Here is a 288,358-nt window from a genome sequence, read left to right as displayed (position 1 = left end):
AATCTGTTGGTTCCCAAAACTGCAAATTGTCAAACCCTAAAAGCATGCCAAACTTTATGATTAGACTCAACAATGGTTCCAACTAATGAATGGGATTCAATCCACGAAAGGATCAATTTCTCCTCCACTTTCAGTTTGCTATACTAAGGCAAGTGTACCTTTTAATGTTTAAGAAGATTATAATTTCTTATGAATTTTTCAATCAAATCATCATCTACTTCAGAGTGGCATGCAAGTCTGAAATAGATTAATCTAACCCCTACTCCTACTCTTACTCCTAAAACATGAAATTGAAATTATATATGAATGTGATATTTTAAGAATTTATCCTTTAAGGTTTTTTGGATCATTTCCTTTCTTCCACTGGGGAATAGAGTCAAGAGACATGTGTCTTATTACTGGCCATAATACAAGTTGTTTGACACTTTAATGTTTATAACTTGTATAAACATGCAGGGATGTTTACTATCAAGTCATTCTTTTTAATCCAAATGAAAATTTTCAAATCACTTCGACTTATCTGAATGAATTTGAGTCTGCCTTAAAGAAGCCAATCAAACAAATCACATGAAAACAATGAATGTGTTTTGATAAACCAAAGCATATCCTTGATATATTGATTTAAATGATAATAAATTCCTTAGGCTGGAAGATAATAAATTATCAATAATTGCAACGAAATAGCTAAAACCAATATTTAGAACACCATATGCACCGATTTAATTGCTTTGTATGAAGAAAAGGTTGTACAATATATGCTTCCCAAAATTCTCCTATTCTAATTCAAATTCTAATCTCCCTTATTTCTTGGTCCTGATTTCCCTTTTATAATATTAAGGGAGCATTTCAGACCATTACATCCCTTGGTAACAAAAATTATTTAATTGTCCACCTAAATACAAAAGGACATAAAATAATCAAGTATTTCATTAATAAACTATTGACCTTCAAATTGTAAATGATTTTATTTTATTTTTCTTTTTGTGATTTCCTCTTTCACCAAAGTTTTCTTGAAATTCTTGCTAAAATTGAATTATATCAAAACATGTTCGGATAAATTTCTGCATATATGAACTCACTCCATATTCAACTGAGTGAAAATATGGAAACAATCACTTTGACCTATCTTGATTTAATCATTTGCCTTTCTCTGTTAAATATTTTACCCCTGAAAAAAATCATTCAACTTTATTTTTCAGGAAAAATAACTCATTCGTAAAAAGTGTATAGTAATGCATGCCTTGAAATACTTGTCATGAAACCATTTTTACACCAAGGCATTCCCTATGTCATAAAATGACCTGAATTGAAAGATGAATGGTATAACTTAGTGATAAGCCTGCAAGACGGTCAAATAAATCTTGCCCCTTAACGGAAATTAGATGGCCTACAAAATCTGCATCTAATAACTAATAAATAAATGACGAGTGATAAAAGAGTTTTGTGCCTTTCTCGCTTCCATATTCACGGTACAGGGCTACAACGGTGGTAAAAAATAATTAAACATGCTTATCTCATTGTGGCTTCCCATCCATGTCAACCTTATAATTATTTTATATTTTTCAATTCAAAATATCTTTATATTATACTTTTAATCAAAATCAATATATTAAACAAATTTATCAAACTTTTTTTATAATTTTGAAAAATAATTTATATTAATATCAAATTTATTAATTTTATATTTCATTTTAATTTTTAAATTATTATTAATTTTTAATTGTATATTTCTATTTTTAAAAGTTCAAATAATATTATGAAAAAATGATTAAAAGAGAGGAATAAAAATATATATATTTTTTAAAAGTATATAAATGTTGTGTTTTTGAATTATTAGTTAAAAAAATTTGATATCAAAATTTAATATTTATATGTTTAAAATTTATAATGTAAATTCATATGTTTAGAGGAAAGTGTGTTAAAATATATTTTATTGTAATAGTCGAGTTTATAAGTTTCATTGCCTAATGCACATGAAACAACATTCCAATAGATCATTCAAAGATAAGTAAATTTCAATAATGGGCGTCTTTTGGCTGACTTGAGTAAAATAAGTTACTTTTGTCTTTAACCTATACAACATACCTAATATATATATAGGTCGGTAATAGATTTTTGTAATGACTTAAATCAGCAAAAAGTACATAGTTCAGAAAACCATCCACCCAAAAAACTTGTACAAATAGCCACCCTATAACAACCCATTAACCTTTGCAAAATATGGAAAGACAGTACAAAATAGTTTAACAGGAACATTTTATGCCCAATAGTTATCAAAAAAATCATATCAAATGATATCTCTATTGCTGCCCAAGACATTGCATAACTAAACACAAGCTATAGAAAACTAAACTGCTAACTAACATTTTCATGCTCCTCATTGAACCTGGCCAATACTCTCATTGCCTCCTTTGTGTGCACCCTCAATTGCAAGTCACAACCCCTCTCCACCCTCGCCAATTCGTGTGTCGCATTGAGAGCCGCTTCAACCCACATCAATCCTGTAAAAGTCTTAAAAGCCTCCTAGCCACACCATGTCAATGCTCTAAACCTCGCTTTTAAATCATCTTCTAGCCAACAAACAAAGGAAATGGGGTTCACAGGTTCCACCATCCCTTCAAAAATATCAAGGCCAACCCCCGAGATAGGCCATTCAAGAATTCATTCCATGTCTCCCAAAAATTCATTTGCAATTAATTCCTTCAACACCTGTCGAACCCTTATCCACTGCATCTTTGAATTCTAATCCCCAAGTAGCAATTAATGAATAAATCTCCATATTAGTCTTGTATCTGTGACTAATATGCACAATATCTTCTCTCAGCATCACTTTAACCACCTCCAAAAGTCTATTGTCCTTGTATAGGAAATGACCCTGTATGCGCCTATTCGAAACTTTGCCCACAAATGACACTAATTTCTTCTTTGTTTTGAAGGTGAAATTCGCTTCCATTTTCAATACTACTATAGCGCCGACACCTTTGAATTCATATTCTAACTCTCTGCAAATTGCTTTTAGAAAAAATCAATATGACAGAATGACAAGCATAGCCACCAAAATACCAAATAACTCTCAAAACAACATTCATTCTGCTCGACACTAATGTCCTGCATCTCCGCCAAAGGTTTGTATCATCAATGCATTTCCATAAATATTTTTTCCAGACTTTTCTTTTCATATTGTTTGCACGATGCATCATTAATTGCACCTCTAAATCGTGCCAATTACCATGTCCTTCAACTATTGCTTTGGCCATCCAACATTCTCGAGGTTACCATATGCATCATATCCTCACCCACGTCATCATTCAACATATTACACATATCTTCCAGTTGATATTTATGTACAACTTCGAACATGCTAGCCCATTTAGATAAAACATCTGCCTCTCTATTTCCTTCTTTGCGCACATGAGTGACTTTGAAGTCATTAAAATAGTTCAAGTCACATTTGATTTTCTGAACACACTTATTTAACAACCAAGCCTGAGTTTCCCCCTTAATAATTGCATTGATTATGATCAATGAATCACCCTCTAGATGTAATCTTTTGAAACTAAGTTTTGATCCCCACTCAACTGCCAAGTGCTGCTTGCACCTCAACCCCATTATTCATACCCCTCTTCAAGCGTTTAACACCCCATGTAACAATGTTACCATTCCAATCTCGGAATACCACCCCTGCACCAGGTTCTCTCGGATTTCCTTTTGACACCACATCAAAATTTTCCTTGATCCACCCTTCTTCCGGTGGAGTCCATTTACCATTTATATGCTCATGAGTATTCTCTAGAGATAGATCATCCCGCCTAGGTCCATGACGAGCCAATATTAAGATATATTTTATTTTAAAATTATGTGTATACAAAATAATTAAATAAGAATAGTCTTATAAAAAATTAAATTAAATTAAATCATTTTTATATGATATTAAAAAATTATTATTATTATAGTTATTCATATACAATATTATTATATTTATTATTTTATATAATATTTAATTTAATATAACTTATATTATTACCAATTTTTTTAGTTAATTTTTAAAGTCATTCTTTGAGGTTTACAAGCAAATTTTCTTCATGCTCAGTTTTAATAACTATTTTTAATAATTATTTTTCTCTAAGTAAAATCAAAATCAAAATGTTTTCCCTCCAAAATTTGACCCCATTTTCACCTATTTCTTTGGCTTTTTTCTTAAATTCATTTTTTGTAATAACTAGGTGTTTTAATGCCACAAAACCTACCAAAAGTAGTTTTAATTTAAGCTTAATGTTTCTTAAGAGAAGTTACATTTTATTATTTGAATCATAGAAGTTCGCTCATTGAATTTAAATTTTTAAAGAACAATAAATAAATAAAAAGCACATATTATTTTATTAATCAAATTAAAATATTTTTAAAAAATAATGATATATTATTTATTTATTATTATATACAATATTTTAATTTAATATTTTGTTAATTATTATTTTTTCTAAATATTATTAAATTATATATCGATATTAATTATGTTATATTTTTAATGTTAAATGTGTATTATCAATTTTTTCATCTTTTTTATTGATTTTTTATTTATTAGTAGTGATTTTTTAAATATTTCAATTTCACATTTTTGTTTACTTTATATTAGTTTGTAATTTAGATTTAAAATTAGAAATAATTTTATTTTTTTGTCATTACAATAATAAATAAAAACTATTACAAGTAGTTGAACTTAAAATTATTTTTGTCCTACTAAAATTTGAATTATTTTAGAATAATCATATTTTGAACTTTTATCTCTCTCTCTCTCCCTCTCTCTATTACTTGTCTTTATCACCTCCTTTATCTATTAATTTTTATCTATATCTCATTATCTTTACCTCTCTATTATTCAATAGATTTATCTTGCTCTATATCTCTAACTTTATATCCCTCTTTCTCTATCTACCTCTTAACTCATCTCTCTATATCTTTCTATCAATCACTCTCTCTCTCTCTCTCTCTCTCTCTCTCTCTCTCTCTCTCTCTCTCTCTCTCTCTCTCTCTCTCTCTCTCTCTCTCTCTCTCTCTCTCTCTCTCTCTCTCTCTCTCTCTCTCTCTCTCTCTCTCTCTCTCTCTCTCTCTCTCTCTCCCTATTTCAAACATAACATGAAACTATTGATAATGGAGCTTGATTATCTTCTTGATTCAACAATTTTGTTTCAATGGATCTTTGTACATGGATGCATAGTTTATTTGAATCTATCACTTCTCAATCCCTTTGTTCCACAAACAACATCTTTTTTCATAATGGCCTAGCAATTTACCTCATGTAATGCACAAAGGTATCCAGCTACTACACCATTTTTTTCCTAATTAACGTTTCACACCTCTTTGACGTACTCATTGCACACCAAGGTGCAATTGTTAGTACATATCATTTGAAAACCATATCTCATCATCATAAGATAATCCTTGAGTTATAACTCTCTCCATTTCTTATTTGTATAATATATAGAAGTTCCAAATGTTGTTGCCATCTCAAGAATACCACAAAATGGGCTACTTCCATTCACAGAGAAGGACACAAATATTGGAAAAGTTCTAAATTTGTCACCAACTCTCAACTATGTGTCTTGATTTTCTTAAGCATCTACAATTCTTGATGATTTTTATTTATTCTCCAAAATCCAAAATCCTTAGGGATTATGCAAGAAAATATGGGCAAATCATGTGACTGAAATATACACAACACTCATGATGCAAATGTATGCACACGAAGCAGAAGCAAAGCTTACAATGTGAAGATTTATTCCAACATGCTTTATTAATTCAAAAACTTGGAGAGCTTCCATTCAAAAGTAATTTTGTGCTTATCAAGCTATTCTAGAGCTCTAGCTTTGCACAAGCGGGAAGAATGTCGGTAAAGGTTGTAACTTGGGTTTGTAAAGATTGCATTTTCTTGAAAGGTTTCTAAAGCATTTCTAGCAAATCTAATTTTGCAACTTTAAAAATCATTGCACTCCATAAAACAATCATTTTCCTAAGGAAGTCTGGAAAAGAGTTTATATGTTGCAACAATGCTTTGACATTTTGTTCATATGCCTACTTGGGCATTCGGAACAACAACATTTGATAAAATTTCCTATTTATTATGCTTTGAAGGATGTCCATACATTGTTTAAATTCATCCACATTGGCATAAGCAGGAAGAATGTTGACAAAGGAAAAATTTGTTGGATTTATTTTCATGCTTGCCAAACCTATTTGCTTAAGATTTCAAAGCCTTTTCAACAAATTTGTTTCCTACGCTCCATTCCTTGTCAGCTATCTCATTGGACCTTCTTTGGAACAATTTAGGTGCACAATCTATGAGTCAAAAATTTGTGTGCTTATTGGTAGGGAAGATATTGAGAAAGGTTGTGGAATTTGGGCACTTCGCCTGCTAATTGCAATTGTTCAAATGTCTCTAAAACCTTTTCAACAAATTTGTTTGTACGCAGTGATGAGACAAGTTTATGGTCCTATTTTCTAAGGATTTATTATGATGTCTATGATGATACTTTAGATTTTTATATTGTAATAACACTATTTACTATGTTAATTCCTTAGAAACTATTATCTTTTGGGCTTGAGTTTGACCTAGAAACAGTTCATAGTCATCTTAGTTAAGACAAACCAGTACTACTCCTAAGTCTTTGTATTGCAAAACCAGTATTATTTGTATAGAGAAGTCCAATCGATTTTGAAGGTGTCTAACCGGTATATGTAGACAAACGGTATATGCAGGAATGACATTGGTCATGGTCAATTCTACTTGCACCAGTTTGGAGATACTGCGGAGATCAATAAGGAAGCAAATGGAGGACAATCGGTCTATGAATTGGAAGAGGTTAACTCTTAACCGGTATCAGTATTCCAACCAGTTTCATTGATTGTGTGATGAGTTATCACCGATCGTGATGAGTTATCCCTAACCGATAGATTTGGTGGCAATCTATGATGTGTTATGTTATATTGTCCAGATATGCACCTAGGAAATTGTGATGTGATTCCTAAGCCGACATGAAATCTAATGTCTATATAATGACATTGTGATGAACTATTTTTATGATGCGAGATAGAAGTGTTAAGTTGTTGCGATTTACTGGAGGCATTGTAGAGTATGTCGGTGATGCAGTTTTGAGTGAGTGGAAGAGGATCTATTCAAGCAAGATGTGCTACTTCTAGATCACACCACCTGCTGTTTTCTAATCACTACAACAGTCAAATCCCCTAACCGGGTAAGCTCTAACAAGCTTCATTGTACAAATCCTCTAACCAGGTGATCCATTAGTTTGGGTTTGAAATCCTCTACTGAGGTTACTCCTAACAAGGTACTACCTTTAACAGGGTATAGCTCCTAACAGAGCTTTGAGATCTTTAACAGGATGTGCTCCTAGCAGAGCACCTTTGTAGACCTTAACCGGTCAATTACCTATTATTGTAGATAGTTAACTTGTGAGTCCCATCTCACTGTGGTTTTTCCCAGTTGGGTTTTTCACGTATAAACACTTGTGTTATGGTGGATGTTTTACTTGTTGTGGATGCTTTAATATCATTTTGGATTGCATGCATAGTATTAAGTAAATCGGTTAACTGTCTTTACCGGTCTGTGTTTAAAGTTGTATTGTTTTTGTTGTCACCGATTCACTCCCCCCCCCCTCCCTCTCAGTGCTTTATAAGAATTATGGTTGTGTCCTAAGAGTGATCAAAGGATGTGATGACAAAGTGTGAGGGATCAATAGGAAGTGTGTCAAAGATGAGGTTTAAAATATAATGAATCAAATGGATGTTGGAATGGTAAGACTCATATCATAATCATGTAGATATGGCCATGATGAGGCTTGGAAGGTGGTGGGTCATAAGATAATGGATAACTACTAGGAAATGGATGGATAAATCAATAGTAAATATAAAGGGGAAATAACTAGTCATTCCCCCAAGAGAGTTCAACTAATGAACCACCAGGATATTTATCCATGGATCAATGATGGCACTAGAAAGAAAGGACACTATAGTATGTGATGCTTTGGCATAGGAAATAGATAGTGAGATAAAGATATAGGCATAAACCAATACCAATGTGCATATACTCAAATGGTAGACATAATAGGATACGAAATATATAGCACAAGAAATTATAAAATGCTTAGGAAGGGATTATTGAAAGATGCATAGGAGAAAACTTATATCAAGGTGTCATGAGAGGGATAGGAAATCACATATGGTCAAATGATTAAAAATATGGGAATAAGTTCTTATCTTGCTTCCTAATTGGAGTAATTCCTATTGATGGTATGTGATAGAGGGACTAAATGTGGACTATCAAAAAAGATAAAGGTTTCTTTTTTTAATTCATCTCTCACACTCGCATTGCTTTAACCTTTATAATTTTTCACTTTTGATTTTTTCTTTTCTTTTGATTTTTTTTGGATGCCAACCCTTGATTTAGCCCTGTGCAAGTAGTAAGATAAAAGGATTGATCATTGACAATTAGATTAGGTAGTTATAAATATTTATCTTTATTTTTAAATGATGAAATTTTATGTCCCTATACAAGTGGAGAAGAAATGAATAAGAGTTTGTCCATTAATGAGTTTTAGATATTGAGATAAAAAAAGGGCAAATAGTTCTCATGGTCCTAATTATACATATTTTTCTTCCATATGGGAAAATCCTGAAAGTATATGATTGTTGAATGGTGATAATATCAAGGGCTCAAATATCCAGATTTCTCATGATTATAGATTAAAACATAACAAAGGAAATGTTAGGCATAAATGTGTCATATGAAATATGGTATGGATAGTGAATGACAAGTGTGGGGCAAGTAGGCACATGTGAAAGAGTGGATTTGATAAATTCTTAATTGTCCTTGGTGCATAATTGAAGGTTGTCACTATTGGATTTAATTACTCTTAATCCATGGATTTTTGTTTGTGTTTCATAGAAGGATGGAAAAGGATCAAACAACACAAATGTGTGGAGGGGAGAGGAATTTTTGGTTTAACATGATTCAGGGTTGTGCCTCCTTGGTACTTTGCATAACATCCAATGTGTTTCATGGATACATAAAACATGAAGAGAACTAGAGGGAACGCGTGTCAAAATATGAAAATTAGTGGGGAAGATTCTTTCATACATCAAACTTTAATCCTTTTAGTGCATCGAAACGTAAGAGGAGATAGTAACAAAAATATTAAAAAAGGGTTTAGGTACAAGGTTAGGCTATAGTCTAGACATCTAAGGTGGAGGCTCTTCTCTATTGGAATCACCATTAACCAGGGCTACTAGGTGTTGGAATACCCTAATTTAGGATGCTAAGTAAAGGATAACATGAAGGGATGAATCCTAGGCCTTATTTTAAGTCTCCACAATGAAAAATAGATCACTTTTTTCTAAGAGAAAGGGAAATAAATTCTCAGCTATTATCATTACATAGATTATGCATCATCCTTTGAATATATCTGAGGCTTGACTTGGATCAATGTTCCAAATGAAAAAGGACACCCCACTTGGATTAAATCTAGAGATTTCATTATTAGTGCTCTTTACCATGCATCGTTAGTCTTATGATATTTGCAAGAAGTCAACAAGTATGGGGTTATTAAGTAGATAATGCCTAGCATCTTTGACCAACAATTTATTACTAGAATAAAATCCTATAAAATATTATTACACCAACATTGAGTACACGAGAGTAACATAAAATCCCCTTGGTCATAGTATTCCAATAGTCAAATCAAAAGTTACATTCAAAGTTGAGAGGAATTACCCTTGAAGAGGAATGTATTTATTGGACTCAAACCATTAAGTCCAATTTTGTTCTTTGGGGGTTAAATCTTGTTTTCCCTTGCACAAGTTTTCCCAAGGCATATTTTATGTCATGTTCTTTTTGTTTATGTTCTCTTCTTTATTATCTAGCATTTGTTTATGTGTCATTACTTACTAAAATTATTGTTGATTGTTCCATAGAGATGCATCCTCCTTGTCTCCCTCCCTCCACAAAAAAAAAATAAAAAAAATTCCTTCATATGAAGATGTTTTTGAGACTTGGGAACTTGGGGCAAATGTCCACCCACAACACCACCTCTGCTAAGGATGTTGTTGAGTCACTTACTATATGACACATGCCATTACGTACTAATTGTAGTCATTAACTCCACAAAAATTGGTTTACCTTTCATGGGGCATTCACATAGATGTTATATTGTAGATTTTTCCTTGAATATTTCAATTCACTTCAATTTGAATGTCAACTCCACCCCATGCATTATTGCTCCACTACAATCCCCTTGTCATCCCTTAATTTAGGCCCTTGGTCCCCCCAGCCTTGAAACCAGTCCTCATGTCCCCACCAGGAAATAGTGTGGAGCTATGGTAAACTTGCATTGTTCTCAATGGATTAAGAAGAACTTGTTGTTCTTCCTTTCACTTAATGGCTATACATGCTAAAGTCATTTTAGTTAGAAAGGTGTCTAATGCATGTACCAAATAAGATTGGCCCCAACATTTTTCCCTTACCCCTTGTATTAATGAATTTAAGGTTCACAAAGATGTTCAAAAAATGTTATTAGATGCATTGAATCCTACTTGAGGAACCAATTGAAAAATAACCTCATTGGGTCATTTGCATGGCTACTTTGTTTGCAAATAGAGAGATTTCAACTATGGATTGTGTTTGACCATTTTTTAACTTGAGGTCAACTTAACTAAGGGAAAGAGTAATTTGAAACTATCAACATTTAAGCTTAGATGTGTATTGCCAAGGCTTGAGCATGTTAAAAAGAGATGACTCCTCCATTTAGTTTTACTCTACATTTCTTGTCAAGTATCAAATATTCCATCCTCTATTGTCAAGTGTTTAGTTCTCATATTGTATTCTCATTTTTTGTTTTTCTTTATTTCATGATGTGATAAACATTATCACACATGAAGACCTTAAGCTAAATTCTAACTTAAGTTGTAGCCAAGACTATTACTTGGCAAAGAGATAATGTAAATATAACAAACCTTACTCAATCTATAACCTAGATAGTTCCAAGGAATGTAAATAGGGCACATAGAACAAGCTAGCAAAACATCTTCATACCATGCTAACATTAATGTGAAGCTTAAAAAATATATAATAGACTGATACTAAAAGATCTAATTATATGTAATTGCCTTTCATTACCAAGTGGAGATAGAGACATGTGAACTCAATCATTGTTTAGAATATTCTTGCTATGTCTTGTTCTTAGTAGAGCCTTGACTGTTTATTACACCAAAGGCGTTACTTATTTGAGAAGGACCGACTCGCTTTCGCGATCAACAGACAATATTTGTTGAATCCAATGCAAGACCATTGCAAATATCTAGACCATTGATTTTTTTCGCAAATTTTATTACTTCCTTTGATTTTCCTTCAAGTGGAAATGTATGAGCAGTGTATTCGGTACGGGGCGTGAGAGTTATGTTTGTCGGCGCAATGTAACACAACATACGTTGGAAAAAATGTACAGAGTATTTAAGAGCTGGATTTGTGAGATGCAGATTTTACTTTGCCTTGCCACCATGTACTCCACACAACTTTGTCTCTTAACTCTTTTTTATTTTTGATCATGTGCTTCTACGTTGAAAAATCAAGTGTTTTTGTTCATTTTTGAGAGTACACAATATTATTATTAACTTAAAAAGATAGTTTTACTTGAATTTGTTTTAATTTAAATTTAAATTTAAGAACTATTTTAATTATTTCATGTATTCTATTAAATTATTTCATGTATTTTTATTAAATTATTTATAAAAATTAAACAAATTAGTTTTAATTTATATTTAATAATTCATTAGTTTATTTTTTTAATTATTATTGTTATTAATATTAAGATTTTGATAGATTTTATATTTTATATTTTATTTACTGTATTTTAATTTTAAATTTAGATTTAAATTTAGAACTTATTTTACTTATTATATCTTTATGAAATTACCTATAATAATTTAAAATATGTTAAAGTTTTAATCATTATAGAATTATTATATTTTGATTTTTGATTTATAAAATAAATTTCAATCTTACAATCTAAATAGAGAGAGAAAGAGTGTGTGTGACTGACTTATGTGAAGTTGATCAATGATCAATTCTATACTAGCCTAATGTAAGATGATTCAAACCATCATTTTTGTTGGTTTTCCATTCGTTGTTTTTCTTTTATTTGTTATATGTTGCTTTCATTTAAAGGGTAGACATGTGTACAAGTTAAAAAAGTGGGGAACCAACACATATTTTTCAAAATTATGTTTATAAGTGAAAGAAATATGAAAATGCAAATTTATAATAAAAACAATTTTTTCATTTTTTAATAAAAAATGAAAAAAAATACTGTCAAAGAATATAAAAGTAGCTTTGCATGTTCCAAAATTGTGGGGAAAAACAAAAAACATGTAAAAAATAGGCAATAAAATCATGAAGTGGCCTACCTAAAAGGGAAATTAGTAGCAAAAACCCTCGGAAAAATAGTCAGTAAACAACAAAAAAATGGTGAAAAATGATTAATGGACAAGATCCTCTTAATCATCTTGCATCACTTCTTAGCAACTTTGAACCATCGAGTTTTGAATGTAGGTTGTTAGTCACTTTGAATTGCCAATACATCAAGTGGCCAAGAAAGATATAAGAGCAATGTGTTCGATGAAGCTTTTGTTGCCATGTGTCTCATCAAATATAAGATGCCATTTGTCTATATCACAAAATTATAAGATATCTAGAAATTAATAATATCTCGAATTCCCAAATGCCATTTCAAAGGGACACATAATTGATAACACATTTAAGGATTTTTACCATTGAATTAAAACAAAATTTTAGAAATACCTACCATAGCACATTTCAAGGTAGATTGTGTACACCGCTAATTAATTATACAATATAATATGTTTATTTTTTAATTAATTATATTAGATAAAATACAATACACATGTACTTGCTATAATTTGAGCCCTTTCATGTTTTAGGAAAAGTTCAAATTCACAAACTCATCTCACCCAACCAATAAAATTTAAATTCAAAATTTTGGTGAACTTCTTTCTAGCCTAGCTAATCACAAATTTTCATGGTGTTATTATGTCCTTGTATTTAACGGAATTCAATTCCATTTTATAGATCAATCAATCAAGTAACAGTAAGAAATTTGAATAATATTTGCATTTGCACTTTTTTTTTATTGAACAAAGAGGAATACAAATACTAAATAAAAAATAATGAGCAATTCAAAATGAATTGCTGAAAATGGAAAGGAAGGTCCCATAACAACAATACAAGTGACTACAAAAGCAACAAAAAACATTACAATAGTTAAATCAAAAACCTATTCTAAGAACCACAACCAAGAGGATTCCAACACATCACCATGGTTGAATAAGAACCTTTACAACATACTTAACAAGCTAAGTAACTAAGAATGACATGAGAATAAACAAACCATCAATTGTTCAAACATTACATTTGGAATCTGAAGATCTTCTAAAGCTTTCTTGAACATTGAACATCATAACCATACATTTGAACGAATTGGTACTTAATCTCCTCCAAGAGCTTGTTGTAGTTTGCCTTCTTCTCCAACTGTGAGCACAGAAAAATGTTGTAACATAACATCACAATAAAACAATAGCATCTCCACTTCCTGACAAGTAATTTGATTAGAGAAAACAACTAAACATCTACTTTTCCAAATATGAAGCAAGATAGTTTGTCTCATTGAATTTGCACATTTCAATTGGCGCACTCAAACAAACTCAAACATCCTAGGAACATGTGCACAACTAAAGTTTTTTTAATATCATTTGTACACATTTATATGGATTTAACTAAAAGAGCATATTCTCTTGTACATAACTATTTCCCTAGCAAGATATTATTAAATACCACTAGCTTTTAGATATTACAAAACATAAAAAGAAGATAAGAAAATTTTTAGTGCTAGTTGGTAGCCATTGCTAAAGATCACAATGGGTCTCTACTCACAACTAAGAATTTCATTGCAGATGACATGTGCTTGATAATCTAAAGAAAAATGATAGCTATTTTATTGTAAATTACAAGTTGCACTTGTATTGTTTCACTTGGAGGTTCTATGAATTGCTCCTTGTTGTAAAGATTTGTTGCAAATGTAATCAGACTCAAATAGTTCTTTCAAGATGCATGTCTTGAAAGACATCTCTATTGTACATTCTTTCTTTTATTAATATATGCATTTTTCCAATTTAAAAAAGATAAGTAAGAAAAATATTTTTTTTTGGCAAATTAGATGATACAAGTTCATGATAGATGACATATTTATGGTCACAAATTATTCCCTAATCTCGAATCCATCTCTACATAGAATCACTACAGTATTTATAATCATAAAACCAAATTATTGCTAAACAAAATTGAACATGAACAAAATTGAATATGAAGTTTCTATAAATGACCCATGCAACACAAAACAAAGAAAATGAGAGATAAGAAAAATAAGGTAAACAAAAATCGTCCTCTTTAATTATAGAACTAAATATATTTTTTTTTTTGTATTGAATTTACCTAAACTAAAAAGGTTCTTTTCCCTTTACAATAATATATCTTACCATGAAAAGTTAATGTCCTTTTTAATTATAAAACTAAATATCATTATTATTTTTTTATATATTGAATCAAGCAAAATAATAGAATAGATAGAAAAGAAGGCAACAATTAGTTGCCAAGAATAAACCAAGCAAGATTAATTGACAAAACTAAACTAAGAAGGGTTTTTTCCTTTACAATAATATATATCTTACCATCAAAAGTTAATGTCCTTTTTAATTACTAGCAATCACACTCTGGTATGCATTGGGTACACTGAAAAGGTGGGTAAATTTAATTAGGAAAAAATGGTCTATTTTTTACATACATTCATGCAATACTTAAGATTCATTGGTAGGCCTTTTAGAAAATGATGTTGTTTATGCAACAAATAGATTAATGGAGAAGTGATAGGTTCAAATCGACTATGCATCCAACCACAAGGATTTAAGAAAAAGTAAAATGAAACCTCTTAATCATAAAGCTAATCAAGCTTCATCACCAATAGGCTCATGGAATGTTTTAATGGTGAGATATATATATATATATATATATATATATATATATATATATATATATATATATATAGAGAGAGAGAGAGAGAGAGAGAGAGAGAGAGAGAGAGAGAGAGAGAGAGAGAGAGAGAGAGAGAAGCAAATAGAGATAGAGAAGAAGATGGAAATGAACCTAGAGGTGGAGAAGGAGATGGATATAAAGAGAGGAGAGGGAGAGACAAAGCAAAATGAAAGGGATAGATAAATATGAAAGAGATAAATTAATAGAGGAGAGGGAGGGAGAGATCGAAAGATAACAATAGATATAAGAAATCTTATATGGAGAGAGAGGTACAGACATGGAGACATATATATGGTTAGAGAGAGATGGAGAGAACAAGAGATAAAAGTAGAGCGATAGTTAAAATAAATGTGATGACATGGATATAGTGAGGGAGACAGATGGATGAATCAAGAAAGGAATATATGTTTAGAGATAGAGGGGGAGAAATGAAGATAAAATTAGAGATGAAGATAGAGGGGGATGAAGATAGAGTAGGATAGGGAGAGGGAGAGAAACAAATAGAGAGAATTAGAGGGATAGACAAAGGTAGAGAGACAAAGAGGGAGAGATAGAGATGAAGAGATAAACAAATATAGAGGGAGAGGGAGAGGGAGAGATAAAGATAGAGAGGGGGAGATTGATAGAAAGAGATAGAAATAGAGGTAGATTGTGTACAACACTAATTAATTATACAATATAATATGCTTATTTTTTATTAATTATATCAGATAAAATACAATACAAATACTAAGAACAATTATCGTGGAAAAAAATATTATACAAAATAATATATAATTAAAATAAAATAATTTACCTTTAAGACCTCTCCCTATGTATAACTTTCTATCTCTATTTTTATATTGCTCCATCTCTCTATTTCTCCCTCTTCCTGTTCCTCTCTCTTTCCATCTCTCCCTTTCTATATACCTATCTCTCCTCTCCTTACCTCTCCCTACATCTCTCTTCCCTCATATTTTACACTGTATCTATCTCTTTAATGTTCCCTATCTCTCGCTTTCCCCATTTGTCCCTCTTTTTATATCTATTTAATTCTCCTATATCCCCTCTTTGTTTCTCTCTCTTTCTACCTCTCTCCCTCCCTGTCTCTATGTCTATATCTCCCTCTCACTCACACACATTTATATTTTTCCCAATCTACCTCAATCTATATTTCTCTATCTCTCCCCACTTTCTTTATCTCTTTTTATCTCCCTATCTTTCCCCACTCTACTTAATTTCCTATATATCTTTACATTTCCACCTCTCCATCACCCTCTTTCTATGCATATTCCTTCTTATCCATCTTCCTCTCTCCTTCTATCACCCCTCTACATTTCCCAAGTTACATCTCTCTCTAGCTCTCCTTTCTATTATTACTTATCCCCGTGTCTCCACATTTTTTGTTCCTCCCTCCCTATCTTAATTTCTATCTCTATCTTTATCTCTTTATATTTCCCTCTCTCTATCTCTATCCCTCTCTTTATCCTATTCTATTACTTGTATTTGTCGCCATATTTCTCTCTCCTCTCTCCCCTCCCCTCTCCCTCCTCTACCTATCTCTTTCCCTCTATCTTCCTCTTCTATATATCTTTCTCCTTTCCTTATCTATCTCTTTTACTCCCCTCTCTCTCTCTCTCTGTGTCTATCTCCCCCCTCTCCATCTCTCACCATATCTCCTTCCTTCACTCCCTATCTATCTATCTATCTATCTATCTATCTATCATTTTCTCTTCCCTTATAGCTCTATCTCTCTATCATTTTCTTCCCATATATCTCTATCTATCCCTATTATGCTCTCCCTCTCCATAACTCCCCTACTTCTCTCCGTTTATCCCCCTCAATTTGTCTATCTCTACTTCTCTTTTTTGTCTATCTCTATCTCTTTGTATCTCTTGATATCTTTATCTCTCTATCACTCTATTTCACCATCTTGATTTCTATCTCTCCCTCTCCCTCAACCTCCATTTCTCTCTATCTCCCTCTATCTTTATCTCTCCTACCACCCCTAATCTCTATCTATTTGTCACTCTTCCTTTCTCACTCTATCTTTATTTGTGCTTCTATTTTCCTCTACATCTCCCTATATCTTTAAACGTGTCTCCTTCTTTCTATCCGTCCATCTCTCTCCCTATCCCTCTTTATAAATCTCTCTCTATGTGTGTGTGTGTGTTTTCCTCTCTCTCTCTCTCTCTCTCTCTCTCTCTCTCTCTCTCTCTCTCTCTCTCTCTATATATATATATATATATATATATATATATATATATATATCCATACCTTCATATTCCTTGTTTTCCCCCTCTATCTCTTCCTCTCTAACCCTATCTTCATATTACAAAAAAAAAGAGCTAAATTTTTCCTTATTCACATTAAACCTCTTTGGCGTACCCATTGCACACCAAGGTGCAATTACTAGTTTATATCTCATGCCATCTAAGTATTTTCTTTTATGTCAAAAAAATTGACTAGATATATATTTTAGACAAACATTTTCTTTACATTTTGTCTATGCATCTTTTATACTAAATCATTGCCACTATATGAAAGTAGGCATGTGCACCTTTCAAGAAAACATATAATTAATTTTCCTCAATGCAATCATTGGCGACTTGAAAAAGTTTTTAGAGCATGAGAACACAAGACAAAGAAAGAGGTTTCAACTAATTGGCTTTATCATAAATGGGCGGGGTGCATTAATTGAGAAGAAAATGTTGTAAGGGGAAGTGTGCATAGATTCAAGTCTAGCCACACTTGTAGTTCCAGTCCACCATTTTATCCTTAACTCATTCCTCAATCTAATGATGCATCAAGATTCCAATTCTTGACGTGAAATTTTTTAGCCTGTTTCAATTCAAAGTTGGCTATAGAATATTAGAAAAATCATATTCAAATTATTATTTAGTGTGTATATTGCAACAAGCATTTGTACATACCGTAGGCAAGATCCTAATATGGATCTCAGTTTGCAAATATTATTGTCTTGGATATTCACTCTATTTGCTAAATCAAATATCTAAAATCTTAGATGTTTATTTGCGAACATTACAATACCTTGATGTTTATAGTAAAACATTACAATATTTATTAATTTGTTAATAAATAATAAGTTTGTTTATAATTATTTAGTTGTGAGAAGTTACATTTTTGTAAGTAGTTTTATGTTTGTTTATAATTATTTAGTTGTGATAAGTTGCATTCTTGTAAGTAGTTTTGGATAGTCCATAGCAAAATAAATGACTATAAAATTACATTAAAAAATATTTAATATTGAAAAAACATCAATATTATATTATATATAAATTTGTGTTATTCTACTGTGTAATATGATATGATTTGATTTTCTGTATTTACTCTATCATTTTCAATACGGTATCAGAGAAATAAAGATGTTGGGGGTTGTACAGGAGATATAAAAAGTTGTTGGCATTGACATTTAAGTTTTAAGTTTTAAGTTTTGAGTTTTGAGAAGTCAGATGGATTTGTTGAATGAAGACAAAAAGTGGTGTGTAGTTTTGAATCATATATTATTTTTCCGTGAAGTGAAAATCCTATTATAAATATGGCATACCAATTTGTTGGATTCATTGATGCGCTAGAGAATGTTGAAAGCTAAGATTTTGAGATACAGCCTCCTATTTAACAACTAAGGTAATGTTTGGCACGTTGGGAAGCAATTATTATTTTTTAATAGTCTAATGCAGTCACATGAAATCTTTCTTAACAGGATTTCTAATTTCAAAATGTTTTAGAAATACGAGAAAGAGTGGAAACAAAACCCCCAAAAGAAAAAACACCAAGGAGTATGGCAAGATCCTAATATGGATTTTGATACACTTGGAGAAGATGTCGACTTTTAGAAGAAAATTGTTCTTACATTGTGCAAGGAGTATGGCGACATTTTATGTTCTCTGATTTTGTGCATTTGTTTTACACGTTTGAGAATCAAGAGACCCACTAATGAAGTTAGTTTAGTGTTTCCAGGATGAACAAGGAGAACTAGCATAGGTGCTTCATCAAAGTCTCTAGAAGGGTTGTGTTTAATTCTTGTAATGTTCTCTCATTATGGGAGGATGGAAACATTTTATGTTCTCTCATGTTGTACAAATGTTTTGTAGGTTTTCATAGTCAAGAGATCCACTAAAGGAGTTAGTTTGGTGTTTCCTAGGTGAACAAGGAGAATCGGTGGAGGTTGCTTCATCAAAGTCTCCAGAAGAATTGTTGTGTCTAACTCTTGTAATGTTCCACCCTTTGTTCAAAAGGATGCAATAAGAGGAAGGGAGGAAGGGAGGCAGGGAGGAGGGGAGAGAGGGGCAAAGCGTTGGGTTATTACATGTTTAGTTTGATATAGATTAGAATAAAATAAATTATTTAAATGTTATACTTTTAATATTAGTCTATGATAAATTAGTTTTAAGAAGTTACACTCTTGTAAGTAATTTTGGGTAGTTGATAGGAAAAATAATTGGTTTTATGGAATGTCCCCTACCTAAAGTGTTTATTGGTTTGTGACCATTACCCTATTCCTCGGGGTTCCCATAGGCTTGAAATGATTTAATGAAGGAACTTCATGGTGTTTGATGGTTAGCCAAGTAATGCCAATGGATTCTAGTTGTCTCTTGGAGTTTTCGGTGTTTTTCCCCTACTTACTATTTTAAGTAAGTTGGTCCTATGGGAAGGTTGGGCTAGTTGACAATTGTCTTTCATTGGGAGATGACATTTTCAGTGTTGAACCCATGCTTGGTATGGTATACAATATTTATTTTAAATAACATTGATCATTAAAGTTAAATTAAATATTTAACTTATGTTTTTATTAGTAAAGCAGCGATAACTAGGGCATTGACCCTTAACATAGTCAGAAACTATCGACAAACAACAAGCAACATCAAGAGAGATGATGTTGGAAAAAAAGAACAACCCTAAGGCAATAAGAAACAACACAGTCAGATAGGCAAGGAATCCTATCTAACCGAAGAAAAAAAAACCCCATTCAAGAGGGGGGGGAGAGCCACCCAAACCCCAACGAGGGGGGGTTTGGGGCAAGGGAGAAGACTTCCCCTTCCGCTTGCGAGCAACCACAATCCAGGCAATGTTGTCATTAGGTCCATCAAATGAGAGATCAACCAGAAGGGACCCCGCATGGTTACAAACAGTGGTGTCAACAGAGTGCTGCAACAGAACAATAGGAGGTTGTTGTAGAGATGAGAACCCTCTTGGAGAACTTATAAAGTTTTAAATAAAAATTAAAAGAAATTCCTCCATTTTTTGGGCAGCTAAGTGAGGAAGTGTATTTAATGGATTTAAGAGCTCATTTTAGGGCATTGCTGAATTTGATACTTCATTTTCTGATTTCTTGAGAGATTTCCTTTTTGGGTTTGTATGGATGAAAACCCTTATAGATAACATTCCTTGCAGAATTGAAAGATACTTCTCCAAGGGATTTAAAGGGGAGATTTCACACAAAGATTTCCATGGTGCATTCGAACAATTTTTCAATTTTACAAAAGTTCAGTTTGGTTCAATTAGGGAGCTTTTTGGATGAAGGATTTTTGGGAGTTTGAGTTCTTTGAGGCTCGAAACTAGATTTCATTGCGGCCATTGTATACATTAAAATCAGTCATATTCTTGCATATTGGATGCCATATTCTAAGGTTGGGAGTAGTTATTGTATTTTCTTGTAACAACAGTTAGAAAACATGTTTTAAAGCATTGTAATGAGAAAATCTCTATGGGTATTGTTTAGAATAATTGAAAAAGTTATTTAAAAGTTTTATATGCATATGGGTATTTCCAATTTTTGTAATTTTGTAATATTTTCAATTTTAACATTATTGTTCAAAAAGCCAAAACCCCAAAAAGTAGAAAATAGGAAAAAGAAAAAAAAATTAAAAAATAGAATAGGGGTGCATATTACAATGGAATCTGAGTAGGAAATCTTGTCATCTTGTGTTTGCATGTAAGAGAATAGTGCTTGCATGTGCAATTTACAAATACCCAATCATTTGCATGTCAGTTTTTTAGGCAGTTTTCGAAAGTGGGTAACTCTTGCATGTTAGTTTGAAGTTGTTTGGAGTAGTGGGTTCACATTGCATGTTAGTTTCTAGAAATTGTGAGAAAGTTCTATGAGAGTTAGTGATAGGGAAAGGAGATACCAAGAAAGATTAAGGAAAAGGGAAGCTGAACAATGGGAGTAGTGGCCTTTTGATGCATCAAATCAATAACCAGAGGTACAATACATTCCAATACAAGTAGATAACACAATGGGTGATAGAAATCTCGAAAAACACAGACCAACGAGATCTAAGTGAAGAACATTTTTTGAACTTGTTAGAGACCTTCACTAGAGGACAGGAAGTTGTAGTGCAAAGAGTTCAAGAACAAAATCAGCGAACGAACCTTTTGATGCAAATGATGGTCGTGCAGATGGGGATTAATGTTGGTGGTAATAATGCAAATAATGCCAATCATGCAAATAATGTAGGCAATAATAGATAGGGAGAGAATTCAGTGCATGCTGGGAATGGAAATCAGCCAACCAAATGATAGCCTCTAGGCCTCTCATGCCTAACTTACCACCCAGGATTCAACCACAGGTTGTCATTGAGCTCCAAATTATAAAATTGCAAGACCAATTCAGGCATGATTGAGAGAGTGGAGATCTTTAATTTCAAGTTGCTATATCATTGAGGGAATGTATTGATGTTAGGATGAAACATAGACCTTGCACAGGAAATAGGGCACAAAACTATGGCTTATAAAAGGTGGGAAAACTAACACTCTCATACTATGATGATTCAGGGAAGACCACAACTCATTCATGGGTACAAAAGGTAGATGCATATATTCAGCTTAATCTGATGCCTAAAAAAGAAGCTATTAAGTATGTTGTGATGCATCACATGATGGTCACCATGGGACATGATAGGATTACTTCCTATGCAGATTTTACAAAGAGATTGATTGAGAGGTTTGATAAGAAGGATCCAAAATTGCATTTTAAGGAGTTGGCACAATTGAAACAGTGGGGACCGGTTAATGCTTACATTGCTGACTTTCAGAGACTTGCAGTTTTGGTTATGAACATCTCTAAGAGGAGACTTATGGTCCTCTTTATGGATGGGTTGTTAGACCCATTGAGAGGGTGGATTAAGGCTCTCAATCCATTTATCTTATAAGACACCCTTAAGAAAGCAAGAGATATGGATTCTTTCACATCACACAATAAATTTTAGTCCAAGGGGTTTACTCATAAGAAGGATAAGGATAAGAATTTTTTTCAAAAAGATTCCAAACAACCCCAAAAGAGTCCCTCTGGGTTTGATAAAGATCAATTGAATGGACTTAGGAGGAAGAAATTGTGTTTTCACTACAAGGAGCCTTGGAATCCTACGAACAAGTGTGTAGCTCAAGGAAAGGAAAAATAATAAGTGTTTTTAACCAATGAGTCTGTAAATTCGGACCAACATATAGATTTAAGTGATTTAGATGGTGATGATTCGTTTGAGGCTTAAAAGAGGGAGGAGTCAAACATAACCCCCATAGCACAACATTCTAGCATTTAGAAAGAGGGATCCTTTCGGATGTAGGGTGCCCTCAATAGCCAAAGGATCATCACTTTGCTTGACATAGGAGCCACCCACACTTTCATAGATAGGGGACTAGTGGCTAGGAGAGGTTAAGAGCTGGGGAGTTTGAGGGGTTTCAAGTTAGGATTGCAAATGGCACCACCACCATCTACAAGATAAGGATTTATAATCTTCCCACACAACAAGGTGATTATGAATTCCAAGAAGATTTTATGTGATTGATATGGGAGAGATGGTTGGGATTCTAGGCATGTAGTGTCAGGCTATTGGAGAGTTCTATCTCAGCCTTTGCACCATGGAGATGAAGTTTGAGATTGGCAAAAGGAAGCATGTTCTTAGAGGGATGTGAGATGATGGTCTACATCTAGTGTCTCTTAAGAGGATGGAGAGACTTCCTAAACATGATTAGGTAGAGTTGGTAGTGGCGTGTGTGGTTATGCCTATGGTGACACAGGAGGAGAAAATATTTTATCCCCCAGAGATACATGATTTGCTCACTATGAGGAGCAAAGTTTTTAGCAACATACCTCTAGATAAACCCCAAAACATAGGCATAGCGGATGTGATTGAGTTAGAGGGGGCTAAGGTAGTTATTACAATTCATTACAAGCCTCAAAGAGGCACAAGGATGAGACCAAAAAAGAAATTAAGGAATTGTTAGAGATGGGCCACATTAGACCCAGTAAGAGCCCTTTTGCATCTTCAATTGTTATAGTCAAGAAAAAGGATGGGACGATGTGGATGTGCACTAATTACATGGCATTAAATAAGAGAACTATAAAAAACAAACACCCTCTACCCAAGATTGATGAGTTGCATGGTGCAATCTATTTCTCTAAAATAGACTTGAGATTAGGGTACCACCAGATACGGGTTAGGGATGAGGACATTGAGAAAACAATATTCAGATGCCACTTTGGGCACTTTGATTTTTTGGTTATGCCCTTTGGGTTAACCAACACCCCTTCCACTTTCCAGTCCAACATGAATAGGGTCTTCTAGAAATAGAATATGAAGTTTGTATTGATCTTCTTTGATGATATCCTTATATACAACAAAATATGGGAGGAACGCTTGCGACACTTAGATGAGGCTTTGGGTATACTTAGGCAGAGTCATTGTTCGCCAAAGAATCAAAGTGTAAATTCAAAATGACAAAGTTGCTATATTTGGGGCACATAATCATCTCAAAGAGAGTCAGTGTTGACCCAAAAAAGATTAAGGCAATCATGGATTGGCCACCCCCTATAAATCTCACACAACTCAAAGGCTTCTTTGGTCTTTGCAATTTCTACATGAGATTTGTCAAGGGTTTTTCACAAAAGGCTGCTCCACTCATTGACCTCACTAAGAAGGGAGTGTTTCAATGGTCTGAGGTGTCACAGAGATGCTTTGATCACTTCAAGCAAGTGATGTGTTCTTGCCCAGTATTAGCTATACCAAATTTATCTTAACCATTCAAGTTGGAGTGTGATGCATATAACAGTTGTGCTAATGTAGGACAAGCCTTCTAAAACACTTGAGAGTCAGAAGTTGAGCAACATAGAAAAAAGCTTCTCCATATACGATCAAGAAACGTTAGCCATCATGCATGCATTGACCAAATTCAAACAATATCTTCTGGGAGAGAAGTTCACTATTAAAAACGACCATAACAGCCTCAAATACTTTCTCAACCAACGAGATCTTAATGATAGACAACGAAAGTGGGTGAGTTACAAACTATTACTTCAAAATTGTATATGTTGAAGGAAAGAAAAACATAGTAGAAGATGCACTTTACAGGAGACCTCATTTGTGCACTCTAGTAGAGATTATAGCTGGTTGGAGGGAGGAGATTTCAGCCGAAAATGTGGAGGACTCTTGCGCATCAAGTGTTATTGAAGGCACTATTCATGATGATAGGTATTCAATGGTAATGACGAACATTGACAACTTAAGATGAAGGTGTTGAGGAATTTTCATGACACGGATATGGTTGGTCACCCCGGATACTTTAAAACATATAGGCAAATCCAGGAGAGGTTCACATGGAAAGGACTCAAGAATGAAGTCCTTAAATATGTTTGAGAATGTCCCACATGCCAGTGGAACAAGTATGAGCTCACATTTCCAACTGGGTTATTGCAACCCCTACCTATTCCCAACCAGATGTGGGAAAGCATATCTATGGACTTCATCACTAGGCTACCCAAGGTGCAGGGTAAGGACAAGTATTTATGTGGTGGTTGATCGATTGACAAAATTTTCATGTTTCTTTCCAATTTACACAATACATACAACAATACAGGTGGTTGATCTGTTCTTTAGGGAGGTTTTCAAATTGCATGGTTTACTTAGGAATATAGTCAATGACAAGGATAACAAATTCCTAAGTTTGTTTTGGCAAAAGATCTTCAACTTGAGTGGGACTGAGCTCACTCCTAGTACCTCATATCACCCTCAGACTGATGGACAAATAGGGATAACAAATAAATGGGTGGAGGGGCAATTTGTAGAATTACATTGTAGGGAAGAAAAAGGCATGGGTCAAGTGGTTGTATCTCAACAAGCATTATTACAATATGACTTAACACATGTTATTGAGATGTCACCATTTATGGTACTTTGTGGATATGAGGCTTCAAGCTTCCTCGATCTATTATTTGGTGATAATAGAGTTCCCAAGGCTAAAGATTTACTTCAAGATAGTTAGGATATCATGAGATCTTTGAGGGAAAATCCACGACAAGCACAAAATCAACAAAAATTATATGTTGATCAACCCCAAGTGGAGAGAACTTTTGAGCTGGATGATATGGTCTACTTGAGACTGCAACCCTATAGATAGTCCACTCTCAAAAAAAGAGGGGCAGAGCCACGATATTATGGTCCTTTCATGATTATTGAGAGAGTGGGGGAGGTGTCTTATGAGATTGAAATATCGACAGATTGCAAGGTTCACAATGTGTTTCATGTATTACGCCTCAAGAAGGAGTTGCGGCATAATGTGGTTTTGTATTTCGAGTTGCCACCATTGGATGAGGAGGGTGTTGGTGTTTTTTTTATGCATGCCCAACTCAAAATAAAATACCGAGATATCCTATTCTCTCTTGATCAAAATATTCTATGTGCTAAATAGATGCACTATGTGATCACAAAGACGACTCCAAGGTTCCCAAATTCATATGGATAGTCTCAGTTGGATCATTGTGATGTGTTGGTAATCTCAAGGGGGACTTAACACAAAAGTTCAAATCAATCAATCTAAACATTCTATTGATTCCTAACTTTCTTTTTTCTTGAACAATTTTTCAATAAGTTCTATTTAATGCTACTTCTACCAAGACTTTTAAAAAAGGCCAAAAGGATGAGGGTTTAGGAAGATAATTCTAATCCTAAGCTAATCCTATGAACTTAGGAGACAAAAATTTCAAACATGGAATTAAAACCAATTCTTGCTTCGCCGAATTCAACAACTAAACAAGAACGGTGTTATCTTCTAAAGGATTCAAAACATTTTCATATCACTCATATTCACCAACATTTTGAATAATGAATATGCAATAGAAGTTAAGTTTTCGTTTATTAGGTGCAGGATAACTTTGAAAAATACTTGAAAATCATCCAATTATAAATAGTATGAACACATTATTCCACATTAAACAACTTAATCAAATCCTTTCCTCAATCTAACCACTTAAAAATGAAATTTATTCTAATGATCCAGCCAAGAAACCATGCTAGCTTGCAATAGGAGACAAAGGTTCACCAACAATTGAACACTAAATTATGTCTTAGTACTTAAGAAGTATCACTACAATAATTTCTTTGAAATCTCTCATATCAGTTACAAATGAAATGAGGAGGGTTTATATAGGCATCCTTATTACAAAGCAACGACCTAGAATGATTTAAGATCAATGGCCAAGATTAAACAACAAACTCTAATTAGGGCAAGCTAACATAGTTATCCAAAATGAACCAATGAAAAATAAACAACTAATAAATCTAACTTTCTTCTAGAAGTGGGCATCCCTTATCCATTTCCTTGGCAGCAAATTCGATGAACCTGGTCACTATGGGGTCAACCTCTTCCATTGGGGCACTTGACAAAATGTCAATTTTGTATTCCATCAGGTCCATCTCATCTTTACATGTGGCATAAAGTGGTCAACCATTCAACTTCCATTTTTTGAAAACCATCATCGATGGACATGAATGAGGATGCCTTGCTGAAATATTGTTTCTAGATTGAATTTGTGGAAATGAGGAAGTTGTTCGAAACTTTGGCCTTTAGGTTCTCCACATCCAAGTCTTTGTCACGAAATATTTCCAGCTCAAGCACATCGAAAACTATGTTAAAGACCTTGTCTTCAGTAACTTTAGCTACCAATGCATGATACCATGTGTTGAAATCATATGATGTTTCAACATCAATTACATTTCCATTGACTAAGTCATGCTCAGGAATTCCTTTTAGCACCTTCAAACATGGAATTGTCTTTTCTTAGACAATTTGGAAATCTTACCAAAATTCGGCTATGCTCTAGATTCTATATATGAAAGAGGAGATCCGACCATAGACTTGTGCCAATTCTTCCACAAATTTGATGGCCTTCTCTGCAACTTCTGTAATCCATTCCTTGGCCTCTTGGGCAATCATCTTCATTCCTTCAAAATTCTCAACTGACTCTTGTGGAAGATCCAAAGACGAAGCGATTACTACTTCTTCTCTTCTAAGAGTATTTACCAAATGTTGGATATAACCCTTCAATTTCTCATTCTCTTCCTTGATTTTGTTTTTCCTTTTCATCCTCTTTCCTTAGCCTTTCTTTGATGGCATTGATTGAATCATCTAGCTCCTAAAATTCTTGTTCATTTGTAGTAGGACCTATGTCCACAACCATTAGTTTATAATCTTCGAGACTAATGTCTTCTTTGGATTTGTCAAACTTTGGAACGACCACTTGTACTAAAGGGATCACATGTCATTCTTGCAAAGAACAAGAATCCATGCTTCCTGTCAAATCATAGGTGAAAACAATATATGTTTCCTTCAGCTTGTGAGTTTGTTGATCCACTTGTTGGAGCTCAAAACCGCAGGTTTTGTTAAACTCTTAAAATGGGCCAGATTCTATGATCAAGTTCAACAAACAATATTGGCCAACTAATGGATTGAACCTAGTATGGTTACTAACCCCTACACTTCAGGCTTTGCTAGTACCTAGGTAGGTTTACCTTAAATGGATTATAGCAGATTGATCAGTTTATACTATGTACAATTTTGGCCTCTAAAATAAACTACATAATATATACAAAATGAAAATGTTGAAAGAGATCAGTGCCTTATTATTATTGGGTGCAGAGTCAAATTGGTTCTTTATGATATCCCCTATGTTTCTTGATTAGACAATTTTTAACCTCACACCAAGTATGAGTCTGTTAACTGCTTTGTTCTTATACTTAATGATTTATATGTATCACACTGACCATTCTGCATTTATTTAATATTTCCAAAGAGCTAAACACAACAATCATCCAAAGATTGAGAACTCTTTGATCAATCTAAAACATCCTTGGTATAATAGACTAAAATGATAACCACAATGTATAGAAAATATCTAAGCAGTCTTCGATTACTGTAACCAAAACAATAAGCAAAACTGAATATCAAAGGAACTCAATAACATCTCTTGCACAATATAAAAGACAAGATTTTTATAGATTGTTGGTATTCATAAGTTTTTCTCATAATGATCATTAAAAGAAAACGATCTCCATTTATAGGGAATGACCACCTAGTTCAAAACATGATGTCTTTTGATGAAAGAACACCATGTAACTCTACATGGCCTAATTAGCCTTGCAAGTCTTCTAATCTTTTAATAAAAATAAGTTAACATCTCCTAAATGCTCAATGTAACTTTGTTCCTTGTAAGTTTCAAAATTCAAAACGAAGTGCCTCATGATGTATTCCTTCTTGTACAACTGGTTCATAATGATCTTCATGTTATCGAGCACGTGTACTTCATCATTGATATCTTCTAATACCTTGGGAAGTTCTTTTGCCAATATTTATTTCCATGGTTCGTGTGGAATATGTGAACCATCATCACCATGGAGGATAGCAGGGAGGCTCTATGTGTCTTCTTTGTCCAAACGATCGATATCTTGCACAAGTTCCTCTTGGTATTCCTAATGTTTGGCAAGCAACCTCTTAATTCCTTTTGAATCTTCAAAAGATGCAGGGTCCTTGAGCTTAAGTTCATCTACCTTTTCTTTTATTTTGTCTGCAAGCCTGATGTGTTCTTTGTGAGCTCTGAAAGTACCTACATATGTACTCCAATAATCATTAGAATAAAATATCATTTTATTGAACCTATGGGTGACCAACTTTGCCATCATATTGTATACAGTTTTATTTTCTTGTTGACTTTTCTCCTTAATCTTCTTTTCAAGCTTCTCTTCCTTGCATCTCCAATAGTTTGTATCTTGTAATGCCTATACAATTTGTTGCTCATGTTCAAATGAGAACTCCCCCTTTTTAGTAATTGATTTCATTCTTTCTTCATTTTGCAATCTTGTTTCTTCTGATTGTTCATGTTTCATTTTATAGACATCTCTTTCCCTAACCTATTGTTCCGTCTATGCCTTATTGAACTTCATAACATTCATATTTAAATCTGTAGAAACTAAAGGGTTTGTCTCTCCAATCCTTTGCACCATTATGTGGTCAAAGACTTTATCAATGTCTACAAGAGTGGGCATTTTATCCTTCGAATAGAGTGCCCATTGTAAAGGCCTTTTGATCAGGAGCATATCCTGTGAGAGAGTATATGTTGTCCACATCTTTGGGTAGAATCTTCATCTTTGTGTTCTGGTTCTTTACAAAACTATCAAATTTTGTCCTATGAAGGAGGAAAGAAACACATTCGAATTCATAAACCCTTATTTTGATATAAACCTTGAAAGCATACCAATCCCCCCAGTTATGATTTACAATCTATCTTTCATCATATTCCTTTGGTGTAAGGAATTTGTTGATCCCTAGGGTGAATGTGTGTTGACATGGGTGGCCTAAAAGTTTAAGCAGTAGTTCAACAAAGTGCTCTTCAAAATATAAATACTGAGCCCATGGACATCTGCTATCCCATATAGGTGTCCACATTTGTATTGGCTTCCTGATACCATGTCTGTCATACTCCATCACTCTTAAGTCATTTGTCCACAAGCTCATCATTTGACCAACATACAGTAGCATATGCAAAAGAAAGGAATAATGCTTAAAGTAAATCTCATTTGGATTGTTTTTTTATAACCCCCAAATTGTGATTAATTTTGTCTACTACATATGAGACATAATCGAAAGGGTGAGCATCCAATGTTTGAACATCCGCATCCAACACCATTGGCACAATATCCATGAGAGGCTTAGCCTCTACACCCAAAATTTGGCAAATTGAGTAATAGGTATTACTCTTCAAATAAATCATCAAATGGGGGTTTCTCACTGATATCAAATATCTGAAGCTCATCCTCATTTTTGGGTCTATGAACTAGCAACCTCTATCTCTTGTATACATCTTTCAATCTACTGTATGCATTGACCAGATTGACCGAGTCAATTGGCTTGTCATAAGTGAGGTCTAGGTCAAATACCCTAGAAACATAATCTCTAGTTATTGGTAGCAATGATTCCCCAGTAGCATCACATATGGTCTATGTTTGCGGGTTGTAATTATTAGCTATTGCTATCATCAGGTCTACACTTACGAAGACATTAGGGACCACCAATTTTCCCAAATTGTATATCCATGGATTGCATATCGGTTTTGGTTTATTCCTTCTTTTGAAATGATATTAGAATAATTCACATCCCCTTTGCGAAGTCCATACATATCCTAATTTCTCGAACTTATCTCCTAACCTCTCCATATCAGGTTTCAACTGGACTGCCCTTTTGGATTTACGACCAAATTCTGGGAATTGATCCATTAAATATTGGCTTAGATGCCATCCTTCTCTCTTATATTTTTTGGTTTTTACTTCTTCTTGGGTCTCTTCCTATGTTGCATTTTCCTTTTGTTTCCTAGCCCTAGCTTTTTTCGATGACCCTTCCATTATTTTCAAAAGAAGGAAAGCAATCAACTAAGCGCAATGCTTCACCAAATTAGATACTTACTTGAACTTCTATGAAAAATTTTGAATTCTTTCTTAATGTTTGACCCTTAATTATCCTCACCTTTGCCTTTGTAGCTTTCGAAGACACTTACAACAATCAATTACACACAAAGTTAACCTTTAAATCCAAATTGGGAAGTTCGTGTCATTCTAAAACACTCTCAGAATGGTCATTTATTACCCTAATTTGAAATTTTGTGTGGACATAATGTCTTCTTGGCACCACATTAGTCATTTTATGTCGGAAAGACCCAGCAACTCTTCTTATCAATAATCAGAATTATCCATTTCTTTGGTGTGAGATACCCTTTTGATTAGACCCCTTTCTTGTTCAGTATTCACTGACATACTGAATTCCAATACTTTGGTGAGACCTCAATATGCTTCCTCGACACTAACTCTTTCGATGTGACATTGTCCTTCGACAAGATTCCTTTCAGTCTTAAACAAATCTTCAGTGTCGTACCCACATTCATATCTTTGGTGAGACATAGGAGGTATCTCTTCGATGAATCATTTTTCAGTGGGACGTTGTCTTTAGGTGAGATATATTTTGTCCTTAGTAGACCTTCGATGTCACACCGATATTCATATTTTCAATGAGATAGAAGATGTGTATCCTCGATAAGTTGGTTTTTCAGCGTGATTGTTTTTCGACAAAGTATAATCCAAATCTTGTTGGCTTTTAGTGTTATGCCAGTATGGTTTTCTTTTTTGTTGCAACATATAAGGAGTCCTGGAAAAATATCACTAGGATCCTTAATAACAAAGGGATTTTTATTTTCTTTTTTATGGAAACATAATACTAAAACAATTCAAATATAGTTTAAATACAATTTTTTTCCTCCTCTTATTTTGTGATACTTAAGGGTTTTTTCATGGCTTCCACATGTTTGATTCAGATTATCTTAGGCTAGAAAACACATTGAATAATAATATTTTCACAAGGCAGATGTCGTCAAAGGGTAATGGCCATACTATAGTTAAGAATTTTGAGGACAGTAGAGGGCAAATAATATAATGATAGGACAGTAGTGGGAAAATAATATGATTTTCAGATAACAATGGGAAAACAATCAAGTTTCTTAGGATTAAGGCAAAAACTTATCTCATTTTGTGAGGTGCTAACACCACCCACCACTAAGATAATTTCATGACTAGCCTCATTAATGTATCCAAATACGAAAGCACGGATCTTGGTCAATCTATTGCGAGAAGAGGTTTATCCTTGTCTTCTTCATAGCATGGTTGGGTGAAAATTTCATCATCCTCAAGATGATCTGGTATTTGAAAAATCAATTGTTCTTAACATGCTTACTAGAATCTTGGAGTACATTCTCTTTCTTCATATTCATCAGTTGCATTGGCCCAAAATGTTGGCATTATGTGAACCGGCATGAAGACATAATGATATTGTATGTTGTCATTGATGTCAATATGGGACATAGTGTGAACCGGCACATGTGATAAGTGAAGAGAGAGGAACCGGCATATGTGTGAACCGGTTTATATGCCAAAGTGAAGCGACATATTTGTTCAAGGTGAACCGGCATGAAGTTATGGGAACCGACACACGAAAGCACTGTATGACTACCAATTGGTAGGCAGCTTCCACTTCGAGGTTTCTGGTTGGAGTACCTCAAGTCTGTGTGACTCAATCGGTGATCTTTCTGTGATGAGTTAGCAGTATGATGGAGGACAGATCGTGTTGCCACGCAAGCTCTGTGTGCGTGAAGGATCTGACATGAAGATGACTATTCCTATCTACCTCGAGAATGTGTGAAGTCTGTTAAACAGTGATAATGCATGATGGGTTATCAACCACCATGAAAATGATGGTTAATGGATGATGGAGAATGTCTTGAGATCGATTCAAGATTGTTGCATTTAATGAAGCATGATTCAACGGTCAGGATCAAACCGTTTGAATTGCTCAACCTAACAGGTTTAGGGTTTAGGGTTTTTGCTACCAACCTGTATGTCTCCTATAAGGTTGATGTTGGGTTTCTTTCTGAGGTTGTTGGCAAAAGTTGTGAGTGTGTATCCAAGGAAAGTGATACGTGATTCTTGCCAGACCAAAGGAGAGAAGAGATACCTACAAAGTGAATGTGCAGAAGGAAAAGAGGAGCCTAAACGGATCTGCATTAGCATTAAGTGTTGTTAACAGATCATTGTAATACCTGTTGATCTCTAACCACTTCAATAGTTGTAAAATCCCCTAACAGGGTAGCCTTAACTGGCTTGATTCAAAATCCCTTAAATCGGGTGGTCTTAACCGGCTTGTTTCAAATCCCTTAACCGGGTAACTCGAGGCTAATGAGTTCTGAGAAGCTAGAGAAGCTTAGGAGATCCTTTCAGCTATTGAGTTCTTGAAATCCTATAACAAGGTGACCCTACCGGGTTTAACCCTTAACCGGGTATCCCTTAACCGGGTGATCCTTAATAGGATCGATTCTTACCAAAACCTATTGTAATGTCCTTAACCGGACAAGGCTCCTAACAGAGCGGACTTCTAAAGAGTTCAAAAACAGCTTGTGGGTATTCATCCCCACCGTGGTTTTTCCCAGTTGGGTTTCCACGTGAAAATTATGTGTGTCAAGTGAAATGCTTCTGTCTTGTGATGCTTTGTTTTATCTATTAAGCACATGAAGATTCTATGTTTTATGCCTGTCTATAAAACATATTGAACTCATTGTTGTGAAGATCTGATGGTCAAGTTTATTGGTTTATGCATGAGAATATAATGATACTGTAGTATTGAGTTAAGAGGAAAGCTTATTGAGTGACTAGTTCATGACTGATTGAGCTATACTGGATGTTACCAGTTGCACTCTATTTTACCGGTATCCGTGTTTATCAGTCATTTGGGGTATTTGCTATCAAACCGGTTTTTGACTGTATTTGTGTTTGTACTGATTCACCCCCCCCCCCTCTCAGTACTGGTTTGGTACTAGTGGTTCATCATTGAGTTATCAATTGGTATCAGAGCACTCCAGGTCCTCTGTGTTGTAAGCTTAACCACTTGAGGAAAAGATCCTAGTCTAATGATGAAGAGGGAAGGTCCAAGGTTTAACAAGGAAAATTTTGGTATATGGAAAGACAGGATGAAGATATTCATCAAAAGCATGGGTGTTCAACACTGGAGTTATGTTGAAAATGTATATGTTGTTCCTACCGGTACTCTCACCGATGACAAAAAGAGAGAGATACAAGAAAATGGGCAAGTCATGGAAGCTCTCATCAGTAGTTTATCTGACACTGAGTTTATTGATGTTCAGGACAAGGCAAATCCCAAAGAGGTATGGGATGCTCTTGAAAATATCTATGGTGGTGATGAGCATGTAAAACAGGCTAAGGAAGAGAGCTTGAGGGGAAAGTTTGAAGACATGCGGATTGTTGAAGGAGAGACCATTCAGCAGTATGGAATAAGAATCAAAACAGTTGTTGGAGAAATAAAGAGTGCAGGTGGCAAAATAGAAGATTCCACTGTGGTAAGTAAAGTCCTGAGATCCCAATTGCCGGTCTATGCAATAAGGGTTGCTGCTATTCAGGAGCTAAGATCAATAGACAAGTCTAAGGCGTCCTTGGACTCCATCATAGCCAAGTTGACAGCCAATGAGCTGAATAGTTTTGATGGTAGTGTTCAAAAGACAGAATCAACTTTTAAAGCTTTTGCTATACCATCCAGAAAAGGAAAAGAGGCTAGCACTAGTGGGGAACTTAATCAGAACAGAGAAATGAAGGATGAAGAGTTTCTAATGGAATTTGAAGCTCTTCTTGCCAGGAGATTTCCAAAAGGGACCGGTAAATACAAAGGTAAGCTTCCTTTGAAATGTTTCTCCTGTAACCGGATGGGACATATTGCTATGAACTGTCCTAATAGTGACAACAAGGATAAACCGGAAAGGTTCAAGAAATTCAAAGGAGGAAACCGGAGAAATTGTTTTGTGGCAGTTGATGAAGGTGTCACAGATGAGGAATCAGAAGATGAAGAGAATGAAGACATTGTGTTTGTTGCTGTAAAGGAAGATATGGCAGACAAGAAGGCTCGTCTCCCGATTTGATGATTTCAATGAGTGGATCATTGACAATGGCTATTCTCACCATATGACTGGTGACCAGAGCAAGTTTTTATCCTTAGAGGAGTATGATGGTGGTGTGGTTCGCTTTGGCAATGATGCACCATGCATGGTCAAAGGCAAAGGATCCATCTCTTTGAATGGAAAGAGTAGTGCTGACAATGTGTACTAGGTTGATGGTCTCAGACACAACCTTCTAAGTGTTGCCCAGCTAAATGACAGTGGTCTCACTCTGCAATTCAAGAATGGAGTTTGCAGAATCAAAGGTAAAGATGGTAAATTGGTAGCCACCAGCATGCAGACTAAAGGTAACCTATTTCATCTGAATGCAAATATAAGTACATGTCTTATGGCTAAGCTTGATGATAGCTGGATATGGCATAGGAGATTCTGCCATGTGAACTTTGATAACATTGTGAAGGCTAGTAAGATCAAGGCAGTTAGAGGGTTGCCGGTGCTGAGCAAACCGGATAATACCTTGTGTAGAGAATGTCAATTGGGGAAAATGTCTTCCTCAACCTTTAAAGGTTAAATCTTTCACTGCTGACAACTTGTTTGATCTTGTGCATACTGATTTATGTGGTCCTATGAAAACAAGAAGTGTGCAAGGTGATAGGTACTTCATGATTCTCACTGATGACTACTCAAGAATGATGTGGGTCACATTCTTGAAAGACAAGTCTGAAGCTTTTGGAAAATTCAAAGCTTTCAGAGCATTAGTGGAGAAGGAAAGCGGTAAAGGATCAAATGTCTTAGAACTGATCAAGGAGGGGAATTCACTTCCAAGTGAATTCAACAAGTATTGCGAAGAATTTGGCATCAAGAGACAGTTGTCTGCCCCTCAGACTCCACAAGAGAATGGCCTAGCAAAGAGGAATAACCAGACTGTGGTTGAAGCAGTTAGAACCATGTTGATCCAAGGAAAGGTTGCTCACACCTTTTGGAGAGAAGCGGTGAGCACTGCAGTCTACACTATGAACTGGGTACTCATCAAAAAGGGTAAGGACAAAAATCCTTATGAGTATTGGACCGGTAAGACACCTGTGGTTAACTACTTTAAGGTATTTGGTAGCAAATGTTACATCAAGAGGAGTGAACACCAAGGTAAATTTGAAGCTAAATGTGATGAGGGAATATTTCTAGGATATTCCACCAAGAGTAAAGCTTTCAAGTGCTACAACAATAGGACTCAAAGAATTATAGAAAGCATCAATGTAAGAGTTGATGAATCTTCTGAGAAGACTGAGGAAACCGGTAGCGAGCAAGCTGTAAATGAACCGGTTGCAACCTTCTAGGAACCGATTGTCAATCAACCGAGTACCAGTAACAGTGTTCCTGAACCGGTGAATGCTGATACTGATGAAGATGAGGATGAAGAAGAAAAGCAAGAAGAACCAGTTAGGACCATTCCTCGGTATGTCAAGTTGAATCATGATCCCAAGCAGATCATAGGTGATAAGGATACAGGAATCCTTACCAGAAGAAAGATCAGAGAAAACTCATGTATGATCTCTGAATTTGAGCCTAAATCATTCAAAGAGGCTCATAAAGATGAAGACTGGATCAAGGCAATGGAAGAAGAACTTGACCAGATAGAGAAAAATGGTACATGGTCCTTGGTACCCAGACCAAAACATAAAAATGTCATTGGCACCAAATGGGTGTTCATAAATAAGTTGAATGAGGATGGTACAATGATTAGGAATAAAGCCAGACTGGTATGCAAAGGATATACTCAAGAAGAAGGTGAAGACTATGGGGAAACCTTTGCTCCTGTAGCCAGATTGGAAGGAGTTTGTATGCTTCTTGCATATGCAGCTTTTAAGAGATTCAAGGTATATCAAATGGATGTAAAATCTGCATTCCTAAATGGTGTACTTGAAGAGGAGGTGTATATTGAGCAACCAGATGGGTTTACCCTATCTGAAGATAGTGACATAGTATGTAGGCTACATAAAGCATTATATGGTCTGAAGCAAGCACCTAGGGCATGGTATGAGCGCCTACATTCCCATCTTGTGAAGATTGGATTTGAGAGAACAAGTGAAGATAGCAATATCTACTTGAAGTCTGAAGAAGATTAGATTCTGATCTGTGAAGTTTTTGTTGATGACATCATCTTTGGTGGAGATGACAAGATGAGTCATGAGTTTGTTGATGAGATGAAGAAAGAGTTTGAAATGTCACTCATAGGGGACATTAAGTTCTTCATTGAACTGCAGATCCAGTAGATGAAAGATGGAATCTTCATCACTCAGTCCAAATATGTCAAAGAGGTGTTGAAGACTTTTGGCATGGAAGATAGCAAACCGGTTGGTACACCGATGGTGACCGGTTGCAAATTGACAAAGGAGGATGATTCTGCACTGGTTGATGAGAAGGAATACCTATCAATGATTGGCAAGTTGCATTATGTAGTGCATAACAGATCGGATATTGCACATGCAGTTGGCATCACTACAAGGTTCCAGAAGAGTCCAAGAGAATCTCACTTGAGTGCAGTCAAGCGGATTCTTAGGTATCTAAAGGGAACAATTGACTATGGATTGTGGTACCCATACAACAATAATTTCAATCTGAAAGTATTCACAGATGCTGATTGGGCCGGTAATGTGGATGACTGGAAGAGCACAACCGGTGGTGCATTCTTTCTTGGTGGTAGACTAGTCTCATGGATGAGTAAAAAGCAGAGTTGCATCTCCCAGTCTACAGTGGAAGCGGAGTATGTTGCAGCTTTCATGAACTGCACTCAGAAAATCTGGATGAAGCATGTACTGAAAGGCTTCAAGATCTCTGTATCTGAACCGGTAAGTATATTCTATGATAACACAAGTGCTATCAATATATCAAAGAATTTGGTTTTACATTCTAGAACCAAGCATTTTGAGCTTAAGTATCATTTCTTGAGGGAAAAGGTTCAGAATAAAGAGATTGCACTAGAGCATGTGTCCAGTAAGGAGCAGTTAGCAGACATATTCACCAAGCCTCTCCCAAAGACAACATTTGTGCATTTGAGAGGTGAATTAGGGGTATTGCCCCTTCAGGAGGTGAACTAAAAGTGATTGTTCCACATCAGTAAGGTACTGGAAAGACAAAGTTTTGGTTGATTGGTGTGTTGAAGGATGCTACTCCTCAGGGGGAGCAGCATGATGAAACAGTGATGACTGTACCTCCACTTTGGCATTGTTGTCAAAGGGGAAGAAGGAGTGAAGCGAAAAGATATCTGCAGCAAATGGGGAGAAGATGTGAAGCAAAGAAGATATCTTTTGTATATTGCCATCAATGCCAAAGGGGGAGACTATTGGCATTATGTGAACCGGCATGAAGACATAATGATATTGTATGTTGTCATTGATGTCAATATGGGACATAGTGTGAATCGGCACATGTGATAAGTGAAGAGAGAGGAACTGGCATATGTGTGAACCGATTTATATGCCAAAGTGAAGCGGCATATTTGTTCAAGGTGAACCGGCATGAAGTTATGGGAACCGGCACATGGAAGCATTGTATGACTACCGGTTGGTAGGCAGCTTCCACTTCGGGGTTTCTGGTTGGAGTACCTCAAGTCTGTGTGACTCAATCGGTGATCTTTCTGTGATGAGTTAGCAGTATGATGGAGGACAGATCATGTTGCCACGCAAGCTCTGTGTGCGTGAAGGATCTTACATGAAGATGACTATTCCTATCTACCTCGAGAATGTGTGAAGTCTGTTAAACAGTGATAACGCATGATGGGTTATCAACCACCATGAAAACGGTGGTTAATGGACGATGGAGAATGTCTTGAGATCGATTCAAGATTGTTGCATTTAATGAAGCATGATTCAACGATCAGGATCGAACCGTTTGAATTGCTCAACCTAACAGGTTTAGGGTTTAGGGTTTTTGCTACCGACCTGTATGTCTCCTATAAGGTCGATGTTGGGTTTCTTTCTGAGGTTGTTGGCAAAAGTTGTGTGTGTATCCAAGGAAAGTGATACGTGATTCTTGCCAGACCAAAGGAGAGAAGAGATACCTGCAAAGTGAATGTGCAGAAGGAAAAGAGGAGCCTAAACGGATCTGCATTAGCATTAAGTGTTGTTAACAGATCATTGTAATACTTATTGATCTCTAACCACTTCAACAGTTGTAAAATCCCCTAACAGGGTAGCCTTAACTGGCTTGATTCAAAATCCCTTAAATCGGGTGGTCTTAACCGGCTTGTTTCAAATCCCTTAACCGGGTAACACGAGGCTAATGAGTTCTGAGAAGCTAGAGAAGCTTAAGAGATCCTTCAGCTATTGAGTTCTTGAAATCCTATAACAAGGTGACCCTACCGGGTTTAACCCTTAACCGGGTATCCCTTAACCGGGTGATCCTTAACAGGATCGATTCTTACCAGAACCTATTGTAATGTCCTTAACCGGACAAGGCTCCTAACAGAGTGGACTTCTAAAGAGTTCAAAAACAGCTTGTGGGTATTCATCCCCACCGTGGTTTTTCCCAGTTGGGTTTCCACGTGAAAATTATGTGTGTCATGTGAAATGCTTCTGTCTTGTGATGCTTTGTTTTATCTGTTAAGTACATGAAGGTTCTATGTTTTATGCCTGTCTATAAAACATATTGAACTCATTGTTGTGAAGATCTGATGATCAAGTTTACTGGTTTATGCATGAGAATATAATGATACTGTAGTATTGAGTTAAGAGGAAAGCTTATTGAGTGACCGGTTCATGACTGATTGAGCTATACTGGATGTTACCGGTTGCACTTTGTTTTACCGGTATCCCTATTTATCAGTCATTTGGGGTATTTGCTGTCAAACTGGTTTTTGATTGTATTTGTGTTTGTACTGATTCGCCCCCCTTTCTCAGTACTGGTTTGGTACTAGTGGTTCATCATTGAGTTATCACAAAAATCCTCAAGATCAACTATGTGCTTATACATTCTTCGATTTACCATCCCAATATGATGATGGGAATCAAAGTTAGATCCTGATCGATAGAATGAGAAAGGATACCATTGTATTTCCACATCTACTTTATCCATTGCATGTGTTGATGGACATGATTCTAACATTTTCCAATTGAAATGAGGAAAAGAAACTCCAACCTTCTTCTTGCCTCTTTGGATTTTCTCATATGTTTCTAGTTGTCTGATGACCTCTAGTAGTACCATTTTATTTGTTTGATAACTTGGAAGTTTGTATGGACATCTTGCAAATCCTTGAACTCTCAAGTATGTGCACCTAGGGAATTGAATGTTCCAAGATCCAAGCCTACTTATCAAATCTTTTGCCCCGTGTCAATATTTTATGGGTGCCTCCTTGAAATGTCTTGGTGATGTACAATAGGAATGCATCATTGACTCTTTTGAAATGAGATTTTTCCTACACTTGCAATTGCGGATAGCAATCATATGCTTTGAACTAACCATCCATGTTTCCTACAATGCCTTTGCACATCAATCCCTTATATCTCTAACATCTCCCCAATATTTAAATGATGTAAGAACTCATGTAAAAAGACTCTGTGTGTTCCAAGTTTCTCAACTACTCATCAATGTTATCACGTATTATCCTTGCCCAATTTATCATCTTGATGTTGGAAGTGACTTTGTCGATGAAGTAATAAATCCAAGGCTCAAATGAGGAGGCCTGAGGACATCCTGTGACTCTATTTAACAATAGGATGAGGTCTCCATACTCTATGAAATTTGTCTGGAAAAGTTTCTTAGGCACTTTGGAATAATGAGGTCTTTGTTTAAGCAACCATTTCTTATTAATTGCTTTAGTACAAGAGATAGCTTCCACCTCAAAAAGTTTTAAGGTTTCCTCCTTGGTCTTGTGTATGGTAGAATGATAATCTGGAATGCCAAATGTTTCCTTGATGACCATCTCTCCAAGGTAGGCCAACACTTTGTCATCAGGTGCCATAATTTGTCTCTCCTGAGTGTTGTAATGTTTGGCACATTCTAATATTAACTCATAGCACTACATAGTTAGAGGAAATCTAGTTGCTTGAACAATTCCATTTCTTATCATCTTGTGTGCTAATGGTGAAGGAACACAATCATTGAGCCCATACATTCTCTTCTTTAAGTCCTTGAGGGCTACATGACCAAGGCCAATATCTCCAAACTTCTTCCACTTTGTCACAATCTTGGATTCCTATTGTGGTCCTTTGTTTTTTAACTTCATTTGTGCTTTCCTAGAAATCCCTCCATGAGCTGACATCTATAACTTGAAAAATATTGACGAAATTCCTTTATTGCTTTGAGGAATTGCTTTCCACTTCATCTTCAAATGTAGGAATTTCTTTGAATTCCTCTAAAGATTGTCTTGCACTTGCAACTTTCTTCAAAACTCGCCTTGAAACCTGGAAGAAATTCTTTCTTGAGCTCCAATTTTCAACTTTGAGAACCAGCTTGTGAATGAATGAATTGCCAAATCTTGTGTTTATAGAGAATTTGATCCTTTCTTTGCTTTAGTTTTTTTGTTTTCTCTTTTGCTTTAATGTTTTATTAGAAACGAATCTAGTCTTGTTTTTGAACATTAAAGCGAACCTTCCTTTTTATCTTTTTTGATTTATGTCCTCAATGGCAATCACTTTGTGCTTTATTCTAGAAGTTTCTTCCTATGGAAAACTTGCTTCTTGTTTTAATCTTTTTTGCTTTTATTCCTCAACACTTAGGCAAATGGCAATCACTTTTTGCTTTATTCTAGAAGCTTCTTCCTATGGAAAACTTGCTTCTTGGTTTAATCTCTTTTGCTTTTATTCCTCAACACTTAGCCAAAATTCTTGAATTTTCTCTCTCAACACTTAGGCAAATTTCTCCTTAGTTTGTGGATTCCAAAACTCTTTCACTTCCAAGACTTAGGGGAATTTCTTTATGATTTTTTCTTTTTTCTTTAATCCACCTATGCCTCTCATTTCACACTTACGCAATTTCATCTTGATTTTCACACTTGCATTAATCTTAGCCAAACTTTCTCCTTTATCCAACAAGAGCAGACCATGACATGACTTCAACAAAAGTTCACTCATGCCTTAGTGGACTTTACTCTCGGTTTGGAATTCTTCCCATCTTCCTTGGGTGAACTTCATGTTTGGATAAGGAAAATCCTCAAATATGGGGCAAACTGCATATGGCATTGTGGATAATCCCAATCTCCCTAGGTGGACTTTGCACTTGATTGGAAATTCTTTCCATGTCGCCATACTTAGCCAAGTTTCTTACCTTCTCCTTGGGAAGGCTTGGTACTTATGGAAAATCCTCATTGGAAGGGGCAGACTAGGTCATGAGACAAGGAATTCTTCCATAAGGCTTGGGTGGACTTGCTATAGAAATAAGGATTTTTTAAGTTGAGATAACCGGTAAATCCCTCAAAGAGAATCACCATCTTATGCAACAAGAGTAACACAACGAAAGTAGCAAGAAAACATAACAAGATTACATAAAGAAACCATATTATTGCTTTAGAATTTCCGGCTATCTCCATATAATCATCAAAGAACATCCGGTAGTTAACCAGTTACATGCAGGCTATCAGCCAGATACAATCCAACCAGGACTCTAATAATCAATCGGATCACAAAATGCGAATCTCAATCCTTATTCTCGATTCTACTTCCTCTACCCCTACAAATGATTACATAACATCATATTTATACCCACCAGAACATATCCGGGTCGACCTCATAAGATTACATTTACCAATGCAAGAAAATGAAACATGTAACTAGGTCAACCCTAAGAATTAAAGAAATCTTTCCAAAAAATAACAACCACGAAGTGCGGTTCAACACGAAGGTCAGCCACATGCCAAAAAACATCGAACAAGAGCCAAAATAGATCCACACGCCAAGAATCACACTGATAATGAAGGAAAACCAACCGGTAAGCACAAAAATTGTCTCGGAACCTAGAAACAGTCAACCCAAATGAACTAAGAGCACAAATGAATTGAAAATCTGGAATTAAGCACACGAACCAGCCTGGAAACCAAAAATAAGATCTGCCACGAAAAACAAGCAACTATCGGTACCAACTGGTAAGAACACAGAAAACTGCATAAAGAACTACACAAAAACAAAATTGAAAGGAAATATTTTTGGTTGATGCAAGATTGCTCATTGATCGGGGATGCTCCTGCATCAGACAACCCAAGTAGAAAAAGATGTTCCATGAGAGGCAACTCATGAACATCTAAAAGGATTCGGAATAAAGACCCCATCCTCACTTCTGATCCAAACATCTTCCTTATTTATCAACCTCTTCTTTAGCTCCTTTGGTGCCTCAACCGACTTCTCTAACCCCTGACTCTCTTTCTTTCTCTTCCTTTGCTTCAGATCTGCACATTGTCTCTATTTACTGCTCTCTTTCTTTTGCAACTCTAATTTATTTCTGCCACAAGACTTCATCCGGTTTGTCACCATCAGCTCTCCATCATCTGGTTCCATCTGTCCATCAGGCTCATCTGTCAGATCCTTCTGCAAACCTTCTGGTATAACCTCTGCAACTGGTTCTATCAGATCTTTCTGCAAACCTTCTGATATAACCTCTGCAACCGGTTTCTCAAGACTGCAACTTTTCTCACGACTCAGATTCTTCACCTCCTTCTCTTTCTCCTTCAAAGAAATCAATGTGAACTTCTGCCCATCCTTCTCAATAGTGACTAGGTCTCTTCTACAGTCATAAATAGCTCCTCTATCAAACTGCCAAGGTTTTCCCAACAAGACATGACAAGCACTCATAGATACAACATCACACATAATCTCATCTCTGAAAGGCCCAATATTAAAATTCACCAAACACTGCTACTTTATCTCTATCTTTTGATCATCTTGTAACCAACTTACCTCATAAGGACAAGGATGCTCAAGCCTCTTCAATCCAAGCTTCACAATCATCTCCTCTGATACTAAATTGTCAGTACTTCCACTATCTACAATAACCTTGCAACACTTACCACCTGATTTACACATAGTCCGGAAAAGACTTTTCCTCTGAGTAGCTCCGGTATCCTTTCTTTTGAACATAAGGGATTCTCCTTGCTCTGGTACACAGTCAGATATGGTACCTTCACCTTCCTGTTCCTCATTTGCCACACAACTTCATGCCATTCCCTACTTACATTCATAGAATCTATGTCCGGTTTCTCCACACTTGAAACATTTGCTAGAAAACTCTCTATCGGTACTGCCAGTGCTTTTCCTCTGAGATTTTTGTTATGGTTGCTCACTCCACTTAGGTTTTGATTCATCTTCCTCAACCGGTTTCTACTTCTTTGTACTCATCGATCCCTTGAATTTCTCCTCCCCTCTATTTAGTTGTCTTCTTCTCATCTTCTCCTCAGCCTTCAAAGCATACTGGTAAGTTTTTTCAACTGTGGAAACCCTCAACGTACTCATTTCATCCTAAATGTTAAAAACAAGTCCATTTATGTACCTCGCCACCTTTTCTCTGTCCATCTCTCTATATCCAGATCTAATTACCACCTTGTACAATTTCTCAGTATATTCCTTCACAATCATGTTTCTCTATTTCAAGTTCTGCAACTTCTTGAACAACTCCAATTCATAACCTCCCGGTATGAACTTGGCCTTCAATCTTGCAACCATCTGTCTCCACCGAGTGATCTTCAATTCACCATTCTCTACTCTGTCTTTCTGCAATTCTTTCCACCATAAGGTAGCATGCCCTTTCAACTTATTATGTCTCAATTGGACTCTCTGTGGGTCCTTGACATCCTCAAATTCAAAGTAGTCTTCCAACTCTCCGATCCAATCAATCAGATCCTCTGGGTTCAAAGTTTCCCGGAAAAGTTGGAAACTTTAACTTTATGAACTCTCGCTTGTGCCACTGCTATCAGGAATCTTTCCTCTCTTTCATATTTCGGTCCTTCAGCTTCTTCAAGCTCTTCGACATCTTCTTCATATTCATCCTCAAATTCAGGGTTTCTTCACAAACCAGCCAAAGCGTTTCAGATTTCGTTCCTCACTTCATTCTTGAAGTCTTCCATCATCTACTCTACCCTTTGGGGGTTTGTCCTTCAAGGCACCATCTCCTTTTCCACTCTGGTAAACTGCCACAACTCGGTGATCTAACTACCGGTTTCAATTGCCTCCCCTCAGGGATCTATTGAACACAGGCACAACCTGCCTCCAATCGGCGATCTATCCACCCAAATGAATGTCTCAATGTTCGCAAACAATCCTTCTACTAGCCAATCCGTAACCAACTCTGATACCACTAGATGCAGCCATAACTGGTAAAACCCTCAAAGAGAATCACCGACTTATGCAACAAGAGTAACACAATGAAAGTAGCAAGAAAACACAACAAGATAACATAAACAGATCATATTATTGCTTTAGAACTTTCAAGAACCATATGTCTATCATCATATAATCATCAAAGAACATCTGGTAGTTAACTGGTTACATGTAGGCTATCATCCAGATACAATCCAACCGAGACTTAGGAATCAACCGGATCACAAAATGCGAATCTCAATCCTTATTCTCAATTCTACTTCTTCTACCCCTACAAATGATTACATAACATCATATTTATACCCACCGGAACATATCTAGGTCGGCCTCATAAGATTACATTTACCAATGCAAGAAAATGAAACGTGTAACTAGGTCGGCCCTAAGAATTAAAGAAATCTTTTCGGAAAATAACAACCACGAAGTGCGGTTTAGCAAGAAGGTCAGCCACAGGCCAAAGAACATCGGACAAAACCCAAAATAGATCCGCACGCCAAGAATTGTGCCAGTAATGAAGGAAAACCAATCGATAAGCACAAGAACTATCCCGAAACCCAGAAACAGTCAACTAGAAGTGATATCTGACCGCAAAAGAACCCAAATGAACTAAAATTGTGGAATTAAGCACACGAACCAGCCAGGAAACCGAAAATAAGATCTGCCACGAAAAACAAGCAACTACCGGTACCAACCGGTAAGAACATAGAAAACTGCATAAAGAACTAAACAAGAACAAAACTGAAAGGAAATATTTTTGGTTGATGCGAGATTGCTCATCGACCAAGGATGCTCCTGCATCAATTTTCCACCATGATAGGGCAGACTTCAGGCCAAGACAAGTCATTTCTTCGAAGAGAAGGAGGGAGGGGTGGGGTGGACTCCACATGACTTCAAGAATTTTTCTCCTATCTAGGGCAGACTTCACATGTGGTTCAAAATTTTTCATGTTTGCCAGGTGTGGATTTGGTTGGTGCACATGAATTCATGTTTCCAAGGGTGGACTTCATGAAGCTTTGCAAATTTTTCCAAAGGGAGGCCGGACTTGGTATGAGGATAGGAATTTTTTCAAGTATGGAGGGCGGACTTGATCATGAAACAAGATATTCTTCCATGGATAGACATTCTTCATGATTTGGACAAATTCCTTGTTCCAAGTTCAAATTTAGTCAATGTTTGTGATATTCAATTAGCTTTTGGAAATTATCCTTTGGATTCGAAAGTGATTCCATACCTGGCTTATTTTGGATGAACATTCTTGATTTGACATTTCATCCGACTCTAAAACCACTTGTGATCCCATACAAAGCAAAAAAACAACTTTCTATTTCTAGAGAAAACGTAGGACGAAAAAGCAAGTTCCCAAATTGGCCCCAAAATGCCAAAACAAAACTTTCAAAATTAAGAAAAAGCAGAAAAACCAATTTTCTTAAAAAATTGGAAGTTGTTAGAATTGGTCTCAGAAAATTGGGATTTTACTCCTTTGACATGTCTGAACTCACTTGTAGCATAAAAACGCCCTATTGACCATTCGTTCTCCTAATTGAGTTTGGTGACTCCAAATTTCAAATAACTCGACTCAATTGTAGAGACTAGAGATTAGAGACAAAACCCTAAGATGTCAATACTCTACCCTAAAAAGCAAAAACAAGGGGGTCCGCATTTGCAACGGGGGGATGTGTGATTACGTCACAATAGAGGACAAACTCATTTTAGTACTTGAGGCTAATATGGATACCGGGGAGAGGACTGTTCATCACAAAACTATTAGAGTATTTGGTGAAGTGAAAGAACTTGTTGATAAAGGATGCTACTTGGTAGAGCAAGCAGATATTACAACATCCAAAGTTGAGATTGCTTGGGGACAAGCAAATTTTGGGGAGGGTGGATTGTAATGTCTCCTTCCTAAGGTGTTTATTGGCATATGACCTTTAGCCTATTCTTTGGGGTTTCGTAGGCTAGAAACAACGTGATGGGAGAACTTCATGGTGTTTAATGGTTAGCCAAGCAATGCCAATGGATTCCAATTGTCTCTTGGAGTTTTAGGTGATTTTTTCCCTACTTACTATTTTAAGTAAGTTGGTCCTAGGGCACAGTTGGGCCAATTGGCAGTTGTCTTTTGTCAAGAGATGACATTTTCAATGTTAAGCCCATGCTTGATACAGTCTATACTATTTATTTGAGTAACATTGAACATTAAAGTCAAATTAAATATTTAACTTATGTTATAAAAAGTTATAGTGTCTTTATAAAAACGACCATGGGGCATCATAAGTTGTTTTTAAAAGGGGGAATGTGTTTCTCCTAAGGATGAGCACCCCTCTTGGGGAACCTATAAAGTTCTAAATCAAAATTAAAAGAAGAATTCCCTCATTCTTTTGAGCGGCCAAGTGAGGAAGTGTATTTAATGGACTTGAGAGGTCATTTTGGGGCATGCTGGATTTAGATACTTCATTATCTGATTTCTTGAGGAGGGTTTTTCTATTTGGATTTGTAAGGACGAAACCTCTTATAGATAACATTCCTTGCAAAGTTAAAAAGATACTTCTTTGAGGGATTTGAAGGGGAGATTTCGTATAGAGATTTCCATAGAGCATTCAAGCAATTTTCAATTTTACAAATGTTCGATTTGGTTCAGTTAAGGAGGTTTTTGGATGAAAGGTGCTTGGTAGTTTCAGTTCTTTGCATGCATATTGGAGGTTCAAACAAGATTTCATTGCAGCCATTGTACACATTAAAATCAGTTATTTTCTTGCATATTGGATGCCATATTCAGAGGTTGGGAATAGCTGTTATATTTTTTGTATATGCATTTTGTAACAACAATTAAAAAACATGTTTTAAAGCATTGCAATGAGAAAATTTGTATGGGTATTATTTAAAATCATTGAAAATGTCATTGAGAAGGTTTATATGCATATGGGAATTTCCATTTTTAGGTATTTTGTAAGATTTTCGCATTTTAGCATTGCTGCTCAGAAAACCAAAACCTAGAAAAAGCAGAAAACAGAAAAAAAAGAAAAAAGAAAAAAGAAAAAACTAAAAAACTAAAAAATCAAAACAGGGGGTAAACAGTGAAAATGACTCTACGCCTATACCCACAAAAATTTTCAGACATCGAGCGGCAAAAATGGTTCTTTGGGCATACGAAATATGCTAATTATTCTTTTAATATGGGGAACTAGGCTCCCCTCCCTCAGCCGAAATCAGTTTTCGAATGGCAGACAGTGAAATCTAAAAGAATTCAAAACGTAGAAAGAAAGGGCTTGAGATTACCGATTAAATCTAGGGCAGGAGGCGGTTACATAGGTAAACAAAATACCCTCCACCTAGAAGGTTCCCGCAGGCCTGCCATTTCCAATAGATTCACCCACCAACATAATCTTGAGGGAGGTTGTTCAAAAGTGGTTCCCCAAAACAAGACCAAAAAAAATATCAATCTTTTGGATAGTTGGAGATCTGGCGCCAATAACGCTAGACCTTAGATATCCGATGACGGTTGTCAGATACCCAATTCTTTGCATCCTTCCAAACCCACGGAGTCTAAACTGAATCTAGAGATAAAACCTAAATCAGGAAATAAGATTACATTGGAAATCAATGACAGTTTGGTGGAAAGACTTCAACAAATATGCAATACTTTCGGGGTTTTTGCTAGATGGTGTGGACTCACGGTCCCGATAAAGATCATCGCGGATTGGTTCAAATCTTCCTTCAACCGGATAGCGAGTATTCCTATCTTGTCTGAAGGCTTTCTTTATATTGATTGTGAAAATGCCAAGCGTAAGAATGAATTCCTAACAAGTAAATCTCCGACTTTTAAAAGATATGATTTTAAATTTTTAGATTGGCAACCTGATTTCAATCCATATAAATTAGAATCATTTAAAGTAGACAGATCGGTTTTGATCCCTAACTTACCATTAGAATTAATGGATAAAGAAATTATAAGGAAAATAGGTAATCAATTAGGCAAATTCGTAGAGATTAGTCATAAAGGACAAATGTATTCAAACTATGTAATGATAGTTAATATGGATATTAATGTTAATTCATTCATCCCTATCGAAATAATAACTAGTGAGTCCTCTTTCTTAATTTACCCTGAAATCTATAGAGGGGTTTTAGATTTAGCAAAAAAACCAGTCTCGGTGGTTATGCCCTCTCATAAGAACCCTATGGAGGACCCAAAGCTTGATATATTTTTCAATGAGGAAAAGGGTGGGTTTGTCATTATGGATAGATCCCCTTCAACAATGCATTTTGATGAGGTAGAGGATGAAGAAATTGTGGGTGATCAAGGCACTGCTGGTTGGGTGAATTCTTCTCCCTCGCTATCTCATGTTAAGGAAAGGACCATTATGACGGAATGTGAGGAAAGGGATATTGACACGAAGGAGGGTAAGGGCATTTGTGCTCTAGTGGAAGGAGAAAATGAAATGATCAAAGATTTATCTAAAGATAATGAGGATGTACTCAGTCATGACAGTGCTCGTCGGGATACTGTTGTAGTGGGGGAAATGGTACTCAATCTTGATATGGATTTTGGTGCAAAGGCCTTGGGAAGTCGGGAAGCAGTTAGTTCCCCCCAACAAAATGGGATGGTGGCTCCCGATAGAATGGAAGAGGATGAACAAGTGTACTTGGATCAAAAAGAATTGGAGGTAAATTGCATTATCAACTATTTATGTGACTCAGTTACTGAGGACATCTTGGAAAATTTATTGGATGAAATAATTGATACAAAAGAGGTAGATTTAGAAAAAAGGCTTTTAATGAAAGGAATTATGAATTCTATTGATCCTCCAAAGGTCACAAAAATGAAAGCCCTTATAATGGAATTATATGACAAAGAAAATGGCAAGACTTTTGATGCCTTAGATATTGAACAATGGGATTAGGAAAAGGCTACAACTGATTGTGTGGAACATTGTAAGAAGAGGGGCAGGAAGTCCCTATCTGAATTAAGAGCTAATGATGGAGAAGCTAAGGGTCAAGTTAAACTTATGGATATGTTCCACCCTGTGAAGGGGAAGGTCCTTCCCACAGCACCATGAAGGTTTTATCATGGAATGTTAGGGGTTTAAATGCCCCTAACAAGTAGCGGATTGTTAAACGTTGCCTTTCTACCTCTAGTTCTGATTTAGTTATGTTACAGGAAACTAAACTAGAGAAAGATGATTTAGCCTCTTTTAGGAAAAAATTAAGCTTCAGGCATATTACAGGAGTACCAGCTAGTACCGGCTATCGGATCCTCTAGGGGTCTGGCTATGATTTGGGATCCTCGCAATATTGGTTTCTCATTATTAGAATCTCATGACAATTGGCTCAGTGGTAGAGTCATCAGTTTTAAACATAAACTTGACTTTCTTATTATCAATGTTTATGGACCAACACAGAATGAGGACAAAAGAAGGGTTTGGAAGGAAATTGAGGAATTCATAAGAAATACCCAAAAACAGACTTGTATCATAGGAGGTGACTTCAATGCTATTACTAATCAATCTGAGAAACGAGGAGGCAAAGGCAAAACCTCTAGAGCTACTTTAGATTTTGTAGATTGGATTCATCGTAGTGGCTTGGTAGAGATTAACATGGTTAAGGATGCCTTTACCTGGAATAATAGAAGGTTAGGTTTTAGTAATATTGCAGAGAAATTAGATAGATTATTTTTATTAAGCAATCTCATCAATTTCCCATATACCTTAGAAGACTCAATTTTACCCTTTTCGGGCTCGGATCACTTTCCGATTCAACTTAACATTCTTTTGGACTCAGGACCTAGAAGATGTCCTTTCAAATTTGAACAAATGTGGTTAAAAGATGATAATATTCTTAGGCTTTTAGAGGTTTGGTGGAAGGAAGCAGAGGTTTCTGGGTCCAGGATCTTTAAGGTAGTCAATAAGCTAAAGATAATCAAGCAAAAGCTCATTATATGGAATAGGGAACACTTCGGGAATATATTTGACAAGAAGTCACAAGTGGAAGTAGAGTTAGAGGAAGTAAATAAAGCTGTTATGTTGAGGGGGATGGATGAAGTTCTGTTTCTTAGAGAAAAGGAACTACTTCTTGAACAAAAAAAAATCCTTGCAAAAGAAGTCTTTTGGAAACAAAAATCTAGGGAAACTTGGCTAGATGAGGAAGATAAGAATACTAAATTCTTTCCTAATAGCGTCAAACTGAGGAGTGTCATTAATAGAATCTCTAAGATTAAGACCAACAGTGGCTCAAAGGTGGAAGATCCCGAGCTTATCTCTAAGGAGGCAGTAGATTTTTTTTCCAATATCCTCAACATAGATTTGAGCCCTTACCGTTCAAATCAAGATAAGATTCTGAAATTTATACCCAAATTACTCAGTAAGGAACATACCCAATGTCTTACTACAAAATTCTCTTTATCAGAAGTAGAAGCAACCCTAATGCAGATGAATCCAGAGAAATCCCCTAGTTCGGATGGCTTTCCGACTATGTATATGTATATGAATCTATGAGTATGTATATGCATATAATGACGGAAGGATAATAATGAATGAACACTTCAAATGACTTTGGTGTAGGTATAATTATGAAGGAGCCACCTCACAAGCAATCATGTGAATTGATGGTTCTCCGCGATTAGTACTCAAACTTTTTCTCTATATACATTGGTATGTAGGATTTAGTTTTCCAAGGAAGGCTTCAGATTTAGTGTTGTGAACTCTAGCAATGGAGTCGAATATCAAATTGGTATCTGCTAGCGATAACAGGCTCATGGTATTCTATGGTGAAATTAAGGCAGGGAGATGGTATAGGGTCCTCAAGGATGTTGACGACTTCACCCTCAAGGCAATTCAAATAATCATGGGGGAAGAGCATTTCAGTCAAGAATTATGCTACAAGGTAAATTACAACATCCCTGTGGAATTCTCAGCCATCTTGTTGTGAGCAAGCACTCTTAAAAGTGAGGTAATTCTCCTTGGAGTAATGTTTTTTAAGGAGGAATTTTTAGGTCTCTTTGAGATTGCTATTGGTAGCATAGATGAAAGGCTTTTCATCCCCTTTTCAAAGGATTATGGCAATAAGGAGGACTATATCACCAGGAGGTCAGTTTTCATGGTGAGGGACGAAGCCAAGTTCAATGAACGAATGCCCACCATCCGCATAAATGCGGATTTCCTGCTAAAATGGCTTCACATTAAGGAGGCTCCTTACCCTAATTAGTGGATTGACTATCTTAAGGAAGAAGGGTATGAAACCTTTGCACCCACATATGATATCCCTTTGGATAAAATTCAAGTGCTTCCACCAGTTATTATCAATGCCGCGTGGGTGAAAGGCATGAACAAAAATGACATGGGGGTCTCTTGTAGCCGTGCAGAACCGAGTCGTACCAGGAAGAGGACCCCTCATTCGGCTGCAAATGACATTATGGACCTGTCGGACATGGAAGAGAATTAGTTGAGGTTCTCTGATAGGGTTAGGGTAGTATCTTTTCTACATATTAATAGGAAGGGGCTAGATACTGTAAGATTGTCTTCTGAGAAACTTAATCTCTTTTTGCAATAATAGACTCTTTCAGTATACTTTAAATAGACCCTTGTATAACATGGGGTTGAACTATTTATACTCTTAAGATTGTCAAGGATATATGATACTCTGATCTATAAATACATGGTTATTACTAACTCGAATGTATCTACAAGACTTTAGCTATCTCCTGGTGCTCTTGCATGATTACTAAGTGAACAAAAAGGAGGATTAAATTCCTCCTCTGTCAGGCTGAATTCACATGCAATAGATTAAGTTACACAGTAGTATATCTTGTTCTAGCTTAGGTGATGTTAAGAATGGAGTGATTCAATGGATAGGACATCATTGTTTTGCCCTTCTTGTCTATATATATTCAGTCTGTTTTAAATTTTATAACATAGATAAAATCATACATTTGTAAGGAACTGATTCCTAAACAGTAGAAGGGTTGTGAACTGTGTGATTTTTTCATTTCTTTGCTTCACTAAGATCTCTGCTCGGGTCAATGGTGGACCTTTGGTGTTACTCTTTACTTTGATTGAAGCTTTGTAGATTCGGTCTCCTATGTTAGGTTCAAAGCTAAAATAGCCTGGCAATTGACCTTTATTCTGATATGAATTTGTTATGTTTGTGAATTGCTTTGTCTTTCTAGGTTCTGGCAGCCTTACATTCATACGGGAAATTGGTTGTGAAGGAGGATAGGGATGTCTTTTTTCTGTTAAGATATTTATATACACCAGATTTAATATCATGATCTATACAATCAATGTAAAGGCTTGACGGCATACAGGCTCAGATGGAAATGTATGGCATGTCATTGATACTTGTTCTGACAGTATAATCAAGATGACTTTAGCTTTTAAGTTTTGTTTCATATATGAATTTTATGTACTCTGAAATATCTGGTTACTCCACTTGCCCTTCAGGTTATTGTAGCCTTGGTAATCTCTTATATTGATATTAAAACAATAGTGGCGTATGTGATCCCAAAATAAGAGATGAATCAGGGTACAATACCCTTTATGGGAGGGTGATTTCAACAACTAAGAATGGAAGGTTCAATTTAATTGTTGACAATTTATTGATAAGCAAGGTTTTATAGTGCTACTAACAATGGTCTTGGCTGTAAGGTGTGTTAAGGTGCTCTATTTTGTAGAATTAAGGAACTCGGTTGCTTCTAAACGAGCTAGTAGGAGCAACAGGGCTCATGTGCAGGTGTAATCCCAGTCTCTATGATTCATATGGCATGGTATACATTAGCAAGGAAATCTAAAGAGGTCTGATCCTCAACATATAGGATGTATAAAGGCTGATCTTAAGATATTTCCATTATATCCTGGAAATGTATGTAACCAGGAATGTATGTTTCTTGGAGAATAAACATTAGTTATGTAAAATATCAATTTGACTTTTCTGATCCATTAAAGGATCTGCGCTAGACCGGAGGTTTTCTTCCCTTCATTCTTTCCTACCGGTGCCCACACAGAATGGAGGTATAATATTCATTTTTATAATAAAATTTTGGCTTCGGCCTTTTATCGATCAAGAAAAAAAAAAAAAAAAAAATCAGAATGGCGGTGTATATTAAATTTTATAAAGCCACATTGGAAGCATTGTATATAGTATCAATATTATTATTATTATATCATATATTATTTTGTATTATTCTGCTGCGAAAAATGGTTTGATTTGATTTTCTGTATTTACTCTACCATTCAGTACAAGGTCACCACACAAAGCAGTATACTATATTACCAAATCAACAACAATATTGTAAATTTACTCATGCACATATTTTGGCATGTGACTTGCATATCTTTTGTTAAAGATAACACGGCAATAAAAGTAACACAACTGATGCAGCATGCTGAATTTAAGAACAGGAAGCAGTTCAAGTGAAATTAAAACAAGTCATTTAGTTGATTCCACTATCCTGTTTGTTCTCAGGTACAACTGATTACATTCAAATAGTTAAAAAAAATATTCTTATCATTGTAATCCTTGCACCTGAAGATGCTACTACTACTTTACATGTCTACTCCTGAGTTTTACCATTTTAGAGATATTGCCAAATCTCTTAACGCTTTTACTTGCTGCAAAGTCCTTTCCTTCTCTTGCAGTTTCAAACTAATCGCAATTGATTCAGGATCCAAACCCATCACTGCATCACTTTTTGTTTGCAATTTTTGCTCCTCAAGTAACTCGTCAGTTTCTCTAATGAAATCAATACGGAGAAGTGTGTCATCTTGCTCTGGTAATAAGTCGATAGGATCCTTTTGTTCCCATGAATAAAAAGATCAATCAGCACTATATCTTAAATTAAAAAGGCAAATATGTTTCAGTAAGTTCTCATCTTTATCAAAATACAAAAAAGCCTTAAGAGCAACAATTTTCCTCCAAAAAAGAATTGTAGCCAGGCAACAGAAAAAATTATAAACTAAGCATACACCCTCTTCAACTGTTCTCACACAGAGAACACTTAATGCAAATTATGGCTTCATAAGTTCTCAGGCTTAAGCTTCATATTTTCTCAGGCCAAATTTGTAAGCCAAATATTTCCATCAAAACAATTAATTACAAGATGAATACTTTTGGCATGCCATTTAGGTTAAAAAATGAGCTAGAATTCTGAGAATTGTCAGTTAAATTGACTTATTTTCTCTCTTAAGGCATCATACAACAATGCATGGAAAAGATAGAAAATTTGATAAAATGTTAGCTTCAAATTTATATTATCATTCAAAATACTGCAAAAAACTAATTCATGTCAACATTTATTGTAAATACTTGTCTTTAATTGACATTCCTAATAAAGAAACCCATGAATTTGGTAGTCAAGATATTCTGGAACTTGAAAGAAATTGAATTAATCCATAGAAAATAAAATAAGGCAGAAATGACAGACTATTAAGCTGTTAAAATCCAAAATTGCAGACATGTCAAATGGTGTGGACCCATGTTCCTTATCTAAAGCACATCACACAAACAAGTGAAACAAAATGTTAGCATGCATATGCACCTGCTGAATACCATGGGTTAAAATGATTAAGCATAGTGCTAAACCAGGAAGGTGAAGTTAAGGGCTATGGCAATCAAAAAAAAAGGAAAAGACTATTTTATGCCTCAAACCAACAAACTACACCCTTTCTATCTGTCATTCCCTGCACAAACCCTTTCAATCAATAGAATGACTGCAGGAAAACCAAAAAAGGCCTATCGTATGGCATATCTCCGTACTTCTGAGTCCTTTATTCGATACAAAAGCTCACAGGGGGCTTCCTTAATCTCAATTTTCTTTGAATGGCAATTAGTAATCACATATCTCATTTGACAAGGATATTCAATATAACCATCTAAACTCAGATTTCATAATGTCCACAACATGAATGCCAATAGAAAAATTAAAAATTAGCAACAAAATAGAGTTAAGATGCTCATTAATCCACTGGGCAATTCAAATTATTTTATCAAACCACCAAATTATATGAAAAGAGGAAATGAAGAATGTAAGCTAACTTCAAGGAAGGATATGGCTACTTTAAATCTATGAGTAATACAAAAAAATCTGGGGTCATTAAAGGCATCACCTATCTAAAGCCAAGCATCTATCTACGACTTGGTGCCTTGCACAATCACACATCTGCAAGCTATTGCATGTAGCATCATATCTGGATAAAAGAAACAAGAGAAAACAACCCCACTCAAGGAAAAAACAGAGAATTGAGAAACTTAAAATGAAATACATTTAGAACACAAGCATACTTGGAAAAAATTAGCTTGAGAGTTGATCACCTTTCTAGGATTCAGTGCCTTGCACAATCACACATGTGAAAGCAACAGCATGTAGCTTCATATCTGGATAACAAGAAACGAGAACAAACAACCCCACTCTAGGAAAAAAAGGAATTGAGAAAATTAAAATGGATTACCTTTAGAACACAAGCATACTGGGGAAAAAGGAATTCATAGCTTGAGAGTTGCTCTCCAACTTATAGATCGCTTCACCAAGCTGGATGTCAATAGCCACTTTGTGAGTTGGACAAATATCCTGATTCTTTGAGCAATGAGAATCATTTGGATTGATCGTCCACTTCCACCCTCCAATAGATGTCTAAACAGTCTAACCACTTTTTAATTTTTACAAATACTTCCAAGTTGCAAACATAAGAATACTGAGTATTTTCTGCACACCCACCTCGCTTAATCATTTCATAACTTTAAAATCAGCTGGGCCCCAGGAACACCTAGCAAAATGGAAACAAAACCACTAAGAGGGGTACTTAGGAGAAATCCCGAAGTGAGAGCTCTCAACAAGACCTTGTTTGACTGAGACAGTTTACTCAGTGGGTTGATTGAAAGTGCAAATTTGCTTGATTTCCCTATTTGAAATGTTGAAAGTTGTTGCTGGTTTACTCGTTGAATTATTATGTTTGAGCAATGCTTAGTTGATTAAGGCAACAATATTGCATATGTGCAGCTCACAAGAGGCTGCAAAATGTTTTGAACAAAGAGCAAACCTTGGAAGGTTGCAATAATGAATATTGATGTTTTATAAGGTTGACACAATGTTAGCAAAAAGATGAGCCTTGGAAGGCTGCAAATATGCTCAAAGTTTTTGAAGAGCCACAAATGTAAAAAGGCTATCAACTATGAGAGGGCAATGTTTAACCAATTTGTTTGTGACCTATGGAGGACAACGATAATGCTCAAAAGGGCCTCTTAGTATTCAAGTGTTTTTCCAAGATGTAGGATGATGAATCGGGCTGGAGTTGATATATTCCCATCAAAAGAAGTATAGAGTCTGTAAAGACCCGATCCAATTTTCTATACCAAAATTTTGACTTTTTCTCAAAGTTAAAGGTTCGGCATTTTGTCAAACAGTTTATGTTCTGCTAGTTTGATTTGATATTTTTGCATTGTGTTTGTTAGACTAGCATATGCTCCTCATACAACACTTAAAAACAAAATTTCATCACATATTCAACATAAATATATAACAAAACATTTTGCTAAACGGTTGTCCTCATTGAATTGAATGATTATACAAGTAATAGCAAAATGCAATGATCTGTCTACAACCAGCAAGTACAAGGATATCTGCAAAAAAAAATCTGACCTCTAGATGGGTCAATAGTGAGCTCTCCAATGTGCACTCTTTCTTACAAATACACACTCCGATTTCCATGCTGACGTGTGACTGAAACCAAGGTTAGCATCAGAATTAAGGAGCCTCCAGAGATACCCACGAACTCCTAAACTAAACTATGACTTAATAAAGTGCTCAAGCCACCTTGCTGAAATGGGTTGCCCTGCCATAAGGGACCCAAAACGCCTTAAAACTGCTTCAAAACTAGGCATTGGAATGCTAAATAGACCCCAGCCTGCAAAGAATATGTAAATGCCACCCTATGACTAGTTTTGAGTTCACAAAAACCCTCGATGTGCTCCTTAATTCACACACCCAATGTAATAACCCTATCATTTAATGAAGGCCAAAGACCACTAAATTGTAGGACAAGTCAGCAAATCATATAAAGAACAGATAAGATATTAAGCAATAAGACAACATTGTGGGAGTGAAGGAAAATCTTTCAGGACACAAGATTATGGTAATATGAAAAGAATATTTCCAAATGAATTTATTTGTCTTAGCTGCAGAAGTTGGAGAAATTGTGGAATTTAAAGCAATAAATATATTATCAAATCAGGAGGAATTCTTAATCATTTCTCCTGAAACTAGACGATTCCTCAAGACTTGACAAAGCTTGCAAAGTAATTATGGAGATATTGGAGATTACTATATTTTACTTTTGAGTATTCATTAAAGTCTTTTGTGTCGAACACCATGAATGGCGCGGACTCTGTCATCTGATCAGAATCAAGGGTTTCTTTAAGTCTTTTTTGTTGGATTTATGCAAGACAAGTTAAAGGACATATTTGGAGACTCATATATTCATACACCGATCATGTTGAAAACCCATACAGAGAAATTAGGGAAGACTCACATAGAGAATACTTTGCTGATTAAGCAACCAACTTTCTATGCAAGACCAGGTCGGGGGCTAATTCCATGGCTCATATGTCTGATCCTGAGGAGGAGGGTAACTCATCTCCGCGTGAATATGAAGCCCAGGATTCTGAGCCGATGGATTTAGACTCAAAGGAATTAAAGGACAAGTCGGAATCCACGATTGACATACTGGGCACTGCTAGGAGCTCCTCGATTGATCTTTACCGTTTCAACAGGTGGACTTTCCATGAAATTAAGACTCTGCACTTAAAATTAAGAGCCACAAATGCCAAAATTGAAGAGGGTGAACTTAAGCAACATAAAGATAGGTAGATGGTGAATAATAAGAGGGCGGCCCAAGATACAAAAGATTACGCTACTTGGACTGTGGGGGAAAAAAGTATGATGTTAGAGATTTTAAAGAAGAATGGTGAGGCAGTTGAACTTTTAAAGAGAAGATATGATCAGAAGAACAATGAGATCAGCCAGAAGATGATGCAAATTGAGGAAGGTATGAAGAAAATTATGGAGAATAGTGCTGCTATGATGAAAGTTTCTGCGGTCAATATGAACACTCTGGTTTCGAGGCTGGAGAGAATTCATAATGAGAAGAATGTTGTGGATCTGGAAAATGAAGTTGGGGCCTCTAGCTCGAAGATGACTCCTCGCACTACTAGGAGAACTAGACAGAGCACTAAATTGGTGGAAGAGTCTCTTCCACAGGACCTGTTGAACCTTAAGGAAGCTGCCAAGGCTATTCTGCTGCTTGAGAAGGAGGCCTCCCAGGCCTTAGACATTTTTAAGTAGGTGGTCTATGTTTGCTGTTGTTGCCAGCATCTCGTTGGCCTTTTGCTGGTCTTTCTGTGGCTGCTGGGTTGTATTGCTTATGGATTGCAGCCAGTTTTGTTTCTTAGACCTAGGTTCTTTTATGATACTCTAATGCTTTATCTTTAACTCTTTGATGTAAGGGGTTTCGGGTCCCCTCAAAACCTGTTTTTGCTTAATCAAAAACTTTCTATGCAAGACAACGATTCTAATGGCAGACTTTTATATTGAAGATTGCATCGATTTGTGACCAACGTGGTGAAGCACTGAAAAGAATTACTAAGCGATAAAGATACTTAGTGGTGATTAGTAATAAGAAGTGGTGATTAGCAATGAGCAGTGATAAGAGGCGATTATCTATTATAAATGGCAACCTTATTAAGACTGAAATAACCCCATCATTCACTAAGACAAAGAACTCAAGGAAAAGGGCATCGTTCAAAGGCATAAGGAAATCTCACCTCTTATTGTTGTCCAAGAGAATATACTGCAGAACAGATGAAAGCAAGTGATTGTTTATCACTGTCCAAGGGATACCCGATCAGCAATTAGTTAATTAACTAATAATATTTGTTAATAAAGAAGAGGCACAATTTGGTGATTGGTTGCAATGATGTAGAGACACAACTTCTCACATCATGCCCCACCATTGCATACTTAAGGATGCTCATAAGTTCTTTCCAAGGCATGGAATGTTGTTTTTATATACTTATATCTGCAGTTCTCACACGAGCCACTTGACAACCAAGGGGGAGGAGGGTGATTACCCATCCGATTGCAAGGTAAAGAGATGCATGCACAAGGAGAATTATAGCAGAAACAGCATCAAAGGTTGCACATTGACAAAGCCATAACAGGAAGAGCAACAGAGATTGTAATTCAGATCAGATTTATAACCACTCGCGTGAGCATAAAGGAATTTATAAGTCAGGGACAGCTATCTTACAAATAGGAGATTTGAATCAATATTCTTACAACAATCATAAAATCAGTGATACCAATAATCTTCTTACATTTAGCAGATCCATAGCATATTGGAATTTATATCAGACTTTACTATATAAGGATAGTTATATTAATGTCTACTGGTTTGATGTTACACTTCATATTTGTCTAAATTCAAGCATTGTGATAATCCAATTGAACTTATTCTCGATATTAGCCTTCATAGCCTTATTTCCATTATGCATTTCCAATCAAGACCATAAGAACTGCAAGCATAATTGACTCAATAACTAGCAAAATTAGAAAAGGGTCCACAAGGGACATTACACCCAATTTGGTATAGCAATGGAGGCTGGCAAAGAACAAATCAATCACTCCAATCCACTAGAGAGTTCATCACCCAACAATAGGTGTCATCCTCAAAACCATGGTGTCATTCAGTTCCAAACAACTCTTTCAATCCTTCCCAATATTCAGATAATTTGTTTTGCTTGCTAGACCTCACAAATTAAATCTTCAGTCGTTAAATCCCTGTGTGAAACCTATGTGATTCCACCTACAATCAACTAGGCTAGATATCTCACTGCCTAAACCAATTACCTAAGGGTTTTTGTCCTAAGGTTCGCTATAACAAGAAGCTCAAACTTAAAAAGACAAAAAACTAAACAATCATGCCCAAATGAGTTCTCAAATCCTCTTTTTATATTTTCCCATTGAAAATTCCCAAAGGGACCTTTTAATTTCCCATATAGAATATTTCATTAAAGAACCTCTATAAAGTGACATTTAATATTTCCTCTTTAATTTACTTAAGTCACTTTATAAAATTAATTACAATAAAAGTCATTCGAAAAATTTGCTTTATTAAACACTTTATTTAATTAATTTATTCATTCCTTGATATAGCTCAAAATTAGCCTGTTGAAAATATTGTTGTCATTGATGTCAAATGAGATAAAAGCAAATCATTGTTATCATATTGCTACTGTCAAAGAAGAAAATCATTGTGCCTTAACATGTAACTTTGGGGGTTTAAATGTGTTTAGGCCAAACACCACTAATCATATCTTTCAAGGCAATTATTAAGACCAAAATTGGGCGGACACTCTTTTGAGAAAATCTGATTTAATGTTAAATGAGACCTCCTTTAAATGGGACAACTTCGTCGCTTCTCTTGGGGAAATTAAGCTAAAAATATCATTACTTTTTATGTGGCCAAACCCCCTTGAGAAGCCCAATCCTATTGGGTGAAGAGACACAATTGGGGTATAAATTGAAGTTGAAACAAAAGTTAGAAAGCATGCAATTATATGCAAGATTGTTTAGAATTAGATCAGAGAAGACTTATTGCAGCAAATTTTTAAAGAAGAAATTTTTTGTGAAGGTTACCATCAACTAACCATCATCCATTGACGGTTACAAGCTGATTTTATGAAGGTTACCATCAACTAACCATCGTCCATTGAAGAATCAATAAGGCTGAAATTTTGTTCATTTGGAGGTTGGTGCCTCATGATCGAAGAGATTGGTGTCTCTTGCTAAGTTGCTGCTTAGTGTTGACGTGGCTAAAGTCAGATAACCAACTCCCTCTGGTCAATGTAGAATAGAATGTTCTTGCTGAGTAATGTTGTTCTAATTGATCAATGGGGACAACCTCAAGGTTCCAATCATCAGGTCATGACTGCGAGATAGCTCAGTGATTTAATGTGTTTTGCTAGAACACAAGGGGACTTACATGGTTGAATAAAATCAGTTTCTGGCTGCATAGGTTCCCTGAGACTCTACAGTCTTGACTTCATCAAATTGTTCTTTAACATGATGTTGTTTTGGACCTCAACTTTAGATTATACAAAAAAAAGGAAAAATGGGGAGGTAGAGGAAGAAAGAAACTAACTAATTTATCTAAAACAACATATTCAGGTGAATATATGGAAACCTTTGAAAAACCAGATTTAACTTTGATAGCTAATATAGCACAACTATGTAAAATCTGATGCAATCTTCAAGGGAAACTAGATTTTCAAGCTATTAAATATGAATACAGAACTTTTACATCCATCCATTCAACATCTAATAACCGAACTGAGCATATATATGAGTTCTGTTGGTTGAAAATTTTGTACACTTGGGGAAATATACAAAATTGTGGTTTCAACCACAGCACATGAGTAAAAACTCTCCTAATTAAGGGAAGACTCCCCCTATCTAACTACAACTTTGAAAATAAAATAGGATGGGACAGCAATCTTTCTTCTTCTTTCAAGAAAGCCAATATCCTTTTCTCTTCACAGAAAAGCATAGCAATTGAATATAAACAGCAGTAACCACTTTCAAATGAAATGAGAAAAAGGAAATGAAGTTTCCTGAAAGCGCAAAGACTTCCGTCACTTCTTTCGGGACAGGACGACAATATCAAGCTCAAAGACTTGATTATATGAAGTCCTATCTACCCTTTTCTACACTAATGCTATAAAGAACGAGTTATGACAGCTCAAAGACTGAAAAACACTATTCTTTTCTACTTTAGAAAATGGGAAGTAGTATAAGCGCAAAGACTTACAACTATTTCTCACATAATCTATTCCTAAATTCTCTTAAGAACAAATGAAAGCACAAAGACTTGCAGCTTCTCTCAACAAAATATTTAATTTAATCTATATTAAACTCAACTACTTGCAGCACAAAGACTGCAAATCAGAAGTGATTAAGCACTTTAGGAACACTTGCCAGAAAGATAATATAGAACACTAACTCAAGAATGTAGCACAAAGACTCAAAGCTTGAGCAATTTCCTTCTATTCCTTTCAATTCTTGAATTTACACATGAAAGCTCAAAGAGTTCTTTGTTGTAAATTTGGCAGAGGTTTTGCTTGCTTTCCAAAGATAAAAATTACAATAGACCCCTCAAATATTTATAGAAGAGGAGCCTTGAGAAAAAGGTGGGAGGATCGTAACTAACTTGAGAGATTCCCTCAACCACTAAGACATTTTTAATAAATAACTAAGACTTCAATAACTAACTAAGACTTATTCCAACTACAGTCCTAATTGGACACAACTTGTAGTTGCCTTACATGTAATTACAAAAGTGCAAGTAATGTGTAACTTGCTTTTTACAAAAAATATTTTTACATGTAACTTGTAAAAACAAAATTACAACTAAAGATTACAAAAGTGGAAAAATACAACTAAGTGTTGAAAAACACTTTAAGTTGCATTTTGTGAAGACACAAATCCTTGAAATTTTTGGATGCTCGTTTGTAGTTCGTCGGGATTCGGTTCATGGGTGTTCTTGGCAGCAACCATAGTCTTTACAATAGTGTCATGACACCGAAGGAGTGCAGAATTGTTTTTATCCAGGATAAATTGGATTTCATGCAAAAAGGCTTGGTGTTTCATTAATATCTGAATTGAAACGATCGAGAATTGTTCGCTCCTCCATTCATTATGAATCCTCATCTGTAAATCAGCAACTTCTTCTTCTGGAATCAGTTCTCCATCCTGACTTACTATGTTGCAAGAGGCCCTTTCACAATGTGAGACAATATCTCGGAAAACTTCACCCCGGAATCTCTTTGCATCACCAATCTCCTCAATGAGGGATTTAAGAACAAGGGCCTTGTTTTCTAGGAGTTCTTCAAATTCCAAGTACATGACCCTGGAAGAGATGATGGCATGCTCCTGCAAAACACTCAGCTGTTGTTGGGGCATGGTACGCTAGATTGTCAAAGTTTCTTCAACACTTTCCAAATTCTTTTTGAAAGTATTAGAAGTTTGATCCAGTTTCTCCTCAATAGTCTCCAACTTAGACATCATCTGAAAAATGTCTTTCATTACCTGTGCACATAGATCATGAAGCTGATCAACCCAGGAATCCAATGCTTGTACCTTCTGAGCAGCCCTTTCCACTCCACGAATTGATTCTTGGGAACCAGAAGAACCTATGGAGTTACTCCTTTCAGCAACAGGTTTTGTGATTTTATGAATGGTTGCCATAAGTTGTTGGTTTTCACCTTCTAACTTGTCTTTCTTTGCTAGAAGTTCATCACACCTTTGCACCAGCGAAGCAACAGAAAACTGAGCATCATGTTTAATGACCTCATGCGTTTGTTTGCCCAACTCTATCCTTGTAACTTTATAATCAGCAGCTGACATTTCTTCAAGTGGCTTAACTGTAATAGGTTCCACAATTTCAGCTACCTTCATCTTGTTGTTGTCAACAGTTACTCTGGAGATAGTCTTGACCTTCTTAGCAACTTTGGATCTGGACTGTTTCAGTTGCTGGTAATCAAAAGCATCAGGTGAGATTTCTTGCTTCTTCCTTTTCGGGGTAAAAGAACTAAGCCATGGAGGCAAAGTCATCAACTCCCCTCCAGTAGCAGCCATAGGCAAAGGAGAATCAGTTTCTGTTTGAATCACCGTGGTCATCTTGGGTGGAATATCTGTTTGGACAGCGACCGCGGTTTGCTCAGTTACCAATGGGCATGAAGATTGCCTCATGAATTCTTCAAAACCAAAAGTGGAAGTATCAATTTCTGACAGCTGGATGCAAGTAGGAATATCCTCAGGAACTTCCAACACACTCTCTTGTTGAGGATCAGGAGATGGCTCGTATGCTGAAATGGGAATAGCATTCTGAGGAGACTCATCCACAAGCAAATCAGGAGGAGAAAGCGGCGTCTCAATGGGAACTGGAGGAATGATCTCATGAGGCGAGTCTAAAATTGGAGACTTGGGAGCATCATCAGATTGCTGCCCCTCTTTTGGGTTATCTAGATCAATCACCTAAACATGAAATCGTGATTTTTCCTTCCCATGAACTGTCCTCTCCTCAAGAGGAAGCACTACTACACGAATGACTCGCAACTTGATCCTTGTGCCCGAAGATGATGCACCCTCCTTGTTGTCAACCTGAATCTCAGACTTACGTCCAAGAGGCCTTGTAGAATCATCTTCTTTTCCAACCTTGATTTTTATAAGTCTAACAGCATTATTTTTCAGCCATGCGTAGGTGTTAGCCAAGATAGGCTGAAATCTTTCAAGGATGGATATACACTCTTTGTGCGACCATTGGATCAAAGGAAGTGGAGCTTACTCAACCCTCCGTGAAATGTATTCAGGATCAAGTATGTGCCCATCATCAATCATCCCTTGTGGGATATCCACCAAGTTCAAATCAACAATTTGCTCAACAGTGAGCCTGCAGTAATCCATCTTCAGAACTTCAGCTTCTGTGCGGAGATCTGCCCAAATGTCCTCAATGCGATGCACATGCACAAAGGATTTCTTGATCTTCTCCTTCATACCACTGTAATCAAATTCAGCTCTAGCTTTAAACCTTTTGAGCTTGATTTCCTGCAATTCAGTCTCCATGGCCTTAGCTTTTATAGATGTGACAAGGGAATACCGGCCAATTTTCAGTGGATTTGTGGTAGAGATCCCCATTCCAACCTTGTGTCTAGCAGACTGGAAAGTGTGAACAGCCATGATTTGTCTTCCCAACTCCATAAGAATGATCTTATCAGTTGGGTATCTGGGAAGCATATATGGCTGACCGCCATAGCATCCAATTCTCATATAGGTGAAGGTGGGAAACTACAGAAACAAACACCCATATTCGCACACCCTTTCCCATGCCTCATCTGATACTCTTTTATTCTTCAGAGTTCTGTCAAACTGACACATGAAATATCCGAAGAATGCATCTTGGACTCTTTTGAAATGCAGTCTACTGGGTCTCAACGGCAACCGGTCATAATACTCCCAAACTGGTATAAGTGAGCGATCACCCTTGGTAGAAAGACCTGGAAAATGTTTAAGTGATGCTGCCAAATATACCAAATATGAATTCATGAAGAAGGTCATGGTGGTAGGAACTGCTGCAAGTTGTTCGCACAAGGCATCGCTGATGACTTCTCCCCATGAAATATGATGAGACTGCCTTATGAACATGATGAACTGGTACATCCATGGCTCAAAGACATTTGAATGCTCAAGGCCCATCATCCTGTTGAGAAGAGTTATGGTGTCTCCTATCTCCCATTTGAAATTGCAGCGGTACAACTTCGCCCACCTTGAGAAGGAGGCTCGTGGCTCTTGGATCCACTTGTTGATATGTCGTTTGCAATCTTTTTCCCTCTTCACATAATACTCTGCTGCACTTTCTTTGGAGATTTCCATATAAACAGGTGTAGGAGGTATTCTAAAAACCTTCTCGATTGTATTTGCATCAAGACGAATTATAGCTTCACCATTATCATTTTTGATGACTCTTGTTTCTTTATCAAAATGATGGGCACAGGCAAGAATAAATTCAGGTTCTAAGGCAGCCACCGGGAAAGATGATGCATGGTGGATATGGCTGTCCAACAGCCGCTGCAAGTTATTATCCTGTGGATCTTCTACCCTCTTGACGAATTTTGACATATCCACATGCCCTATTTCCGTGTCTCTGATGCGATCCAAAGGAGAAGAAACCTGGGAAGGTGCAACCTCATTCTGATATTTGTCATATTTGTACTTCATTTTCTTTGAAGTTGGAGATGCCGGCAAATCTGACATTGATTGTGAACCTGGAATATTGTGATGAAGACTTAAAAGAGTTAAGGTAACATCATAGTCAACTGCAAATATCATTCTTCCTTCTCCAAATGGGAAAAACTTTGATTCTTGAACTTCACGATTTTGTGAGAGGAAGAGGGGAAATATATGGAAATGGGAAAATCTTGACTTTGACCAATTTCGGATCTTGGGGAAATTTTCGCAAGTATACAAGTTGGAAATAACATACATGCAATCGGGGTTTTAAAACCCGAATGCAAGTACACTTGTAAATTTGCAAATGGAGAAATGGATGGAAAATGAGAATTTGACTTGCAGAAAATAACGGAAATGGAAAGTACGGATATGGGAAAAATGAATGGATAAAAATGGGAAAATTCGAGAATGTCATTTTCATGAAAATGGGAAGAACTCTTCAACATGTAATCCGGTTTTTAAAACCCGAATTTGAAAGGGAGGGGTATTTCACACTTTTCAACTTGGAATTTTAACCAAAAATGGTTAAATTCCTTAACCGTAAGGGAAGAACAAGAATTTCCAGCGAACTTGTAATTGGGATTAAAAATCTCGAATACAAGTAAAGAGGGAAATATGGGAAGAACAATGCAATTCAAAAATTGCATACCAAGGGGAAGATCTCTCTCACAAAAACCGATTTTTGGGGGAACAACAACAATTTACAAAAATGCAACTAAGAAAGAAAACTAAGAAAACAAAAAAATAATAAAATGAAGGAAAGAAAGGAAAGAGAACATACCTTTCTTCAAACTGAAAGTGCTTCTCCAAAAATAAAACAATCTTTGGAATGAAGAAGCTAAATCAATAAATAGAGACAAACCGCAATCTCCAAACCCTTGCCACGTTTTTGGAAAAAAACCGCCTTATATGAAAAAACGTGGCAGCAAATGAGTGTAAAATGAAACAAATAAAGCTCCAATCTCCACGCCTAGGTAGGAGAGTTCAAATCGATTTAGGAGAATGCAGCTTGATGAAGTTTTAATCCCCCAAAATGTGGCGTTTTGGAAACACGTGGTTGCTGATTTGGAGCAAAAACCAGTAAATACAAACCCCAAATGGCATGACAAGTGGTTTCGAATGCATAAGAATAGGGTAGAAACCAAAACGCCTCTCCTTCCTAGAAGATCTCCACAAAAATCTTCTTTGAAATCTTCAAAAACCGTTTTTCCTTGCAATTCGGGTTTTTTGGACCAAACTGCAAGTTCGATTTTGCATAAAGGAATGAAAATTGGGTTTTTGGGAGAATATAACAAGTTTTAATTTTCACTTTTTCACTTACAAAGCCAAATTCGGGTTTTTTGGAGAGAAAGACAAGTTTAAAATTGCACTTTTTCACTTACTAGGCAATTCGGGTTTTTTGGAACAAACTGCAAGTTTAAAATTGTCAAAAATGCACTTTATGTGTAAAATCGGGTTTTTGGGAGAGAGATGCAAGTTTTAATTACTTGTAAAGGGGAAATAAAATCCCTACAACAAGTTAGAATTGCTTGCACACATGTAATGGGGGTTTAAAATCCCTATTACATGTAAAAACCATTAAAGTAGGGGTTTTTGGAGAGAACTACAAGTTTACTTGTAATTTAGCAAAAAAATCCTTATTTTGACTAAAAAAGACCAAAAAACAATAAAAATGATAAAAACAATAAAAGGGAAATTTAAAACAAATTACAAGTATTCATCTTTTAATAAAAGTGCACATGTAATAAGCCAAAAATTCCCCTACAAAGACCAAAACAATGGATATCATTAAAACTTGCAGTTTAAAGAAAATTCTCCACCTACAATCGGGTTTTTAAAACCCGAAATTGAAGGAAAGACATAGCAGACAAACCCAGAATTTGACGAAATTTGAAATGTAGTTTGAGGATGGATTGAGGATTAAGCCAGTCCAAGGATTAGTCGAAATTATGCCTTGGGAAGCGTGCCATAGAGTAAAAATTTTCACTTTTTCACAAAAATTTTATGTAGTGGTCCTTCATTTTTGGAAACAAAAATGAGGACAACAAGTTCAGACTAACCATATAGAGGGAATGGCAATCAGCAAGTCCTTAACGGTATGAACTTATAAACTTCTATCAAATATTACCCTGAATACACAATCTGAAAACAAAATACATAGCATAAAAACAAATGGTGAAGGAGACCATGCACTCACATAAAATTATAATAGCTTTAACTTCCATTAATTCTGTATACATTTTGGCAAAGATTCAACAACAATTCTAGAACTTCTTACAAAAACAAGGGAACTCCAATCCCTTTATATAGGTTTCCAAAATTGGATGAATGGCCCAAATTTAATCATACAAGTGGCCCAGATTCATCCTCCAGGAAGTGGCTGCCCATACCTATTTAATAGGAAAAACATCTCCTTACCAACTACCAACTAACTAATAACTACATATCATAAAGTTGCCACCCCCAAAAAGTGCACCTGCACGGAGCTCAAAATTTGCAAAAGCACTTTAGTGGTGGGAAGAAATAACTATTTCTGGAAAAGTGCCTTTTATGATCCCAAGGTTGATTTTTTCTCCAAAAAGTCACTTTCTCCATCCAACTGAGCTTTCCAAATATCCCAGTTTGTTGTGCGCTCTGCCCAAACATATTCTTGAAACTTTATGCACATAGGAAACAATACCTTACTAAGAGGAATAGGAGGATTATCCACTTTGAACCGGATGCCCTTCCAATGGTTATCCACAACTCTCAATTGCCCGCACCATTCTACATGATAAGTTTCAAAACGCGACACCTCCGCTTGCAGCCTATTGACGAATTCTATGTCAGTTGTGGAGTATGTGATTTTATCAATTTTTAACCTGCCATTCCAACATGATATCATATTGCTCAATATCATGTTATCATTCCAGTCGGTGACCAATGCCTTGAGGACACCCTCACCGAAACTCCTGACATCAGACAAGGCTTCCTCCCTTTCCTCTTGCATTTTGCAAATGGTGCTTGCCATGTCATTCTTTGTGCTAATAATCCAGTACCATTCTTTAAAAGTGTTGATACTATGGGGATCCAGGATTGCTTGTAGCGTGGGAATCGGGGCGTGAATCCAGAATAAGGCTCTCATGATCGGTAGAGCTATATGAATCGTTTCCTGGAATTTGACGTATTCTTTCTTGACCTCCAACATCTTCACACGGATTGACTGTAGATCGATTTCCATGTGGACTGCATCATTGATAACTTGCCTTCCTCTTGCCTTGACGTTAAGATCCATTCTCTAACTGCCTTAGTTGTGTCATGCACTCCCTCAAACTCAGTTGTATTTTTCTGTGCCAATGCCAATGGAGGAACATGAGATTCAGCAATATGTTGCAGCAGCCCTCAGCCTACTAGACACGAGCTCGATACATATTTCATTCAGCACTCATCTCATCCAACTACCAAAGAATGTTTTGTACAGAGTCCTTGAACTCTTCCCTTTCCTATTCCTCGGTAGCCTTCCCCAACGGGATAGATGTGATGCTATAATCAGCCAAGGCGACCAATTCTGCCAATTTATCCTTATGCGGGACAGTAATATGGATCGTTTGATTTCTCTGCTCATCTTTGGTGATCCTGGAATAGGTTCTTGGCTTCTTCTTCCCTTTGTCCTGAGATTCCCCTATTCGAGAAAATATATCCTCCAAGTTGCTTGGTTGCTTGACAATTGCCTTTCACTAGGCTCGAGCTAGCAACCACTCATGAGGGATGGTTTGTCCTGAGGTGACTACCAACTCTCGAGCTTGTCCCCTAGATGTCTCAACAGACTCGCCACATATCCACAGCTAATCGGACGTAGAAGGTGGATTGGGCGTTGTATCTTGTCCTTTACTCACAATCGAGTTTTCTCCCACATCATTGAGCAACTGTTGAGTAGCTTCCAATAGCGGTTGCTCTTCAGTCTCGTGGGGCTCTTCAGTTTTATCTTCCTCCTTTTCTCCTTCAACTGTGGTGTTATCTCTTGTGTCACCTCCTTCCTGCCACGCCTCATGTTTGTCTTCTTGTTGTTTCTGCTTCTCACACCCACTTTCCTGCGTGTACTCTTGCCTGCTAGTCTCCTCATTTGGCATAATTTCCCCCTCCTCGACCTAATTTTCAGGCCCATCCAAATTAATGATCTACGTCTACATTTCTTGCTCATTGGGTTGTTGTGGACCATTTGTCCCTAGTGGCTCATTTGCCTCTGCGACAACTAGAACATTTTGCGGAGGTGGGGTAGGTAGATGATCAAGTTCAATTACTTCATCGTTTGAGTTGGGGTCCTTAGATGAAGTGGCGACCTCTAGCCTTCTTATTGGGATCTTTTCCCGCACATGGGCTTCGGGTGATTGACTGGGGTTCCTCTTTGTCCTCTTTGATGTTTGGGTTCCCCTGCTAGCCATTGCTTTCTTTCTTTTCTTTTTCAGGTTTTTCAACTTCTTCCTCCCTTGGCGCACTTGACGCTTCCTTGTCTTCTGAAGACTGGGACTCAAGGCCACCCATCAAATTATATGTAAACTGGATCCCCTCAAGGGTTAGCCTCTCCATCTACTAGTATAGCCAACTATCTGTACATCTCTTGGGACCTTCCATTATGGCTTCCAAATCTGTGATCGAGTCCTGGGCCCAGTTAATGGATGGTGGAAGGTCTCTGATTGCCTCATAATCTTGGATCTGCAAGCAATCCCCATAATTGACTATCTGATTCGGGACCCGGCAGTACTCAAAAATTCCCATTTGTTGAATACTTAACCTTGAGTATTCTCGTCGGTGGATCTCAAAGTCATCTAGACAGTTAGTCCAGTAGTCTTCTATGGATGCTTTACCTCTACAATGTCTGCCATAAGCCTTCTTCCTTAATTTAGCAGGGTCAAAGCATTTCCTGGGGAGGTGTTGTTCTAGGCAATATGATGCTAGCCCGTCGAAGGATTCCTCGGCATGCACAAAGTTTTTGAAGTACACATCATTTTTTCCTATGACCATTGGGAATGTGAATCCCGATTGCCTATTCTCTCCGAGTATGTGTCCAGCTGGGTGCTCCAATCTAGCAACTTCCAAGAGGACCATTCTATCTGACGAACAATGAGAAAGTCAGAATGGAGATCCCTCAAAGTCTGAAATTCGGATATAGGAGAAACGAGGGAACTGAATGAACTATGCTCCATACTTCCATATCAACACATTAGCTTGCTTTGACAACCTTATATGCAATTCTCCTTGCATCATTCAGACCATGCACATCGTGAATGCATCATTCACGCGCTCATATTGGCTGATTGCATAAGCGATGTTGTTTTTCTCCCTCTGAGCTATGTTGTAATAATGCAGCTGAGGGTAACAGTTGTATACCTTCACCTAATTTGGTCCATTCCCAAATTCTCTTGTTCGGATCAACCCTGGCAGCTGTTGATGTCTAGCAAACATGTAAACCAAGTAGGAAGTCATGGTGACATATTTATTCTCTGCGAGCTCGAACAACTATGTGTGGATGTTGTTGCTTATGATCTAAGCCCAATCGAACCTAGCCTTTCCATTGAAGACCTGCTTTGTGAAATGAAACATCCACTCCTCAAATAGGTTATAGTGGGGGACCCCCATGACTCGGCTAAGCAGTGTGACCATGTCCCTATACTCCCTAATGAACTGGCTTCTATAGGTCTTCTTGACGATGCTAGTGCTTGGAGCTCTCCTTACTTTGAACCATTCTTCGTTTACTATCACCTTGCACTTATTGGGATTCATATCAAAATCAAGTTGGGCCTCATCTATGGTTACTGCACTGGCGCCCTAAGGAAGCGGGATGTCAAATGTTTCTCTACTGGCCTCTGGAGTGAAATCAGCCATAACCATTCCATTTGCAACTACCACCCTGCTCTCCAATTGATAGTGCTTTGCGGCCTCGACCACAAGCTCATAATTCTAAATTGCCAGTGGGAAACTTGCAGCCTGTGCAATGCCGCTTTCTAGCATCCATTTGGGCTTTCCGTATGCGTTTGGACCATATACCCTCTCTTTTAAGTTTTGAATGTCTACATGCCCGAGGTTTGTATCACCTACATTTTGCCAATTACTCAAGACTCTGAACTCCTTTATCACCCCTTGATACTGATACTTCATCTTTTCAAGCTTGCAGGGAATGTCAACTTTGGATGTCTACGATGTCCCTGGTGCGTCAAGTGCCTTCGAAGATTTTGTCCCTTGATTAGGCATCTATCGTGCACACCTGGACACGAATTACGAGACAAGTTAAAGGTGAAAAATGCGGGTTACTAGTGCCAGAAGATGACGTTAGCACTAAAATCGTTTAAATAACGAGATAATTCAAATTTTGAAAACACGTTAAAACACGCTATTTGAACACTTTGAATTTTGCGGATGGAGATTGAATGCAATTTGGATTTGAAAACTTTGGTTAGTTGGTTTGTTGATTTTGAGCAAGTTTAAAATTTTATTGCTCCCTATGTTGCTGATGATTGAAAATTGCAAACGCTTTCTGTTTTAAGTACATTTTGTTTTTGGACCAGTTTGTTTTGTTGGAGATTTAACTAAAAACGAATTGATGATTCGGTTTGGAGAGACGGTTTTAGGTGTTTTCTGTTTACAGCCAGAATCTTCGAAAGATTTGTCTACGTTTGAATTTTCAGCTGGAGGCCGAATTTGACAATTGATGACTTCCTAGGGTTAAATTTAAAGTTTTCTCAATTCATTTTGCATTCAAACCCTAGTTACTACACATGATTACTCATCTAATGCAAAATTTTAACCATTCAAAGGCAGTTTTAACACACCTAGTAGTAACTGAGAGGGCGTTCACTGCAAGAGCTGATTGATCATGGTGTTTTTGGGAGAAATGAAAGTTGTGACTCTCACCTTGCAACACTTTGCCCTTTTAATTTGCTATTGAAAGGGGATTCTCAAGTTTTTGATCAAAAATGAAGGAATCGTGCCCCAACTCGAGCCTCTTGACACAAAACCGCGCCTTTGAAGAACTTACCCTTGGTTCAACTTCGGCCGCCTTAGATAGAATGAAAAGATCGGACTCCAACTAGGGCCTTAAGACGAACTGCGTGAGCTAACACCATTGAACTTCTCCCTCACACCGATCTGCAATTTGACTTTGAGCGATTTGAATGATAAGTGATTTTGTTTTCAAACGCCCCTTCTTGCATAGGAGAAATTTGGGATTTTACATGACAATGAGCAAACCTTTTGCTCCTGTGATATTTTTAAACAAAAATGCCAAATTCCCTCCCTAGAAAGAATTCGGCTCCTAGATGAGTTGAGTGAACTCTTGCTCTTTTAATTTCCTACCAGAAGACCAAAATCGCCGAATACTTCTTTACTTTGCCAAGCAATTTCAGGATTTTGGGTGAATTTGTGCAATTTTATGCCTTGGTTGTTGAACTTTTTAAACGCCCTTTGTCTTTCAATATGAAACTCGGCACTTTGACATGAAAATGAGCGAACTATAGTTGTTTATTTTAGACGCCTATTCCCCTTTGATATAAAACTCGCGCATTTCACATACTTTGCACGATTTTGGTTTGAATTAACTCAGGGTCTTTTATTTAAATGATGTGATTTGTCTTTAAGTTAAAATGCCCCTTTTCACAAGTTTTTCAGCTAATTCACCTAAAATGCGCGAACTTTACTTAAACGCATCTTCACTTTGTCATAGAGTTAGCCCTTTTAAGATGAAATGTGTGAATTCCCCTTGTATCCTTTGCTTAATACAAAACTCGCCCCTTTTAGAGGTTTTGCGCGATTTTTTATTTTATACTTAAACGCCCTCTTTTACAAGTTTTTAAAACAAACTTGGTCATTTCCTTTAGAATGTGCGCTTTTTGTCAAATGCCTTTTCACTCTATGAAATTCTCCCCTTCACTGAAATGCGCAAACTTTGCTTAAACGTATCTTTACTTTACAAAATTCACTCCTTTTGCTCAAAGTGCGCGATTTTGCTCTATGTTTTAAAAGCCAAACTTTATTTTGATGCCCCTTCACAAAATGAAACTCGGCTATTCAACTGAAAATGAGAGATTTTATTTCGACTTGGCTCGCCGAACTTTAGACTTTATGGAGGCTCCTTTTAAGCTCAAGTGAAATTCGGACATTTTGACAAAGGGAGAGATTTTGCCTTAGGCATTTTTGTTGTTTGTAACTAGGAAAGGGGGTTCAGATTGCCTAAGGCAACATCCGAACCCCTAAAGGGTTGGGCCTCCCCTTTCAAGGTTAACGTGTAGGGCTGGACCCTTCACACTAAAAAGGGTAGTGTGCCTCTAAACAGGGCCAGCCCCATAATGACACGCCACACCAAAAACCATTTTGGCACCAAACTTAATTATCTAATTAAGGCCGACTTGAAGGTTGTCTACCCATATAAATAAAGATCATTTGTAAGATCAAATCATTCATTTTTCTTTCCATGCAATCAGTGAAATTTTTCTGCTCCTTGGTGTGTGAAATTAAGAAGTGAACTGGGCAAACTTATTCAAGGAAGACAAACCTATTTTGGTGTTCCTAATTTCTGTTAGGGAGTGCATTAAAGAACAGACTTGGTGCAGACATGGTGAATTTAGAAGTGCAGATCTGATATGACAAAAAGGGCAGATCCGATAAGAGGTTGAAGATTCCAGCTAAGTATTGTATTGTTACAATTCAAGATTGAATACATAATCTGACCTGTGAGTCTTTAGTGCTGGGTTTTTCCTCCTTGGAGGTTTTCCCAGGGTAATTGTGTTGGTCTCTTGTGCACTTACTTTCTATCTTTCATTTACTGTTTATAATTTACTTAATGTTAAAAAATAATTAAATACTGAAAGTCTGATTGCTGGTCTGAGTCACAAAATTAACATGGTATCAGAGCTAAGGTTTTACTAACTTCAGATTTCAGTAAATTATTTGTTGCATCTAGTTGTTGTTTGTTTTCAGATTAAAATGTCAGGTTTGAGGGCTGAAGATAGACTTGATGGAGCCCTTGACTTTGCTGCTTGGAAAGTCCGTATTTTATTGATTCTTGAAGAGAATGAACTGCTTATATTTGTAGAAGAAGAAAGACTATCCCCTCCTGAAGATGCTGAAGAACTGAAGCAGTTCAAGAAAGACTCTCTCAAGGCTAGGAAGATCATAATTGAATCAGTCAAGAATCATCTTGTCACTGTCATATAAAAATTTGCTTCTGCCAAGGAAATGATCAAACACTTGGAAGGGATGTATGAAGTCAACAACCTCAGCAGGACTCTTGCTCTAAGGCAGCAGCTACTTGACATCAAAATGAAAGAAGAAGACTCAATCATGGCCTACTTCATGAAGATCAATGAACTGAAGGACAAGTTAAGTACTCTTGATTGCCAGATTTGAGATAAAGATCTTGTCATGATTGCATTAAATGGTCTACCTAATGAATGGGAACCATTCATTCGTAGCATTGGTGGAAGAGCTTAACGTCCCAACTTTAAGCGTCTTCAATCTAATTGCATTGAAGAGGAATCTCGAATTGAGGTAAGAGGAAAACTCAAGAACTCTCACAAAGATGATAATCATGTTCTCACAGCTAAGTCTAGGAAAGGTGGGCATTGGAAGAAAGAAAAGAGAAGCAAAGATTTTAGATCCTCTTCCTATGATCCAAGGAAGAAGTCAAGAGATTCCTCCCATATTCGTTGTTTCAAATGTGATAAGTATGGTCACTATGCTAGAGATTGTCAGAATGATCCTAAGGAAAGGGAAGCAAATTTAAATGAAGTCGCTAAACAAAATGAGGACTATCTTCTTATCTCTGTTCTATCAAGCAACGTTCCTACGGATAGTGATACTTGGATAATTGACAGTGGAGCCTCCAACCACATCTCAGGTTACCGTGAGCATCTTTCAGATTTGATAGAAAAGGATACCAACCTTCATGTGGTAATCGGTGATGATGCTCGATACACGGTAAAAAGTTCTGGTACTACCTCCTTAAAACTAGATTCTGGTATTTCTTTACAACTCAGTGATATTTTTTTTGTACCTGGAATTAAAAGAAATCTTATTTCCATTTCTGCTTTAGAAGATAAGGGTTTGCAAATAGCATTTTCTGAAGGGAAAGTACTTGCTTGGTCTAAGAAATCTAGTTTCAAATCTGCTCGTGTTATTGGAAATAGATGTGATAGTTTGTATAAGCTTGCAGCTAACCCAATTCAAGCTCTCATTCATGAGGCTCCTGAATCATGCGAGCTATGGCATAGAAGACTTGGACATCTGCACTTTCAAGCTCTTCCCACTCTTGGTAAAATGCTTAAAGGTATGCCTAAACTTAGTTTATCTCATGATGATGCTTGTAAAGGTTGTGCAATGGGTAAGAATGTGAAGAGCCCATTTCATAAAAGTGATAGTAGGGCCAAAGAAAAGTTAGAGATTATTCATTCAAATTTATGTGCACCTATGTTTGTAGCATCTCCTAGCGGTTTTTTTTATTATATTACCTTCATAGATGATTTTTCTAGGAAAACATGGATTTACTTTCTTAAATCCAAAGAGTCTGAAGAAGTCTTAAATAGATTTAAAGATTTCAAAGCCTTGGTTGAAAAAACTACTGGAAAACGAATTAAATGTTTAAGGTCTGACAATGGAGGTGAGTACACCTCAGGTAGTTTTCATGATTTTTGTATTGAGACAGGAATTAAGAGGGAGTTTTGTGTTCCCTACAATCCACAGCAAAATGGAGTTGCTGAAAGAAAGAACAAGACCATTGTTGAAGCTGCAAGAGCCATGATTCATGATCAAGACCTGCAACCCTTCCTATGGGCGGAGGCATCCAAAACAGCAGTTTACATTCAGAATAGATGTCCTCATCGTGCTGTAAAGAATGTAACCCCTGAAGAAGCCTTTACAAGAATCAAACCTGACATCAGCCACTTAAGGATCTTCGGGAGCCCTGTGTATGTTCATGTGCCTAAAGAAAAACGAACCAAGTTGGATCCCTCTGGAAAGAAAGGCATCTTAGTAGGATACAATGAATCTTCCAAAGCCTTCAGGATCCACATTTCAGGTCAAAGGTATGTTGAGGTAAGTAGAGATGTAACTTTTGAAGAAGATATTGCATTCAAAAGATCTAAAGGTTCATTATCTGATAATGATGATATTGTGATTGAAAATCAAGAATCAAATGTTGATACTAACCCTGAGATACAGAAGGAGTTCATTGACCTCCCGGATCAGGAAGTTCAGGATGATCCAGCAGAACCCATGGACTCTACAGATATACCTAAGGATATTGTGGTTAGCAAGAAGAGGCCACTTTGGGTTAGAAACACCATTCAAGATGCTGAAGGATTTGTTGCTTCCAGAGGAACCTTCAGAGATAGCAAGAGACCTCAAAATCATGCCAACTACATTTCTATAATGTGTAACATCATTGAGTCTGAACCTCACGATGTCAAAGAAGCTATGACTCATCGTGCTTGGAAATTAGCCATGGATGAAGAGTATGAGTCTATCATCAAGAATGATGTTTGGGATATTGTAACCAGACCCAAAGGTAAGTCTGTTGTTTCTTCTAAATGGTTATTTAAAATTAAGCATAATGCTGATGGTAGTATTGAAAAATATAAAGCTAGATTTGTAACTCATGGTTTTTCTCAAAAAGAAGGAATAGATTATGAGGAAACATTCGCTCTTGTTGCTAGATATACTTCTATTAGATCTATAATAGCTATTGTTGCAGCTAAAGGTTGGGAGTTGCATCAAATGGACGTTAAGACAGCCTTCCTCAATGGTGTTATTGAAGAAGAAGTCTATATTGAGCAACCAGAAGGTTATGTAATCCATAAACGAGATTCTCATGTTTGTAAGTTGAAGAAAGCCTTATATGGGCTCTAACAGGCTCCTCGTGCTTGGTATGAAAGAATTGTTAAGTACTTACTTAGCTTAGGATTTCGTAAGAATGATGCTGATGCTAACCTTTACTTGAAGATATGTAATGATGATATGCTTATTCTGGTTTTGTATGTGGATGATTTATTTCTCCCTGGTGAAAATAAACTAATCATGAGATGTAAGAAAGAATTAGCGTCAAAATTTGAAATGAAGGATTTAGGTCTAATGCATTACTTCCTAGGGTTAGAAGTATGGCAAAAATCCAATGAAATTTTTCCAAGTCAAGGAAAGTACACTATTGATATTTTGAAAAGATTTAGAATGATGGACTGTAAACCTATGTCTACTCCTATGGAATCTAACTTAAAGAAGTTGAGTGTTTCTACAGCTAACTCTGATTTTGCAGATCCATCTGAGTACAAGCAGTTGATTGGATCCTTGATGTATCTAGTCAATACTAGACCTAATATCTGTTATGTTGTGAATGCCCTCAGTCAGTTCATGAGCTTGCCTACACTTGTTCACCTGGTTGCAACCAAGCACATTCTGAGATACCTACGAGGCATTATTGGTTATGGGCTGAAGTATTCACTTAATAACTCAATCTTCTTGGAAGGCTATTCAGATTCAGATTGGGCAGGAAGTGTAAAGGACAGGAAATGTACTTCAGGTATCTGCTTCAACTTGGGTTCTGTAGTAATCTCTTGGGCATGTTGAAAGCAATCTTCGGTAGCATTGAGTACTGCAGAAGCTAAGTACATTGCAGCATCTGTTGCATCTAGAGAAGCAATGTGGCTTTGCAAACTTCTTGTTGGATTATTTGGTCAACTTAGTGGTCCTAACACTATTCATTGTGATAATCAAAGCTGTATAAAGATGTCGGTAAATCCTGTGTTCCATGACAGGTCCAAACATGTGGAAACTCATTATCACTTCATTTGGGATATGGTGCAAAGAGGCACCATTCAACTGAACTATATTAGCACAGATGAACAACTTGCAGATATTCTTACCAAACCCTTATCCAGAGTGAAGTTTGAATACTTCAGAGACAAACTTGGTATTGTGGAAAATGAAATCCTGGTTGAGAGGGAGTTTCAATCTTAGTGATTCTCTACTGCAGAGTTTTGGTCCATTCTTCGCTTGTGTGCAAGAATGAAAGGATCTATTCTATGCTTGTGTGCTAGATGGAAAATTGTAATTATGTAAAGATCCACTTGTGTATTACACTTTCTATGCTTGTGTGCTAGAACCATCCTATGCTCGTGTGCTAGGTGGAAGATGTAATTCTATGCTTGTGTGCTAGATCCATTCTATGCTTGTGTGCTAGATGGAACTCTAAAGGTTCAGATTATGTATTCTCTTCTTCCCTAGTTAAGAGGGAGTGTTGTTTGTAACTAGGAAAGGGGGTTCGGATTGCCTAAGGCAACATCCGAACCCCTAAAGGGTTGGGCCTCCCTTTTCAAGGTTAACGTGTAGGGCTGGACCCTTCACACTAAAAAGGGTAGCGTGCCTCTAAACAGGGCCAGCCCCATAATGACACGCCACACCAAAAACCATTTTGGCGCCAAACTGAATCATCTAATTAAGGCCAACTTGAAGGTTGTCTACCCATATAAATAAAGATCATTTGTAAGATCAAATCATTCATTTTTCTTTCCATGCAATCAGCGAAATTCTTCTACTCCTTGGTGTGCGAAATTAAGAAGTGAACTGGGCGAACTTATTCAAGGAAGACAAAGCTCTTTTGGTGTTCCTAATTTTTGTTAGCGAGTGCATTAAAGAGCAGACTTGGTGCAGACTTGGTGAATTTAGAAGTGCAGATCTGATATGACAAAAAGGGCAGATCCGATAAGAGGTTGAAGATTCCAGCTAAGTATTGTATTGTTACAATTCAAGATTGAATACATAATCTGACTTGTGGGTCTTTAGTGCTGAGTTCTTCCTCCTTGGAGGTTTTCCTAGGGTAATTGTGTTGGTCTCTTGTGCACTTACTTTCTATCTTTCATTTACTGTTTATAATTTACTTAATGTTAAAAAATAATTAAATACTGAAAGTCTGATTGCTGGTCTGAGTCACAAAGTTAACAATTTTTTGCTTGTAAACTCGGCTTCTAAGCGAAAAGCGAATTTTCAGGACTTAGGACTCTAGTCAGCTCAAATTTTCAGGTCAAATCACTTTCTCCAAGCTCAAATTTCTCACTGCTGCAGCTTACTCTGCCTACTCACAAAACTCCTCCTAAGGACCTCAACAAGGCAAAACAACGAAAAAAAAAGCAGGGGGACCCTGTCAACAACGAGGAGTGTGTGCAAGGCACAACACTTAGTAGTAAGGTTTGGTGTCTTCAATGGATTGATGCCAACAAAGATTCTAAGAGAATTTCATTTTTATGGCTGGATTTGGATTGTAGATCCAAGCAATCCATTTTGTGGTTTTGTCTCGAAAGGGTTTCCATGTAAATCTTGTTTCTTAGATGGCAAATCTTATGTGATTTATCTATTGTGGTTGTTAACATTTTAATAAGTCATAAATTGTTGTATGCTAATTCCCTTCTCCCCCAGCCCCACCCCACCCTTCTCCCCCACAAAATATTAAGTGTGTGCCCATCAATTGGTATCAAAGCCAGTTTCTTCAAGAATAATCTAACCACTATAAGGTATTCTCAGGAGCACACATGGCTAGTCAAGGAGGTTTCTCTTCAAATAGAGCTCCATTGTTCGACGGAACAAACTATGCATTCTAGAGCATAAGAATGCAAACTTATTTAATGAGTCTTGGCTTTGATATTTGGCAATCAGTAATGAATGATTATGTAGCTCCATCATCTCCACCAACAAATCCAGATGGAAACAAGGCTAACGAAAACAATGAAAAAGCTATGAATGCTATCTTGTGTGGCCTATCATAATCAAAGTTTGTCAAGGTGATCCATTGTGAATTGGTGAAAGAAATCTAGGACAAACTTAAGAACACCTATGAAAGTGATGACAAAGGTAAGAAGGCTAAGCTCTAAACCCATAGAAGACATTTCAAGAGCTTGAAAATGACAGATGGAGAAAATATTGCAGCCTATCTCCTTTGTGTCCGAGGACATAGTGAATAGATTAAAGGATCACTGATTGTGCAAAAGGTGCCAAGGTCTTTCCCTTTGAGATTTACTGCCAAAGTTTCCAACATTGAAGAAATGAAGGATCTAGATAAATTGACAATGGATGAATTGCATGAGATCTTCACAGCATATGAAATGGGGACTAAAAAGGAGAAGTCATCAAGGGAGAAGCAACCTTTAGAGCTTCAACGAAGATGAAGAATAAAAAACTTCAGTCAAGATATAGCTCTAGTGATGAATCAGATACAAAGGAAGCTGATTTTGTGAGAAATCTCAAGAAAGGATCCGACAAATACAAAGGTAAGTTAACCTTTAAATGCTTTAACTGTCCAAAAATAGCACATTTTGCTGCTAAGTGTCCATATATAGAAAATGAAAGTAGTGATGATGAAGGAAATCAAAACATAAAAAAAATAAAGCAAACATCATCAATACAAAAAGAGCTACAAATAGGGTAAACATGAAAAGAAGAACTTCTCTAGGCACAAGAAAAAGCCTCTACTCCAAAGGGGTTAGTAGCTCATCCGAGGAGAGTGACGAAAGTATCTCCGATAGTGATAGAGGAGAAACTCACTTTATTGCAGCAAAAGCAAAAAATGCTTTTAAAACAAAGGAAAGACAAAGGAAAAGAAAAGATGAATTCAGAAGAGAAAGAAATTTTCGAAATGGATGGGGAAGTGGATCTTCAAGAACTCATTTGTGTCTTAAGCAAAATCAAGAAGCTTAAGAAAAGGAATTTGAAACAAAAGTAACAGCTGCAAAAATATGAAGAGGATCATGATTCAAGAGAAAAAATGTCATAATGCATCAAAGAATCGAAAAAAGATTATCATCAACCTAAAGATTGTTTGCCACATACGGGTAAACAATTAAATGCAGAAAGTAAATGCACAGAACATAATGGAAATATATTAAATAACCAATCTCTGTATTAATTCAACAGTCCATGTACATCAAGTGCTTATAACATTAAACCCAGATACGACTATCATGATGATACTTCGAAGGAAAGGTATGCAATATATAATACCCAAAGGGGTGAGACCAACCGTCGCGTCCAACTGCCCTTCGGGACGACTAACTAACTGACTGTCGTAACTCATTATTACCGACGACAACATAAACATTATACGACAACATGACGTAATGATTATTCCCGGCAACAAAGATTTGACTAGTTAGAGGCAAAAGGATAGAAGAGGAAGTGAGAATCTAACTAATGACAAGGAAAGAAAACTGTGAGAAGCTAGAATTTGAAATTGTTTTGTTAAGAAAGGAACTAGAAAAATCAACAGCTCAATAGAACAGAAGCATAAAGTTTGAGAAGACCGCCGAAATACTGGATGATTTTATCAATTTCCAAAGGTCACAATTCATTAAGACTGGTCTTGGCTAACAAAAACCAAAAGAATACTAAACATGATCCAAATTCTAAGGCTACAAACTTACCAAAGAAGATAAATGAAGAAAAGCCTAAGGGTGAAGCAAATGCGCCTAAGAGCTCCATCAATAGAATAGCAATAAGAAGAAAGTGATATCCCACAGAAAACCAGCATTCCTCACAAAGACAAGGACAAATTCTTAGGATCATTCCCTCCAGGGCAGTCTCCCATGCAAGTTCCAATAATCTTTCTTTGGTTATTTTTCTTGTAATCGGTTTAGTCATAAAGCAGCAGATTGTAGGACACATGAAAGAAAAAATTCTTATGGATTGTTAAATAGAAAGTACAATTCTTTTGTGCCTTTAATGGATTACAACATTATGTACTATAAGTGACTATGGTCATACAACACGATTTTGTAGTAGTGTTTTTGTGCAACCTCCTAGACAAAACAAGGTGGATACTCTTGGCTAGGAAAAGAAAGAATCTACAACAATTTAGAAAAGGAAGCAAGAGCAAGAAAAATAGGAGACACCTATGCTTGTGCCAATAGCTTTTCATGCTCAAAATGAAGGAAATCAATGATGGTACATTGATAGTAGATTGTAATGTCCCCTTTTGGCTTAAGATATAGTTAAATAATTAAAAGCATGTTTAATTATTTAATTAGCCATTAGTGTAATTATTTAATATTATTTCTTTTTAAAAAGCACATCATAAGGATAATATTATATTGTTACTTAAGTGACTTTATAAAGTGGGAAATCAAATTAAGTCACCTTTAATTCAAAAGTGAAATAAAAGTTAAGAAAATGTAAAGGCAAGAGGAAATGGAAGCCCAAGGGAAATTCAAAAAGTTACAAAAGAGCATTGAGAGGATTGTTTGGGGAGGTTGAGTTTATTCAATTCATTGCTTGTAACTCGACCTAGTTTTGGAGATTTGGACGTGGTCCATCTCAGCCTTCCTGAGGACGGAACCCCTCTTGAAGAAGACTAACTACGGTAGTGAAAGATCTAATTTGGCTGGTATTTGCTAAAGATATTAGATAGATTTGTTGTTGGTTTGTGGATTTCCAATCCTTCTGTACATCCTGTATCTGTGATTGGGGAGTTTACAGTACATCCAATCTTTTTGTAAGTTTTGTGGCTACGATAGGAAATATAATTCTGATATTTTTTGTTGAAGGTTGTAATGATTTATCTATTTTGATGACAATATTCATATATAACTTCAAATTGCTATTCTAGTCTGTTGTTATATGATTTCCAATATAATGTGTGCTAAGATATTTTGATGGAAAGGAATTAGTTTTCATGCAAACTGTTTGTTTAAATTCCTGCAAAACGTTTCGTTAAATCTGGAGCAAATATCCATAGGGGATATTACAGTGCTCATACTTATCGTAGCTCTTCTCTTCCTTGGTTGATGGGAGTACATCTAAAGTTGTGATTCTTTGAAAAGGCTTTCCTTAAAAGAGTTTGTAATTAGTGCAAGTTGGAGAAGAAAATTTTTGAATTCATTTGAAAATCTATAATTTGTTCCAATTCGGCGGAGACAATTCTATATTATTTCTTGGGAAATCGTTCAAGCTTCTTGGACAGGAGTTTGTGGGAATCAATTCATAAACAAGGGCAGATCATGTGGTTTACTATCATGGTTTTATAATTTATGTGGAATTGGCATTATTCTAGGTATTTTAATTTGTGAGGTATCTTGGCTACTGTGACTTCAAAATATTTTATATTTTTGAGCATGTGTGGTAAATCGTTCATGGGTCTGTTGTGACCTAATTCACACATCGCCCCATCGCAGATGGGGACCCCTTGTTTTCGCTTTTTTAGGTTTTGGCCTAGCTCTGCATTTTCATAAATCTTCATTTTAAGAGTTAGGAGTTAGAGTTTTGAGGTCATTCCGGGTCAAATCGAGAATTCATGCTCAGAATTGAATTTAAGTGTTGTCAAAATATTCAGAAGGTCCGAAGGATGAAGATCCCAATTGCTTTGGGTCAATTCTGACAACCTACTATTTTTAGAAATTTTTACTTTTTCTACTTTTTTCTTCTTTTTTGAAAGTGACATCTGGGTTTTGTTCTTTGACCTATTTTATTACTACCCATTTTGTCGGAATTTGAAAATCTCGCCTCTAGATATAAAAAGCAGGGCTTTGAAAAAATTTCTTTTTTTTGAGATTAGGGTTTTGTTCTTTAGGTCGTTTTGATCCTGCCCATTTCTTCAAATTTGAAAAATTTTGCTTGTAAGTGTAAAAAGCAAGGGTTTGAAAGTTTTTACTTTTTTCAAAATTAGGGTTTCAATCTTCATGCCAAATTATTCCTACCCATGTTCTCAGATTTTGAAAATTATGTCTTTTAAGGGTAAAAAGCAAAATGCAAACCCTAATTAGGGTTTCGTTCCAGAAGATCAGCTATTTTATTAGTATCCATGTTCTCAGATTCGAAAATAAGGTCTCAAAGTTAGCCAAATAAGAAGCTAAGGCATGAAAATGGCTAAGTATATGCAACCTTCAACATGTCCTAGACTCATCCAAGTCCGCCTTAGGAAGTGTGGAAAAAAAAATTCAAAGTACGCCTAGGCAAGTTTGGCCATGCAACAAGGAATTTGAACAAAATTCGCCCAAGCTTGAGAAAGAATGGCAATGAAGGGCCCACTTAGATGAAATTGAAGATGACATGGCAATAAAAGATGACATGGCATTCCAAAAGGGTTGAAGATGGTAAAGATGATGACTTGGCAACTAAAGCAATAAAACATGTGATATGTCTTCCTAAAATTAGAACTTCTAGAAGGATATTTAAAACAAATAAAAGTTTCTAAAATAAAATGGAAGCTTCCAAGGATCAAGTTTGAAATTTTTCAAGGATGGAATAGAACATTAAAATTTGTAAAATTCCCTTCTAGAAGAAAGCAATGAAGAGTTCGAACTTCTTAAAAAAACACTCAAAGCAAATAAAACTTTCATAAAATTACTTTCTTGTGTGACAAGCAAGAGGATAAGATAAAGCTTCTAGAAGTCTCCAAGAAAATTATAAGACAAGGTTTTATTTCATTAAAGACTTCATTATTTGCCTAGCAAGGAGAAGTTCGAACTTCTAGAGGATAAAAAAAGCTTCTAGAAGCCATCTAAGAAGCTATTAAAGGAGGTTTCATCTCATTAACTCTTCTTTCTTCAAAGCAAAGATTGAATTCTTCCTAAAATTTGCAAAAGGGAGCAGCTCCAAAGATTGATTAAGTTATCAAATTTGCAGCAGGGTTATCAAAATTCGACTCAAGGGTTTGAAAGAAATAAATTTGATAATTTCCTCAAATCCACCATTGATAACAGTTTGAAAGTATAAATTCTGCCCTGATCATCTCCAAAAGCAGGAATAAAGCAAATCTAAGGGTTTGGAGGATATCGTCAAGAGGTTCAACAAATTTACCATTAATAACCGACTGAAGGTTTGCTGATAATATTCTGAATTCATCAAAGATGCACATGGTCTCCTTAAAGCCATACTTCACCCCATCCAAAAGACTATTAAAATCACCCTTGATAAGAAAGCAAAACAAATTTGGAGGAAGATACATATCCCAGGCTCATCCAAGATCATCTTTAATAGGGTTTTGATGCTCTTCCAAGCAAAAGGCGAACTTTTGCAAACCTGCCCTGCCAAGAAGAAAGATTTGGATGCCAAACGAAATTCTCCAACTGCTGCAATCATGATCAGACTTCTAAACCTGCCTTAGAAGAGAAAGGTTGTTCAAATTTGATGCACAAACCTGTCTTAAGCCTATAAACTTCGCCATGAAGATGAGAAATAGAGCGTCCCAAGGGCTTGGAAATTAAGCAAAATTGTTTAAACCATAGTAGCAAAAATCATTTAGGGAAAAAAACGGCAAACCAAAAGTATAAGATTTTTTGAAAAAATGGGGAAAAAATCAGATTTAAAAAAAAAGCGTAAAAAATTGTAGAAAAAGAGACAAAAACTATTCTTTTAAATAACTTCAAGGCATTCCCATAGCATTGAGATATAAAGAGCAAATAAAATAGAGTTTAACCCATGAATTGTAGAAAATATTTTTTTGTTGTTTATATTCATATTACTGATTACATAGGCAAATAATCAGCTAACTTTTTAAGAGGGCAGTCACCAAATACACCAAATAGTTGTCTAAGTCATCAAATATTAACTAAGTCAATGAAGTAAATGAGATCAAATGTTAACAAACAAATAGTAAAAGTGAAAGCCATTTTGAAGTGATCCAAGAATTTCATTGTGATTGAGGCAAGGAGTTTTGTAGGGTTAATTCAATATTTTAGAAAGCTTATCAAATCATATTTCACAATTGCAATGCTTTATATCATAGTAACAAAAATCATTTGGGGAAAAAAAAAATCGGCAAACCAAAAGTATAAGATATTTTGAAAAAATGGGTAAGAAATTGGATTTTAAAAAATTGTAAAAATTTGTAGAAAAATAGACACAAACTATTATTTTTTTTAAACTTAAGGGCATTTCCATAGCATAGAGATATATAGAGTAAATAAAATAGAGTTTAACCCATGAATTGTAGACAATAGATTTTGTTGTTTATATTCATATTGCTGATTACATAGGCAAATGTTCATTTAACTTTTTAAAAGGGTAGTCACCAACAAATACACCAAATAGTTGTCTAAGTCTGAGATCAAAGATTAGCTAAGTCTATGAAGTAGCTAAGATCAAAATTTATCAGACTGAGATCCAACTATTGTTAGGAATTTAGTAAGAGTACAAGCCATTTATTAGTGATCCCAGACTTTCATTGTGATTGAGGCAAGGAGTTTTCTAGGGGTATTAGCTAAGTCTATGAAGTAGCTGAGATCAAAATTTATCAGACAGAGATCCAACTATTGTTAGGAAATTAGTAAAAGTGGAAGCCATTTTGAAGTGATCCAAGACTTTCATTATGATGGAGACAAGGAGTTTAACCCATGAATTGTAGAAAATAGATTTTTGTTGTTTATATTCATATTGCTGATTACATAGGCAAATATTCATTTAACTTTCTAAAACGGCAGTCACCAAATTCACCAAATAGTTGTCTAAGTCTGAGATCAAAGATTAGCTAAGTCTATGAAGTAGCTGAGATCAAAATTTATCAAACAGAGATGCAACAATTGTTAGGAATTTAGTTAAAGTGGAAGCCATTTTGAAGTGATCAAAGACTTTCATTGAGATTGAGGCAAGGAGTTTTCTAGGGGTAGTTCAATATTTGAGAAAGCTTATCAAATCATATTCCATAGTTGCAATGCTTTATATTCCCTGATGGCAATTGGTAAGTCTTTTATATGGGGTAGAATTCAACAAAAGGCATTTGTTTAGCTGAAGTAAAAGATTAGAAAGCCACTAGTTTTGGCAATACCTAGCTTGCAACTGCTATTTTAGGTAGACACAAATTTTAATGATTGTGTGTTGGAGGCTCTTTTATTACAACTATGTAAGCTTGTTTGTTGTCATTCAGATTTATTTTGTGGAGTACTTTAGATATGTTGCTCACATTATGAATTGTATGTCTTTGTTTCAGCAAAAATTAACTATATCAATTATAAATTAAAAAACATATATCTATATCTACATATATTAATTATGTCTTTGAACGTTTAGTGTTGTCGTAGAAAAACTCCATTGGTGAGGTAGTCACAAAGGTTCAAACCCCTACTGGGCCATTGAGCTCGTGGGATTTCTACCTTTGTTGGGTCGTTGAGCTCGTGGGTTTGAACAGGTGAAGTGTGGGGAATGATGAACCCCCTGAAAATGGACAAAATCACAAACTTTTTAAACGTTGATTCCACATTGACTCTGATTTTGTCTCAATCCAACCCTATTTCTAAGCAATTTAGTAATTTGATGCGTTTTTCTAGGGTTTTGCAAGTTTTTACAATGATTTTTGCCATTTTGGGGGTTTTTAACCTGATTTCAATGCAAAAAGTCTTTGAAATTTTGGTCAACGCTCGGTCAACGATTTTTTTCATGAATCGGGATTTTTTCAAGGAATAAATTGGCTAGCTCCAGGATTTAGGATTAATCGGGTATAATCGTGATTTTTTGCAAACTATTGCTTCATTGGACTTTAAACTATTATCCAAAGCAACAATCAAAGAAAGTTAGAAGATTGGAGGTTCGCTGGACACAAAGAAAAGTATGAACAAATTTAAGATTGTGTCCAAGTACAAAACTTGTCCAAGGATGTGAAATGTCTGCCCATGCTAAAGGAAGAAAATTTTCAAAATTTGCTAAACAAAAGTGTTTAAACCTCCTCCAATTCCACCTTGGCCAGAATTTTGTCCAAAGAAACCAAAAAAAAAAAAAATTGTCCAAGGAAGATGCGAACTTCGCCTTGCCATGAGGAAAGTCTTCAATTCAAAACGTGACACAAGAAGAAATTTCTCAAAGACATGATTATCCAAACTTTCCATTGCCATGAAGCATACCAAGGTATCAAGACTGAGACAAAATTGTTCCAAGACACAAACCCTAAGGTATGAAGAAATTGTCTAAACCCTTGCAAGTTTGTCAAACACAAGTTCAAATCCATTCCAATTATCTAGGCATAAATGGAATATGTGAAGATGCCTGATTAAAGCTCTAGAATTTGATCAATTGAGCATGGAGACAACCAAACCAAAACACCATGCCAGGGGGATACAATTCTAATCACAACTCATGTGAAATCAGACCAGCAAGTAGGAAAACAATTTTTATTTTCCAAAATTTTCGGAAATTACAATTTTCAAAATTCAAAATTTCTAGAAAGTTCTAGAAGATTCTTCGATAAAATCGAATTTTGAAAGAAGAATTAAAATTTAAAACTTTCCATTTTGGAAAGATTAAAACAAAAAACAATAAAAAATTATTTTAAAAAAAAGAAAAAAACAATAAAACAAATCAAAAACTTCTAAATTAAAAAACCCTAAACTCTATATATTTTCAACCAATTCACTTTCACAATTCATTATTCAGGTTGAAAATTTTGGAGAGCATTAGAAAGAAGTTTTCTCTCAAATTCCATAAATTTTGGATTTTTGAAGAAGAATTGTCCAGAAGAACATTCTTTTAAGTGTCAAAGGTCTAGAAATTAAGCACTATTCTCTGATTTTAAGACAGAATTTCAGAATTAGAGGTAAATTTCAGTCATAAAGAGGATTCAAAAACTCAATTTGATTGAATTTCCTCATATTTTTGTCTTATTTTTCATTAATTTCTTGACCAAACCCTTCAAAGACTTAACCTTTTGACAGGCTGAAAGTAAAATTTTCAGAAAAGAATTTAAAAGCAGAATTAAATTTTGAAAATAACATGAAGTTTTCATGTGTTTTATAGGTAGCAATGAAGTTCGCCAGCAAGGGAGCGCAGTTGAAGTCTAAACTCAAGTCCAAGTGGAAGAACATCACTGACACAGATCTCGGGCACGTTGATATGGAAGAATTTAAAAAAAGAATGTATGGACATGATGGACACATTCCTACACCCATTGCTCACAGGATGATGCAAAATGGAATTGTCTAGGTAGCTGGATTCCCACCAGCCAAATAGTGTGTCGAGCTAATTGTCGAATGTGCTTTGCACTATAAAGCACAATCGAGAGAAATTATTGCACCAAATGGTAGAGTCCTGATAAATCTATCAAAATTGTCCATCCAAGAGACATTTGGTATACCAAAGCACAATAAAACCACCTATAAGACTAAGGAGCAGACCCAGAGAGTATGATAGTCAATCTAAACTTTGTGCTGCAAATGTAACCAAGTCTTGGCTTGAGAAGAAAAGACCTCAAGGAAAGGTTCTGAAGTATTTGCTGCGTCCATTCTTCAAGGAAGAGTGTGGTGATATCATCCTACTGTTGAATAGAATAATGGACAGCCCTAAGGATCAGCTATTTGAAACATGGATGAAATCACCTCAAGAACCAAGATATTCAATTGGTCTCGCATAATCAGTGATAACCTTCACGAACAGTTGATGAACTTGGAAAGGACAAACACATTCCGCATGAGTTGCTGGCAACAACTTACAGATATTCAGGACTGATTTGCAAAGGCATAATAGGAAATGGTGAGAACGAATTCTGATCATATGATTGTTATCCTCAACTGCAACTCAAGGATAAAAGTTTCCAAGCTCATGACGCATTCCTGATGTACATAACAAGAACACTGCAAGAAGGCACTCATAACCGTCTTTCCCATGAATCCAAAAGTTTGATCAGCCAATATGGATCCTAGTTTATCCAGTTTCCGAAATTCACTTACATCAGAATCCAAGGTTTCACTAGTCGTCCCTACCGATTGCCAGTCTATCCAAACAACAGGATGGTCATGTTGGAAGTTCTCAAACAACTGGAGACATATCAGAGTTTCAAAAGAATAAGACAAATGGCAGCCGTATCTTTTCCATTCTTTATTGGGAACATGGAAGAATCTTGTTCAACTGCGCAAGCAGCCGAGGGTGCCAGGCTTGAAATGCAATGGTGTCCTTTCACCTTCTATCAATCTAGAACCAATTATGATCCTCACAATAACATCAGATCAGTAAAGGAGGAAAGATTCAGCCATAGAGTAGATATAGAAGATTTCTGGGCAAATGATGTTGATGAGTACGAAATCAAGAAAAGGTTACATTCCAAGCTATCTATGAATTTCATCAGATAAACTCAACTTTTTTTCATACCAGATCAATTAGAAGATAATAGAAAGCATACTCAACCTGGTTTTGATGAGCATGCACCTCTTCCTCCTATTAAATGGTCAAAGCCAGATCATGCAGACTTAACCACCCTAATGTGGCCAGTCATGAAATATACCAAGTGGTGGGTTAATGAACAGTGTAACAGGCTAAAGCAAAAGAATATAACTTTGACATATAATTTGATGGGAATAGCAAAAGGATATTATTCAAATGAAGAAGCACCACAAAATGCCAGACCAAACAAGAATGCTAAAAGGGGAAGGCAATTGAGAATGAAGAGCCTGCTTCGAAAAGGCAGAGGATAGAACCATCTCATTCCGCCACATCAAGGAATGAGAAATACATATTGAATGTTGATGAACCATTGGTAGAAATAGAAATTCCTTCTTCAATTCATAAGGAAAATGCAAAATTAGTCCATCAGGAAGATGAACAGCCGCCATCACCTACTGGCACGGAAATCCTAGAATCAAAGCATGATACAGATATTGAAGAGGAAGAGTTCCAAGAAGGGATTATTTCTACTCTCTGGGGGATTGCACGTGACAACAAAGGATGATCAAGAGGTAGAAGGCATTGAGCAGCCCACTGTTCTTGAATGGCAGAAGGAGAGATTGAAGATGAATACACCAGTAGTAGAAGAACCAGAAGAAGATGACATGGCAGACTTCTTGGCCAGGTTAGAGCAAACTACTATCAAGAAGCAAGCCAAGAGATATTCTACCATCCAAAGAGATGAGACAGGAAACCACAAAGTGCAAATAGTTGTGCCTAAGGTGAACAAAACAAAGGGAGACATTGCCCCGCATGAGTTTGAAATCACCACTTTTGACTTAGGCCCAGTCACAAAAACCCAAGCCAAAGATGACTTAGATAATTCAGTCGCTTCCATAATGGCAAAACTGGATGAGGAGACAGAAAAGAAGAATGAGTATAAGAGAGGAGTAGAGCACCTAAAAGAGTATATTCGGCAATTGACCACTAAGCCACTTGATCAAGCCAATCCAGAAGCTCTCCTACTTTTGGATTCACAACAGGAAATCAAAAATTCTGAAGAAGATCCAGTGGCAGCCAGAGAAACCAGGGATTGGATGGAAAGTACAAAAGAAGAGGCAGCCAAGTTCATAGAAGAAATATCATCAGCATGAGCAAACTTCTTCTTTGCTTTCCAAGATTGAAAACATGGCAAAAATGTGGGCTGACTTTCAGGATGTCTAGGAAAGAATCATTTCGTGCCTTCGAGAACTCAAAGGAATCTCATCCCAAGAGTTGGTTAATCATAATATAATCGAAGCAGGGGCTGCTTATGATTTCCACGGCTGGCTCTGGACATTAGTTGCACGGAATGAGGTCTTGGAAAAGGTGTAGATTGATGCTGATAAAATAGAGGAGCACATAAGGGCTACACTTTCCTTATGGTTTCAGAAATACTTGGGGAAGAAACAATCCGAGAAAGGGAAATGCAGTTGGAGAATCTGAAGATCAAAATACAGGACATCTTCCTTACCATCACAGGACCAGTTTTGAAGAGTCACCTGGCTAAAACATCAAACCTCCTTTCCATCAGGGATGCCTTTCAAAAGAAGCAACTAGACTAGGAATTCACCTTTGCTCTTTGCGTAGATGACTTAGAAGGATTGGAATTCAAGATCAACCTATTGCCACATGTCACAATGGAAGAGGTGGACTGAATTGTGTCCAAGTTCAATGAATATAAAAAGAAAGGGATACAATCCTAAAAAATAGCATCTTGTGACACTTGTCTCTTTTGTAATTGATCTTTGATATTATTTTGGGAAACTTTATCTAGGGTTGGGTTGTTTAGACCTCAGCCATTGATCTTAGATCTATCTCGGCCATTCATTTTTCTTTCAAAACTCTATATAAATCCCCATTCTCTCATTTCATTGTGTTGTGGAGAAATTTATGAAATTGTTGCACAGAGCTATTTGAGTAATAAAATATTCATTATCAGTATTGTTTTGAAATCTTTTTATTGCTAAATGGTTGCATGGTTACATACTCCCTTCAACAATTAGATTAGATTTGTTTAGGTAATTTGTTTTCAAGTTGTTAGATGAATGATAGATCTGATAGTATTGATTGGTGGAATCTTGCTCATACTTTTGTTGGATGGATGATTTCCTTTCAATGTGCAAAGTTAGTATGAGTTGTTTTTTATATGGATGTTTAACTTCTACTTAGAGTGATATTGTTCAATTGTTGGTATCCTTCCTAAGTGTGAAAACCTTAAGCATAACCATAGAAGATTGCAACGCTTTGCATAGTTGTACGAGTGTGGAGAAACAAAGTGTCATTTCTGGTTTCACCCAATCATTACCATCACTTGAGTTCATAGGAATAGCTTAGGAGTAGTATAGAATCCCTAAACCCACATACTTTTTATCTTTTTGAGGTCTTAAATCAAAAATCTAAAAAACCCATAGAACATAGATTGTTAAATCTGCCTAAGTTCAACTTGAATGATAACAAGAAACAAGCGTAAGTCCCTGTTGTGACGTCTTCACACATCGCCCCATTGCAAATGGGGACCCCCACTTTTCACTTTTTAGAGTGGGCAATTTTCTGTTTCCCGTGCCCGAGTCTCGAAGTTTTGATCATGCCTAGTGCCGTCTAGGGTTTTTGAAGTGTTAGGATCAAGTTGCAAAAGATGATATTTTTAATGATCCTAAGTTTTGCTAAGTGTTTGACTATTTGAACAATAACGTGTTTTTAAACATGCGCATCAGTCATTCTAAAGTGCCAAGATATTCACAGACCTTTTGGAGTTGTTTTCTCGCTCCTAAGGTATTATTTAAGTTGGTTTTGCACTTTATTCCAATATTTTCCTAGCGTTTCGCTCATATTTTTGGGAAATTAGTATAAGTCCAGTCAAATTTAAAGTTGCTGAGTGATTTTGAGTGGTTAAAATGATAAAATCCTAAGGGAAATTCATATTCCAAGGGTTAAAGGGTCAAAATCCATGCTAGAGGTGTTTTTCCCCTCACATTCCAGACTACCCAACCCATTCCCCCACTCAAAATCCATACTACACATGGGTTTCCCCTGGAATCCATACTGGCCACTAATTTCTCCCACTGTTTATCCACACCTGGGTCGAATTTCCCCTGGAAGTGCTAAAATTTGGCTAAGTGTCAGGATTTATCCAGACTGCCATCGAATTTCCCCTGGGAGTGCGGACTAGAGTGCAAGGATAATTCCATGCCTGGGTCGATTTTCCACCAGGATTTTTGTGACAACTAAGTGAGGATTTTTGTCTGGATTTTCATCCAGACAGAGGTCGATTTTCCCCTAAGCATTTTTGTAAGGATTTTTGTCCGGATTTTCATCCAGATAGGGATAGATTTTCCACTGGGAATATTTTTGAAGAGTTTTGAGTCCGGATTTTCATCCAGACCGAGGTCAAATTTCCACCAGGGAGGTATTTTTCCAAGCTAAGTGAGTTTTGAGTGTGGTTTTTTGTCCAGACACATCGAATTTCCCCTTGAGGTGAATTTTTTGCAAATTGAGTGCATTTTTGTCTAGATTTTTGTCCAAACTCACATCGAATTTCCCCTGGGAGGTTTTTTGTGTGCATTTTGATGAAGTTTATGCATGGATTTTTGTCCAAGCTAAGGTCGAATTTCCCTTATGGGATAAATTTTGACACTTAAGTGATTTTTGAAGGGATTTTTCAATCCCAACCTATAGCGATTTTCCCCTGGAGGCTTTATTTTGGATTTAAATTGTAGTATTTTAATAAGAAAGCCCCATTTTTAATTGCTTTTAAATAATTATTAATGATTATTTCAAATTTAAAAGCAAATTTAATAACTTGCAATAATTATTAAATGTTTGAACCTTCTAGAAGCAAGTTAGGTTTGCACCAAGCAAGTATTTATACAAGTGTTTTATCCCACATTGCTTGTGTGGTGAAAGTGAGAGGTGAAAGCAAGTATATGAGAGGAGACTTAGCATTATTTTATTATTATTTCTGCCAGGTGTCTCCATGAAAGCGATTTTTCTCCAAGTTGGGTGAATTTTAGCAAGTGATTGAAGTGAAGTGTGGGATTGAGGATTTATTTTCCTCCATTTTTTCCAGCTTGCTGATCTATTCCCCTTTGTTGCCATTAAAGACTAGTTCCAGATTTTCGATTTTTGCTAAGTTTGGCGATTTTTCCAAATTTGGCAATTTTTGGTGGAAAGTGGCAATTTTGTGTTTGGAGACTTGGGCGATATTTTCCTCCATTTTTTGCTTGCTGTTCCAACTTCCATTGTTGCAGATCCGAGCTGCCATTGAAGACATTTTCAGAATTTTGGAATGGCGCCATAGCTGGGAAAATTTCGATTTTTATTTGGGAGTGCTTTGTGTCGTTTTTTGGGGTGATTTCTTCATGCTTGGTGGCTGCCATTATTTTCAGATTTTGCTGGGCACCATTGCTAGGAGTGATTTGACCTCCATTGTTGGCTGGGAACACATTTTTAGAATTATTCTTCATTGCCTAGCTCATCCACACTAAGGCGATTTCGGTTAAGGGCTGTTTGGAGGAGTTTTCAATGCATTTTCAAGGGCTGCCATTGTTGTTACAGTCTGAAACTCCATAGTTGCAGGTTGTCTTCAGACTGATTTTCATTTCCAGCCACTTGCCAACTTGGAAAATTTCACTTGGGCGTCATTTCTTATGAGTTTTTTGGGCATTTGGTGGAGCTTGCATTGCTGATCTAAGTCTGAAACTCCATTTTCAGATTTGTCTTCAGACTTAGATATTTTTTACCAGCCCTTTGTTTGTGCCCAGATTTGACAAACTTCACTTTCGGAAGGTGAAATTCATCAAATACAAGTGTTTCCTATGACTGCGACAAGTTTAAATGACTGATTTATTAAAGTTGCAGGTTGTCTTCAAACATTGGGCAGCCATTGCTGGACCTTGGAAGGGTGTCTTCAGACTTTAAGAACTAAAAATCAGACTTTTCCACACCCTTTTCCAAGCATTTTCAGAATTGTGTTATAGTTCCGGGCACCATTTTTGACATTTTTCTGAGTATACCAGGTTGTCTTCAGACTGAAACTTCATTTCCAGCCACATAGTTGTGCCCAGATGTGACCATTTCTAAGTTTTGAAGGTCAAAATAATTCAAATGCAAGCATGTGACATGGCTGTGACCACTTCCAACCATTGACATTCATCATTTTCAGAGTGTCTTCAGACTTTCTGGAGCCATTTTCAGACTTTCAGAGGGTGTATTCAGACTTAAGAATCAGAAAATCAGACTTCAATACACCATTTTCTGAGTATTTTCAGGCATTGGAGGGCGTATTCAGACTTTGTCCTCAGAAAATCAAACTTTTATTACAACTTTGATATAAAAAATCACTCACTTTCTGAGTGTTTTCAGACCTCCAAGTGATATTTCCAGACCTGGACATTCATTTTTGGGCTCCAAATACTTGATTTTCTGAATTTACATGGGTGTCTTCAAACTTAGCAATTATGATCAGACTTATCCTAAGTCTGAAAATCGGTTTTTCTTAAGGAAAATCTTCCAGACTTTAATCCGGACCTTCATATTTTCCAGAATTGGTGTTACAATTTTCTAAGATTACCTATCACATGTTGGGACAAATGTCCAGAGCAAAGTCTTGATGGTGTCCGGATTTCCACTCCATGGAATGGTGATCCAGTCAACACAAGATTTTCAAGGACAATGAGTCTGGATGAGGATCAGATTTCCACTGTAGGGCAGAATTACAAAGGAAGGAAGTTGTCCAGATAGGCATCAAATTTCCACCAAGTGAAGAATGGACAAGGATAATGCAGATGGTTTTGAGGAATGATCAATCCATATGCGGATGAATTTCCCACCAAGGTTGAAGTTAAGTTTATCATATAGTGTTTGATTCGATGCTTATTTGTTTTGCAGGACTGTTACAAGGAAAGGAAGCATGATCAAGGCTTGAAGTGAAGGAGGATGCACGCAATGCGGATAAGGAAGATCAATTGATAAAATTATTGATGTGATTACTGGAGATGTTAAGAGAATAGAGATTCTACAATACTATCAAGATTTACTATCTATTATTTGGTGCTAAATACTCTGCAGTTCTTTCTGGGATCAACACAACCATGTTAATTCTGAACATGTAACTGAAGCATTATCATAGGACAAGGTCAGTTTGGAGGTTGCTTCCCAGCACTCTATTGTTTGAATTCATGAGTTCATTGTTATATGTTAAGGCAAGTTGAATCATATATGTTGTGGAATAATATTGCGATCAGTCAGATTTGTATATATATAACTCAACTAGCACTTTGTATAAGTTTGTAACTACACTATTAGCAAACTGTTTGATGAAATGTTGATGGAGTTGAAAGCAAGAAATAGTGTTGTAATAAATTCATTCAGCATACACACTTTTTGCCCCCCATTTCTTGGTCCCTGATTGGTCAAGACTAGGGCGTTAGCGCTCTGGTCCTCCCAATCACGGCCCATTTAGGGGCTCCTTAATAGTAACATCATTTTGGCGGGGACCTCAATCCCGTGTCAGTTCATGTTGGAAAATTAAGTGTTTTTTCAACAAGCATGTGTAAAAGGTCTACCACTCTCATTTTGATGACCACCTAAGATATTCATGCAATCAATTTAAGCAATCAAGCATTCAAATTCAAGTGAGCAAGCAATCAATCTTGTTTCAAGCGTTGGAGCAGAAGATGAAGATGTTAGATAATTGATTAATCCCAAAGACACTGAGAGGGGGGGGTGAATCAGTGTCTGACCGGTAAATGAAAGATTTAAACTTATTTACAATTCTGTAACTGAGATTAATATGCCGGTAAGCAAACAATAATGCAGTAAAGAGAAACAAAGGAATCAACATCAATGCACACCATAACACAAATATTTTTGCGAGGAAACCTGGTAAGGGAAAAACCTCGATGGGATTTGTGACCCACAATATTTACTCATTGGCCATATGAATAAATATTACTTAGTACAAAAGGGGCCTGCACATGCAGGAAGGTGTTGATGTGTTTTTTATGCACATGCGAACACAGAATAAAATACCAAGGTATCTTATCCTCTCTTGAACAAAGTTTCCCCGAATGCTGAAGATTTCGCCAAAGGATGAATCGAGGCAACTCCAAGGTTCTTGTATGTAGTGTCTCTACTTGTGGATAAGCTCTTGCGGTATGATGTGATTTGCTGGAATCACAAGGGGACTTATATTTGATGACCTGAGCGTCTGATTTGCTTTGGATATCACTGGGACATGGGTCTTTACTAATCCTTCATTTTTTTAAAAAGGAAAAAAAGGATAAGGGTTGGAGAGGAATCTAACTCTAACACTAAGAATGTAGGAGCAATGGATGACCTTTGATGAAACTTTAACTAAGTCTTGCTTTGACATGCTATGATCATCTCCACAAGGTTAGTGCGATCTTCTAAGGATAGCTTTATGTTGTTTAGATCACCGCTACAAGCATAGACACCGTCAGGTTGATGCATATCAATGAAGAAGCGATAATTGAAGTTAAGCTTAAGCTGAATGATTCCAGTTGACTACGCAAGGCAAGTTTGCAATCAACAAACCGCTAGTAGTATTGATATACAAATTTCACCATTGATCATACAAATTCCTTCCATTCATCTAATAACATGAAATTAAATTTGAGAAGTATAGAGACCATGCAATTGTTGAATCAACACATAGAATTCACCATTTCTTTAATGAAGTTTACATGTCTTTTGCAACAATGTCTTGACAACAATCTTTGCCTTCTCTTTCTAATCTACCCTAAAAACTAATTGCTCTTGAACTACCACTACTGACTATTGACTATCTCTAACTATTCACCGACTATTAACCTTTACAAATGAAGAGTCAGGGCTTTATATAGAGAGCCCTTTACAAATTGATGGCTCTGATTGACTTAGAATCAATGGCTAGGATTACAAGATAGAAACCCTAATTAGGGTTTGTTATAACAAACTTCCTTAGCCAATGAGAAAATTACATCTCATAAGTGCGGACCAATACGAAGCAGGGGTAGGTACACCAAAGTTTGTGCTATCACTGTTGAGTTAGGTACACTAAATCTCGACATGCTGAGGTGGAGCTATCTGACTGGAGGAACAATGAATGGGATGCCACCTTGTCTGGTACTTGCTCTGTGATGACCTTGGTCGATCTTCCTTTGTCCTTCATGCACTTGATGAGTGGTGCACCTTTCCTTGACCCTCTTGTGTTTGATGAGGCCTCCTCACAGTCAAGTCTTCTTTCTCCAATAGCATACCTCGCCTTGAAGTGTTGGTAAGGTCATTCTTCTTTGTCATCATGTGGTTTCTTCATGTGGTAGAATGAGGTCTTGAGGCTAGCTTGCAACTCCTCGAACACTTGAAGTCTTCCAACGCTTCAAAACGCCTTGATTCCTCCTTTAAGCACTTGGAATGTCCCTGACGATGATGAGACTGGCATAGGTCGTCCTTGTCCTAGCCTGGTCTTCTTTCATCTGCAAAACAAACCAAAAGGTGATTAAGGACACATAATAAATTCATTCTAACATAGCATTTTCTACCTTAAATCATCAACAAGAAGGCATTAGAGTGAAATTCGCTTAAGATCCTCCCCAAGGACAGGCCCCATAAGAATTTCGCTCTGCACCCTTTGGAAGGGTCAAGAGCGAAATTTGCATTTTAGCTCAAATTTCATCATCTCCTTGCCTTGAACTTCACTTGACCTTTGAATCGCTTCCTCCTAAAGACATCATTGATTTGATCCCCAAAAAGACCATAAAGAGGATTTCACTCTGGACCTAGGCCAAGGACAGGACCTATAGGGAATTTCGCTTTGGACCCTTTGGAAGGGTCAGGAGCGAAATTTGCATACTAGGACAAAATCTTCACATTTTGTGACCACAACTTGCTCAAAAGCATGTCTAAGGATGCCTCTAATCTCGATCAACACTAGGTTTGATGTAAAATTGGAGCAAAATAGAGGATTTAAGAATTTCGCTCTGGACCCTTTGGATCGATTTTCCCTAGTTGGCTCAAACTTAATGAAAGTGTGAGACATCCCTTGTTAATTCTGATCCAAATTTGTTGATTAGAGGCTCTAGGAATATCGTCAAACACTTTGTATGCGGAGTTGTGGCTTGCTGATATGAATTTCAGTTTGTTGTGTATGCTCTTAAAATCAAGTAGAAATGATGCAAATGCTTTGAAATGAATGTCAAAAGAATTAACAATAAGCTGAGAATGAAATGCACTTGTTTCTACTATTTTCAAATGCAAATTCATGAGTTCCTAAGGTGAAATGCATACCTACAACCAAGTAGCATTCTCACAAACACTTGGCATGTAAACTAATGTGCATCTACAGCCAAATACCCAAAGACAAATAATGATGTGCAACTCCTGCCTTGTATTAATATGAAGCATAGGCTAAGTATAAGCTGATTTGATTAGCCAAGATTCTTGGCCTCACAATGACATGTAAATCTGATGACAGCACACCTACAGCAGTAAGCTAATATGATTGATATGACAATGCAAAGTTCATCTAAAAATCATGAAGAACCTGGTGTAAGTAACACCCATATCCAACGAAGAGATGGCAGCTATTTACTTGACAAATGGTGCCTTCTCCTAGCCAAATCGAACTTCCCTACAATCAAGTGTGAAACTCTTGTGTAAATTTCACCAAATTGTCAAAGTACAGTAGTGTTTACTATTCACACCACTGTAGCAGCCAAAAATTATTTCTGATTTGCTCTAAATACCCTTGAAATACTTTGAGATAATCAACTCAGATTTGCATAAACTCCATTGATGCTTAGATGTGACCTCCGTATGAAGCCAACAGCACAATAGAAGAGAGGCTACGTTCTCCAAGATTGAAATTACAGCGAAACCCTACGTTTCTTCTTAAAAGTCAAAGCTTCTTCACAATAGACAAATGTTGAAATGATTCGAGAATGAATGAAATGAAATCCAAATGCCCTTTTATAATGTTTAATTTGCATTTGTCTTCATCTCCTTTAATTTATTTTCATTTCATTTCTTTTCCCTCCTTTTTGGTGCACAATATTAAAATATAAAGTATACTTTGTTATTCACTTATAACTCCCTTTTTAAATAAAGTCCACTTAATTTATTAATGATATGCACTTAATAATTAATTATTATTAAAGTATAACTTTAATAATAATTATAACATTAGAACATCACCATGAATCATTATTTCTCAATTTTGTCCGAACCTGGGAGTTAACCAATATATCCACTGTGCATCCAAGTGCCTTACTAAAAAGGGTCCCTCTCCAACAACCACTAAGTTACTATAAATAGTAAGTCCCTCAAAATGGAAACAGAAACCTTCGAATAGCCTAGCCTTAAAATATACCAACAATCTGGAGAGGAAAACTCTGCCATCTGCCACTTGAAGATCTCCATATTGCCCAAACTAGACCCTCTAATCCACCATACTAGCCTACGAGGGTCAAATGATAGGCTAATCCTTCGAACTCAAATGCTCACGAAAATTGGGACATTACAAAGTGAAAAGATTTTAAATGCAAAGGGGCTCTAATTTAATTGTTTTTGCTTTATTGCAAATTATGTAATGCCCAATAATAATTATTTAATGATGAAAATATTATCCCAAGGCAAATCGATTTTCCCCCAAGCAGTTATAAAGGCAAGTTTTATCGCACATTGCTTGTGTGGTGAAAAGTCAAGGTGAAAACTAGTATAAGTATACCCAGCCAACATTAAAATAATATTATAAGTGTGCTAATGTGAAAGTTGATTAGCTGATTGAAAGAAGATTGGAGGTCCCAGCTGGGCGATTTTTTCCCAAGTGTCATTTTGACATCATTGTTGAAGACAAGTTGCAGATTGGAGGGGCGATTTTGCCCAATCAGACCTAGGTGCTACCATTAGAGGAAGAGTTACAGCGATCTAAGTGGCTGGTTGAGCCACATATTTGGCGGTTTGTGAGTTTGGCGCCATTATTGGGACGTCACGATTTTGTGTTTGCTGGGAACTTCACACTTTGGGAGCAATTTGTAAATGTCTTGCTTGATGCCATGGCTGGGAATCATGGCAATTTTGTCTAATTGTTGGCTGGCCACCATTGATTGAGGGTTTGAACACCCTAGATGGGCACCATTGCTGGTCATTAACTGAGTCTTTCATTTCCAGATCTGAAAATTACATTTCCAGCCATCTCTACACTTAGGCGATTTTACTTGGACATCAATATTGGAAAGTTTTGAGGCATATTGTGTGGACACCATAGCTGTTACAATCTGAAACTCCATTTTTTTGAGTTGTCTTCAGACTGATTTTTCATTACCAGCCACATATTAGTGCCCAAGCGTGGCCATTTTCAACCATGGAGAGGTAAAATAATTCAAATACAAGCATATGGCTTGGTTGTGATTACTTCCAGTCACTGTTTTTTAATTATTTGCAGGGTGTCTCCAGATTTTTGGAGGCCATTTTCAGACCTTGGGAGGTGTATTCAGACATTGTTCTCAAAAAATCAGACCTTCACACGCCTTTTCCCAAGTATATTCAGACTTGTGGTATACTTTCGGACCTCATTTTTATCATTTTCTGAGTATACCAACATGTCTTCAGACTTAATTTTTCATGATCAGACATTAAACAAGTCTGAAAATGAGAGTTTTATGAGGGTTTTAGACCCTATTTTGATCAAATCTTATGTTATTTTCAGAATTTGTGATGAATATTGTTAAATTTTCTGATTTTAGACCCTAAATTTGTCAAAATCAATAAAAATCAGAACTTAGACAATTCTGAAAATTATTTTCTCCATGATATTTGACTTCAAGCTTCATACAGGTACCATGTCGAAGGCAGGGATCGCTGCGAAGAAGGAACAATTGAGAATAGTGCAAGAAGGTTTCTATCTGGACTCTCAGTTAGCATCCTGATGGAAGAAAATTACGAACACAAACATGGAATTCCTATACATGGAGCAAATACGGCAAAGGATGTTTGGATTGAAGAATCAATTCCCTTCTACTCTTTCCGCCAATATCATGAAGAGTGGCATATACTAGGCTACTGGCTTTCCACCATCCGTACAATGTAGTGAACTTGTGGAATGTGCTATGATCCTATTACCCGGATAATCAGGTCACCTAAGGGGACTGTGCTCACATCCCTTGCTGAAGATGCAATGGAATCCCCAGGAGTGCAGACATGCAAGAGAAGACTAAAGATGAATATGAGGCTAAGTTTTCGAAGAAGGCGGAAGCGTGCATGACAGTTGTGAACAAAGAGTGGATTGTTGAACCTTGGTGTCACCATTCTAAGATGCCCAAGAGGCTCCTATGTATAGACTTCAAGGATAAATACAGTGGTCTGATATTCTTTCTCAATCGAGTGATGGGGATGCCTCAGGGTGCCTTGTTCGAGGGTTGGATGTATTATTTTATTCAGGACATATCAAAAGGAACAATGATTAATTGGGCCAAAATTATTAGTGATAATCTGGACTTCCAATTGAGAAATGTCGAGAAGACCAAGACATTCAACATGACTTCCTACCTTGTATAATTGCTTGCTAGATTTGTTGTATACAGAGGACTAAAGTCGGGAACGGGCTAGGATAGTACAAAGTTTACAAATGTTATCCACAACTTCATATGCACAAAATTGAGGACTATAAGAGGGTGAGCGATGCTTTCACCATGTATATCACAAGGCTGCTGTAAGGTGGGATCAACAAATGGTTGTCTAAGGAGGCAATACAGTATATTGAGAAATATGGAAAATGGTACATACAGTTTCCTACCTTCACATACTTACGCATTCAAGGATTTAGATACAAACCTTACAAACTTCCTACGTATCCAACAAACAAGATGATCATACTTGAGGTAGAAAGACAACTTTTGGAATATGATTTCATCCAAAAGGAGAAACTCTCCCTATTGCATTAGGGAAGACTTTGGAGGTGTGTCACAATGCAGCTACAGCTAGTTTAGTCATTGGAGAACTTGAGTTCTATCGCCTTAGGACTTATAAGAGCACGGATCAAATTGATCCATTCAAGAATATTGTGAAGATCAAGGGAGAAAGATTTATGCACAAGATTGGCATTGAGGATTACTGGGCTAATCTCATGGATGAGAACGCAGTAAGGAAGAGGATGTGGTCCCGAATGTTAGTGGATTTTATGAGGAAAGGTGAGCTCTTCTCCCTTCCAGATCAAATAGTTGATGACGGTGATCACACTCATCCGCGGTATGAAAATGAAATGAACAGGCCTATCCAATTGCCTAGTTGGACACAGCAGGAGGTGGTGGATTTGAATATGCTTATGAGAGAAGTGAATGAGTACTCCAGGGAATGGGTGGACGAGTACGTCAACAAGTTAAGAGAAGTGAACATCACCTTTACCTATGAAAAGATGAGACACGAGGATCCTTCCCTCGATGATGATGAAAGAACACTTAGTGATGCAAAGATACATGCAGATGAGGAGAGTAACACTCCCAAAAGAAGGGTATGCCTGGAGAATCCCAAGCGAAGATCAAGGAGACCATTAGTCAACAATCGAAGAAGAAAAAACATAAGTCTAGCACTCCTTTATCCACCCCGAGTTCCTCATCAATAAAAGAGATTAATATGCTAGAAAAAAGCAAAGAGTTCGAACAATGTTCCAATATGGAGATCTTGCCAGAGACTATAGCACAATCGGCACCACCGAATCAGGATGAAGAGTAACCAGGATCTCCCATAGTCTAGTTGAATGTTAGTTTGGGCAACAATATGTTCGATTTGACTAAGAATAAGGAAGAGGATGATGATGTCATCTCAGCTTTGAGAGGACTCGATCGAGAGATGTGCCTTGATGATGGGATGGGTATTTCCACCATTCCCGATTGGTTACTACAGAGCATGGAGAAAAGCAAGATAATAGGGACACAGCCCATTGAAGATATTGATGATGTCTTGGCAAGGACAGATAAAGAGGAGCAAAAGAAGGCTAAGATATTCTCTAATGTGGCTAGAGATAACACGGGTGTGCAAATTGCACAAGTGGCTATCCCGATGGGTAATGTGACCACAGATGTGGCCACTCCCATGGATTATCAAATCACTATCTTGGACGAACTACAAAGAAACAGGAGTTCCAAGAACTTGATGATACGGTCCAGGCAATCAGGGTGCGATTGGATAAGACAATTGAGAAGAAGAATATGTATAAGGATGAGAATAGGCGACTTAAGGAATATATTGCAGGGATGAGTTCCCACAGGCATGAGGATCCCACTTTTGTCTCACATATTGCAATCAATCACGGATTCCCCTTTGATCATGAGGCAGCAACGAATACACATGGAATTTGGAAAATAAATTGAAGATGTTACAGAACAAGCACATGATTTCCTGACTCAATTTGTCCAAGCAATTCACAAATCGTCAATGCTCATATTCAAAATACAATATTTGGAAGGAGTTTGGGATGATTTCCAACTGGTATAGGAGAAGGTAATTCCTCGCCTCAAGGTATTGAAGCGGATCTCAATGCCTACATTAATCCAGGAGGGACTTGTACGCGAGGGAGATATTTATGATTTTCAAGGACAATATTGTTCATTGGCCATGCAGAAGTCCACTTATGATCATGCGAGACGAAATTGTGCAGAGATGGAAGGATCAATCCAAGAGATTCAAGCCAAAATCCTTACATCCATTGAAGAATTGTTAGGGGTACATATCAGTGCTTCAAACGGTCTAGACTTAGAGGAATTGAGAGCAAAGATGAAGTTTATTTACTTCAATCAATTGGATTCTTTGAAGAGGAATTGAGAGCAAAGATGAAGTTTATTTACTTCAATCAATTGGATTCTTTGAAGAAGAATCAGATCGATGATTTAGTTTCCCTATTGATCCATATCCACAATTTGTAAATGCTTACGACAGATTGGGAGAATGCCCTTGATTCTTTCTCAGATGCATTAGATGTGATGGATGCACAACAGGAGGCTTTGCCCAGCATCACCATGGAGGAGCTTGGTTCGCTTTTGGCTAGATTCTTGGAATATGTTGCTAAAGAGAGGGATGCAAGCCGGAATATTCTAGAAGATTCCTTACTTGATGACTAGGTGATATCCCATTGGGTTTCATGTTCGTGATTCTTTTTTTGATGTAAACCCTAAATAGGGAAAATTTAGGACTGTATTGGCATGATCTTGGCCCTCGATTCTAAATGAATCTTGGCCATTCATTTTGTTTAAGACTCCATATAAACCCCATTGCCTCTAATTTGTAAGAGAGATGTTTGAGAATTGTCAACTATATGTTGCAGATTTGAATACAATCACTGAAGTTTGGTGATTTTGTTAAGTGTTGTATGCATTTGTGGTTCTCATTGTCTCCAAGTTTAGATTAGAATTTACTTTCAAGTATTGTAGATTGAATGAAAGAGTTATTGAATGGATTTGTGTGGAATCTATTTAATCCATACCACTAGTTTTCTTGTTGATTGTAGGATTGCCTTGTATGGTCAACTGGAATTTGGAATTGAACTTCACTTCAATTATTGCACATCCATTGGTATGCATTGCCTTGATGGTATTGATGTTGATGGTGATAATAAGAACATCTATAAGATTTACCTTAGATGATTGCACTAAGCTTGTGTCAAATTGTTCATTGATGGTGAGAACTTGCCTAGTAGGATTCCATTAAATCGTTTATTGCCTCTTGCATTCTAGGTTTTAGAATAAAATTCCTAAACCCTTATTCGTTTTGCATTTTATTTGAGAATCCTTGTGAGATTAGATCAAGAGCTATATTGCAAAATCCTAAGTCATTGACAAAACCTGTTCCAATCCATGATAAGATTGATAATTCCGAATAGTTGTGTAAGTACCCAAATGAAAACAGTGATTCACATCAAACCATTGAACTTATGCACACGTCAGGACCTGACATTTTGTAACCTTGGAGTTGTCTCATTTGATCGCAAAGCATATCATTTGAGAGACTTTGTTCAAGAGGATAAGATACCTTGGTATTTTATTTTGTGTCCATATGTGCATAAAAAACACATCAACAGAATAGGAGACTCAAGGAGTATATTGAAGGCATGAATTCCCTAAGGCATGAGGATCCTACCTTTGTCTCACCCATTGCTATTGCTCATGGATCCCCCTTTGATCATCAGGCAACGAGGAATACGTATCAAGAGGTTAGAAAATTGATAGAAGATGTTTCAAGGCAAGCGGATGATTTCCTAGATCAATTTGTCCAAATATTTGATAAGACAACGATGCTCATATTCAGAATGCAATACTTGGAAGGAGTGTGGGAAGATTTCCAACCAGTGCAAGAAAAGACTATTCCTTGCCTCAAGATGTTGAAGCGAATTCCTATGTCCACATTGGTTTGAGAGGGAGTTGTTCAGGAAAGCAATGTGTATGATTTACATGGTTGGTATTGTTCTTTGGCCATGCAAAAGTCAATGTATGATCATGCAAAGCAGGAGTGCATGGAGATGGAAGGATCAATCCAAGAGATACAATCCAAGACCCTTACATCTATTGAAGAGTTATTGGGACAAATGTCCATGCCTCCAGTAGTTTGAATTTGGAAGAGTTGAAAGAGAAGATGAATTTTATTTACTTCAAACAGTTGGAATCCATAAGGAAGAATCATCTAGATGACTTGGTTTATCTCATGATTCACATTAACAATTTGCAGAAGCTAATGCTAGATTGGGAAAGCATTTGCGATGCTTGCTCAAATGCCTTGGATGTGATTGATTTACAGCAAGAAGGTCCACCTAGTGTTGCGATGGAGGAACTCAACTCAGTCTTAGCTAGATTCGTTGAGTATGCAGCTAGAGAGAAGAATGCAGGCCGGAATATTCTAGAAGATTCCCTACTTGATGACTAGATGTCATCTCATTGGACACCCATTTTTTATTCCGCTTTTTGATGTAAACAATAATTAGGGCAATGTTGGCATGATCTCGGCATTTGATTCTAAATGAATCTTCGGCATTTATTTCAGTTGAAGAGGTCTATATAAACCCCTTTGCCTCTCATTTGTAAGAGAGATTTTTGAGAATTGTCGCCTATATGCTGCTAGATGAAAATTGAATCATTGAAGTTTGGTGATTTTATTCAGATTTTGTAGCATTGTGTGGTTCTCATGCCTCCACATTTAGATTAGAATTTGTTTTAAAGTATTTTAGTTGAATGAAAGAAATTGTTGAATGCATTTGTAGGAAATTCATGCAGCATTGTGTGGTTCTCATGCCTCCATATTTAGATTAGAAATTGTTTTCAAGTAGTTTAGTACAATGAAAGAAATTGTTGAATTCGTTTGTATGAAATTCGTTTATCCATACCACTAGCTTCTTCTTGATTGTAAGTTTGTCTTGTGTGGTCAACTGAAATCAAAATTTTAGCTTCACTTCAATTTGTGCTTGCTCATTGATATGCATCCAATTGATGTTGTTGATGTTGCTTAGTATGAATTTTGAACATCTATAAAATTACCTTAGATGATTGCACTAAGCTTATGTTGAGTTGTTCTTTGATGACAATGCCTAGCCTAGTTGAATTTCATTGAATCATTCACTATCTCTTGCATTCTAGATTTAAGATAAGATCATAATAGAATTTCTAAACCCCTCATCCTTTTGCATTTTATTATAAAAACTTTGTTAGAAAAGATCAAGAGCTCAAATTGCAAAATTCTAAGTCATTTGAAAACCATTGGCAAGTGTACTCCACTCATGATAACCTTGAGTCACCAAGAACAATTGTGTAAGTCCCCACGTGAAAATAGCAATTCACATCAAACCACTGAGTTACCCACATGTCAAGAACTGGCCGTAGACACCTTGGAATCATCTTAGTTGATCAGATATTTAGCATCAAAGGTGATTTTGTTCAAGAGGGGGAAAAATAGTTTGGTAATTTATTCTATGTTCAAAGTGCCTAAAAAACACATCGATAGAGCATATCCATGTCAAACTCATAGCTTGAATTTTTTAACCCACTTCTATTGTCGCTCATTCAAGTCCTACTCCAAGAAGTATTTCAAATTGTTATAGTCTATTCTAACAACAAATTTTCCACCAACCAAATACTGTCTAAATTTTGCTAACACATGCATAATGGCAAGCATTTCCTTATCATAGATGGAACATAATCTCTCTACATAGACCTTCCTACTCCCATAAGCAATGGGGTGTTGCTTTTGCATATGTATTGCTCTAATCCCCTCACTTGAAGCATCACATTCCAAAACATAAGGCTGAGAGAAATTGAGTAATGCTAAAACAAGACAAATGCCCATTACCTCCTTAGTTTATTCAATGTGCATTAAGCCTCCTCAATAAATTTGAAAGTCTCTTCCTTAGTAATATTTGTAAGAGGTGCACCAAGTTGAGAGAACCCCTTAACAAACCTCTTGTAGTAACTTCAAAGGCCAAAGAAGCTCCTCAACTCTATTGTTTTCTTTACCAGTGGCCAAACCAATGTGGCCTTTATTTTCTCCTAATGGACCTTCACTCCATCTGCATTGATCACAAGCCCCAAGTAATGTATCTATATCAGTCCAAACTCACACTTGGAAGCTTTGGCAGACAAGGATTGTGCCTCCATCATGCCCAACACCTCATCAAGATACCTGAGATGATCCTCCCAAGTTTTGCTGCAAATAAGAATGTCATCAAAGAGTACCAACAAAAACTTTTGCAACTGCTTATTGAAAATTTGGTTCATGCAAGACTAAATGGTAGAGGGAGCATTGGTCAAACTAAAGGGCATGACCAACAACTCATAGTTTCCATCATGAGATCTGAATAGTTCTTTGTGAATGTCCTACTCCCAAAGTATGATTTGATGGTGTCCATAACAAATATCAAATTTCCAAAAATATACTACACCATGCTACTCATCAAAAATCTCAACCTCTTGGAAATCAGATACTTGCTTTTTATATTTGTTTTATTTAATGCACAATAATTAATGCACATTTGCATAGTCCCATCTTTCTTCTTTACCAGGACAAATGAGGAAGCAAAGGGACTCAAGCTAGACCTAATGTGCCCCATTTCAAATAACTTCTTGATCTTTTTCTCATTCTCCACTTTGAAAATCTTTGGATGCCAACAAGTTGTAGTATAACAGGCTTAGAGCCCTCCTCTAACTCAATCACGTGCTCAAAACCCCTGTCAGGAGGTCTCCTAGGAAGAATGTCACTGAAAACCACACTATGCTTATTCAAAATGGATTGCATATCGACATGATATTGTCCATTACCATCAAAAGGGGATTTAGAAGAATCAAACACTAGGTTGCTCAAGCAGCATCACTATGTCTGAATATACTCTCCATCCTCTTCGCTACATTATCCTAGGTGCACCATTAGACATACCCCTCAAAACCACTTTCTTTCCATCCACTCTAAACTTAGTTCCACAATCTGAAATTTTTGCAAGTGCTTCCCCAATGATTGTAACCATTGAACTCCCAAGAATACATTAGTCTCCCCAATGCCTACTATATAAAAATCATCAGTCATACCCAAGGCTATGGTTTTGTGGTACTTAGTATAATTCATGGTGAAGCCATCTACAACCATCACAATGTATCCCTTGAAGTCCTCTTTCTATAAACCCCTCTTAGCCACCAAGGCCTCATCTATGTTGTTGTCGGTTGCCCCATCGTCAATCAGAACTATAACTTGCTACCCTTTAAAACCCCTTTTACCCTAAATTAATTATATCTAGAGTACCAAAAAGGGTAGTAATGGTTCCTTCCTTCTCTTCCTCTGACGGATGTCCATCCATGTTTGTTGGTTCCCTATCTATGTCATCTAACTCACTACCAATAGCTCCTTCCATCTTCTCCTCCTAACCATCTTGAACCACCTCTATGAAAAGAACCTTCCCTTCCACCAAAACCTATGACCAAGCTCCGAAGGTTCTTTGCAAGAGAAGCAAAACTAGAAAATTTAGAAAATGTAATTGAACTACATGTGTGATGTCCCCATCTTTAGCCTAACATTAAGAAGCAATAAACAATCATGAGATCAAGGGTGGCATCCTTGAAAACATCCTCAAGTAGCTAGTAGTTAGGAAATAACAATATTGTGCATAGTTCAAGTAGGTAATTGTACATTTATAACGATTGTAGCATGAAGACATTACAGAAAATCGTCTTATTCCAAAAGACTTCATAATTTTCCTATCAAGCATCCAAGCAAAGCATGGAGAATAAAATATAGTAATGAAAACAAGAAATTGGAGATGCTATCCACTCATTCTCATAATCAAGGAGTAAAGGCTTTAAGAGCATACAGCAGACTGAAGCTATGATCATAATACATGAAGATCTCTTATGCACCAATCATGTATACATCCATATCGGCTGTCATACGAAGGAAAGAAAATGAGTAACATAGTCCGATAATTGTTATCAGTGTGTGATGATCCCAGTGAAGTTGGTGAAGAGATTCGACAAGAGTCAGCAAGCGGATCTATATTATGCCATATGATTATGATTGAGTGTTCATTCAATATTCCATATCAAAGGAGGGAGGTAGAGAACATGATCAAACAATTATCAATTAAGGCATTGAATCAGCAAGTAACCATTCCATTGGTTAGTTATTCAAAGTAAAACATAGATGGCACACTTGCCGAAAACTCGGCGAGTGACAAAAACAAGCCGAGTTTTTGGACCTGGCGAGTAGTAATGACTTCTACTCGCCAGGAAAACTCGGCAAGTTTTTGCCAAAAACTCGGTAAAAACTCACCTGCGTTAGCATAACAGCAAAAAAGGGCAAAAAATACCTACATTTTTTGTTTTTCGATATGGTTTTGGGCTGAGAAGGGGGAAACTCACTTGGAAGGGCCACGCTGAGAGCCTACTATGCCCACTATGCCCTCAAGTAATCGCCGAGTTTTTTGGTCTATCCATCAGGATTCATATATGGAATATAACATTTCCTTATATCTTTCTTCTTTCTTATACCTTAAGTTATATTCCATATATACTGTCAGGATGTTTGAGAGTGGTTTCGGACCTCCAGGAGTTATAATGCAAAATCTAGTTTTTGGAGGATTCTTCAATTTTCCAGACTTAGTCAAATTTCAAGATCCTTCGGCAATGCCCCTTGACCCCAACTTGGGGGCGCTGCCCCCAAACCCCCGTTGAAAAATATAGGGGGAAACTGCACTGATGGAAGTAGGGAAAATTTAACCTCCGAGTCTGATTAGGCTCCATATAACAACATAATTAGCATTGAAGAAATCCTGGTATTATACATTTTAGAGTTGAAAGTTTGAAACTATGAGTATGAATGATGAAATTTCAAATATGATGAAAGTTTGAAACTAGTTTTAGCTAGAGCTGGGAAGAGGAAGTTGTATTTACTTTTGGTTTTACAAAAACTATTTACTATTTTGCTTCCAGCCATCAGCATTTCTCATGAGGATGCGATTTTGTAGACACTTTGCATTTAAATATATCTAGAATCAGCTTGTTTCTTGAGTGTTATCATTTATTGACTCATTAGATGCATCTTCTCATTAAATTTTGCAAAAAAAATGCATGTTTTATTAAAATTAAGCATGTTTTTACATTGCCAAGTTTTTCGCCGAGTTTTTCCAAGTTTTTCTCGAGTTTTCGCCGAGTTTTTTTCTCAGGGGCTTGGCGAGTCGAGCCGAGTCGCGAGTTGTTCAACTATGATTCAAACAATAAATATATTAATTGAGTTTGTTGTCCAAAGACAACTGATGGAACATATAATCAAAGAACAATACATAAATGACAGTAATCCATAATATTAACTTCGTATATGTCATAACCCTCTTTTTGGACCTTGATATGACTTGCTATTATTATTATTATTATTATTATTATTATTATTACTACTACTACTACTACTATTATAATATTAATTTTATGAGTAATGTTAGAAAGAAAAGATAAATTGAAATAAGGTTGAAGTTTTTAAATAAAAAGGAATTTAAGTGGTGAAACACACATGAGGTCATAATTTATTTAAAAATTGCTTATTCTCTCAATATCCTAATTGAGCACATAGTGTAGGAGAAATAAGAAGATTCTAGAAAATAAATCTTAAATTCAAAATATTAAGGAATAAATATTAGATTTAGCAAATATATGACATGGGAGTTACAAAATTATTCTATGACAAGAATAATTCTATTCATGGCATTTTGTATGACAAAGGAGTTACAAAATGCATTTTTGGAGGAGAGTTTGAATTTGAATTTTGAATGCATGGTCAAATGTAACCTGTTAATTTTCATGATCAGATTATCCACAATAAACAGAAAACTAAAGTTGCACAGTAAAGCATACAAATAGAGAATCACACAACACAAGACTACCCTGGGAAAACCTCCCTCTAGGAGGAAAAACCCAGCAACAACAGATCCTCAGATCTGATTATGTTATATTGAATTGTAAGTACAATAACAACCCAGCTAGGGCACAATTGGAGCAGACTTATCTGAGACTTAAGTTCTGATCTGAACTTAATGAATTTCCAGAATGATAAAGAGCAGACCCCTAGTTCATGTTCACAGTCTGCAGGAGCAGATTTAGGCAAATATCTTCTACTCAAACATGTTTGCCTAGCATGAGGAGAGATTCGCTAGGCTTGAGAGTGATTTGCTTGCCTAGAAACCCAATATGTCACATGAAATCAGGTTCGCCATCCATGATAATGACTTTGTTGTCCTCTAGAAAGAATTCACTGTCCTCTAGGGTGAATTCGTTGACTTCTGAAGTGCAGATCAGAATTCGCATATAGCAGAAGATGATCGCATGAATGCGAATATGTGTTTAAGCCTTGCAAGTGGCTGGTATATATATGGGGTTCATCTTTTTACTTATCTCTAAGTTGGCCCATTTAACCTTGGGCGTTGTTGTGACGTTTTCACACATCGCCCCATTGCAAATGGGGACCCATGTTTTTTTGCTCGTTTTGCTCGTTTTCGCTTTGCTTTTTAGGGTTTTGGTTTAGTTTGTCAGTTGTCTAGATTTAGGGTCAAGCCCTAGGGTTCCTTTTTCGATCTTTTCAAGCCAGAACCCAGTCAGTTTTGAGAGCTTTTGAGTCTTCTTCAATTTTGAATGGAATGAATTCGCCAAAGTGGTCTATTTTCAATTGGAAATTTTGAGTACAGAGCTTAAATTTGTCTAAGTGTTGATAATGAAATGTGAATTTTTGTCCAATTGACCAAATTTTGACCAAATTTTGAGTTTTTTGATTTTTGATCCTGGGCATTGGGAATGATTTGTTTTTGCCTCGTGAAGTGATTAAATGTGCAAAATCATGATATTTTGGCCTGTAGGAGCAAAATCGCTCCTGTCCCTCAGTGAAGGACCGGAGCTACAAATCAAATATTGCTTTGTCCTCGCAGGATTTTGACGACTTGACAATTTGAAAAGGTCCGAGGAGATGTGTTTTATCAAATGAATATAACTTGAAGTGCCGACATGAAGGAGAATGGTCCAGAATGCCAAAATCGCTCTTGTCCCTCAGCCAGGGACCAGGGCGAAGTACATTGTAGCTCCCGTCCCTCTCCCAGGGACCAGAGCGAAGTCCTTCATAGGACATGTACTGGACGAAGATCAAGCAAGTTTTACGTTCGAAGGCAAGAAAGGAAGTAAGTTGTGCCGATTGAAGACAAATTGAAGATTATGAAGCGTCAGCAAGGACTCAAATGCCCAAGTTCGCTCCTGTCCCTCAGGTAGGGACCAGGGCGATTTTTGTCTTAGATGATTTTCTTGCCCAATTTGAATGGATCCCAAGGCATGGATGAATGGAATGGAATGTTACGAATCCGTTGAAGATAATTTTAGAGGTTAGCAATGTGATGTGGAGCCTACAAGAGCAAGATCGCTCCTGTCCCTCTCCAAGGGACCAGGGCGATATAATTGTTATATTGTCATTCCTCCAAATTCAGGACACTCCAAGGCAAAGAACGAGGTGGCAAGGATGTCTTAAGGCATCTCCATCAAGCACAAAGTTACAAAGGTCGCCAAGTTAAAGACTTTGCACTAAAATATCCTAGTTCGCTCCTGTCCCTCAGGAAGGGACCAGAGCGATATTTCCATAAAGGCATAAAATTTGAAAGTTTAACAAACATCAAGTGATCAAGAACGATCAAGGAACTTTATTTTGCACGATGATAGCGATTGCAAGTTGAACAAGGCAAAGACAAGCTCAAAATGTTGAACTTCGCTCCTGTCCCTCAGGAAGGGACCAGAGCGATATTGATTATATTTGCCAATTCATATAAAATTCATGCCGAGTCAAGGTGTTGCAAGGTGGTAAAGGGTCTAAGGCGGCTTTCGAAGGTGATATACTAAAGTGTTGAACGTCAAAATACTACCAATTTGTGCAAAGAGCCTATATCGCTCCTGTCCTTTGGACAAGGACCAAGGCGATTTCATTAAAACACTCATGATCCTTTAAATGCATGTCAAGGCAAGTGCACGTGAGATCAAGGATGTCCTTCAAGAGGCAATGAACGAAGAATCAAGGTTGAAAGATCACACATTTTGGCCAGAGCTTCAAGATCGCTCCTGTCCCTCTCCAAGGGACAAGGGCGATAATTCTTCTAAAGTCTAAATGCCTTGTAAAAATCAAGCGGAACAAGCATGGAATGAACAAACAACGTTATTATTCACCCTACAATGAAGATTAGAGATTAAAGATGCAAGGTCAGGGAGAAATTATGAGGATCGCTCCTGTCCCTCTTCAAGGGACAAAGGCGATAATACATCCAAAGGCACTCATTCACACATGCAAGTCAATCTAGCTCGAACGACCCAACAAACAGGCCAAATTCGACGTAAGGATGGAGACTTTGGACGTCGAAATTGCAAGAATCAAGACCCAGTTGATGGATCACTCCTGTCCCTCAGCCAGGGACCAGGGCGATGAGGTTTGTTTATTTCATTTTCAAATTTTGGCGCTAAACATACATTTTTGGATTTATTTTGAATGCTAAAATCGATAATTTTGAAAATTTAATTAAAAATTGGCATTTAAATATTGCACTTGATATTAATTAATTATTTTTTGCCTTGTAAAAAATCGAAGTTTATTAATTAAAAACGATGGCAAATTAATTAATTATTATAGAGCGCTTGGTATTTTATTGTTTTATGAAGGTCGGCCTTGTTATTTTATTAAAAATCGTTTAAAATTGCCTTATTTTTTTACCAAGTCGGCCTTGGGGTGAATGAGAGGTGAGCGCTATAAAGGGAGAGGTGAGAATCGTTATTTTTACATTATCATTTTCATCTCATATGCGATCAAAGGAAGAAGTGCGAATTGATATCCAAGGTGGCGCTAGTATCATTCAAAGGTGGTGCGATATTTGAAGATCCATTTGTGAAAACTTGAAGGGTGGCGAGATTGATATTTTAAAGGAGAGATTGCGTTGAAGACTATCTATACGTCAATTTTGCCTAGGCGATTTTGTTCTTTTTGCATTCTAGAGTTAGCTCTCTATTGAGGTATGGCGATTTGGTTTTATTGTTTTATTTGTTCATCGTCATAGCTTAAATTTTGAAATTTTGAAATTTTGAATTCCAGTAGCCCAATTGTTTTTTAGGAAATAATAACTCAAGGATTTATTATGAAGTTTCCTAAAAATTAATCTAATCTATGTTATATATTGCAAAATCATGTTTCTAATTTTGAAATGTTGTGTAGGCACCAAATGGAGATCTCATCAAGGAAAATCAAGCCGGATCAAGGACGGTCTTTGCCGGGGCGATCAAGCCAGGACAGGGGCGACCTCTTTCAATCCAGCGTTCCAAGGCGAGGTACATCATCGTCTTGCACATCAAGGACAAAAGGAGTTAGAACAAGAGTTAATTAAAGATAGCCTCTCAACGACATCAAATTGAATATCTAGCAAGCTACAAGTGTCAGATGAGGTGGCATCCCAGTCATCACTCCTCCAGTCAGTGTGGTCCACCTCAGCATGTCCAGATTCAATGTACTTAACTCATGGAAGGTGGCACAAACTCCAATGTACCTACCCCGGCTATCAATTGGTCGATTTTTCTAGAGAGGACATGTGTCCAAGCAATACAATTTTATCATTGGTCAAGCATTAAATGTTATGTAATGGTTGTAACAAACCCTAATTAGGGTTTTCATTGTTGAATCTTGGCCATTGATCTTGAATTGATCTAAGCCATCAAATTGTATTGTGGGCACTATATAAGCCCTGGCATTTCATTTTGTAAAGGCTAAGGGGAGAGTAGTTAGAAATTGATAGAATAGTAATTAGAGTAGAATAGGAGGACAAGGCAAGAAATTGTTGCCATTGATTGTAAACAAACTCCATTTTCATTGAAGTAATGGTGAAGTGTGTTGTTTCTTGCAATTTGCATGGTTTCTTGTTGAGTCTTCAATCCTAGATGGTAGATTATTAGATGAATGGAAGAAATGTGCTTGATTGATGGTGAAATTCATACATCCATACTACTAGCAGTTTGTTGATTGCAGACTTGCCTTGTGTAGTCGACTAGAATCGTTCAGCTTAAGCTTAACTTCAATTGTCGCTTCTTCATTGATATGCATCAACTTGATGGTGTCTATGCCTGCAGTGATGATTTGAACATCATAAAGCTTCCCTTAGAAGATCGCACTAGCCTTGTGGAGATGGTCCATTGATGTCAAAACAAGACCTAGTTAGAGTTTCATCAAAAATCAATCATTGCTCCTACATTCTTAGTATTAGGATTAGATCCTCTCTTCGCCCTTATCCTTTTTCCATTTTTTCAAATCTAAGCCAGTAAGAGCCTGTGTTCCAGCAAAGCAGATCGGAAGTTCAATCATCAGATGTAAGTCCCCTTGTGATTCCAGCAAATCACATCATACCACTGGAGCTTATCCACACGTAGAGGCCCTACATCAAAGAACCTTGGAGTCATCCTAACTGATCCTTTATGCGAATCTTCAGCAGTTAGAGGCTTTTTCTCAAGAGAGGATAAGATGCCTATTGGTATTTTATTCTGTGTATGATGGTGTATAAAATACACGTCAACAGGCGCTAAAATCATTTTACATATTACAATGATGTGGATAGGTCCACACTTTTGGAGTGTATAATGTCGTTAACTTCGTACATTCCAATATAGGGTCGGCCCTATAATGTTTCTTTTATGTTTGGCGTGTAGGAGATAAAGGGGCCAGCCCTATGCGCATAGAGATAGGGCCCAGCCCTAGTTACACGCTTCCTTAATGAAGCAGGGCCCAGCCCTATTTGTTTTACATATAATTACAATAGATAGGGCCCTTCCTTATAAGGATTCGGATGATGCCTTAAGGCAATCCGAATCCTATTTATTTTCCTAACCCAGTTACAAAATCAACACTCCCTCTTAACTAGGGAGGAAAATATATACATAACCAAATTCACATGGACAAACCCATGGTATGAATATTTACAAGTTTTAGGATTAGGGCCCAGCCCTAATCAATATACAATTCGTGATTTGATCACGCAATTACATTACAATGAACCTTTACATGATCTTCTCTAGCAATGCCTGCAGAGGAAGAAGCCAACGCTTCACACTTTCCTGGGAACCTGCATATAACACCATTATCTTTCATCATGCACATCCACAGAGGATGAAAGAGACCTTTCCATATGCACACCTGCAATAATTAATACTCAAAGATATATATAACCATATAACATAAGTCATGCACCACCGCAGATGATGCATAAACTTCTCCCAGAGAAGGACAATCTGTCACCTTGCACACCGCAAAGGGTGAACTCACCTTCCACTCCGCAAAGGGTGAGAAATAACGGCCACCTTGCACTCCGCAGAGGGTGGAAGGAACTACCACCTTGCACTCCGCAGAGGGTGGGAAATAACCGCCACCTTGCACTCCGCTGAGGGTGGAAAGAACTGCCACCTTGCACTCCGCAAAGGGTGGACTCACCTTGCACTCCGCAGAGGGTGAGAGAGAACTGCCACCTTGCACTCTGCAGAGGGTGGATGATACACCCAGTGTATCATGGTTAGTATCATCATAAATAAACAATAGACAAGGAATATACATTAGATATATATTATCAATTCCTCTATTAAACCATAATGATTTAGAACCCAAGAATGAAATTGAGGTATTAAAAGATATCAAGACTCCCTCTAAAACCCTATCTAAATAAAGAATTCACAGACCTAATGATTCATTCTTACTTACGAAGTAGACCCATAGCATCTTAAAAGAGAGAGATGAAAGATAGACTTTCATAATTAGTCCGTTGACAAGATCTGATTGAGGGAGGGCTTCTCAGGTCATGCATGAAAGCTTTCTTCAGAGAGACATAATCTGAAAACATTATCTTCAAGAGTAGACATTAGGTTACCTTAGAAACATGATATAGTAAAACAAAACACCAACCCTTACAAACCCTCAACACACAGATTCAGACATATAAATAGAAGAAATTTACCTATACTCGGTTCCTAATAGTTAATTCACATCCATATATATACACTATCACTATTCAGCCATGAATACATTGAATATATAAATGATAGCAGGTATATGATAGCAGAAATATAAGGATGACAACAAGTATCAAAATAAGGTAAGTTTTAAGGTAGCTTCAAATCACCTACAACTTCACTTACCTATCTCCCTTGAAATAAGTTGAGACTCATCACCTTTGAAGGTTCTAAGATACTAAGAGGATGAGGAATCCATTGATGCAGATGAAGGACCTTGACTGTGCATGTAATCATCTAAAAACCCTAGATCTGCACTTAGAAGTCCAGGCTGTAAATCTGATCATTGCACATGCAAACCTAGGCTCTGATACCATGTTAATTTTCATGATCAGATTATCCACAATAAACAGAAAACTAAAGTTGCACAGTAAAGCATACAAATAGAGAATCACACAACACAAGACTACCCTGGGAAAACCTCCCTCTAGGAGGAAAAACCCAGCAACAACAGATCCTCAGATCTGATTATGTTATATTGAATTGTAAGTACAATAACAACCCAGCTAGGGCACAATTGGAGCGGACTTATCTGAGACTTAAGTTTTGATCTGAACTTAATGAATTTCTAGAATGACAAAGAGCAGACCCCTAATTCATGTTCACAATCTGCAGGAGCAGATTTAGGCAAATATCTTCTACTCAAACATGTTTGCCCAGCATGAGGAGAGATTAGCTAGGCTTGAGAGTGATTTGCTTGCCTAGAAACCCAATATGTCACATGAAATCAGGTTCGCCATGCATGATAATGACTTTTCTGTCCTCTAGGAAGAATTCGCTGTCTTCTAGGGTGAATTCGTTGACTTCTGAAGTGCAGATCAGAATTCGCATATAGCAGAAGATGATCGCATGAATGCGAATATGTGTTTAAGCCTTGCAAGTGGCTGGTATATATATGGGGTTCATCTTTTTACTTATCTCTAAGTCGGCCCATTTAACCTTGGCGGCTAAAACTATTTTACATATTACAATGATGTGGATAGGTCCACATGTTTGGAGTGTATAATGTCGTTAACTTCGTACATTCCAATATAGGGTCGGCCCTATAACGTTTCTTTTATGTTTGGCGTGTAGGAGATAAAGGGGCCAGCCCTATGCGCATAGAGATAGGGCCCAGCCCTATAAGGATTCGGACAACATTGGAATAGGGCCCAGCCCTATTTGTTTTACACATAATTACAATAGATAGGGCCCTGCCCTATAAGGATTCGGATGATGTCTTAAGGCAATCCGAATCCTATTTATTTTCCTAACCTAGTTACAAAATCAACATAACCCCCACTATGACAACAACCATTTTTGAATGAAATTAATTTAGAAATTGTTTATTTTCTCAATATACTATTTAGCACATGTTGTAGGAGGAAATGAGAAGGTTCTAGAAGAGAATTTCAATTCAAATTTTTGCATGTAACCCCCTTTATGACAATTAATCAATTTTGCATGAAATTATTTTGGGAAAAGAATATGAAAATCAATTAGTTCTTTTGTAGTGAGAAAATGACTCTCTTTTCTATATATTGAGTTATAGATTTTCAAAAAAAGGGAGGAGAGTTAATTGTTTTGTGATTAAGTAGTCTTTTGAATTCTCAAGAAAGTTTTTTTTTTTCAAATCATGTTAGATATAAATGAATTTTGTAGACAATTTTGCAGTGTGAGTTAGGATTTTCAAAGGTTTTGGAGAAGATCTTTTCACAATATGAGGATCGGAGAAGGATAGTTGGGAGAACAAGGGGCGATTCATCGATAAGATTTTGGTTCATCTTGCAGATCCAGGTTCCCTCTTTCCATACTTGTATATTTTTCTTCCAGAAATGAGATTTTTATTAGCATGCATGTTGTTTTTCTTTGAAAATTAGGTAGTTTAAGGGAGAAAGATTTTGATATTGTCTACTTCAGGAAGAGGGGAGAGATTTTTATTTGCATAATATAGAGTTTTTACATTCTTTTGTTTTCAGATTTTGATAAGAAAATCTATATGCATGTACCATCTTGTTTTAGATTTTGATAGAAAGAATATGTGTGCATGTGTGAATAGATGTGTATATCTTACCCTTTTCTTTTTATCAATGAACTAGTAGTTTTCTTCTTAAAATAAAATGTGCAAAGGAATGTGAATATTAATTAATTTCACATCTTCCTTTAGAAAGCCTTCTCTTTATTTTCCAATTTCTTATAGAGAAAATAAATATATAATGAATTCATTCTAAAATATTAGTGCAAAAAAAAAATCAATTTATTAAAAATAAATAAAAAAATTGAGGTTAAATGTAGTTTTAAAATCTAGTTTTATTTTCCTAAATAAATTGAATGGGGATGAGTTAAATAATATAAGGGTTTCATTTCTCCTCTTTCTCAAAAATGAATTCTACTTCTTATGTTTCTAATTTACATCCATAATAGTTTATATATTGCAATATTACTTGAAAGTGAAAGAAAAAAAAAAAAAAAGTCTTTTTGATTAGCTAATACCTTTTATTCCCTTAGATTAATTAACCTTTGAACCCCAAATAAATTATATTTGAATGAAAGGGTATTATCATAGTGAAATTGTATACATCTATTTTTATTTCATGTACTGCATAAGAGTTTAAGTAGTTGTTCATTTATTTATCAATTCGAAATTGTATATATTAAATTTAGAACATATGTATATTAATTCTAGTAATCTTCATATTAAGTCAATGTTGTGATTAGCATTATGTGGCTGAATAGATATACATGTATTAGATCTGATAAATCTTAGATATATACAAAATTTAATTTTTTTATTACCATTCGCTTATGATATTATACAACAATAACAGACAAAATCAATAACAATGATTATAGAAATATTAAATAAATTAGTAAAAATAAATTAAAATACAATTTAATAAAAGAAAACCATTAGATAAATAAATAAAAATTGCATGTCAAGCCTGTAAGAAGGGGAGGGTGTCTGTGACTTCCTGTGAAAGTTTGCAGCCCCAAAGGAGCCTCCAGAAAGGTTTGTTTGTAGCCTCAAATAGAACCTAACAAAAAAAAAATCAATTTAAAAGCCTTCTTTGGAAAAAAAAAGAAAAAAAAAAGCTAAACTTGAAAATCTGCAACTAAACCAACCATTCAATCATTGCAAAAGGGATTCCAAAAATCTCCATAATTTGCATATATTAACCAACAAATAAGAGTGGAAACAATTGTCCTGTCGAGAGGGTTTTATTCAAATAGGAAGCTGATTGATGGCAAGGGGTTGCAAACTCATAGACAGGCATGGTAGATTTTGTGGAACTTTTCTGCATGCATTCCTCTTCTCCATTCTTAGAGGTTGCAAACTCATAAACAAGCATGGTAGATTTTGTGGAACTCTTCTATATGCATTCCTCTTCTCCATTCTTCCTGCAAGATTCATGACATTAAAATGGAAGGAAAGCCCTAAATTTTAGTATAAGTATAAAGATTTTAGGGTTGTGGGTGAACTCTTCATCTAAGGGCTAATATTAATCTAATCTAAGGGTTGAGATTGCTTCCTTTATTTGTTTATTCATTAAAATAAAAAGAAATTCTTTTCTTTATAATTAAATTTAATTTTTGTATTTAAGATAATATTTTTGTGAGGCAATTTTATTTAAGACAAATATTAAGTAATCTATTTGTTGATAAACATAAGATTTAGATAAAATAAATAAAAATCAATTATAGTAAATTTATCATTGATTTGATTATTGATTGTTATGATCTCTTGTATAAAAATTAATCATAATTATATTAAATTAATTGCTTATTTTATAAATAGATATTAACACCCTTAATTTTAAATTGTACCAATATTTTTGAACCAATGATTTAATCGGCTTATTATTTAACTATATGAGGATTAAAATTTAAAATACTAAGGGATAAAATTGTCTTGAAGATTGCTTTTCTTTTTTTTTAATTAGTAAGTTATCTAAAAAGCTTTAAAACTTTCTTATTTGCTTTTCCCTATTAAAGCTATTAATTTTAAAATCATTTGTTAAATTATATTTATTAAAAAGAATAATTTTAATTTGAGTGTTTGAAAATTTTATTTCAAAAAAAGAAAAAAAAGATTTAATTTCTTTTCATATTTGGATGATGCTGGGTAAAGCTTACTTTTGACCTTATCATGTGCTATCTAATTATTTAAAAATTATTTAAATGCTACATAATCTTTATATTTGGGATATAAATGGATAAGGAGTTATTTATAAGTAATATGTTGACGATGAATCATAATTAAGAGATCAAATAACATATGAAATAAATTATTATTAATTAAATATTTGCTTATTATTAAATGAAATGTAAGTTCCTTGAAATTATTTAAATTATGGTATAGTGTGTTAAGTTTGATAAATGTTAAATTATTTTCCAAAATCTTGCTATTTAATCATTTAATCTTATTTCAAGCAAACTAGTACCTTTCAAGTATAAGGATTCATATTTATGTAAGGTTATCATTTCTAGAAAATAATTGAAGATAAAATTTATGCTATTTCAAATGGAAAAATTAGTTGGTTTATGAGTAATGTGGTTATTCTCAAGCTTATTATTAATAGTTTTTCTCTTCAACAAGTTAATGTTAAATTTTTTTCCAAAGTCTTGCTATTTAATCATTTAAATTTCTTTCAAGCAATTTAGTACCTTTCAAGTTTTAGGATTCATACTTAAGGTGAAATGGTCATTTTTGTAAGCTATCTCCTGTAAGTATCATAGTTTTCAAGCGATTAGTACTTTCATGAATATAGTTTAAGTTTTATAATTTTCCTTCAAGAAAATACTATTTCCAAATGGTTGAATTGTTTATCATGTAATACTTATACCTCAATTTTATTTTTGTTTTATTCCAAGCAGTGATTCCTTGCATGTAATTATTTCTTTTCATAGTTGTTTTAGTATATTTATGTTTTCATGAATTCATAGTTAAATTCTTAGATAGACAACTAAACAAGAGGAGTTGAAACCAAAAACCTTCGCAGCGTTCAGTATCTATGGTGCCTCTGGGTCACACTTACGGGTAATGCCATCGTGTTGAACTACTACACTTAATGCCTAATAAAGCTGCAATAACGGCGTCTATGGCATCGTCCCTATAAACCGTCGAGGAGAAATAAGGGTCATTTGGAAGTTAAAATCCAAGGGGTGGGTAATCCCCCATGGATTGATAATCTAAAAAAGATTAGTTTTAAAAGGAATTTACATTCGCTCAGTTGAACCTTAGAAAACCCCATTAGGGTTGGTTGTGTGTTATGATCTTGGAATTTATTTTATATTGATGATTTCATTGGATGATAACAGATTAAGGGCGACGCATATAATAGGGAATAGGTCTTAGTTCTTTAAGCCACAAGCAAAAGGCCACCTTGAGCCTTTTTGCTATAAAGCTACCATCGTGGGTAGCAACCGCAGAGAAACTATCTGGGACAATGACCCTAGAAAGGGTTTCGTACCCACCAAACAGTTTACATTAAACCATAGTTAGAAACCAGAACTACATACTTTACACCTTGATCCCGTGTCGAAACGGGTATGTAGACAGTCTAGGGACAAAGTTGTCCCTTGTACTCAGGCGTTCGGGGATGGGGATTAGGATTTGATTATGGGTGAGTAGTTGGTTCTTGAAGATCCCTGGTCTTTTAATCAAATGGTGCAAATTATAATTGAAAGGTTAAAATTAATTCAAAGCATACTCAGAAGGAATCCCGTATGGATCCGCTTGACTTCCCGAGGCTTTAGGCCAAATTCCGAGGCGGAACTCAAGCTTGTTTATGTAATTATTTTAATACTCCTAAGGACGGCGACCTCGATGCACTCCTAGTAGGGGAGTGTAGTCTTTAGAGAGTGGCTCAGGACCCGAATGGTCCCGATGAGTCTAAAGTCTCTGGTTAGAGCATATCCTATTCTTATGAATAGATGCCTACCCCGTTTGGGTAGATGCCTATCCCGAATTGGATAGATGAAACCTCTTGTCCCGTATGGACAGATGCCTAACCCATATGGTTAGATGCCTAGTCCCGTATGGATAGATGCCTAACCCGTATGGTTAGATGCCCATCCCGGTTGGATGGATGCCTATCTCGTTTGGATAGATGTACCTGAGTATGTGATTGAATCAAAAATAAATAAGAATAAGTAAGAATAAGAAATCAATGTTTTTATATATGAAACAAAAAAATCAGTTGAGTTTTTGGATTAAGTTAAGTGGGTTATTACAGTATATGCATGGCCTTAACAAGGCAAAACATCCTTACTGAAATTTTACTTTATCGATACTACTTCTGCAGTGACAGTTCATCTTGGACGAGTAGATAGAGCCACAGTTTGTAAGACGGTAGAAAGCAGTGGCCATCAATCATTATCATGGGAGGAAGGATTATTAAGAACGATCATCAAAGAAAAATCAAACATGGAGGAAGAACAGATTATCGCTGCCTAAGGGAAGTCCAATAAATTAATTATAAGTGAATTAAACAAACTAGTGACCAGCAATTAATAACAAATGAACAACGATTATATTTAAGGCAATGACTAGGATGATAACAACTGTTCATGAGGAGACATGATTAAGGGAAAGGTATGTCTATTCCCAAAAGGGTTGCATCCATTCGATCCCACAAAATATTTAATGAGAAACAAACTCATTCCTATGAATCATTGGAATTTGTCTTGTTCTCTTATATGTATCCTATTTGGATCTGCTCACTTGAGCACTTTGCCTTTCGCATAAGCGGTTGCATACTTCAACAGATTACATCAGAAATAGCACCGAAGAGTATTGCATATTTTCTCAAGTCTAAATCAGAGACAGCAATCATCTTCCTTTGCCATAAGTGATATGAGAAAATTCAGCATATTACTATCGCCATATTAGACACAGCACTCCATGGCATCATTGCTATCATCAAGCAAGAGATTTGTAGCATATATTCCAGTGACACATCAGAAAGAGCACAAATCTTTCTTTACTTCTGCAGATTGGAGATCCCAACTTGCATAATTCTTCAAGATAGATCAGAGACAGCAGCATCCGATCAATCAAGCTATAGTTGCAGATCAAAGGTTAGCCTTGCACACTTACCATCGTTCATATCAGAAACAGCAATGATACTATATCCATACAAACATAGACTGCAGTGCACTAAGTGCATATATATATTTATATATATTAAAAAAAATCATCTTGCATATATCTACGTGTTGAATCAGAGATAGCAGTGATATTGGCTTTTATATCATCACATTGCAAGTGGTAATCATTGTGAATCAAATAATTCTTGCCTTAAATAGCATTGATTATCATTATCTATAAGTATCATTAGAGAATTTGAGGAAATAAGTCTCTTGCAATTGATTTGCAAATCATTGTTCCCTAATTTCCTAAACAATAACATAAGGAGACATTACAACATGTTCTCGATGGAATAACTTTTTGAAAGTTAAATGACCAAAAGAGTCTTTCCTCAATGCTAAACACTGTTTTCTTCATACAAGAGTCAAAAAGAATCTTGATTGTTGTAAATTAAAACATGGATGCATGGCCAACAATACATCCCATTGCACCTTACTTTGAGTGGACACATACCAATGTATTATGCTTTGACATTTGTTTACCTATTATTAACAATGTGCATTACTAAAAATATAAATACCTTTGAGATGTCCATTCCTGCAGGTGCAAATATGGTAAAAGGATCTTCAGAAGGGAAAGTATTCAGCATACATATTCGACATTCTTGTAACCATTCATCTTCATTAGAACCATCATTCAAATTCAAGAGCTCATTCAGTAACTGCATTGCTGGACTAGAACGCCTTTTCAATAATTCTGCCTGCAGAACAGATCAATCAAAAAGAAGATAAGCATTTGCACAAACAGAACAAAACAAATAATGAAATGGCATGATTAAAGGAAGAGTGTCAACAAAAATACAGCAAACAGTAGCCTCAAAACATCAATAGCAAATAAATCATCTGAATGTAATTAGTAAAATGCTAGTATGGTTATGGAAGCAGTAATAAAGAAGAAATACTTAGATAGATCTCTGATCGTATATAGTGAAGAAACATTTAAATATTGGCAGCCAATCCATGCTTTAACAGAATAAAAAGGAAATTAAATCCAAATTAGAGAATTAAGCAAAATAAACAGTAAGCAATGAGGACAGCATAAAAGAATAATAGTAACTCATATGAGTCGAAACATCCAAAGTCGGTGCTTTTTGGCTGTATGCAATAGCTATTTTCTGATGCTCCTCAAATCTTTCTAAGAGAGTACCCGAAACAAATATGTGATATTTACTAGACAAATGTTCTTTATGTATATAATGATGAGTGTAGTCATTGCTTACCAAGTATCTTCATTAACTTATGTAATACACCAATAGTCACGATATGTCAAGGGCTACCTTTACATGACTAACAATTTAGTGTGATTATATTTTACATTTAGCTATAATTTATCAACTAACATTATTCCTATAAAAAAGTTATTGCCAACCTTACATCTATTAAATATCAACTAATTGGCCCACATTAATGTTATAATATATTAATTTCTCATTTGAGTTTCACATTCCTCCAAATGCTTTGCCCTCAAAGAATTATTAACATATATTGTAGTTTTTATTATGATTCCAATAAGGAATGATCAATTAGAAATTATGTGATGCTTTATTAGGATTCAACTGTGAAGTTTTTCTGTCAAACTCATAACTCATTTAACCTCCTGAAATATGGGTCAATGAGTTTGACTCAAAAACTGTGTAGTTGAATTTTAATAAAACATCATATAAATGTGTCACACTGCCAAAAACATCACCGACTTGTTAATCAGAAATTGCTACGATTGAATGTGTTATAGCTCACAAAAGGCCAATGCTGAACTAAGAAGCAAATTATTAAATATCCATTGATGCATAACAAATATATACAAATATTAGTTACTCTTTTGGAGTGTGGAGGAGGATAGTTGTGGTAGATGCCCATGAAATTTTTGTAAATTTGAAAGTTTGATGGTGCCTCCTAAGGTAATCCAAGTAGTGCACGTGTTTTTATTATCCAGGAGGATGGAAGCTTTATGCATGGTGGCTCTTCTTTTTCGAGAGTTTGGACCGGTAATGATGCAAACTAGAAGGGGTTTGTATTGGGTATGGCTATTGCCTTGTCTATTAGGGTCCCAAATTTCACTTTTGAAGGACATTGGTGGTTACTAACTCTCTCAAAAAGGGAAAATGTGCCAATTGACAGTTAAGAAGGTTTGCAGAAGAGGGAAGAACATTAAGTATGCAGTTCAGTGAGGTTGTATACTAGTATATTCCATAGAGCAGAAATTGCTGTAGTTAATCTTTTGATGAATTGTGGTGTTGATCAAGACCCTCCTCCGTTGGCACTTCACTGTGATTTTCCATCTTCTAGGGTAAAGTTGGATTCTGTTTGAATCTATAAACTTCAATCAGATTTATTCTTCTCTTTCCTTTACCTAAGGATAATTCCTTATTGCAATGGGGTCTAATTATCAAGCACCGTGCATGTTAATGTGTGTAAGATTGCTTGAAATCTCTTGTGGCTAAAGTGACTCAATAATAAGTGAGTGTGAAGTCTCTTTTTATTTAGGCTATGAGGTGGCTGTGGAAGATTGTCTTGCATTTGTGGTGACTACTTGTTGGGGGTTCTATTTGTGTGCTCTATGCATAATGTGTTTGGACTAGGTTTTAACTAGCTGACGCAATGTAAAGGAGGAGGAATTCTCTTCAAGGCTGAGACCCATATGTCAGATGTAAAGTTTCAAACTATTATCCAAATTAAATACTCAATTGTTCTAATCCACCCACTTTAAGGTTTGTACAATCTGTATTTCGCGAGAATATTATGAAAATAATGGATTTGCCAAGGTCCAAAGCTTCCATAAGGGAAGATTTTGTCACCAAATTGTCAATGATTATTGTATAAGTGTAAAAAGATTTGGCTTCAGCGAATGTTGCTACCAAGACATTTTGATGGTATGTTTATTCTGCCCTTAAAGAACCAAGCTGACCATAAAGGGTGAGGTTAAAGTTACAGTTGAGAGCTCTTAGATCTTATCCAAAGATCCTAATTTAAGCATTTTTGTTGCGGAAAATGTCAAAATGAGGAAGATGAGGAGAGAACTGTTGATACTAAGAGCATGCTTGCAACTAGTAGGTCTCATGGTGACCCACAACAAGGATCACTTTGAAGTTACCAACAATCACAATCCCCCTATTTTTTGTGGAAAGAGTTCTTCCATGATATCTGGCTCCTATCACTTGATCCTTTGGTGGGTTGCAAGGTTGCATAGTCCTCCAACGCTGCTTTAGTGGAGTGTCATGTCTCCTTTTTAAGACAAACAAATAATAACATTTTATGTTGGGCCCAATTACTTTATTTTCAACTAGGCAGGTTAAATATTATTATAAGGTAAATGCAGTATTTAAATAAGTGTTTTTAACACTATTCAAAATGTATTTCAAAAAGGGTCCTTAGGTGTAATTTAACAATATTTTAAATACTTCAAGGGAAAAAAACACAAAAAAAAGAATAAAAATAAGGGACCTGAAGTAAAGCACCTATAAAAGAGAAGACAAGGCTCATCAAAGTATCCATTATCCATCATCAAAATTTTCGAATTTCAAGAATGAAAATCCTCAATTGGCAATTCCCATAGGATGGAAAGCTCTTTGGCTTTGAGGACGAAATCCCTCATCTTCAATTGAGCAATTAAAATTCTATACAAGGATCGTGACCGTGCTTCAGCTAGAGAAAAATTCAGATTTGCATGCAAATTCCATATCCAAGGCATCATTGAGAGTTTGAATTCATTCATGTATTATTGGTTTTCAATATTATACCTGTTGTGAAAGATTTATTGTTATATCAAATATTGTGCAAGATTTTAATCTCATTTTGTTGGATTTAATATTGCTTAAAGTGTTCAATATATTTTTTGTTTTTATCATTATTATTATATCATTAAAAAACAGTGTTTACGTTATAATTTTTGGCAAATATTATTAACTGTTGAGCACTTAGACCCAGCCATATTATAGGAAATTCCAAATTGCAATCTTGTAAAGCTATTGTATATTAAACGCAGCCATTGATATTTCCAAGCTGTTGCATTACTTCATATGGGTCACAGCACATGTTAAGTGGGTTCCATATCAAGAGGCTACGGTACTTGGTGGGGACCATCAAATCATTGTTGATGGCTGCCATACGAACTTACGTATTGCTGGCTTGTCATACCTAGCAAGGGAAATCAAACACTGCTTTGTAGGCAGGATTAATAGCATATTATTAATAATATTAAGTATTTTTGTTGAACGTCATTTATGTGAGTCTGCAAATATTTGCTAATCCATCTTATGACTTTCGGGATTTAGTATACATTTTGGAATTGGCTTATGTATATGTTATTCAAAGGTTTAAGTGTTATTCAGCTATCATTAGCAATCAGACCTGGGAGATTTTTATAGTCAATACTCGCATTATTTATCATTGAATTTACTAATAACTAGTTACTGTTTGATGAATAATTGTCTGAATAAATTATGCATTTTAATGACTGGCTACATGCTATTAACGCTCATTATTATTGCATCAATTTAGCATACATTATTGGTACATGATTCTCTTGCTATCATTCATAGCAATCAGAGATGAAAGTGTTCCTTGATTAATGTAAAATCATTATCATTGGATCTCCTATTTTTTCTTTTATTTCTATGGACGAATTCTAATAAATTACACATTGCTGATCATTATTAGTGTAGGGTTTAATTTCATAATGTAGCATTTATTCCCAAGTCTCTTGTAATCATACAACACCAAAAAAATAGTATATTTCCTAATAATCCTTAAAGGAACATTACAATGGTATTAGAGCCTTGATTCTGGCAGCCTGTGAATCATGGCATTAATACGCCAAAAAAGATTATGGAAAAGGGGCTTTACAAACCAAGGAAAAAACTTGAGCATCCACCTCAATTGAAAGATAAATTACTTGAATTGTTGGAGGAAATGAAAATTTGCTTATCTATTGTAGAATAGTCACATTCTGATATGATACAACTTGTGATTTTCCATCAATGACTTCTTTGGTTAAGCTCGATCTTTTGAGACAACTATAAAAAGTTGTGAGACTTCACTTGTATTACTGAAATTATAAGAATAATAGCACCTAAACATTCATACAATGATGAAAGAATAAGGATGATATTTTATTTAATTGTTAAAAGTTCTCAGGATGTATATGAGATTAAAAGTCCTCCATTTGTGAGGGCTGCAATTCTAGAAATTGTTGCAAAAATAAGGTCATGTGTTGTGATGGTTGATCTTGAATGTGATGAACTCATTCTTAAAATGTTTCAACATTTCTTTGCAAGTGCCAATAAGAATCATGGAAAAATTATAGTACCCTTAATGTAGACAATTATGGCCTTGGTTTTTGTAAATGATGTTCAATTTACATTCAATATGCAAGTTATATTCTACTTAGTATTATCTTATTTTATATATTATAGAATTAACATATGAATCTGACTATCTTCTTTTATGTAACAGGTGAGAGGAGCATTTATAAATTTCAATGTCCATTCTCACACATACCATTTTACATATATAGTGGGCTGGGTACGGTCAAGCGATGCCTTGACCGACCATATATTTTGGACATGGCCGATCAAGACATCACTTGATCGTGCCCATTCGCTATAACAATAGTGCACGGTGTTTATTAACCAAGCGGTGTATGTTTATATTCGATAACCATCGATGTTATACTGATCGGTGTATGATTATATTTAATACTTTGAAAGTTTGCCATAACACCCGATATCAATCGGTGTGTGTTTATTATATCTCCCCAATAACAATTGGTTCAAGCATAAATAATCATCAATACTAATTTATGTTTGGTCTACCCGATAATAATCAATTCGGATTTGCAATGGTTATCCCGGTTTGCTAATCGGTGAATGCAAATAGTATAATAGATTATCAAATCGGGATTCTATGATAATAAACAATTATGTACAAATAAAGAATGCTTATCAATTGAGGGCATGATGTTATTTATTTTAATAATTGATATGATAAATGATTGAATGAGAGACTTCATTTATCTCTCATTCAATCATTTATCTTGTCGAAGCTATTTATGCATTAACACTCCCTCTTAGCTAGGTAAGATAAATAAGAGTAGTGTATCAAGCATCACAATTCAAATGATAGTTACCATTCTTTTACATAATTTAATTTTCTAGGAGATCGTATCATCTACTCACAAGATATGAAGTATCACCTAACCACGTGATACAAAATGTCTATCACATTAATCTAGTGATGACAGGATATCACCTTAGCACGTGATATCGGTATTGCCTACACAATACTTAAGGATAATCATATGAGAAAATATTCAATTCTCACCTTTATCCAAGTTATGGTAAGTGCACTAACACTACATATGAATGTTTTACCACAACACAATCATGGCTTCATCCATGATCCACCAGAGATCCAACATCATAACTGGTTTGGACATTATAAGATCGTCACCTTATAATGTCTCCATACAAGTGTTCATTATCTTGAGAGATCGTCACCTCTTAGATATGAACCCAGGGGATAGAATCAAAAATGTCCTATCATGACAAAGAAGTTTACGCATTAAACATCTTAAAGATATGAAAATACAAATTACAAAGTAATTTACCTTTCTATCATACCTAAACCTTTTCTGAAGTGATCAACCTTCACTTTGGAAAGAGGTTTGGTCAAAATATCTGCAGTTTGATCTCCTGTACAAACATATTCTAATTGGATTACATTCCTGTCAACCATATCTTGCACATAGTGGTATGGAACCTCAATATGCTTGGATCTGTCATGAAACACTAGATTTACTGAAAGTTTTATGCAGCTCTGGTTGTCACAGTGTATAACAGTGGGTTTCATAAGTTCTCCAAACAACCCCACAAGCAACTTCCTAAGCCATATTGCCTCTCGGGCAGCCATAGAAGCTGCAATGTATTCTGCCTCGATGGAGCTTTGAGCTACAGAAGACTGCTTCTTGCTGATCCAAGATATCATAGCTGAACATAGACTGAAGCAACACCCTGAAGTGCTTTTCCTATTAGTCACACTTCCAACCCAATCTGAATCTGTAAATCCATGTAGGTCTATATCAATTTTCTCATATTTGAGACCAAGGTTTAGGGTACCTTGTAGGTATCTCATAATGTGTTTTATTGCAACCAGGTGTATCTCCTTCGGTTCACACATAAACTGACTTAGAGCATTAACTGCATAACAGATATCTGGTCTTGTATTTACCAAGTACATCAGGGACCCAATCATCTGTCTGTATTGAGTAGGATCAGTGGGTAGTGACTCTGTCGTTGCTTCTTTAAGTTTATGTAAATTGGTTTCCATAGGAGAGGTCATGGATCTACATTTTAGCATTCTGAATCTCTTCAAAATATCCAAGGTATACTTTACTTGGTTTAGTATAATGTTGTCAGAATTCTGCCATACTTCCAATCCTAGGAAGTAATGAAGGAGTCCCAAGTCTTTCATATCAAATTCTTTGGATAGATCTTTCTTGCATTGATCTATAAGGTGATTATTTCCTGTGATTAATAAGTCATCAACATATAAAATCAATATTAGCATATCACCTTTATTTCTTTTGTAGTAGAGATTAGGATCTGCATCATTTTTGGAGAAGCCTAGTCTTGAGAGATAGGTGTCAATTCTTTCATACCAGGCCTTCGGAGCATGTTTAAGCCCATAGAGAGCTTTCTTGAGTCTACACACATGAGACTCTGCATCATGAATTTCAAATCCTTCAAGTTGCTCTAGGTAGACTTCTTCTGAGATCTCACCATTTAGAAAAGTTGTCTTAACATCCATTTGGTGTACCTTCCACCCCTTTGCTGCTGCAATGGCTAATACAGCTCTTACTGATGTATACCTAGCAACAGGTGCAAAAGTTTCTTCATAATCTATTCCTTCCCTTTGTGAGAACCCTCTAGCTACAAATCTGGCCTTGTAGTTTTCAATACTATCGTCTGTAGCATGTTTAATCTTAAAAAGCCATTTAGATGAAACCACAGATTTCTTAGTTGGCCTCGGAACAATCTCCCAAACATCATTTTTCATAATGGACTGATACTCTTCAGACATGGCATCCTTCTATACTTGATGTTCAAGTGCATCTGATACATTGTTTGGTTCGGCTTTAGAGAGATCATTCATAAGGGCAACATAGCTAGTGAATTTATTAGGCCTTTTGCTTTCTCTGAAAGTTCCTAAAGGAGCAACAAACTTCTGAGCTTCTTCTATAGTTTTGGTGGCCCATAGTGGTCTTTTCTTGAAGTTTTCTCTAGGTGGACTTTGAGTTTCACTAATATTTTCCTCGGGACTCTCCCTCTGAAGCTCAGGAGTAGGATCTCTATCTAAGCTAGGGGTGGGGATATAGACTTCAGGGTCTAGAGAGCTTTCGGCTCTTTCGAAGGCTAAGTTTTCTTCAAAGATCACATCCCTACTTAGTTCAATATTCTTTTGACCAGGTATATATATCTTGTAGGCTTTGGAGGTTTCACTATATCCTACAAAGATTCCCCTTTTTCTAGAAGGCTCTAATTTTAATCTTTTCTCCTTAGGTACATGAATATAGACAGGGCATCCAAAAATCCTAAGGTGGCTTATATCCGGTTTTGTTAGTAAAGACTTCCTCAGGGGTCTTATCTTCAAGATGAGAGTGGGGACATCTATTTTGAATATATACAGCAGTGCTAGTTGCTTCTGCCCAAAGATTGATATTTAGATTCTGATCAAGAATCATAGCTTTGGCAACTTCAACGATTGTCCTATTTTTTCTTTCTGCTATCCCATTTTGTTGAGGGTTGTAAGGTATTGTTAACTCCCTCTTAATCCCTGAATTTTTACAAAACTCTTTAAATAATTCCTGATGCGTATTCCCCCCCATTATCAATTCTTAGGGTTTTAATTTTGTTTCCTGAGTAGTTCTCTATTAGTGATTTGAATTCTTTAAACCTATTAAGGATCTCTTCTGATTCTTTACATTTCAAAAAGTAGATCCAGGTTTTCCTAGAGTAGTCATCAACAAATATTACATAATACAGAAATCCCCCCAATGAATTTACAGACATAGGTCCACATACATCAGAATGAACTAACTCTAAAATTTTACTTGTTTTCCTAGTACTACTCTGAAAAGCACCCTTAGTATTTTTACCTAGGGCACATCCAGTGCATGCCCCTGAATAATATTGCTTTAGCTTAGGTAGACATGTGACAAGGTCTCCCATTGATGATAAAGCTCTAAAATTTAGGTGGCCTAGTCTTCTATGCCAGATTTCATTGGCATCTGTAGTTTCATGAATTAGGGTTAAGTTGGGCTCTGTGCATAGCTCATACAAGTAGCCTTGTCTTTGACCAATTGTTTTAGCTTTCTTGATGGATGAGTTCTTTGGCCAAGCCAATACTTTGTTGTCCATGAAGGTCACTTTGTATCCATTGTCCTCCAGTGCTGATATTGAGACTAGATTCCTCTTAATGCCTGGAACATATAGCACTCCTCTAAGTTGTAATGATACACCTAACTTTAGTTTGATGGTGCAGTTTCCAACTCCTTTGGCAGGGTGTGTAGAGTCATCTCCGATGGTTACCTCCTCATCATTCTCCTCTTTCATGGAGTCTAGTACTTCTTTGAATCTTGTGATGTGTCTGGATGAGCCATTGTCGATCACCCAGGAGTTCACTTTGTTTGATGCTTGATTTGTGAGTGCTTAATAGAGTACATACTTCTCGGAGTCCTCTTCCCTTTTGGATTTTCCTGTTTTGGCAGATGTGGCTTGTTTAGCTCTTTCTGGACATTTGGCAACATAGTGCCCAAATTTGTCACATCTGTAACACTGAATTTGAGAGAGGTCCTTCTTGAAGGAGTTCTTGTCGTGACGACCTTTTCTCTTCCTGAATTGCTTCTGCTTGCTTTTCTTGTTTGAGTTCGTATTTAAAACTTGAAGATCTTCATCTATATTCTTTTGTTTGATCCCTTTCTTATTTTGCCTTGATTCCTCTTGGAGACAATCAGCCTTTAGCATATTGAATTTTGGGAAGTTATACCTTGCACTGATGCCTTGGATGAATGTTTCCCAGATGCTAGGCAACCCATCTAAAGCAATGAGGGTTAATTCTTTGCTTTGGATCTCATATCCAAGGGTTGCCAGTTCATCCCATCAGGTAGATATTCGCATGAAGTAGGCATTGACTGATTCTCCTTTTATCATGGCTATGTCATTTATCTCTCTTTTTAGAGCCAAGGTTCTACTAGCATTCGATATTTCAAAAGCATCTTCAAGTGCTTTGAACATGTTGAAGGTTGTTTCATGTTTCTTTATAATAGGCATAATGTTGTTCCTTACCCCATCAACTATGATTTTGATAACCTTATCATTTCCTTCTTTCCAAATTGCTTTGTCAGGTTCAGTCTCAGGTTCTTTAGTTTCAGTCTTTACAAATGATTCAATTTTGTTTTCTTTTAGAATCATTTGAATTCTGAATTTCCATGCGGAGAAGTCGTCACCTCCTGCGAGTCTGTCTTCAAATCTGATAGCGCTAGCCATTGATAGGATTGTGATGTTGAATATATGCTTGATTTGAATTTTACGTAAAATTGAACAGCCTCAGGTTCGATTTAACTATAGCTCTGATACCATGTAAATGATGTTCAATTTACATTCAATATGCAAGTTATATTCTACTTAGTATTATCTTGTTTTATATATTATAGAATTAACATATGAATCTGACTTTCTTTTATGTAACAGGTGAGAGGAGCATTTATAAATTTCAATGTTCATTCTCACACATACCATTTTACATATATAGTGGGTTGGGTACAGTCAAGCGATGCCTTGACCGACCATGTCTTTTGGACATGGCCGATCAAGACATCAATTGATCGCGCCCATTCGCTATAACAATAGTGCACGGTGTTTATTAACCAAGCGGTGTATGTTTATATTCGATAACCATCGATGTTATACCGATCGGTGTATGATTATATTTAACACTTCGAAAGTTTGCCTTAACACCCGATATCAATCGGTGTGTGTTTATTATATCTCCCCGATAACAATCGGTTCAAGCATAAATAATCATCAATACTAATTTATGTTTGGTCTACCCGATAATCATCAATTCGGATTTGCAATGGTTATCCCGATTTGCTAATCGGTGAATGCAAATAGTATAATAGATTATCAAATCGGGATTCTATGATAATAAACAATTATGTACATATAAAGAATGCTTATCAATTGAGGGCATGATGTTATTTATTTTAATAATCGATATGGTAAATAATTGAATGAGAGACTTCATTTATCTCTCATTCAATCATTTATCTTACCGAAGCTATTTATGCATTAACAGTTTTGAATGAGAGTGATGATATTTCCTAGCGACTATCATCTATTTCATTGGTTGGTCTGAAAAACAAAAATGAGCAGGAAATTTCACTAGTTGGGCATAAGATAGCTCAAAATGGGGTTAAACAATGTGAAAAGAAGTTGAAGCTAGATGAAATGATCAAAATACAAAGAGGATCGTAGAAGAAATAGAAGAAAGGAGTTGATGAAGAAAATGGAGTCAAAGCTGCAAGAAATTGAGGTGCAAGTCAAGAAGAGAAAATTTCATGCAAGTTGAAAGTAAGGAATTTTTACCAAAATAAGATGTTTTATTGATTTCTAATGATTTTCTATGTCAGTAAAATATGGATCTTCGGGAAGCAAATTTTCTTCTTCATCAAATACGCTATCAATATTGACAGACTCTACTACTTGAGGAAGATGATGGAATTTTATTTCTTTATGGTTGCCAAAGACAATACCACTATTATAAAATGAAAAAGATTTAAACTCCTTAAGGAAATCTCATCCAAGAATAATCTCAATTTCTATGTCCTCATTCATCCAGAAAGAACACAGAGAACTGAACACTCCTAGATTGACAAATATATTATGGGCTTTTTGTCTTATAGTTTGAAAAATACCTAATCCTTTAATAGTGATCTTCTATTTGGTCCAGTATAATAGTGGAATAATATGGCTCTTAGCAAGACTAATAATGGTAGGACCTGTGTCTATTGAGTGCAGAGAATTTCTTACTAAAACCTTCTATTTTGACTGTATGATAGGCTTAACAAGGAAAGTTAATACTTCAGTTAACTTCCTTATATAGGGTAATATGTAATTACCCCTTCCCTAATTGCTCTGGCTTTTACCTAAAAACATAAATTACACAAATTAGGGCTAGGGTTTTGAAACTTACCAAATCATATCTTGATTAACATAATGAAATATTGTATGTAGATACTGTACACAAAAGATTAGAGCATATACATAGATATACATTCAGTTTATTGTTATGGTTAGACAAAATTTTATTATAATTCAAATACTAATTCTACAATACATCAGGGTTGGGGAGAGAGACATGACGAGTTCGCTTGGAGCCATTTCTACACCAAGCCCAAGAGAGGTTGCCTTCTCCAACCCTCTTGCTCCACTTGGTGGAGCGTACTTGCTTACCTATCAAGTCCTCTTTCTCCTAGGCTAATAATGCCTTGTGAGGTTGGGTAGAGAATATAATCGGGTTACTTGACTCCTCAAGGTAACGGCCCTCATGGTCCTAGACGCCACGTTGGTCATTCTATAACGGCCTACTAATGAGCCCCTTGCCACCCCTCCATTACATCTCACACCCTTCCTCCACAAGGACATATTTCTAAAATAGAAAAATGTACGTTATACATAATGAATGAATATGCAAGCATCTATAGATGTATGTTAATTGTTAAATAATAATACTATGATGCTATCAAGCAATGCTGCAATAATAGTAATGAAGCTCTAATAGCAATGGTATTTCCAAGATGTTTGATCTACCATAATGCCAAGTACTATTCCATGTAAACTATTGTTAGATTAAGCTGAGATTAGACTGTTTATTGGTTGTTCATGTATTACAATGAATAAGAAATTAGGTATAAATCAGCAATCCAGGTCGGTTATTTCAAATTGTCCCTAATAGGATTTCCAATATAACATAATTGCAAATAGTATTAGTGCATCGGTGTGATACAGCATACCAGGAAGTGATACCGTGCTGCATGCTTCACTGAGATGTAGTTTTGCCCTTGATCCTTGGTTATCCTCTATGAGATGCAAACCTTTGATCCTTTAAAGTGGATGATATCCTTCTTCCCGAAGAGCTATTATTCAGATTGTTAGACACTAACTAAAACAGGTCTGAATCAGATTAGTGAGGATCTGATCCCGAATATGTGACTATGGTTTACATGTTTCTGTTTCTGATTATTGACCCTTGTTCGCTGAATGCTGTGTTCAGTTCTTCGTCAATGGTGATGCAAATGTAATTCTCCTTGATTGGAACTGACATATATTATAGATCAGAACTTCTTAATTAAGTGTTCCTTTCCTTCATTACTTAACACGTCTATCTTCTTCTGGAAATCTGATATGATATATTTTCCTCAACTCTGCCTCTTAATCCCTCATATGCAGATCTGAGTTCCTTTTTCTCTTCTTTCATATCTTAATGATCGATGGTGATATCCCTGGAGGCTTTTGATTCCTTTCCTTTACATCTCTCAATGTGAGGGAGAGCTCACACCTCTTCATCACTAGCACTCTTGAAAAGAGTGCAACTCTTCATTATTTTTGCCCTTTGAAAGGAACACAACCTTTCACAATAAGCTATGCACTTCTTATTTAAATCAGATCTGCACTTCTGATTCCCCAATTATCCCCCCTTCAAATGAATTCTCTTCTCCGTTTTATACCTCATATTTGGGGAGACACAGCTCATCATTTCACGCCTTTTCACCATTCATTAATTTGAATTATATTTAATCATATTCTTTTATATTTTAATTTAATTTTTTATTTTTATTCTTTTGTATTTTTAATTTTATTATTATTATTAATTATTAAATTATATTTGAAAGTGAGGACATTACAGTCACAACCTTTCACAAATGTTACTTTTTTGAAAAGTTGTAACCTCAACCTTGATCGCTGGCTTTGAACCCCATTAAATTCTAATTAATTGATACCAATGATTCCTTAATTCAAATTCTTTTAAATGCCTTCTATTATTTTTAGCGATCCCAACAGGACTGTAATTATCTTGGCATGGCATGACATATTAGAATTTTCTTTTAGGGACATGTACGGTAGAGTTAGATGCAAGACCACACCAACAGGTTTGTGTCAGATATTGTCAGAAATTGTCCCTACTAAACATGGGGTTCCCTTTTGGAGATGTACAGCTCTCAATATAACGAAACAATGCACCGATTGATACCCTCATTCATTTTAGAATTGGCATTAAAATGCTGCGATGACTTAATATGCCGGGATATAATGCTCTCAGATAAATCATTGTATAGATATCTAATATATTATCTGCAGAAATAACTCCTCACAGCAGCACCTGATAAATAAATATATCTGAATATGTCAAATTCAGAAATTGATTTCATACCCTTATACCATCTCATTTATGGTATTATTATTATTATATCCTATTTAAAAATGGGGACATTACATAATATACATAGAAAGGATTGATAAAATTATAGAAGAATAAGTAGATAATAAAGAAGCAAAGCATAATAGGCAGAAGGGCAAAATTGACAAAGGGATTAGAAGACTTCACAGAATTAGGAGAGAAAGAGACTGGAGGAGGATATGTCTTCATTTTCTTCTTCTACAGAACATTAACAACTTCTTCCACAATGCTCACCACAATCTTCAGATTTTTCATGACCATCTTGTTCTTCAGGTTCCTAGATGCACAGTGTCCCCATATCTATCCAAAAAAAATATTTGCAATATATTCAAAACCCTGCAAATTTGTCTTTGCAAGAGACTTCACAAAATCGATGAACTCAACTATTGAATCCTCTATGAGACCTCTCAATGAAATCTCGAACCACAGGCTAGGGTAGATTAGTTTCACTACCAAATCCAATACCCTTAGGGTTTCCAACTCCAAAGAAGCTCTCCAATTCAAACAAGAAAAAATAATCCAAGCATAAGAAAAAAAAGCCTTGAAATGTCCTTTTCATAACAATCCCCGGAAGCCTCTAGAAACTTTTCAATTTCCTGCTCTTTTAAAATTTTATTTAAACCCGGGAAATAAAGTGACTTACTAATTCTCCTTTAGCAATCCACTAAAGTCACTTTATGAAGCTTGTTAAATTAATTAAATAATATTAGACATAAAATAAACTTTGTCGAATAATATTAAATAATTAAATTAAATAATTCCCTTTTTCTTGACTTTAGCCTATGGGAATTAAATAGGCTAATTAATTGCTCTAGACTATTCTGTGGAAAGAGACATTACAATGAGCATGTTTTGATGCAATTTCACTTTGACAACTTGACAGTCACCTATCCATGTGCCTTTAGCCACTTATTGTAAAAAAGAGAAAAAAGTGTGTTTTCATTCTAATTCTTCATTGTTATTTGTCTTGCAAGTGAAAAAAGCTTCTCCTTTTTTGTTCTAATTTGATGTAGAGTTTTCCAGGTTAAGTGAAAAAGTATTTTTTGTGTCACTTAAAAAAAGAGATATTTTTTTTTATTGACGCTAAAAAGGGCACATACTTCATGCCTTGGAGTGATTTTTGCCTTCAATTATGTCACTAGATCCCTATTATATGTGCCCAAGCTTCTTGGATCTCTTCTCAATTCATTTTTTACCTCCAATATGATTTCCTTTTCCCTACACACCCTTTGAATGACTCGGTTGCCTTTTCCTGACCTAAATTGTCTCTTAGGAGCCTTTAGTTCATCAATACATGACCTAGAAGCTCTATCCTTCACTTCTCTACCTCTATATTGCAACTGCCTATCCTTCCATCTCAATTCACACATTCACTTCATCTAGTATGTTTAAAAGTGTTCTTTCTTAATCCCTAATAGATGTTAGCTAAAGTCAACAACAACAACAACATCGACAACTATTTGCAGTGAGGATTTAGAAATGGATTACAAGTGACAAACAATGAGTCTTATAATTGGTATTTGACTCATGAATGAGAAAAGATTGACTTATGATTTACAATTTAAAACATTAAAAAAAAATTCACATGTGTACAATAGATTGGTTGAAAATCAAAAAGATATGCAGATGAAGACCTTGAGGTTCAACAATGGTAGAGAGTTTACTTTCAATCAATTCCAACATTAATGTTAATTGCATACACCCTCAGCAAAATAGGGTGGTTGAAAGGAGAAACTAAACTGTCATAGAGATGGCCTAGTAGGCATAACAAAGATGTGTCATATAGATATCTGGATGAAGCAATGAACATAATAGTATGTTTTCTTACCATTTTTTTCGTAAAGCCTTTCACAATGTCACACCTAAAAGATCATGATCCGACTCAAACAAAAGATAGCACAATTTCATGTTTTTGATTTAGTTGCATGTGTTACTTTGTAATAGCAAAAGGAGTAAACTTGATTCCAAGAGTCTTAGATAAGGTAGATAGACTTATTGATATTTCAACTAACAAAGTCATACTTAGTCAGGATATTGATGTAAAAGCAAGAGAACATTTATTTGATTGTAAACCTACCAACAAATTCTTGGTGATCAGCCTAGAAGTACTGTTGTGATTTCCTTGAAAGATGAAGGCTTTAGTTCTTGTTGTACTCCATCACAATCACCAATGCTTCAACCTTTAGCTCATATTTCTCCTACACCATTGTTATATCCAAGACAGGCCCGGGTTGACTACAACTCAAGTATTAAGTCTAAAACACAAACTAGCTCATAATGTCCACAATAAAGAGATAAAATCCCTCTCGACCTCTGGTTCAAATTGATCTACAATGTTGTGAAAAGGGATGCTTACAAATGGACCTTACCTTGCAAATGCAAACAAAATGGAGTTTGTTATCGATGGGATGAGCTGCAATCATGGTTCAAACCTCAAATCAGTACTATTAAATGTTTCTTTTGCAATAAAATTGATTCATATAAAAGAAAGATTCACAACCAATAATCACAAAATAAACTGCCCAGCAAAAAACTGACATATTTCATGGCCAACCACATAGACATTTAAAATCTAAACATATTCTTGCCAATATCTTTAACTTCAAACATTCAACTTCGAGGGGAAATGGAAAGAAGCTCTAAATAGCAAAATGTGTGATTGATGAGAAATACACAATAGGTCATAGCTCCAGTTATTTCCTCAGTTCACCAAATAGAAAATGCATGACAAATATTGTATTCTTTTCAAGAATAAAAAGCATATCAAAGATCAGAAAATTCAAAATTAGAGCTACCTCAACTCTCCTGTATAAAAGATCAAGGGCTTGAATGACATATCTCTCATCCTGAAATCACAATGTTGATGGTAAAGTAAATCAGAATACTTACATCCTCATGCCATAAAGGAAAAGCTTGCTCACATCTTGATCAGAACACACCATTACCCAATTAGCACAACCATCAACACTTTAAATCACTTTATAGATGTGGAAAGCAACACAAATCTCAATTAAGATTTCTTATAAAAAATATACATGAAAAATATCCCAAAGTACTTTCATAAGAATTTGTGTCTCATATTCATTGAAAATGTTAGCTATTAATCTCTTACCTTATTATTTTGATTGTGCCACCAACATGTTCAAAAATATAAGTATATTGAATCTTTCTCTCAAAGAACGGATCATTCATTAAGTAAATGGTCTCAAATCAACTATTAACATATTGTTCCTATCTAAAGCAATCCTATTGTGACAATTTGTCTAATGGTTCTATCCATTGTTGTTTATATGACCAAAAACATCGTTCTTCTAGACCATCACAAAATCTCATCTCTAGTTCCTGTCTTTCTTTTTTTTAGATAGTCCCTCCATTTCTTCATTCCCAACAATGAAAAAACTTTAATCCTATGTTTATTGTATCATACAAGTAGTTTGAATGCACCAAATTTTCCTTTCTGATACTGTTGACTATGTAAATAAAACTTATGTTATAGCACCAATCAGTCCAGATTCCAAATTCACATCCAGGAAGCTCCAGCATAGCTACCTTAAACTTGACTAACTTCCAGGGTGACCTGGCTTCCCTATCTTAAGACATTCAAAGTTCTTCCTTACTAGGGAAACTGTTAGAGATTACACTAAATAGAAAAGAAAAGAGGAAGCACACCAAGAGAGTAGATCATTGATTGACCTGAAAGTACAAAACAATTATCATGTTCTGCAAACCACGTTAAAGAAGCACAACTAATCCAAGTGTAAAGGTTGACAATTAATTCTGTAACAAACAGATTAATCATCCACAATTGAAATTGAGACCAAAAGTAGAGATAACCACAATATGTTTTCAGTAATGGCTTCAGTGATATACAAACCTCAGAGATCAGAAGATAGAATGCAACTTAGATCAACATTAAATCCAGACTTCTATCAATGCTCCAAGGAGCTAGAAAAAATTTAAAATATAGCTAATAAGATTTCTAAAGATTATTATATTTATAATAGCACAAAAATCTTGAATAAAAACAATAAAAAATGAAGCAGCAAACATGTCCCATATGCATAAATCTGAACTGCACAACCGAGCACAAGAAACATATGTCAGTGCAAGTACTGATCTTGCCTACTAATCTGGGATAATTCCCAAGTGATAATCAATCCTTCATTAAACTGTTAATTGGGCAGCACACACCTGCCTTCAACTATAACGACTCTGACAGGTTATTGATTGGACAATAGGACACAACATGGATTGAAATGAATGGTAGATAGGGATCTCTACAAGGATTCTCAATGGTCAAAACTAGGATCTTGCAATCTTTCGAATCCATTAAGATCACAAAGGAGAAGCCATGTCACTGGGTGTCACTTACAACGGTCATGTAGTTGTATGTATCTCTTTGGAAAGGTTTTAAATCATTTTATCATAAAGGGCGAATCAACAACAAGCAATCCTTTCGGAACGTCTCAAACCCCACAATTTCATGATTCTAAGCCATAGATGGCAAACTCAAGGAGCACTTGCCAAAAAACTCACAAAGTTTTTCTACTGAGTTTTTGGCGATTACTCGCTGAGTACATCAGAAAAACTCACCGAACGCAGCAAGAACACAAGACCCGCCCAATACATAGGAAAAAAAACAAAAAACTGGTGGTTTTTTGCCTTGCAAAAGCCAACACACCTACTTCACTTCCTCACACAACATTCTTTCATACATTTGAGCTAATTGTAAGGATTTTTTTGCAGATTTGAAGAGCAAATTCGAATAATTTCAAGTGCGGGTTATATTTTTTGCATTTTGGTTTTGGCAAGCATACAAGTTCATTTTAGATGTTAATATCCAGCATGAAGATTGTAAGCAATTCATAATTTCATAGTATTTTAGTAGTATTTACAATGCTACTTCCAAATAATTGGATTTATGAACATTTTTTGTTCATTTATGCTGATTTTATAATCAAACAACTGTTTTTTTGTATTAATAAATTATTTTTCTGATTTATACTTTCTTTTTTTGCAACAAGGTTGTATTAAATTTATGCTTATTTATACTAATGTATACTAATTGTATTTAAAAATTAAAATATTGTACTTTGTACTTGTAGGCTAGATACAATGGCAAATAGAGAGCCCTTGGCCTCCACATCAAGCTCAAGCTCAGCCCAATCGATGCCGTTGCAGGAACTCGTCCCCCTAGAGCTAAAGACCCTTCTTGATAATATATTGTATAAGGACAGACACCCGGGACAGTCATTTGCATAAGATGCTAGAACCTCTATCATGAAGGCATCAGTCCCCTCAAATACCATCTTGCAAGCATTACTCATCGTGATGCCAAGCCCTATGAGAAGACCACAAAAGAGATAAAATGAGAGATGAATGCATATCTTGCATTGCTAGAAAATAAAAAACTACAAAGGTAGAGGACAAGAGCATCCATAGCTAGTACTCACGGCCATGAGTTGCAAGAAAAAATAGATGAAGATATGGCACATAGTGGGTTTTGTTCATGGTCCACACATACAAAGCACATCGGCACCCACTTCATCTACTTCAAGTAAAGTGCCTACATGGACACCACATAACTTTTTGTACCTAGAAACATCAAGTGCGGCACCTTTTTCTTGCACATATTTCTCAAAAGGATCATCATGGAACTCTACCTCAAAAGTGGATTATCATAAGGTATCTCTGCTTCCATCTCAAAGAGTGGATTATCACAAACTTGAAAGTTACTTTTAGCATCTTGTTTAGGCCAATTAAGTCCATCAAATTGATCCAAGTATTTATCAAAGGTTGTTGTTTTGAAATATCTAGCAAGTTCAATCCCATCATTCACAACTACAAATCCTTCAAAAAGATCATTATGGAGCTCTTCTTTGCAAGTTTCTTCATTTATTGCAATTTCAAGATTCTCCTAAGTTCTTTGATGCAAAGTCTTTCTCTCATCTCCTTTCATGCTTGGTGCCATTTGTTTAGGTTTTTGCAACTATCTTTAGATACTCCCTTTTAATGTATGGGTCCTTCATGCATGAAATCTGAATGACTCCACCTAAAAATCAGCTAGGGTGGATCTTTCACAACCAAAACCAATTTTCATCAAAGGGGTTTTCATTCCAAGGTTGGAAAGCCGAACAACAGCTCAAACTCCCACAAAGGGCTTCATCAAAATAAACAATCCAAAACGACTCAAATGAATCTCTTCAGTGTAATGTTTCCATTTGTAAATACCCTAGTTTATGCCCAAATCACAGTTATAATATCAAATTTCTGTATGCCTGAATATGTCTTAAATCCAATCTGATCTTATTCAATGATGCCTTATGTTGTCTCCTTCAATGTTCTGTCTTGGTTACCTGCTTTAAATCTGCTTTAAATCTTCAATATTTTCTGCTTATAGATCTGCAGTAATTTGCCTTGAGATCTGATTATTAATCTGTAATAATTTACCATAAAATCTGCTCATAAATGCACCTCAGACCTGCTCTAGGGTCTGCTCTAGATCTGCTCATAAATGGGAATAATATCCCATAACTTCTTGCCTCTAACTCCACCAATTTAGCTTCTTAAACACCCCATGCAAGCACCCCCTTCACCCAAGAAAGGTGACACTTCAACCAGGATGGCCTCCCTTTAATTTACTTTTTTTCAAATCCTTTTTTTATTAACAAACTTGGGTGCCAAGATAGAGTCGGCCCAAAAATTAATTTAATTTACCTTCTGAATTTGGCACCTGAATGAAGAGGGATCAGCCCTAATCATGGGTTAGCCTAGGTCAGCCCTCTTAAAGAGGTATTACTATTTTTTCTTGTTTTTAATTTGGAAGCCTAGGTATATATAATGCTGTGATCAATATTAAGTATGAAGACTGCCCTCGGGTTTAAGACAAGGCATGACATCTTCTCAAGAACTTTCCATAAATTAGATTTTAAAATCACTTTTAAATTAACAATCCTTTTCACTCCATAAAAGTAACTTCATTTAATTATTATCTTTTTCCGACACTTAAGCCATCTAAATTTGCCTTCATAAAAAATTTAAAATTTGTGTTTTAATTTTTCTTTCTTGACTGATTGCGGCAAGGAAAAGGCACTGTGAAAGTATAGAAGGCGGGTAGTTTAGGAGGAGGCCGGACTGCTTGTACAAATTCTTGCCTCACGCGAGTGTTGGATGGCCTTCATTGGTGGTCTCTGCGTGCCTGACAATAAGAAATTAATGCCAGAGTGCCAGGCTGGGCATTTTTTATGGGCAATAAGCCGCTAGACGACAATGTGTTGTCCTCGATTTCAGTTTGGCCAAAATCATGAGGCAACCCTACGAAACTGGTCCGTTTCATATCTTATGGTCTCCGGGAGAGCTTAATCGACTTGGTTGGTTAGTTCGTTTCGTTCTTCGCTTTTTGTTTTTATTATTTTCTTTGCTTTTTAAGTTTGCATTTTAACCTCCAGTTCGGACTTTAAAGTCCAAACTGCAGGGGTATTTGAGTTTTGTTGTAGTCAACAGTTTGGTCTTTAAAGTCCAAACTGCATTTGGTTTTGACTGCAGTTCGGACTTTAAAGACCGAACTGCTGTTTGCTTAAGACTGCAGTTCGGACTCTAAAGTCCGAACTGAAGTTTGTTTTGGATTGCAGTTCGGACTTTAAAGTCCGAACTGCATATGGCTTTTGTGTTAGTTGCATGTCGGGTTTTAAAGTCCGACATGCAAGTACCCCTAGGTTGCATGTCGGACTTTAAAACCCGACATGCAACTACGAGTTGTATTAATTAGCATTTATTGCTAATTAGGGTTTTTCTTTAAAAGTTGTTTTTAAGGTTAATCTTGCATTTTATTCCTCATTCCTGGTTTTTATCGCGCGCCTCCACCTCCTTTTTCCTTCGTTGCAACCCAGATCTCTCCTCTTCGTTGCTCGATCGAATCGCCCATATCCGGATTTCGCAAACACCACAGCGGAATAGGTAGGTTTCTTGTTTTCGAGTTTTTATTGTTTAAGTGTTTTCGCTTTTGTTTTTCCTTTTGTTTGTTTTTTTGTGTTTTCAGTTTTCCCTTTTGGAGGACGATCGGGTTTTGAACTCCGATTGCCTCCTTAGCTTTGGAGAAACAATCGGATTTCAAAACCCGATCGTCCTCCAAAACCTCCCCTATTCTAAGCTGCATATCGGAGTTTAAACTCCGGTATACAGCTGAAAATTTGTATCCTCCAATCTTCGCATATCGGACTTTAAAGTCCGATATGCGGAGAGGTATAGGGTGGCATGTCGGGTTTTAAAACCCGACATGCCAACCGGCTGTCCTTCCCCCTAAAGAAGCATATCGGACTTTAAAGTCCGATGTGCCCCTAAATTTTTCCAATCAGCACATCGGACTTTAAAGTCTGATGTGCTCGTTTGAAGTTTTTCTCAACATATCGGACTTTAAAGTCCGATATGTAAATGTCTTTCCCCAAAATAACACTTCGGACTTTAAAGTCTGATGTGTTGATATCCTTCACAAATTTGCACTTCGGACTTTAAAGTCCGATGTGCAAATTTTTGTTGGTAAAGAAGCAGGTCGGACTTTTTTCTCCGACCTGCTGTTTTAGCAGTTTTTACTCCTTGGCCTGTTTTGAGTCCCGTTTTTTGATCCGTTTGAGAAAAAATTGATGTTGATAATGATGAATGGCTAATCATCAGTGTTGAATGCAGTCATTGTGCACGAATGTCAAAGCCCTCCCACAGCAAGCCCGAGTCTTCCTCAAGACAACCTTCTCCGAGTAAGGCATCATCAAAAAAGATGAAATACAAGTACGATAGGTACTTGAATATGTACCCTGAAAGTTCAGAGGATTCTAACATTAAGGAGATCAAGGACACTGAAATTGGTCACATTGACATGCAAGAGTTTCTTGACCGGGTTCAAAAGGCTCCTGCACACCTGACCAATTTAATCAAATCTGAGCTGCATAAGTATGCATCTTTCCCAATTGCGGCTCACGATCCTGAATTTGTACTAGCAATGGCTGATCACTTCGATCCAAGCACAAGACAGGTAAGGGATGATGATCAGAAGGTCATAATGACTCTAGACAGCGTATTCTTCAATAGTATTTTCAAAGGCTCATTGGCAGAAGAAGTGGCTGATATTTCTCAAGAGAGTGCTCAAGAGTACTACGAGAAACACAAAGATAAATGCAAAAAGGTGATCAATACTGTTTATCTCTCAACTGCTAGATCCTCCCTCACCTCCCGGTGGCCTAAGTCTTTTCACAGGAGTGATTTTAATGAAGAATATAATGACATGGTCACCATGTCATCCAAAGTGAGAGGATTAAAAGACTCATTATTTCCAAAGCTGGATGATTTACTATATGAATATAATCAGAAAGGGAGCTGCAAGAATTGATTGGGGAGAACAAATCAGTGATGCGCTTTGCACCCAACTGAAAGAGGTCCAGGTAACACTAAAGTTTTATATGACCTCATACCTGGTTTACGCAGTTGCCTCTATGAGGCAATATCCAGGCTTGTCAACTAAGGGTGACAGAAGAATAATGCCTGTTTGGGAATACTATGATCAACTCACTATCAAAAATCAAGGTAATCATTACAAGAGGGTTAATGATGCTTTCTTTGCTGTTTGGAAGTGCATTTTTGATAAAGGCCTGTATAAGAGAAGAATATCAGAGGCCGCTTACAGCAGGGTTTCCCACTTTGGTTGCGTCTTCCTTCAATTCCCCACATTCACCTATATCCGGATTGGATGCTTCTCAAGTGAGCCCTTTATTCTTCCAAGGTTTCCTTCAGATAAAATTATCCTTATGGAGCTGTGTAGACAACTGATTAGTGTGCATGAGAAACAATCACAAGCACACAAGACTGGGCTGAAATTCCCAGAGTCAATTGGTAGGTATTCCGTGCTAACTAACACCAAAGCCAAAAATATGGAGGAGATGCAGTGGAATACCATGAGAAGATTCAAGGCCCGAACCGATTTTGATTTTCGGGATATAAAGAGCAAGCTCAAAAGGACATACACTCATGTCTATAGGTTTGAAGATGTTTGGGCAGACTGTCAGGATGACGAGGATATAAGGAGGATGGACTTCAGCCACCTTACTTTGGAACAAATTGAGAATCTGGATCTAGCCAAGATCCCAATGACTATGGAAGACACAGATGACATAGTGGATCCTATTTACTATGAGAAGAAGATTGTTGACTCCCCACTCCCACTTGTGCAATGGTCGAAGAAGGAAAGCATGTCCATTACTCAAAGGATCTCTCCTATTATAGCAAACACCAATGCTTGGTTGCTAAAGAAGAATCTCAGGATGAAACAGTTTCCCACCAGTTCGGGAGATGATGACAACAGTGATGGTCCATTGGGCAAGATAGCAACAGCTGAAACTAGAACCAAGAACAGGGCAGACTCACAAGCACTATCTTCAACTCCAGTGGTACAATTAAAAGGTAAAGGGCCTAAAATCAAATTTACAGTTAAAGGGTCAAAACAAGGCGAATCATCATCAGTGTCACAAGAGGCAGCAGCAAAAGAGCCAGAACAACCACCTGTCAGTGAAGCTGGAAAGGGTAAAGAGGTCGAAGAAGGTGAAATTCCTCAACAAGAGGAAGTACTGACACAAAAAGTGCCACATTCTGTTGAAGTTGATACGACAACCACTTCACAAGTAGTCGTTCACTCTATTGATTCTGACTCCGATTCTGATCAAGAAGATGAAGATGTTCATGAAGATGGAGATCTAAGTATGGGCATGCCGCAATCAGAGACTGTTGGTCAATTTTTTACAATAACCAACTTCTCTACTTTAGATGATATCCCTTCATCTACTTTTGAATCTACCATGATGGACTTTAATGAAACTTTGCAAGATGCACTTGCAGAACAGGTGTCGGTAGATTTACCAATCATTACTACCACCGTCACAACCATCCCTTCATTGGTGAGCTATGAAGTTACACTGACGGCACCCTCAAACCTTCCACCAATAATTGAAGAGGTACCAACAACAGATGTTCCATTAGATGCTTCAATATCAGCACCATCAGTTACACTTGCAACTGCTCCGAGTTCTAGTCAACCTATTCCAGAATCCTCTGCCCCAAGTCAGCAAGGAGCCACTACTCCATCATCCAATCCAGAACTACCCCCTTGGATGGAAGTAGTGGCCCCTAAAAGGAAGAAACAGGTAATATCTCCTGATGAATTTGACTTTGAACTTTTGGTTCCTCCAAAGCCTAAGGGAACAAAGAAGTCAAAGACAGTATCTCGGGTGGTAGTAGACCCGGCTTCCAAGAGAAAATACGCTGAAGTGATGGTGCCATTGTCAAATAAGGACAAAGGCAGCATACGATCAGAAGATTATACCATGCAGGTTGTGGAGCTCAAAGTGGAGACACGTGAAAGTGTGAAATTAGATTCTCAAACAGCCCTTAATTCTTTTTTAAGAAGACTGGATCAGGAAGGGGATGAGAAAAATATCATGAAGCAGAAGTGTGAGCAGTTGACCAACGTCCTCCTAAAGGTAACACAATCTTCTCAAGAGGTTGAACCTATAGGATCATCAATAGACACTGAAGCTATCAAAAAGATTGAGCAGGTAGGAGCTAAGGGCCGAGTAATGGATGAATGGATCTCGCGGCTAAGGTCAGAAGGCTCTCATCTCCTGAGTTCAACAGTGGAGTTATTGTCTGATTATAAAGTGATCCAAAGTTGGATGCAAGGACTCAAAACCTCTTTATCCCAGGAAATTGAGGAAGTTGTGAAAAGCACTACCCTTTGGAGCAAAATGGAGGATTTCAGGATAGATGTCCTAGTTGAAAACAAGGTAATTCCCACAAGAGAGAAGTATATTCAGATCTTGTCATTATTGTCTCATAAACAAGAGACGATGAAATTAATGATTGCAAAACTGGATTGTGAAAAGAAAGAAGGTGATGATGAGGTTGACCTTATTTTTGCTAAAGTAGGTGATCTCCCTTGCTATTTGTATGATGGTGATCAAAATCTTGTCACTGCTGAGGTCGTCACCCAAGAATTTTTTTCCTTGATGGACCAGTGCACGAGACAAGACTTCTCCCTTGATACATTTGACAAATTGTTGGAAATTCAAGTCAACTTTGAAGTACTCGCATCCATGCTAAAGGATGTTAAGAAGAAGCAAGTGAAGATCCAAGATGTGATATCCCGCATTCAAATCATCACAAGTTCTACCTTGATGCCAAATGAAGAAGAGGTCAAAGCTATCCTCGCCAAGTTCGAAGGTTTTCAGAAATCCAACGAAGAAGAAAATCAATAATGAAGTTCCCCCTTTTGACACTCTTCCTTCATATAGTTGCACCAATAGATGTTGTAAATTTTTGTGCAGCTGCACGTTTTCTTTATGTAGTAGTTGTAGTAAAGTGGGACTGTGCGGTTGAATAAGTCAACTGTGCCCACCTTTTTCTCAACTTCTTTTCCTATATAAGGAGGACCTTTTTGTAAATATTATCATCTTTTTCATGCTTAGCAAAACTCTGCTGGATTTTTATCCCAATAAAGACTTTGAGCTTTTGTGATGAGAATTCAATCAAACAAATAACGAAAACGGTTTTGTTGATTGCAAACTTTGTGTTGTATCAATAAATTTGTTTATATTATTTAATGTTCCTATGTCCATTGAATACATATTATCTTTACGTATTTGATCTTATGATATTGCTACATGGTTAAAGAGCTCTCAAATCTTGCCAATAGACTTTGTGCTCTTAGCATGCTTGAGAAATCTGCTGATAAAGGAAGTAACTTGTAGTAAGCTTTGTATTGCTGCAGTTATTAGTAGTTTAATTGATTAGAAATTTACACTTAAAGACTTTGAGCTTTAAGCTAAGTTTCTACTTGTTTAATTTGTAACGATCAGTGTGAATCAATGTTACCATATAGGAGACTTTGTGCTACTTAAAAGTAACTCTTAGTATAGTTTATTAGATTAACAGTTCTTTTCTTTGAATATCTAAAGAGGTAGAGAAACTGTAACTAGGCGAAGGGAGAATACATAAACTCTGAAAAAAAAGAGTTATATGCCCATTGCCAACCCACCAATTTAATTTCTTGTTAATTAGAGGAGAAATTTCATAGGGAACCTCCCCTTGATGAGAGGAGAGATTAATTTCTTAGCATAGCGTTGTGTGAATTTTATGTTTTCTCATTAGTACGCTGGTGACAAAATATTCACCCAACACAATGCTGACCATAGAGTGGATTCAGGAGAGCAAGGCGAGAAAACTTTTAAACAAACGGTTTTAGACTCACAGCATTTACCAGAAGGAGCACGATTCCTTGCAAAGCAAGCACGAGTTGAAGAAAGCACAAATCGCGAAAGAGGAGGTAAGGATCTCTCTGACCCTGCTCTTGTTGTCATTCCAAATGAACAAATGACTATGGATATTGACAATGAAAAAAATAGGTTAAAGAATATTGCAATTTTTCTTGCTGCCTTGTGTTGTTTCCCAAAACCATGGATTGGAAATCCTAGAGCTTTGCCAAATCTCCTACTGATTTCTCAATCAGCTTTGGCCAACGAACAAGAATGGTCAAAGACCAAATTCCTCTGCACTTTAGGCTCCACTAAACCTAGGCGGGTAAACCTTAATCTCCAAAGCATAAAGAGACTTCTTTATAGTGAATTTAAACTTGTCAAATTAGTTGTTTGCAATAATGGCAAAATGTTTCCTGCAACTGTGCTTTATTATGTGCTTTAATCTGAAAACTTGAATGTAATTAATAGTGAATGAATGCTTATAAAAGAATGTTGTTGGAACCTTAAGTAATTATGAAAAAACAATACTGATAGGAATAAGAAGTATGTTTCCCTGATGAGGACCTTATGCACATCAAATTTACTCACAAAAAACTAACAATAGACCAGTGCCTTATCTGACAATTTATATGTTACTTAGTGGACAAATACTTGTAATCAACTTTGGAGACAGTTTGAAAAACTCACAAATATACAAGACTATCAATGCAATGGCTTCATTATGTGTTGCAAGAATAACAAAAACAATTATGTTTCCTACACAACGGCGTGTGATGGCATACTGCAACAAATCTTAATTAGATTTATCCAAAGAACTTGATTCATCAGCACCATGTAACATAAAATGATCTGAAGATAAAGACAGCGAATCTTATATATTAATTTTTGGAAAAAAAAGATATACAAAAGCTACAGACTCACGAGTGCTTCATGATATTCTTGCTTGCACAAAAATGACTTTTCATTTCTACAGACTTGCTTTACATAACACTACTAGTCCCAACAAACAATCTGAAAGATAGGAGCTTGTAAATTGTGAACTCCCCCCTTGTATACAAAAATGACTCCCTATACATATGCGACTTAAAAGACACAAATGAAAGGACACACCCTTTCATTAGTACAAACTAAAAACTGACAAAAACCTAACTAATAACTCCCTAACTGCTATAACAACCAACAATATTACAAAACATATTACAATTGACACAAATTAACTCTGGCCATCCAGAACCAAGCCACGTTTCTGAACATGTCGCAGGTAGGCCTCACCCTTGTAAGTGTTGGCGTTGAAGATGATATCCCGCACTGCAATCTCTATAGTTACAAAGCTTTCCAACTAGTCCACTGTCTCTACCATGTCCAAGGTGTCAGCCCGTGCAATATCTAGGGAAGCATTAAGTAATGATTGACATTCTGTAATCCACACATTCCTGTCCTTAATCTGCCCTATTTGATCTATCACTTCTGGAATACCATGCTGCACAATTCCCTGACAATCATCATATTCAACCTTTAAGTCTGCATCAAACTTCTCATGCTTCTTTATCAGTCTCTGGATTTTCTCTATAATTGGACCGTCTACCTGACTAGCCTTCTTATCCTATAAGAGCATTTGTAATATGTCAGAGATTCTCTTATGTGACATACTATTATCCATACTCTTCTGGTAAACTGTCCAGAAGTCTTCAAGAACTCCACTTATCTTTTCAAATCTTTTTGACAATAAGACACATGTTGTGTTTGCCCTTATGTTCTACATTTTCTCTTTCAACTTCTTATTTTCTCTATGCAATTCCTCACACTTCTTCTTCAATTTTGATTCATCTATTATTTGGGGTACAGGCTGACCTCTAATTCTCAAGAGCTCCTCATACAGTGATTTGTATTTCCTTGCTTCTTTTGCTAACATCTTCATCTGTGCCTTATTCAATTTGGAAATATCAATCCCTATATCTGTTGTGACCATTGGATCCACTTCACCAACTTTTAGCTTCATCATGTGACCGAAAGCTTTATCAACATCAATTATCTTTGGCCTTTTGTTTGGAGGATAAAGAGCCCACAACAACATAGCTTCCTCATCTTGGTCATACCTTGACCCAATGAAAATATCATCAACTCCTTGAATATCCAATTTGAATTCTTTATTTTCTGAATTTAGCAGACTGTCAAAAATGTATGAGGCACTCAAATCCCAGTCAGGAAAAAGAATAATCCCCGCCTCCAAAAGCAATTGTCTCCCTCTTTGAGGGGTCATCACAGCCATTTCCGCATCAATCTCAGCTTTCAGCCTCCTTGTTAACTCTACCTCATTATCTGGGGTGATAACAGGGATTGCATCCCTCAATTTCTTGCCTTTGAATTGATACAAAAAGGTCCTAAACTCTTTAGACTTAACAAAAACATCATCAGACACAAAGGTGCTATGCTCCTCCAATCTGGCATCAATATCAGCACTCATCCTTGCAAGAATTTGATCCTATGCTTCAAGTTCCTCTTCTCTTTCAGGCATTTTACATCCTGAGACAGCCTCATTTTCACCTGATTCACTTTCAACTTCTTCTTCCATTTCTTGTAGTCTATCTCTTCTTTCTTCTAATTTATGATTCAAATCCTAAAAAATCTGCATAGCTTCTTCAGACTCCTTGTTTCTGAAGATATCCAAAGCTTCGATATGCTCATGCAAGTAATCACCAAGATTCTGCTTTTTTCTACATTGGAGTATATAGCCCTCCGGGTCATAATTTTTCCTGATTGTGTGCTCATACAGATTATAATCCTCTATTAACTTTCTGTCAATAACATCATAAGCCTTTGTTGATACAACGGTGAAATCACCAAAATGCAGAGTTCCAGGTAAGAAGACTTGCTTGTGGGCACCTCCAAAGTGATGTGCATTAGAGACACTCATTCGTCTCACAATCTCCAAGTAAGCAATTCGGTCTGGCATAGGCTTTGGTAGCACATAGGGAGCACCTTCGAATCCAAAAACCCTAACATATAAGAAATCTTGGCATACGTACCAATCACCCCAATAATGATTCACCCTTGTATCTCCATGCTCATGGGGTCTAAGAAATCTTTTGATTTCTTCTGCGAATGATCCATCACAAGAAACCCCAAAAGCTCTGTATAGCAGTTGAACAAAAAGCTCTTCAAATTTGACATAATGGGATCTCATGAATCGAGAATCCCACAGTGATACCCACAATTGTATTGGCTGCTCCTGCCCATCCTTACCATAAACATTTAATTTCAATTCTTCAAGCCACAACCCCCTGGGTCGTCCGTAAAACAAGATAATATGCATCAATAATGAATAAAATTTAAAAGATTTATCAGGGTTATTCTAAAGATCTAAAAAACCCTCTTGCATTTTTTCCACAATGTAGGCAGCATAATCAAATCGTCTCAGCTCATGCATTTGAATATCTCCAGCAAGTACTAAAGGTCCTATTCGAGCCACATCCGGAACCTCAACTCCTCCTATTTGACCGCATGCCATTTACGTATACTGCAAATACTATCTGAAAATGTTGATGTCGAATGGGGGCCCATCTTCATCTGTCAACTTCCCTTTCTCAACCTTATGGATGGCCAAATTCCACCCGTTGTATATAGTATCCATCTTTGTATATTCTTCTTCCAGCTTCTCAAAAGACAAAGGCACATCGGATTCGAAACCAAGACCAAAAACCTCATGAATGATAGCTACTGAAAGATGGATGAATGCATCGCCACTTGGTAATTGGATACATCTTTTCGTGGAATTATAAGCCTTAGCCAGGGTTTTCAACAATTGAATATTTACAAAGACATTAGGGACCACTAGCTTACCCAATCCAGTCATCCATGGGTTTGAGACTAGGGTCGGCTTGCTCCTTCGTTAGTAATGATATAAGAACAATTCGTGGCCTCTAACCCTGGTCCAGACATCACCAATTTCCTTAAAATCATCCTCTAGCTGGTCATGGATAGGCAAATTAACCTTAGACCTTCGAGACTTGGCTCCTGGTGAGCTCATCTGGTCAATCGTGTCCTGATTTAACTTCCACTTCTGCAAACTTTCTCCACCTTTAGATTTCTTTGAGGCACTATCAGAAACTTCAGTAACCTTCCTCTTGCCTTTGGAACTAGAACCCTCCAAATTTGAATTCTTCGGGCCTTCTAAAATTCAATTTTCTACAGTTTAATTTCACTTCAATTTCTCTGTTCGATTCAATCTGTTATGCAAATTCCTTATACAAACTCTCATATATAGATTTAATACATTAGAAGCATTTACTTAATTGAAATCGTGCTATGATTTGCCTCAGGCAAACACAGACCTATCCGTTGCCTGCATTTAATAATGGCGGGTTGATCAGTTTCAAATCTGATTTGACAACGGCTAATCGGCAAGACTCATCCCAATGAATTTCCCTTTTGGCACCATCCTTAAGTGTTTTTCATTTTGCCGCGTTCACCCTCTGTTCCTATTGGCATGACTTTCCCCGATCACTCCATCGAGCATCAGTGTAGCTCATTTTCCCTCATTCCAATGGTTATAGCTTCCTCGATGGCTCCGCCTTCTGGCTAGGTTTTACTTTCACCTTTATGTCACATCAGCATAGGCCATTCCGATGTACCCTCCTTCTATTCCTCTGTGGCATTCTGCCCATCGAGTATCGGGATAGCTCCAAATATGTTCCTCTGATGGTTAGAAGTTATTCTAATGAGTCCTCCTTCGTAGTCTGCATCTTGTTTGTTACATCGGGTCACCTTATCGGGTATCGGAACAACTCATTTTATGTTTCTCCGATGACCCGATGACATCGACCTCATACTTGTGTATCTTTTTAAATCTCCGGTCTTATCGGCATACGTTTCCCCAATGAGATCTCCTTGCTCACGCCCATCTCTACTCTCTCATTGGGTATCGGTGTAACGAAAAAATGTCTCCTCCCGATGAGTTGATGATATCCCAATGACTTCGACTTCGATCAGTGTAACTCATCCCGATCAAGTCTCCTTCTCTGTGCTCGGCTTGTCTTCCTCATCGGGTATCGGCATAACCTGAAACACCTCTCACCGATGGCTTAAGTTACCCCGATGACTCAGTATTCTCCTCCTTTTGGTATCGCCTCATCAGAGTAGGTCTGGCCGATAACACTGCCTTCGCCACCTAGTCCATCGGATATCGGGGTAGCGTAAGATGACACTTTCCGATGACCCGATGACATCGCCAACAAATGTTCCGCTCCATCCGACATCGGCTTAAGTTCTGTCGATAACCTCATCGGGTATCGGGGTAACTTTTTCTCCGTGCTTCCGATAGTGAACGCTATGCCGATGACTCCGCCTTCTTGTTATGCTATCGGTGTAGCTCTTCTCGATGGGTTACTAACTCGCCAAACTTCTTCCTGCCAATCGCACCCTAAGAAAACGCCATCCGATTCATCGGTGAGAGTTTTGTCGATCGACACGCACCCTTTTCTCCTTAGGAAATCCTATCGGTGTGACTTACGCCGATAAACTTAATTTTATATTTTATGAAGATAAGGCTTTCTTTCACAAATGTAACTTTCCACAACCATGCTACTGGACTTCTAAGGCACTAAAAACATCTTTGAATGCACTCATGACCCTGTTTCTATGATGACCCCTAAAATGTGCTCTTGCAATGAAAAAACTGTCATGATGAAGGTTATCAAAATGTCACCATACTTAATGCCATCCCTTAATATGCCCAAGTGATACTTGTTCATACAGATTCAAGCTACAATTGGATTTCTCTGATACAGCAACATATCTCCTGCACATGCAATCCAGCAGTAAATGCTCTTATGATGAAAATATATATATAAAACATCAATAAATAGCACAAAATATTTTGCAAAAATATGTGCTAACACCTTGGACATTAACAAAATTCCTTCTAGAAAATATATGAATATGTGGCTACAAAATACATGGGGAAAAAAACTAGGGTTTTCCTATACCTTTTGCTCAATGATTCAAAAGGGGCTTTTCTTAATTTTTGTCAAGAACCCTAGTAGCCAAAAAGAGGTTATTAAGAGACAATATTGGAATATTGGATCCGGTTGCTTAAGGGCTATTAGTTGGGAGCCGGATGCAAATTTGGAAGAAATATTGGCTCTATGTAATATTCCCCTTAGACAAAAATTGATTTTTCAATTAGAAATTACAAAGCAAACACCATAACTCGTTAAGGTTAGAGAAATAATCCAAACAACTGAAAGGGAACCCTTCCACTTTTTGTTCACCGAGAGCCCAATCTGGGAGGGTGAGAGCACATTGTGTTCCGGGGATCATTAGCACCATAAACCAAACTGAAATTACAATGCACGGGCGGCAAGCCAGCCCCTTCTGCTTATCCAGCAGGATAGAAACTAAACTTCTTGGTCGTAAACCAGCCAAGGAAAACAACAAGAAACTTAAACTCAATCACTCTACCGCGTGTTTCAGCAGGAGGACGAGGACATTACAAAAAGCTATCACTCTACTGCATATTTCAGCGGAAGGGCAATACATAAAACTTATCACTTGACCACTTATTCAATGGGAGGACTGAGTTACAAATACCAGAAAATAGGCGGCAAGTCTGCCTCTTCCACTTGTTCAACGGGTATGCTTACAGTCCAGAATTGGTTGATAGTACTACTATTCAACCTTACACAATATAGGAAAGATAGAATAGATGAAGAATGCTGATCACAGAAGATATTATCACCAAACCAGCTCAACACCAACTTCCTAAAATCTAATATAAATAACAGCAAGCTGGAAATGCATAACCAGCAGCACCAAATCACACTAAAATGCTTCCAACTCTCGCCAAACTCACTCAGCACACCCCAAAACTCACCCAAACTGACACTAAGAACCAAGCGACTAAGAAAAAACTGAAATAGAGCTTCTAAACATCTCAAAATACTAAGCACGCATCCCAATGCACTCCCAAAAACCCACACCCAAGCTGAAAAGTACTATTTGCAATATAAATTCAAATACTCCAGATTAAAGGTTGCAAACTTACAAAACACATCGCCTACAGCATAGAAGTTGTTCGACCCAATACCCAGAATAATAGGTTGCACAGGCAAGAAGGTAGGATCGAAACTTTGCTTTAGCCACACAGGAACCAGCAACACTGAAAATTACAGCAGCAAACCAACTCTCTCAAATCCACACCCGCAATCCACAAGAACACCACGAAATCCACACAAAAGAGCCTTAGCTAGGAGTGATGTCTCACACTCGAAACTGCAATTGAAAAGTCCAGGAGGTTTTCACCCTCGAAGAAGTCTGGAATCAGTCCGACAGCATAACATTATATTTTCTCTGGATAACCAAATGAGGAGCCAAGCACTTGTATATATAGATTTTCAAGTCTGAAATTCAAATTCAACTCCCACCAAATCCACCTCTCCAATTTGCATTTCATTTCCCATGGTGGACCCAAGTATGGCGTCCCCCCCTAAGTCAAACCCACGCCTAGCAAAGGAGACCACGATTTTTGGCATAAAATATACTTTGTCACATAAAATAAAGTCTCCTTATTCATTTTGGCGTCCCCCCTCATGGCACAAATAATTTGCCTAGCAGACTTAGGATAACTCATATTATGCACAATTCCCAATATCATTAATCAGTAATAAAATAATTAAATATTAAACCTTAGGAAGGAACTAATATTTAATTGAATAATTTATAACTCCAATATTGATTATCAACAAAATCCAGGATGAAGCTGAGCAATGAAGACCACTAAACTGCATTGGATCAGGACCATATCCAAGACTGCCAAAAATAGAAATGCCCAAACTGCCACTTACTAAAAATAGTAAGTCATGAAATACTGCTCCGAAAATCATGATCTTCGCACCCAGAGAAAGAGCTTGGAAAGCTCAGTAAAACTGCACCATCCAGACAGCCAAACCCAAACTTACTAAAAATAGTAAGTTCACATTTCACCAAAGAGTCAACTGCATGTTATGCCATACTGGAGTTCATGGAAAACCTAGAAGGAAACCACAAGCAGGACTAAAGAATTCCCTCTTGACCAACCCTGACAAGCTCGAGTAGAACTCCACAGAAGATGGAAACCCTAATTCTCCTTTCCACATAGCCTACGAGTCTCCAGAATAGGCCAATGGACCACTGAATGCATCATCACTAAGAAGGGGACATTACACTCTATCGAGCCCTAGGTGGATAATTGTTCATAAAATTCCTCCTTTTTTGTGGAATACTATTCCTAATGCTTTGGAACCTATAGGAAATGTTTTGAGAATGGATGAGACGGCTTCCCTACTGCCGCATATGGATACTTGTCCGCTTATCTCGGTTAACCCTGGGAGGGATCTCCCAAGTGATCTCAAGATGGAGTTGAAAACAGAAACCATTGTTTGTCCCATTGAATTCTTGGGGGGAATCAATGCCTGTAGAAGGGAAGGACATGTTAGAAAGAATTGCCCCTTGATTAAAAAGAGATTAAAAGACAATAACCCTAGCTAAAAAGATGTTAGTTCCAGTAACCCTAAAGTGGTCATTTCAGTTGATGCAAATCATGTTGAGTCAACCCGCCAAGAGGCTCTTCTCGTGGAAGCTATTGAAGCTAACTCTAACTCTGGAGATTCTCCAAAGCTTTCTAATCCCAGGCCTTTGCTCCCTAGTGAATCTCGAGATGTTGGCATGGTTTTTAATCCACTGTGTTGGCCTATGATGATGACTGAATCCCCTCCTCTACTTGTCATTCTGACCAAGTTGTTGCTCCTTTTGACTCCAACATTGCATATTCCCCCATTAGTAAACAAGATTCTATCAACGATGTAATTAGAGCAGCTACATGATCCTTTGTTGCTGTCCAAACCCCTATCAAGCTTGTTGATCACAAAGTGTCTCCCCTTGGGGAAGGAAGTAGCCCACTTGTGCACAAAACTCTCAACGCCCAACAACTTATTATGGGAAAGCTTAAAAATATGATAGACACCATAACAAGGATCCAGAACTTCCTGGTTGGTGATAAGCAAATACAAAATAGCTATAACCAAAATAAGAGTGAGAATATATCCTACACCCTTTTGAATTCCCCTACAGGTGGTTAAAACAGAGCCCTTGAGAGTCAATCTCTAGGTCCTGTTGGTGAGTTGATGAAGCTTGAAGGTGTGAAGGAAGCTCTGGATTCTGATGAAATCCCTATTAAAGGAACTATCAAAATGGTGGATGCCACAAATGAAGCACTTAATGTCGTTAAGAGGGCAAATGACTCTGTAGGAACTAACCCTAAAGTCTCTTTGGGCAACTCCTCATATAGTACTCCCCCCTTCATACTTAACTAGAGACTCAGCAAAGAGTTTGGAGAGCCTAAAATGAACACTAGATGTAACATTGTTAGTGAAATCCTAGAGTATGGAGATTGAGACAGCGAGTGAGGGTGGAGATGTTGATGATAAAGCTATCAAGTGGGATATAGTTCCATTCAAGGGAGATCCTAATAAGGACTTGGTTGAGGAAGCAATGAAAGAGTTTGGGGTTAGGAAGGCTAAGAGAAAAAGGAAAGTAAAAAAGATTAAAAAATAGAGCACTCCTCGCTTGGGGGCTGATCAAATTTTTGAATTTAAAAGAAAAAGGGGAAGACCCGGTGGTTCTTCTACTTCTTCTGAAGAGAAGAAAGCTCCTAAAGGGCCTTTGCCCAAATGCTATAACAGCTTCAGAGCTCCTATGGATATTGCTCCTCAATTTCTTATGGAATTAAATCTTTATTCATTGAACATTAGAGGGCTTGAGTCCCCAGACAAGAAGTACTTGGTGAAAAGATTTTTAAGAATGAAGAAGGATATTGATATCTTGCTTCTCCAAGAATTGAAAGTTGTTGACTTCTGCCTAAAAATCAATTTAAATGCATTTGGAGAGAAGCTGAGTACTTTGCCACCAGTCATGACAAAGGAAAAGGTGGTGCAGCCATCACAATAGGTGGAGTAGATCTATTGTTCGGTGGGCGTGGTCACCCTATAATAGATTGGTATGAGTAATCTTGAAATATAGAGAATTTGAATTTGGGGTTTGCTCTATATATGTATCCAATGATCACAAAGAAAGGATAGAGCTTTGGAAGTGGATTTACCAAATTGAAGAGATTCCATGGATTCTGGGGAGAGACTTTGATAAAAAACCTCAGGACAAAAGTGGAGGCGACAAAATTGAATGGCAAGGTGATGAAAGATTTTTCTGGAACAGAATGCTAAGCCTGCTTAAACTCATGGATCCTTTGGCAGGTGGGAAGAATGATTCCAAAGGCATTTGATATACCTAGTGCAATTCCTAGCTAGGAAATAGGAGGATTTATTACAGATTAGACAGGTTCTGCTTCAATATGGAGTTCTTTAGGGCTAAGAAGGATCCTGATGGATGCTCGGTGAGAGTCACCCCCTTTAGCCTCTCAGACCACCATCCTATTCATATTGTTGTCTTGCACAACGACCCCCCCTGAGATCGTGTTCTGAGAAAAATACTTTTGTCGTCAACACTAGTTTGTTACAGGATGAAGAGATACAGCAAGCAATTCTCATTATTACGCAGTTCAACAAACAAATTGTGAAACAAGATCATTGTGTTGTTAGATGGAATGAATGTGTCAATAGCTAGAAGGCCCTTTTACAAATAGTGGGTAAGAAGAGAGCCAAGGATTTCAGGAAAATGGAGTCTAAGGCTCATCTCATGTTGTTGAGAGCAAAGGGCATCCAAAATAATCCCTCCAATGCCACTGACTTGGATGCTTTGTGTCAGGCTAAGGATGCACTTAAAAGAATTTAGTATGTGAGAATACAAGGAGCTAGAACTAGGGCCAGAATCAACTAGCTGGAAAATGAGATAAAGGCTATAAATACTTATTCCAGCTTCTTAAAAAAAGGAGGCCAGAGAGAATATTGACAGTATATGGGACAATGGGGTCACTATTACTAATCAAGCAAATATATTGAAGGCATTTGCGCAATTTTATCAGCAGTTGTTCACTTCAGAGGATAATGATGGTGACAAGTTAAGGGCAAGGGATACAATCAGGCGTATCATCCCTAAGAAAATCTGCAAGGACTCTGATATGCTTGATAGAGAGTTATCCTTGGAAGAGGTTAATAGGGCTATCCTGGTGCTCAATAATGATAAAGATGATGATAGATCTTTGATGAAAAACTAGAGATCTATTACGCTGCTAAATGTCTCCAATAAAATAGTGGCCAAAGTCTTGGCAAGGAGATTGGAAAACATTCTGCCTAAAGTGATTAGCCCCACTCAAACAGAATTTGTGAAAGATAGATACATTCTTGAAAACCTACTAACTTGTTGGGAAGCAATGAATTGGGTGAAGGAATCTAAACAAGATGTTACTATGCTTCAACTAGACTTTGAGAAAGCATATGACAGAATTGAATGGATTGATGTGAACATGATGATGGAAGTTCTTGGATTTCCTATTTACTTATGTCAGATGGTAAAGACCTTAATGAAAGATGTGAAGGCTTGTGTGGAAATCAATGGTTGCAAGTCAGAAGCCTTTGACCTTTCCAGATCTATTAGGCAAGGTCGCCCATTGGCACCTGCTATCTTTGTTATTGCTACAAATGTGCGTTATTATCTGTTGAGAGATTATAGCATATCCCCTGTAGTGAAGGGAGTTGCTCTGCCTAATGGTGATGATCTTTCTAAATGTTCGATTTGCTGATGATACAACCATTATAGCTGATTTGAACGAGGAGACCATTGATGCCTTGATGTTCAAGTTGAAATTGTTTTGTGACGCTTCAGGAAATAGGATCTCTCTCCCTAAATCTATTATGTTGGGTTGGGATGCTCAACCTCCTCCGTGGTTCAGTAAACATTCTTTGTAGTGGGGGGGACCTAACCATCAGGTTAGATATCTTGAAATACCTTTGGTTGTTATGTCGGATCTGAAGGCAATCCGGGAATGGATCAAGGGCAAAATAGACAAGAAGTTGAGGAAGTGAAATAGGCATTTCTTATCCCTCACTGGAAGAGTTTAGGTGTGTCAAAAAATTGTTTCTTCCTACAATATATATTATACTTGAGCCTAGCTTTTCAATAATTATCAGTTTGGCCATATCCAGAAACAATTAAAGGAGAGAAGAAGAGGCATGCTGTGAAATGGCAATAGTGCATCATGACCAAGAATAAAGGAGGCCTTGGTCTTAAGGACCTAAGATGGTAGGGGATTTCCCTTGTGGCCAAGTGGATTTTAAAGGCTTTACAAGGAGATGAGCCTTGGACAATTTTGATTAGATACAATATATCTAAGTTTGTTCCTAGAAGAAACTCTACTTGGAAAGGGTTGTCACTCAATGATATTATTGCTGGGCAATTTGAAGTTAAACCTGCAAACTTCTCTGTTTTCAAATCCATTTGGAAAGACTAGGATATTGTGAGGAAGTTCATCTCTCATAATAACATCATTTGGGATAACAATGAGGTATGTGGGGAAAGATCACTTTGGTGGAATCTAAAGCATAACGATAAGCCTTTGGCATTGCTCCAAGGGTGTTCAGCCAGGGTGTGGGCCTCAAAAGGCTTGGCAAATTTCTCAGATATTATTAAGGATGGCCACTTGCTTAGCTGGAACGAAGTGATGCAGATCTATGATATACCCATTTCCCATAGCAAAGCCTATAATGTGCTCAAAGATGCTCGTGCCCCTCTTGCCCTTCCCAAGCAGCGTTTTGTTGAGAGCTCCAGGTTTGTGTCCTTTATGTAGCATGATGGGTGTTTGCTTCCTAGCACTAAAGCCAAGTCTATTACCAAGTACCTCGTTGATGATGAGTCCGTCTTCTCACATGTAAATGCCTACTGGAATATGAATCATTGTGCATGCTATTGGCAAAAACTATTTCATTCTCTCTGGACTAGACTTGTTGAACCAAAGAAAAGATGTTTCCTCTAGCGCCGTATCCTACATAAACTTCCCACTAGATTGCCCAATGGTGAACCCTCCATTTGCTCCTCTTGCAGACTGCCCGAGACTGTTGAACACATTTTTTTGGAATGCCTTTTTGCTAAGTATGGAATATCTTCGGTCTGCTTATTGGTGACAATATTTCTATCCCTAAGATTATTTTTGGTTATGTCTAGGGCATTAAGAAAGATGTTAATGTTTTTTGGTCTATTTTTTCTATTCAAATACTGTGGTTAACTGAAAATTCAAGAATGATAATGTGTTAAGTGGCAAAGATAGATTTCTTACTGAGTCTCTGAGGAGACTCATTATTTATGATATTGATATGCAGGTTACAATGGCCATGAGGCTTGCTAGGAGGAAATTTGAGAGGCTGCTCCAGGATGGCTCTATCAGGGTGTTTACTCGAGAGATCTCACATGGATTCTCCTAGACCGGATGTACCAAAGAGAGAACCCCTTTTAAAATTGGACTTGAAGACTTCATTAGAGAGCTCAATCACCAGAGGAAATTGGAGGCACAACCTCAGGATCAGATTCTTCCAGTAGCAGAACCAAATGTTCACCCATATAGAGACCCCATTCTATGGAGTAAGGAGCTAATTTGAAGAGAAGGTTCACAGGGTTGGACTGCATTGATAAAGGTTGTCGGAGATACCAACTCTCCTGATGGAGAGATTATATCTGGTTAACAGATTATAGTATTGACATATCACATGGTGTATCTGTAAAAATTAGATATATAGAGGTATCATTTTTGTAAACTGTGGCGGTTGTACTCGATAGTGTATACAGGACATGATCGTAATCGGTCCTTTTTTATTACAGTAGATGATCACCGTGGTTGTAGCGGTTGTACAACTTAACAATTAATTATTAAATTATCTTGTACACATCCAACCAAAGTTGCAAAAAATACAAAAATAGCCTGAAAGTGAATTTTACATATGCCAACATATTCTAAAGCTCACTAAAGATCAATCTTAATAAAATTTGACATTTCAAAAAATAGAATATTCCTACCAAAAAGTTTGGAGTGCACTTGGAATGATAAAACCAGTACCAAAATGCATCAACAGACTCATCTTGATCCCCCTAACATTGCCAATAACTGAACTCCATTCCAAAAAAGTTGGTACTTTCCAAGAAAGTTGGAGCTGACAAAAATGTTGGAATGACCAAATATAAGGACATTACATATTAGACAATGATTGCTCTACCTTTGGATTTGAATCTTTGATGCATAGTTTGATATTTCATAGTTGATCAATGATATTATGGTGCCAATAAATATATATACATACATATATATATATATATATATATATATAAGTTGTCAATTCTAGTCTCCACTCACAAACCCTCTCATTGTAATCAAATTTATTATATAACAAAGAATCCCAATAACTGGTGGAGGTTTTGGAGTGAAGACTCAAATGGGATTGAGGGGCAGTGCCCTTCATGGGGGTTTGGGGCAACACCCCCACATAGATCGAGGGGTACTTGTTGGCGAAAATATTGTACATGAAAATAAAACTAGTTAATTAAGTTGTAATTGTCTTGGTTAGTTGGCAACCGAGGGGTGGCAGTTGCGGTGCGACGGTTGGTGCTCGCACCCCCTCGGTATCTTTATATACTTCCAAATGTAACTTGTGACGGACAACAATTATGAATGGAATAACATCTCTTATATTTTATCTGATATCTATGGCATTGTTAGTCTGCATTATGTGTTTTATCTGTGCACTTTAAGTTATTCACCCGAGAGGGTAAACATTTGGCGTCGTTGCCTAGATGTACTCGAGAACAGAAGACATGGATGACGCACGGACACGATGGGCCTACCCGTTGGTGAGATTAACCCAGAGCCCCACAACGCGCAAACAGAACAATCGTCATGGGACGCGGAGCGTGATGGCAAGAGGCGAAGGGGAAATTGAACCCTATAATAATCCCAGCACAATGTTGAGATAAATTGTGGCCGAAAGGAAAAATAATAAAAGTTTTTTTTTTGTGTGTACATGGCGTGTGCTTGCTATGTACGGAAGTGTTTTATGCCCAATATATTAAATAAAGATCGAAATAAGAAAGCAAAAACGGACGAGTGGGAGGCCGCGCAGAGGGCCTTGATTCTGGAACAGCAAGTAGAACGTAGACGAAGACTGAGGCAACTTGCCGAAGGACAGCCTGAAGGGAACCAAAAAGGTGTCACAGAGGGTGCAGAAGCCGAGGGAAATTTCTACGCGTCGCCAAAACACCGTAGGGTGCGGAGCCACGAAGGGTTTCTGGAGGAAACAAGGCTAAGGTGGAATCTAGTCGAAGAGACTCGGGATCAGTTTAGAAACTTATCCCTTACGCCACAGAGTGAGGATCACCAGAGGGAACCAGGAGTGGGTGCGGGTGAGAACGAAGGGGAGGACAACTGTACGGTTGCAGGTGCCACACACAGCAGGCAAAGCACCGTACCTCCAGTCACCCACGCAGGACACACCACCAGCGCCGGAGGGAGCAGCGCACAGACGCAGCCACAGCCACCTCCAAGAAGGCGACCCCCATCGATGGCAGGCAAACAGAAGTTGCCGAAATTCAATGGAGATGGCAACAATGACCCCGTACGGCACTGTCGTACATGTGAGACAATTTGGTCAGCCAACGGGGTAGTTGACAAAGCGGATTGGGTGGTGCAGTTCCCTACCACCCTGAGAGGAGTAGCCATTGATTGGTACTCTGATGTGGATAAAACAAAGGTGGGAACATGGGATGACCTATAGAAAGCTTTTGAGAAGGAGTTTCGACTCCTTCGAGATGATAATGAGATTGTGCTGGAGATATTAAGCAAAAAGCAGGGAAAGCACGAAACAGTACGAACATACAGCCGACGGTTAAAGGAGTTACTAGGGAAGATGGAGAACCAGTCGGTTGACGGACTAAAGAAGAGGTGGTTCGTGGAAGGGTTGCGGTCATCCCTGCGGAGAAAGATGAAAATTGTACCGCCCACTTCATACGATGACGCATACAACCGCGCGATGGATTTGGAAAGTGAAGACAAAACATCGCGGAAGAAAAAGGACAAGTCCTCTGTAGAAGAGGAGTCCTCGGGAGAAAGCAACAGTGATGAATCATCAAGTAAGAAGGTGCAAGCTCTTCAAAGGGATATGCACCGGATGTTGAAGGAATTTAAGAACATGAAAGGACGCACGAGCAAAAACGAAGAGGTGTGGTGCACTGATTGTAAGGAAGAAGGCCACACAAAAGGCACCTGCCCGAAGAAGGCATTTAGTGAGATTTGCCAAGTGATGGGAAACTCCATCAAGGAATGCCCATACAACATGAAAACCCAAAGTACGCAAATGAGCCAAGTGTTGTTCACTGAGCAGGCCACAACATCCGCACCAGCGGGTACGGCCCAACAAACCAACACAACGGCATCATCTGGAGGTTACCGCGACAACGGACGCGGTGGCGAAAGAAATAACAACAATAACAATAATGGAAGCCGTATCCAGTATGACGCCAAGGGCCAGCAAATGATCCAATGTAGGGCTTGTAATCAATGGGGGCACTTCACCCGTGATTGCACGAAGGAAGCCACCCCTCAGCACCTCTGCCGATGGTGTGGGCCAGGTGACCATGACTACGCAAATTGCCCAAAGGCAGGGGTTAATCTCCTCAACATTGAGAAGGCTGAGAAGACTGGTGAGAAAGAAGTACTGGCGATCACCCGCGCTCAGACGAAAAAGGCCACTTATCCTGACCCCAGTACGGAGAAGGAGAGATTACGGGAGGCAAAGGCCAATATTGAACATGAGATGATGGCCAAACGGTGGAACAACGAGGTGGTGAGTACATCATCCCGTACGGAAGCTGAAAATAACATCATTGGGCAAGTACTGCAGATGGAAGTACCTATAAGGCTAAAGGACCTTCTAGAAACAATGCCACAGTTAAGAACCGCCATTTTTAGTTCCATACAAACCACTGCGCAAGCACCTTTGAGTGCCACACGAGCGGAAGTTTCGATCAGCCCCTCGACTGACCCAATGTTGTTGCCCTTAAATAGTGGTCAGCATCTTGCTGTAGTAGACATGGGAATTCTCGGGGCTATCCTCAAGGACACCATCGTGGATGGAGGTTCGAGGGTGAATGTACTGCCAAAGGATACGTGGAAGAAGCTGGGGAAGCCAACACTATGGCCACCCACGTTCAACTCGGTAGGTGCAGACCAGCACGGCATCAAGCCACTCAGCACCCTGATTGCCCAATCGATCACCATCGACACGCAACCCTTCATACTAGATTTTGTGGTGATCCCACTCAAGAAGAAGGGGTATGACGCCATCTTAGGCAGAGGGTGGCTAGTTACAACAAAGGTGAACCACGACTGGAAAAAGAACACCCTTTCTATGGAGAAAGGGGGGCGGAAGTACACCATTGATCTGAGGACCCAGGTTGTCGGCGAGGAACTAGCATCATCTTCGGAATCGGAGGGTGAAGGAAAAGGCGACCTAAGGGACAAAGGAGGGGGCTGCAGGGAGCCCAACGACGAAGGGATTCTCAAACTAGGAGAGTGCTCCGAGGATGAGACAAGGTCATTGAACGGGCTCTGGTTCCTCTACTTCGAGCCTGTAGCTCTGGAACATTTCATAATCCATACAGAGAATATTGGAAGGGAGACGCCCCAAACCTCGGTGACGTAGATAATCCCAAGATCATGCATGTCGGCAACAATTGGAACCCTGTGTGGAAGGCCGCAGCCTTCAAAATTTTTATTCTTCTTCTTCTTCTTCTTCTTCTTATGTAAGGGAAGGAGACCGTGGTCCCTGTAGAATTTGTGGTTCCAGGTCTTCAAATGGCCATTGAAAATAGACTTGCCACCAACGGGTTCAAATTGAAACCCTACCACGAGAAGCGTGCAAGGGACCCGAAAGGCCGGAAGGACACCCGAGAGTCCGGAGGGGAACCCGATAGGATGGAAGAGGACCTGAGAGGCCGGGCAGGCGACTCGAGAGGCACGGAACCAAAGCGGGAGACTCTCGGGTGAGGCAAACCGAGAAAGGGCGATCCCAGAGGCACGAAACCCGAGCCGAATCTGGACACTTAGAAAGAAAAAAAAGAAAGAAAAAAATCCGTACGGCAAAACAAAAAAAAAAAAAAGAGGAAGAAAGCCATGGTGGGACCACCGTGCGGTGGCAACGCCGACAGTGGAACCACCGTGCGGTGGCAACGCCGACAGTGGGACCATCGGCGGTGGAACCACTGTGCGGTGCAACCACCGTGCGGTGGCAACATCGACGATGGGACCACCGTGCGCTGGCAACACCGGCGATGGAACCACCATACGGTGGCAACACCGACGGTGGACCATTGTACGGTGGAAACCACTGCTGCCGCAAGGAATAAAGGCACGGAGACACTGTGCAGTGGAAACCACTGCTGCAGCAAGGAATAAAGGCACGGAGACATAAAACGCAGCCCCGCACAAACACGCAGCCGCACAAACACACGCAGTCGCTCCGTCGTCAGTGGTCCACTGTACGATTGAATTGTGTTGGCCGTGCGGAAGGAGGACCATACGGTGTGCACGGTTGACCATGTTGTCCGTACACTGGAGGTGTGCCCATACAGTAAGGAGGGTGTTGACAGCATGGGAAGGTGGCTGTACAATTGGAGGTGTCAGTACTGTTGTTGACCGTACAGGGAGGTTGTATGGCCGGGGTGCGATCGGGGACATTACAGTGGATTAAAAAAAAAACGACATCTAGATTGACAAATCATTCGATGACATCTGGAGCCAGGACGCTGAAAATATTAGAGTGGAGAAGAAGGGTTTTGACATCTGAAAATGTTTGTGCGGCACTGCCCTTGGACCCCACGAGGGGCGCTACCCCTGGACCCTACTGGGGCACTACCCTCAACCCCACAGGGGCGCTGCCCCTCGACCCAGCTAGGGGCACTAACCCCAGACCCCCAATTTATGTTTGAGCTTCAATACACTTTTTGAGTCTGGCGAAGGGCATCAGAGAAGGCACGGTAAGTGTTGGGTTGTCCCGTACTGTGAGAAAGAAGCCTGCAGCTAAGCATTGGCAGGGAAGCCATAAGCCGTAGAGGGAGACGGATTTGGAGGTTGCGAACAAACAGAGTTTGAGGGAAGGCATTGCAAGAACGCGAAGTCATACGACACCAGAGAGTTATTCAGTTCAGTTATCAACCTTTGGGGAGTGGGATGGAGGATTTGAGGTGTCTCGTAGCCTTTGTGACAGAGGGTTGTGGCCACCTCCAAGCATGAATGGTACGCTTTGAGGAACTCGGAGTATGTCTCGGTTGGACGTGAGGTTGCCTTGGTGGATGCACAGAGGGCTCGGGAGGAGTTGACCACCAGGTTGGAGGCAGGAGTAGCATGAGACTTAGCTCAACGTACCCAGGAGTTGGATGCCGAGAGGGCAGCGCGGGTGGCTAGGGAGACAGTATCATTTGAGCAGCAGTTGGTGGAGGCTGAGACTGAAACGCATGTTTTGCAAACAAGTTTGATTTAGGCACAAGAGGACTGTGATGTCGAACGAAGCAATAATGGTGAAATCCGCACTTGAGCATCGGATGGTAGCAGAAAAGGGTTTTTAAGCGAGGACGTAGCAGGTGTATAAGTTTCGGGCTCAACTGGTGTCAGCACTTCTATTTAATGTCATCTCTATTTTGTATTAAGTCGTCCGGAGACGACTTCTTTTCTTTTGGGGGGAATGATGTTGGCGGCAATATTGTACATGAAAATAAAACTAGTTAATTAAGTTGTAATTGTCTTGGTTAGTTGGCAACCGAGGGGTGGCAGTTGCGGTGCGACGGTTGACGCTCGCACCCCCTCGGTATCTTTATATACTTCCAAATGTAGCTTGTGACGGACAACAATTATGAATGGAATAACATCTCTTATACTTGTCTGATATCTATGGCGTTATTATTCTGCATTACGTGCTTTACGTTTTAAGCTATTCACCCGAGAGGGCAAACATGCGGAGACATAAAACGCAGCCCCGCACAACCACGCAGCCGCACAAACAACATAGATCGAGGGGCAGTGGCCCTCTTGCAAGTCTGGGGGCAATGCCCCCAGTAGAATCGAGGAGCAACCCCTCATAGTGTTTGGAGTCAATTCCCCCTAGAGCATTCCCTATTGTGATACAAGGCAAGGTCGAGGGGTGGAACCCCCACAACCAGCCCAAATCAAAGCCTTTCAAACCACACAAAACTTCATGTCACACACCATTTTCAAAATTTATCACTTAAGGGAGAAATTAGATATTTGACACATTTTTGTGAAGTGTGAGAGGCATTTGTGCATTTATAAGGAGAAAATGCTTCTTTTTTTCTTGTTTTTTTGCACTTTTTTTTGTTTAAATTGCATCCAACAAGTCTTTTTACCAAATTCGCCAAGTTTTTAGTGAGTACTCACCAAAAAATGACAAGTAATTACCAAAAACACAACAAGTCAATGTAAAAAAATGCAAAACCAATCATGCTTGAAATGGGGACATTACATTTTATCAAAGAATGGCTTAGTTTTACATAGGTCAGAGAGAACCTATGTTAATCCTCAATTTTCTTGAGAACAAAAACCCTCTTGAAAAACTACTTCCGAGGACAAATACCCCCTAACTAGTCTGAGTGGCTCCATACAAGAACTACACCTGCAAGTGTAATTTGAATCGGTTGCTTCGAAGACGGAAGTATTTCATGTATTTTGATAAGTTATTTTTGTTTAAATGATGTTCGTTGTTGAGTTTGATGAGTTTTTGAAGGAGTCTAGCGGATAGGTCGTACTACTCTATGTTGAATCATCCCTGTAGCTGGGCATGAAGTTTTAGAGGATCAAGTACTACCTTTTCTCCTGTTTAGTTGGCTCTCAGATGACACCCAGCCAAAGAACTCTCATTCCTATCATTTTTGGGCCCAACTTTTGGAGTTTTCTATACTATCTCCATTTTTATGCCTTCCTATTCTATGACCATTAGCTCAGTTTCCAAGATTTTGTGGCATCTAGTGATGGCTTGGAGTTCAGTTGGTGCTCTAGTTGGTGACAACACTCTTTGTAGTGTTTTGGGTTTTTTTGTGTTTGTTGTCCTTAGTCCTTGAAAAACACTGCTATTTATATTAAGTGGTCCTTCAAAACCAATCTCTCTAGATTTTTTGGGTTTGTTCTCCTCAATTCTTGGAGAACACTACTATTTATACTCAATGTTCATTTCAGCACCAATCTTTGTTGGAAATTCTTCTCATTGATGTCAAAGGCACTTAGATTTTTTATGGTGAAGCTTTATATTAAATGGGCAGAGACACAAATTAATGCAGTGATTTATTATTTTATAAGCAACAACTAAATGCAGCAATAAATAAATAAGCAGCATCATGCCCAACCTGTTTTGAAGTTTTAAATGCAAATAAAACAAATGTACTATGTTATTTTGAGGGGGGCGGCCCATGCTCCTTCCTATTGCCCGACCCTTGGAGATTTAAATGTCAAAATAAATAAGTATAATATTCTTTTGGGGCCTTACAAGAAGGGCTGGCCTCCTTGACTTGAGCGCCTAAATTGGGCAAGTAAAGAAAATGAATATTGATTGATGCTGTTTGGGCTGACCTCTTTGGAGAGGTGTATCTCTTGGGTGGAGAGGTGTATCTCTTGGGTGAAGAGGTGCATTTGATGGTATAAATAGGAAATCATTTGGAGCTTATTTTATCAAGAATTCATTGAATATCATTCATATGGAAGAGAAGAAATAAAAGATTTATAGCAGATTTATGAAAGGCATAATTGCAGATTTATGAGAGATGTAGTAGCAGATTTATGAAAAACGAACGGTTGCAGACTTGTGAGCATATTTTAAGGTGAATTATTGCAAAAATTTTGAGTAGATATAATGCAGATTTTAGACATATTTTGAGCAAACTTTTAGAGAGAGTATTAAGGCTGATCTTTCAGAAATTTGGAGCAGCCACTTAAGGCAAATCTATAGCACTCTTAAGGCAGATTTGTGTACAGTAATATATCCATCATCTACAGAAGAAGCAACATTTTGAAGGTGGAACTTATTCATTTGGAAGTTGAAGAGATTGGCGTCTCTTGCTGAGTTGGTGCTAAGTGGTAGAGATTGGTGTCTCTAGTGGGTTGGCGCCTGCAAATCTTTTAGAGGGGATCGGTGTCTCCTGTGGGTTGGTGCCTACGAAGATTGTAAAAAGTCTCTACTACAAAAGCAATATTTTTTCATGGTTTCCTGACGAAAGGGTTTCCATGTAAATTGTGTGTTCTTCTTGTGTTCCTAATTGCTAGCTCTTGCATTTGTGTTACTGTTGTGGATGATTCAGTTTTTGAAACATTGTTATTTTGATTAATAAAGTTTTGAAAAGTAAAAGTTTGTTGCTATACTGATTCACCTGCCCCCTCCCACCCCCTACCCCCTCTCAATATAACTGGGTGCTCTTCAATTGGTATCAAAGCGAGTTCCTTCGAATATAGCCCAACTGCTTGAAACTAGATCTATAAGAGCACTTATGTAGTAGGAAGGATACATATTCCCATAAAATGGCACCATTGTTTGACACAAGATGTGCCAATAAAATGCCAAAAATAATCACCAAACCCTCTGAACAGAAGTCTCGAATAAAATTGCACAATTCTGAAACACAATTGTGCCCATGATAGAGTGATGCCAATGTCTCCAAAATTCCAAATGCCTACCAAAACTTGGGCACTTCACTTCCAAGACATAGACATGTATTTTAAGATGAAAATATGACTTTAAACCTTCAAATCTGAATCCTTTAGTCATCAACTTGCAAATAATCTTCAAACCCTAGCTGATATAGCAATCTTCTTTCAAACCCTAGCTGCTTGAAGCTCCACTAACACCATAAATCTGCAAATATGCTCAATAGTGAACCTTGGATGGATCCACTTCTCAAAGTGGAGTTGGGTTCTCGTCCAATCCACTAATTTACAAGGGTTTCCAGCTTCAAAAATGGATGCACCTGTGGCTGTTGTGAAGAGCTGAATACGGAGAAATTTTAAATATCGTAAACCAGCATAATGAACCTTGGAGGAGATACAGTAGCCTTTATAATGCCTCCTTACACCACTTTTGGACTTCAAATCACATTATATGATTTTTAATAATTTTTTAACTCTTCTCAAGTGGTAGTCCCACTCTTCGGAGTGAAATATATCATTTTTAAATTCTTTTTGACTTTATCCCCCCATAAAGTCACTTTATAAATTTGTTCTCTTTTATTTTTCTTTTAAAAGCGACTTTAATAATTTATCGCCAAAAAGTGACACTATAATATTTTATTATTTTATTTAAGTCACTTTTAATTAAATTAATTAACTAGTAATTGCACCTTGGTGTGAAATGGGTACGCCGAAGAGGTGTGGAAGGTTGATTAGGTAAATTTTGGTATATTCTTTTACACGCATTTGTACAATATAAGAGGTCAATTGGTAAGCCATTTGGCAAAACAATGTTGTTTGTGCAGCAAACATCTAAATGAAGAAGTGATAGCTTTGAATCAACTATGCATCCACTTGTAGGGATCCAAACATGAATGAAACAAAACCTCTAAATCAAGAAGATAAATAGGCTTCATTGAAAACATGCTCATGTTATGTTTGTAAAAGTGAGAGAGGGAGATATAGAGGGGGGAAAAGTGAGAGATAGAGAGGGGGTAAAGAGAAAGGGATATACATAGAGACAGAGATGGAGATGGAAATATAAAAAGAGAGAGGAATGAGGTATAGATATGGAAGACACAAATATATATATATAGAGAGAGAGAGAGCGAGAGAGAGAGAGAGAAAGATAAGAGAGTTAGAGAGAGAGAGAGATATGGGAGTAGAGAGAGATGGAGAGATAATTAGACAAAGATAGAGGGAGAGGTGGAAGACTAAATTTGGAGAGAGAGAGAGAGAGAGAGAGAGAGAGAGAGAGGATACAAAGCGAGTAAGATATGGGGAGAGATAGAGAGTGGGGGAGAGATAGGTAAGTGAGGGAGAGAAAAGGAGGGAGAGAGAACAGAAGAGGGGAAAGAGACGGAGAGATAAATCAAGTCAACCTGTTGTGAGGTAATCACACATCACCCCATTGCAAATGGGGACCCCCTCTTTTTTCGCTTTCTGGGTTGGTCGCCTTAGCTTAGTTGGTAATAGTGTCTTTGCTATTAGCCTTTGCATTAGAGATGTATAGGTGCTCAGATAGCTAGGAGATCAGGTTAGTTGAGTGATTAGAGGTTATTTAGATCATTCCTAGGGTTTTTGTGTATTATCCGATCACGCTTCAAGTTGCTAAATCAAACCTTGGTTCAATGCATAGTGTCCTCCTAGGTCTCGTCCCTTACATCAAGGTCAGAGCGAACTCGCCTTAGAAGTCTAGAATGTCATCATCATCATGAATTGGCCTGAAATTTGACTAAGTCTGGAAATTTGAAGGATCTTCCAAAAACTAGATTTTGCATTATAACTCCTGGAGGTCCGAAACCACTCTCAAACATCCTGACAATATATATGGAATATAACTTAAAGTATAAGTTCTTATACTTAAATGTTATATTCCATATATGAATCCTGACAGAGAGACTAACTTGTCAAACAACTTCCTACCTTGACCCGTACCTTGCCAAGGATCGGGAGTGAACTTTGTCTTTGAGTCCTGTCCTCTCGAAGGTCATAGAGCGAAAATTACATCATAGGCCCTGTCCCTCCAAAGGACATGAAGCGAAATTTTCAACTTGGCTTGTCCTTACCTTGGACATACAGCGAATTCACCTTTTCAAGCCCATACCTTGCCAAGGAACCAAAGCAAAAAAAATTTAGTCATGTACCTTGCAAGGGATTAAGAGTGAATTTGTCCAAGAAAAGATTGAGAGTGAATTTTTAAAGTCTTGGAGAGATTTTGAGCAAGTCTGTTGAAGTTATGATTTAAGATTGAATTTTCCATCTAATTCATGTCCTTGCCAAGGTCTTAGGGCAAAAATCTTAACTTGTTCATGTCCTCATTAAGGTCCTAGAGAGAAACCCCTTAACCTTGTCCTTGCTGACCTTTCAGACATATCAGCCTTCCTTAGAGAGGACAAAGAGCGAATTATCATATCTGTCTTGTCCTTAGGCTGGTCATGGAGCGAATTCAATCATTATAGGGTCTGTCCTTAGGAAGGACGTAGAGCGAACTCCTTGTCTTAATCTTGATCCCCAAGTAAATTGAAACAAGTTAATGAGAGCGTACCTTGCAAAGGTTTTGAAGCGAAAATATTGATATAGGACCTGTCCCTAAAAAGGACAAAGAGCGAAGTTCACATCTTAACCTTGTCCTTACCAAGGACAATGAGCGAGCTGCATTTTAGGGCCTGTCCTTGCTAAGGACACAGAGAGAAACACCTATCTTAATCGCCCAAAGGACATGAAATGAATTGATTTGAAGTTCACATACCTTGCAGCCTGTCTAGAGCGAATTTTATGAAATCATGCACCTTGCTCAAGGATTCAAGCGAATTTTCTCCATGAAAGCTCTTGAAGGTCAAATTGGTGATGCTTTCATGTGGAAGCATTGGTAAATTTAAGGCTAAAATCAACAAAGTGAAAAAGAATTGAACGGATCAGATTAAGGATCAGCACCAAGTCCATGTACCTCGCAAGCCTCTTAGAGCAAATTTCCAAGTCCATGTACCTTGCAAGCAAGTCAAAGCAAATTTCACCAAATGGTGTACCTCACAGGGGATCTAGAGGAATTTTTGCTAAGTTTATGTATGTGCCTTGCTGATGGTTTAGAGAGAATTTTCTAAGTGATGTACCTTACTTGCCCTTTTGAGCAAATTTCATAATGCATGTACATCATAAAGGTCCTAGAGAAAATTTCCCCAATTATGCACCTCACCTCCAAGTTAGGGCGAATTTATCAAGTTATGTACCTTGCAAGGACTTTGGAGCGAATTTTGAAGTATGTAACTCACAAAGGGTTGAGAGCGAGTTCTTGAGGTCATGCACCTCACTCAAGGTCCAGAGCGATCTTCTTCCAAACCATGTCCCTTTACTCTCGATTTGAAGTAAAATTCCCATGGTTAGGGCCGAAATTCCTTGAAGATATGTATAGTGCCTCCTAATATGACCAAATTGCACCTATAGCATGTACTTTGATTAAGTAGGAATATGAAAAGGTTATAAATCATGTGTTTGATACTTATTTGTTTATTTTGCAGAAAATGAGGAAAGAAATGAAGAGAATCATGTTGGAGGATCAAAATAAATGTCCTGAAGAGAAAATGTCAATATCAAGATCAAGTTGCAAGGAAGATATCCTCAAGGAGACTTCATGAACGAGCACAAGTAGATGACTACACAAAAAACATTTACTAATGCAAGAGCAAGATCTACAACAGCATGCAAAGGGAAGGCTTCGTTTACAAGCACAAGATACCTAAGAGGAATCTCGATTCTCACCACACCCTAGAGGCATGAAGAGATCAAAGGAGTGTTAAGGAGAAGTCATACAATCACTCAAAGTCTACAAAGTGCGAGTTGAGGTGGCGTCCTAGTCATCATCCCAATCACCACTCACCAATCAAGGAAGGTCTACCTCTGCATGTCTTGATTCAATGTACCTGACCCACCAATGATGGCACAAACTCTGAGGCACCTACCCCCGATATCTATTGGTCCACACTCATGGAATGTAATTTTCTCATTCGCTAAGGAAACGTTTCTTGTAAAAAACCCTAATTAGGGTTTTCATTGTAAAATCTTGGCCATTGACGGAGAGTCAAATCCTGGCCGTTAATTGTAAAAGACCTCTCTATAAAGGCTCAAGCTCTTCATTTGTAAAGGTTAATAGTTAATAGCGAATAGCTAATAGTTAGGAGAGAATAGAATAGCAATTAGAATAGAAAACGATTAGGAGAAGGAAAAATTGTTGGTATGACTTGTAAATGAGATACTCTTTCATTGAAGTTATGGTGAAATTTGTTGTTTCAACAAGCCTCGTGGTTCTACTTCTCAATTTATTTTCATGTTGATTAGATTGAATGGAAGAAATTGTTGAATGTATTTATGTGCAATCTGTTTAGTCCATACCACCAGCCTCTTGCTGATTGTAAGTGTGCCTTGAGTGGTCAACTGGAATGACATGAGCTTAACCTCGAATCAGCCTACACTCATTGTTTATGCATTAACTTGAATGGTGATCAATGTTTGGCAGTATTGGTTCGAACATCTTTGAAACATCCTTAGAAGATTGCACTGAGCTTGTGTCGAATTGTTCAAGTTAATGGTGAGACTTAGTTCTTTAGGATTCCACCTAGTCATTTATCTATCTTCTTACATCCTAAGGCCTAGAATAGACTCTCTTAAACCCTACCTTTTTTTCTCTTTTTTATCTTCCAATTGAGTAGATAGGACCTAAGTTCCAGCAAATCAAGCATTCAGGCATTCGAATGTAAGTCCCCTTGTGATTCCAGCATAATCACATCAACCTAAACAGAGCTTATCCACACATAGTGACCCTACATTCATGAACCTTGGAGTCTTCTCAAGTGATCCTTAAGCTAATCTTCAGCATCCGAGAGATTTTGTTCAAGAGAGGATAAGATAATTAAGGTATTTTATTCTGTGTTTGCATGTGCCTAAAAAACACTTCAATAGAATTGGCGCTAGAAGGAAGGTTGATCATTGTCAAGCTGCGATCAGTGGAACTTATCAAGTCATATTTAGAGGAGTTATCCAGAGCTTTTCACCCTCCTTGGCGCTAGGAGGGCACGATCACGATGAATGGTTGAACAACTCATATCCAAATTTTATCAATTTATGTTTGGGGGAGTAATTTTAAGTACTTCCCACGCTTCTCCCACACTCAACAGAAGCGAATGCAAACTCTTGAAGAGTTGAATCCAAGAAAGATCAATGGAGAGTCATCTTCACGCTCAACAGAATTGAAACAGAGGAAGGTATGATTGTGGATACATGAGTGAAGCAGTTGATGTTGGAAGTCACCCTTTGGTAGACTTGTGAATCAAGGAAGCACTTCGCGCAGCTGGAACTAGTTGAGCTTTCAAAGCTAAATTTGAGATTTGTAGGATCTCTCTTTATTCCAGAAAATCAAAAAAAACAGTAAAAACTAGAAAATCAAAAAATCAAAAAATCAAAAAAAAGGAAAGATTTCTCGATGGAGTAACAACAATTTCATGATGAGCAACAAGTTGATATTCCTCAACTTTGGTGGCGATTAAATGCATAGCTTTACCCACGCTACTTGTCTAAATTTGCAAGGCCAAGGCAATGGAGGATCCATGATACAAATGAACACGATGAGATGCATTGCTTGAAATACTTATCAAGGATGGAATCAGGAGTACAAGGAAAGATTTTCTTTTGGGATGTTCCTAGGCTAGAAGCAGAAGAGAGCAATTTCAATGTCCTAGAGAGAAAAGATCCTCTTTCAAGCTTCTTATGGATGATTGAAAGTCATCTTGTTCTGAATGGTGAAATGCGTTTAGAAAGAATATTGCTACCATTGTGGTGTAGGATTCACAATGCACCTCATTCCGAATTTAGTTGCCCATTGTGCGAAATGGCCATTAACCAAGTCAGATATCAGTTTGGATTGCTAGCCTTATCCGAGGAAGAGTGTATTGCAAACAAATCTTGGTGTGCACACCTTGCAGCCAAATTTTGAAGAACCTATGAATGGGACATTGCTACACCATCAGAAACTGAAGGAAGACAGTTGCAAGTTGATGATACAAGTTCACCTAATGATCAATGCATTGCAATGAATAGCTCACCATACCTTGCACCTGAAGAAGAATGCCATGAAACGAAAATTGAAGAAGCAGTTAAGAATGCTCAAGTAGTAATAAGGGCAGATCAAAGTGTTGAACAAGTAGTCAAGGAAGAAGACGACTCATTCCTTGAAGAATTTCCATTCTTACTACAAAAGGAGATCCTTGACAGTGAATTACAAGAGGTTTCAAAAAGTAGCCGTGAAGGAGAAGACAATCATATAGAGATATTGAAAGAAGAATTACAGATCATCATAAGTGAGCCCAAATATGAAGAACAATTTGAGGGGGCACTTAACGATATCATCACTCTCATACTATTTGAGGGGGCGCTGAAAGATCTCATGGAGGAAACACAAATGGAATCACTACCAAAAAACTTTCAAGACAAACAAGTTATTGAGGGAGATTTAGTTCATTATCAACTCTGGCCTCCCGAGACAATGCTTGAGAATAACACACCACCAGATATTGTATTTGATCAACCACTAGAGGAAATTTTTGAAGCACAATCTATCAAGGAGTCCTTAAATTTTGGAGATATGCTCATGGAATTTCATGAAGATACATGGTTTATGCATAGAGATGAGCAAGATGTCATGATGAAAGTAAAGAAAGTTGAGTTATTTGAAGGGGCGCTAAGTTTATTTCAAGAGGAGCTTGCAAGTGAGGATCAACATGTTTTCAATGCCCGTGGAATGGTACATCACCAATGGCAACCTCCTGAAGCAACTATTCATCTCCCTTCCAACAACACATTGAATGGCGAGCGAACACTTCCATCCGAGCTTGAAGCATGCCAGGTTGCCTATTTCCTTAATCCTAGCTTTGAAAGTTATTATGATTTTGAGTATGGGGGTTTTGGGAAAACAACTTGCATTAGGATAGATCACGGTCCCAATGAATTACCTCAACTGATTATCTTACGTGAGGAATTGCCTAAATATGAGAGATGCATGTTGAGAGCTTGCTTTTCTGTATTTAAGGATGAATTTGCTCGACTGTGAACTATCACTTTTGCCACGCTCCTGTTGCATACCTTGAGAAATCATGTAAAGTCATGTAAATATTTTGCTTCTCTGAGTCGTGTTAAGTCTAGTAGTCTTGTATATAGTTTTAGAGTAGGTTTTCTTTTCGTGTGTTTTAATTAGTTTTCTTTTATTGAGCCTTGTTCTTAATTTGCCTTGAGTCATTTGACACGTGATCTTGAGTGGCTCAGGTAGTTTAGTTGTTTGCTTTCTTTAGATCGTTTTCTTTTGGTTTGCCTTAGTTTGGTTTTTTTTTTAGTGCTTTAGCTTAGCTTAGTTTGATTTGGGTTTGTTTTGCTTTCGAGTCTGTCATTTTGCTTAGTTTAGGTGTCCTATGTGGGAACCTACATTTGTAAGAAAGGTGTTCATGTTGTTTTCTCACACACTAGTAAAATTTTGGATATTATGTTTGGTTCATTTCTTAGATATCTATTCATGAAGTGCTTTGAATCTGAGGTTGTTCCTCTCCGACTTCAACATTTGATTAGGACTTGTACTTGATCTGGAAGAAAATCACTTTCTATGTCTTGATACCGACATCTTTTGGTTACTAAATCTTTACACACTAATAAACTCCGAGTCATTATGGTTTTCAAATGAAGTCGTGATTAGTGAAAAATCCAAAGTCTAGCTTCAGCACCACTATAATCGTCAAGCCCAAGTAAGCTTCATTGCTTACAAAACAAAGGAATTGACAAATGCAAAGAAAAGAAAGCAATAACAAAAGAGAAAAATGAGATTAAAAAAAAAATTTTAAAAAAAATCAAGAGAAAAAGAAAAATGAAGGAAAATCAAATATCAAAATTGGCTAATGGGAACATGCGAGTAACTCCATCGGGGCTATGGACGCCTGGCTGGCAATGGAGCAATATTCATTAGAATACAACGATAACCTCATTGGGGCTATAGACGTCCAACTGGCAGAGAGGCTCTTTCCAGGATGCTTATGAAGTATAGACAAACTACGTAGCTAATCACGATGGAACTTGGAAGTCATAACGTTCTTGTTGAAAGGAATGAATACACTTGCACACTGTAATGTTCCCAGTTGGGGATTGGATTATATGGCGTTTAAGTCCTGCAAACATAGGTTAGTAGAACAACAATATGACAGATAATTAATCAAATGTATATATTTATTTATGCGCTTATATAAGAAAGAATGCTATATGCTATTCTACCTATTTAACAAACAATGTTAACCGAGTTACCAAGGAAAGGTTACTATACTCAGTAGGACCCTACCTGGATTGACCCAACCCTCTATTGAGAAATATTTCTCAGTTGGGAACAACTTAGGATATCACCCTCCTAAGGCCTCTATTTGGGATCTCTATTAATGAATGAAATCATTAATGTTCTCAAGCTTGGCAGGGATCCCACCCCTGCTCAAGCTTCCCTATCTCTAACATATGCATATGATTCACCTCTACAATATATATATTGTCTCTAAGAAATGCACTATGAAACTCCCTCTGGATTCTTATAAAAAATTCAACGCAGTCACAGTAACCATGCTCTTAACTTTAATGCGTAAGTTACCTGTTGATCTTTGTTGATTAATTTGCAAAATCTGGATATTTCGTATGCCCTTTCTCCTTCGTTATTATGCTCTAGCATTTACATCAGTATGTGTCTTCCTCCGCAGTTTTTAGTGGTGACGGCAAGGCACAGGAGTGACGGCACGCTTCCTGCTTGTCCGCCTGTGTGCTGGGCTGTGCGATTTACGTGGGGTCTTTTCCTCCCGATACCCCTTGATGGTGGCGATGACCTCTCCTGGTTTGCGCGCCTCTCTACCCTCTTTCCTCCCTCCTTCTCCGCATTTTACAGACGCGTTATTCATATGCGCCTCGGGGCTCCCTCTGCGGTCATGGTTCGGGTCGTCACCTTTGGAATGTCACGACTTGGAAAAAGTTTGCTATGTTTTGTTTAATTTAGACTTTAATGTATCCTTAATTTATTTTCATAGTTTGATTTATTTTATTTTATCATCTTTTTTATTCTTCACTACTTAACCATTTAATTTCATTTATATTTTAATATTTAATTATTGTAGTATTTATTAGTTACTTTTTATTTTTAAGAGAATCATTGTTAATTGCAAATAATGATATATTATTTAGTATTTTACATTTATTTGGTTTATAGTAATAATTATTATTTACCATTTATTTACAACTAATTATTTATTATTTTTATTTAGTTATTATTTACTTGATTTATAATAATAATTATTATTTAGCAATTACAACTAAAGAGTAATGATTTATCAATTATTATAATAATTATAATAATGTTAATTAACAATGATCAATGTGTCTTTGATAAATGTAAGTACCGGAATATATTTATTAATCATGGGTCATTACAGTCCCTCCCTCTCGACTTTGCTTGTCCTCAAGCATTTTAAGAGTCTCTTCCTTTTCCCAAGTAGCATCTTCATTGGGTAGTCCCTTCCATCTGATCAGGACCTCTTTCACGGTTGGATTCCTCAACTTTTTCTCTCTAGTATCAATGATGACTTCTGGCTCTAGGATAAGTTGTCCCTCATCGTCAAGTGGGGGCAATGTTTCACATGGTACAACTTGTTGTCCCAAAACTCTTTTTAATCTGGATACATGAAATACATTGTGAATGCGGCTATCCCTGGGAAGTTCTAATTCATAGGCCACTTCTCCTACCTTCCGTGTTACACGGTAGGGTCCATAGAATCGTGGTTTGAGTTTCTTTGTCCCATTCTTTTTGATGGATGTTCGTTTATATGGCTGCAACCGCAAGAAGACTAGATCCCCTATTTCAAATGATCTCTCCACTCGTTTCTTGTCTGCATAGAGTTTTTGCTGATTTTGGGCATGATGTAAATTGTCTCTAAGTGCCTTCATGAGGTCAATATTCTTTTGGATAAATTCTTGAGAGCTAGGTACTTTGCTATCTTCGGTGTTCCATCCTCCGAAAAATGGGGCCTCATAACTGTATAGTGCTTTGAATGGACTCATCCCTATAGACAAATGGCGGGTGGTATTATAACAATTTTCTCCCAAATGTAACCATCTAATCCAACTTGTTTGTTGGACCGTGACATAGTTCCTTAGGTACCCTTCTATCCATTTATTTACTATCTCTGTCTACCCATCAATCTGGGGGTGAAAACTGGTGCTTGGTGTTAATGTTGTTCCTGTTAACCTGAAGAGTTCTTGCCAGAACTTACTAAGAAATTTACTATCTCTATCACTTACGATGTTCTGGGGAAGCCCGTGGAGGCGGAAGACTTCTCTAAAGAATAGTTCTGCTATTTGTTGTGCTTTAAACTCTGAGGAGGTGGGGAAGAAATGAGCATATTTTGTGAGTCTGTCTACCACTACATAAATGTTGTCTTTCCCCTGAACTTTGGGTAGTCCTCTTATAAAATCCATAGATATACTTTCCCATTTCTGGTTTGGAATAGGGAGTGGGTGTAATAGTCCCGCCGGATGTGATAATTTTGTTTTATTCTGTTGACATGTCATGCATTCCCGTACATATTTGTAAACATCCTTCTTTAGTCCCTTCCATGAGTATTTTTCTCTTATATGTTTGTATGTTTTATAGTACCCTTGGTGTCCGGCTAGAGGGCTGTCATGATACTCCCTTAGAATGGTGTCTTTTATTTTTGATTGAGGGGTTAGATATACCCTACCCTTGTAGAGGATAACATCATCCCATACTCTGAATTCTTCACTGGGCATCTTCCCTTCCATAATCTCGGCGGTCAAGGGGTCTTTGGCGTATTCTACTATTATATCTTTTTTCCAATCCTTTGTAATTTTAGTTATAGTGTTGATGTGAGGTCATCGGGATAAGGCGTCTGCAGCCCCGTTATTTACTCCTTTAACATACTCTATATCAAAATCATATGCTTGGACCCTACTCACCCATTTTTGTTGTCTATCATTTAGGTTCCTCTGGCTCAGGAAGAAACGCAAGCTATTATGGTCTGTTTTCCCCAGAAATTTTCCACATACCAGGTATTGCCGAAACTTTGCTAAGGCGTGCATTATGGCCAACATTTCTTTATCATAGATGGAATAATGTTTCTCTGTCCCCGTGAGCTTGCGGCTCTCGAAGGCCATCGGGTGTTTCCTTTGCATAAGAACAGCCCCGATACCTTCCCCTAATGCGTCACACTGTAGTTCAAATGGTATGGAGAAGTCAGGAATGGCCAATACTAGGCATGAACTCATGGCTTCCTTGAGTTGTTCAAAGGCTTGTTGGGCTCCTTCACCCCATGAAAAAACCACCTTTTTGGTCAAGTCTGTGAGTGGGGCTGCTATCTTGGAGAGTCCTTTTACAAATCGCCGGTAATAACTGCATAACCCCACAAAACCTCTAAGTTGTGTGAGAGTTTTGGGCCTAGGCAATTCCTTGATGGCTCTGATTTTTTCTTCGTCCACGCTTACCCCTTCTGCATTATTTTTATGCCCTAGGTAGAGTATCTCCTTAAGGCCAAACTCACATTTCGAGATTTTGGCATATAGTGACTTTGTCTCTAGTATATTCAGTACTTCCTCAATATGTTTGAGGTGTTCCTCCCATGTTTTGCTGTAAATGAGAATGTCATCAAAACATATGAGAAGAAACTTCCTCAATTGTCGCCTGAAGGTGTGATTCATACAAGATTGAAAAGTGGCTGGGGCGTTTGTAAGTCCAAATGGAAGTACTAAAAATTCAAAATGTCCATAATGACATCTAAAGGCTGTTTTTTGCACATCTTCTTCTCTCATTCTGATTTGATGGTATCCTGACCTTAAATCAATCTTGGAAAAATAACAAGCTCCATGCAGTTCATCCATCAGCTCGTCAATCCGAGGGATAGGATATCTATTTTTTATGGTTTTCCTATTTAAGGCTCTATAATCAATACACATTCTCATAGTTCAATCTTTCTTTTTGACTAACACCACTGATGAGGCAAAAGGACTACTGCTGGGTTGAATGTGACCCATTTCCAATAGCTCCTTAATGGTTTTCTCAATTTCCTCTTTAAACTTGTGGGGGGGTCTATAGGGTGTGGTAATCACTGGTTTTGCTCCTTCTTCTAATTCAATAGAATGTTCAAAACCTCTTTTTGGGGGAAGGCCAAGTGGAATGTCACAAAAAACCTTTTTGTATCTTTCAAGGATGGGTTGGACGTCTATATGAATTTTCTGTTCATCTGAAGGAGTTTTACCTAGTATCATACATTGAGCTACCCATTCACCTTGATCATGTCTAAGGATTTGTTCAATTTTATTACAAGACACTAGCTTGGGACACCCATCCGACATGCCCTTTAAGATCACTTGTTTCCCTTCATGCTCAAAACATATCTCTAAGTTAGGGCAATCCATAACGAACCGCCCCAAACAATTTATCCATGGCATTCCAAGGATAACATCATTTTGTATGTTTGCTACATAAAAATCTCTTTTGATTGTATGTTTCCCAAAAGTGATTTCTACCTGAGGGACTATTTTTGTACATTGATTGATGGATCCATCTACGAGGGCGACCTTAAATCCTGGAAAGTTTTGGGTTTTTAGTCTCCTTTTTGCCACCAGGTGTTGGCTAATGAAATCATGCAAAGCGCCTGTGTCTACTAAGGCAACCACCTTCTGTCCTTTAAGGGTCCCTTTAATTCGAAAAGGTCTATTCATGTTCTGAGTGATGACTGCCAGTGATCCCTCTGTTTCGTCGGTCCTAGCCCTTTTGTTACATTCTTCTATTTGGTTTACTCTGCCTCTCTTACATTGATGCCCTCTTTCCCAAGGTTCTCTACATTTGAAACATAAGTTTTTCTTCATTAATTCATCCCTCTTTTGGCACCTATGTCCTGCACTCCATGGCTCCATGCATAAGTAACATGGTTTTTCTAAATTGTTTTTCCTTGAATCATCTCTTCGGTAGGGTGATTTGGAGGGGTAGACCTTTGTTTTTTCTTTGGATTGGTTAGACTCAACCCTTCTTGCTTTCCTGATAGCTTCGGCTAAATTTTGGTGTTCGAATAGTTTCACTACATTTTTTGTTAGGTCTTTGAGCCCCTCTATAAACATGTGTTAGCCGCTTCTGGGATAGGTCAAGAATCATAACCGATAATTCTTGGAATTTGCTAATAAATTCATCCACTGTGCCAGTTTGTTTGAGGAGCACTAATTCTTGAAAATACCATTCGGAATCTTTTTCGTCAAATCTGCTGGTAAGTTTTTGAGAGAATTCCCTGTAGGAGTTTATACTTTGATGACCTAGGGAAATAAGTCCATTATGCCACCATTCGTGAGCTGCTCCTTCTAGATGGAGAATCGCAAATTGGAGGGCGTTATCTTGTGTCATGGGGCTTAGAGAAAAATAGGTATTTAGTTTTTGTAACCATGCATGGGCTGTGAGTTTCCCTGATCCGTCAAAATTGGGAAGGGATACTTTATTCACTTTGTGTTGGAGTCCTTTATCCTTATGCTTCCGGGGTGCTTCCCTACGCTTGTCCTCACAAAAATCTCTAAAGGATACCACTTCCCTAATATGAGGGTCTAGATCGGCATATGCTCTGGTAATGTCCTCGGTGCTAATTTTGTGTTGTTCTATTCCCTCTTCTTCCTGAGATGGTTCATTGTAAGGTAAGAATTGGGGTAGAGGCACCCTGGACGTTGAGCATTCATTATTATTTTCTAAATGATTAGAGCTAGTATCTCTTTTATCGGTAGTATGCCCTTTATTGGTTGAGTTCCCCATAGATTTCAAAGCTTGTAGGATGGCCTGATTGGATTCTTTCATCTCCTTAATCAAGGTATGATTTGTTTGTTCCAAATAAGATCTCATCTCATTGGCAAATTCGTTCATGTTGGGTTTCTTCTTCCTCTGGTAGACTAACATAAACTCCACAGGATGGCAGGATTATGCTCTGATACCACTGTAATGTTCCCAGTTGGGGATTGGATTATATGGCATTTAAGTCCTACAAACATAGGTTAGTAGAACAACAATATGACAGATAATTAATCAAATGTATATATTTATTTATGTGCTTATATAAGAAAGAATGCTATACGCTATTCTACCTATTTAACAAACAATGTTAACCAAGTTACCAAGGAAAGGTTACTATACTCAGTAGGACCCTACCTGGATTGACCCAACCCTCTATTGAGAAATATTTCTCAGTTGGGAACAACTTAGGATATCGCCCTCCTAAGGCCTCTATTTGGGATCTCTATTAATGAATGAAATCATTAATGTTCTCAAGCTTGGCAGGGATCCCACCCCTGCTCAAGCTTCCCTATCTCTAACATATGCATATGATTCACCTCTACAATATATATATTGTCTCTAAGAAATGCACTACGAAACTCCCTCTGGATTCTTATAAAAAATTCAAAGCAATCACAGTAACCATGCTCTTAACTTTAATGCGTAAGTTACCTGTTGATTAATTTGCAGAATCTGGATATTTCATATGCCCTTTCTCCTTCATTGTTATGCTCTGGCGTTTACATCAGTATGTGTCTTCCTCCGCAGTTTTTAGTGGTGATGGCAAGGCACAGGAGTGACAGCACGCTTCCTGCTTGTCCGCCTGTGTGCTGGGCTGTGCGATTTACGCGAGGTCTTTTCCTCCCGATACCCCTTGCTGGTGGCGATGACCTCTCCTGGTTTGCGTGCCTCTCTACCCTCTTTCCTTCCTCCTCTGCATTTTACAAACGCGTTATTCATATGCGCCTCGGGGCTCCCTCTGCGGTCATGGTTCGGGTCGTCACCTTTGGAATGTCACGACTTGGAAAAAGTTTGCTATATTTTGTTTAATTTAGACTTTAATGTATCCTTAATTTATTTTCATAGTTTGATTTATTTTATTTTATCATCTTTTTTATTCTTCAGTACTTAACCATTTAATTTCATTTATATTTTAATATTTAATTATTATAGTATTTATTAGTTACTTTTTATTTTTAAGAGAGTCATTGTTAATTGCAAATAATGATATATTATTTAGTATTTTACATTTATTTGGTTTATAGTAATAATTATTATTTACCATTTATTTACAACTAATTATTTATTATTTTTATTTAGTTATTATTTACTTGATTTATAATAATAATTATTATTTAGCAATTACAACTAAAGAGTAATGATTTATCAATTATTATAATAATTATAATAATGTTAATTAACAATGATCAATGTGTCTTTGATAAATGTAAGTACCGGAATATATTTATTAATCATGGGTCATTACATACACACATAGGTAAAATCAAAGACGAGGTGCCTTGATCCAGTCTAGGATTCTTCTTCGTTTCTAAGTATGTTTCCTAATCTCTTGATAAGTAGATTAGGAGAGGGAAGAATTGTTGGTATGACTTGTAAATGAGATACTCTTTTCATTGAAGTTATGGTGACATTTGTTAGTTCAACAAGCCTCATGGTTCTACTTCTCAATTTATTTTCATGTTGATTAGATTGAATAGACGTTGTTGAATGTATTTATGTGGAATCCGCTTAGTCCAACCCACTAGCCTCTTACTGATTGTGAGCATGCCTTGTGTGGTCAACTGGAATAACATGAGCCTAACCTCGAATCGTCCTACACTCAATGTTTATGCATTAACTTGAATGGTGATCAATGTTTGGCGGTATTGGTTCGAATATCTTTGAAACATCCTTAGAAGATTGCACTGAGCTTGTGTCGAATTGTTCAAGTTGATGGTGAGACCTAGCTTGGTAGGATTCCACCTATTCATTTATCTAACTTCTTACATTTTTAGGATTAGAATAGACTCTCTTAAACCCTACCTTTTTTGCTCTTTTTTATCTTCCAATCAAGTAGATAGGACCTAAGTTCCAGCAAATCAAAAATCCAAGCATTCGAATGTAAGTCCCCTTGTGATTCCAACATAATCACATCAAACCAACTAAGCTTATCCACATGTAGTGACCCTACATTCATGAACCTTGGAGTCTTCTCGAATGATCCTTAAGCTAATCTTCAGCATCCGAGAGATTTTGTTCAAGAGAGGATAAGATACTTATGGTCTTTTATTCTGTGTTCGCATGTGCGTAAAAACACATCAACACAACCCTTTGATTTAATTTTTTATCATATGACAATGAGAAGGAATTCATGACTTTGAATTTATTGAAGATGGCATATTTGTGCAGTTAGCTTGAACATCAAACAATTTAACCAACACCAAATTCATTGATTTTAGAGATTTATTTCAATTAAATAACTACATATAGAGTGGAATACCAAACACATTAAAAGAAACAATAGCTTGTTATTAAACAAAACAAAAAATATCTAATATTAAATCACTTTTAATTAATTCATATTATATTTATCACTTGAAAAAAAAATAAGATAAATAATTATAAATTAAATTAATTCTAATAAACTTTTATTATTATTTTTGATTTCATAAAAAGACAAATAATTAAAATAATTTTCAAAGCTAGATCTAAATCAAAAATTAAAATAGAATAAACTAAATGCAAACTCAAAACACATCAAAATTGTAAAAAAATAGAAAAGAATAATAAACTTATTAATATAATAAATAATAAAATTAAAAAGTGAAAGTAATTTTTAATTTTAAAATTAAAATATTAGAAAATATGTACGTAAAATATATAATTAATACAATACAAAAAATATTGATATGAATTGAAAGATAAACTTAATTTGACAAATAAAAAATATTATAAAACCTAAACTTAAATATAATTAAATTTAAATAATTAAAATGAGACTTCTAATAAAATACTAAAATTAAAAATAAATTATATTAAACTGTTAAAGTTTAAGGTATTAACAATTATAAATAAAAACAAACTTAAAAATTAAAAATAAAAAAAAATCTATAGCAAAAATAAAAAATTAATCTATAATTTATTAATTTATTTAATCTGTTATATGTGTGTATATATAATGACACTATTATTTTTAAAAAAAAGATAAGAAAATTACCATTCTATATTTAAATATATTTTAAAATTAAATAGTATTAATATTAAAATTTCTATATAATATATATAGATTAAATTCAATTACTTATATTATATATTATCATATAATAATTACTAAAATAATATCTTCTTATTAAATTTAATAGTGTGCACTAAATAATTGATAAAATATAACTATAACAAATGCACTCTAACATCTGCGACATGGTAAAGAAATTGTGAAAATTTTAAATTTTAAGAAAGAAAAGCAAATTGTAGCGCCCATGAGCCCATGTGGATGTTTCATGCATGCTTCCGCAGTCATTGTGCCAAACTCACAATAAAAAGTTGACCCTGTACATCAAAGAAAAAGAAAAAACTATGAAAAGCGACAAATAAAAACTGGCAAAAATATGGATGGATCAGATTATTCTGATCGTCTTGCACTTCTTTTCCAGCAGTATACACTATCAATGGCACAACTTAGGTCATCTATCTCACATAAGGTAATGCCTTCGGCGTAAAAATAAAATAATCCTTTTGATTTAATTTTTGTGGACAACTTTATAAATAATTAATTTATTCATAGCTGAAAAATGGGGGCATTACAAACATAAATGATTTCAAGATGATGCAGTTTGGGAATATAAATCATCACAATTAGTCGAGAGGCAAGACAATGTTAAGCATCAAGAGATATTGCTATGAAGGAGAAAGTTTACAAGATGTACATGTTGAGGTGGCACTCATTCATCATCAACCAATCAGATGATTCAAAGTCAATCTGTCCAAGTTAATTGAACTTGATTCCTACAAAAAGGGGAATTGACAAGTGGAAGGCATTAAATACAATTTTGCAACTTATTTTCTGATTGGTCCTCTCCCTAAAAGGACATAAACTCAAAGATTTGTATTTTTCTCATTGGAGAATATTAAATGTAATGAGGTGGTTATTGTAACTACCCTAATTAGGGTTTGCATTATATTATCTTGGCCTTTGATTTAGAATCATTTTGGGCCCTTCATTTGTAATTGAGAGATAAGGCTTGCCCTTTTCATTTGTAAGGTTAATAGTTTATAATTAGAAGCAATAGAAGTAGGAGGAGGAGTCGGAGAAGAAATTGTTGCCAAGACTCTGTTGATATTAATACATAAGTTTCAATGAAGATATGGTGGATCCGTGTCTTGTTTCTACATTTTGCATGGTTTCTTTCTATTTAACAGATTTAGTTGAAGTTCATTGGTTATGATGGCGATATGAAGATATTTGATGAATTCCTTGGTTCATACCATTGGCGATTTATTGATTAAATTGTTATGCATGATAAGTTTGAACCTCATAATTGGTAATAGTTCAAATGTGAATGTTTCATTTGGATTGCATCGGTAGGGTATTTGAATGAGTGTTTACAATATGAACATCTTTCACTACCTTAGAGGATTGCACTCTTTCTATGGCATTGTGAGTTATCTCTGGTCAAGTAGAAAGTAGTTCCATAAGGAATTTGTCTATTCAAAGCATTATCCAGCATGATCATTGTACTTAGGTTTAGCTTGGATTCTCCAACCCTATACAAGGGACGAGTTGCATGGAATTCAAAGTGCTTTTAAAACAAATGAAGAAGAAGCTCACTTCGTGAGAAAGGTAAAGAAAAGATCCCAAAAATATCGAGGTAAGTTACCATTCATATGTTTTAATTATACTAAAATAAAAAAAATGTTTCTAAGTGTATGCAAGATAAGAATGGAAGTAGCAAGGATGAAAAGGATCACGACATAAAAGAAGAAAGAAAGCATCATCAAAAGAAGAGTCACAATCAAGGTCAATATGAAAAAAAGGATTCTCACAAATACAAAGAGTCTTTATTCAAGAAAAGATGACATCTCATCAGAGGGAAGCAGCGAAGAAGGTCCAAGCAATGATGGAGAAGAAATCATCTTCATTGCAATATAAGTCAAGGATGGTAAAGACGAGAAAGAAGGAAAAGAGGAGTGAGAAATGAATATGAAGAAGTAGATCTTGAGGAAGAACTTCATTATGTTTATAGAGAAAACGAGAAGCTCAAGAAAAGAATTTCAACACAAAAGGTACAAATTTAAGAGGATAGAGAAGCTCATGAAAAGCTAAAACATAGTCTTGAGAAATCAGATAAGATGATTGTAGATCTGAAAGTACAATCACAAGAGGCAAAACGAATTGAGGAGTTTATAAGAGATCAGCTTAAGGCAAAAGGAATCCAATTGTGAAAAATTTGGGCTTGAAATCGTTTTGTTAAGGGGTTGGAGAAATCTATTGAACAACTGAATCAAAGCTTGAAGTTTGACAAAAGCACCAAAATATTGGATGATATCATCAATTCACAAAGGTCACAATTTATTAGAACCGGTCTTGAATTTGATGGAAACCAAAAGAAGACAAAGCAGGCTACAGGTTCCAATACTACAAATCTGCCACAAAAGACAAGTGAAGAAAAGCCAAAAAGCTAAAAGAGATGGTAAAAAGAAACAAAGGAGTTAAATGGCATGTTGATAGCGGTTTTTCAAGACAAATGACATATGACGAGTAAATTTCTTACTCTCAAACAAGTGAAAGAAGGGACAGGGAATTTGGACACAACATCAAGGCAAATATAATTTTATAAATGAAAAAGGGACTCTTAGTCTATATAAGGGAAACACAGATACTAAGGGTGTCCTATATGCTAAAGGGTTGAAGCAGAATCTACTAAGTTTAAGTCAATTGTGTGATCAAGGGCACAAACTCACATTTCATCCTAAAGGATGCGAAATCAAAAAGCAGGGGAAACTTATAGCGTGTGCATATAGAACTACTAATAATCTCTACATCTCCAATGAAATTAAAAGTTAAAATGTTTTATAAGGTAAGAAGATGAGAGTTGGTTACGGCATGAGAGAGTGGGGCAACTAAACTTTGACAATCTTGTCAAGATCAGCCGTAAGAAAGTCATAAGAGACATGCCAAGGATTTAAGAGCCCACAAACATCACCTCTACGCGATGTCAACTTGGGAAGAAGACTAGAGTGAATTTTAAATCAAAGGAAAACTCTGCATCGAAACCATTGGAAGTTATACATACAAATCTATGTGGTCCAATCAAAACAAGAGGCATGCAAGGAGAAACGTATATTATATTATTAATTGATAACTACTCTAGGATGACTTGGATCACAACTTTGAAACAAAAATTTAAAGCTCTTGACAAGTTCAAGGCATTCAAAGTGTTAGTGGAGAATGTATCAGGTTTAAAGATCAAATGTCTTAGATCAGATAGAGGAGAATTCACCTCAAATGAATTTGAAGACTTTTGCAAAAAGCATGAGATAAGAAGACAATTCTCAGCTGCAAGAACTCCACAACAAAGTGGGGTTGTGCAAAGGAAGAACAAAACAGTCCAAGAAATAGCAAGAGCTATGTTAAATGAGTCAAATTTATTCGACACTTTTTGGAGAGATGAGGTTCACACAGCTATCTACATTTTGAATTGTGCTCAAATGAGAGTAAACAATAGCAAAACACCATATGAGATACGGAAAGGGAGGCCTACAACAATGAAATTTTCAAAATATTTGGAAGCACATGTTACATAAGGAGAGTTGAAGAAGATCTAGGAAAGTTTGATCCTAAACCTGATGAAGGAATACTCCTTGGCTATTTCATAAGAAGTAAAGCATACAAATGCTAAAACAAGAGGCTGCACAAGGTTGTTCAAAGTGCAAATGTGAAAGTTGATGAAGGAAGACACTATGAAGAAGAAGTTCAAGAAAATGTTCCTCAAAATGAAGAAGTTTGCAGAGAAGAGGAAACAAAGGAAGAAATTGAGAAAGAGACAGTTGAGCAAAGGAAGATAAAGACAATTCTGCAATTTTATGATTATAGAAAGAAAAATTATTTTATAGTCCATGCTACTGGTGGTCTTTATATGGGTCTACAGATGGCTTATAGCGGTATGGGACTACCATGTACTCCTTGCAAGAGGCACCTAACTGTGCTTTAAATGAGGCCTACATACCTTACCCCCTATGGTATTTGTACTTGTGACCTCTCCTCAAGAGCACACTGTTTGTGCTAATCTTTGTTTGAATTAAATTTAGAAATTCTTGTAGCAAACTGTTTGTGCTAATCTCTGTTTGAATTAAAATTTGAAATTCTTATAGTTCAATTTCCAATGCCAACTTACAGAAAATTTTAGGAATTTTATAGAAACATTGTGCTGCTGCAAGCGGTGACGGTATTCCAGGTTTAAGTCTTCCAGCACTGCTGCATTGCAATTTCCTGTCACCATATTACAGAGAACTGATGCTGCCTGGAGTGCAATTGTGGATTGTTGTCATGGACTGGATACCTGCTACAACTTAATTTTTGGGCAGTCCTGTGTTGTAAATCAATCTTATTCAGATCATTCTTTTTGCTGAATGCATGGAGATCTATTACAACAATATTGCCCCACAGCATTCTTTCAGCAACTGGAACTATGAGATTGGAGCAAACGAATATCATTGCACCGAGTTTGATTTGAATTTCTGCAATTTTATGATTATAGCAAACTGTGTGTGCTGATCTGTGTTTGAATTAAATTTAGAAATTCTTATATTTCAATTTCTAATGCAAACTTAGAGGAAATTTTAGGATTTTTCTAGAAACATTGTGCTGCTGCAAGTGGTGACTGTATTCCCAGTTTTAAGTCTTTCCGCACCGCTGCATTGAAATTTCCTATCGACATATTGTGGAGAACTGATACCACCTTGAGTAGAATTGTGGATCGCTGACCTGGATGGATACCTGCTGCAACTTACTTCTTGGGAGGTCCTACATGTTGGATACCTGCTGCAACTTACTTCTTGGGCGGTCCTACATGTTGTAAAACAGTCTTATCCAGATCATTCTTTCTGCTGAATGCACGGAGATCTATTATAACTGATGGCAAGCCCAATAATGTGGTCGTTTTCCTCATCAGACGCCCTCCACTATGATGCACCAACCATTCCAATAATTCACACCATAAAATCAATAGCCATAGGTAATTTAATTTGCTGTATTAGCAATTTAGCACCATTTGTGCCTGTAACAAATCGCGATTGCGTCCATTTATCCCTGCTAAAGTCTAATCTTCTGCTAGTAGGTATTTGCTGAATACTGCACTTGTCATTACTGTCCACTGCCGTTATCTTTTGTTAGAATCTTTAGTTATAATTTGCTCAGTATTTTCTATTATCATCTTCAAATCAGAAAACACTCATAAAAAGGTATACAAATTCTGAAAATTACAAAAATAATAAAATAAAAAAATTTACATTCAAAACAAATTGAATTTGCTATTTCCAGTTTTTTAAAATTTATTTCTGTTCGGGCAGAATTTTCTATTTCAATAAAATTCAAACAAACTAAATTTGTTAAAAATATTCAGAAAACCAAATATATACAACTTTGCTTGAGAGGACCTAGGAAGGGACATTACATTATCCCATTTCCATCATGGACTAGAATATTTGGTTTGGTTTCAACTGAGTACTTGTTTCATAACCTATTTAATAGTAGGAAATTATTAAAATGCCTACCCAAATGGACAACGTCTTATTTGACTAAGGTCAATTAGGCAGATGGCTTTAATTCAATGTTGTAGGAAAATTTATCTTGCACCCCCTAGGATGCATCTTTAGTAGCTGACACTAGTATGGAGACATTTCCCATGACAGGAGATGTGCTTCCTTTGTCTCCTCACATCTCCCTAGAAGAATCCCAAAAAGTGAAAAACGAAATCTTAATTTATAATATAGCACCAGTCTATAGTTTACATGCTGTAACAAGGAATATGAGTGACAAAGTGGCTGCTGACAGTGTATATTCCTTTTATTAATGCAAAATACTGTTACAAATGTTGTTTATTGATGTAAAGAATGAATTCATTGTCCAAGATTGTTGCAATTTAGTCATTGATGTCAAAGGTGTATGGACAAGATTATTGGCAAGTTTTGACATCAAAAGCATATGAACAAAATCATTTAATGGCCAAAGACCACTTTGCTATTCAAAGTACCTCAGATAAAGAAGGAAATCAAAGACCATAAGACAAGTTTAAGTTTATGAAGAACATTCATTATGTTGCTGGCCGACTCTCTTTCTTATTGTATTTTTGCGCCATTTTTATAGAGAATTCAAATTCAAATTTATGCTAATGCTGGCTGACCCTTTACATTATGTAAGACAAAATACAACCTTTATTTCTGGCCAACCCCATGTACTGACCATATTCCTTGGTGGCCGACCACCATGTGTTTATAAAACATATATAATTAATTGCAAAAGAGAGCCATATAAAAATTTGAGTTCACGTGGAGCAATTAAGACTTTAAGATGATGACAATGATAATGATTATTATTTTAAAAGGAGCAATTAAGATTACTAAGGCAGTCAATCACTTACAAAGGGTGTCGATAAATATAGGAGGATTAACTATCCTTCATAACAGCAGTGATTACTATTAGAGAGAAAAGACTGATAAAATTAGAAGGCAGCAATGTCATTATGAAAAGATGTGAATTTGTTAAAAAGAGAAGTGATTATACTCTATAATCACAAGGCAGCAATTCATAATTAACAGGGGGCAGTGATTCATAATTAGCAAAAGCAGCGATTATATAAATATGAAGGCAGCAATCATCAGTATGAAGCAATAGCAGTTAAAAGGATTTAAATAAGTTTAAAAAGCAGCAATTGAGGTATGATTTAAGGTTTGTTAAAAGGTTTTAAATAAGTTTAAAAGGCAGCAATTGAGGTATGATGTAAGGTTTGTTAACAAAGGTGATGACCTTTCAAAGGGCTATTTCTATTCAAACGGATGCCTCTCTCAATAGACGGAAGAAGATATAAAAAGAGAAAGAATTGTGGAAAGAAGAACATGTAGAGATTTGAAGATAAATCATATATACACCAGCAGTTATTTCAGCAGAAGAAAGGTAGTGAGATGTGTGAAGTATAAAAGGAAGATTTACAATTCAGGAGAGAAGTAATGAGATAAAAGTTTTACCAACACAATCTAATTTTATGAGAGAGCAGAAATTCATCTTTCAAAAATAAGAAGATGATTAGTGAAGGAAACTGACTTTATATAGATAGTTCAAGGAGCAGATACAAGAAGGAGAAATACTTTGAATTGGATGTTGGTGCCTCATATTCCAATAAGTTGGTGCCTACAAATTCAGTGGTGGGGGTTGGTGCTTCGTGCAGGTTGGTGCCTACAATTGTGGAGATTTGTGTCTACAATGGGTTGGTGCAAACAAATCATTTAAGAGGGGATTAGTGTCTCTTGTGGGTTGGTGCCTACTAAGTTTGTTGAAAAGTTTTATATGAGAAATATTTTGCCGCAGTTTTCTCCCGTAAGGGTTTCCACATAAATCATGTCTGAAGGAGTTCTTGTTATTGATATTGTGCAATTGATGTGTAATGTGCCCTTTTTGGGGTTCTCTTACTTTGCAGTTGACTCTGACTTTCAAGGTTTTTGGCAGCCTATTCAAAGGGGTAATTTTATATTACCAATGAGTTCAGATGGTTTAATGGAGTTGTATGCACTTTCAGATGTCAATTCTAGCTTCTAGGATCCTCTCCAAGAATCTTGGAAAGGCAGTCTATTTATAGGAAGTCACCCGGTTGGCTCTGTTTGTCATTACCCTTCATCTGGATGACTCCATGCAATCAGATTTTGATTTCGATGCATTCTAACAATTTTCACAAATTTGGTGCCTTTATGGCTTATTTTTAATCATTTTACTAAGGTTGCTAGAAACTAATTAAAATATTTTGAATGCACCTTAGTGTGATAGCTCGTCGAAATTGGGGCAAAAAATTTTAAATCATGGAAACATAAAACAGGGACCTTGTCTGTCAAATTTTCATTATTTTAATGACAAGATTATTTTCAAGGCCATAATGGAATTTAAATTAAAAAGTGGATTTTAAATAGAGTTTTCTGGAAGTTTGGCAAGAAAAAGTATAAAAAGACATTTGACGAGCTCATATGGTATTATGCAGATTATGATATTTTCTCTCTAGAAACCCTTTGGGTTTTGAGAATTGTTTACCTCAACCTTCTAGAGGACCAAAACCCTCTCGAAGAAGATTAGTTATGGTAATGAAAGATCCACCCTGGTTGATGTGATGAGATTCAAACGGCATCTCAACTTGTGCGGAAAGGTATTGGCAGGATTCAAATTTGAAGAGTTTGGTTATTTGTCCAATTTGTTAGGTTACAAGTACAGGTTTGTGGAAGTTTCTTTTTGAGGTGAATGTGTGTATGTTGTAAGTAAAGGATATTGAGGATTTAAGTGATTGGGTTTATTACAGTAGAGACAATTTCATAAAAGAAAAATCGGATAGAGACAATAAATCTTGGTGCATAAAATTGAAAGGTAGTCAATTAATTGTTTGGCGTTTTGTAAGGTTACATGGTAAGTAAGGAGTCCAATCTCAATCTTTGCAAGGAGAGTAAATGCACTAGAGTCAAAAATGAATTAAGACAAATTAGATATAATTGCTGCCCATGAAGAAGACATAACATAAAAGGAATTCACAATTTGGGAAGCATTTGAAAGAGTCATAGAAGCTTGGAGACATGGATAAAAAATCAAGATAGGCCTGAATTTAATAAGTCTGGACGTTCAAATAGAGACAAAGAGAAAGGGGACATTGACCCTTCTGCCCACACTGCTTGCAAATTACATTGAGGGAGTCACACCAAATTTAAGAGGTTGATGGAGGGACATGGTGAGCAACTGATCTATCACAGTGAGCAAGGCTGAAAGGGCAGAGAAAGAGTAAGCTGATTGAAGGCATTTGCACTCACAAGACGTGGAGACTGTTGGAGGTAGAAATTATATATTTATTTTGCTACCTGTGTTAATCATTCTAGTCAGGAAAATTCCTCTTAATTCTCTACAAACTGAAGCTTATTGCAGCAGACTGATCATTTTCAATATACTGTCAATATTCAATTATGGAGGTACAAATTGCTTAATGTTCAGGCTAGTCATGATGTTTAAATATGAAAATTATTCCTAAATGAGACAAACTCAGCAACAATATCTATAAGGTCTGTATTTTCTCATAGTGGCAATGGTGGACAATCATTATTGAACTCAGTTTGTATGATTTGTAGCTTTGAATGAAAGGTATCTATCGTTGCAATATGTTTGGTACATTTTATGTTGAAGAATTTGCTCCACATAATGTTTTGTGTAGCTTATGTACCTGAACATGTAATGATTGTCTAGTTGAAAGATTAAAACGAGAATGTCATGATTATGAGTAATGAAACAATCTCTGGCTATATGTAATTCAACAATTTGCAAACAGAAACTACAGCTTGGCATCAATATTTCCCCTTGCAAGCAAACTGTTTGTCATAATGCCTATGTACTAAATTAAGGAGAAAGGTGCCAAAATTTTGTCTAAAATAGGTGTAGAGTACTACAGTGGTATCAGAGCTAGTTGCTAGCCTATTGGGAATTCAAAGGATTGATTTTCAGTTTCAAAGCACGGCATCAAAAGATAGAAAATGGTTTATTCAGTCTCTTTTCGTTTTGTATTTCCTCTCCTTTTGTGCTTTTTGGTGTTCGTTTTTTCTCAATTTTTGGGATTTACTAGTTCTTGGGGCTAGGTAGTCTTGGCTTTTTAGTTTATTTATTTTTTAATGTCTTCTCATTTGGTTTTCTTTGTATTAATTGTTCTACTTATATTTTTGCTTTTTAATTATTTATATATTTGGTCTATCTTTTAAATACTTTAATTCATATTTTTAAGGCTTATTTATTTATATTTGTGTTTCTTCTTTTTAGGAGTTGGGCTAGTAGTTTTTTATTCTTTTCCTCGATCCATGTGTTGTCTTCCTTTCCCTCCCCTCTCTCATCTCTTTATATTCAGTCTAGATCTGCAACTTGCCATTTTTCATCTCCTTTCAACTATTTCTCATCCTGATGATGAATAATGGAGTGTGATTCGAAACGTTGATGTTAAAAAAATTGGCACACAATCTAATCCAAAAGATCTAAAAGAATTATAATATGGATTTTGGAAATCTGATAGCATTAATTAATGCCCCTCATGGGAGGGAATTATCTGTGAAATCTCAGCAACTAGAGTTTTTAAGGATCAAGCTAGCAAAGAGGGTTGCAGATCTAGCGTTTTTAAAAAGATGCAGAGACTCTCGTTTGTTTCCATCTTTTGTCAAAATTTCCCATCACCTTTGGAATGCTTACACCAAGCACATCTTCAATCGGGCTTCGCTTTCCCTCCTAAGATCAGTCATCAATTCAACAAGAAGGTCAATCAATTTTTTGAATTCCAAGTTGTTGCCTCTTCATTTGGAGCTAGCTTCAGCTTTACAACAGGACCTTTGGCTTCGCCTTGACATTACTTCTCCCACTAGAGCCATGGGCAAACAAGTTGAATGCGTCAGAAGACAAAAAAAGAAGTTTTATGCTCTGCAACATAAATATAGTGCGGGTCATTCTAAGGTGCCCGGTGAGTTCGTCAACCCTCCCTCACCCTCACCTAGACCAATCTCTCACTCTCCCTCACCTTGCTGTCCACTCCACCTTTCCTCTAGCCTCTCCTCCTTTACCCTCGTCTTCCTCCTCTTCGTCTGATGGTCTGTCCCCTGCACATTGCCATCTTATGGGTTCGGCCATCGTTCTCAGCTCAAACCACTCTCTGCCTTCGCCTCCCAAGTCTTCTAGTCTGTGACCTCTTCTCTTGACTCATTCAAACTTTTTGTCCTGTAATTTCGATTCTCCTTTGCCAGTCAATTGCTCTAGGCCTGGCTCTCCCCTTTCCAATCCCACGAAGCCCCATTTCAATTCTTTCAGCAAATTCATGGAACATGCTCGACCGAAGCAACATGGCACCTTGCAGATGGTGTCTCAAACGTCCTTGGCCATGGGAGAGTCCAACATGACTAGCGAGGGTTCTCAGCTACAACCGGTATGTTCGAGAACCAGCATGGAGCGAGTACTGAGAATCCTATGTCCACTAGCCACCATCACTCTGAATCCCTCATGCTCCTCTATCTAAAGTCCTCACTTCTTCACGAAGCTTTCATCAATGAAATTGTGGGTGGCTCCTGTGTCTATGAGAGAAACCAATCACTGCCCCTATATCACACCTCTCACCTTGAAGGTTATCGATGGTTCAATACTACTAAGTCGTGCATTGGTCTTATCTTCTCCAGCCTCCTCTACCATAGTATCTTCTTCCTCACTACTTTTGAAATCTGACTGTTGTTCTGACTCTTCTAAAGCTGATTCTTCAGCTAAAAAATACTCTAACTGTTTTGCCTTCACTTTAACAATACACTTATGCGAAGGGTCCCATGGCTCTCCCAATCTCTTCTGAATTGATTCTGTAAGTTGGTGATATGAGGCTCATTCACAGGTTGTGCTAGTGGGTAGAAGAGGTATGGAGCTCACCGTTCTAGTGGGTTGAGCTACGTGTCCAAAATTGTCGTCCACATTTCCTCCTCCGTTACCCCCATTTCCATTTTGTCCACCATTATTACCTCCATTGTTTCCACCATTTTATCCATTATTACCTCCATTCTGATTATTGCCACCATTATTTCCACCATTGTTTCCGCCACCCAGGTTAACTCACATTGATACCCATCTGGCAAGATATCATCTGTCTCAGTAAGTCCAAACGCTGAGTGCTCTTTGCTCTGCTAACTGATGTCCCTGAACTAGTGTGTCCAATAATTGTATAAATCTCTCCTCACCTGGATCCCTTCTCTCACCCATATTGTCAATGTTTTGTTCTCCTGTAACTCCTTGTTCTTTCGGGCCTGTATTAAGTGCTGCTCTATTTCTTCATGTGTTGTAATGGTGGGTGAAGGGTTGCTGGCCATAACCAGACATGTCACTGTTTTCTCACATTATACCCTCCAGGATGGCAGGATACACTGCTCCGATACCACTGTAAAGGTTTGCCTTGTTTGTAGTTTAATGGACTGATTTTTGTATTTGTTTGAATGTATCGTTGTTGTGTTTGATGCAATTTGTTTCACTCATGAATAATTGTAACACAATAATAGATATTCAATAGCTCCAACTAATAGAATCACAGTTTCAAGTAATAACACATAAAATATTGTTTCCAGATTAAGCACAAACCTGCTAATGCATATTCCTTCAATATTTAACACTTTCCTCAAGAAACAGTGATTACAAATTAATAAATGACATACCCAGAATTTGCAGTCATAGACTTATAGTTGATGTACATAAAATCTGCTACAGTGTGCCCTAGACACCAACAATAACAGTCACCCAGGGTCAGCCCAGCATAAAGGGAACTGCTGTTCTTTACTCAGTAAAATCTACACTCTATTTTCTCTTCTAAACCCTCCACGTCTCTATCTATGCCAGCCGATAATGAGATTTGCAGCACATAAAACGACTCAGCTGTAGGTGCAGCCCAGCAATGAAGAATACGGCTCCCAGCAAGAAGAATGTAAGCCCCAGCAAGAAGAACACGACACAGCAATGTCACTTGATATCAAACCTTTGTGAATCACTTCCCAACTAGAATTATATGCTAAACAATCAGCCCTAAACTGTCAAACTGAAAATGTTTGATAATAACTTGAATATTTGAAGCTCAATGTGTTTCCTGGAGTGAAAACACTACTAATCTTCTTGACTGTATCTCACAACAGTGAAGAAGATGTCATTCATGAGGGATTTCGTCCTCACAAACCAGTAAAAAATACTCCTGCAATACACATAAAATCTCTCCAACCAAGCCTGATGGAAAAAGCATACAAAATGTCCTTATATTCTTTCCTCAAGAGGTCGACTCATCTTGCCTGGCAATGTGGGATTAATGAAGTTCCCTTTTATTTGAATATTGTAATCTCCTCTTTATGGACACCCATGTACTTTAAGTGAAAGGAAAAATTTAATATTTGAAAAAAAAAATGTGTCCCACTAAAGGTATTAAATAACAATAAAGTTAATAGCTTAATTTTAACTTTATATTTCAACTTTATTGTTAAATAATAAATAACACCAAATAGTCTTCGGACATGTAGTGTCGCGGTTTAAACACTTTGTTGGTGAAGCGGCCACCAAGGTTCAAATCCCTGCTAGGCCATTGTGCTCGCAAGGCCTTGTGCCTTCGCTGGGCCATTGTGCTCGCAAGGCCTTGTGCCTTCGTTGGGCCACTGTGCTCGCGGATTTGAACAAGTGAAGTGTGAGGATGAGGTCCCCCATTTGTGGCCTCACCGGTTCATAGCTTCGGGTCAAAAGCGTTCACATGGAGCCAGAGGGCGTGTCGTGCTAGCGTCACCGGTCACGTTAAAAAGTTTACCAAGCATAGTTTTAAAAAATAAAAATAAAAAAATAACACCAAATAACTATTAAATCTCCATTTGGTATTTAACCATTACCACCGACATAAGTGTTGTCCAAGAATTCACTGAAAATATTGAACCACTGACCTGGCCACTAACTTACTAGAAATAGTATCTATCTCAAGAAACACATCAGAATCGCTCCCAATTGAAACTGCCTAGGACAAATATCCTCAAGATCCCTTAAATGTCCTAGTTAGCCTGCAGAACCATGGAGAATATAGGCTAACGACAAATCATGAGTTAACTAGCTAGAAAGGGGACATTACATTGCAGCAACTCAATAGGCATAAAATGGTTACAAGATTGCTTCCAGTTCACTTATCAGATGATGTTTGTCAAGGATGCATTCTTGGCAAGCATCCAAAGCAGAAATTTAGACAAACCTTGTAGAGTTTCACAACTTTTGGAGTTGGTACATAGTGATTTGGTTGGACCATTTCCACATACATCTTGCAGTAGAGCCCGATATGTTTTGACCTTTATTGATGATTTTTCCAAATACACTTTTGTATACTTTCTCAAACAAAAATTTTAAGTCTTTGATTCACTCTTGGACTTCAAAGAATTTGTCGAGAAACAATCTAGGAAATCTATCAAAGTTCTGCGTACAGATAATGGGGGGAGTATGTCAATAACAGCTTTGAGCAATTTTGTGTCTCTAAGGGCATTGACTTGCAGCATACAATTCCCTACAATCCTTAACAGAATGGAGTTGTAGAACAGAAAAAACGGTCCCTAAAAAAAATAGCCAACTGTATGATACACTCCAAATCTTTGGCACCACTATATTGGGCAAAAGCCATTAATTGTGTGTGTTAGTCCCTCACAAAGTTGTGATGAGGGTAACTCCCTTTGAAGCTTGGGCTGATCAAAAACCCTCAGTAAAGCAATTTTGAGTGTTTGGTTCTCATGCATGGCCCACATTCCAATAGAGAAACGCAAGGCCATGGATCCACAAAGTAAGCATTGCATATTTGTTGGATATCTAGATGAAGTCAAAGCTACAAGCTTCTCAATCCTACCTCTCATGAATTGTTCGTTGAGAGGAGTGTTTGGTTTGAGGAGAGTCATGCTAGCTCTTCTTCTAGCATTTCTCCATCCACTATCACTTTGGAAACATTGCATCATGATGATAGTTCTATTGAAGATCTTAATCCTCCTTTTGATGGGGAGTCTTCTTTCTCCACTACAGATGATGATAATGATGATGAGGATTCACATTCCTCCCACAGTCATCATTTAGAGTATTTTGATTCTCCTATAGATTCTCCAATCTTAGGACCTCTTTGGGCTCGTTGAACACTAGAATCAACAAGTGTTTGGGTTGGTGATCCTTCAAATGCTGAAAGAACAAGGTCTGAATTTCAGCACGATCCACATCTCTTCATTGCTTCAGCTTCTAATCTACAATCCTTTCAGGAAGCTTCAAGTGTCCCCAAGAGGGATGCAGCTATGCCAGAAGAGTTCAGTTCCTTGGAGAAGAACCACACTTGGGATCTTGTCCCTCTTCCTAAGGGAACAAAACTTGTTCGATGCAAGTCGATCTATCAAACAAAATTTGCTTTAGACGAGTTAGTTGATAAACATAAGGCTCACTTGGTTGCCAAAGGGTTCTCATAGGTTCCTGGGATTGACTATTCTAAGGCTTACATCAATCACCAAAATGAATTCCATTTGACTTGTCCTTGTTATTGTTGCAGCTCATACATGGGAAGTTCATCACGTGGATGTGAAGAGTGTTTCTCTTCATGGAGACCTTCAATACAAGATATAAATGGAGCAACCACAAGGGTTCGTTAAGGATCCTTCACTTGTTTTCCATCTTTGGAAGTCTCCCCACAACCTCAAACAAGCCCCTTGAGCTTGGTATGCCAAGATGGACTCCTTCCTTCTAATAGTTGGGTTCACTCGTTGCAATTATGATTTGAATGTCTACATTCTATAGCAGGATGATACTCTCTCCTTTTTGGTTCTTTATGTTAATGACTTATTGATAAAGGCAATCACTCATCCACCATTCAAGCAATGAAAACTCCCCTTCAAGTTTGTTTTTGATGTCAAACTTAGGCCTTTTGCACAATTTCTTGGGGATTGAGATCACTCAATCTTCTTCAGGGATATTCCTTGCACAACCTAAGTGCGCTCTTGATATGCTTTCTAGGTCATGGCTGAATATAAGCCTACACCAACTCCATTTTTGTCAGGGGTTAAACATGAGGCTAAGTGTTCTTCACTTTTGGTGGATGGTACTTTGTATTGACAACGTGTTGGTAGTCTCATATACTTCACTCACACAAGACCTAACATTTCATATGCTATAGACATGGACTCTCAATTCATGTAGGAAATTCAGATCCACATGCACTATATTTAGGAGTTGATTCATGAGAAAATCATTGATCTTAGGTATTGTTTGACATCATATTAGATTGCAGACATCTTCACCAAACCCTTCACTAAGAGCAAGCTCCTTCATTTGTGAGCTTTATTGCGGTTGTGGCAGGTATCCACGTTGAGAAACTTCTTAGTCCTCTCTCTCTCTCTCTCTCTCTCTCTCTCTCTCTCTCTCTCTCACACACACACACACACATCTTTTCACCCACCTAAGCTACACTTAAGAGGGGGTGTTAGTGTAAGTTCTTATTTCCTAACTGGTTATTTATTTTCCTATTCCTAGGTTTTTCCTAAACTTTTAATTAAGCTTACTTAGGATTGATTGAGTGAGTATTAGTGTGAGTGGATGAAAGGTGTCAGCATCTTCCATGGGAGTTACACTTGCCTAATTTTAGCTATTGTGGTGATCTCTTCCCATTGATTTTGCCACCTCTCCCCTCTCATTTCCTATATATACTCACTCCTAGCTAGTCTTGACATTCCATTCTATTACATTGTAATTGCATTATGCAACAATTTGCTTTTGCATTCTCCTAATGCTATTTTACTTCTTTGGCATTTGCGCTTCTCTCTTGAAGACTAATGTCGTGTTGTTATCTTGATCTTGTATCATTTGCATTCACAGTTTTATGTCTATTCATTTACATTAGGTATTTTGGGTTATTCATCTTCTTAGATTCTAGCAGTCTACACTATCATTATTAGTCTTCCCTCATGTTACTTTATGTTTACTTGTCGTTTGGAGGACGACTTTTTCTTTTTGGGGGATGTAGTCAGTGTACAATGTCTATTTTTATGTTTCGATAATATTGGTTATCCAACTATCTATTAATTGTTCATATTAAGTTGTAGGTCATTCTCAAGTAGTTATAAGCATGGATTGGTTGACAGATGTGTTCCTCTTGGCAACCTTCGGGTCCTCTAAATATATTGTGTACTGTCATGGAATGTAGCATAATGTAGTCGGATCAACTCCGATCCTTGGCCGATCATCTCTAGTCTTTTATAATAATTTCATGTGCGAATACAGATATATTTTAGTCCTATATTTGGTATGCATTGTCATTTGTATTTATTAATTCATGTATTTAATTTATCAATTATAGCTAAAAACAACTGACTTTTTGAGTTTGTGACAACCTATTCAGAGGGGTAATTTGATGTTACCAATAAGCTCAAATGATTTAGTAAAGTTGTGTGACACTTTTAGATGTCATTTTTGGCTTTTGGTGTGCTCTTTGTAATGTCCCTTACTAGTAATATAAGTACCAATATGTCTGCCTGGAATAAAGATAGAAAAAATAAATCAGAAATGATATCATTGCTAATATAAAAAGAAATATCACATTAAAACGTACAGAAATTACTTTTTACAGATTATACAGATGCAGCGGAAACAAGATTTATTCAATTGTAATTTATATGGTTTAGAACATTTTTGTCTTTAATAACCATAGTTGGTAGCACAGGGAATGATCCAGTTAGCCCATCCATCCCCACTATGGATCCAAAGGCAGTCATGATGCCCCTTTGGCTTACTATTAGTGGTGTGGGTCTTATCTCCGCAATTCATTCCTTGTCTCACCCTAAAATTATTAAACCAAGGAAGTTTCAGATTGTAGAGGGCTTATTAATGGCCAGTCCCAGGCCCAGTAGCAGTCATATGCCCTACTGGCCTACTGATCTTACATGGATCAGTAGGTGGACAACTGAGACTGACTTATCCTCCTCTCCCAACCACTCTGCCTTCCCGGGATTTTTAGTAAGTTAGTGAATAGATTCATTGTTATTGACATAAGATTTTACAGTATGTTTTAGTTTCTGATTTGTAAAATAATCTGTCAGTATTACAGCAGTTCGTTTTATCCAAATTATGTTTAATCTTATGGTTATTATACCCAGTGAACAGAAAACGTAATCATTAAGAAGTTCACTTATGCCATTTGTGGTTTAACTTTATTAGTAATCTACTTATGTATATCATAATATTTCAGACGTACTGTGAAAGACTGTCAATTCCTTAGCACAACATTATTCATATTTATTACTATTGTAAACTACTTATACGTATCAGATTGTGACTGCTTGGGGTCATAAATACATATATGGCTTTAAATGCACAGCTCTATCAATTTCGGTCTTTTTGTTCTCCCAGCAACCAGCAACTTCTCCGATTAGTTGGTAGGCTCCCCAAACAGCCTTCATGTTCTTGGTGTAATCTTTGATTTCGAAGTATTTTTCCATGCCCTTAAGCTAGGCTTTGGCGACATCTCCTCCTTCAAACCCATCATACTGTGGAGGTTTAACTTTTTTCATATCATCAGATATGACTCCCATAATCTATTTATGCTTATGGTTTTGGGCATACTTGCAAAACTCGGCGAGCAATTCAAAAACTCGCGAGTAATCGTGATAAAAACCGAAGTCTTTATTCCATTTCGCGGCTCGCGCGACTCCGGAAGGCAAAAAACGCCACGCGATTTGCATAGGGTTTGCATTTGCACGCACGACCAGGTATCTTTTTGTATTGTTTTATTTCGAATACACAGTCATTTTGACTGTGTAATACACAGTCATTTGAAATGACTGTGTATTACACAGTCAAAATGACTGTATTGTTTGCATTTGCACGCACGACCAGGTATCTTTTTGTATTGTTTTATTTCGAATACACAGTCATTTTGACTGTGTAATACACAGTCATTTGAAATGACTGTGTATTACACAGTCAAAATGACTGTATTGTTTGCATTTGCACGCACGACCAGGTATCTTTTTGTATTGTTTTATTTCGAATGACTGTGTATTACACAGTCACAGTCATTTCAAAAATTCAAATGACTGTGTAATACACAATCATTAGTAATTACAATTTACAGTCATTTCAAATGACTGTGTATTACACAGTCATCAATCATTTGAAATGACTGTGTATTACACAGTCACAGTCATTTCAAATGACTGTGTAATACACAGTCACAGTCATTTCAAATGACTGTGTATTACACAGTCACAGTCATTTCAAAATTCAAATGATCCATATGCAGCAGAATGGGTTGCTTCTCCTGATGATGTTGATAATGATTTGGATCCATTCCTTACTAATGAGCAGCTGAGTGAGTTGGAGAGGGCAGGAGAGGAATGGGATGCGGAAGTGGCAGCACGTGAGGAGGAGCAGGAGGTTGATCATGCAGCAGAGGCACCTGTTAGTGTTGAGGATGTTGCCACTACTTCAGCACCACCCACCCAGCGGCCACAATCTGTTTTGAGCTTTAGTCGTAGACGCAATTTATGATTTCTTATTTTCATTGATACCAAACTTTGAACTTGATATGTAATCAGAATTTCAGAGGTTCTTGTTTTGTGGTCTATGACTCTATAACTCTATGAGACTGTCACTATGATACGTTGATATGTATTGAACTCTTATACATATGTTGCACTTGGTTTTTGGTTTATGCTATGATACTTGCATTTGTTGCTATGTATTACCAAAAAAATTTGATTTATATATCATGGAAATCATATATGTTATACAAATTTGGTGTAAATGTGTGTTTTTGAATTATATATAAAAAAAAAATGTATTTTCAAATGTTCGATAAAGTTGCCGAGTTTTGCCGAGTTTTTTGCCGAGTTTTGGCGAGTCCCGAGTTTTTAAAATTTTTTGGCCTTGCCGAGTTATTGCAAAATCCGAGTTTTTCATCTATGGGTTGAATGATAAATAATTACAATTTAATACTAGAACACGTGAATTTGACATTAATGCAAATTACCGTCGTGCATTATAACCATAAATCTAAACATGGTGCAAGAAACAGGACTTATTTGAATCGTTTAACCAGTCGAACATATTTTCTAAGTATGTGACATACCTGGGATGATTGTCTTGTCGTCTAATGAATCAAAACTGCGATTGGTTTCACTCCCGCAATATTCAATTCTCTTTTTTCTTTTCTGGGTATCTTCCCCCCAATTCCCCAAAACCCGATATATATATTCCTTCATAAATCGTATTAGAAAGTCACAACTAGTCAGAAAGATGCATGTCTTCCTACGATCGTGACTTTTGTCTTAAACACCATAATTAGTAATCGATGCCTAATACTTTAGGCATCGTATATAATAAACTTTAAGTTATTTGGTCATTAAATTAAGATTAATGATTAATTGAATTAGCTTTGTCATCATTAAATTAATTAATTTAATAAGAGATCAATTTTATTTTTTTTAAATCTAAAATCTGGAACAGAGATCGTATTACGTAGATGTTAACATTCTGTACATTTATCATGGGACATGACAAATTTAGTAAAGTTGTGTGACACTTTTAGATGTCATTTTTGGCTTCTGGTGTGCTCTTCAAGAATCTTGGAGAGGCCATCTGCTTATAGTAAGTCGTCCAATTGGCTTTGTTTGCCATTATTCTTCATTGGGATCACTCCAATGTGATCAAATTTTGATTCCAATAATTTTCGCAAATTTGGTGCATTAATGGCTTATTTTTAATTATTTTACTTATGTTGCTAAATATTAATTGAAATAATTTAAATGAACCTTGGTGTGATAGCTCATCGGAACTGAGGCAAAAAGCTATAAATTGTGGATGCCGAAAACAACCTTACATGTCATTTTTTTATTATTTTGATAAAAAAATTATTTTCAAAGCTATAGAGTTTAAATTAAAAAGTAAATATTAAATATAGTTTTCAAGAAGTTTGGCACGAAAAAGTACAAAAAGGTATTTGAGGAGCTCATTTGGTATTATGCAAACTATAATATTTTCTCTCTAGAATATTAGAATAATATCTTTCTCTTTGAGTTATTAATGGTCATTTAAGCTGTTTCTAATTTCGCCTCTAGTTAACGATTGTTTCTTTTAGAAACATCGTCTTTGTAACTCTATTTAAAGGAGCTTTGTCTCCTTGATTAATTGAACAACATCGATTCTTTGAAACCCATATGCTTTTTGTAATTTTATACCCTAGGTTTGTTAAACAGATTTATATCTTTAAATATGCCCTAGATTGTAATCAGATTTGTAGCATTTTAATAAGTCATAATTCAATAAAATCAGAAATGAAGGAAGTAGATCAGAGACAAACACAAATACCCTGGGAAAACCTCCAAGGAGGAAAAACCCAGCGTTAAAGACCCTTAGGTCAGATTATATATTCTCTTGATAGCAAAAGTACAATACTTAGCTCCCTTTACAAATCTGAATCCTTCATGAATGACAGATCTGCACTTCTTCAAGTTTGTACCAAAATTGCCTTTGTCCTCTAGAACTAGTTCACATAAGTCAGGACAATTTCGCACCCTCAAGAGCAAGTTCGCACTTCTTCAGGCAAAGCTAATTCACTAAATAATGAATGAGTGATATTGACTTGCAAGGTGTCTTATATTTATATGCATCTTTAACTTTGTTTTATCGCAAGTCAGCCTCCTTTAATTTGGGCGCCAATATTTGTTGTAGCGTGGGGTTTTTAGGATAGGGTTGGGCTTAACCTTGGGGCACGTTACCCTTTAGGATAGGGCCCAGTCCTAAGTGGGTTCGGATGTTGCCTTTAAGGCAATTCGAACCCGTACATTATCCTAGTTACAAACAACACTTTTGCATCTGTATTATGGTATCAGAGCCTTGGTTATTTTCGAAATAATTTTTCAACTAAAAATTCGTCACGAATTTTTAACAGTTTTTTTTGAAAAATTTCTTTGTTTATTCGAAATTGCTACTTTGGCAGTTCGTTTTGGCTGCAACTACTAGGGTTTTCTGGCTATTTTCTGCCCTCTCCCGCGACCCGTCTCTCCTGCATTTCGCACAACCACGGGATGCGATTTTTTTCCCGCCTGCAAATTTTTTCAGCCATTTTTTGGATGGAAATCTGCATTTTCGACTAGGGTTTTTTCCCTTCAGATCAAGTTGATTTATTTTCCGATTGCAGATTCTTGGTGGGTTTTTCGAGATCTCAACTGGATCGTCGTCAGAATTTTCTGGGTGCCTCAATTTTCGAGCCAACGGATCTAGATTCCGACAGCAAATTCGTTTTGGGTTTTTTGCAAGGATTTATGGGTTGTCTTCGGATTTTTCTGGATCAACTGGAATTTTTTCTTGAAATTTGTGCCCATCGTACATCATATTTTGAAGTATGTACCTGCATTTGCCTCTATTTCTGCATTGGGATTCGAATTTTTTGAATTCCGTGCCAGTGCCTCTTCTCAATTTTTCGTTTTCCGTGCATTGTGAAACGTGCAAGATGGCGTCATTGACCAACTTGATGTTGGAAGGCAATCAGGTTTTGTGCACTTAGCATCTTCTCAATACCTCGTTTTTCGTGCCTCGAAAAGCGTGAAGATGGCTTATGGACATCGATGTTTGTTTCGGTTTTTAATATTTTTTTACCTAAAAAGAATTCTGATGGGTTTTAATATTTTTTTTCCCTTGAAAAAAACTGTGGGTTTTAATAATTTTGTCCTAAAAAATTATCTGTGGGTTTTTAAATATTTTTTGTCCCTGTAAAAAAAATCATGGGAGGTTTATGATTTTTTCCTCAAAAATTGTACTTTGTTGCAGTCTATTTTTAGTCGCACTTGGAGTTGTTGTGCGAACATCTGCACTAGTCTCTTATTTGCAGTCTATTTTCGGGCATCTTGCTCATCTACAATAGTTTGGAGGGTTTGCCGATTTTTTCCTCAAAATCGTGATAGTTGTTCTTGGTGTGTCTCTGGTTACAGGGAGGGACAGTTCTCCAACATCAGGTTGGACGGTTGGTGTTGTTTTAGGTATCTCCATAAGTTCTGCAGTTTCTGGGAGGGTTGGTGGCAGACTCATCTCAAGTGGCAGAGTTAGTGGCAGGCTCTTGTCTTCCGTTGCAGCGTGTTATGAGAAGAAGGGGGCAACCTTCTCTATTAGTTCTCTTGGTAGTTAGAACGATGACCATTAAGGGAGGGTATTAGAATAATATCTTTCTCTTTGTGTTATTATTGGTCATTTAAGTTGTTTCTAATTTCGCCTCTAGTTAACGATTGTTTCTTTTAGAAACATTGTCTTTGTAACTCTATTTAAAGGAGCTTTGTCTCCTTGATTAATTGAACAACACCGATTCTTTGAAATCCATATGCTTTTACATCTGTATTATAGAAACCCTTAAGGTTTTGAGGATTGTTTGTCTCACTCTTCAGGAGGACAAAAACCCTCTTGAAGAAGATCGCCTATGGTAGTGAAAGATCCACCCTGGTTGATGCAATGAGATTCAAACATCTCACCTTATGCGAAAAAGGTATTATTAGCAAAATTTAAATTTGAATGGTTTGAAAATTTGTTCAATTTGTCAAGTTGCAAGTACAGGTTTGTGGAAGTTTCTTTTTGAGGTGAGTTAGTGTATATTGTAAGTGAAGGATATTGAGGGTTTAAGTATAAGATGTTGGGTTTATCACAGTAGAGACAATTTCATAAAAGACAATCAGATATAGACAAAAAAGCATGGTGCATAAAATTGAAAGGTAGTCTTGGCTTTTTGTGAGTTTATGTGGTAAGGAATCCGAACTTAATCTAACTTTGTCGTGCCCCCTTGCAAGGAGAGTAAGTGCACTAGAGTCAAAAAGGAATAAAGAAAAAGGGATATAATCACTGCCCATAAAGAAGACGTAACAGAAGAGGAATTTGCAGGGAAGGATTTGAAAGACATGTGGAAGGTTAGAGAAAGGGAAAAAAAATCAGGTTAGCCGTGGATTTGATAAATCTGGACATTCAAATAGAGACAAAAGGAAAGAGGACATTGACCCTTCTGCCCACACTGCTTGCAAATTACATTGAGGGAGTCGCGCCAAATTTAAGAGGCTGATGTAGGGACATGGTGAGCAGCTGGTTTATCATGGTGAGCAAGTCTGAATGGGCAGAGAGAGAGAAATCTGATTGAAGGCATCTGCACTCACAGCACGTGGAGTCTGATGGAGGTAAAATTTGATTATTTTATTTGCTGCTTGTGGTACTCATTGTGGTCAGAAAAATTCCTCCTAATTCTCTACAAACTAAAGCTTATTGCAGCAGACTGCTCAATTTCAATATACTCTCAATATTCAATTATGGAGGTGCGAATTGCTTAAGGCTCAGGCTAGTCATGATGTTTAAAGATGAATTATCATTTTCTCATCGTGGTAATGATAGAAATGGTGGACAACTATTATTGAACTGAGTTTGTATGATTTGCAGCGTTGAATGAAAGGTATCTAGTTATGCAATATTTCTGTTACATCTTATGTTAAAGAATTTGCTCCACATAATATAAATGACTTTGTGCAAATTATGTGCCTGAATATGTAATTATTGTCTAGTTGAAAGATTAAAACTAGACTGTCATGATTATGAATGATGAAACACTGGCTATATGTACTTCAATAATTTGCAGACAGAAACTACAGCATGACACCCATAGTTCTTCTTGAAAGCAAACTGTTTGTCATAATACCTTTGTACTGAATTAAGGAGAAAGGTGCAAAAATAATGGTCTAAAATAGGGGTAGAGCACTATATGATGTTATTGTGATCACAAGTTAGCTTCCTTTCTTAAATTTTTATTTCTCCAACGCAGTTTTTGGTGTGTATAGATTGTATGTGTGCCTTGTAATTAAAGTGATCACCCATCAACATGTATATGAAAGTCGTCTGTAAAGAACCTGGTTAGACCCTGAGTCAGCCAGGTCGTCCTTTTGCATTTTTATTAAATAAATAAACATTAAATAAAATTATGAATAAGTGCAACCGTTAAATAAATTTATTTTAAGGCCGACTTTGCACAAGTGATATTAAATATTTTGTATCGGTTATATCTTAGCTGACTTCATATCCTTTTGGCAGTTATTTCATTAGGCTGACCTTGCCTAAGTTTGGCAGTGTGGAGTGGTATAAATTTATGTTGTTGGGAGGTATCACATGTTTTTAAAATCCAAACGCACTGTCTGCTTCTAAGACAAAAAGTTGGTTTTGAGTGGGACGTCACCCATGCTCATAATTTCTTCAAACACCACAGACCTGATCCATGCATCAGAGCATGAACTAGAGCAAAAGCAGACGACAAAGGAAATTGCATTTAGCTGGGCGAGCCTTGCCATTCATATCCAGGTCACTAGTCTTCACTTAGGGTGTATCAACATTGAAGCGTATCACTCAGGAAGGACCATTATCGCTGGGAACTGAGTGTCTTCATTAAGTGCATTGCATCGCCAATCCCTGTGTCAGACAACAGATTCAGTGGCTGCTTATTGTGCCACTTTCCAAGGCACTATTTATCATTGATATCAGCACCAGGGGGACACAGCGATGTCACAAGTCAGGTCTGATTAATGGGTATGAATTCTTGGCTGCCAATTAGTTAGATTTGTATATCTGAATTTATTGATTATAAACTGGGACAAGAGCATTCTGGTAATTTGTATTTTGTAGATCTTCTGAGTGATTATCTCTATTAATGAAGTATAATAGCTGTTATTCATTGTGAATTGATCCCTGCATCTATGAATAGTTCATTGTTTAGTTTTGCAAAGTATTTCTGTTTGGGTCTATTTCAGTGCCACATCAGATACTTACATTTCCTAAACAATATCTATCTCTCTTTATTATCTTTTCTTTACAAGACAGATGATATAATAAAAGTGAAAATGGACGTTTCTCCCAAGCTTCTGAAATAACAAAGAAAATATCACAAATGCTAACAATTAGTTTTACAAAGTATTTCTGTTTGGGTGTATTTCAGCGTCACATCAGATACTTACATTTCCTAAATGGTATCTGTCTCTCTTTATTATCTTTCCTTTACAAGACAGATGATATAATAAATGTGAAAATGGAAATTTCTCCCAAGCTTCTGAAATAACAAAGAAAATATCACAAATGCTAACAACATAAGAATATCTACTCTGATATAAAAATGACTTACATCTCGATGAGCAAGATCTAGTCGATTCCATATGACAAACAAAACTAAATCTGTTAGTTCTCCATTGTCAGCAGCTTCCACTATCATCTGAATGCCAATAAATAAAATAAACGCTTTTGAGATTACAAACAAGATCAACTAAAATGGAAAATCTCTACAAATCACTATAAATAAGTACAAAAGAAAATTGAGCAGTGATCCATATTATAAAACAAAAACATATGGATACAATGGCTTGCTGTTTCACAAGAGTTCTGATATACATGTTTTAGTACCAAAATTGGTACCCCACAAATTGTTGCATTGTAGGTCTGATTTATAGTCAGTATCAATGATATGATAGTCAATGTTCGTCAAAGTAATCCAATTTATAAATTTATCTGGTTGTGGTGTAAGTTGCTACCAAGCATGTTCACAGATCATTCAGGGATAAGGTATGGCAAAATACAATGATTCAACTTTCAAGATTTCAAAAGTTGAAGTCTCTAGGATGAAATCTACGACAATATCACAAAAGGTTAGAAAGCAAAGGCAATGCGAAGCTGAAAGTGATATTTGAGTGGTCAAGACAGGAGGAAACTCTGATAGGAAGGACGGAACTTCAGGCAGCTAAATGGAAGCTTCACCTTTCACTTAGCCAGAAAAAAATGGCAATGATGGCATAAATGAGCAACAAGCATAAAACAGTCCAAATGCAAAGAAAGTTTCACACATTTTATGTGGCTCAACCAAGGAAAAGCACAACAAGGATGGCTAAGTGGTAATCTACAAGTGCAGAGGGAAATAAAGACTAAGTGAATTTCACAGCTTCTCCATGGTAATGCCATTCAAATATGGCAAAATTGCTAGTGATGGTGGATAAAAAATGCAACCAGCTGATAAAAGTAAGAACACAATGTAATTTTATATTTTCCTTAGTGGTAACTGAAAAATAAATTGAATGAATGATTCAATAATCGGATGATTACATTGAACGATATACACACGTATATATAGAGGTTACAAGACGATGTTCTATAATTAGAACATAACGTTAAAGTAAAAGATTAAAGAGCTAAAAGCTAAATTAAGCTTAAAAGCTAATTAATTAAAAAGAAAAAGCTAAATGCTAAATAAAGCTTAAAAGCTAATTAATTAAAAAGAAAAAGCTAAATGCTAAATAAAGCTTAAAAGCTAAATGACCATTAAACAAGGAACTAAATATAGGTGACTAAAATATAATTAAATATTCTAATACCCTCTCTTAATGGTCATGCTATCTATCACACCAAGCTGCCCTCTAAATTTGAGAAACTTTGCCAGGCTCAAGGACTTGGTGAGGATATCTGCAGTCTGATCTTCTGTAGGAATGTACTGCAATATCACTGATCCATCTTCAACATGCTAGCCGATGAAATGACAATGAAGCTACACATGCTTTGTCCGCTCATGGAAGACTGGATTTTTGGCTAATTTTAGAACCTCTTGATTATCACAAAACAAGGGAGTAGGTCCTGGTTGAGACATTTGCATGTCTGCAAGCATCCTACGTAGCCAAATTGCCTCACATGCTGCCTTAACAGTTCCTCGATACTCTGCTTCGGTCGATGAAAGAGCTATTGCCTATTACTTCTTGCTGGTCCATGTGACTGCACCTGTACCCAAGCTGAAAACATACCCAGAAGTTGACTTTCTGTCATCAACACAACCTGCCCAATCTGAGTCTGTAAAACCAACCAGCCTAGGATCTTTGCTTCTGCTGTATAGAATGCCAAAATCAGGAGTGCCCTTCACATATCTAAGCACACACTTCGCTGCAACCCAATGTTCAACTTTTGGGGCTGACATGAAGCGAGAAATATAGCTCACAGCATAACTGATGTCAGGTCTAGTGGCGGTGAGATAGATGAGGCTGCCCACTAGTTGCCTGAATGAAGACTCATCCACTACAGGTGAATCTGATTTGGCTGATAATTTGAGCCTTATCTCCATAGGTGTAGATGCAAGTTTACAATCTTGCATTCGAAACTTATCTAGTAGGCTCTTGGCATACTTTGACTGAGAAATGAATATGTGGCTATCAGTGTGCCAAACCTCTACACCGAGACAATAATGGAGAAGTCCCAAATCTGTCATATCAAAATGCTAACACAAATTTTGTTTGACCTGCATGATCAGATGTGCTGCATTGCCAGTAATGATGAGATCATCAACGTAGACTACTAGAAATAGAATATCATCACTAGTATGTTTGACATACAAATTGGGATCTGAAGGACTCCTCTGAAAGCCTTGATCAATCAAGTACTTATCAATTTTGATGTACCATGCACGAGGAGCCTGTTTGAGGCCATAGAGTGCTTTGACTAGTCTACATACCTGGTGTTCCTTACCGGCAACCTTGAAACCTGGAGGCTGCGTCATGTAGACTTCTTCCTGCAAATCACCATTGAGAAAGGCACTCTTGACGTCCATTTGATGGACTTTCCATCCAAATTGAGCTGAGAGAGCGAGGACAAGCCTAACGGTACTCATCTTGGCTGTGGAAGCAAATGTCTCTTCATAGTCGATGCCCTCCTTCTGTGAAAACCCTTTTGCCACCAATCGAGCCTTGTACTTATCAAGACTTCCATCAGCTTTATACTTGACTTTAAACACTCATTTGCAGCGAATGGGCTTCTTTCCTAGAGGAAGATCAGACAATACCCAAGTGTTGTTTTTCAGAAGACTATGTTGCTCCGCTGCCATAGCCTTTTCCCATTCAGGTACACCTTTAGCCTCTGTATATGTTTGAGGCTCATAAATACTATGAATGTTGGCCATAAGAGAAAAATTAACTGTGTTGTTGGCTCTTACCTCTAACGGATCTACCCTCAATGAGCTCATCATCATGAAGATCACCAATGGTCTTGGCCCACCACTTAGGCCAGAGAGTAGAAGTATTAGGCCAGAGAGTAGAAGTACCAACATCTGCTGCAAGATGAAGAGTGCCTGGAATATCTGTAGCAAGCTCCTCTAGATGTGGATCGAGAAGATCTTGAGGAAAGTCAGGGGGTGCAATGTCATGCCTGGGAGACCCCACAACTTTAGAGTCAACTAAATCCCTCCCATCAAGTGGAGCTAAGGGAAGACGAACACCCATACTTACAGTCTTTGGAGGGTGATCCTCAATGCTCAAATCAGGAGAGGAAGGCTGAAAAGGCCCTCTTTCTTCATCAAATACTACATCTCGACTGAATATGAGGTGATTAGTGTCTATATCAACCAGCCAATATGCCTTGTGGTTGTCACTGTAGCCGATGAACATCAATTTCTGACTCTTTGGATCTAGTTTGGTGCGTGTGGCATCTGGAATCCAAACATAAGCTGTAGAGCCAAAAACATTCAAATGACTAATTTTGGGCTTCCTGCCAGACCAAGCTTCCTCTGGAGTCATCTTCTTAACGGCCTTTGTGGGAGACCGGTTCAAAAGGTAGACTGCAGTGAAGACCGCTTCCGCCCAAAAGTGTTTTGGAACATTTCTATGCTCCAACATAGACCGAGCCATCTCAGTGACTGTACGGTTCCTGCGCTCAACAACACCGTTCTGTTGTGGGGTGTAAGGTGTGGTAAGACGATGCTTAATGCCATGTGATGCACAAAAGTTGGTGAACTCTGTAGAACAAAATTCCCCTCCATTGTCGGACCGAAGAGTGGCTATCTGACAACTAGACTCTTTTTCCACTAAGGCCTTAAATGTTTGAAACATGGTGAACACCTCTGATTTCTGCTTAAGAAAATAAACCCACATGCGTCTGCTGAAATCATCAACAAATAATAGAAAATACCTACATCTAGTGACTGATGGAGTGTTCATGGGACCACAGATGTCTGCATGAACGAGTTGCAAGACCTTGGATGCTCTCCAAGCGTCTCCATCTGAAAACGGAGTCCTATGCTGCTTTCCAGCTTGACACGCTTCGCAAACTCCATGATTCTGAGTTTGAATCTCAGGTAGTCCTACAACTAGATCCTCTCGAACCAACTGAGAGAGATAGTGGACATTGAGATGCCCATATCGCTAATGCCAAAGAGTGCTGATGGAAGTACTCCTAGCTGCCATGGCGAGCTCCTGAGAACCAGTAGAATCAACAAGTCTATAAAGACCATGATCCTCAATACCAACTGCAACTATAGTGCGAGTCTCCCTGTCAACAATGCTGCACTTGTGCAACCCGAAGACGACATCCAGCTGTGGTGAATGCTGCATAATCTGACTGACTGACAGTAGATTGAGCTTCATACCAAGTACAAAGTATACATTGAGGAATATTAAATCCCTCCCACCAGATGAAATATGAACGTTGCCCTTGCCAACAACAGTATACTCTTCACCTCCACCAAAGATCACTGAATCAGTGAAAGGCATGTACTCTGTAAACCAATCCCGACGATGTGTGAAATGTCGAGAGGCTCCAGAGTCAATGTACCAGGCTGATGATTGAACATCATCAGAGGAGGTTTGGGCCATGAATGCATAGAAGGCAGATTCCTTTTGATCAGGATGCGTGGCAGAATTGGCTTTCTGCTTGGACCCTCCCTGTTTGGATTGCTGGGATGCTATCAATTTCCGGCAATCTTTCACCAAATGGCCATATGACAGTAGGAACACTGTAAGCTCTTCTTTTTGGAAGATTGTTGAGGTTGACCTTGACCTTGTCCTTTCTGCTGGAAGGACGGAGCTTTACCCTTGTACTTATGCGAAGCTGAGGCTGTGAAAGCTTGTTCAGTGGATGAACTAGCGCCGCTTCCAAACTGCTGCTTCCATCGATCTTGTTGGAGCAGCTTGTTGCAAAGATCAGGAAACTTCAAATCAACACTAGTAGAGGAGATATTGAGCGTATCAATGAAATGCTCGTAGGATCTGGGAAGGCTTTTCAGCGTGATCACTACCATATCCTCTTCCACCATGGTTCGGCCTATAGCTTCTAACTGATCACGGATGTCCTTGATCTTCGTAAGATGTGCCTGGATAGATGACTTCTCATCCATCATGATAGAAAACAACATATTCTTCAGAAAGAAAGCTCGGCTCTTGTCGGACGTTTCATGAAGATCCTTCAAAAGATCCCAGATCTCTTTTGCTGTTTTACCTGAAGGCACCTGTGGGAGTTGATCATCTGTGATGGAGAGTTTGATAAGCATGAGAGCCTCTCGATTCTTCACATCATGTTTGTCTTGATCATCACCTGTTGTTGTAGGACGAGATTCCTTGCCCAAAACAAGCTGATCAAGGCAACGATACTCAAAGATGGTAAGCATACGCTGTTTCCAGGTGTTGTAGTTGCGGCCATTGAACTTCTGACTGTGTTCCAACATGATGTTGGTTAATGATGCCATCACGGAAATCGAGGTTGATCGAGGTCAACTAAGTGAAAGCAAGAGACAGAAGAATCTGATTTTTTTTTTAAATCAGAATAGAAACAACTGCTGAAAAAACTGAAACCCTATAAGAGAATTTTGGCACGAATTACAAGGCACGAATTTCGAGGTTTGGAAGAAACCCTAAAATTAAAATTTTCTGCACACTTAAAACAGCATAAATGTTGCCAAAAAAAAAGCAAAAATCCCAACGTCCAGCAGAAATTGTGAACTGTTTTTAAATTCCAAGGCAAATTTGATGGCACAAAAATTGAAACACGGAAAACGAGGCACCCAGAAAAGATCTCGAAAAACCCACCAAGAATTTGTAAACAGAATGCAAATCCGACTACTCAAAAATTGAGGCACGGAAAACGATGCACCCATAAAAAACTGACAACGACCCAGTTGAGCTCTCGAAAAACCCACCAAGAATCTACAACCAAAATACAATTTTGACTTGAACATAAGGGTCAAAACCCTAGTCGAAAATTGCAGAAACCCTAGGAAAATTTTCAACCTGCAAAAAAAAACTGCCCAAGGAGAAAAAAATCTGCTTTTTTTTTTAAAAAACAGTTTTTAAAACAAATCTCTTCAATAAAAACTTCGAAAAATTTTAATAACAAAAATTTTCGAAATTTTTAATTTCCATGCTCTAATACCATGAAAAATAAATTGAATGAATGATTCAATAATCGGATTGTCATGTCCCCTTGTACGTGATTAACAAAGATACAAAAATATTAATTACTTTATATGAAGTTCCCATTCATTTATATAAATGATTAATATTTACAAAGGTATATTTAAGCATAACTAGCCGTAACTATTACGGGATTTATAACCACTTCGGTGGTAATAAAAGGAATGGGCATCCGCGATGGAGGGGGTGAAGAATGTTTTGAACAAAGACGGATCATTTGTGTGATATCCAGTATACAAATCGTATACAAATCGTTTTCCTTTCGCCAACCACTGGCCTATTGGAACGAAGACTCAAGGAGCAGAGCACAGTAGAAGAGTTGATGAAATTACTCATTCACGCAGATAGCGGATAAGCGTCTCTGAGTTAAAAGGCACAATGCTCTTGTTTTTTTTTCCTAAACACTCCCAACGGCATTCTACGAATGTGAGAGAAATCTGTCATCGGGCGAGGTTGCTAATACAACTCGCGAAAGAGGAAGATCGGGTGACGGCATTTTTTGTGTTAATCGCACAGCCACCCGGAAGCTATCGGAGACGCAAACAGTGGTAAATCACGATAGCATCGGACGTAGGTATTATAGCAAGGAGTGATCGGTGGATGAACCCGATATCAGGTTAAGACCTGTGCATCCAATAATATCAAAGAACATGGTGCTGAGCGCAGAATATACTATGGAGGAGCGTATTTGCAATAAACGGCGTGGGATGAACTGAGATGCGGTACATTACAAATTCCACCATCCCGCAAGTATGACACAGTCTGCAATTCCGATAATAGCCAACCACATGATCTGCAAGGTCAGCTATTGACAGGTGCACTGCGATTCCATTTGAGTGCTATTTTAATATTATTGTGAATATTATGATGTTGAATAATATTTAGAAAAATATTGCATTCTCAAAGTAATTGGGATCAGCACATAAGACATTCTCAGTCCTGCATGGTCCAAATCGTCAATTAAAACTTCTCAAATTGGGAATAAATATATAAACTACTGCAAATAGATTAATCTGGAATTTTGCAGTAATATAAACTGGGCATAAATATTGAAGTAGAGACAGATTTAGTCATGGATTTTACAGTGGTATCAGAGCTTTTGTGTCCTGCCAGCCTGTAGGGTACCGAAATTTCATGAAAATTTATTACACAGTTGATTATGCACCAAGGAAATTATAATTTCCGAAGAACTAGGGCCCGTCAAAACAGGTTTACAAACTCTCCTTTAGCACAGAATAGTTCATCAATTCCATTTGAAATTGAGAGTAGCCACACAGAAATAGACGAGGAATTTATTTTTGAAACCAACATGGGAGACCCGGAAAACAATAGGGATTTATTAGCCGCATTGATCAGAAGTCAGCAAGATATGCAGGATAATGTTAATAGAATGACCAATTTGATGACCTAGTTTATGGCTAATAATATTAATCAGCATCAAAACAATGGGAATAGAGATGAACAATCAGTTAATAATCAGCCAACAAGATCAGGAACAACTAGACCATTTATGCCCACATTTACTGCTAGAAACTAGCCACCAAAAAATGAACCAACAATAAGAGAAATACAGGCAGAAATACATCAGGATTGGTTAGATTCCGGTGAAGAATTCTGATCAACAATGACCTTTAGAGAATATTTAGATGTCAGAATGAAACATAGGCCACGAGGTCAGCGAAGGAATAACAGTGAATTGCAGAGGAAAATTGGAAAAATGTCCATTCCTTATTTTGACAGAACAAGTAAAACAAGTGCTCGGGCTTGGGTGCAAAAATTAGATACCTACTTCCAATTAAACCCTATGTTGGAAGAGGAGGCAATTAAATATGCTGCACTACACCTTGACGGTATAGCACATGAATGGTGGCACCATGGGCAAATAACTTTGGGCCACAATTTGATAGGCACTTATGTTGAGTTTACTGAGAAACTTATTGATACGTTTGATTCTAAGGATCCTGAACTACACCTTAAGGATCTGACTCAACTTAAGCAAACTCGAACTGTGGAACAATATATCTCTAAATTTGAAAAACTGGCAGTTTTAGTCACTGAAATTTCTGAAAGGCACAAGATTGTGATATTTATAGACGGATTGTCTGATTCCCTCAAAGGGTGGGTTAAATCCTTAAACCCCCTTACTTTACAAACAGCTGTAAAAAAGGCAAGAGAATTAGAACCATCTTCAAAAGGAAAAATTTTTAACAAAGGACCACCCCCTAAACCGGAAAAAGACAAACAATCTTGCAACAAAGATGAATTCCCTAGAAACAGGATAGATAAGGAGGAAAGAGAAGAACTCAGAAGGAAAAAACTCTGCTTCAGTTGTAGAAATTGTAGAGAAGCATGGCAGCCGGGGCACAAATGTTTAGGGAAGGGGAAAATTCATTACATTGAGGTTATGTCTGACGGTGAGGATGAAGAAAATGTTGATCCTAACATAGAACGAACACATCAGACTACTGAGTCAGAAACAGGTACTAAACAAGGAGAAGGAGTCATAGCATCCATGACAGGAACCCCTCATTATAATATTTTCAGGGTTAAAGGAGTTTTGAAAGGACAGCGGATAATTGTTATGCTTGATAGCGATTCTACTCATAATTTTATAGATGCAGCACTCGTAGAAAAACGTGGTTTGCAGACAGAAAAACATGAGGGATTTGATGTTAGAGTAGCAGGTGGAACCAATTTGTCTAGTACTCATAAAGTTCCTAAACTGAATATTACTCTTGCCAATTACACTGTTACTGATGATTTCTATGTGATTGATCTGGCTGACACTAATGTTATTCTGGGCATACAGTGGATGGAAACATTAGATGAATATACACAGAGCTTTAAAAGAATGGAATTCAAATTTAAAATTGATGATAAGAAAGTAGTCCTTCGTGGTATGTCTAACAGTGGGCCAGGATCGTCAGTGCAAAACGAATGGAAACTATTTTCAGACATGGAGATGTAGCATGGTCAGCACAATGTTTAATCTCTAGCAAGGTATCAGGTTTTCAATCTAAATCCTATCAAGCTGATTTGTTAACAATATTAAATTCACTTCATTCGGTTTTTAATGATATTCCTCCAGGAGTTCCACCTGATAGAGGTTTCGAACATACTATTGAATTAGAAGAAGGTGCTAAACCAGTGATTACTACTCCTTATAGACATCTTAAAACATTCAGGGATGAAATTGAAAAAGCAATTAAGGAATTATTGGATATGGGGCACATCAGACCTAGTTCTAGTCCTTTTGCACCTTCTGTAGTGTTGGTCAAAAAGAAGGATGGAACACTTCGAATGTATATTGATTACAGAGCTCTTAACAAAAAAACAATCAAAAACAGGTATCCAATTCCTCGAATTGACGAATTGTTAGATGAATTGCATGGTGCCATTTATTTTTCTAAAATTGATTTGAGATCAGGGTATCATCAGATTAAGTTAAGAGAACAAGATATTCATAAAACTGCTTTCCGTTGTCATTATGGTCATTATGAATTTTTGGTTATGCCGTTTGGTCTAACAAATGCTCCGGCAACATTTCAGTCCTATATGAATCATATTTTTAACAAACAGTTAAGGAAATTTTTGCTAGTATTCTTTGATGATATATTGATTTATAGCAAAACTTGGGAAGAGCATTTGAAACATATTGACATAATTCTTGGTATTATGGAATCACAATCTAAATGTGAATTTGGAATGACTGAAATTTTGTATTTAGGGTATATGATCAGTACAACAGGGGTACAGGTTCATCAAGAGAAGATAAGAGCCATTTTGGAGTGGCCACCACCATGGAACCTTACGGAATTAAGGGGATTCTTTGGTTTATGCAGTTATTACAGGAGGTTTGTCAAAGGTTTTTCACAGCTTGGGGCACCCTTGACAGATCTTACCAAAAAGGGGGCATTCAGATGGACTGAGGAATCTCAACAGGTATTTGAGAAACTTAAAGAGGTAATGAGTTCTTGTCCGGTACTCGCTCTTCTAGATTTTAGTCAACCGTTTGTGTTGGAATGTGATGCCTCTGGTGATGGAATAGGGGCAGTTTTAATGCAAAAATAAACATCCTATAGTTTATGAAAGCAGGAAACTTAATAAACTTGAGAAATTATACTCCATCTATGATAAAGAAATGTTAGCAATCATGCATGCATTGACAAAATTTAGACAGTATTTGGTTGGTAGCCGATTTGTGGTAAAAACTGACCATAATAGTTTGAGGTATTTCTTGGGTCAAAAAGATTTAAATGACAGGCAACAGAAATGGATTAGTAAGATTCAAGCTTATGACTTTGAGATTGAATATGTAAAAGGTAAAAATAATGTTGTTGCCGACGCGTTATCTAGAAGGCCTGAAATCAACGCGTTATCTGTCGTAACAGCTGATTGGAAATCTTTATTGCTGACCGAATATTCAAAGGATTCTTTTGCATGTGATTTGTTAGATGGTAATATACAGGATGATAAATATAGAATTGTTAATGATGTTATTTATTACAAGGACAGGATCTATTTAACTTCAGGATCGAAGTTGAAAGAAAAAATTCTTCAGTCTATGCATGATATTCCTCTAGCAGGGCATCCTGGGTACTTCAAGACATATCGTCAAGTAAGAGAAAGGTTCACGTGGAAGGGATTAAAAAACGATGTACTACGTTATGTCAAGGAATGCACCACTTGCCAGCAAAATAAAGCAGAGCAAACCTATCCAGCAAGTTTATTACAACCACTACCCATACCAGATCAGAAATGGGAAAGTATATCAATGGATTTCATCACAGGTTTACCGAAATCCCATGGTAAGAATTGTATTTTTGTCGTGGTTGATAGATTAACTAAACTTGCGCATTTCTTTCCTATCACTACAGAGTTTACAGTAGTTCAGATTGCAGAGTTATTTTTTAAAGAAGTTTTCTGTTTACATGGTTTATCAAAGACTATAATTAGTGATAGAGATAGCAGATTTTTTAGCATATTTTGGGGGGAGCTTTTCAGATTAACAGGTACAGAGTTGAATCATAACACCAGCTATCATCCGCAAACCGATGGACAGACGGAGATAGTGAACAAATGGATTGAAGGTTATCTTCGTAACTATGTGGCCGGTCATCAGAAGGCTTGGGTTCGTTGGTTATATTTAGGGGAATATTGTTACAATACTACTTTTCATATGTCAATTGGTATGTCTCCTTTCAAAGCATTATATGGCTATGATGTACCCTCCTTTCTTGACCTTGCTTTTGAACAGAGCAATGTACCTAAAACTCGTGATTGGCTTCAAGAAAGCCAAGATATTTTGTCAGCTCTTAAGGAGAATTTGCAATGTGCTCAGAATCAACAAAAAATCTATGCAGATAAGAAAAGAGTTGAACTTCATTTCGAAGTGGGCGATTTGGTATTTCTAAGTTTGCAACCTTATCGGCAATCTTCTCTCAAACGTAGTGGGTCTGAAAAATTAAAACCACAGTTTTATGGTCCCTATCGGGTCGGCAGGAAGGTTGGTGCAATTGCTTATGAACTTGATTTACCAGTGGATAGCAAAATACACAATGTATTTCATGTATCTTGTCTCAAGAAAGCTCTGGGGCAACAGGTGTCAGTGTCCGAAGATTTACCCCCTCTAAATGATGAAGGGAAGCTTGAAATGATCCCAGAGGTAATTTTGGAAACACGGGAGAGACAACTACGGAACAGAACTGTCAGGGAATATCTTATCAAATGGAAAAAATTGCCTCAGGACGATGCTACCTGGGAAAATGAAATAGTTTTGGAGTTGCTTGAGGGCAAGCAATACGAGGCAGGGGAGACTGTCATGTCCCCTTGTATGTGATTAACAAAGATACAAAAATATTAATTACTTTATATGAAGTTCCCATTCATTTATATAAATGATTAATATTTACAAAGGTATATTTAAGCATAACTAGCCATAACTATTACAGGATTTATAACCACTTTGGTGGTAATAAAAGGAACGGGCATCTACGATGGAGGGGGTGAAGAAATTTTTGAACAAAGACGGATCATTTGTGTGATATCCAGTATACAAATCGTATACAAATCGTTTTCCTTTCGCTAGCCACTGGCCTATTGGAACGAAGACTCAAGGAGCAAAGCACAGTAGAAGAGTTGATGAAATTACTCATTCACGCAGATAGCGGATAAGAGTCTATGAGTTAAAAGGCACAATGCTCTTGTTTTTTTTTCCTAAACACTCCCAACGGCATTCTACGAATGTGAGAGAAATCTGTCATCGGGCGAGGTTGCTAATACAACTCGCGAAAGAGGAAGATCGGGTGACGGCATTTTTTGTGTTAATCGCACAGCCACCCGAAAGCTATCGGAGACGCAAACAGTGGTAAATCACGATAGCATCGGACGTAGGTATTATAGCAAGGAGTGATCGGTGGATGAACCCGATATCGGGTTAAGACCTGTGCATCCAATAATATCAAAGAACATGGTGCTGAGCGCAGAATATACTATGGAGGAGCGTATTTGCAATAAACGGCGTGGGATGAACTGAGATGCGGTATATTACAAATTCCACCATCCCGCAAGTATGACACAGTCTGCAATTCCGATAATAGCCAACCACATGATCTGCAAGGTCAGCTATTGACAGGTGCACTGCGATTCCATTTGAGTGCTATTTTAATATTATTGTGAATGTTATGATGTTGAATAATATTTAGAAAAATATTGCATTCTCAAAGTAATTGGGATCAGCACATAAGACATTCTCAGTCCTGCATGGTCCAAATCGTCAATTAAAACTTCTCAAATTGGGAATAAATATATAAACTATTGCAGATAGATTAATCTGGAATTTTGCAGTAATATAAACTGGGCATAAATATTGAAGTACAGACAGATTTAGTCAGGGATTTTACACGGATGATTACATTGAACGATATACACGTATATATAGAGGTTACAAGACGATGTTCTATAATTAGAACATAACGTTAAAGTAAAAGATTAAAGAGCTAAAAGCTAAATTAAGCTTAAAAGCTAATTAATTAAAAAGAAAAAGCTAAATGCTAAATAAAGCTTAAAAGCTAATTAATTAAAAAAAAAAAGCTAAATGCTAAATAAAGCTTAAAAGCTAAATGACCATTAAACAAGGAACTAAATATAGGTGACTAAAATATAATTAAATATTCTAATAGTAACACCACTTAAAATTGATGACTCAACTACCAAAAATCCACCAAACTGCGACTAGGCATAAAAGAGTCAAGTGATTAGTTTTTTCATACCTTTCATGTGGCAGTGCCACTTAAAAGGTGTGACCCAACTGGTTATGAAGACAAGAAAGTGCAACAAGCAAACATCAAATGAAAATATAAGTTCAAGTTTATTACCTTCCTGAAAGTGCAACCAATGTGGAGACATTGGATGGAAAGTGCAACCATGAAGACAAACATTTAAAGCTTACAATTGTCTTCACACTTTCCTAGTGGCATAGCCACTCAAAAAAGGCAACAAATCAATTCATTGAGGCATGCCAAGTGATAAAGGAGATAAAACTTGAGATATTTTTGTACTTTTCCGATGTCACTACCAATGAAAAGTGGCAATCATTAAAAAAAATGAACCTACAAAACCACATTTAAGGCAATCAAAAATATAAGATTAGTAATGTTTTTCACATGGCCATGCTACTCTAAAGGGGCAACTAAGATGGCAGTGATGGTTAAAAAGTACAACTAGTTGACTAAGTCACCTAAAGGATACATCAACGTACAAAATGAAAGTGACTGGTCGTGAAAGGCCTTTGACATAGGCAACTTATATTGAAGTAATATTACAATATTTAGCTTATAATGGTCATTTAAGTCATTTAAGAAGTTAAGTTAGTAACTTTCTATTTTGTATGTCAATTAGTCAGTTATAGTAACTTCCGTTTATGTCTTTAGTTCTCAATCATTTCCATTATGGAAAGATCTTCTGTAATTACTTATAAAACCAATATTCCTCTACTTTGTTAATATCAAACAGTCAATTATTATTTCATGGTATCAAAGCATAGGTTCTTTTTTTGGCGATTTTTCTATAATAAAAAAATTTGTGGTCCATTTACCTAGATATTTTGAGGAAACTTCTAGACGTTTTTTAATCAGTTTTATTAAAACAAAAATCGTGGCATTTTTTTGGCATATTTTTAATCGAATAAAATTTGTGGTCTTCTCCATTGGAGACCGAGGGTTTTTACCAACAAAGCTTTTGAACAATTGTTTTGATAAAAAATGTGGTTTTTGGGCATGTCTAGAAGAGGTTTTTCTACAACTAGCAAAGGTTTTTTGGGTATTTTCTCTACAACAATCTACTCGACTAGGGTTCTGCTCCTGATATGGTGTTTATGCTTGGGACTGAGCTTTTTGCACGATTTTTTAATCAAAATTGTGGGTATCTTTTTTTTGCAGCATTTTGAGGTCGTGCCTTGGGTTTCTAGGGTGAACAACCTTCCTACAAATGTACAAAGTTTTTGTGCGATTCTTTTTACAAAATTGTGGGTTTTTGGGTTTTTGCATGATTTTTTTCCAAAAAAATCGTGGAGGGTTTCTTTCATGATTTTTCCCGAAAATCGAGGCAGTTTTTTTCCTGATTGTTTCCTAAAAATCGTGTTCTTTTTCTGTTTTTTGACATTTTTTTGTAAATTGTGGGTTTTTACCATGTTTTCACAAAACGAAGGTTTTTACCACTTTTTCCACAAAACAAAGGTTTTTGCTGATTTTTTCACAAAATCATGTGATTTCAGCATCGCATTGAGGGTTTGACGATTTTTCCACAAAATCGTGATGCTATCTTACAGCAAGTCTTTTTCAAAATTTTTGGACATTCATAGGTTTCCATTTTTTTTTGTCAATTTTTTATTAACAAAAATCAAAGTTTTTTGAGAAGTTGATCTATGTTTACGTGTCTCTGGATACAGAAGGAATGGCTTTGTTACCAACATCATGTTGGAAGGCACTCAAAGGTTCAATGGCAAGAACTACAATGCCTGGAAGCAAATGATGCTCACAATTTTTGAGTACTGGTGCCTAGACTAGATTGTTCTTGGATAATTCTACTCATCCCACAATAGCAAGCAAAGACCAAGACAAGTTTGATGAGCGTAATTGTGAAGCAATTATGTTGTTAAAGTTGTCAATCACCAATAACATGCTTCTAGAAGTGTTGTCTGGCAAGACTATTGCACAATGTCAAATAAAGGCAGAGCTTTCTTCCTTAAGAATATGTTGTTCTCAATTGTGATGAATGACAAGATGTCTTTGCAGGATCATCTCATGAAGATCAAAGACATTCGTGATGAACTAGACGCCATTGGTCGCAAGATGCAAGAAGAGGATACGGTTGTTATCACACTAAAAAATTTACCACGATCCTATGAGCACTGCATCGAAACTCTCAACATTAAATCCACTAATATTGACCTGAAGTTTAATGAGATGTGCAATAAGCTCTTGCAACAAGCCAAGTGGAAATAGCAGTTTGGTAGCAACAGTGACACAACCAGTGTGGAACAAGTGTTTAATGCCAAGGACAAAGGCAAGTCCACTAAGTAGAAAGGACAAAGCAAACCTAATGATTCTTTTATGAATCTAAAATCTATCACGTGTCATTATTGTGGTAAACTTGGTCATGTACATAAGTCTTGCAAAAAGCAATTGGTTGATCAGAAGTCCAATCAAGGAGGGTCTCAACAACAAACTCATGTCACAAATAATTTTGAAGAGTCGGCCTTCCATGCATTTGTGGCCAAATAACCTATAGATTATGTCAAATATTTTGTAGGGTAGTTAGTAGAATGACCATAAAGGGAGAGTATTAAAGTAATATTATAATATTTAGCTTATAACGGTCATTTCAATCATTTAAATAGTTTAGTTAGTAACTTTCTATTTTCTATGTCAGTTAGTCAGTTTTAGTAACTTTCGTTTATGTGTTTAGTTCTCGATTGTTTCCGTTATGGAAAGATCTTCTACAATTGCTTATAAAAGGAGTATTTCTCTCCTTTGTTAACATTGAACAATCACTTTCTATTATATATGTCAGTCAATCAATTTTAGTAACTTCCGTTTATGTCTTTAGTTATCGATTGTTTTTGTTATGGAAAGATCTTCTGTAATTGCTTAAAATAGGAGTATTCCTCTCCTTTGTTAATATCAGACAATCAATTATTTTTCCAACTTAATCAAGGCAAAGGGCAGATTTTAAAGCAATAAAACAACATCTCAGTCACTCATTGATTTGAATGCCCAAATTGAAGAAAAAAACAAAAGAAAGACTTTAACAAGCTATTTTCAACATCAATTGCCTTCTTTCAAAAGGATAGGCTAATGGTTTCTTTAAAAGCATTATTTATTATTATTTTTCCTTATAACCTTCTTTTAGAGATCTTATAAATAAGTGCAATGAGCACATAAAATGTAAGGAGAGTTTGTGTTAAGCTTATGCTACTGAAACTTTCATTCAAATTTCAAAATTAGAATTTTGTGTTTGTAATTTTGCAACTTTAGCAAGTCAAGTAATAAAGAAAGTTATTATTTAATTTGTGTAGCATTTATCTTCTACCTTGCAAAGTAGCTTTGTATGTTTCAGAGTTATTGCTTGTTTTTAATCTTGTACTTTATTAGGAGTATTGTGTTTTTGTTCAAATCAATCCAATTATTGATGTATATCCATTTATCTCTATTTTTATCATTAGAAAGCAACAGTGTTCACAATCATGTTTTTATTCAACTGCAAAAAGCTAAAGGCTCATGGTAAATACTTTCAATCATGTGCCCCTACCTCCGAGATCAAATGCTTGGTCTAGATTGTTTTACGAGAATTTTGTTTACATGCAAAACCCCTAAAATATTATTTGTACAATATGCATAATCCACAATCTAATTTACTTGTTTTAGATTTTAGGAATAGATTAAATCAAGAAGCCTCCCTTGCTAATTCAAAGAGAGGATTTCATCACACACTATTTTGTTTTGTGTTGTCACAAAAGTAACAAATTGAAATGCTAATTGTTTTTGGCAGCTGCTATGAGGCAATGATTTAATAAAGGTTCTATCTCAAGATTGTTTAAACCCTTGAAGCTCTTGTTTTGTAGATTAATTAATTTGGACAGAAGCCAAGAATATCAAAAGAGTTGTTTAACAAGGAAATATATAATTATGACAACAATGAAAAAGTTCTAACTTTTCTTCTACCTTGGAAACAATATTGTCCCTCTCACATTCCGAGTTCAGCATCCTTTTCCTCAAGGTTCCAGAAAGAATTTTCCGAGTTCCATGGAGATGTCTTCTAGCACCCATACAAACACATCTCAACCTTCACCACAGCTCAGAACATAATGTTGTCTCTCGTGAAAATGTAATTGTTCATCTTTTTGTTGGAACATAATGGGTGTTTTGCCTTCCAAGTTCAGCGTCCTTTGCCTTTTGGTTCCAGAAAGAATTCTCCAGAGTTCCATGGAGATGGCTCCTGGCACCCATACAAACATATCTCAATCTTCACCACACCTTGAAACATAATGGGTATTTCCCATGAAGATATAGTTGTTCATCTTTTTGTCCAAACTCTAGTTGCAGGGGTAATAGAATGGGTTCACCATTCTTCTCCTACTCATACACCAGTTGGGCCCTCATGACTAAAAAAATCATAACTCACTTCAAGTCGGTTGTGGATGAACACTTCTTGTTTGTACAATTTGTCAAATTTGAAGAAAGATCACAGTGAACCTATACAAGAATTTCTTGCACGCTTCAACCACTTCCTCAAGAGAATCAACACAACAAAAAGGCCTTTTTAACAAATTCATTTAATTTGTTTGATCAGCACAATGTCCTAAAATTGCTTTTTCAATCAAAACTTGTGATATTGATGAATCGAAGAGGCTCAAACTCAAGTGATCAAACTTTTAGACAACATGCTGACCATAGGAGAAAACAAGAGTCAATCCATCCCTTCATCCAAAATATAACAGATCCATTACATCAAAAAATTTCAAGCATCATATCTCCTATGAAATGCTAACCTTCAGGAAATGTTTTAGCCCAACCATATCAAGGTATTGCACACACAAGTTTTACCATAGGAGAAATCAGGAGAGATTCAATCTGTCCTTTACTCCAAAATACAGCCGATCCACTACTTCAAAAAGTTCCAAGCATGCTATCTCTTATGAAATGCCAACCTCCACGAAATGTTTCAGCCTAACCAAATCAAGATATTGCACACACAAGTTTTTTTCCTAACAAAGTCAACAAGCCCAGACTGTCTTCTTTACCTAATCAACTTGTATCAGAGGCTCCTTCTGGCAAGAAATCATAACTAACTACAGCTCTTTTAATGATACCAATAATCATGATGCCAATAGATGCCTGGAAACACATCAAGCATTGCAATTGATCTCTTGGTCTAAATTAAATGATCAAGGTTTATCAAGAAACTTGAATCTTTCCACAAAAGAATCTAATAGCAACTCTACAACAAGCTTTATTTGAATGGAATCTTCATTTAATAAGAAACAAACTAATTTTGTGATCATTCTCTTGTTTTCACTCAAACTCAAAATCAAAAAGAAAAAGAAAAAGAAAGATCAAAGGAAGGAGAAGTCAAAGGGAAAGAGAAAATTCTTTAAGATTTAAAATGATCTTCATCTCAAATGAATGCAACTTAGGCTGAAGAAACTATTTCAAAGTTTGATATCCTAGATTATATGAATAAGATTACCCCATTTTTGAACTAGACTGAAAACATTTTCAAAACAACATACACAAAAGCCTATTACTGAGTCAATTAGACTAGTGTCCATCCTAAACATTTCCAGGTTGTTGTTCACAAGCATTACCCTAAGTCAAAGTTAAAACCAACTTAACGCGATGTATGATGATATCAAAGTCTTATGGCCATGATGAATTATAAGGCTGTTCTCTAATCCTAAAAATGATGCAGCATATTGACGAAAAGTGCAAAAACAATTCAATTTAAAATCTGTGACTCAATTTTTGAACCAGTTTATGAGGCTGATCTTGATGCCATTCCAAGTAATGTGCCCAGTTTTTGTGTTGACCCCATTCACGGATTGTGAGATTTTAAAGCTTCTATTTTTCGTGACCTAATCCCGAAAATCATTAAAACCAAGATTTGGTCAACTCAAGAGGTGCTCATTTTTGTGGGTTCTATTCATCATAGTGTTCTAGTCATCCTGGCAAAATTTTGAGGCAGAAGGTTGAACGGGTCAAAAGTTGTCAGTGTTTTTCTCCTGCAAGCTCTTGGGATTTTAGTCACAAAATGTGAAAGCACAGACAAATCATCTCTCCCTATGCGTGATAGCATAAACAAGACATGTGAGCAGTATGAAAAGCATTTCTCAAAGATATGTCATCTCATAGAAAGCAATAACTGTTATCTGCCACCATAGTGAAAAGTTAGCAATTACAATTGGTTCATTAAAGATGCATCTAATAACAAGTGTGAGAGTTTTTAACCTTCAAGTGCAATCTGAATTCTATAGTGGATCTTGCTCCATCTCCAACGTTGTGACCAAAGGAATTGTTCTCAGAAATGTGAACCATTTATATCATTTTATACATGGGCTATGGTCTTATGGAGGTTATGAGTGATGCTACATACAATTAGAGCCTTGCCTTAATGTGCACTATATCAGTGAAGGGACATTTCCATCAAAGGTTGTGTTTACAAGTATTTTGATAGATACAAAATTACAGATAAAGTAGTGGAATTCATAGTTCACAAACTCAGACTCAAAGATTACTTGGCAAGCTCAAAATTTTTTACTTGGCAAAAAATAAACAACTTAGAAAGTACTAAAACTTAAAACTTCTTAAAAAAACACTTTTTTTGCAAAATTCAATAACAAAATGTATTTAATTAAAAATTTACATCTCAAAAAAAAATGCACAGTTTTATAGCAAAAACAATATGTGAAAAACACATTTTAACCAGTATTTTAACCGCACGGGCGATTTACCCATGTTTTTCTTGTGTCTAAAAAAATCGCAAGTTGAACTTGTTAAAACTCGTAGAGCAAAAAAAAATAGAGAGTACTCGCAGAGTTTGCAAACTATGGTGGAATTGATTGACAAAATATCTTGAAGATATGTCATCTCATGGGACACAATGAGAGAAGGCATATGGAGGAGAAAATAAAAGTGAGTTACTTAGCTTGGGAATTACTCTCGTTTATTTCCACATATTGCAAGGCATAGTTGGACTACTCGCCGAAAACTCGGTGAGTAGTTAAAAACTCGCGAGTTTTTCTTCATGGCGAGTAATTACGACTTTAACTCACCATAAAAACTCATCCAGTTTTTGGCAAAAACTCGCCGAGTTTTTGTCAATAACTCGCCGAAAACCATGTTAACAACTCAGCTGCTTGTGCATGAAGCAAAAAAATGGCACAATTGAGTTTTATTTCATCATTTTGTGTCTTGTATTTTGCTGAGAAGGGGGAAAACACACTCCTACACACTTACAAACTGATTTCCATCAATTCTTGCCAATTCCAAGTGGATTTCAAACGGATTTGAGGTGGTTTTTGAAGAAAAATCAGATTCCCAAGTAGGCTTTCTGATTTTTTTTATAAGTTTTTGTAAAACATTTTATTTATTTTTTGTTGCATCTAGATGAATAAAATATCATTCCTAAGTAGTCAAAAATGATTTAGAGTCATTGGAACAAGATTTAACACTATTTTTGACAAGTTTTGTTGAATTTTTCACTATTTTTTTTAAGAATCTCTAGGTTTTCAAAAAAATCCAAACCCTAATAGTTTTTTCTTTTTTCAAATTTGAATGATATCTAAAATTATTTAAACTAATTTAGATAGTTTGCTAAATTGTTTAACTAAAATATTAACTTTGTCTTTTCACTTTGTATGTGTAGGTTAACAGTTAACCATTAATTCAGTATGCCAAATTCAGGGTATGATTGGCCACTAGAACCATGCCCATCTAGATATATAGGCACCCGTCCTAAAGGTGCTAGAGATAGGGCTTGGAGGTATGCCTATGAAGGATTGGACCTTGGGTTGGTGATTTGAATTAAATGTGAAAAAGTATTTCAAGGAGGCATAAACCGCCTCAAATACCACCTTGCAAGCATCGAGAAGCATGATGCTAGGGTATCCTGGGGCCACCAAAGAAATAAAAAGAGACATTAATGCCATACTTTCAGTTGGGGAAGAGAAAAAATTGCAAAAGGAGATGGCAAAACTAGCCATGAGAGCAGCCATAGCTGAATCTCAAGGTGCTTCAGTTGACATTGAAGAAGAAGAAGCACTTCAGTGCAGAGTGGGCTCTTGTCGTGGCCCACGTATCCACAAACCCAGCACCACCTCAGCCACCACTTCTCCTTCTTCTAGTAGAGTACCTATTGCATCACCATCAGGAACACAGTCTATAAGTAGTTATTTTGTGCCTAGGAACACACTTAGAGCACAAGAATCATTAGAGGCCACTGGATGGAATAGGGAGGTGTTGGTGTACATTTTATCATTCACTGAACATTAGAATAAAATGTCAAGGACACTCTACCCTCTTTTGAACAAAATCACTACGTGTGCCAAGATTGCAAAGAAAGACAACACGGCAACTCCAAGGTTTATATGTGCGAACGAGCGACTTTATGTTGGATAGCTTCCTTAGTTATGTATGCTAAAATACAAGGGGGACTTAGGATTGGGTTGTTCAATTCACAATGAAGGTCTAGACAATGAAGCTCTATCGTTTGGATCTCGGAAAGAAAACTGAAAAGGAGATAAGGGTTTAGAAGTTCTAATCTATCCCTAAGAATTCAAGAGATGCTATTGACTAGGTGAAACCAATAACCACGCTTTGCTTCGCCACGCTAGGACAACTACACAAAGTGGGTGAAATCTTCAAGGGGTGTGCTTATGATTTTCACGTCATGAATAACTACCATCAAATCGAACAATATTCATCCAAACAGAAGTTAAGCACCCACAAAGTAAGCTCAAACTAACTTTACACAATGAACAAAAATCATTTGTTCATCCAAAATATGAGAGGAAGATTCACCATAAATCAAAACTTATTAGATCTTGCATTTGTCTAACATACATGAAATAAAATCTAAACTATGATGAGGGATAAGAACAATGCAAACTCCAAAATAAGTGAAGTAATCACCATCAATTTGAACAATGCATTACTTATTACTTTAGTAGTCGTAAACAACAATTTACTTATCTCAACATGTTTTGCAACATGCTCCCATGTTTTACAAATGAGGGGCGAGCTCAATTTATAGGCTCCTCGATTACAATTCAATGGCCAGGATTGTTTTCAAATCAACAGCCGAGATTACTAAATAAAATCCTAATTAGGGTTTGTTAAAACTAACTCCCTCTCGACCAATGAGAAAATTACATTTTGGGACATTTGTCCTTTTGCTAAATATAAACCAATAATAAAATAGAAAGTTGTTGCATTGTGAAGTGTGCCTTCTAGAAGCCTCTGTGGATAAGTCAGGTTCATTAAACCTGGACATGTTGACTTGGAACAATCTGATTGATTGGAAGATGACGAGGTGCCACCTTAGTGTGTTGGATGTCCTCCTTGGTCACTTTGTTCTTTTTCCATGTACTTGCCTTAGAATATCTTTCCTTGCCAGCGACTTTGTCCTTTGCGCTTGCTTCCTCCTAGCTTTGATATTGGATTCATGTTATTCCTCTGAATTCTCCAATTCGTGTCAAGAAATTGTCTAAGTATGGATATATGTTTGGAATACTCTTTTTGTCACCATCTGATTTTGGTTGGGAGCTTGTCTTTAATTCTTCTAGAGATGAAATCCTTCAAGAAGATGCCCCGATTGCCTCAATGAAATCCTCCAAGAAGTCTAAAATCTCTTTCTACATTTTCGCCAAGTTTGAAGACTTTTCTTTCTTGATGCCTTGAAATTCTTACAAGTGCCCTGAATTTGGAGAAGAATTCTTTTGTGCCTTCACCACAATGGAGGAATTTGGAATTTTCTCTGTGAAGTATTTCCCATACTTAGCCAAATTTTGGCTTTCAATTTCATTTTGTGACACCTTCATGAGAACCCTCCAACACCTAGCTAAGATTTTGGCCATCTTTGTGCTCGAATAAACTTTGCTTCTGGATTTGTCTTCAATTCTGAATTTGGCTTGTTTTAAGTAGGGCAGACTCCATCCTTGGACAAGGATTTTACTTTTCCTCTTTATTCCTCTTCAATCTTCCTGTTTCCTTTCCAACACCTAGTCAAAATTTGACTCTTTTGTTGTGGAAAATTCCATGCAGTCATTTTTTTATTTTTTTTTTCTCTTGGCAAATTCCAACACTTGGGTTGGACTTTGGAAATTCCTTTCCTTGGGTAGGTGAATTTGTTGGCAAAGATTCTTTAGAAATTCATGTAAGTTCAAAAATTTTCAAGTGTTGAATAAATCTTTGAAAAATATTGAAAAATAATTCGAAGTGTTGGATGAATTTTTGAAATTCTCTCCAAGCATTGGATAAACTTTTCCGACTTTCCAAACTTGACCAAAACTTCACTTATGGCAGACTTTGTCATGTGTTATGCCATTTTTCTCAAAGTGTCAAGGCGGACATGGTCACGTGATAGGCCAAATTGTGCTTTTCTTGAGTGGACTTTACCTTTCCTATGCCATGCTTCTCCTTGGCAGACTTGATGATGTGCTAGGATATTTCATTTTAGCCCTGGCGGAGTTCATAGTTTTCAAGGCAACTTACTTCCCTTTCTTACTTCTCCTTGGCACATGCCATTTTTAACCCTCTCGTGTGTTGGGCAGACTTTACACTTGGCCAGCCAAACTTGGGCAGACTTCATGCTTGTCAATACATTTCAACCAGGTGTTGGGCGGACTTTAGCATCAGCAGGCCATGCTTGGGCGAAGTTTAGCAACTTCATGCCACTTCCTTTACTAGCTAGGCGGACTTCATGTGTTGTTAGACATTTTCAATTTAGCTTTGGGCAGAGTTGGCCTTTGTTTGGCCATGTTTTGACCTTTGTTGCTAGGCAAAACCAACAGCTGCTTGAACAATGTGCATGGCGGACTTTGAGATGCTTGTGCCATTTCCCTTGATTCTTTCCCTGGCGGACTTCATCATTGCTTTACCAAGCGTGGGGCGGACTTTGTAGATGTCTTGCCACTTTCTTACATAGCTGGGCGGACTTTGTTAACCCCATGCCATTCCCTACCTTGGGCAAACTTTGAGCTTAGCATGCCATAGCGGATTTCAACTTTCTTGTGCCATCTTCATGCCATGCTTGCCTTGATTTCTTCTTGGCGGACTTCATAATTGTCAAGTCATTGTGCATGTGCTAGGGCGGAGTTTCCTTTTGCATGCCAAAGAATAACGAACTATGCATATCCCTTGCCATCTCTCCATTACTTCCAAGGCGAACTTGATGCTTGGATAGCCATCTTGACTTCGTGGCATGGCAGACTTGATGATAGGTTGGATATCTCCCAGACCTTGCCAAATCCAATGGTGGCACAATTTGAACCAACCTGAGACATGAATACTTGGATGAATTTATGTTTGTCTGGAACATCTGGAACAATACCTTGCTTGGAGATTTTCCCTTGCTTTTTGTACTTGAAGACACAATTTTTTTATTCTGAAAATAGGAACGATGTTGCCATGACTCGAGGGACCCATTCCTAGGTCAACTTTCGAAAAAGATGAAAAAAGCAAAAAGAGGGCCAAAAAAGCTACCTCCTGGATTGGTCCCAAAATGCCAAAAATCAAAAAAAAGCAAAAAGCAAAAATGCAAAAATGCAAGATCCCTAAAAAATAGGAAGGTGTCAAAATTGACCCTAAGCAATTGCGATCTTTGTCCTTCGGGCCTTCTAAGCACTTTTGTGACGTCCAGACACAATTCTCAACATGATTTCTCCATTTGACCTAGATGACCTCTCAAAAATTTAACTCTAAACTCTTGAAAATAAAGGCATGAAATTGCAAAGCTAAGACAAAACCCTAAAAAGCAAACAATTGGACGTCCCTATTTGCAATGGGGCAATGTGTGAAATAGGTCACAATAGGAGGCACATGAGAATACAGACATTGCATGTGCTGATTTTTGGTACTTCAACAACATCCCATTCAATGTAGCAAACAGTCCTTATTGGCTAAATTTGGTTACCGCAATGACAGTTGCAGGAAAAGGGTACAAGGCCCCTTCTTGCAAGGATTTGGGTGGGAGGTTAGTATATAGTCCAATTGTTTTCATTTTTAATTGTTTTTCTTGTTTATTAAATCAAAATTGTGTACTAAGACCTAATTTCACTTTGTTCTTGTAGGTTGCTCACAAATGCAATTGATAGGGCAAAAGAAGTGGTGGACCAAAGAAAAGAAGACAGAAAATATGGCTGCACCATTCTTTCCGATGGGTGGAGAGATGGCAAAAACCACACCATTATTAATTTTTTGGTTGCTTGCAAGGGCAATGTAGTGTTCTTGAAATCGGTTGATGCCTCCAATAAGGTGAAAATGCAAAAACATTGGCTGGAATGTCAGAGCACATTGTCATGGAGGTGGGAGTAGAGAATGTGGTGTAAATAATCATAGATAATGCACAAACATATGTGGCAACAGATAGAATCCTCCAAAATAGGCACCCCACTCTTTTTTGGACACCTTGTGTAGCACATGTCCTTGACCTTCTTTTGGAAGACATAGGAAAACTTGATTGAGTGACTCCAATTGTGGAAGATGCAAGGAGGATCACAAAATATATTTACAATCACCCCTGGGTTCTACATTTGATGAGAGAGCACACTCAACAAAGAGATTTGGTGAGATCCGATGTTACAAGGTTTGCAACGATTTTTTTTGACATTGCAAAGCATTCTTGGTGCATTGACTTCTTTGAAACAAATGTTTGTGAGTCAAGCATGGCTAGACTTACCTTATTCAAAGAACCCTGAAGGAGAGGGTGTTGCATGCATAGTCTTCGACAACCATTTTGCACAAAAGGCTGCACAGATTGTGAAGGTAACTTCAAAACTTGAATTTTTAATTATTATTGATTCAAGTCTCTCATTATTAATTTGTAACTTCATTAATTAATATTTTTGTAATTTGTATTTTTCAATTGTAGGTGACCGAGCCCTTGGTTAGAGTTCTATGCTTAGTAAATGGGGATCAAACCCCAATAGGGTATATTTATGAGGCCATGGATAGGGACAAGGAGTCTATAAAAAATTACTACAAGGGATAGACTCAAATTTGATCCCATCTAAAAAATTATTGATAAGAGGTGGAACAATCAACTACACCAACCCATTCATGCAACACGGTACTTCCTCAACCCCCGTTTTAAGTTTGTGGATTCTTACTCAGATCCTAATGGAGTGGTCATGGAGGGCCTCACTACATGCATTCAGAGGATGATACTTGAGATTGAGGTGAGAGACCTCATTGTGGCCGAACTCCAAAATTATGAGGAAGCAAGGGGTAAGCTATTCTCTTCAGAGTTGGCAAGGAGAGGAAGAACAACTCAAACCCCAAGTATAACATTTGTCATTTGGATTTTAGGGTCTAATGAAATATCCCTTTGTTTAAAAAAAAAACACAAGGATTAGCACCCATTAACGTTAGCATAAGAAAATCCAGCAAACTCAACCACTTGTTTAGTGGGAGTATTAGAGAGTAACTTGGAAAAACATACTAAAAATATAAGGGAATACAACTTGGCGGTGTAACCAACCACTTCCACTTTTCAGCGGGCAATACAAAAGACTAAACTCGACCACTTATTCAGCGAAAGTGCTAATATCAAATGCTGGAAAGTAATGGAATAAGAAATTGACGGTGAACCAGCCACTTCCACTTGTTCAATGGGTAACAAGATTAGCTTCAAAATCTGAAAATTAAGAAACACTGTTTAGTACTACTAAATCAGCGAATTACAATATGGGTAACATTGAAACATCATGAGAAAACACTGCTACTATGATTCAAGAAGCTAGAGAAACCAAACCAAACGCAATGCTAATAAATTATGATGAAAAACGGGAGTTACAACAACGATACCCAATCTAATATGCAACAATTGCAAACTGATTTTTTAACCAGCAACCCAAGAAAGCTTCAAATGATCATATCTCCCTCGATTCTCCTCTGAAATAGCTCAAACTAAAAGCAAAGACACCATAAAGGTGAGGCATCCAACCTTTATGTAATGTCCCCTTTTTGGGACATTAAAAAATCAATTAAATAATTAAGTTTTAAGTTGTCAAAACATAATAACTTAAAAGACAACTTAATTTAATTATTTATTAAAGCAGATTTAAGTGACTTTTATGTCAACATCAAATTATAAAATAAAGTCACTTTATTATTAAAGGGGAATTCCAAGAGACAGGCAGAGGATATGTGAAGAGTCACAAGGATGTGTTATTTAAGTACATGGAGAGGCTCATTTTGGCATGCTTGGTTTTATGTTTGGCAATTGATTCTCTTGGAGAGTTTCTGGGAAGTTCTAGTTTTCAGCAGGTTTAAGGACACAAACCCTCGAGCTTAGAGGCAATGGACGAAAACCCATTGTCAGTTGGAGTTATCACGCAGGTGACTCACATGTGCTTCAAATGCATGTTTGTTGGTTGTCCAATCCAATTGTAAATGCTATGGTTGGGGTTGGTAATTTTTGTTGTTGTTCTTCTGAGGATTTTAATGCAATGTTTATTTCTAATTTCAGAACTATTATTTCAATGTGAAAATTTATGAATATCAGTTAATTTGATGGTGTATTGAAATCAATTGCATGCGAAATTGTTGTTAAGATTACTGTGAATTATTGGGTGAAAATCTGGAATTAATATCTGTAGGGAAATATTATAGTGGTATCAGAACTGGTTTTCCTACCAGCCTGTGAGGTCTCATGTGTATCAGATGAGTACAACATTGGTTGCCTGGAAAATATATTGGTTCAATGCTAATTTATTAAATAGATGTACATTTATATTTGATAAGGAGAATGATCACACTTTCTTGAGTTGCCGCCACTTGTATTTTTGAAGATTTAAGAAATACGAATTTCTATGGTTGCATAAAGTTCTGAATTTCGAAGAAGTCGTTACAAGAAGAATCAAATTATCGGGGCATTTGATAATTTCCATTTTTTTTTAGGACTCAATTAAGCCATACAATTACTATTTTGCTATCTGGGAGTCAGAAAAAACTCCTTGCAATCTATGATTGACCTTGCGGTCACAGCTACCTAGTGCTAGTTCATGGAGGAGATTGTTTTGGTCGTGAATGTAATTGGTGAAAGTTTTCATTGTGCGATCATTTGTCGTTAAGAGGTGAAAAGCATTTTGAAGTAGAGAATACCAACAAAATATTTGTTGAATTAATATTGCCGTGCACTGGTCCAATCTAGGTTGGGCACTAGTGTGCGGAAGTAATTGTTGGTGGAAGTATCAATTCATCTCCTCATGGCAACACCCTAACAGTAACTTGGTAGAGCAGAGTAGATAAGCAGCATGAATGTAAAGTTATATCAATTTTAATTAAAGAACAAGTTATGAACTATGAATGCTATATATGGATATGAGAATTATGTCAATGTCTAATAATTCTGATTTTTATCTGCAGGTCTGAAGGAGAGAGATCATTTAATATTTTCTATGTCTTCTCCAAATGAATTCAATTGGCATATATATCATTTAGGCAACTGGTCAATTGGTGTATTGACCGGTCATGCCTTTTAGGCATGACCGATCAATGCACCCATTGATCGGTGCCTTTACAATTATACCATTAACACAATGCTGATTATCGGTTCAAAAACCCCCGATAGCATATTGTAATATCATAATATAATGACTGATCAACATAATGAATCGGTTCATATAAACACCAATATTCAAAGTGCACGATGAATATAATCCAACCGGTGCATTTAACCAATGTTAATGCCAAATGAAACGGTGTATTCATTAAACCCGATAACAAATATGCTCGATGTAATTAAGCCCGATAACAGGTGTGAATCGGTGCCAATGTTTCTGCACCAGATAGCAAGTATGTATCGGTGATTTTAACCCGATAACTTATAGCATTTAATATGCTATTGGGTTAACACCCCGATAGCATATTAATGCCAATTAACAATTGACATTAATATGCTATCGGTTTGTTAGCCCGATAGCATAATGATAAGCAATGTTTGTACAATCTGATAATCATATGCAATATAAATCAGACATGAAGCATGTAGATAAATAACAGAACAAGGAAGGTTAGGAAGATCTTATCTTGCATAAGCTACCATGCATTAACAATGAAGACAAGAATGGCATCGAGTTGGGTTAAGATTGTTGATCATTATTCCCTGTGATCGCGTTTTTGCCTGAGTGGCGTTTGAGTGGGGAAAGGAATTGTCATTGCAAGAATTTATTCAGATGTTCACGGGCATCATCAACAATCGAAATATTCAATGATAATTATTGGAGCTCTCCAATGGGAGACCAAAAGACATTTTGAGAAGTGCTTAAGAGGTGAAGTGGGATTATTATATCATTCTTCCTTGGCCAGAAGAAGACGGAATTCTATGTCTCATTTTGGCAGCACCTGGGAACATCGATTATGTTCTTGGTTGGAAAAGATAGCAGCTATGCCTTCTCTTGCGATTGTGTGCATTTGAAATATACCTGGACTTGAGGTCTATTAGAGTGTTAATTTGTCATGAAACTATAGACGAGAGTTCTTCAATAATTTTTCAAAGAGAATTATTTGCATCCATGACGTGAGCAAATGGTTGGTAGTCAGTAAGTGGTATAGAATCCGTAAGCATCTAAGGTAACAGAATTAAAGACTTCCAGCATTTGATGAAACCTGACTCTATTTTTCCGTAGCGTGAGAGTAATTGGTTGGACAGTTCTAAGCCAACCATTATCAATTCTTAACAACCGTTCATCTTCCTTAATAACTGAAAACTTGAAGGAGTCACGACACAACTAGGGACTGTGGTGAGACAGTTCATCAGGCATAGCATAGTATTCACGGGACAAACCATGTGTGAGGTGGCGATCCCAAACCGGAAGGAGAGAACAAAGTATACAGACATATGAATTATCTGTCACAACGGTGGAAGGAGAATACAAGAACACATAAAGTAATTGTCACGCAAGCGGTAGGAAAATACAAAGAACACATTCCTTTATGACCGGGCAACACTTGGGCTAACACGAGTGAGGATTCAGAATCCATACTGAACCAATTCATTATTGGATAGGCGTAACTGATAATCATACATGATTATTGTCTGAGTTGAGGACAAAATTATATTATCGGGTTGTATTAGCGGCAATTCATACCCGATATCAAGTGGATCATACATGGCTCTGAAGATTCAGATATTCATTCCCTACTATTCTATTATTCTACTAGGCTAGCCAAGCTTTCTCCACGTGCAATATTAATCTTTGATTTATTATCGATCTCTATTTGGATCATTTATGTTCTTGTACGTAATTAACAACATTTTAAGAATGAATAAGATTAACACAAACTCTGCCAAAACCATAATGATCAAAAAAACTGAAAACATTAGCATCAAACTAAATCCAAATCAACAGTATAGGAGGGCGAAATTGTTTGGTCGAATTTCTGACTTCTGGAGTTCAATTTGGGGAAAACAAAATGAAGACAATGGCAGATCAGAAAAGTGATTATTTCTCAAAAGAATTTAATGAAACATTTAATAGTGAACAACTAAGGGACTTGCAGAAAGAAAAGGAAATAGGGAATAGGCTCTAAGTTATTGGTCTACAAGTCATTAAAATTCCTGATGATGTTCTCTCCAATTTGGAGGAATTGGACTCATATTTATCTAAAGTAGACCAGTCAGATTGGAGGCTTCTTAATTGGGCTCTGCAGCTCACAATGCTTGCTTTGGTTCAACACAAGTTCATTGAACATCCTTATGAAGAGGTGAGACTTGCAATTGCTTCCTGTCACAGTGAGATCATAAAAATAACAACACCTGTAGCACCCTATAATGATGACATGTTGAAGAAGGTTCTCCAACTGATTGTGGAGAGCCTACATGGACACGATGTCAAAGCCACTACTTTTGGTAAGAGGGCTAAGATTTTAGAAAATATAGCAAGAACGAGATCATTCATCCTTATGTTGGATCTCCAATGTGATAAGTTGATTCTTCAAATATTTCATTGTTTCATTGCTATAATTAGGAAACGTCATCCAGACAAGGTGAAGTCAGATATGTTCGACATCTTATCCATGATCCTAGAAGGGAATGATGAAGTTTGTAAGCAGTTGCGATATGATTTATTAGGCATTTGGAGAAGAGAGTTGCATGTTTCAACTGCAGCCTACAATCTTACCAGAAGTTTGGTTGAACAAAAAATTGAGAAATTCAATGAAGTATTGACTAAAGAAGAACTAAGATCATTAGGTTTTCAGATTTCAGGATCTCCTAAAAAGAGTAGGAACCAAATGAGGAAAGAGCAGATTTGTTTCGGCTGTCAGAAGGCTTGGACACTTGATCATATTTGTGGAATTAATAAGGAAGAAGATGCATTGCAGTCAAGTGGTAATGAGGGCAAAATTACAGATGAGAATGATTCCATGACTCATGGGGAGTGAGCTAAAATTACAGCTTTGAATACATCTCTTGTTGTGCATGATGAAAGTAAAAGGGATAATGATTTCCAATCAGCTAAGGTTAATATTATGGAGGAAGAGTCGAACTCTACAAGTGAGGGGTATTCAAAACTCTTCATTGGTGATTTGCAAGTCATTATTGATAAAGTAGGAGAAGATAAAAACATCTTTGATAAATCCACTCATGATCACAAAGCTATTCCAGTAGAGCTTTATGAAGAGTGCTTGCCATCATCTAGTGAGACAGTTGAGTTTGATAATGTTTCTACAGTTGAAAACCAATCGGACAATTTAATGTGTGACAGTTCATCTACCTTAGATGAATTTGAACTAACCCCTTTAGCATTGCAGATTTGAAGGACAAATTATTGGTCTCAAAGGAGAGAGTTATGCAAGTATTAACAAGGGTAGATGAATCTCACAAATACATTGAGGATCTTACTTGGAAAATTCAAATTGAGGAGAGACACAAGGGTGTTGCAAGTGGAGTCACTAGCACTCAGTTGGGCACAATCAAACAAGCTTTTGAAAGGATGAAGTCAGATTACTTGCAGCTGCTAATGGACAGGGATCTGGCTATCAAGTTTGCAGAAGACAAGGAAAGAGAGGTGGATGAGCTTTGCCAACAGCTGAGCATGACTCATTACTCATTAAATAAGGCTGGAATCAGACTTTTGTTGCAGCCATTCACAATGAAGATGGATTTAACTCTAAAACCAAAGAGATCATACAAATTGTTGAAGGAATCAATCCCCTTTGTAAGATTGAAAGTAAGCATAATGCTTCCACTATTCTCTATTCAGATAAGGCACATTATGTTAACGAAGATCCAAAGGACCAGCAAGAAGATAAATTCATGAATTTTGGTGACCAATTTTTCTATGATGCTCCAAATTGCCACAGTGAATTAGCTGTTATAACAGATTCTAGGGGCAGATTTCAGAGTGGTCTATGTCATGGGACAAAAATGATTAATGATCTTCCAATGTTAGATCTTCCAATGTTAGAAGAAGTTGAGCATGAGGAGTTTCTCAAACAAGACAAAGATAACGAGGACTATGTAAGTTCAAACAGCAGTATGCTGATTGGTTTTGATAAACACAAGGTGATTGATATGCTCTATGCAGCAAATTATAGTAGGAAGCATCACTTGTTTCAAGAATTCATGGCTATGTATAAAGCTGTAAGTATGAATCCAATTCCCTCAATAGTTTTTTCAGTTAGGTTGGGAGCTGATGGCTTGATGGTGAGTGCTAAATTTAGTCACTTTCAAATTTGGGAAGTGAATGTTAACAAGTTCTTACCATTAGATGACAGCCAATGCATTCCTGAAGAGGACATAAATCAGATTTTCAGTTGTAATAATGCTGATACCATTTGTTGCAGCAGGTTTGCAAACTTGATTTTATGTGATAACAGGTTTCCAAATTGTAATTTTTACAAGGTAGAGCAGCGTAAGCATGATGAGTATGTGACCAGTGGATGTGAACATCAGTCTCTACAAAAAGAAGGGAGTACTTATCAGTTTGATTGCATTGTGAGGCTATATATCATTTCTCTTTCAGGCCGCAAGTTGATGAGTTATACATGTTTTGGATGTCAAATGGGAAAAGATTGAGTGAGTGGTATAAAGAGAATCATATTTCGTCATGGTATGAGATGTCCAATTCTTTGGAGGGAGGATACGCAACTTGCAGGATTGTCAGTTTCTATCTTTCAGATGGTTGTTATGCTAGGTTACTGAGAGGAGGAATAAAGGACAAGTTGACTTCTCCAGATAATGAGGGCAATAGATTTCAGATTTGGCCATGGGATCCAGGAAACATATGCAGTTTCGTTTGCTCTTTGTAGATTGTTCAGCGGTTAGCAGAATTGGACAAGGATATCGAGTTTAGTTGTATCATGCAGATACGTCACACGAATGTTGAAACATTTTTCAGATTTGTGTGGGATCTTGGTATTGCTTGAGGACAAACAATTTCTAAGGAGGGAGGACTGTAATGTCCCCTTTTCCGGACATTAAAAAATCAATTAAGTTTTAAGTTGTCAAAACATAATAACTTAAAAGACAACTTAATTTAATTATTTATTAAAGTAGATTTAAGTGACTTTTATGTCAACATCAAATTATAATATAAAGTCACTTTATTATTAAAGGAGAATTCCAAGAGACAAGCAAAGGATATGTGAAGAGTCGCAGGGATGTGCTATTTAAGTACATGGAGAAGCTCATTTTGGCATGCTTGATTTTATGTTTGGAAATTGATTCTCTTGAAGAGTTTCTAGGAAGCTCTAGTTTTCAGCAGGTTTGAGGAGGCAAACCCTCGAGCTTGGAGGCAGTGGACGGAAACCCATTGTCAATTGGAGTTATCACGCAGGTGACTCACATGTGCTTCAAATGCATGTTTGTTGGTTGTCCAATCCGACTATAAATGTTGTGGCTGAGATTGGTAATTTTTATTGTTGTTCTTCTAAGGATTTTAATGCAATGTTTATTTCTAATTTTAGAACCATTATTTATGTGTGAAAATTTATGAATATCAGTTAATTTGATAGTGTATTGAAATCAATTGCATGCGAAATTGTTGTTAAGATTACTGTGAATTATTGGGTGAAAATCTGAAATTAATATCTGCAGGGGGATATTATACTCCATCCAATCCCAAGTTCTAACCAGCAACTAGGGAGATGGCACGAATCCCAATGCAACCTAGGCAAGGTGGTACAGTTTGCTAAAAGGTACAACCAGCAGCAAAAATCAATGTCCTCGTCAAAAATCATGAAACCTTGGGCAAAGGAGCGCCCAAATCTCTGGAAAAGAATGAGTCAATACCCACAAAAATCGGACCGAACCTCCAGACGGTATGAGTATAAACTTGAATCAACAACTAGGGTTTTTACACTCCAAAAACAAACACCACTCACATACCAACTAGAAAACATCAAATCCACTCAAAAACAAAAATCTCAACTGGAATACCCTGGCAACCTATGGATGAAGTTGCACCACACTCACCTAGGAGTTATCTTTCAAACTCGAAACTAGAAGAAGCTAGGAGGCACACAACCCCGAAGCAAGAGTCTAAAAATATTTCAGAAATCCTTCGTTATCAAACTAATAGCATGTCCAAATAATCCTCTCAAACTTGCTTTTATAGCTTTCCACAAAGAATTGACCCTCTTCTCCAGGCAATGTGGGATTAAAACTTTTACTTTATTTTATTTCCCTTTTCATGTGCACCAGTAACTTAATAAAAAAAATTAATAATTCCCAACAAGGAGGACCACATGAGAACATCTTTTAAAAGCAACTTAAAGTCATTGAACCTAGGCATGGGGGTCAAAAAGCAACTTGGAATTATAAAATCACTTCAGATATTACCTTCCAAAAATGGACTCCAAGAGAACCAAATGAGCCACTCCTCAAACCTAACTACCAGAAATAGAAACCAAGTGTTGTATTGTACTGCTAAAAATAGTACTTACTAAAAATAGCATACTGCTAAAATTAGTAAGTGACTCCAAACACCTTTTAAGCACAATCCGAGTAGCCGTCAAAATTTACTAAAAATAGAAAGCTCAGAAATCTACTCTAATTGAAATGCATGTCATACCACTCTGAAGCTCTCGAGAAACCTAGAAAAACCCAAGAGGCAAACTTACAAACTCCTGCAAACACCTTTCTGAAATCCACCCGGAAGATGGAAACCCTAATTTAGTCTCTTATTTGCCTACAAGTTTCCTGAAAAAGGCTAAAGATCCATCTAACAGTCTAGAGCTGAGAAGGGGACATTACATCTAAAGTAATTGATAAATTGATAAAATATATTTTCGCTTTTCTCTTTGCTTTCTAACTTTTGAATATTTTATTTTGCAGATGCTTGGTGGCAAAGTTGGGGTGGAAATACCCGAAATCTCAAAAAATTTGCCCTCAGAATCTTATGTCAGCCTTGTAGTTCATCCAATTGTGAGCGCAATTGGAGCTTGTTTGAGGCCATCCACACAAAAAAGAGGAGCAAGTTAGCTCAAAAACACCTCAATGACCTTTTCTTTGTGCAATATAATCTTCGGTTGCGCACAAGGAAGGTAGAGGAAGCAGTAGCTGGTCCAATTGATTTGGATGATATAAATCCTTACAGTGATTGGACATCATAGGAGCAGCCTCCATTGTTTACAGAGGATGACGTCAATGATTTGGAGAGGCAGGCTATGGAGGAGGGGGGGGGTGGATTTGGTTTCACACTACATGACATTGAGGATGAGGATGAGGAGTCATTGCCAATGCCAGGAGAAGCTAGAGGTAGAGCTACATCCAGGATGGAGGACGAGCCACAACCTGAGTCAGACATATCGAGCGAGGAGGCACAGTCACGCCCAATGCAGATTCTAGGACTAAACCCTCTAGTTCTACCTCTCCCTTAGTTTTTACTAGAACTCGGAAGAGGAAGATGTAATTGTAATGATGTATTTACTTTTAGTTTTACAAATACTATTTACTATTTTGCTTCTAGCCATTTAAATTCCTCATGAGAATGCGATTTTGTACCCACTTTGCGTTTAAATATATCTAGACTCGGCTTGTTTCTTTTGTGTTCTCATTTATTGACTCATTGGATGCATCTTCTCATTGAATTGTGTAAAAAAAAAGCATTTCTAATTAAATTTAAGCAATTTTTTAAGTTTCCGAGTCTTTTGTCGAGTACTGGCCAAGTTTTTCTCGAGTTTTTTTTCAGCCGTTGGCGAGTTTTTGGTTTTGCCGAGTAGTTCAACTGTGGTATACCAAATAATTTCTTTTGTCTTACTCTTGGCATTTAATAAATAAATCTCGCACAAATACAAAGCATGGAAGCTTTTGGTGATAAAGCATAGTCGGTAAGTTGGTGCATAATGCTAAGTTGCTGATCTGATTATATTCTCCAAACAATATCAATGATTAAAGTATTATTGGTAAGTTTGTGTGTTTTAAGAATTTGCCTAACTTTAAGGAGTTGTTAGCTTTATTTTTAATTGCCATTCAAATGTAATCGACAAGTAGTGAAGGATCCAAAACAATAACATTCAAGAAAAGTAAGTTATTAAAACTGACTCAGAAACGTTATAAAATTTGAATTGGATATGCACGTAATGGATTTGTTGAAACACTTTACTAACTTTAAACAAATGCAATTTGCAGGTTTAAAGCCCAACTCTACAACTTTTGTCGTCATCCTCCCTACCTATGCAAAATGGAAGCTTTGAACACAGTTATGGACATGAATCAAAGCATATCAGTAGGAAAAGTTTATCAGATATTTTAGTTGGATACACGTGCAAAAATGTGGAATCATAGACAATGCGCCTGAATTGTCTGACACAATGCCTCGGAGAGATGTCATCACAAGAAATAAAATGCCATGATTGCAGAATACATACATGATAGATTTGATGAAAAGGCTTTAAAAAATTCAAGAAAATGCAATCAACAGGCATAAAGCTAAATTCCAACAAGCTGAAGCACAACACTGGCATTCGAACTAATCCGCACAAATACCTCATCTCATGGCATGCCATGACTCCAAGATGTGCACATTTATTAGAATGTGAAAGGTACAGAAATCTATTACATTGGTTGTGGCTACAACTAGCATAAAAGGCATGTTTGCACAATGTTGAAGAATAAACTTACGAGATATTTTTGACAAAATGCCTTAAGTGAATGCTGGCACATCATAAAGGAAGATTGAGGATATGCACAAAATGTTTTTAATGAGAAGGTTTTAGAGACTTTCGAGTGAATATAACTCGCAGATGTAAGAAAAAACTCCATAATCTTACCAACTTCCTTCTTTCCCGTGCCATGTATGAGAACTTTGCAACAATGATGGACATCCAACAAAGCACTGTTGTAGTCACAAATTGCATGTAAAATACATAAGCATTGGCATGATGCAAGCCGTTTGGCCAAAATTCCTTAAAGAGATATCATATGGAAATTAGTGATTATAGGATATTATTCGCAAATGGATTGTTAAGAAAGTTTGGGGAAGATTTTTGTAGTTGGTATGCAAACACTCAATTTCACGACCTCAGCAAGTAAAAGATTTTTTTTTAAATGGCTCCAAAAATATTCAAGGAAATATATTGGACCTGGGCAAAATGAACTTGTTGAAAAGGTTTCAGAAACTTTCAAGCAAATGTAATTGGCACACGTAAAGCAACACTTCACGACCCCTACCAGCATCCTTGTCTGCGCCCATGTGGGAGATTTCAACAACATGTGGACCTTCATCGAAGCATGAAAGAGAGAGAAGGAAGTTATTTGTTATATGTCATAGTTACAAAATGTTCCAGTCCACATGCAAACAAAATGTGAAAACATATAATGCATGAGCTATTTGTAAGAATGCCTCGAAGAGATGTCATCTCATACAATGTAATTATTGCAAAAAGTGCACTAAATCAATATAGCTAGCTTAGGGAACAAACAATATTGGCACCTTAGAATGGCACCATCAACTCCTATGCGATGCCTCTCAGATCAAGGCTACACAACTCCAGGTACCTCCATGACTAACAGCTACTTCTGTAGAATGCAAATACAAAACTGAATATTAATGCTCCTCTTGTAGCTTTCTTGCTGAATCAACTTAGAGATGAGAAACTCGGGTCTGCATCCAAGCTCCTCTCCTATATTCTCCAAATGGCAAGATTTTTGTCCCACCACCACACACCTCTTAGGTTTTCATCTGAAGAAGCAGTTGCATTCGTGTAATGCACAAGATAATAAAACTCACCCCCATTCTATCACCTTCATTGCATATATATTGATCATAAAAATGAGACTCGGACTCAAGACTTAGGACTCAGCAAAAAAACTCGACGCAAGCTCAGCAAAGACTCGACAAGTGAAAAACTAGAGAAATTTAGAGATTTTTAAGGATTTAAAACTTGTCGCATGCACCCTTTATTAAATAAACCTTAAAGGCACAATAACATCAATTAGAAGCTAATTTGATCACATACACAAGCATACATCGATCACATAATTATAAATGCAAATTATAGTTGAAGGAAATAGCACGCTTAGATATTTAAATACTGTCAAATGTATACAAAACTCATGGAATATGAAATTCATGACATCAAATGTTCCAAACAAATATCAAAATAATAACAAGAAGTCTATGGCTTAAAGAAGCCTACATCCCTCCTATGAAGGCATCTAAGGTAGGTCCCACTAACTAGTGGAGGTTTGGGAGTGGAGACACTATTGGGTTTGAGGTTAGCAATGATAAGCGACACAAGGTGTTAGATGTGAGAAAAAACCAATGAAAGAAGGGTTGTGGGGAAACGGAATCCCTGTGGGCTGGAAATGGGGGTTCAGGGGTTATACTACAAAAAAAAAGATTTAGAGAAAAAAAGAGAAGAGAGAGTGAAGAGAACAAAATGATATTTGTATTGCGTGAAATGATGCTTGATAGACCAACACTAGGGTAAGGAATAAACTAGTTTCAGCTTGGTCTAAATATCAATCCAAGAATCGTAAACTTGTGAAAGGTGTTAGGGCTATATGCCAAAAAGGGGTGAAAGTTGTGAGATGAGTGGTTATGAACGCAGCTATGAAAAATAAACCTATTGCAAATCAAAATGATTTTGGCGACAGGAACTGTCACTTCCTGGCAAGAGAAACTGCACAAACCTTAAATTCTAAAACAAACAATTTATTAACAATTGACGAACCTTCTCATCAAATCAATAATACCGAAATCAAACTTTAATGAACTATTACATACCAAACTCAAATCACAAAATATTTTATCAAACTAAACTTATATTTAAATATCGAAATTTATATCACACAACTATTAAAGTTTTAAAACTAAAAAAGAAATAACACAAACAAAAAACAAACGTCACCGAGCTTCCCCGAGGAGTGCGCCCTTGCTCCTAGTTCGCACAATGGAGAAAATGGAAGCTTTCTTATGTCAGTATTATCAAAAGAAATGTTGCTTTATTTACCAGACAAAAATGATACAAAGTCTGCTCTGTCTACCCCCAGTCTCCTTTCTGATATTGCCTTTATATGATGAAAGGCATATAACAAATTCTAAACTATATTCTATTTACGTTGCATTATTGTTTTCAATATATATTATTCATATGTTGGAGGCAACAAAACGACAAATGGCATTGGGTTAACTCAAACATCCCGGCCATGTTTGTAGCCATGTTGCTCTATATGGGGGTCAGCAAGCCGCGAGTGAAAAAGATCACTCAAATGGTTTTCAAGCACTGCTTTCTAGGGGAAATTGATGCGGTTTTGGATAATGTTGATGAGAATTTGTGCACCCCTCTTCCACAAAATTACTACATGTCCGTTGGCACTGGTGTTGAGGTGAAGATGTTTGTAGTTGTTCAAACCCTGGAGCAGCAAAACCTGGTTGCAGAGTGGGAAGGCAAGGACCGCAACATCTCTTTCCTGTTGCATGTCACTAGGATTCTTCTTGGCTTTGGCAAAGCTTGGAAGAAGCAGTATGTGTTAGTGGAAGGTCTGGATAGGCGACAGGACATTGGAATTCTAGAGAATGGAGAAGAGGATCCTGACAATGTGTGGGGCCTGGGTCGTGGTGAGGATTGGAATGCAAAGGATTATATGCTCCCGAAGGAGATGGCGGATTCGGAGGCGCATGCTGACCATGGAATGGAATGTCTGGTGGTTCTGAGAGCGATGCTGGCCCCCAAGGCATTGGAGCAGGAGCAGGACTCTGAGGGGTAGGAAGATGGTGATCCAGAAGCCCTGGTGTCGGAGGATGCTGACATTGGGGTGGTTTGAAATCTTTTTTTGTTTTTAAATTTGAAGTATTGGCAGTTGGCCATTTTGTATCTTGGCCTTTTTGTGTTCGATTCTGTGATTAGTAGTATATGGTATAGGTTGGGTATGTGATATGTTATGGGTCGTTTATCGCAGAATTTGAAGATCCTGCCTTCTAGTTGTTTATAAGTATAGCCCATTTTTGTTTTTGTAAGGGCTGGATAGATGTGGGGATAGGATTGATAGATACGTGGTTAGGATGGCAGGATATAGCAATATCAGCAAATAGCAGAAAACTCCATAATGTAATCTTTTTAATATTAATATAAATGGGTGCTGCCCCCCTGCAGCTAATTACTTCGCAAAAAAATATATATATTATTCATATGTTTTTCTCCTCCACCTATTATATTTTTTTCAGCCCTATTTTGTGGCATTTGCTCCTATTTTGTTTCCACATCTTTTGGCATTTTATGGCTTGACGGGTGGAATAAAATCGGCAACAAATATAGGAATTTGTTGTGTCATAAAAATAGGAGTTTGTTGTGCTATGAAAATAGCTATTTTTTTGGCCTGTGTACATCACAACTTTATTAGTTGCAACAACAAATGATTCATACTATTTCATGTCATATGAGTATGAAAATGAATTATTTGTTGTTATAACAAAATAGCTAATATTTAGCACAACAAATAATTACATAACAAAAGATTAATAGATGAAATTATTTGTTGCCAAATGTATTCACGGGCTGTAGGAATTTTGTTCTCTTCTCCTCCAATAGCATGCTACAAACTATATGAAGTAAATATTAGTAAATACAATCTAATATTCATTATTCATATATTTCATCTAAAAACTAAATTAAATATTACTTATATATATTAAATTATATTCAACATAAAATGGTAAAATGGTATAATATGGAATGGAAATGGAACGTGGGAATGTGTATGAAGGTGCATGAAATAGGCTAAAATATGGCATAAAATGGAACATAATTGGCTCTCATCAATGCTTTTAAAAACATTTTAGGGTTTTCAGACACGATTTTTTTTTTAAATGTCAAAAAATGTTTATATTTGTTATTTTTTGAGATTTAAAAAAAAAATTGATTATGTCTGAGTCTAGACATCGAGACTCGTTGGGTCTAAGCCAAGTCCGCGAGTCTCAAGTCTCACTCTAAACTTAGATGAGCCCCAGTTTGGGCCCCTGGGACTCGCCCAAGTTCACCCAACTCGAGACTCATTGAGTTCAAGCGAGTCCTGGTGAGTCCCAGAACTATGATATTGATTGCTCTTTTAAGTCTGCCAAGAAAGGAAACCAACTCATAAATGGTTTGCACTAGTCTACCCAAGCTTATTTGAATTTATTTAATAATAATCTTTCTATAGGTCAGCCCAGGAGCAATTATAAATTTATTTAATAATTTTATTTATTTATTATTTAATATTTTATTTATCATTGGGCTGGCCAACCCAAGCAAAAATTAAAGACATTTCAATCCTTCCATCCTAGAGATTGCTTGTCCTCGAGCAATTTGCAACTACACATCAAAATTGAATGCCAAGATAACATATTAACCTCAAAGTCTAGATATTTCTCCATTCAAGTGCGCTCCTTTTACTATCCTATTGATATATGTAATGCAGGATCTAGAGCCGATTACACTGGCCCAAACGCATATCAATATAGGTATCTCAGGGAACAAACGATATTGGCACCTTAGAATAGCACCATCAACTCCTATGCGATGCCTCTCAGATCAGGGCAACAAAGCTCCAGGAACCTCCATGACTAACAACTACTTCTATAGAATGCAAATACAAAACTGAATATTAATGCTCCTCCTATATCTCTCTTGGTGAATCAACTTAGAGATGAGAGACTAGGGTCTACATCCGAGCTCCTCTACTATATTCTCCAAATGGTAGGGTTTTCGTCCCACCTCCTTACACCTCTCGGATTTCCGTCTAATGAAATGGTTGCATTCATGTAATGCACAAGATGATAAAACTTCCCCTCCTTCTATCACCTCATTGCATATATATTGATTTCTCTTTTAAGTCGTCCAAGAAAGGAAACAGACTCATTAATGGTTTGCACTGGTCAGCCCAAGCTTATTTGAATTTATTTAATAATACTTTCTATAGGTTGGCACAAGAGGAATTATAAATTTATTTAATAATTTCATTTACTTATAAATTTAATTTATTTATTATTTAATATTTTATTTAAAATTGGACTAGCCGACCCAAGCGAAAATTGGGGACATTACACACATCTTCCTAGAGAAATCATCTCTCACAATGATCTACATTAATTAGATCCTAAAGCCCCTTAGCATATCAAACACCTTCTAAAGGAAATGGCTTCCTCATCTACTTTTCAATGCAAACACCTACAACAAATTATATTTTTCTTGTCTATGGTCAGCTCTTAAACCATATCAGTTATGTTGAGTTGGACCAAATATTGAAGATTTAAAAGACCATATCTTTTAATCCAAAGTATATTGGCATTATCTTTGATAGCTGAGGCATGCAAGTTAATCCTAGTGGGATCAATATACTTATAGAAGCCCCCTTGCTCAATTTCCAAGGCAACAATTATATCATGTTCCACATCAAACACAATGCATTTCTTTCCACAAAACTTAACCTGGATATTAGGGTTTTCAATACACTAATACATAATAGATTTGTATTCATGGCATAATACATATTTAACATTGTGCACTAAAAACTTGAGAGAATCATTTTGAACAAAACTAACATCACATATCCCTTCAATCATATGTGATCTACCATCACCAAGTAAAAGCATATCCATATGACTAGTATCAACAATGAACCTGATATACCAATCTTTTTGACATGTGAAATGTTTTGATGCCCCTGAGTCAAAGAACTAGTAATTGTTGTCAATGTTATCTAAAAGAGATACCATGAGAGCAAACTCACCATTTGAATCATGCCCTTCCTCAATAGCAACCATATCATCTTCACCATGTTTCTTGAGGGGTAGATTGCAGTATTCTCTTACCTTTTTACTTAACATGTCCAGATTTGTAATAATAAAAAACATTTCACCTTTTACTTTGGTTGAGTAGCATGTGTTAGCACCCCATTTTTATGTGTCTCATCTTGCTGCAAAGGTTGTGCAATATATTACAAAGAGGCAACAAAAAACTGAAATGTGTGAAATAGGCTCTTTTATTGCTTTAACTATGTTTTCTCCTTATAAAAAAAACAGTGAAAATGCATGAAATAGGCTCCTTTATTGCTTTAACTCAGCTTTCTCCTTATTCAAATCGCTTTTTCCATCCTAATCCTTCAGTTTGGATGATGTCATATCATTTTAGTCACTTTAGTCATCTGGTTGCATATTTCTTTCATCTCACCTGCTTGGTCACCTTTTATAAGTGCCACTGCTATGATGAAAGGATAATATTGTTTAATATCATGCTTTTTGACCTTTATAACCAACTTTGAAAGGCCTGAAATAACTAAAAGTTGAGGTCTTTGCTGAGAGTTGCATATTTCAGCCATGACTACCAATTGAATCACTATTTTAAGGTGGCAAAGCCACTAGAAAAATGCAATCTTAGCATTACAACCAATTGTGTTTCCACTTTTGAGTGATTTTGCCATCTTAAAAAGGTGACATGCTCCTATGTTTTTACTTTGTCCGACATTTTGACCACCCTTGCCACCCTAGTTGCAGTTTTTCAGTAGCAATGCCACTTTACTGGTGCAAAATTTGACTTAGTTTTATTTCTCCCTTCCTTTTTCACACTTGTCAGCCAGTGGAGCCACCTTGGTCACTGTAAAGTCCCCATTTTTATGCCTTCCAATTCTGATAGGGTTGCCCTGTTCCTAGAGGTTTCCAGTTTCTCAAAGAATGTTTTGGAGTTGTCTAACACATTCTAGGGTGATTTTGGGCAACTGGTCTGAGAATTACTATTTTTAGTAAGTGTCAATTTCGACATTTGGTTAGTTGGGAATCTGTGATGATTTACTATTTTTTTAGCAGTTACCATTTATAGTAACTGCTATTTCCAACAACTTGTCATAGTTCAGTCTCCTCCCAGCTTCAACAGGCAACAACTTTGGTTAGCAGGTTTTGTCTGTACCTTCCAGAGCTCTTTTTGGTCACTTTTGGTCATACTTACTATTTATAGTAAGTCACAGGATGATCAGTGATTATCATGGCTATTTCTGGATAGTCAGTTATTGCAGAAGTTGATAGTGTCATGGAGACTAGAGTTTTATAGATGTTATATTAAATAATGTTTGAATAATAAAGTTAAATTAAGTATTTAACTTTATGTTATTTAATATGATAAAATGACTTTATAAAGTAGTGTAATAAAGTGACATTATAAATAATAAAATTTATTTTATAAAGTGACTTTTAATTTAAAATATGCAAACCCTAATTAGGGTATTAGGATGAAACCACTATAAAAAGACACTTGGGAGCTCATTTGAGATATACTTGGTTAATTTATTTTCTTTCTTGAGAAGTTGGAAGCTCTAGCTTCATTTGTAGGAAATCTGAGGACGGAAACCCTTGGAGTTTCTCAGTGGTTTTGGATGGAAACCCGAATCCATCTTTGGTGTGGATTCATCCAAGATTCACCATTGTGCTTCACTTTTAGACTGTTGGAGGTTTCAACGGAAAATCTCTGCCGAGGATTTGGCAGGTAAGTTCTTTTGAAATTTGTGAAGTTTGTTTGTTCAATTTGATGGGTTTGAGAGATTCAGTTTTGAGGAGCTGGGAATTATTCGTGGATGATTGATGAGTGCTGGGAACTGTTCATTTTAATTTCCTGAAGCTGGTTACTAAAGTTTATGACTAGAAAAGTCATACAGTTGCTGCCTTTGTGTCCACTGGTTGCTTCTTCATTCTTTGCTGTAGCTGCAAAATAATTGGTGAAGAGCTGCAAAGACATTGCAGATTGAGAATTTGTATTAGAGCTGCTGTGTTGTTTCTGAGTGCAACGATAGTGATTTCAAGACTGTTTAATGTACTTTGACACCAGCATATTGAAAGCTTTGGGTGCTCAGATCTATATCACAATTATGCTCAGACACCTTTCTTGCATTGCAGCCCCTCAAGAGTATTAATAAGGTCAGACTTGGTTTGTTTCAAAATGTGTTTGGAATTCATTCTCAGAATTTACATGGTGTTTCCTTCTAGAGAAGGCATACTATCTATGTTTCATTTCTTATACGAATACCATCATCATTATGCAATGAAATGTTCACAAATCTGAAACTTAAACCTGCAAACTATTTGACATAATGTTCATGAGAAGAGTACAAAAAAATTGGCTCAAATAGGGGGGGGTCATTACAGTCATGCACTTTTCTTGGCATAGCCATTTAAATAGTGTGAAAAATTAATTCTTTGGAAATTTGATATTGGTCACACTTGTTAGCCACTATGGGCAATATATCCTGTTATCACCAGCCAAAAGATGTGCCTTTTCTTCACACTCAAAGTCATCCCTGCCTTGTCATATTTTCTTTGACCATCATAACTGTTTAAGAAAAGGATGCAACCCTTCCTTGATTCAACAGCAACCACTGAAAATGTGTAATAATAAATGGGACGAGATGATTTCTTTCATGGTGTGGTTTGCTTGGATTCTTGTCATTTTGGATTTGGTGATCAAACCTATTGCTTTCCTCTCGCATTGACTTTGGCTAATACATCACTTAAATGAAGTGCTTGAAGAATTCCCTTTGATACTTGCTAATCTTTCATTCAGGTTCAAATCTTTTGACATTTCCTCCATTCTAATTTAATGCTAGCAATTCAAGAGTTTGATCATCTTTATCCATTATGTCTCTCCTCTGTCAAGCAATCTGAAACATTGTTGATTTTGACTAAAGTATACCAACATTTTGACAACTTGATCATTTGCTCAAAACGATACTTAACTAGATTGATAACATAACCAGAATGACATAATTACTAACTACAATTTGACCACTGAAATTTTTTCGGAATACTGGTTTTGGTGTTATAGTGCTCCACTAAGAAAATTTACAAAACAATGGAGGAAATACGAACAAGTAAATGTTTATTCAGATATGTGGACTCTACATGATTCAAACCCCTTCTCTTGTCACCAAGAGCCACTTCAACTGCTTTCTATCGAATAAGAAACACTCTACTCAGAGAAGCATACCTCTTCAACATCTTCACCTGACTTTATGAAATTTGAAACCAGGTGTTTGGCCCTCCTGATTTCTTTTTCTGGGTAACCACTAAAACGAGAAGCAATTTCTCGCATCTCTTCCACTTTTTTCTCCTCCTCAGCTTCCTCTTGTTTCCTCCTCCTCTGTAATTCCTTTGTTTTTTTACGTTGCTTTGCCTGCCACTCCTGTACAAACCACTCCAAAATGTCAAAACAATATGATAACCTTTGTAACTCTTTAGAAACAACTGATCAAATATAGAATATCTAACAAGCCAGTTATAGTTTCAAAGCTCAAGGAATTATAAGGTTACAAAAGTGCTGTTTTTGTAATTTGAAATTAAACAACATCCATATATTTTATGTGGAACATCATCTGGTTGCAAATTTTTAACATATTTCTTTCAGTTCAATTACAACTGAAACATTGTGAATGAAAGCTAAACTAGACAGAATGCGGAAATGGTGATGAACAAGAAACTTGTAAAAAAGACATCCTAAGGGCATGGAAAGCAGTAAGTTAAAAAGAAAGGAAATGCAACATAAAGACAACTGAAGCTAGGCTGTCTTGGAGAACAGATAGTAACCAAGACAGAAATGATGACCATAAAAATGTTCTAAGGGAGTAGAAGAATACAGAACCAAAATCTTAAAGAAGCTTTGCATAGTCCCAACCTGCCATAGATAGGTTAATGCAAATGTCCAGACCGAGAATCTGCCTTCATGTCTAGAGGGTTTCATGCTTCACAAGTCATCCCTTGAGGTTGGTAAGAGAAATTAGAGTGTCCGATTAACAGAAAACTAGTAAGTCTTTCAATAAATTTATCTATCATGTGTTATCCCTTTCATGGTCATTGATGAGCATGCTTGCTCTTCTTTTGTAGACTCATGCAGATTGCAATGTTATTCTCCTTCTCTTGATTCTATCAGTATTTTTTTCAACACGGGTTGTTTTGATAGGATACTTTTATAAAATTGTTTTGTCTTGTTTGCCATTGGAGATGCTTGTCCAAGACTTACTTGGTTGGGTTTATCTCTCCCTTATCAAGGGGGGAAATTAAGAATAAAGGGCATAAGGAGAAGATAAAAATGCCAGCGCTAATAAGATACAAATTGACTGTGGAATGCAAAGAGACACTCTTAGCCATTCCCAAATCTAGTGAGAGTACACTTGACTGTAGCTGGTAATGGAAACAAGATTTCTAAGGAAGAATGGGTATTTGGAGAAGTATGGGGAGTAAATAAGGGCAACGATTGTGGAATATTATGGTGCCAAAAGGCCAAAGAGGTAGATGAGTTAGCGGGTTCCAAACTAATAGGGTGAGGATGATGCCAAGAGTCTAGGAGGTGTGAAGGAAAGTATGTGAAAGTTCAGGGACTAAGTATGCATGGATACATGTGTAATGAACACAGCTAAGCTAAATTAACTGTAAGGTAAAACCATACAATGGATGAACCTATTTGCCCAAAACAGCTAGTTATATCCTATTTGAAAAAGCAATGTCAGTGTATCTTTTTGTTCGAATGATTGATCCATTGAGACCACATCGTTTTCCATTATTTGCAGATAAGGGTTCTCAGATCTTATTAATGTTATATAGTTCGTCTAACAACTATTAACATTATATCACTTTAAAAAGTTCTTAGGGTATAATGTTGATATCAATCTCATCTTCAGTTTGTGCGTTTCAAACTTGACTGAACACAATAACTCGTGGCATATTAAAAACTTCTTAAGCAGTAGGTTTGTAATATAGACACAAAAATGCTAAGACGTTAGACAACATCTAACACTTCGTAGCATTACGGTAAAAAACTTCTCGTCACAACAACGTATTCAGTTTTTGAATCAATGATTTAATTCACACCAAGATGATAAAGGATGGGAAAGAATATAAGTGTGTTCTCACATTTTTTAAACTTCCAGAACAGTATTAACAGGCATGAGCGTGTCCTCTATTCCTCATCCTCATGTTGGTCTCTCCATTCTTTGTGAATATAAATGTGCTCTCACATTTTCTAAACTTCCAGAACGTATTAGCAGGCATGTGGGTGTTTATAATAGCATAATCCTAATGAATTTATAAATGGTTAGTTTGAACAAACTTCAAAGTATAACGTGCATGAAAAAACTGAATGTTCATAAGCAACCATTGCATGTGTTGCCATATCAAAATAAACCTAGGTGCACCACCAGTGTAGTAAAGAGGTTACACGGGATAAGTTGCAATTCACAAACGGGTAATAAACTAAAAAACAAAATATGTACAGTTTTTTTCCAGAAGCTCTTCCTTACAATTTGATGCGCAGTGAAAGCCTTCTCTATATTAAACTAAGTTTATCTATGATTTTTCTATAACTTTCATTAGAAGTGTTGAACAGCGCGTACGTCATCGTAGTAGCGCTGGGGTAAAGCGTCATCCACAACTCTGGCTCTAACTCTACCTCCAAGCTTGTGCATTTTACCCCATACCCTCCTCACACCTGACAAATGTCCAATGCCAAATTAGATAGTCTTGAAACCCTGGCGTGAAAGTAAGCAAGCATTGCAATTGCAAAAGAGGAGAACACACCTGTGAAGCTGAGAGTAGGTGCAGGACTAGAACATACTAAGGTAAACCCAACCACTCTGCCACAACTCATATCGCACAACAAGATGACTTTCAACAACAGCAGCTCCTTGGAGATGATGCTATGTTTATGAATCTATAGACAAATCATCAATAACCAGCTTTTTTATTACCCTCGCCGCAAACACCCTTTCCCCTGGTGCAACCAAATCATTTATCTTACTGGAAAGGAGATAAAGGCTGAACTCCCTGGAGGAGGCTTTGAAGAAAAAAAATGGAAGTTCTTAAATTTAAGTTGGTGATCTTAAGAAATTTGTAACAGTTAAAAATAATTAAATAATTTTTAAGGATGAATGTGATAGTCCTAAAAAATGACTCCACAAAAATTTTGTGCTTGAGTCAAAATATTGGTCATCCTTCAAGGTTCAAGGTTTAGGTTTTAGGGTTTATGAATTTTTTATTAAGTCTTCTAAAAGAAAAATCTTAAGTCTAAACGTCATTATCTTTTTCCACTTAAAGTCAAGGGTCGGCTACCATTGGCGGGTTCATTTTCTTTTCCTAAGCATTAAGTTGTGTTTGATTGGTCCTTTTATGGTTTTTCCTAAGTTGCACGCAAAATTACCCTAGGCGGTTCCCTTTTAGTATTTTCGGCTAGCGCCTAAATTTTCCTAAAGTCTAAAGTCTTATGTGTTTCGTCAGTGATCGTATGTTAAATCGCGAATAGATCCTACGGTTCACGCAACCCCGCCGATGAAAATGCAAAGAAGTTTATGAACCGTGGCATCGCGAGATGACGCCACGTGTCCTCGACGGAGAAGGGTGAGTCGGTGGTTTGACTATTCAAAATCCTCATATTACCAGTTCTCAAGAGGTAAAGACCGGACTGCTAATGGCCCCATCAATTTGCACGTGTTTCAATGGACGGTGATGTTATAATCTGGGCGAAAAGATGTTCGACTTTTAATTTGCAAAGATTGGTGGGCACTGTGGTCACAAAGTAAAGTGTGAACATATCTAACGGCCCTCATAACCCCAGGAAGGAAGATGTAAGAAGTTTATGGACCGCAACATCACGAGATGATGCCACGTGTCCCGAGCTGACCAAGAAGACCGGCGGTGGGGCCGCTGACAGTGTTAGGCTAGGAGATGATATGGCATCGCTATGTTACATATTTAATGGGTCCACAAGCCACGATGGAAGGTCAATGCCAGATTGACCATTAGTGATCGTTTGATTCGTCAAGCTGGGCAAGATCTACGACAGAGTTTCAAACTGATTTTTAAAAGGGTATTATTTGTCACCCACGCGGGAAAGTTAGAACAAATAGAATGCAGGCTTGTCGACATGGAACAGGATAGCGACAAGTTGGGACATTTGGATGTCGACTCATTCCTGAGGGACTAGTTTGAAGGTTTCTACTAAGTTGAGATTGACTAGACAAGCAAGGACGATGTTTCAAAGGCATGAAAGGACTGGATAGTTTCTGAGTTAGAGATGGGAGATCACGGATTTCTCTGAGAAATCAGAGGTTGCTTATTGTCAGGGATTCTAAAGTAGAATTTGTACATCAAGGAGGAACAAGATCAGAATAAAATCATTCACATAAGATGAACCTTAGCAGGATGCAATGGATTTGATAGGCATGATTTCTAGAATCCATAGTTGGCGGGTTGAGTTGAAAGCACCAAAATGATGATTTCATGTGACTGAATATCACTAGAAGAAGTGTTTTTGTTATAAATATAATAGGGTGGTGACTAAATTGGTAGAAGAGCAAAGAAGCCTTTTCATTTTCTGAGAGCAGTTCTTTCCTTTGCAAGGAAGATGATGTTTGAGCAGGATCATGCATAGAGTTGTGTGCTTTGCGATACTAGATGGGTGTTTTTCTCCTGTGTGAGTGTGTTTATTGTTAGAGGGGTTGTGAAAGTGAGAAGGATTGTCAGAGGGGGCGTGAAAGCCTTTTCTTATAAAGAAAGGCCACGCATGACACATCCTCTGCTTCTACTCTGCCACTAGATGGCAGGGGGTTCAAAAAAGGAGCCCACAGTGGAATGAAAGAAGGATTTGTTTGGGTGGGGAGTGGCAGTCAGTTATCGCTGTGACTACATGGAAGTTGTGACCCCTCCCCAACATATTATGTTTCCCCTTAGGTTTCCCCTTCCACTTTCTCTGATCCTGGGCATGAAGGCTCGAGCTCCTCTTCTAGTTTAGAGGCGACTTTTCTTCTTGTCGAGACCTAGTATCCCTTCCGAGAAGGGAAACACTTTGTTGGACAAAACGTAAGATCTCACATTCCATCTGAAGGCATCAGGGTGATAATGGCACGGCTCGAGCAGTTTTGCTTCTACCAATTTTTCAGTTGAAAATTTTGACTCATGGGTGCCAGCGCATGGATATAGAATATTTTTGTAACAGAATCGCATATGGCCTTTTAGGCCTAATTGCTGAGAGTAAATCTGTTGTTGACAAGTGTCTCTTGACCTGAAGCTTGTTGCCCCCTTTTCTTCTATAAAAAGGGAAATCAAGGCCATTGGACAGGTTCCGATTTGGGGAGTCTCTTGAGGGTTCAAAATTTCCGGTTCCTTTGGGTTTCCTTGTCTAGTTCCAGTAGTGAGTCTAGGTGAAGTGAGCAAGTTGTAAAGTCATTTACAAAGCAAATGAAAAGCATTCAGTGTCAAGCTTTGTGCAGGTTCTTGAAGGAGTTATATGTAAATTTATTATGTGACAGAAGTAGTAATTTTATTCAATAGAAATAAAATTCTAGTCTATTTATCTCCATTGTATAATTTTGTCATCTTTCAAATGAATAGAATCAAGGGTTTTTTCATTTGTTGCATTGTTATGATGTATGTAATTTTTCATTTCATGCTTTGACCTAAGGGGTCGATTAAATGCTTGAGTGGGATTACAGAGTGATAGGGCTTATGCAGGGATTTAGATAAGTAGTTGTGGTTGGGATTGCAAATGAGATATATTGTAAGGCAATGTTATCTTGGATCTTATACTATTAGATAAAATTTTGTCGCGTTTTCAGTTTACATCATGTATCTTCAGGTACCCAATGGAGTAAGGCACTGATCACAGCTTGTAATTGTCTCTAAATATCAATTTTGTGTTCAAATTCACTGACGAATCGCTATAATTTGTTGATTATTAGAATACCTCTCATTTCATGTTTGTTATTGTTTATCTTACCGACCTCATGCTCCAGTTAGGTTGAGGATCACTGAAGGATTTGCCATCCTTGAGCATTCTCCTTGTTGTTGAGCCTGCTTATGAGATCATTTGCTTTGTTTTAGTGAATCTTTGAGTGTGGTGCAGAGATATTACCCCCCGGGTTTTGCAGAGCCCAAAGTGTAGAAGGATTTGCAGAATCCTTGTCAATTGGTCCAATCCTTGTGATAATTTCCACAATTGAAGTTGGTTGCATCATAGAAATTGGATTGAGTGTATTGGTGGCTTTTAAAAGCATAAAACCCAATTTGGGAACCAATAGAATGAATTAATGTTTTTTAATGACATTTATTATGGGACCCACGGATAACCAACAAATCGAATAAGCACAAAGGGATCACAAAGAAGAGACCAGCAATCCCTATCTATCTAATTTATTTTTCTTTTTGTATCTTAGATTTTCTACTATTTGTCTTGATCAAGTGGTCGACAACTTTTGTTATCCTTTCTTCCATGAACAAGTTAGAGCCAAGGTGTTCACGTTTAGTGTCTCAATGTAATTGCCCTGAATATCCTCCATAATGTAGTGTCACTCTGTTTCCACCACATTTACGGTGCAATAACAACATTTTCTATATGTCCATTCTTCTTTAGGAATCATCCATCTTTCGGTTTCGCACTTGAGTTGGTGCGAACTAGTTCTCAATTGATCCATTAACATTTTTGCTTTTCATTTTATTTCCACTCCTATGTAGTTATTTTGAGTATGGTTGAATGTGGAATTAAAATGTTTGACATGGTATGCTCATTTTCTCCCAAGTTATCTTGTCCATATGTTTTTTGTTTTTCTTTCCTTGCACATACTTTTTATTTCCCCTTTGTTATCAATGCACTCTTTGATGTTAATACCTCACTTGTTTATCCACTTGTTGTTTTGTTTCATCCATGTGCTCTTCCTTCTATCCAATTCATTTGTCGTTTCCATCTTGGGCCATCGATGCAGCTCCATGTTCTCTAATCTTCTTAAGTAGGTTAAGAACCAGATCATAATTGATGCCTCAATCGGAAAGGCCCCCAGCTTCCGCCAAGACGATCTCATAAGGCACGAAGGACTTTATCTTGAGACTATTTGTAATTAATTATTTGGCGATCTCATGAAATTTGTAGTGCAAAAATAATTAAATAAATTCTAGTTTCATTTTCTCTCTAAATTGAGGGGATTCTTCATTTCTTGGTTGGAATCAAACTAAGATGATTGATAAGTGGCAAACAATATTCTTAAGCTAGTGGGGCAATTAACTTCAAGGAAGTTGTGATCTTGTGAAATTTGTAGTGCAATTCAAGTTATGAACAATTAAAAATAATTAAATAAATTTCATTTTCATTTTCTCTCTAAATTGGGAGGATTCATCTTTTCTTGGTGGGAATCAAACTAAGATGATTGACAAGTGGAAAACTATATTGCTAAGTTGGTGGGGCAATTTCTAGCAAGATTTCAAATATTCTTGTAGCCCAAAAAATATAAAATATTATGGAACCTGTTGAGGTAGCTTTTAACACACCTAACATGCAAGCTTTGTGGAACAAAGCTTCTCTTGAAACAGGATAAGGGATTGGGAACTCATTATCTTCCAAGGTTTCTTTGGTTGGGTCACAACAGTGCAAGGATAACCTAGTGTTCACATGACTTGTTTCATCAAGGTGGTATACTGGTGAAAAATGAAGTTCTCAAAATGGATCTTTGTAAAGAAAATGCAAAAGACGGAGTTGCAAGAAGGAAAGAAACAAGATTTAACTAGCAAGTTCTATATTTCATGAAACAAATGCTTTACATGACTTAACATATCAATGACATACTAAATAGCATCAAAATGAGACCATCAATCCACATGTAAGATCTACGATTTCACATGCAGACAAAGCCGAGTTTAGGAAATCATTTTTTTTGTAACACCATTTAATCCTCATGTACCATTCAAATGCATATCATGATTCATAAAACATTGTTACTTAGAACAATCACACTATTTAGAATGAAAGAAGATATTAGATCAATGGAAAAGTACCAATTTCAAATGATACAACTCATTAAACAGGCGATCCATGAAACACTTGCATTAATATGAAAAAGAGATTCAACATGCACTAATACTAGGAATGATCAATTGGAAACAAAAGATTGAAACTTGAACAACTACAAAAGAAATATTCTAACTAAGGGCCTCCAATCTTCAATTTCCTGACACTTTAAATAACTTAGCTTATTACATTTATAGGCCTTCCAGCCTGCAAATCCGAAATAACTTATGCTTAAGGACTAGTTACAAAACAAAGGAGGGTGCACTTTAACTTGCAAGTCGTTGCTTCTAAACCTCAGTTAACTACTTCTGACTAGTCTTCACTAGCTTGAATAGAAGTCGTATTCCTCCTTGGAGTGTGATTTCCTCCTATTGAGATGTGATGAGGCCATGCATTTTGAACATGTTGTTCCCTAAGTGCACCATTAAAAATACAGATTACTTGGTAATGGCAACAATTATGCCATGGTTGCATTTCCAACTGAAGGTAACTAGAGTTTCTTATGTAGACTGCTTCTTACCCTTCTTGTAATTGTGATAATTCTCCATATATCATTCAATAGAGGCTTGAGAGGGATCTCGAACATGTTGAACCCGAAACTTGGAGACCCTAATGTTTTCTATTAGTGCATCCATTCTATCCACCAAGTTATTGATTACTTGTGTTGCCTGATAAGATTGCAATATGAAGTACATGTAACTTTCCATCATGGTAGTCTCAAACTCAACCTCTAGAGATAAATTTTCAAGAACATACACTTCCCACAATCTGAGCACCTCTTCTTTATGAATTCACCCTCACTAAATAACCATGGGCCCATGTTTACCCAACACCTTGACTACATATTTCTCATATTCTTTTAGCAACTCCAAGAGAGATGGGTGCCCTTTCAGTTACTTAGTTCTATACTAATCAAGAATATCCCTTTTTAATTCTATCAAATCAATGCAAGACTATAAACCACTAAAGTCTTCTCCTCCTAACAAGTATTCTCTTTTAACAAAATCCTCTCTCAAATTCTTGACTTTTCTCAATATAAAGGGGAAAAATTAATTTGCCAATTTACAATATAGAAGGGAGAAATCACCAAATCAATTTTGCTTCAAACCCATTACATTCAAAATGAAGATAAAATTGAGAAAACAATGAGCTATAGATGCGGGATCGAACTGAGCACCTGGAATTGAGCAGTACAAGACGAATCGGATCTGATCCTCAAAAAAGCTCCTAAAAATTCAAGACTAGGACACGACACCACAGTCCTCCGAACTTTCTGCGTGTTGAAATGGGTTGATTCGGCTCTGTGATTGAAGCTTATTTTGATAAGTACAACTTTGTACCTATTTTTTACACACAGAAAGAGAGGTAAATAGGTTGGGAATAGGGGTTTGCCTTAATTCAAACCCTGGTTTTGGAATTAACCATGAAATTGAAACGACTATAAGGAAAGGTTCTCCTTTTGAGGGATATGTTGAATTATGACTGAAAATTGAATGATTATACCTCCTTGTAAAGTTTTTCTTGTCTCCGCGTGAAATTAGGGTCTCATAAAATAGGATGTAAATCTCCACTTCAATGCTTGAATGTTGACTTTATTGCTGCTCCAAGGCTTGAAGGAAGACCGAAAATGCTCAATTGCTCTCGAATGCTTGATTGTTTGATCTCATGTATGTTTGTCAGATGTTTGATAGATGTCTTAGATGATCAATTGATACCTTAGATGTTCAAATGGGAGGGGAATCCTCTTTATATACTTGCCCATTGATAAAACTGATTAATTTTTAGACATGAGTCGATAGGGAGAGGGAATTCCCACTCAAATTTGAAATGTGAAAGAGGGTTTAAAGGGGCCCAAAGATGAGGGGGACCATGGTGCAATGCCATGGTCCTATTGAGGACCAGGGCGCCATGCCCTAGTCTTGCCCTATCTTGGGGTAAGGATCAAGTGTCAAATGCATAGGAAATGTCAAAAAATGATGCAATATGAAAGGGGCATGAGCATAATCAGGTCCAAGTAGGCCAAGGAGCACAAACACTAAGGTAAGGACCCAATGCGGTCAAAATTGCAAAGGGGTGCAATTTTAGGATGCTACATTTAGTCCCCACTTTAGCAGGAGTATGAAGTCAATCATACTCTTGGTAAAGTACAAAGGGTTCACATTTTAAAACTTTAATCAATTCATCAAGGAGGAAAGATACACCAAGCCCCCAATGGTCTTTAGGATCTTACAACTTCAAAGATAAGGTAAAAGGGAAGACATGAGAGAGAGAAGGAGAGAACCATGACTACAAACTAGTAAGGTTCTCTTACCATGAGTCATGAAAAGAAAAATACCAAAAATTACAAAGAAAAAGACAAAGTTTGTTAAGTAACTTTCAATATTAAGATATCCAAGAGAGAGAATCATTGAGTGGAGTGCATGCCCCCACGTTAAAGCGATTGTGTACACCTTATCAGGAGAAATTGCTTTAAGGTAGGATACACCCAAAAAGACAAGCACATTGTCACAAAAAAATTGCCCCTAAGAGAGGACAAATCAAGGGATAATGATCACAAAACATAAAGCACAAGATGGTTTCACGTAACTTTGGATTCAATATGCTTTTTATGATATCCAATTTATATCATGTGTATATATATGCATAGAATTGTCCTCATCCTCCAAATATAGGAAACCACCATCGATGAGGGCATGTGTCTTTTGAGTCAACATGGGAGAGAACAAAAGAGATCTCAACGCTTTGCGTCGTCCTCAAGTAGACAACATTGGGGACAACAAATAGAAGAATGGATAGACAAATAGAAGGTCACAAACAAGCAAGAGAGGAGAGAGGGAGAGAATCTACGATGCTAATGAAGCTAATCAGGCACGTCATCCACCCCCCAATCTTGCTCATCATTGTTTCAGAAAGGTGGACAACACGCAAGAGGAGCGACATCAAACACAGTAGATGGAGCTATCACAAGTTCCAAACAAGGACCATGCTCTAATGATGGATCACTTGGTCTGTTACTAGGAGTTAGGATTAATGCTTTTGAAAATTTATTAGATAAATCTTTGTCAACATCAACATATTCATATTCATCATCAGAAATATTAGGATCAACATTTTCATCATTAACAACATTCTCACCAAATTCTTCATCAAGATTAAGAAAAATAGGATCTCTAATAGGAATAGAACTTGAACCATCATTTTTCTTAAGCATTTTCCATTTTGGAGAATTAGATTGAACATCTTGGCTATGAGAAGGTTGAGAAAATGGAATTATATCAAGCGTTGATGTCTTGGGGGAAGAGATGGTTTGGGAAGCAAGTTCACGAGCTCTTGCACAATGTCTTCATCGATGTTCTCTCGCACAATGGTTTCTTTTGGTTTTAGCGAAAGGTTGTGAAGGTTTAGGTTCATCAGGTATAGGCTTCTTTTCTTCTTTAAAGGAAGGATGCATAGGAGAAGGTCTTTTAGGTTGAACAATAGGAGAGCCCAGTCACTTCCCTTTGTAAGATGTAGGAGGCATAATTGCACCATATAAAGGAGGAATGGGAGGTGTGGGAAGGAGATCGGGTTCCTCATGAGGAGGAGGAATAGGTCTACCCTTAGGAGTAATAGATTAACGCTTAGGAGGAAAAACATTTCTACCTTTGGGAGGAAGAATAAACTCATCCTTAAGAGAAGGAATGGACTCTTCCTAAGGAAAAATAATATCACTTTCTTTAGGAGGAATGATAGCCTTATCTTTAGGAGAAGAAATAGGTTCCTCTTTGGGAAGGAGATTATTTATTTCATTGGGAGGAAGAATAATCTTGTCCTCAAGAAGAGGTATATGATCATCAAGAGGAAGGCCAAGTGTTGGATTTCTAGGTTTACTCAAGGATAAAATCATCTCATTTTTCCATATTATATATGATTTAAAGAGAGCATCACTTCTAGGTTGAAGAGGTTGGAATTGTTCAAACTAAAAATAATCAAGACAAACACCTCCATGCCTCACCATAGGTCAATATATGCTATGATTATTGGTTATGATTTTAACATCGTGAGGAAATTTCACACACTTATGAACAGTAGAAGAGATCACTTTCATGGAAGAGAGCCAAGAATGTCACAACTTCACATGAATTAATTGGATGCAGGAATGATAGCAAAGACAACATCTAAGCATTTAGTGCCAACATTAATGGGAAGTGTGATAGAACCCATAGCAGAACAAGCAAAGCCATAAAAAACTCAATCACATCAGTTTTATTATATGTCACTTGATGCAATTGTAAAGTATAAATAAATTCTTCAATTATCACATTAACCATGCAAGTTGGATCAATAAGCGCTCCTCGGGAATGTATGCCTTTGATTTTCATAGTTATGTAAAGTGGGCCATTGGGTGCTTTAATAGTCTCGCTAGGATCAAATGTAAGACAATAAGTCCTTAGGAGGTTATATTTGATCTACAAGGCTCACCACATTATTAGATTCAAGGCAAACATCATCGGGAGAGAAGGCAAGACGATCAGTCTTAATCACATTAGTGAAATGGGAAGGTAAAGGATCAATGAAAATTTGAAGGTTTTGATTAGGAGGAGCTACCAATTTATTTCCTTTATCATTCACACCAGCCACACATATGGTATTGTTATCAATCAAGTCTTGAATCTTACTCAAGGAATAACACTTTTCAGTGTCATGACTGGGTTGACAATGTGATGTAGGAGCATCCTCGGTCTGTGAGTAATCTTGCATCAACCAAAAATATTTCCTTTTTTGTTTAAGTTCAGTATGTAGTTTTCTATGTTCCTACTGGTATGTTTCGGTCATAGCTTGCTTTACGTTGTAGATCATATTTTTCGGCTTCCAGACCGGTTCATGTGCTAAATTCCAGATTCTCAGTTCATTTGGATTCTTTTCCGACAAGTTATCACTCTCGATTTGACTATTTCTAGGTTATGGGACTGTTCTTGAGCTTACCGGTTGGTTTTTCTTCATTTATGAAGCGATTTCTTGGCATGTGGATCTATTTGGGGTCTTGTTCAATGTTCTTTGGCGTGTGGTCGACCTTCATGTCAATCCACACTTCTTGGTTGTTATTTTCTAGAGGAATTTATTTCATTCTTAGGGTTGACCTATTTACACGTTTCATTTTCCTGCATTGGTGAATGTAATCTCTTGTGGCCGACCTGGATATGTTCCAGAGGGTATATATATGTTATTATGTGATCATTTGAGGGGCAGAGAATTAGTAGAGGGATGATGATATAATTCTAGATTCATGATTAGTGATCTGGATGACTCTGTGAGTTCCGGTAGGGTTGTAATCTGGTATGTTAGCCAACATGTAACCGGTTGTTTATCGGATGTTCAGTTATGAATACATGATGATAACCGGTTGGATACTGTATGTTCTATTATAATAAAATGATCTGAATTTATATTGTTTCTATGTTTTCCTATTGCTTCAGTTGTGTTACTCTTGTTGCATGAGACAGTCAGTTCTCTTTGAGGATCCATCAATCATGGCTGCATCAAGTGGTATCATAGCTGGTTGTGAACCTGTTGATGGAGGTTGTGAATCTTGAGGCATTCCTTTGGGTGGACAGATCATCGAATGGAGGCAGGTTGTAGGTTGATCCGGTAGATCATCGAGGAGAGGAAATTGGACCCAGTAGTCTGATCGTCGAGTTGAGGCAGTTCACCCAAACAGAGGAGGAGATGTCGCCTAGAAGGATGAACCCCTGGAGGGTGGAGCAGATGATGGAGGATTTCAAGATTGAGATGAATGAGATCTGGAATGCATTAGCTGGTTTGCAGAGGAATTCAAAATCTGAGGATGAGTATGAAGAAGTCGGTGAAGAGCTTGAGGTAGAGGAAGTTGAGAGACCGAAAGATGAAAGAGAGGACAAATTTCTAAGAGCAATGGCGCAAGCGAGTAAACTTTTTCGGAACATTGAACCCGAAGGATTTGATTGATTGGATCAAAGAGTTGGAAGACTTCTTTGAGTTTGAAGATATTAAGGACCCATAGAGAGTTTGGTTGGCACATACTAAGTTGAAGGGGCATGTTGCCTTGTGGTGGAAATAATTGTAGAGAGATAGAGTTGAGAATGGTGAATTGAAGATCACCCAGTGGAGACAAATGGTTGCAAGATTGAAGGCTAAGTTCATATCGGGAGACTATGAGTTGGAATTGCTCAAGAAGTTGCAGAACCTGAAGTAGAGAAACATGAGTGTGAAAGAGTATACCGAGGAATTTGACAAGGTGACGATCACATCTAGACATAGAGAGATGGATAGACAAAAGGTGGTGAGGTATATAAGTGGACTTGCATTTAACATTTAGGATGAGATGAGTATGTTGAGGATTTCCACAATTGAAGAAGCTTATCAGTATGCTTTGAAGGTTGAGGAGAAGGTGAGAAGAAGACAACAAAATAACCCTAGAGGAAAGGAGAAATACAAAGGGCAGATGAGTGATAGTATAGAGAAGTCCGTTGTGGAAGATGAATCAAAACCTAAGGGGAGTAAAGAGCCAGATCAGAAAACCCAAAGGAAAGGCAGTGGTAGTACCAATAGAGAATTTCCCGACAAATGTTTCAAGTGTGGAGAAACCAAACACAGATTTTATGAATGTAAGCAAGGAGTGGCAAATGAGAATCCAGAAGGTGGATCTACCGAAACTGAGTGTGCATCGGAGCAAGGAGAGTCCCTTATGTTCAGAAGAGTCATGAAGGAGCAGAGCAATGAAGATACCAGATCTTCTTGGAGAAGAAGTTTTTTCCGGATTGTGTGCAAATTAGTGGTAAGTGTTGCAAGGTTATTGTGGATACTGGGAGTACTGATAATTTGGTATCTGAGGAGATGGTAGAGAAACTTGGATTGAAGATGCTTGAGCATCCTTGTCCTTACAAGGTAAGTTGGTTACAAGATGATCATAAGTTGGAAAGAATTGTAGAAAGACAGAGTGGAGAATGGTAAAATGAAGATCACCCGGTGGAGACAGATGGTTGCAAGATTGAAGGCCAAGTTCATACCAGGAGATTATGAGTTGGAATTGTTCAAGAAGTTGCAGAACCTGAAATAGAGAAACATGACTGTGAAAGAGTACACTGAGGAATTCTACAAGGTGATTATTAGATCTAGACATAGAGAGATGGATAGAGAAAAGGTGGCGAGGTACATAAATGGACTTGCATTTAACATTCAAGATGAGATGATTATGTTGAGGGTTTCCGTAGTTGAAGAAGCTTACCAATATGCTTTGAAGGCTGAGGAGAAGATGAGAAGAAGACAGTCGAATAACCCTAGAAGGAAGGAGAGATTGAAGGGACATATGAGTACATCAAGCATAATGTTGAAGAAGAATAAAAACCTAAGTGGAGTAAGAACCAGAATAGAAAACACAAAGGAAAGGCAGTGGTAGTACTAACAGAGAATTTCCTGACAAAATTTTCAAGTGTGGAGAAACTGAACATATATTTTATGAATGTAAGATAGGAATGGCAAGAAGTTGTGTGGAAAATGAGGAACCGAAAGGTGGAGTTATTGGAACTAACTATACACCAGAGCAAGGAGAATCCCTTATGTTCAGAAGAGTCATGATGGAGCAGAGCAGTGAGGATACCGGATCTACTCAGAGAAAGAGTTTTTCGGACTATGTGCAAATCAGGTGGTAAGTGTTGCAAGGTTATTATGGATACTGGGAGTACTGGTAATTTGGTATCTGAGGAGATGGTAGAGAAACTTGGATTGAAGACGCTTGAGCATCCTTGTCCTTATAAGGTAATTTGGCTACAAGATGATCAAAAGTTGGAGGTAAAAGAGCAGTGTTTGGCAAGTTTTAATATTGGACCTTTTAGGGATGAGGTCTTGTGTGATGTTTTGTCTATGAGTTCTTGTCATATCTTGTTAGGAAGACCTTGGTAGTTCGATATAAGAGATATTTATGATTGTATAAGAAACTTGATCACTATTGAGAAGGATGGGAAGAAGTTCACATTGACTTCTTTGAAGGAGAGAGAGAAAGATTTGAAGAATATGAGTCTTAAGAAGAGTTGCAGCGTTGAGAAACTGGTTGCAGAGGTTATATCGGAAGGCGACATGAATTTGCAGAAGGATCTGATAGATAAGTTTGTTAGCAGGATGGAACCAGATGATAGTATGGTTATGAGAGTGAATCAGATGAAGTCTTATGGCAGAAATAAGTCATAATTGAAGAAGAAAGAGAGCAGTAAGCAGAGACAGTGTGTTGGTAAGAAGTAGGGGCAGAGGAACAAATAAAGTCAAAAGTTAGAGAATCTAGTTGAGGTTCCCGAGGAGCTAAGGAAGAGGTTTATAGATAACGAGGATGTTTGGATCAGGAATGAGCATGAGGTCTATATCTCTAATCCTTTTTGATATTCATGAGTTGCCTCTCATGGAACATCTCTTTCTACCTGGGGTGTCTGATGCAAGAGCATCCCCGATCTATGAGCAATCTTGCATCAACCAAAAATATTTTCTTTTTTGTTTAAGTTCAGTATGTATTTTTTTGTGTTCCTATCGATATGTTCAAGTGGTAGCTTGTTTTTTGTTGCAGATCATATTTTCGGCTTCCAGGCTAGTTCATGTGCTTAATTCCAGCTTCTTAGTTCATTTGGATTCTTTTCCAGCTAGTTATCGCTCCCAGTTTGACTATTTCTAGGTTCCAGGAGTGTTCTTGAGCTTACCAGTTAGTTTTCCTTCATTTTCAAAGTGGTTTCTTGGCGTGTGGATCTATTTGGGTTCTTGTCTGATGTTCTTTGGCGTGTGGCTGACCTTCTTGTCGATCCACACTTCTTGGTTGTTATCTTCCAAAGGAATTTCTTTCATTCTTAGGGCTGACCTATTTACACGTTTCATTTTCCTACATTGGTGAATGTAATCTCTTGTGGCCGACCCGGATATGTTCTGGAGGGTATATATATGTTATTATGTGATCATTTGAGGGGCAGAGAATTAGTAGAGGGATGATGATATAATTCTAGATTCATGAGTAGCGATCTAGATGACTCTAATAGTTTTGGTAGGGTTGTAATCTAGCATGTTAGCCGACATGTAACCTTGGTTGTATCAATTGGTTTAATAGGGGGAAGTTTCAACATATTCCTTTGTAACAATTGCAACATAATACTATGCAAAGAGTCATTAAGAGGAATGAATTCTTTTCTAAAGTATTTGGACAAAGGAGACACACCTATTGTTGCGGCTACTACATGAGTGTTGTTGTTGTCATTGAATTTGATGAATCCCTTATTCGGTTTGAACTTCACAAAAGGTTGTTGAGAACATTCACTTTTATCACTTGGAGCCATTTAATATCAGTATTCCAATTGACTCACGGTAAGCTAATAATTGTGAAGTACTGTGCACAACTACGTAAAGGAAGTAAACTCAGAAAAGAGAAGTTTATCCCTAATATATTTTTGCAAATTAGAAATGAAAATTCTCTAAATATCTTGATTAGGCACAAGAAAATAATTTTGAGAATACAAATGCTTATATCTACCAATAAAATCAGTCACTTTTTCTTTAATACCTTGCTTACAATGCATCAAACCAATCAACATAATTTTAGGACTAATATTATTGTGAAATTGTTGAATAAAAGCATTAGCCAGTTGTTGAAAAGAAGTAATAGAATAAAGAGGCAAAGAACAATGCCATTGGAAATTTTTATCACTTACTGTTCTAGTAAACTATTTAGCCAACAATCTTTGGTCATAAGCAAAGTCACTACAAAAAGTTTGAAATATTTTCACATGAGTCAAGGGGTCACCTTTTCCATTATAAAGTTCCAATTGAGTGACTTCCACATGCTTAGGAGGGAAAACTTGGACAATATCACTGGATAATGGGTTCACTACATCAAATGTGAGCACATTATACTTAGATTGATTCATAGAAGCTATTTGTTGTTGTAATGAAGACATTGTTTGGGCTAGACTATTGACTATAGCTTCAATAGAAAGATTGAAATTGGACATTTTGGATTGAGAAGGAGGGGTAATATTGTTGAATGAAGGAAGGGGTTGAGAATAAGAAGGGATGTTGTTATAGGAAGGTGTGGGAACACTATGATAGGTAGGTATTGGAGAGGATTGGGTAACAAATGGAAGACTCACTTGAGGAGGGATGAAATAATTATGATTTGAGGAGTTACCCCCTTGACTAACATTTGTAGGTATGACATGTTGAGTAGAAGTAGCCATGATGTTGGAGGTAAATCTAGGAAGACTAGCCATAGGGGTAGTCAAAGGAATGGAATGATTAACTTGACTAGGAGGTTGTGTGTAACCAAGGACTTTAGCACAACTCTTCATAGGCATAATATTAGAATCGACAATATGAGCAATATCACGTAAGATATAAACACCAAGTATATCACTTTAAACCATTCTTTTCAATCCTTCAATCAATGGGAGAGCTTCACTTTACGGGTATTATTGACTCATCCATTTTTGAATATTTTCAAATTGATTGTCAATCTTCTCCAATTGGTCAATGAAAACCCTAGTTAGTGATTCCTCCACATCATGGGAATTATCTAAAAAATGAGGATAAATGGGGACATTTGAAGGATTGCTAGAACCACCAATATCCTCATGAAATAAGTTATCCAAATTAGGCTCCATCTCCTCAGTAATGAAACCTTGGGAAACCTTAATTCCACAACTTCTTCACAAAAGGATATTATAGGTTGGACTAATAGTAGTAAAACTCATGCACTAAGGAAGGGAAATTAGAAATTTGAGATTTGAAGTTTGAAATTTGCATAGTAATTGAATAATGCAAAATTATAGGAAAAATGATTACTAAATTAAATAAGCAAATTAATTGAAAAGATAAAATATGCAATGCCCTAGGAAATTGAAATTTAAAATTAGGGTTTTGTTAAAATAACCTCTTATAATTTAAAATTAAAATTACCCCACTAGGAGATAGAAATTTAATTTTAAATTTAGGGCTAAAAATAACCTCTTAATTTCAAAAATTTATAATTAAAAATGATCTAAAGGAAATTTAAAATTAGGGCCTTGTAAAAAGAACCTCTTAATTTTGAATTTTGAAATTGAAATGATGAATCCAAAATTGGGAAATACACGAGGTTAATTTAAATTTAAAAATTAGGGTTTTTTAATTAACCACTTAATTTTAAAATTTAAATTTGAAATTTGAAATTTGATCCAAGATTACAAATTTGAATTTGAAGCGACCCTAAAATGATGAATTCAAAATTTAAACAACCCACAAGCTCAATTTAAAAAAAAAATTAAATTAGGATTTTTGCAATTAACCACTTAATTTTAAAATTTAAATGTGAAATTTGACTTGCAAGTGAAAATTTGAATTTTGAAATTGAAAGACACTTAGATCTGAAAAAATTAACCCAAATTATTCCATTCACAAGCTCAATTTTGAAATAAAAAATTAGGGTTTTAATAAAATTAACCTCTAAATTTTAAAAATTTGCAATAAAATCAAACTCATAGATGAAAATTTGAATTTTAAATTGCGTACAAACTCAAATTTGAAAATAAAAATCAGAAGTAAGCTTAGGACATGTCGGGTTCACCAAAATGTAATGTTGAAAATTGGGTTTGGCAATTTCCAACATAGAAGGGATAAACCACTAAATCAATTTTGCTTCAAACCCATTACATTCAAAATAGGGAAGCGAATCCACAAGATTCAGTCACAAATCAAATAAGGACTGAATACTAAATGGATTGATTAATTATTTGTGGGGTTTTCCTCCCTTTTGTAAGTTGAAGTACTAATTTAAGGTAAAGTGCTGAAAAATGAAGGTAAAACTGAGAAAACAGTGAGCTACAGATGTGGGATCGAGTTGAGCACCTGGAATTGAGCAATATAAGATGAATCGAATTTGACCCTTGATAAAGCTCCTAAAAATTTGGAACTAGGACGCAGCACCATGGTCCTCCAAAATTTCCGCGTGTTGAAATGGGTTGATTCGACTCTGTGATTGAAGCTTATTTTGATAAGTATAACTTTGTACCGGTTTCCTACACAATGAAAGAAAGGGAAATAGGTTGGGAATAGTGGCTTGCCTTAGGTCAAACCCTGGTTTTGGAATTAACCATGTTATTGAAATGACTACAAGGAAAGGTTCTCCTTTTGAGGGATATGTTGTATTATGACTGAAAATTGATTGATTATTTCCCTCGTGTGAAGTTTTGCTTGTCTTCACATGGAATTAGGGTTTTATGAAATAGGATGTAGATCTCCACTTCATTGCTTGAATCTTGACTTTATTGTTGCTCCAAGGCTTGAAGGAGTATTGCAAATGCTCAATTTCTCTTGAATGCTTGATTGCTTGATCTCATGTATGTTTTTTGGATGCTTGATAGATGTCTTAGATGATCGATTGATGCCTTAGATGATCAAATGAGAGGGGAAATCCTCTTTATATACTTGCCCGTTGAGAAAACCGATTTTTTTTTGACATGAGTCGACACAGAGAGATAATTTCCTCTCAAATTTGAAATGTGAAAAAGGGTTTAAAGGGGCCCAAAAATGAGGGGGACCATGGCATGATGCCATGGTCCTATTGAGGACCAAGGC

At 36.8% G+C, this 288,358-nt stretch overlaps 1 protein-coding gene across 3 annotated transcripts; it reads right to left on the bottom strand.

The window, feature by feature from the left end:
* Positions 1–54,578: 54,578 nt before the first annotated feature.
* Positions 54,579–270,831, bottom strand: LOC131065575 (protein PALE CRESS, chloroplastic). Of its 3 annotated transcripts, none has more exons than XM_058000139.2 (7): positions 270,514–270,819; positions 270,330–270,424; positions 267,932–268,126; positions 221,177–221,263; positions 145,174–145,224; positions 128,386–128,565; positions 54,579–55,011 (listed from the first exon to the last, which is right to left on the bottom strand). In XM_058000139.2, the coding sequence occupies exons 1-7, from the start codon at positions 270,581–270,583 to the stop codon at positions 54,787–54,789; spliced, it is 903 nt and encodes a 300-aa protein (XP_057856122.2). In that variant the 5' UTR covers positions 270,584–270,819; the 3' UTR covers positions 54,579–54,786. The 3 variants fall into 3 exon arrangements, with proteins under 3 accessions (XP_057856122.2, XP_057856127.2, XP_057856131.2); XM_058000148.2 differs by lacking the exon at positions 54,579–55,011 and adding an exon at positions 144,748–144,791 and having other exon boundaries at positions 270,514–270,831; XM_058000144.2 differs by lacking the exon at positions 145,174–145,224 and having other exon boundaries at positions 270,514–270,823.
* Positions 270,832–288,358: the final 17,527 nt, after the last annotated feature.

This window comes from Cryptomeria japonica, chromosome 1 (assembly GCF_030272615.1).
Source record: "Cryptomeria japonica chromosome 1, Sugi_1.0, whole genome shotgun sequence".
NCBI lineage: Eukaryota > Viridiplantae > Streptophyta > Pinopsida > Cupressales > Cupressaceae > Cryptomeria > Cryptomeria japonica.
This window is presented reverse-complemented; position numbering and strand designations above follow the sequence as displayed.

What these genes read in the sequence shown, in the direction of transcription:
- LOC131065575 (XM_058000139.2), bottom strand. Translation starts at nt 270,583, where the DNA reads ATGAGTTGTGGCAGAGTGGTTGGGTTTACCTTAGTATGTTCTAGTCCT. An exon ending in ACCTACTCTCAGCTTCACAG is followed by an intron (nt 270,425 to 270,513) that starts GTGTGTTCTCCT and finishes GACATTTGTCAG; the next exon opens with GTGTGAGGAGGGTATGGGGT. An exon ending in CCCAGCGCTACTACGATGAC is followed by an intron (nt 268,127 to 270,329) that starts GTACGCGCTGTT and finishes TGGTTTGTACAG; the next exon opens with GAGTGGCAGGCAAAGCAACG.